Below are 288358 nucleotides of genomic sequence, written 5' to 3' on the forward strand. Positions count from 1 at the left end.
TCATGGCCCTGAAATAGCTTGAAAATAAATCTCGGATTGAATATCTTAATGCAAAGCATTAGAGAGACCACCTTTAATGACTGTAACTAGCTTTTAATACCTGGTGTGGAAATGGCAATCTGGTTTTGACTAAGAATAAATTATAGCCCAGTACTCGGGAAGCTCTCGCTTCGCCGTTTTCCTCACAAAAACAAAACGAAACAAAACAAAACCCAGTATTTGTTTTAGGCGAGAGGCTTCTCCCCTCAATATGTTTTCAACAAGAGAACCTCGTGTAGGGAGAAATATTTCTTTTAAAAGGAGTCTCAGTTCCGATTAATGGCTCAAAATTGCACACTTGAATAATTTTACTAAATTTAAAATCTCTACATGGCTCTCGTCCGTTAATTTTTTGTGCTTCTATACTAATCTTTAACGTGTTGCTCTAGTACGGTGCTTGTATTTCAAACGAAGCTAAAATGGAAATTGACAGATTTTCAGCTATGCAAAAATAGCAATGAAGTGCCAGGAAAATACATTGTGAACCAAATAATCTTTAGAAAAGCTATGAAATGAGAATAATCTTATAGCATGATATGAATCCAATAACCAAAGCATCTTTGGGGCAATTCTATCAATTTTTAAATTTTAAAAACTGTTTAAAAACTTAAGGCACTAAATGCTAAGCTATAATGTGTTTCCAGCCTTAGTCTACTTCCATTAGAATTAAGTAGTAATCAATATACAGTATTTATTGCTATCCACCACAGCACCAGAAGCAGCAAAGGATGGCGTGCTAGCGGGTAAAAATTCTCTACTATAATTATTTAGGATGAGGAGGAAAAGTTTCCAGAATGAGCTGATTTATTTTAATCACAGTTACCACAGTTTATTGTACTCCCAACACTTTTCTTGACCAAAATAGTCATAAAAAATATGTTATGAAAGTAATACTTTCCCAGTCAAGCTTATGATGATAAGTGTTTATTCTAGAAAGCTGATAATAACAAGTATACAACGTGACTCTTTTTAAAGTTATTAGAATTGAATAATGGTTCAGAGTAATCAGGGAATCACATTACAGAGCACTATTTTAAAGAGAGGTGCTAAAAATTAATTCTATATTATAATGGCATTATCGAATATGTTGCTGGGATTCTATACTGCTTAACATTATACATTATCACCGCTAGGCTAAGAAATGGAATCTTCTGTGACGCTGTATGATAACAAATATATTTAATAATCTTAAATAAACTCAAACTTACTTCGATATCTACACTTCTAAGTAATTCAAGATAAGAGAAATGAATTTTTAAAAAATCAGATCATGAAAGCCATTATTATTTGAAGGAATATGCTCAATTTTTTAGATAATTTAAATTATTTAAGAGTTCTTTGCATTTTTTATTAGCTTTGCCTAAAGTTATAACATTAAAGCATTAAGGTTACATGTAATGAGGTTCTGGTTTGCCCCGATCTCCAGTCCCATATTTTCACAAACTACACACCGAGACTGGTGCTGTATTACAAGCCTAATCTGATCAAACAGGCTGGTCTTATTCCTAGATGTGCACCTGAAGAAAATGTTTAACTACGAAGTGCATTTTCACATGCGAACAATCACAGCTACCCAATCTGGAAGACACAGTTCGTAAAGAGAGTAGATATTGGTCAAAAGGAACCTGTACCAAAATGTTCCTCAGAGTATCTGTTACAAAACAGTATCCAAAGGCTAAGTCCAACCGTGAACCATATACACTTAAAACCCATTAGTCAGATCGACGGTTTGTAATATCAAAAGAAAAGTTGGGTTTGAATTTTTCCAGAAAGAAGTAGCATCTCTGTTATTGAAACCCCGAGTAACAGAAAGTAATCGTAGCTTGGAAAACAGTGACTTGATTCAAAAATGTACTTAGAATTACAGGAGAATATAATCCCAAGCTCCTTGAGGATGGTTCACAATAATTCTCTCCATGAAATAATAAAAGCGACTGCCAATAACATTATCCCAGGGCCGAGTGCTAAAACTGTTTTCCCTCGCTTGCTTTTGGTGTGAAGGAGACATTTTTATTTTGACCCATTGCTTCAGTTCAGTTCTCATACCTTCAACACAGGAAAGCCCTGGTTAACGCTATCATTGGTCTGTCAAGTCACCTCCAAATATAACCTCACTTGAGCCCAGCTACATCCTGGGAGGAAGAAAAGAACAGTGCTGCTGGTATTTGCAGACAAGGAAACTTATTCTAGGGTACAGTGCATTCGAGAACTGAAACTAGAATTTTGACCCCAATTCTAATGGTCTTCCTACTACCCATGCTCTGCTGGTACAACTCTGTCCACAACTGAAAGAAAAGGGTCTTTTTTCTTTTTTCTTTAATTTTTTAAATGCTTATTTGTTTTTAAGAGAGAGAGAGAGAGAGATCAGGGGAGGGGCAGAGAGAGAGAGGAAGACACAGAATCCGAAGCAGGCACCAGGCTCCAAGGTGTCAGCCCAGAGCCTGACGTGGGGCTCAAGCTCACAGACCTGAGATCATGACCTGAGTGGAAGTTGGACACTTAACCAACCAAGCACGCAGGCGCCCCAAAGAGTTTCTTTTCCTAAAGGGGTCGGGGGTCGCTCGGCTTGCTGAATGATGTTTTACCATAACTGGCAGCAACTCTAAAAGATAGTCACATCATTCACACACCGAATTCTTTGGGTTCGGTCCCCCTCACACTTCATTCCATAGGTACAAACATTCCAGAAATTCTCTAGATATCAATCTTTCCCTCTGAACCAATGCTGAAGCCCTCACACCTACCTTCCCAACTGTACACTTTAAATAATTAGATAGATGATAGATAGATAGATAGATAGATAGATGATAGGTAGATATAGATTCATTCCCTGTGTGTGTGTGTGTGTGTGTGTGTGTGTGTGTGTGTGGTGTGTGTGTGTGTGTTATTCTCAGTTTATTTTCAAGATAGTCTCCTAGGTTCAGATTTAACAAAATCAGAGGGCCTTTTATTTTTTTATTTTTATTTTTTTTAGTGACTCAGGCCACTGCTAATGATTTAAACTGCTAAGAACTGCACAAAGGTAAGGCTACCTGGTGCTGTTCTCCTTCCCTGAGTTTATGTCTATCTGTTTTATTTGGACTCTGAGTCTTCTTGGACAAGGCTGCGACAACGCCACGTTTAAAATGCCCCTAGCACACTGTTGGCACGTAAACGTAATTATTCAAAATGGAATCATTTCATGAGATAGGAAGGGAAATAGCAGGTCTTGAGATGATAGTAAAGAATAAAGGAAATATGCTGACCTACCGAAGCAAAGCAACAGATAGATCGCAACATACACTCACAAGGCAGCTAGGTTTCCATCTCTCAACGCCGGATGTACATTAACAGGACAGTCACCAGTTACACACGTTGCTTTTGCAGGGTTCACAGAAAGCAGAGAACACAACTGATCTTAATAAGTCCATAGATTGGTAAGAATTCTACACATAGTGCCTCAAACGACTTAGCTCCTTGGGAAAGTCTGAGGAAGAGGAGGGAAGTGGAGAAAGACGGACCCAGGGCAGACCACCAGTGTTTGAGCTGGGAATTAAGACTCACTTATCCACCTGGATGGGACAGGTTCTATTATACCAACTGAATCTACTTGGAGGGCAGCTGGTGAGCAAGGCAATGCAAAGTCATTTGCTCCCTGTTGTTTAGAAGCACGACGTTCTGAGTACCAGGCACAGAAACATTTCAGAGTAGCCTATACAACGAAATACCCCTTGGAAAATGGACTTCGGTTCACCTTCTTCTTTTGGGCTGTGGGACAGCCAATGAATGGTGCAGGGTGTACTTGACTATGAAAGGGCTCGATCTTCCCCTCGTCTGGCGAAACTGCAGAGCCCTATAAACGAGTGTCAGTCTTTACTCATCTCCTATTCCCCCACGCCTGCTAACTTCCAATCCCTGACATACAAAAAGTTTTTTTTTAAGCATGTGTTCAAAAAACAGAAGACTTTATGGAGCCCTGTATGAGGCCCAAGAAATAAGATCTCCTACTTAAAGAGCCAGAAAGACCCATAAAAGCTACAAAATTATACAAGTTTTATAATGAAGCTTGCTTATGGATTGTAAAAGGTCTAAACAGTTTGTTAATAATAATCCTTTAAACTGGAAAACTTAAAGATCAATTTACCACTCTTCCCCTTGCCCCCCCAACACAACTAGTTGAAACTATTTAACTATTTGAGACAGAAGCAGCCACTCTGAAGACTTTTCTAAGGCTTTCCTGGCTGGTCAATTGCCTTGGGCGTTTCTTTGGGGGAGGCGGACAGGATGAGGAAAGGTCGTTAGGGGAGTATCCCTTTGGACTGGTGTCCTCTCTCAGCTCTCTGGTGCCTTCACTATTTTCAGCCAGACTGGAAGTTCACCGATAGAAATATTCCTGTGTTAAATTTCTCCTTCACTGTGGATTAGCCACTTCAGATTTGATACAGTTACCATGGGCTACTTTAACTACTGAATGAGGCAAATTCAGCCATCCAATGATGAACTCTGGAACTTTTCATATGCTCCGGATTATTTCATAAGAATGGTGCCATCATCAGTAGTCAAGATGCTTTTATTGAGTGCCTACTATATGCAAACAATAGAATTATGCATTTGGTTTGAATTTGTCACAGTACCGGGAAGTAGAATGTTGCTGCATTTAAGGGAGGGAGGCCGGGTAACTCCCTACTCTGGACTTTGGGACAAATTACTTACCTTCAGTTTCCTAATCAGGAAAATGGGAATAAACAACAGACCTTACCTCACAGGGTTGTTAGAAGGGATCAATGAAAAGTATGGAGCAAGACGAATAGTAAACAGTTAATGTTGGCTATTGTTCTTGCTCGTCAAATTGTTATCACTTCAACACAATAGTTAAAGAGCTCGAGGTTTGCTAAATGGATTCCAGAGGGCTGGGAAGTGGGGGCAGTGTGTGGGAATCTGCTCATTTGTTGGAACATTCTCATCCTCTAAAGCAGTCATTAAAAAAATTTTTTTAATGTTTATTTTTGAGAGAGAGAGACAGAGCATGAGCAGGGGCAGGGCAAAGAGAGAGGGAGACACAGAATCTGTAGCAGGCTCCAGGCTCCGAGCTGTCAGCACAGAGCCTGATGATGCGGAGCTCAAACCCGAGGAACTGTGAGATCATGACCTGAGCTGAAGTCGGATGCTTAACCAACTGAGACCCCCAGGCGCCCCTAAAGCAGTCATTTTTAATTGGCATCTGTTTGTGTCATGAATTTTCTCCGTGGAGAGTACCAATGTGACACTTTGTGCAAACAGAGGCAAACTGCTGCTCAAGCTACCAAATGGCACCTGCTTTTCCTCTAACAGGAGTGATATTTTTATATTATGAAGTTGAGGCCAATAACAGAAGGTAGACAAGCGCTGTTCTACGTTACCTCTCTGAGTAATGGACAATAAAGAACAGTGAAAATGGAGAAGAGAGTAACCTAGGAAGACACCTTCTAATATTACAATGTCGAGAAAAGCGCTTAAGACATGGGAGTTTAAGAGGCGCCTGAGTGGTTCAGTTGGTTTGGGCTCAGGTCATGCTCTCACAGGTTCAAGCCCCACATCGGGCTCTGTGCTGACTGTGTGGACCCTGCTTGGGATTCTCTCTCTCTCTCTCTCTCTCTCTCGCTCGCTCTTAAAATAAATATATTTTTAAAAAAGACGTGGGCATTTGAGGCCATTTCTGTTTTCTCACCTTTGCAAATATTCACAAGCTGACTTGCTGAGCTTATCACCTCCTTCCCGCCATCACAGACCTAACCTGGCCACTGGGATGACTAAGGCTACTTTCCACATTTAGGGTTCCTTTCATCTCAGGGAGTCAAAGCATTCCAGTTGACATAATAATACAACTTTCAAGAAATAGAGAATTAAGGTTAAAAAAAAAAAAGACCGAGAAAATGAATTACGGTTGGATTTGGCAACCACTGTGAAACTTCCCACTTTCAGAAATTCCTTTTTGATCCATTCAAGGCTGCAGCTTCCAAGATCCGATGGCCTTTCTGACGTTAGCCAGGTGTGTGATTCGGAATGTAATAGAAAGTGAAACTAGATCCCTTGCCCCAAGCTGCCTGGGTCGCTTGTGTCTTCTTCAAAAGAGTGACAGCACTAAACAGCAAAGGAAGGCAGGAAACCTCGGAAGGTGAGCTGCCGCACTCAACTTCGTTTTGCACCATCTCCTTCAATTCCGTTGCCACCGATCAAATCCAGTCCACTTGTTGATAGTGTTATGGGGACAATGAAACTACTTTTAAAGACTCAAAAGTCACTGGGTGTTATATGGAAACCAATTTGACAATAAACTATTTGTAAAAAAAAAATAAAAATAAAGACTCAAAAGGGACTGATCTTTTGACTAAGAGAATATTGGCAGCCAGAAAGCGGACGTATTAATGGATAGAGGCATTTTTCTCTACTAGGTATAGAAGTTAGACTCTTCTTAAATCTCAAGTCTTAAGAGAATGGTAGGGTGCCAAATCGGTTAATTAACAAATATTTGCTGGACACACACCATATACTCTGAAGTACCATGCTGGCGATAAATCTTGTGTTTGTGTCCAAGTAACAACAGAGCAGATTCTACTAGGGAAAAAAAGAAAAAGCCCTTCAAATCCAGCGTTAATGAAATGTCATTCCATGTTACTGTGATAATATAATTTCGTGAGTATTTATCTCATCACAGCAAAATGTTATACAGGCAGGGGTTCTAACAGATATTCTAGAACTCAACTAGAAGGTGGTAACCAGTATATGTTGGCTCAAACTGAGGACATCTAGACATTCCCGGTTGCCACACCAGGGAATAAAGTGTTTAAATTATGCATTTGAGTGTAGGTTAAGTTCCTAGAAAGATACTTTAATAATATATCACTTATTTGTTTCTCTGTATTTTGGAATGCTCAGGATTTGACTCACAAACTAAGCCATTTTAACAAATGCTGTGTTATGAATATTAATTATATTCCTTCAGCCTGAGTCAAGTTGTGTTTTCTACGGCTTCATCATGTTTTAATCTCCAACACCTCCTTTACCATGTAGACTGCTTTTCAATACTCATGACTCTCTTGAACTCGAGAGGTAAAAGTGATTTCTATACAGACTGTGTCTATAATTCTATTCAACTGAAATACAGACAACGGATCTATTCATAATTTAGCGGTACTTTTCTTGATTTAGAAATTCTCGCCATACTTCACTCGGTCTCACTGGTGAAGTTCAAACTTTTAAACTGCACGTATGCTCAGGTCCATTTTCTTATAGTGGCTGAACGGCAAATTTGGATCTCTGATAAAGAACTCAGTTCTGGGTTCTGCGTTTAATCATGACCCTGGAAGGTACCAGCCTCTATGACGTGAACGGCAATAGTTTTGATGGGAGAAATTACAGGAAAAGTAGAAATCATAAGACTGATGAGGGAATCTTAACTGGAAAACATTTGAGAAACAACTGAATGAAATCTCTACTCTTCACCCTGTTTGTACCACTAATAGCAACCCACCCCCCACATGTATAGATTTCACTTACAGATGGTTGAAAAGCCATTTTCTATGATCGTGTGATACTTTATGTAATTATCTGTAATTAAATGAACACAAGGTAAAAATAGTCAACTGAAAATAATATAAAGTATTCGGAACAATTACGAGGCTAAGCAATGTTGTTTTTCATAAGGGAAGGTGTCACATGCTACAAAGTGGCACAACCAGAATGGAGTGAGCTGTGGTTAAGTGTAAATCCTATAGCAATGAAAGTCATTTGTATTATCCTTACTTCTTTGAATAAATTCAGATGACAGCTCTATTTCATTTCTTCATTCAGTTTGGAGGCCAGATGGCATTAGAATCATTTACTTCACCTTGTTGTGCTTAATTACTACAATCAACACACTATTTTCCAAATTAATCATAACAAAGTAATTTCATTAGTAACACAGCAGGCTGTTGAATTATTAGCATCATAACAGTTTGCAAACAATTAAACTTTATTTGAACCTTAAAAATTTGCAGAGTGGAACATTATTGTAAGATCTAATGGCAATAGAGTACAAATTCAGTACAGAGCAAATAATCAAGCAAAATGCTATATAAAATATGACTTACAATCACCTTTGAAAAAAATTAGCTCTCTAACTGTTCATAGAAAAACAAATAAAAGCTAAGCAAACATAATGAGAACATAGCAATTAGCATATTTTCTAACAAGCCATGTTGTTTAAATTCACATTAATGATATTATTATGATCTTGAAGAGAGTGTGATATACTGTCAAGGGTGCAAAGAAAAGTTTCTCCCTGATAGTTTACAAATGATTTCGCCACATGAATACAAAGGAGTCACGCACTGAAAGTAATGATTATTTTTCTTGTCACTCTAATTTTAAATCTTTGGTTTCCTTTCCTATCTCCCACCTATATTCAAGTTAAACAAGACAAAGGCCACAGGAGCTCTGGACAGAAGTAACACTTTATTTCAATCTGGATTGTCCCCCTTCACAGAGAGACTATCTGGCTTGGAATTGTCGGTCATCAGTTGGCAAAGGACTCCCTCTCCTGGTTTAACTGTAAAAGGAGGCAAAACTCTTACACGCTTTACATTCAGCTCCAGTCGGTGCCTGAGTGGGGGAGGGGCTTCCTAGTGCTTTCGGATGCGATGAAAAGCTGCTGCCACCTACTGGCCGAGCACGAAAATCTTCCCTTCACCCAGAGGCATGAAACCTGTATCCAGAACCAAGACTGCATTTTTCAGGGGAAACCCACAACTGCTTTTGCTTCCCACCTCGCAGGCTTTGAAAACCAAACCACTAAATTTGGCTCCGGTTGTCTCATTTTTGCCAAGATGATTTCAACCTGCTCCAACAGACCTCTGTTAGGAACAGGTCAGCGAGTGCACACATTCATTTCTGAAAGCTTTAACTTGACAATGTCTAATTTGTGTAAGTTAGAGTCGACCCACAATCTGAAATATGTATTTCATCACATTTGAAATCTGATGATCACAGTATTGAAGAGAAAACGTTAAACTTAAGTTCTGAAATGTTGTTTATAAACAGTTTTCTATAAATAAAGTGGGGGGTTACATAGTATTAGTTCATTCCTGGTTAGAATCTTTATAAAACAAACGTCTGAAAAGTTCAACAAAGGTAGTACCCCCTAATCGATGATTCGAAATTAGATGAGTCTATTTACATCAAATAATTAACCAATCAGCAGTACATTTTGATATATATCAAGGCCACGCTGCAAGTACCTTATCGGCATTTAAAATACCCTTGATTTCAAATATATACGGAAAGGTAATGTAATCATTCCACAGATCTTGCTCCGGCAGCACAACATATACCTCCAGCGTCGGCTAACACTCCCTCTCCATTCACCTGTTGATACATGTTCCCGCCATGATTGCTATGCTGTCCTCTCTGAGCCCTTCCTTTTCTTCTGACTCCTCTGAGAAGCGTAGAGGAGACTCGGACCTGGGGCTCTCCTGCCCTGTGCTGGGATTTCAGCAGCACAGCAATGATCAGGCAGGATAAGGCAGTGCTCTGTTAGGTCTTCTTAACGTTGAAAATACACAGAGACTCTTTACGCCCTTGTGTTACACAGAAAGGGCTTTCTTATGAATTTTTTAAAATTTTATTAAGTTTAAACAGAACCGTGGTGGAAAACGTTGGCAAGTCCATCCTCTACTCAGGACGTTTGCTCTTGATAAAGGGCTTTGCACGGGCCACGGTTCTGGGCTGCTCAAGTGTTGTAGGCATCCGCACACGAACATCAGCAGCTCTATCCTTTTTTCTTTCTTGTGGCTGTATTTAACATGAAGGAAACTTTCCAATCAGTCAAATTCTCTCATGAAAATATGTTACTTCTGTGTGAAAGATAAGCACTAAGATAGATCACCTCCAAAGTGTTAACAAAGCTACATTCTTGAGAAAGCGTCTACCTACCCAAAGTTCGCATGATATATTCAATTAAGATTTCTATGAAATTGCATATTACATTCTAAAATATAATTGACATCCAACGTGAAGAGAAATTACTACAACTCATAATGAAAGTAGCAGTGACTGTGGGGTACACATCAAGTTGTGCTGAGTTCTTCACACAAATCAAATGAGTAAATAACTACATTTATTTCTTAGCAAAGCAGCAACAGGCACAAGTTTCCTACCTGCATCTAGTTTACATTAATATTCTTTATTTAATTTCACATCAGAGGAATATTATAAGGAATGCATAAAAATAACACTACAAGACAAACGTTCAATAAAACACAAAAAGGTTATGAGCTGCCACACAGGCTTTCGAGATGATTCTAAATCCAAAGCATTTAACTGGCTAGCAGAAGAATCTTCCTTTGCTGCAGGCAGAAAGGGAGAGTTGCATCTTAAGTTCTGTCTTCAGTTGAAATGTTGATTTTTCCTACTTAGAAACAAAAATTACATTTTTAGCCCAGGAAAGATGAGTGTTTACTCAACATCTTGTCAATTCAGCTCCTCAGAAAGACCATAAAAAGTGATGTTTTACTCAAGAGGAGAAGGTGTGGGAAAACATCCAGTCACTAGCAAAGGGACTTTCTCGAAATAAATCTATTTCCAAAGTAAATTCTATGAGATTATTTAAAAATTAAACCAGGTTTTCTAAAAAGAAAAAAAAAAGGAGAAGAAGATGCTGGGAGAGCACGGTCTTCATGCTCTCAGAAAACTACAAAGACTTTTTAAAAGGCAGGGACTCATAATGCAGAGACCAAGAGAACATATGAGCTATTACAGAATATTGGATTAAAATGTACTTACCCAGGACTCTCAAATATCATACATCTCCATTATGTAGGCTTTCGGCACCAAGCCAATGGCTCCCTTCATTTCTCCTACCCACCAGCCATATCTATTGTATTCCTAATTGAAAACAATATGCAATATTAACCTTTAGACTGGTATAAGTACAATGTCGTTTATATGCAACTTCTTCAAAATGTTATTTCTTTTTATAAAGTTACAAGAGCTTGAGCGGCAAACTGAAACATTTTAATCTTTTTTTGTTTGCTTCTGGACACTTAAAAATGCTGTTAGGCAAAGATTTAAATTAACATATAAGACAAAGCCTGTTCATTACTCTGTAGAGAACACAGAAACAGTCACTTGGGATAAGAACTCAGCAAATGAAACGACACGAGGAAGTCAGCTCCCTGGGCCTATTTCCCTTCTCCTTCTCCCCCCGCCGCCCCCCCCACCCCGGCCTGGCAAGCACCTGCTTGGCCTGGGAGATACCTTTTCCATGCAAACACCAGTGCTAGATGCTAGGGGTACAGCCAAGATGCTTAGGATACTATCTATGCCTTCAAGAAGCTTATCATCTAGCAAGGAAAGAATTACTTTTTCACAGTAAACGAATTCCTAGCTGAACTCATATGACTGAAAATTATTTAGATTGGCGGGCTAGGCCCCTTCTTAAGAAAAATCTAGTATGTGAGTATATTTAAACAGATAAATGAAAGAATAAGAAAACACTACTAATATCCACAAATGTTTGCTTTATAAAATAATTTTTAAAGGCTCCCTTTAAAATAGCTTCCCTACGGCATTTAGTTGAAAAGCTTTTATTGTTGCTTTCAACTAATCACAAACTATATTAGATAAAGGATGGGTGGTAGGAATGTAAAGGTGGTGTTAGATTCACCCTTATGGGAGAAGATCAATAAGGAATAAAGTATCTCAAGTTATAATGGCAAAATATTAATCTAGCTGTAAAAAAGAGTGATCGATGAGCTGCTTTTGCATTTACTTTGCAACGTGAGATAAACCTATACCTGTGTTTCTCCCCTTTGCCTCCACTGACAGATCCAACACCGCTTTAGGCATCATGAACACTCTGTAACCGGCCTCATATGTCTGCCAGATTGACTAATGTATTTTTATCTCAAATTTATTTATGTTTAGTGAGATACAAACAAAGTAAAATGAATTACAAGTTTCAAGAATAATATCTTCCAAAAGCAATACTCGGCAAAAGCATTTGTAGGACCCAAATTTAATTTTTCATAGAAGATAAATTTTTAAAATCAATCCCAAAAGTAATTCAATAGGCTATGATTTTCCAACATCTGAGTCCTAGATAAATGTGCATCTGCATATTGAGTTACAGGTGGGGAGGGAATATTCAGACTAGCACAGACCTAATAACATTTGTATTGATTAGTATGCTATTGACCATCAGAAAGGAAAATCATATAATTCTTCAATACAAATGTAGCAAAAACATTAGCATGTGTGCATTGATAATGTAGTCTATCAATAGAGAGAATGCAGGATTAAAATCTATATGTGCTTTTTAAACAGTGGGTTGTACCAGAATTCAGTTTATTGGGAGGAAAAGGTGAGGGGGGGGGCGGTTAAGGCTAACCCTGTACTTATTATGAGGGCACAGCTCTGGCTTATTAAGACAGGGGACTCAAGGTTTTAAGTTTAAAAGTTCAATGATGGTGTGAATTTAATGGATGAAACTGTCTAAAAGCAATGAAAATAGTCTGATATCCGAACCTAGTGATAACGACTAGAATCTGCGTAGGATATATTTATCAGAAGAAAACACCAACTTACTGAAAGCTATGATTAGCAACCATTATATCTTAATAGGTACCTAATAAAACTGCCCTTTTCAATTTTTAAGGCAATGAATACAATTAGAGCCTAATGCTTAATAAAACAAATGTATTTAACCTTCGAGATGCAAAAGGCCTACATTGTAAGATTTCAAAGTGGATGGTTAACAGGTGCTGTCTGAGTATGAAAGCTCTACCCAATGTCAATGTAAGATTTCTTAAAAATTGATTATTTGTAAAGAGTAAGGGAACTAGCGCCCCCAACAGGCAGAGAACATACTCAGTGAGAAGGCATATTAAGACCCAAATCTGCTTTCAGAGACAAGCACTCAATCTGGGCTACCAGGTTTAAATTCAAATACAAACAAGAATACTCATATCATTTTATAATATTCCACTTTGGTTATAATCTGTACTCTCAACTGAGGACATACTATTGTTCTCAAAAAGCTCACTCAGTCCAAAGCTGAGAAAATTGATTTTCAACAAATCATTTCACCAAAGGACCAATGACACACTTCACACTTGAGAGAATTCTGCATGATGGTCACTGGTGAGACTCATTAAATAGAAAGTACACTGGGAAATTGGGGCGGCGGGGGGGGGAGGGGCTTCTTCGGCTACAAACAAATCCCTTAAAAGTAACATTCTAGGAAAAAATAAAGTTTCAGACTCAAATTCTCTTAAATGCTTCACTTCATTTAAAATAGTTCCAAAGCACATGAAATTTGCTCATACAAGTACTCGAAAATATCACAGGTTTGCATCAGAAAAGGGTATAAAATAAAAACTAGGGTGTTCTGTACTTTACATTTGTAAAGGATTCCATAGAATACTCCTGTGTGGAATTAAGAGGCAAGATAAAATACAGTGAGGTGAAAATCTAGTAGGCAAATTTATAGATTTACACTGTGGCCATTAGAGTATGTTGACAAGATTGCAAACACAGAAGCTTTTACTTTTATCATTACCGCCCTCCATACGAGCCTCGTGAGCAACATGAATCCCAATTAAACCACTTGCAGCCTATAAATTGGAAAGAGGATGCTTCCTGGAGTACGGTGTTCTAAACTTGAGCCTCAAGATTCAGTATAGCTTTCTTTCGGAAGAAGCAGATGTGCCTCTCTGTCTCTCCTGTTTGCCACGCCCAAACAAACGTGACTACAAATGGCATATTACTTACAGTGGAAAGAATGGAATCCATACAATGTTGTCTTACTGTCTTATTAATTATAGTAGTGTCTTAAAAGTCACAGGTGGGTCATTAGAAAAAAAGATAACCCTCAAACCTTATCTTGTTATCCAACAACAAAAAAAAAAAAAAAAAAGAAAAGAAGAATAAAAAAAAGAAAGAGACAAAACCATACCAGGCTGCCATCTAAATCTCTGAAAGGTTAGGAAGCATACTGTCATCTTTATGGCATTCGAGATCTCAGGTACAAGAAGGTCTGCCATCTGGTATCCCTCACCCTACTTGGCTCTTAACATCAACTGAAATGCTAACATAGGCAAGTGGCTGTGCTTCAGGAGGACTGATAAAATAATGAAGAGTCCTTTAATCTACAGGAAACCATTCCAGTCAATTTATAAGAAATATTGCATCCCTTTGCAGGACGTGTAATTATTTTCTATTAATCATGTGCTATAAAGCTACATTATGCGGTTATTCTGTTATCACTAGAAAGAGGCCTGCAGTCAGCTTCTGACAATGTTAGGTAATTACTAACACAGAGCTTCTTTCTCCGCCCGTAGTAATGCGATCAAGATGCAGAGGTGTAGTGATGCTTACTGTATAAAAACAGTGCTCAGAAGGAATTCAGCATCTGCAAAATGGAAGGCCTCCAGGCAAAGTGCAATGTGGCAGGCAAGGAAGCAAAATGAAGCCAACCTTGCCCGGTAATCCAAAAATAATCGGAAAGCAGCCCTGCACAGTTGGGCTCTCATCCTCTGTTTTCAATGTTCATGCTGTTGAAATAGTTTTTTATTTGTTTTGTTGTGTCGTAAAATGTTAGGCCTCCATTAATAGTTATTAAGCAACAAACGAAAGCGATTATGTAAGAAGCAAGGGGAGGGGACTGGTTTTGATCATGTGAAACTGATGGTACATGACATGACAGCCAACATATGCCCATGTTTCCTCATTCGCTAAATCTTCATTCTCTGTCCATGGATTATTTCACATTTAAATACTTAAATCAGGTCCCAGCATTCACTTAAATCCTTCTCAGCACCATGATTCTCCTTTCTCAAGTATGTTAAGCCACCTTCTGCAAAGAATGTCATCTTAACAGGAAGTTGAGTCACTAATAAGATTCCATGATGCACCCCCCTTTCCAGAAAATAGTTACCAACCTGTTGGGATGCAACAGGTGTCGAATGGGTGAAAGACTATGTGTGCGTTCTATCTCTGAACACACATCTGTGCTTCAGAACATACCAGCCTTTTGCAGAAATGGGATTAATTTGATTCACAAAATGTAAACTGCACTGAGTTTCAGAACCAGAGGACTTCACCACTGATTTCCAACTATTCACTGTGATAGTCTCAGTTTTTCACAAACATTGTAGTAGTGTGAAAACCAGATACCTATGGAAAACACAGAATCACTTTCTTCAAGGGTACCTCTTCAATCTTTTCCTTTTTACTATCTCCAGTTAAAAACTTTATAAGAATCCCTTCATTTCTCCTACATCCATCATTTCATCCTTTAAAATGCACAACAGGAATCTGACAATCCCAGTGTTCTACTACTATGATCTATACATGAACTCCTTGAATTTTCATCTCCTAAGCTGATAAATGAGGAAACTGACACTAACACTCTCTAAGATCCTCCGTGGTGTCTGAACACCACCCTCTCTGAACCTGCTTTAAGACACCGAGTCTTGGGGCGCCTGGGTGGCTTAGTCGGTTAAGCGTCCGACTTTCGCTTAGGTCATGATCTCGCGGTTCGTGGGTTCGAGCCCCGCGTCGGGCTCTGTGCTGACTGCCAGCTCAGAGCCTGGAGCTTGTTTCAGAGTCTGTGACTCCCTCTCTCTCTGACCCTCCCCTGCTCACGCTGTCTCTCTCTCTCTCTCTCTCCTAGAAATATATAAAACATTAAAAAAAAAAATTTAGGGGCACCTGGGTGGCTTAGTCGGTTAAGCATCTGACTTTCGCTTAGGTCATGATCTCGCGGATCGTGGGTTCGAGCCCCGCGTCGGGCTCTGTGCTGACTGCCAGCTCAGAGCCTGGAGCCTGTTTCAGTCTGTGACTCCCTCTCTCTCTGACCCTCCCCTGCTCACGCTGTCTCTCTCTCTCTCCTAGAAATAAATAAAACGTTAAAAAAATTAAAAAAAAAATTAAAAAAAAAAATAAGACACCGAGTCTCTCAGCGGCTTATGGAAATCAACCTCATTACTTTATAATTCACTATGCAGGTGTGACGTTGAATTACGCTAATTTGAAGAAGTGCTATTTTTTTCCTCCGTGCACTGTGCACTCCATTTTTTAAAGCAGGAGAGACAGAGACAAGCAAAAGGAGCTGATAGTAGGAATTCAATTCTTACAACAGATTTTAGTTTATATTCCAGAGTCAAGACTCATTTAATTCACGTTTCTACACAGGCCACGTTTACAATACCACACAGTAAAACTGCTATTCAGACTGATGATTCAAAGATACTGGTAGGCAAAGAAAAGATCAAATCGTATTCGGTAGAAAGTAGCCTTGGTACCCGGTGTATTTCACCGACATGTACACAACTCCGTTAATTGTTCTCTGCCTTACCCACCTGTCTCTATTCCAACTATCGCCGCTCTGGTTCGGCCCTTCATTGCCTCCCCCTGGGTTACTGCATCAACTCTGCCTCTCTGTTCTTCCCACAAACTGCTTTTGTCAGTTTCAAGAACTGCTCAGGAACTCACACCAGCTCCCCGGTGCGGTAACTGCAAACTCCTCAGCTCGGCTCCCCCCTACCCTGCTGCCAACATTCTTTCACTGCTCTGGGTCCACACAGTCCAGCCTTTCACCCTGTTCCCACCTCTGCACGTGGTGCTCTCCTCCCCAGGGACTGTCTCCCCTCCCTCACCCAAATCCTAACCAGCAACTAAGACCCGACTTGAGTTACCTAGCTGTCGTGACTTCTTCTCCAAGTTATTTAATCCACACTTACATCTCTCATTCCAAGCTGAGTATTTATTCCTCATTTTATGTACTTTAGTTCTGTTCCTTCAACTAAAATAAAGTACAAGCTCACTGAGATCATGGCAATATCTTACTTCATCTGTCTGCCCCACACAGCACATGTGTAAAAGATGTTCAATAAATACAGACTGGATGTTGCAATATACTCTCTTCATTTTGGATGATGCACCAGGTGACAACCCTAAACATCTTCCTAAGAAGTGTAATTTCCGGGGCGCCTGGGTGGCTTAGTCAGTTAAGCGTCCGACTTTCGCTTAGGTCATGATCTCGCGGTTTGTGGGTTCGAGCCCCGTGTCGGGCTCTGTGCTGACTGCCAGCTCAGAGCCTGGAGCCTGTTTCAGTCTGTGACTCCCTCTCTCTCTGACCCTCCCCTGCTCACGCTGTCTCTCTCTCTCCTAGAAATAAATAAAAAACATTAAAAAAAAAAAAAGAAGTGTAATTTCCAACAGGTCTCTCTTCCTTTGTGTGTATTAGGTCTACTTGAAGAATTTTAGTAATGACTGAACAAACTTTCATTCTGAAGCGCGTTTAGCTCCTCAGTCTGAAGTACATTGTTCTTACTTGTGGCGAGATGTTGCCCGCCATGTTTTCCAATGTGCTGTGCAGGATACCTTATCTAAAGAGTTTAGATTCCACCTGTAGAAAGAAAGAGATCTGTCCCCTGCAGAATTGGGACAAGATAAGTTCAGTTCTTTGAGTTGAATTTATTATATGTACACAAGAGTTTAAGACAGAACCCTGTAAAGGCAGAAACACTGTGGCAGGTGTAAAGGAAAATCTACTGGGTTTCAGTTTCTTATTATCCTTGAGACAATTTCCCCAGAATTTCCAGAGTGTCATCCTTTTACGAATATGCAATCTTGGACAATCCCCAAGGTTTTTAGGGATGATTTTTCGGGCTTATATTTATACCACTCTTTGAGGCTCAGCAATAACCCAGCTACATACTTAACACAAATCAATAAGTCTAATTATGACACATTTGGACTCACAGAATTACCTTTATGAAATGTGTTGTTCTACTTACTATAAAATTTTTTGTTGAGGGTATTATCTGTCACTGTTGCACTTTGTTATATAAAGTTGTTAAGGTCAGATAATCAGTGAAGACCCTAGAAATTCTAGTGGAGATTTCTTTTTTTTTTAAGTAGCCAGATCTGGGAAAAGCCAAGATCCTACCTTTTTTATTAAAAGGGGTTATTAGCTCCTTGTCTCTCCATTTTGCAGTCCGGTTGCTGAGAAGCTCCGGGCTAAGCTGTAAGTTCAAGTGCCTAAACTCCAGTCTTTGAAGGTCTCCACAGGGTTAGTCCTTTCTTCCTTGGGTCTTTTATTTATTTTCCCCAATTACAATGAGCCTTAAGATTTCCGTACCTATAAAACAAAGGACCAGCACTAAGGTCCCCTTAACTCTAGGATTCTATCATTCTCAATTATTTCAAGAGGGTTGGGATTATTTCCTATTTTTACCTATATTTTCACAAACACAAATAAACATGTATCTGCCACACTATTGGAGATCAGGGATATAAAAATACTTAAGACACGGTGTCTACCTCAAAGAGTTCAGGGTTGAGAGGGAGAGAAATGGAAACTTCCTAGTCCCCACTTAGATGCAGCAAAGTAAAAGGAGTGAAAACTCTAGGGTCAGATCTGCACTGATTACAGGAGAAGGTACTTCCCAGTTGGTATCCTTGGATGATTCACATAATACCTTGCTGAGCACCAGGTTCTGGCTCTGGAAAATGATCACCCCATAACACCACAGGGTTCTCTTATGATCAGATGAGCGAAAGCATATGGAGTGCCTAGAACAGGCCCCTGCAGGTACGTAATGAGTCCTTTTTGTTGTTCCCTCCCTCTCCCTTGCCGCTAATGGGTATGGCAAAATACCCGAGTAACGAGAAGAGTATGTTGGAGTGCACTCCGAGGCGATCAGATGATAAGGAGAGGAGTCCTTGGAGTGGCACCGGGCTATCTCCCGAGGGAGGGGTGGCTGCTGAGCGGAGCAGGTCTGCCTGGCCTCACTGTGTGCCCACAACACTCTGGCGTCGACAGCATGGAAACTAAATGCCATCAGACCAAAACAGATAAAGTCACAATACAGTCACTCCTCCTCCTTCCCCAAAGGCTGTCGGACCTAACCATCTTGTGCGAGCTAGCTGAGCACCAACAGCCTCTGTCCTACATTGAGATGCCCTAGTTAGGCTTCAGCAGTTGGTTATGCTATTTGTGGCACACGGGGGCAGATGGTCACGAAGGGAAAACGGAGACACCTGAAAAGTAGCTCTGCCAGCAGAGCTCAGTAGGACTTCCTTTTTATTTCCTTTTCCTGATAGGTTTGAAAGCCAGAAAGATCCTAGTCATGGAATCTTTACATTTTTACAATGAGAAGCAAATGGTCAGTGACAGTCACAATTCACCAATCGCTGAAAAAAGAATTCACAAACAGATATAAAGGGAGGCAATGCTTGAACCTCCAGTCAACACACACACACACACACACACACACACACGCACGCGCGCATCCCTTTACTGCATATTAGTGAACACTGTCAACCTACACTTCCTGGTTTTGACTCAATAAAAAATGTCTCAAAACGCTGCAGTGCTCAAGTCACATGTGTCCTAGACTAGATAAAACATTCCAGGACTCTTAATCCCCTTGTTTTTCTGTTAATACCAGACAAGGTAGTGTGTTTCTTTCCCGCCGGAGCATAACTCCCTGGTCGTTAGGTCTCTAAAAATAATTTATTGCTTTAAAAGAATCGGAATGCGGTTAGCAATTTATGGATGAGCACAGATTGAAAGATAAACTAATAGAGGATGTAAATCCAGAACAGAAAGTAGAATCACATAACCAAAGAAGTATGCAGGCCAAGGGAATATGCCTATAGCTATAGAAGCTGGATCCTGCTAGTAAAATCCTAAAATCTCACAAACATACATCTAGGAAAATACTATTAACTAGGATATTATGTCCTTGTTTAAGGTGGTAATAAACATGAAATGCAGTCTCGTAATGGAATTTGGCATGATTTTAAACAACCCGATTCCTTTTTAAAAAACTAAAAACATTTTTTTTTTACTTCAAATATGATTTTTTCCCCATCACATGAATCAGAAACCAAGCCGTGTGTTTCAGAATTAATTCGTTAGTGACATAGCTGTCATTAAAGTTACAAATCCCATTTTCATGGGTCCCCTGTACATGTGCCCCACTGCTTTTCGGGGAGAATAAAAAGATTTCTAAATCTCTGCTGAACTACTGAAGTACATAACAGTGTTTTCTTCTAATACATAAAAGACAGCAGTGATCCTCTGTGAAAAGAACTGTAAGCAAAGAGTCACTGGCTGGCCTTTTTAGGTAAGCGGGACTTAAATTTAATATTAGTGAGCTTCAAAGGTTTAAACTTAGAAAATGCCAGACACTTTGAAAGAGAGGCTAACTCAGCCAGGGGTCACATGACAGCTGCCAAGTGAAAAATGTTCAAAAGGGAAGGGGGCAGGGCAGGTGAGCTGCTTACCCTTCTTTATTGCAACGCTTGATTTTCACTAAAGAAAAAAAAATTTTTTTTTTTAAGATTTCAGATTCGTATAACCCTGAAACGAGAGGCCCAAAATAAATAAATCGCCCTCAGGCTGACTGAGCACAGCTGACACCCTATCATGGCTTCCTTGCAAAAACAGAGAAAGAAAGCTGAATTTTAAAACCAAAATATCCCTACAGTGAATTTTAATGAAGACAGCCCCAACATCAGTTCAAATGAGTCCAGTCTTTTTCCGTCATTACGTTTACAAAACTAAAACACTTCATTATAATGCACACCGTTTTCTAGTCCTTGATTTATCTAAATTGCACTTATATTTAAAGGATACATCTTTTCTTAAACTGTTTTGAGTTGCCTTTTTTTTTTTAAAGCATTTTCAGAACTGACAACCTTCTGGAAAGTAAGTCAGATCAGTGATAATTAAATATTGCAAAATATAGATCAAGTTGATTTTGAAAAGGCATATTTCTTTAAAATCTTGCAAATGGCATTATTTAGTAGAAAAGTTGTGGCATTAATGTCTTCATGAAGTACACATTTTTTTAAGGCCTCTACAAATGTTGCATTAAGACTTTTTTAAAATGTATCCTTCCTTATGAATACAATGTTTACATTTAATTCAGAATGATGAAAAAAATTTATGATTAATGCTAACACTTTATTGACATGACATAGGAAAGTAATAATCCATAGCTAGATTTCAAGCTGAATTTATGACATCATTTTGATTGTGCACATTAGCGGCAATTACCTGCACCACTCATTCTGAGCCACTAGATGGTGTAAAAAATATATATATAAAACAGTATATAGATCTATCATTCTACCTTAATCTGGAAGCAAGTCCTTTTGAGCAATTTTTCACTCTCTTCTAAGGGTCTTGAGTTCTGAATTTACAGTAGTCTTAAACATTTCAAATTGCTGTCATTCACATTAAAATAAACTTATGATACTACTCTATGGTCTATTTTGGCCAAAGTTTTCATAAAAACTGGAAGACCAAGCCAATGAAACATTATTACAGTCTCCAAAAATTCCTCTCTGAAACTGTTCCCCCAAATCGGGAAGTCAGGGTCTTCACAAACTATACCGACTCCCAAAGCCATTTGAAAACCAATAGCCAAGATGTCCACTCATGGCTCCAAATCTGTCCAAATTCCATCAAGGGAGAGCTAAGTGTCCTTTATTTCCACCCTCACCAAGATTTACCTAGTTGATTCTACCAGCTCCGTGGTAGGATAAATAGGGGTATTAAATCATTTGGCCAATCATGAATAATGTGCCAGCTAACAATGCCTAGCCTCTTCTTTCCAAAACCAAAATGAGCTCCGGGAGGCCCCTCCAGAAATTATGCTGATCATGGAACTTCACGCCTTGTGAAGGGCTGATAGACAAATTATATTTGGTAAGCACACGCCCAAATAACAGCATTTAGAAATTTTAGATGGCAGTATACTCTTCCTTTGAGGCAGACCACTAACCTTAGCTCTATGATCAGGCTTCACACATAAAAGTACAATCTCCACAAAACAGGTTTGGGAGAACAGAAATTGCCTTCTCTGGGATCCCAGAGGTGTGACATACACCTATGATGGTACCTCTACTTTCATAATAACATAAAATAATTTTCTGAGGCGATGGCAACAGCCTGCCCTGGAGGTCGGAGGTCGGTACTCTGAGGTTTTCAGCAACAAAGACAGCATGATTCATAAAGAAGGCTTTAAGAACACACCCACGTGGGTTTTAGAAGTTTCACATTTTACCAGAATAATATAACTACATGCTGCTTATCCCTATAATTTGGAATTCCAAGTAGAAGCCAATGAACCTTTTATTTGATACACAATTGCAGCCCAACTGGCAAAAGAAACTGCAAGCTAAGTACATTGGGGGAATAATTCCAAGAGACTTTCTTGAACTGAAATGAATCACTTCGGTTTCTATATTAAGTAATTAACTCAAACAAAGTGTTATCTTAATTCAGGACAGTGAAATGCTCAATAACCCAATAATGCTTCATCCAAGAGTTGGCTCTCTACAGCTTCCAAAAACTAAACCTGTCTTTCTTTAAAGACAGACAAACAAACAAACAAACAAACATACTAAGGAGCAGAGGACAGAGAAAAATGAGAAGTCTTAGCTCTGGGTACCTCAACTAGCAATGATCATGGCTGGCTATATTTACTTGTTAACTATTTTCTCCCAACAATCTACAAGTGCTCTATAGTATTCCTTTTGAATTCCTGACGCTTGGCACAGGCCCTCGCACATTGTAGATACTTTATGACAGTTTCAAATTACACACGAGGGAGGAAAAAAGGGAGGAAGATACAAGCACAAGAGAAAAGTAGACAGCCTTGAGCTGGGAGTCAAGGTGCCTGGTTACGTATTGGCTCTGGCCCGTTCTCAACCGAAGTTTATCTGCAAAACCACGAAGAGATGGCTGAACATCATGCAGATTCCTCATTCAACTGTTCTGTGATTTCCTAGGTTATGATTTCATCCACCAGTCATCTTTTGTTACATTCAATAAATGACCTTATTTCCAAATTCTCTTCTGCATCTAGCAAGTCAGACTATCTTTCTGAAAAGTACAAGATATTTCTCTAATCAAGGAACCACAATAAACTCCTAGACTTATAATATATAGAACATCTCCCTACTTAAATTTAACTAGTTTTCATACATCATTTGTTTCTAAAATAGCTTCATAAAGTAGACTGAGGGAGTTTTTTTAATCCTTATATTACAGTAGGGAAAGTTACATATGAAAACTAAGGCAGCTCACACACGTCATCGAAATAAGAAACGTGACTGTTAGATCTAAGGACAGAAAGATTTTGAATCATCCGGTATCTTAAGACACTGGTTATGTATATATATGGTTATGTGTGTGTGTATATATATATATATATATATATATATATATATATATATGAGAGAGAGGTGAGTTCATAGCAACAGACTCTGCCATTATGTTTACAAATACAACTATGTTAAATTGTAAAAAAAAAAAAACCTACCTAAACCTTTCTGATCAGAGAAAACACTGCTTTTAAATTGTCGGAACACCAATGTATTTACATAAAGATGAAAACCTTCTACCATAAACAGTGTTTCCAGTAGTGAATGGCAGACGAAGTCAGAATAAGCACACAGAAGAATAAAAAGGAAGGGGAAAGAAAAACATAATAAATAACCCGATACCTCACAATGTTAACTTTCACATAAGTATATTGTTTCTGGAGAAGGCAGGGTGTGGATGCGAGCCAGAGGCTGAAGTGATAGGTAAACATACTGTTAAGTTGAATCCTGTTATCTGATTGTGTTTAAAATTTGATTATATTTCACTTGACAAAATAATTAATTATTGTGAACTCCCAATTGTTAACCAGGACCTAGAGGAATTCCAATTGGCATTTCTCCCCGGTGTTGTAAACCCAGATGCAGAAAAGACCTAGCTTTGTATTCACCCTTTATGGTTGTCATCTGGGGTGTCTCCTTACCTTGCTAAGAATGTAAATCACATCACCACGTTTAAATGACAATTCATCAGAAAGAGCTCCTGTGCAGTCCCACAAACCCTGGTAAAAATTAGCATAATCGGTGTTTTTATCTCCTAGGAAGATGAGAGAGAAAACATGAGTTAGAGCTTTCGTGTAATGGGTCCTTACTTAAACAGGAGCTGATAGAAATTAAAGGGCCGCCTCTAACCACCAAAACAATCTAAAAAACTTCCATCCTGATTCAAAGAACCTTTGATTATCTTTACACACAAATCCGACGTCTTCTAATTATATAATTAAGGACCTTTTTGAAAAAAAGGTCTCATTTTGAACACTTCTTTTCTTCCTCCCCCTTTCTTATTTCATCCAAAGCCTATAAATGCAATGTGTTCTCATCAGACCAGCACCTAAAAGTTCTTTGCCACTTTTTTTTATGATGGACCTAAACCCACTTGCAACATGTTGTGAAGGTGAATCAGCCACAACGCATGATGACCGAGTATCTGTGACAGGTGACACACTGTGAAATAACCACCTTACAGAATTTCTAAAAATTACACACACAGAGAGGGAGATAGAGAGAGAGAGAGAGAGATGGAGGGAGGGAGGGAAAGAAAATTTGGGACCCTTCATAAACAATAATAAAGACTAATAAAGGAGCCGATAGTCCACAGAAATAACCCAAGCTAGGTGACTTTTTTTTTTTTTTTAATTCTAAAACCTAAAGCTGGTTAGAGGAAGAGGAAAAAGCGGAAATAACAGAGAGGGTAATTCCAGCTCTTATCTTTGGGGACTTTTGTACCGAAAGCCTCTCGAAGCTATTTCTAAAATATTTTAGCGACTTTGAAATCGCCAGAGCTGAAGCTGCATTTTTCAAGATTTCTGTCAGCCCTCGTTTAGGACATTACGCTCTGAATAAACATGCAACATACACTGAAGTTATCAGCTCATCCTTCTAGCGGCATAAGCACAATGGATGTGATGTGCTCAAACTGCCATACAGACCATTAACTGATTGATTATTTAGCGCTCTCCGCTCTGTAATACCACAATAAACCGGGTAATAAATGCTTTGTCACTTATACAACGTGGGTCTCTTGAAACACAGCACAGAGTTAAATACACTGGGTGCTTTTGTTACACAGAGAACGGTTTCCTGTTTTTAATTTCATGATAATTGAGTTTTGATGAGTTAACGCAAAAAGAATGCAAGTGATATCAATAAGATGTCCGTGTATTCACTAACCAGGCAGAACGTATACGTGTTGACAGCTTCCATCATTGGAATGTCAGCTCTGAATTCTGAGGGGATAACTGGGGGACGCGTGCTGCGTCAGGCTGTCATCCTAGTTTTGTTACATGGCTCTCAAACAGCAGGCTCCTTGGCAATTCCGACACAACTCCTCACGTGAGCACGTCTTCTGGGTACTCGGCTCCTGGCCCGTAGTTTGTGGTTTACACAAAGTGCTGAGTTTGTTAGAAGTCTTTACAATTCTAATATCCGGAACATTTTTTAGAGCCAAGAAGAAAATCTGAGTAGCGTGGAGTGTGATGATTTAGAAAGATGATACTTTTCAACTCTGCTTTACGAAAATAAACAGTGGCTAGAATACGCAACCTCACAAAATCCTATTCCACTTTTTTCTCCTGTTGTCTAAAAATTCCAAGGTGGGGGAGGGAGGGAGAGAAAATGGGAGGAGGCGTGAAAGGAAGGAGGGAGGGAGGGAGGGGAACCGAGAGAGACAGACACCTTACTGACCTCTCCACGCCAGCATCTGAGCACTCATCACTGATACCAGCAGGGTATACAAGCCCAGGGACCCAACCAAGAACTAACACCGCTTGTGGCCACCCTTCATGACACTCCCCCCAACTCCAAAGCATGTATTAAGTGAATTCCATAAATGGACACTAGAGGGCACTCCGGCTGGACAGATCACTCCGAACATTGTCAATTTTTTCTTTTAGAAAGAATTACTTAATAATAAAGTGACTGATTTCCTTTAAAAACCACTTATTTAGACAAATAGAGATTTAGAAGTTGAGACATTCTCGTCCGATTAAATCAACTGCTAAATGGGTCAAATGTTGCGCCCCAAGCAGTCCGTCAGTGTCAGTGGAAAAGTCAAGGAATTAGAGCAAAGAGAGGATGACATCATTTCACATGCAAGGCCCTCCCCCACAGTCACTGGCCGGGAGGTAAAAGGATGTAAATAGCTGGTTTCCCCGGAGCCGCTGAGGCTCCTGTGTGTTCCCCATGCTGCTCACCCTGAGGGTTGATCCAAAAAGGTTAAAGAAACAAAACTTGGGCTAAAACTAGAGAAGTTCTGGCCAAGCTAGGGCGTCCCAGTGCGTCCCCAGCTGCCCAGCCTACTGCCCGCTCCTCCTTTCACAGATTCTCACACTACGGTCTTTCATGCAATAGATTTTCAAGAGGTGGGAGGGAGAAAGAAGGAAAAGAAAAGTATATGGTGATTTCTAACACATAATCCGTATCACTTTGGGGTCTCTCTTCCCCTCGATGCGCTTGGAGAAACCCCCATTAACACTAATGGGAGTTACAGGAGCGCACGAGGGGAAGGGAGACCCCCACCGTGTGCAAGATGCATCTCTCCCTAGATGTGCATCAGGAGCATTTCATTAAATCTCACTGCTGTAAAGAGGCAACGGAGCTAGCGACCTGGCAACACTGGGGGAAAGATGCATTTTCTACCATTGCTTTCCGATCATCCTGATGATGATGTTACCCAAAGACCAACCTCATTTCTGTGTCCCATATGTGAGCTCTGTTAAAGAATAATAAGTTGTTTATGCCACACGGCTATCCGCACATACAATTTACTATTCTATCTAGTTCCGAATGCAATGCTAGGTATAAAGCAGAAGAACCACTCCAGCTAAGGAGGAGACCTGGCAATATTTATTTATTAGCCTTAGTCGCCTCGGGAAAGTAATGTTAAAATTCTTGGTATGAAAATTTTAGATATAAAAATTAGCAACTGTCTTATTCCTTCGAGAACAGCAAGCTTCTCTGGTTTACTTTTCACGGTTTTAAGTTTTGAAATTTTAAGTGTGGCTAACCATCCTTAAAAAATTAGGCACAGGTATAGCCTCTGAGGCACAGTGAGCTCACAACAGTTAGCACTGCTCACCTATACACTGAAAAATAATCCGTGCAAAATACGTTTTTAAAAAACAAAACTGTAGGGCGCCTGGGTGGCTCAGTCGGTTGAAGGGTCCGACTTCAGCTCAGGTCATAATCTCACGGCTTGTGGGTTCCAGCCCCACATCTGGCTCTGTGCTGACAGCTCGGAGCCTGGAGCCTGCTTTGGATTCTGTGTCTCCCTCTCTCTCTCTCTGCACCTTCCTGCTCATGCTCTGCCTCTCAAAAAATGAATAAATGTTAAAAATTTTAAAAATTAAAAAACGTAATACCACAGATTAAGTCCACATTCTGAATACAAATAAGTCTCTCTAGTTGTTATCACTACATGGATTAATCCACCCACATCATGATCTATGTTTCCAAAATTACAAAAAACCTCACATCATCATTATGTTTCTTGTCCTGAGAGGCATGAATGGTTAAAACAGAAGGTAAAGAAAGAAAAAACATTCTAAATTAGCCAGTCTGTGAAGGATTTAAACAATATACTCTTTCCTGCTTTTTCAAAAGCAGATCACTGGGCAATAACTGACTTGTCAGAAAAAATAGGCTAACCGTTGGAGATACTTTTAGAAAAACAAAAAAGACTTTAAAACTATGATGACAATGGCTGAAACATACAATAATTAAGATAATGAAGAATCTCTTCTTGAGTAGTCTCACTGGTTTAAAAACTGTTTCAGAAAGGTAAGCACATTTTACAGTGTTCAAAAAAATCAGGGGCACCTGGGTGACTCAGTCCGTTAAGCCTCCGACTTCGGCTCAGGTCCTGATCTCGCCGTTGGTGAGGTCAAGCCCCACACTGGGTTCTGTGCTGACAGCTCCGAGTCAGAAGCCTGCTTCAGATTCTGTGCCTCCCTCTCTCTCTGCCCCTCCTCTGCTCATGCTCTGTCTCCCTCTCTCTCTCTCTCAGAAATAAACATTAAGCATTTTTGAAAAATGTCAAATGCAATCTTTATTTTGTCTATATACATGAAATAAACACGCAAAATGTGCAAGTTCGAACATAAAAGAAATGATAACACCTACAGGATTACGTTTTTGTTTACGTATTTTGCATTACTTTGAAATTTTTTTTTTTAAGTAAAATCGGTCAATGTGAAAAATATATAACATTCTTGAGTAAGGTTAGAAGTTCACGTCATGTGATGCTTGGCAAGATAGTAATACCCTTGTCAACTCACTGCCCTGCACAGCAAACAAACTTCTAGTGTTATAGCTTTGACAGCCCAGAGAGAGCAAAGGTCACCGCTATGCAAAAGCATTAAAACTGTTGCTTGAAAAGAATTTCATGTCACTAAAGATAAGAATTATTTCACCGCGCTTTGCAGTGATTGCATGGAGAGCTAGATCGACTTATTGCATTCCTTTGAAGAAGAACTTGACTTTTTTCTTCCTTCCCTCAAAGGCAAACATTTGGGAGAGAGAGTTACTTTAAAAGCATTTTTGAAAAATGCAACTGCTTTCAATCCAGAATACTTCATTTTGTGGAAGGAACACCTACATGGGTCTACTTCTACACCTGCGCTGAAATTAAAAAACAAAACAAAACAGAAGCTTTGTGCTTTTAGCCGGAGCTTTGTGATACACACTAAAATGCATATACTTAAATGACTACTGAGGGTCCTCCTCAAGGTTTCACTCAGTCTTAGGATCTCACGGGACCAGGGTGCTAATGTCTAATGACGTTGTCCTCACTTCCTTTCTGAAAAAAAAAAAAAGCAAACCAGGACCTTCTGCAGCAGCTGCTCCTGCTTTCCTGTCCAGGTCCGGAAGTCAGGCCTCTGTTTCCTTTCCGCATGTCGCGGTAGGAAGGACTCGGGAAAGCTACTTCCTGAACACACGCTTCCTGTCCACCCTGCCTCTGACAGCTGGGAAGAGTGATGTCTGAACATATCGGAGAAGGGAAGGTGACCCTCAACCATGGCCCCGTGCAGGGCACGGGATGATGCGGCAGGCCTCGGCCAGCTGACATGGCGGCTACGAAGAGGTGTAAAAGTCCTGATAAGAAGGCATTCCCTCTCTTCTTTCCGTGTACAATAATTGCTGGTTTATCAAAGCTGACCTCATGCTTGCACTTCAGATATGGTTTATCGCCTGCTGTTTGGAAATAACAACCACAAAAAAAAAAAAAAAAAGGTCGCCCATATCATGTGATCTTGTACATGGCATGTGTGGCTATTTTTCCTGGCTCAGTCATAATTAGTACTTGGGGCCATGTGCCAAGTGGAAATGGATAAGGGGAATATCCTTCCTAGCCTTCTAGGCCATCAGTGTCCTTTTCCAATTTTTAAACCGCTGTCACCGGACTCTGGCATTTCTTACCCAATTCATTTGCTTTCTGTGTTAATCATATGCAATGAAGATATGCATGGCCAACATTTAAACAGGCTGCAGATCAATTAGCGGTCTTAAGTTTATCTGATTTTTATCAAAGAAGACAGAGCTGTGGGTCGATTGTCAGAGCCTGTGTCAAGTTGACCTTTTCAGAGATGTCTACATTGACAGTCCCCTGGGCAACTTGTTGTCCCCTGTTAGTCTCTGAATGGCAGAAGTCTGTTCTGCTCAAGCACAAAGTATACACAGATGTCTATATTACATTCTTATAGGTTTGACAGCGACTGCATGTTGTATCTATAAACTGTCCTTTAGCAGTGACACTTCCTCAATGATGATAAGCTAATTTATGCAACTAAATCTCCTTTGTGCAGAAATGAAAGCTAATTGAGTCATTACAAAGTAATTCAGGAAGGAATACCTTGTATAAATTGGCTTACTTTATAAATCCTTCTCAAGTGGTTTTCATGCATCCTAAATGGGACTAAGCAGCTTATCCGCCATAAGATATCCAGATCGAAGCCACCAACTTCGGGGGGGGGGGGGGGGGGGGGGGTGTGTGTGTAAACATCTTTAGAGCAGCAAGAAAGTGACTTAAGGGAAAGGGAACAAAAGCAAAAGGAGTTTCCCAGGAAGCTTCGTGATTCAGTACCTGTGGTGGGGAGAGCACTGTCCTGACTCATCTTCCTTTGGTCCTCCCCATGTGCGGGAGCACTGTCCTCTTCTTCCTCTGTAAACAAACAACAGAAATGGTACGCTGAAGGGTTTCCTCAGAAACAACAGGACACTACTCCACCCGTTTTACGAGCAAAACTGAAAGTTTACGACACATAAATATTCCGCTCAACACTCACATTCCTTTGTCAATCATTTAAAGCTGAACAAACAAACCTCTAGCTATTTCCACATAGCGACCTTACCAGTTGGCTTGATAACACTTAGGATACGTACTGATGCCTCACATATTTCGTTGTGCACACTTACAGAAAATCATCTGGAACACTCTTAGATCCAGGCCAGCCCTGAAATCCAATAAAGTAACATCCAGCACTGTATGGACAGACCATATTATACCGAGGCAGGATAAAACCATGGTCCATAAAACATCAGTAGAGGAGAGGGAAAATGTGTGATAAAAGACACAGTTAACCTAAGAGTCATTTATTGAGCATCAGATACTTCATGCTTTCTCCCTTGATCTTCACGGGAGAATACCAGAAAGATCTTCACCCTTCAGGACAAATCCCCCCAATTATACTGTGGATCTACTATGTGTCATATACCATAGCAGACATTAAGATTTCACAGGTCAATAGTTTTAAAATCTCATTTTACAGAGGAGTAAACTGAGGCTTGAAAAGGTAAAGAACCTTCCACTTTTTTACTATTCTAACTCAGGCCTGTGATCATAATGTCCATGTGCTTTATCCTGCATATATTCAGGGCCTGACCTCTGTTATTCCCACACTTTCCTATCACATTCATTCCTCCCGGGACAGGGAGAAATAGAAGAAGACTAAATGAGAAGAGTTGTAAACAGAGTCCAATGACTTTAATTATTTTACATTAAAGAAACATTTATTATATGACTACTTTCCTCACCTTAGGATTTATATACACTTCAGAAATATTTAAGGCAGGACAGAGGAACAAAATGGCATGCCCAAGAAAAACCGTGTTCAAAAAGAATCATAATTTCAGGAAAAACAAAACCTTTAAAGGAAAATATGCAAAATACGTAAACATAGCCATGAAGGCTCTTAAATAATCCAACCAATAAATCTTCATTGGGTATTAACTACCTGTAAGAGACAGCTTCTACCAGGGAGGCAAAGAGAAGAAGGAGGAAGCTTCTGCCCTCAGGAAGCCAGAGCCTACGAGGCACAGAAGACAGTAGTCTCTAAAGGAAAATGGGATGAGGGACATAAAACCTGACATGCAAGACACGAGGTGCTGATGAACGCAGACTAGAAACCACCCAAGTGGGGAACACCGCGAAGGCTCTGAGGGCTGGAGAAAATCTGAACAGAGAGAGATGGGGAGGAAGAAATTTCTAGGCAGAGGGAGAATCATAAGCAAAACAACAAAGCACAGTAGTATCCATTTGGCTAAAGAATGCAGTACTCAAAGGGGAAGAACAGGATGAGAGATAATGCTAGTAGTTTGGGCCAGCTGTTGAAGGGTTATGAACATTGGCTATGGAGTTTAGGCCTTGATTTGGTAGGCAGTAAGAGCCCCCCGAGGATTTCTGAGCAGAGAAAGGGCAGGACTAACTCTATGCTTGTGGAATGGTCATCGGATCCCATTGTCCCAGAGAGCCTGAGGGAGGGCATGGGGAGACAGACCACTCGGAGTCTGGCTAAAGGGGAAGGAAGTCCTAACCGAAGGACAGAGGAAACGCAAGGAGCCGGTTATGAGAGGAAAAGGAACTCGAGTCGATAAGCTTTGTGCCTGCCTGGATGTGGAGGGCTAAGGGAAGAAGAGCAACCAAGGATGACTGGAGTTTTGAGCTTAGTTGACAGAGAAATGGGAACAGAATACCTAAGATGAGCTATTTTGCCGAAGGAACACGGGAGCCGTGTGAGAGATTTAGCGTGGCAGTGGGGCAACCCAGAGGAAATGTCCAGAGACAACTGGAAAGCTTGAAAAGTCTGCATCTACAGGAGCATAGTTGCAAAGTTTAGAAGGCTCATGCAAACTTGAAAGTGGTGACTCATAAAATGCACCATTTAACTCACGCTTGAGGGTTACTGTACTTCTAAAACAAACATACAACTGTTTTGAATTTGTGTAACTCAATTCAAACAAAATAAGGAAAGCCCCCAAAAAAGGAACAGCTGGAACTATTTGGCACTTTATACGCATTAAGTTGACCCCAATGTTGGCAATTTAATAATATGGCTCAGTCAAGTAGGAATTAATACACGGAAGACCTAATAAAAAATCGAATGCCAAATCCTGTCTCTTTTCTCTTCAACAACAGTTACCTTACTTATGCCAAACCTCAAGGCCTAGTGATTGTAAATGGTTTATTAGGGTGTTTTCATACAAGTTTTAAAGGTTAGAGACATTTACAGTCATTTGGTCTAACCAACTTATTTTACAGATGGTTAATTATTTTCAAAGGAGAAGGAGAAAACTTTCCTTAGTTGTCATACTTTCTCTTTCCCCAGCACTCCTTCTCCTCCAAGCTGGTCACAAATCCAACTGCTGAGTAAATTCAAAATTCGTGAATGGCACCTGCCCTCAAGTCGGAAGCCTTGAGCACAATAAAAGAGGAAGCACGATTTCTGGCTCTTAAGAAGACATCGTGGGAGGGGTGCCTGGGTGGCTCAGTCGGTTGAGCATCCAACTTCGACTCAAGTCATGATCTCGCTCGAGCCCCACGTTGGGCTCTATGCTGACGGCTCAGAGCCTGGAACCTGCCTCAGGTTCTGTGTCTCCTTCTCTCTGCCCCTCCCCTGCTCACGCTCTGTCTCTTTCTCTCAAAATAAATATATATTAAAAAAATTTTTAAGAAGACATTATGGGATACAGACTCATCACCCAAAGTTAGTGTCAAGATATCACAAAAACTAATTACAGTAATTAAGTGGAAAACTCTGCTCTTGGAAAAGTATACAATGAACTTAGAATAATTTATTACTGTAAATGTATTCTTATTTTATTAAAATTTACATGCCTATAATGTACACAATGTATTCTTAAATTATCAGAATTACATTAAAATATTTACTTAAGTATCAATATTTACTGGGAAGTATCCAAATTCCATGTGAGATGATGAACAAGTAGTATTTTAGAGGAGGAAACACTTATCAAAAAAAAAACTTCCTTTCTCCATTTTAAATGTAGTAATGATATTTTTAGGTCAAAGCTTCTGCATTTCATACATCAGTTTTTCTTAATGATATTCAGACAGCTCATTTTATCTTGGGCTAACAATACAAACAGCTTCCATACAAAAGAAAATGAAATCAAATTTGGTGTGTGTGTGTGTTTTAATCTTAGGGAGCAAAACTCAGACTGAATCCTGAACAGAATCTGGTACAAAGGAGATGTTCAATAAACATGGAGTGGAGAGATTCAAAATCATGAAAATAAATCCTACTATGTTCATTTATTAACAGAGAAAAATTCTCCACACCACTCAAAAACTATACAAGGACAAATGAAAATTCTAGGCAATAATCACCTCAATAGATTAGAAATATACACACATGTTGTTTTATTTAGGTTTATTATTAAACATATTTTATTTTGGTGTTGAGTCACAGTGTCATTATACAATACTAATTAATACCTCAAAGAGTCAATGTTTGGGGTTAATATATTCCATTCAACATTTTAATAACAGTAAACAAAAACAGCTCAGCTATGCGGTAAAATCCATCAAACCACACAGATGGTTATAAGGTTTTCATTATGTGGTTTCCATAGCAATCATATTGCAAATCTGGAAGCTTCTTGCAAATAAGCAGCTTGTATTTACATGCCTCTCAGCTGCAGCACAAAACTCTGCAACATGTGACGCTATTATTCCAATCACACATTGTTAGCAGGACCATCAGAAGATTTTGTTGATCAGAAAAGATGAAAATAACAGTAAACTCACTGCAGAAGATAATTCAAACACAGTCATACACTCACTAAACTAATCGGTGAGTATTAGATGTGTTCTGGTAGTCATTGGAAGGTTTTAACATTATACCCAGTCAAAAATATGGAAGTTCTAGGGCACCTGGGTGAATTAGTTGGTTAGGTGTCCAACTTAGGCTCAGGTCACGATCTCACTGTTCCCAAGTTCAAGCCCCGCATCAAGCTCCATGCTGATAGCTCGGAGCCTGGAGCCTGTTTCAGATTCTGTAGCTCCCTCTCTGTATCTGCCCCACCCCTGTTCATGTTCTGTCTCTCTTGTGAAAATGAATAAACATTTATATATATATATGGAAGTTCCAGTAGCAATCAGAACCCAAAAGCCTGAACTCCATTCTCTCCATATCTCCTTTTCGGCAGATACTGAGTCTTCCTTCTGAGTTGAGCAGAGAAAGGAAGAAGAGCAGAGAACAGTCTTCCCAAATCTTTTTAGGATGACTACAATTTGCTTATGTGGGACAAGTCAAGACCTTTTTTTGTCCCCGGCTAGATTAATCCATTTAATTTACAAATTGATCCAGTTCCATAACAGATGGATTATTACCCCCACTAAGAATCACAAATCTGTCTAGCTATGCAGTTTTTACAAATTGGCTATTTCTTCCTTACTAATGTTCTTTGTTTTAAGGACAAAATAACCAAAAGAAAAATGCGATGAGCAAATGATATGTACAGCTGACATCGCTTGAAAAAGGTTGAGAACGATTTGTTAGCACCGAAACAGCGTATGTGCTGTTCACATCAGGGCTGAAAACAGATCTTATCACATCTTCCAGGGAGAAGAGGACAACATAAGAAAACCTTCTACTCACACACAATGATTACCTTTCTCACTAAGTACTTTCAGAAAATGGCTCTGCTAAACTACAATGTATGTTAAAGACCTTAAAACACAGAATCAAAAGTGATGCTCTGAAATAAAGATTGGGTGTAGATCTCTACTGTCCTGGCTTCATTTGATTACAAGACTATATATTCGTCTCGAGAAGTTAATATTTATTGCTTGGATGTTCATTCTGTATGCATTTAAATCCTTTATGTGACTAAAGCCTCATACAGTTTTATAAGGTAATAATCGGTATTTTTACCATCATTCTGTGGACGCAGAAATGAAATTTACAAAGCTCGAATAACTTGTCTGGATTCACACACGCAATCAGTTAAAACTGCAGCTCACACCACTTCTTTTCACCTTCTATTCAGCTGTTTGTGGACTTGGAAAACATTTCCACATAAGTGCACAGATTCTGTTCTACCATAGCATTCTACGCGAAGGACATTTCTTTTTTTTACATTTCTTTTTGAGAGATAAAGAGAGCGAGGCAGAGAGAGAGGGAGACAGAGGATCCTAAGCAGGCTCTGCACTGTCAGCGCAGAGCCCAACGCGGGGCTGGAACTCAAACCATGAGATCATGACCTGCGCCAAAGTCTCAGGTGCCCCACGAAGGACATCTTAAGCTAGCCAATCCTTGCAGTGATGATTTTAGAAGGAGGATTTCAGGCTGGGATACCCCCAACACACATCTCCTTTCTATCCTCACAGCCCACCTTCCTCACTGCACGCCCTCAAGTGCCCTGAAGCCGTCACACACCACTTCAGACTTTGTAAAGGTCTCTAATGTGACTCATTATTGAAAAAATATTTCAATTATTTTCTTATGAAATAATATTTCATAATTCTTTCGAGGCCAGCCAGCTTTTCTTTCTCACTGGATTTCCATAAGGGGAACATGTTCAAATGTAGACAGGCTATGGTAAGTCTTTTTACAAACAAAAAGGTTTGCCTACATTCCAGAGCAACACGCTATCTTGCACATTTTCTCCAAGGGTTTCGGCTCCAGGGCGTTGCAAGCAATATGTCTCCAGCTGGGAGAAGATGGGACAGATGTAATGAGGGGAATGAAGACACCTGGCGGGTCCCCGCACTACAGTGTAAAAGCAGGAGAAATGCAGGAAGCATTCACACAAATGGCACCTCAGCCCCCCTTCGCTTTCAGGACCCTGGGCCAAGCTCAGAAGCCAGCAGAAGGTCAAAGTGGAAAAGCAGGGTCAAAGGGCTACGGGCAAGGGAATTCAGACCAAGACAATGAGGAAAAGTGAATGCCCTAGGGGCCTATACTGTAAGTTAGAATATGACACTTCTGTCGGATTTTTCTAATAGACTGACACACATCTTATATACTTTTATAAAGATGGAAGCGTGTGCCTTTCAGTATTATACGAACTTCAAGATGAACAGAAAGATAAAGATGGCTGACGTGGTATAATGAGAGTCATGTTTACTCTCCTGGAAATTAGGCAAACAGGGGCTTATTGTTACAGTTCTAGTTATTCATGTGTACCTGGGTGGCTTTGACTCTTGATTTTAGCTCAGGTCATGGTCTCATGGTTGTGGGACAGAGCCCTGCATCAGGCTCTGCACTGAGCATGAGGCCTGCTTAAGAGTCTCTCCCTCTATCTCTCCCCTGCTCATTCTCTTTCTCTCTCTCAAAATATATATATAATAAAATGTTTTTTTTTTTTTTAAAAAAAAAGGTTCTAGTTACTCATGTGACCTTGGGACTGTAATTCTCATCTCCGTAAAGTACAAAGAACAATGTCTACCCCTCAGCACTCTGAACAGGATTTGGGAAGGATAATGACGCAATCAGATTTCTCAGGGGGGAAAAATACACAATTAGCATGCAGTACCAGAGCCATTATCTTAGAAGCTAGGCGTTTTGCAACCACTCATGAATTTGGCAACCAAGAAGGTTAAGATGATATAAAAGGCAACAAAATAAGCAATAGTTATCAATCATACAATCTAATTTTCAACCTTGACATTTTATTCTTACAGGGTTTGATAGCTGTACATCAAGAGCAAAAATAAACGCCATAAGATCATAGTACATTTCTGTACTATATTAAAGTTAGTAATTTATACACAAATCTGAAAATGCAAAAATAATAAATCTTCACAGACATTAAACTTGCTAACATCAAGGTTAGGATGTTGGGGAAAACCTCAAATTCAAGCAAGAATTTCATTTGACAGAATCTGGAGGAAATCTTAGGGAAAGAAACCTTAGCTATAACCTAGTTAGACTTCCTTCTTTCAAAATGGGGTACTGAAGGACTGGGCCAAGGTCATGAAACTTGCACCTGCTCTTCTCTTCCTGCACTGCCTTCTACACAACGTGCACTGTGGACATTTCTGGAAAAGTCTCTGCTGCTCCAAAGGTCCTTCTCTATTCAGGAGCAGTCTCACACAGACTTGATCATCCACAGGCAACTATGGTAAGCAAAGGAAGTACGTCGGTTAACAATAAGGTTTTAACAGGCCAAATCTGTCAGTCAGAAGGCACTGTGAGTCAGGAGAAGACCCTACTCCCAAAGAGTAGGGTACCAGACATAAGGGACCGCGAAAGGTGGCTCTTCTGTGTCCCGGTGCATATTCTTCTCATACATGCCATGACGGAAAAGTCTCCTAACCATTCCGTAAAGTTCAAACTCTTAGATTTGTAATGAACATCTACAATAAATTCTGCAATATTAGAATTCTTTTAACCCAAGAAGGTCAAATTGTTTCTCAGGTGCAGTAACCTCAATCTAGCTGTGAATTTCTGGGACAGTTAGTTTGCCACTAATAATAGTTATGGTTTTTAATTTAAATTAACCTTTTTTATTATTTCTTTCTACAAAAGCAGTATCTGTCCATTGCTTGAAGTCAGACAATAGAAATAAGCAAATATATATATATATTTATATATGTTTTTATATACGTTATATATATTATATATATATGTTTTTGTTTTTGTTTTTTTTAAATCACCCAAAACCAATCCATAACTACTATTAACATCTTCTCCTAGGCCACCTCTACTCAGTTTCTGAATAATAAGAACATCCTGATATATACATATTTCATTATTAGGGAATATATACATTATTTCATCTGAAATACATACATATATATGAGACTTATCCATTCTTATCCAAATGTATTTGTATTTTATGATAAACTATTCTGAGTTCCTTTTTAGAAAGTGAAATACTTCATCTCAACTTAGATTGTGGTTTAAAGTTTATTCTGTAAAAAATAGTATCCAATGATAAACAGGATGGTGTTGAGATCATTTCATTATAACTTGACTGTTTTATTAGAATCTACAACTACAACCTTAGAAAAAAGCAGATAGACAGAACCAGAGCTCAGCTGTTACAGGCTTTGGCTCTGTTTCCTCTGTTTGCTTATGCAAACACACCCATCCTCTCCTTGGGCGGTGCAGCTTCACCTCATTTTCAAGAACCTAGGAAAGAAAAAGCATGGGAGCAGAAGAGGAACCATCACCCATTACACTGATTGGTCCCACACCCTTTGTAACAGCAGTGGTTTCGAGACCCTTCTGGGAGGTGGAGAGTCTATGAGGTCAAAACTATTTTCATAATAAAATGAAGACATTTGCCTTTTTCACTGTGTTAACATTTGCACTGAGGCTGCAGAGCCATGATGGGTAAACTGCTGACACTTCAGCATACATCAAGGCGCTGGCACCAAGCTGTCACTGTATCTTCGTTGCTTTGCACTAGCATTAAAAACAAACAAGCCGGGTTCACCTAAGAATGTCCACGGGGAAGCAGTCCAAATTATTATTTTCATGTAATATCAACCCTGAGAACACGTCTATTTCATATTCCGTCTGACAAAATCAGAAGAACGCACAAAGCGTTCTGCCACATCTCTAGATGTGCAAAAGACTGAGTGGCAAGCTGAATGAGCTGCTTTTTTTCACGGAACACCATTTTTACTTGAACGAGTGAGTGACAGATGAACTACGGTTACTCAGACTTGGGAATCTGGCAGATGTTTTCTCAAACATGAACAAAGTAAGCTTGTTATTTCAAAGAAAACAACTGACATCTACTGAGCTTTCAAACAAAAATTAGCATTATAGAAACTTAGATCTGCCATTGTGAGCTTGACCGCTCCCTAGAATTGAAAGACTTTTCTAATGAGATTGGTGGTGAAATTAATGAACTGTACATTTTTAATTGTATCATAATTTCACCAATATTTGGAAGTTCTCCATAATGCAGCGAACCAATACTTTCCAAATGACCAACGCATGATGTTATAAAACATGAATGGGAAGAGATCCAGTTAAAGTACAAGACAGACTCATGAATGTTGATGTAACAAAGTACAGAAAGTTCATTGATACTGTTTTGGATTCCACCCTGCAACTAACCTCTAACTTGTCCAGTTTGGGTATAGTATCAAAGAAGAATATCTACCATTAGCTCCAAGGATTATTAAAACACTTCCCTTTTCCTACTATATACCTGTGTGAGGCTGGGTTTCTGAATATGCTAACCAGACTTAAATCAAAACGACATATAACAACAGAGTGAATGCGGAAGCAGATCTGAGAGTCTACATGTATTGTTTTAAAAAGACATTCAAGAGATCTGCCAAGATGTAAACCATGTCGCTCTTTTCACTGATATTTTGGGAAAACATAGGTATTTTTCCTAAAAACATTTTCTGTTCACTGGTAATGGGTTTATCATTAAGATTTTTTAACTCCTTGATAAACATTTTTAATATTTCTCAGTTTTAGTTTCTTTTTTTTTTTTTTTTTATTTCTAGGAGAGAGAGAGAGAGAGAGACAACGTGAGCAGGGGAGGGTCAGAGAGAGTGGGAGTCACAGACTGAAACAGGCTCCAGGCTCTGAGCTGGCAGTCAGCACAGAGCCCGACGCGGGGCTCGAACCCACGAACCGCGAGATCATGACCTAAGCGAAAGTCGGACGCTTAACCGACTAAGCCATCCAGGCGCCCCCTCTCAGTTTTAGTTTCTAACAGTAAATATTGAGAGCTGTAACCCACATAAATAAAGCTTTTGGGGGTCTTCAATAATTTTTAAAATTGTAAAGGGTTCCTGAGACCAAAAAGTTTGGGAATCAGTGTCCTATGTCTCCTCTCCTCTCCTCTCTTCTTTTCTTCCTCCCCTCCCCTCCTCTCTACTCCTTTCCTTTCCTTTTCAGTTTTTGCTCAAATTCCAGTTAACATACCATGTGATATTAGTTTCAAGTGTACAATATAGTGATTCAATACTTCCATCAATACTTCCTTACTATACCTGGTGCTTGTCACAAGTGCACTCCTCAATCCCCATCACCTTATTTCACCCATTCCCCACCTCCTCCCCTACCCCGCCAACTTATGGTAACCATCAGTTTGTTCTCTATAACTAACTAAGAATCTATTTCTTGGTTTGCCTCTCTCTCTGTTTTTCCTTTACTCATTTGTTTTGTTTCTTAAATTCCACCTATGAGTGAAATCATATGGTAGTTGTCTTTCTCTGATTGACTTATTTCACTTAGCATGACACTCTCTAGTTTCATCCATGTCATTTTAGTTAAATATCTAAACATTGTTATCTACAACATGAAAAAAACTGATAGTCTGGTAACCCAGAACACTATTTGATAATTATTTTATATTCCCAAAGCACACAATCTCAGGGTTGAATCTCATTACACTGTTGACTCATACGAGCTGATGACCAAAATCCCCATGCGTTTTTCACACTTGCAGTGAAGCCAAGTCTTTCCTTTCTCATACTTGTGCAACAAGATTTTTGGAGCAAGTGTGATCTCCTATTATATTTCATCTTGTTAGATTTGATCCATGATTTCAGTCTATTGAGAATATAGCCTGTATATCATCATCTAGGCATCAATGAATACAACGGTATGACAATATTGAGAATTAAGCTCTAAGACATTCACAAAATAAATTAATCAGCACCATTTGGGCACAGCTGACTATAGTCAGTTATCCAATGGTCTTTATACCCATAAAAATGTCATGAGAATCTTGGCCAAATGCCTTACTTGAGTCTAGTTATACGTCCATCATTTCCCTGAACATATGCTAGGTTCTAGTAATTATTATTTCACCTCCTAGATAGCACAGAAGACTCTCTTTGATGCCTTATTTGGAGTCCACTTCAAAGTTCCTAAACTGTTTGGGGTTTGCAGAATCCACCCAGAGTGGATAACGTGGCGCTCCTCCCAGAAGCCCTCTCCAGGGCCATCCTCCCACTGCTGGGACTCACATTGCTGCTGGCTCACTAGCAGTCCCCCACTAGGCACTGTCCTCAGCTACAGGGAATTGCTTCACTCAAGATTACACCCCTCTCAGAGGACAGCCTGGAGCCAGTGATTAGCTGATGTGGGAACGTAAAGACATGCCCCCTTTGCCTCAACAACAACCTTGAAGAAACATCCCAGACCCAGAGTTCCCCAAGAGTTCGGCTGAGGCCTCAGTCACGGCTGTGCTGTAGACAGTTTCTCCCTCCCGGTTCTGCCTTCCTTGCTTTCCTACGAGGGTATCTCCCAAGCTAACCTGCCAATAAATCTCGTATGTACAACTGTCTCATTGTCTGTTTCTGGGAAGCCAACTTCAGATACGGCAACTTCCCACTCGTTTTGAAGAGTTCACCATTTAATTGCTAGCCTCCATACTTCTGCCATCTCTCTCTTCCTGCATATTTCCTTTAAAATCAGTGACAGTAATTCAGTGATTTCACTTACAAGTTGTCTTCTGATGTAGAGTTAAGTAAACGAGAGGCAAACTTAACTCCTATTCACGTTGGAGACATGACCCATATGTCCCCCAAATAGGATGCTTTCTCCAAACCACTGCAGGCAGCAGGGCACTCCCCCCTTGGTGATCTCCCAGACTTAGTACAGGCCTCCATTATCACTGCTCTCATAAAGCACTACAAACATTTGTCGACTCGTCTCCTTTTCCACCAACTGTGAACTCTCCAACCAGGCCTAACAGAGGGGCTGGAGCAAAAAATGATTTCCATGAATGTTTGATGAACGAAAATCAAATGGATTTCGGTTAGCTGGGTGTCCTATCAGATACCCTTCGCCCATCCTCGGCTTCTGTTACCTCCTACCAATCTTATTAGCTGGAGGATAGTTACAGACACCGATTGTTTTGTTAGAATTACTACCCACCCCCCAAATTTTAAAAACAAACAAAACCACATAGCAATTATACACCTTTTGTCTCACTTAGCATAATTTACAAATGTCAGTTCTTTTCATATTTTCTTTGGTTATCTGGCCATTTCAATGCTTAATATATGACCCTGTAAAAGCTGTATTAATTGGCTAGATTATAGCACAAAGATACTGATACATTTTAGTTCCTCTCCCCATTTTCCTCTTTGGGATCATTTGGAATTAAATGATATTTTAAAATACTCATTCATCTTTAATACCATACATTTGTGCCTGTTCCTTCTCTGAATTTTCTGAAATCTACCTTCTTAAAGTCTGCAAATATGTCTGGCTGATGGCCAATTTTTCCCTTGTTGGATGCTAAGGTGACAATTGCTTTTGTCTCATTTTTTTCACAATTAAATCTGAACATGGCAGCAGCTTCCCTATTTATTTCCTATATTCTTTGGCCCCCGTCATTGTTTCATATGCTACTCCACGTTCAAACTATACCTGAAGAAGGAACAAGACGCAATGGCAATGATTTCTTATTGCTTTTCCTCCGTCTCCATATTCTTAGTGTCAGTTCCTCATACTTGAAGATTCTTCATTGCTAAATACTAAAAATCCTAACTGGGGCGCTTGAGGGCTCAGTTGGTTAAGGGTCCGACTCTGACTTCAGCTCAGTTCATGATCTCACGGTTCCTGAGTTCGAGCCTTGTGTCGAGCTCTGTGCTGACAGCGTGTAATCTGCTTGGGATTCTCTCTCTCCCCATCTCTCTGCCTTTCCCCTATTCATGCCCCTCCTCCCCAAAACACTTAACCATCCCAATCCCTAGTTCTGTGTGTCCCAGCCATAAGAGGCTGCGGGTGGGGAGAAAGTCACTTTCAGTCTCTTAGTCTGAGTCTCTTTGTGTTCAATGGGCTGTGCTTGGAAAGCAATAGTTACCACCTGTGTAGAAGCCCTAAATCCAAGGAATGGAAGAGACTGAACACACAGTATTGAATATTTAATATTTATAGGGCAATTATCAAATAACAGCCCCACTTGTATTTTTCTATTACCACTACATGTTCCCTCTGTGATATGTAACTTCTAGTTTGGGACTAGATATTATGAACTACATCAATATCTCTGGCATATCACCATGACGTATGGTTCACCTACTACTGTAGTGATTTCCAAACTTCAGAGGGCTTATTAAAACACAGGTTGCTGGGCCCCACCCCTAGAGTTTCTGATTCAGTAGATTTTGCAGGTACAATTCTAAAAAGTTTCCAGTCCATGTTGCTGGTCCCAGGAACATATTTTTGAGAACCACTGACATAGAGGCATACCTTCTGAGGCTTTCTTTTACATAAGAGTTCAACGGTTTGTGTTCTATCATAATTTGAATATAAGTTCATTAGAGCATTGTATCTTCAAGGGTCACTTGCCTTTTAAACTTCAAAATAAAGGTAAACCTTACTAAATAATATTAACATAAAATTAATTATAATTGAGCCAGTAAAGCAGAAATCCCATATTAATCGCCAAAGATATAATGAGACCACAGAAATGCAAATAAAATCTGTATTCCAGAAGTTCATATTACCCTCTTTTACTAGCTGTGTGCACTTAGCGAGCTAACTAAACTCTGAATCTCAGTGTTCAACCTGGAAAACAGAAACACAAAATCTACTTTGGAGAATTTCTGTGAGAATGAAATGAGGTAATGTGGCCAATATCATGCCCAAGACAGTGAAGATTTACAATCAAGTGATCAAAGTAATAATCCGAGGATTGCCTATATACCAAACACCATGCTAGCCACCATATGCATACATCTCATTCAGTCCTCAAAACCCTGTGAGGAAGACATGGCTGTTAGTCCCATTTTACGGATGAAGAAATGAAGGCAAAGAAAATCTTAAGTAGCTTGTTCAGCATAACACAGCAGTAAGAATTAGTGCCAGAATCGAATCCAGGCAGTCTACCTCCAAGTTCTGATGCTTTTTCTTCCCTTTCGATGTAGGACCTTGCCTAGATCACTTGTTCTTGTGTTTGTCAATTAATTAAACAACACTTTAACCTACTGCCATAACATGTAACTTATGAGAAATATTATTTTCATGATGTCATAGTGACATATATTCTTTTTTTAAAAACACTCTTCAATGACAAAATAACTTGGCTATATCTGACAGTATGAAAAAAAATACCTCCCTTGAAAAATAGGGTACCCTGCTGAAAAACAGGAGAAGAGTCATGTTTGTAATGGCCACAAAAAGTGAAAAGTTTGGCATTTGCCCCTTCCATTTTTCTTTCAGTTGGAAGGCAGCTTGCAAATGGAAAAATCATCTCCCATCACCTCCCTCTCCGAGGCTGAATCTGATGAAAACACAGAGGAAGGCCAAGCCCTGAAGCAAGCAGAGTGTCCGTCCTAGCCAGGAGCCCGAGAAGATTGATTAATCCTGAATGAGACAGCGATCATTTCTCACCAGATTTGACTGTAGCAAGACATGAAAAATACAGCAAATTAAAGCACTTTACATAATATGAAAGAACGGCACTCTGGAAATAAAAATTTCCATGCACCTGTGAGGGGGTGTGTGTGGACTTTCAGAATTACGTATTTAAGGCATTTTCAAGTCTAAGGTAAGAGGTATTTGTTGACACACAAATTTACGAGAAAGTATGTTAGCGTGTCTAGGAAATGAAAGATCTTCTAGAACTAGTTTATTTCTGTAGAGAGGAGTTGTCAGAAGAAGCAAGGTAGGACCTGCAGGGGGCAGAAGGGGAGATTAGGCACACAGCACTCATCTGATGGAGGTCTAGGTGCTCATTCCTGTGAAATAGTATTTGATGTTCTTCAAAGTACATAAAAATAAAGGTTTGGGCTTAAAAAGCAGCACAGTTATAGAGGCGCCTGGGTGGCTCAGTTAGGTGCCTGACTTTGGCTCAGGTCATCATGTCACAGCTTGTGAGTTCAAGTCCTGCATCGCGCTCTGTGCTGACAGCTCAGAGCCTGGAGCCTGGTTCAGATTCTGTGTCTTCCTCTCTCTGCCCCTCCCCTGCTTGCACTCTGTCTCTCTCAAAAGTAAATAAACATTAAAAAAAAGTTTAAACCTACAGAACTACTATATGACCCAGTTACTCTACTTCTGGGTATTTATCCAAAGAATACAAAAACACTAATTCAAAATATGCACCCCATGTTCACTGCAGCATTTTTTACAATAACCAAGATATGGAAATAACCTGTGTTCACTGATACATGAATGAATAACGAAAAGGTGATATATTTTTACAGTGGAATACTACTCAGCCACAAATAAGACTAAAATCTTGCAATTTGCCACCACATGGATGGACCTTGAGGGTATAATGGAAGTGAAATAAGTCAGATAGGGAAAGACAAACACCACACAATTTCACTGATATGCAGAATCTAAAAAAAAAAAAAAAAGCCAACCAAAAAACCCCACAAAGGAACAAAGAAAATAAAACAGAAACAAACTCATGGATACAGAGAACAGACTAGTAGTTACTGAAGAGAAGTGGGTCAACTATATTGTGGATGGTAACTAGACTTATAGTGGTGATCATTTTGTACTGTGAATCATAAAGCTTATACCTGAAACTCATATAATTAAAAAAGGGGAGGTGAGGAACCACACCTGCTCCGTTTTGACACTCTACAGGGATAAGCTGTACTCTTATCTGCAAAGTGTCTTGTACTTAGGTTCCAGCGATAAGGCCATCATAACAAAATGTCTGCCCTCATGTAAAAGGGCTGGGGCAGGGGGAGGGAGGTTTACCGTCCATGGCAGGCAAACCAGGTCTTTACTTTTTTAAGGTCTCACCCAACAGTGGCCCAGGATAACACATGGAGTAAACATATCCACTCTAGAAACACGAGTCCCTGCCACCTTAGGGACCTACAGTCTAAGCAGTATCAGTGCTCAAAAGCTAACCCCCGGCCTCTCTTCCGGTATGACAAAGCATTCTTGTTTTCCCATCCCAGACTCACAACTGTTCAGATTTTTTTAAGCTAAATATGACATTTTACAAACTTTTCCTGGAGTTTGAGTTAAAATAAAGGTTATGCTGCATCTGTGTATATTAACATGCAATTTAGGGTTTATATCTGATTAAATAATGCAATCAAACATTGTACATTTAATGACATGCCCAACTATAGTACTTATTTAAAGGGTCATTCAATGTTCACTGTCCATACTTAGAGTAAATCATTGGAAGACAATATATGAAATGACATATCAACTTTTCTGAACCGTCTAATTGGGAGACTAGTGCTTGCTACCCTAAGTAGTTTAGTTGCATGACTTATTCACACCTACCGTGGCTACCTAAGGGTAGTTATCAACCCGTTATTCCAGACTTCAGGTAGTTATAAACAATTTTATTATGTGATCCTCACTTAGCTTCAGAAAATAATTCCTGACTTAAAAAACTCAAAAAGAAAAATGATTCTCAATATAGTTCGCTTTAGTGAGGAAATTCAATCCACTACTTGGCATGTGTCCACAGGAAAAGTCTGGCTCCCAGATGCTTCTTGCCAGCCCACAGTGGATTTCACAATGTTTAAACAACTGACAACGTGCACTCGTAGCACTGATGACATAGCAACCAGAAATTCAGCAGGAGGCTGCCCCATGGGTATTTTCGTATATTGAAAAGTAGTATCAAAACAGTACAAACCACAGACATGCTCCACAAACCCAAGAGTTTCAACACAATTCAGTTAGCCTTTTCTAAAGCAGATGTCACCGAAATCACGTAAAAATTTACTGATAAGACTTGTTCTACCACTACCAGAAATAAATTGACTGTCTCAATGTTTTTTATTGTATTAGTCTCCTTGAAAAGGAAAGAAACTAAATTCAAATTTGCTTCCCAGAGCAACAATCCAACAACAGATGGACTGTTTCCATAGCTCATTCATTATAATCATACAGTGTATATTAATATCCATGATTTCCTAAAAGCTGTACCTGTTTATATAAGTATAAGCCAAATGAAATTTACAATATTTTACCACTTCTAATCTCCAAAAACAATAACCTCCTGACACTGAAGTAAAGCTTCAAAATTCTGACCTCAAAGTGGTAGCTTAGTTGTCTTAGATATAGAAAATGTTCTTCATAACTGGTCTGCAATGTGTCATTAAATTGGAATGATATACTTTCTAGCCAGGAAGGTTCTGAGTAAAATCTACTTCCTACTATAGTGTATTCAAGCATAAATAAAATACTGTTCATATTTAATATGAAATCAGCTGTCACAAATGTAGCCAACAGTGAAAAAGCCATGATACAAATAAAATGACTTTGTGTGATTTTTCCTATTTCCAGATGACAGGTTTCTTAGAGATGATATTCTCTCTCTTAATAACAAACAACTTCTGTCACATTCTGTTTATGCCATGTAAGTTTTGCAAATCAATAGTGCAAAAACTGGTTTGACTTGCTGGGAGAGAAAATGATTGATCAGCACGGGGAATAAAATATGTTATTTAAATTAGAAGAACTTCATTTGATTGGAATGCCAACCCCATTGTTACCATATAGTCTCATGTAACCACATTAACCTCATCTGACATGACCTCCAATACAAGTACATATTATTCTTCAGTTATAAAACCAGAGCGTACACTTGGGTCCGGATGGATCTCTATGTTGATGTAACTTCTGAGCAATTCTTTGTATATGCTAATGTCACTTTTCCTGTAAATCATAATCAGTAGCCATTTAGGATCTTTTCCATCACAAATTCAACAAAAATTTTTTTTTCATATCAAGGAGTAATTAATATTAAGAGTACAAAGCCCATCGGTGCTCAGGAGAAAAATATTAGACACCTCACATCTGCCTCGTATATGCTCAAATTTTTGTTTATTTGACTTGAATTAAAGTATATAAATCAAGGACTTATAACTAAATGGAGTCTCTATCGTTGTGTATCTGCAGTTGCTGACTCTAGCAATATGGTGAACCAAGCCGAAAAGACCTGTCTCTCTCCTCAGTTGCTCAAAGGGGAATGCCAGCCATTTGCAGGCTGTGGGTGAGGCTGGAGCTTTAATATCTTCACAGATACAGGAGACGTGGCCTTGGGCCCATGAGAAGCAGAGGGCTGGAAGCAAGACCCCCTCCAACCCAGGGAAACCACAAGGAAGCTTTTTGTCTTTCTAGGGCTCTGGATGGTGGTGGACAGAGGGGGAGGGAAGGGGTTTCCTGTGAGAAATCAAAACCCCAGGCCTGTACAATGTGAGTTCCAAATTTATACTGTCCTCAAATGTGCTTTTCCCAAACCAAGAAATTTAACTTAAAAACTGAAACTCCTGCGGTGGTGGCAGAAGCAAATGCGAAACCGCTGAGTAGGACCAGGGCACACAGCCCTCCTGCAAGGGTCAGGGAGAAAACCTGATAAGCTCACAATACATGGAGCAGAGCGAGCACAAGAGATGCCCAAATAAACAGGCAAATCCTGTGTGGCCGGCTCTCAGAGAAGTCCACACAGAATGCTTTGAGACCACAAAGGGGAGCTAAGAAACTAAGGAAAGGTCCGAGGAAATGTAAATAACTATTTTCAGAGCATTGCTGAGCTAGAGATTCAAAACAGAAATTACACTGGTTCCTCTCTCTGCTTTTTCACCCAGTGAAGGATTGATCCCGCGTGAATATTTTCTGGGGCCTTGGACCATCTGGTTTTTAATGTCTCAAGCAATGGGGTTTCTTCCACCACTTCCTTTGGAAAGTCTTTTTTTGTTGTTGTTGGGGCAAAAAAAAAAAAAAAAGGTTTAGATGTCAAAGGAGCTTGACAGTGTTTTTCAAAGTCTTTTTTCTTGTTAACTGTTTGTTAAATCCTTCTATGAAATGAATATGCTATAATCTGGACTCTTCCAAATATACCAAGAGTTACCCAACCTGAACATTTTTTTAATAAACTCCCTTACCTTGATCACTTCATCTTCAGAATGCTCCTAAGTGGTTCGGAACCACATTTTGTTCACCGGGTACCATATTTCAGATAGATCATCTATTGGCATAGACGACTTTGATCGTTGTTTCTTATCAGTCTCTCCTCAGTTTCTGATAACTTTTTCAAAACTTTGTCTTACTGAATATTTTATACTACAACTTAACAAACTGAGTTTTATTGGTCAATACTGTATCCCCGGTGCCTCAAACAGTGTCTGAAATATAATAACTGCCTAATAAATACTTATTGCATGAATAATTGATAATAATTTGTTGCAGGCAATGTGGATGGAGCTAGCGAGTATTCTGCTAAGCAAATAAGTCAGAGAAAGACAAATACCATATGATTTCACTCATATGTGGAAGTTAAGAAAGAAAGCAAACAGTCATAGGGAAGAAAAAGAGAGACAGACAAACCAAGAAACTGACTCTTAACCAGGGAACAAAGTGATGGCTGTCAGAGGGGAGGTGGGGGGGCGGGGACGGCTTAAACAGGTGATGGGATGAAGGGGTGCACCTGTGATGATGAGCACCAGATGTTGTATGGAAGTGTTGAATCGCTATATTGTATACCTGAAACTCATAGTACACTGTATGTTAACTGGAATTTAAGTAAAAACTTAAAAAAAAAAAAGTCTGTTGCATGAATAATCAATAGTTGAATTGCTCACATAAAAATTAGGCATTTTTCTTTTCTTTGTCTCATTTCATTTCATGTTTCATGTTCTTCACTGTTCCTTTTCAGTTCATTTATTAGAATTTATGGGATGGCTCAGTCAGTTAAGTGTATGACTTCAGTTCGGGTTATGATCTCGCGGTCCGTTAGTTCAAGCCACACATCGGGCTCTGTGCTGACAGCTCAGAGCCTGGAGCCTGCTTCAGATTCTGTGTCTCCCTCTCTCCCTGCCCCTTCCCTGCTCGCACTCTGTCTCTCTCTCTCTAAAATAAACAATTTTTAATAAAAAAAAAGGATTTTAAATGATTACTTCTGAATACCTTTAAATTAATGCTGGACTCTCAGGAAATATTAAATAAACAACTAAAAGACTCAAAACTCACATATTTAAACATGTCTAGACAGATATATAAGTGTAAGAGATTGCCATCTCTTACACAATATGTAGAGATTATATTTTATTATGAATATGAATGACCTTCATCTTGACCTACCTAATCAAGCTAGGTTTCCAGGAAGAACTAAGATGTAAGGTAAGTTTTGAAAGAAAACACAGGCTGACCAGGGAAGTGAAATGAGGTTATCTGGTATATGAGAGCATATAACAGGCAATGTAAAATCAGGAGCAAGACATGTAAACAGTGGGCTGAGAAAAGGAGCTCGCTTAATTGAAGGAAAGGGTGTGGAGCAGAGAAGGGAAACAAAAGACTTAATGTAAACCATGGCTGGTACTAGGCATGAGCAAACTGGATCTTGACCACAGCCTTCCTCTTCTCTAGACCCTCCAAGACTCTTCCACACCCACCAAATCAAAGTCATGGCTTGAAAGATAATCTCTAAACACTTTCCCTCACACAACTATCTAATCACGGATTCTTTGTTTCACACTCCTTTATGGTGCTTATGCAACCTCCCATAGCTGAGTTTAGTTTTAAACATGAAGCTCCTCGTTTTCTTACTGGTTACACGAAACCCTGATTTTTGTCCTTGCAGATGTCAGCTTTTAAAAGTCATAGTTACGATCCCGTGTTCTTTAGACCTACTTTACCTGTGGTCTTTAATGAATGAGTGGGAGCAAGGGAGAATGTCATTTCCTGGGAAATGTCTTGTTTGAGATGACTAACCTACCAGAGGGAAATGGGAAGTCAAGCCCTGTTGGGTCCTGTTGCTCACAGTGGATGATCTATCTTTAATGGGGCAAAAGATTGATGATATTAGAGATTTTCATCACTCCATGTATTACATTTCACAAATTTATTTATTTGAGACTATGCTCCCTGGAACAGTAATGTTAGACTTTAATGAGGTTTTGGGAGATCGGCCATACTTCAATAAACCACTGATCATATACTGGTTAGTACAACCACTCTTTTAAGATTCCGTAGTGATTGGTGTTATTAGGAAAATAATTATCACGGAGAGAAAAGGAGTTTCTCTTAACTAACAGACCCTTCTAACTGAAGACTTTATTATTATATTTCAGACTTCTTATGAGGAGAGCACTTATCTAAGTATTGTTTGAGGGAATGCCCAGAAATATAAGGTTCGATCCCTGCCCTCAGGAAGCTTGTGTGTATAATAATATATCAATAATATAATATATTAATGTAATCAATAAAGACAGGTTGTAAAGATCCACCCATTTGTTTGCTGAATAAATAATGACATGAAAAGTAATAGAAGATTTACGGAATGGTGGATAACATAAAAAAACGCCACTAAGCTGTGTGTGATTCATATTCGAACACAGGGGGCTGCAGAAGTGAAGAAAAGCAGCGGCAACTTAAGGCTGGAAGGGGCATAAGAGGCTTTCTGGGGAGATGGGACTTGATCTGGGCCTGAGAAATCAGGAAAATCTGGTTAGGAACTGAACTAGAAGGAGAGCATCCCATACAGATGGATATGTATGAAAAAAAAATGTCCAGAAAAGTAAAGGGTGTCTAAGGGAGAATGAAGAATCAGCCAGTCTGTTGGAGAGCTGGTGCAGTGTAATAGACACTGGGCAGGAATGTAAAGTTTCTGACAGCCCGTGGAAGGCCTCTGAATGTCCTTTGGGAAGTGGAGAGCTATCCAACATTCTGTAGCAATAGAAGATATGACTTACGAAACTTCGGGATTTTATTTTTCTTGAAAATACTCTCCCTAGTAAATGAAAAATTCAAAACTTATAAAGGAGGCTTTAAGTTCTTTTATATATGCTGTCTCCTAGCATCAGCTAAGACATTCTTGATAAAGGTGTCAATGCCCAGAAGGGTAGAGAACATGGTAATAATATATTTAGTACTACGTCGTAATACTATGCTGTTTAGTGTTATACCATTCTAGACTTTAAAATACTGTGCTGTGCCCCATGAATATAGAGAATTTTCAAGGGCTGTTTACTTGTTTCTAATGGGCATCCACTCTACATCTTGTGGCTAATGAGGTTTATATTAGAAAATATGACAGATTTGATTATGGACTGGGTGGATGGAAAAATGAAAAAAAAAAAAATCAACCAAAAGTGTTATCTTCTGCTAGTTGAGTGAATTTTTGTCCTTTAAGTACTTCACCAATTCAACATATTGATTTAAGACAAGGCACCTGGTGCTATGTAGGTGATGAAGGCACTGGGACGAAGCACAGGGCTGGAGTAAGGAGTGGGTAGGAGTTCAGTCCGTCTGGATAAAGGGTCTGAGAAGTGGGAATGGGAGTGGAAGGGTAGATGTTAAGTCACATCATGGAAGGGCCAGTGAGCTTGGCCTTGATCCCCTAAGCAGTGAAGACCCACAAAGGTTACTGAGCAAGGGTAACTTTGACCATGTCATGTTTCAGGAAGATCAATCTGTTGGCAGTGCGTAGAACAGATCATCAAGTCGATCGGTGAGGCAGACATACACGTAGGAAGTGGGGAGAGCACTTAGGAGCTCTGATAATGACTCAGGTTGAGGAACTGTTGTGAGTGGAGGACTGGAGATGATGACTGATGCTTTGGAGGCAGACTCAGTAGCAACTGGCAACTGACTGGATTAGGGGAGTGGGGATCAAGGAAGGAATCAAGGATGGTTCTGAGTTTTGTTTTATTTTTTTAAAACCTGCATGACTCTTTATGTTGTTAATAGAAATAGAAAAGAAAGGGAAAAGAGCAGTATTAATAAGGCAGACGACGAATTTGATCTTAGATAGAAGTTTGACATAATGGCCAAAAGTCACTTGAAATACGAGGCCAAAGCTCAGAGGAGAGGTCAGACGTGAAGATGAGATGTGGTTGGTGCATCATCCTTTCTGGTGTCTCTGGTACATGTGTGCTAGTAAGTGCTTACTTGATAGCTAAGGACAAAGTGACTCACATGTTTCTGCTGAGAGGCAGTATAGTTACTGGCTAAGAGTCACAATGCCTAGGTTCAAGTCCTAATTCCACCACTTGGTTTCCTTACCTATAAAATAGAGGCAGTAATAAGACCTAGGCCATAAAGTATTTATAGTTAGCAAATGAGATAATACTCAGGAAAGTATCTGGAACATACTAAGAGTTAACTGTTACTGTTAAAATTATCATACCACCTTTTAATTCTTTTGATGTACTAGCTACTCAGTGAAAACATTTTATTTTGCTCTAAATGTTTAGATGTCAGTCTAGATGATTTACTTTGCCTACCTCTTCAATCCCATTCTAACCTCTGAGTGGCTACCCGTGGTTCTCCTCGAACACCTCAGCATTCTCCAGCCTCAGGGCCTTTGCACTTGATGTTCCCTGTGCCTAGAAGGTGCTCCGTTTGACTTTCCGCATTTAACAAGAAGTTCCAGTTTAAACATCACCTCTTCCTTTTTTTAACGTTTATTTATTTTTGAGGGCATGCATGAGTGCGGTAGGGACACAGAGAGGGAAAGAATCCCAAGCAGGCTCCACTGACAGCACAGAGTCTGAAGTGGGTTTCGAACTCATGAACTGTGAGAACATGACCTGAGCTGAAACCAAGAGTTGGATGTTCAACCGACTGAGCCATCCAGGCACCTCGAAATGCCATCTCTTCCTTGACCACAGTCTATAAAACAGTTACTCCTTCCATATCATCCTCTGATCTTCATAGCATTTACTACAATCCACCGTTATCTTAATAGAGACAGTCTGCCTTTTTTATGCCTAAACCACCCCCCTCCCACAGCTAGAATAGAACCTGATATGGAATGGGCTTTCAATAAATATTTGTTGAATCTATTAATCGGATGCATAATAATATGGATATGTAATGAGAAGACAAAGTACAAGTGAAAAGCTCCACTATTAAAGAAATAATGGAGAAATAGAAAAGCAATCAGCAAACACAGTGCTGAGATGCTTATGTATAAATATTACATATAGCAAGAAAACAGGATGGCAAAAGCCAAAGGAGGAGAGAGTTTCAAGGAGAAAGGGGTGGTCAGCAAAATACAATTTCTGGAGGTGAATTTGAGGACAGAAACTAATGACTAATGACTAAACTAATGGGAGAGTGCTGGTGACTTTAAGGGAGCTGTTTTGGTTAAGAGATAATACAAAATCATGGGGCGCCTGGGTGGTTCAGTCAGTTCAGGTGGTTCAGCATCCAACTCTTGGTTTCGGCTCAGGTCATAATCCCAGGGTCGTGGGATCAAGTCCCTGGTCGGGCTCTGCACTGGGTGTGGAGCCTGCTTAAGATTCTCTCTCTCTCTCTCTCTCTCTCTCTCTCTCTCTCCATCTCCCTCTCCCTCTCTGTCTCTGTCTCCCTCCCTCTCTCTCTCTCTCTCAAATTAAAAAAAAAAAAAGAATACAAAATCAAACTGCCAGGGATTAAAGGGTGAGCAGGTAAGGAAACAATGGCTCTCCCATGAATTTTTATGCTAAAGAGAAACAGAGTTAGATTGTATCTCCTTGCACCAGGATCTGGAATATGGAAAATGGCCAAGATAAGGAGCCAGGAGGTTTGGGATCAGGTTCCAAAGAGACCTCCCCAAAGCCCCTCTGCATCCAAATTTCCTTATTTGTCTATGAGAAGAACTGTCTGCCCCATCTCAACTCCTGCGTTAAGAAACAAAGAGGCTAACAGAGACATAGGTATAAGAAGAAGACATAGGTATAAGACACACGTATAACCATAAGACATAGGTATATGTTACTTCTTTGTAAAAATTCTAAATAAGTTCTAATGAAGAGGGGCAAATCTATAGAAGAATGTAATCAAAATAAAATTTCACTTGAGCTTAAGTTAGACTGGATTCTTTTCCCATGTTGTTTGAAGGCTTGCATTTACTCAACTGCAGCACGTGCTGAGGCCAGATAGAAAGAGAGCTTATATTTATCACTGACATTTTGTTGAACTTGTCCATTCGTATTCATCATTGCTTTAAAGTAAGCAGCTGAGTACTCTTAGGAAGTTGATATTCCCAACTGACCTATCTGCAAAAAGAGCGAAGCCTGATGCTCTCTTGCTTGTGCCTGTAGCTACAGATGTGTGTGTTCATGCAGGTATATGGATGTGTGTGTATTTTTTTTTCCCCCGGGACCTAAAAAAGCAAATAAATTTTTGTGAAGCTACTAAAAACTTTATCATATGCTATCTTCTGAAAGCATGGAAGAATTAAAAACAAAAGCTGATCTGTTTATATTCTACTTGGGAAGTGAATCATATCTGCAGAAGGAAGGCTCCAGTTAAAAACGGTGAAACAAAGGGAATTAGAAGCTGTATCTTGAAGCTAACCCTTGAGATTTCTTGGGGCTAAAAGATAAAGTACTCAGTTCTGTATAGATATAAAACCTACAATGTGAATATTTCCCCTTCTGGCACAGTTTTAGGGTTCTTCATCTAAGATTCACAGAAAAATCTTAATGGCCCAGGCTCATGAGTGTAATTTTTCTTCTTGCTTTATAAATGTCAGCATTTTAGTCTGATTAGAGTGGCTGACATTTGCTTACCTTCTAGTTCAAAACTTTAAACAGTCTGATTCTCCTAATGATTATATTATTAGAATAGTGCATTCTGATAATTATTCTAATGGTTCCCTAGGCAATGGAAACATAAATATGTGAGCTTAAATTTTAGGATCTGGTGACTAAATAATCCAAACCACCAATAACGTACAATGAGTCTATTTGGTTCTTTGAGAGAGAAATCTGGTCTTTTTTTCATAGGGTCCTTTTCACTTAGAGTTTTTATTCCTTCTTCTGTCTCTTTAATCATTTCATTTATTTTACAGCCCTTTTTCATCTTTTTCTTTAACAGGTCTCTCAGCTCTAGCTCATTAGGGATTAATTCTCTCATGTGTTTTATTCACCACCATATTCCTCTAAATAGAGTTTAAGGCCCATGCCACAAGTTTTTATTTGTACTATTTCCATTGTCTCTCACAACTACATATTTTGCGATTTCCACTGTGATTTCCTCTTCTAACTCATGGGCTATTCAGAAGTTTATCTTTCAGCCTCCAAACACAGGGGCCTGGGTATTTTCAACTACCTTCTTAGTGTTGGTTTCTAGTTAAATTTCATGGCAGTTAAAGAACGCAGTCTGTATAATACAGATTCATAGAAACTTGCTGAGATTTTTATTGTGAACTCATATATAGTCAATTTCCATAACTATTCTATGTGTACTAAATATCTTTTTAGATAGATTAGACTGTTTATCAATCTTTCTTGGTTTACATCTTTCCTACAATTACTAATATTTTGCCTCCTTGATCTACCAGTTACTAAAAGTGGTATGTAAAAATCTCACACTATAATTGAAGATTTATCAAATTTGTCTTCTAAGTTTTTGATTATGCAGTTAAGTGCATTTAAGCTGTATCCTACTTTTTACCATTATTATGCAGGGTCATTCTCTAGTCCTATTATTGCTTTATATCCTAAATTTTACACTGTCTAGTGTTTAACGTGAATAGTAGCTTTGTTTGAATATGATTGCCTGGTTTATTTATTTCCATTCTCTTATTTGGAAAATTTCTATGTGGTTTCATTTCAGAAATAGCTCCTCTAAGTTGCTAGATTAAAAGAAAAAAAATCCAGCATGATAATTTGTCGTTATATTAAGTTAACCAAGTTCTACTTATTGTAATTACTTTTATATTTGGACTTATTTATTTTTACCATATTTTCCCTTTGCTCTCTTTTTCCTGCCTTCTTTTGGATTTAATTTTTTTTCCCTATGATCATATTTTATTTCCCCTCTGCTGCTGTGGGAATCCCAAGATTGCATTCCCATTTCTTTAGTACTTACTTGGAAATTTTAACACACATTTCCTAACAAAGACTACGGTTACTCAGTGTTTCTCTCCTCTGTCCTCCTGCACAACACTTAGCATGCTTTCACCACCTCACATCTCCCTCTTGCCCCAGCTAAATTTTTTTAAATGATTATTTATTCATATTGAGAGGGGGGGGGCAGAGATGGGGAGCAGAGAGAGGGAGAGACAGAGTATCTCAAGCAAGCTCCGCACAGTCAACACAGAGCCCTGTGCAGGCCTCCAACTCATGAACCCTGAGATCATGACTGAACCAAAATCAAAAGTCGAAGAAGCTTAACTGACTGAGCTACCCAGGCACCCCAGAAAGGGTCTTACTTTAAAAATGTATATGCATTTGTATGTTTGTAAGTGGGGGAAAAAAAAGACAAAAGATTCATATCAAAATTAATGTTGACATAGGGTAGAGGGTGAATGACTTCCACTTTGTTTTGTGCACATTGGCAATATTTAAGGTTTTCCCAGTAAGCATGTACTGTTGGAAAATTAAGATTTACAAGCTACGACTCGGCAATACCAAAAAGGAAATGAAGAGAGAATAAGGAAGAAGCGCCTGGTGTGGCTTGCCGTGAAGCACACTCGGGTGAGCCCGTCCTCACGATCCCTGGGGGCTGACACACTGCCTCCCTGTCCACCTCCAGGGACACAGACTGTCTTCCCGCCAACTCAAGCCCATGAACCTCTGCAAAGTCCAGCTCCAAGAAGGGAGAAGAGAGAGAAGTCCCATAGGAGTCACATTTCAGGCGGCCCTGGAATTGCGTGGCCCTGCATTCTCCCAGGATGCCTGACTCCCTTTCAGAAGACCCAAACCTCACACACTGGTCTCATTTCAGCTGCAAAAGAGCCACTGTATCGGAATATTATAAGCCAAGTGTTTATATAAGAAAGACACATATATACAGTATCAAAAAAGACTCTCCCTTCACAGATTATGCTCATGAAAATAGAGAAAAGGCTTCCCTCCTTTCTTATCTTTCCTGGTTTTCTCGTTATTCTACAGCCGACAGAAAATTCAATCCCTTGAAGAAAGAGTAACAGACAGTCCGTCTTGTCCTTTGTAATTGAGAACGGCTGTACGAAATCCTAGTTTTCTATATGTAAGAAAACTTATGTTGTGGCCATAAAAACAAGCTCTTATATGGAGCATGGGTATGGGTTTCTGTCACTCAAGAGATACAGGTAAGAAGGCGATAAACCAAAAGCTGTTTATTACACGTGTGTGCTGGTGCTGGGGGGTTTTCAACCTTAACACTATTGCTATTTCGGGCCAGGTAACTGCCTGTTGGGGCGGCTGTCCTGTGCACCGCACATTAGCAGCAACCCTGGCCTCTCCCCACTAGATGCTTGTAACACACACACACACACACACACACACACACACACACCAGTTGTGATGGCCAAAAATGCCTCCAAGCACGACATCATTACACGTACCCCGAGGGCCAAAATTTCTGGTGGCTGAGGACCGCTGATGTAGCTCCAAGTTGCAAAAATGGGTGAGTTTTTCTTTCTACCAATAGACACACTTGTTTTGCATGCATACAGGTATTCAGGTTTTAATATGTGTTAAAGCATCTCGTGTAATGAATCCGTTTGTGATGCCGACAGCAAGGTGGAGAAAAAGCTACGTGACAGTCCCAACTGTATTCCACCAGCATCATATCGTATTACGGAACAGGCAACACAAATAACACTAAAGTCACATTTATATTCAGCAAGGATCAAAATATAAACCTTTAAAAGTGTGCAGTGACTCTAGTTTACGGATGTTTTCCCTACCTTCTGTAGCTGCAGGTAACCGTCTTAGTAGAGTCCAGAGCTGAAACCACCCAAAAAATGGACACTTATCTGGTCGCTACTTGGGAAGAAGTATTTATCGTACCAGGTATTAGGATACTGTATCACTGCACTTAATAACTTTACAATTCGGTCCCATGGCTTGAGAAAAAAGAACACCAACAATAGTAAAATCCTGAATATATTGTGGTTCTGTGAAAAGGCAACTGGCATCCTGCCACTGCATTCCAAAGGAGGAATGAGAAAAATTCTTGGGTGAAACCAAGACCTACCATCATGGTGATGTTAATACCAGAGACTCCAGCCTCCCCTATAATCTCGATATTAACTTCGTAATATGAGTGGTAACGATTCAGCAGGAAAGCAAAGCTACAATGTATTTTGGGCGGGGGTTGGGACCACTTACTGATTAACTTGGCATTCGTCTCTCCTTGACAGAGACTGCTTCAAATTCAAGTAACCAAACACTGTTCTTTTTTTATGTATCCATAATAGTTTGAAAAAAAAAATGTATAGCTGCATTTTACTTTATATTCCATTTTAGATTCAGACATTGGAATGGCTACAGTTTAAATGTATTTGAATGACCAAAGGATAAAAAACATCCTTTGTTTCTGGCTCAGAAGAGTTCAATCTGTCATTACAAAAAAAATGAATTAACACTTAAAAAATAGGTTAATGGAATTAGAAATTTATCTTCCTGTTTTATGTTGCCCTCCCTCTTCCAGTCCACTTCCCAGAAGAATTTCAAATGCAATTCCCCTGTAGCTGTAGAGCTATAGATTTCAGAGTCTAATGGGCAGTTACTGTTCTTGTTAACTGGGCTGATTCTATTCAGTCTATATCATTAGAAAGTATTAATTGTTGTCACTACACAATTTCCTGACATTAAGGGGGGGTGGATATCAAGTGACGCAGTAACTAGTAAAGAAGAGCAGGCTGTGCCCATCTCTGCAGTAATCTCACAAGCATTGTTTTCCTCTTTCAAGATTCAAAACTCAAATAAAAACGATTCTTCTATATTTCTAATGAAAACAACGAGCACTGGGGCGCCTGGTGGCTTAGTCGGTTAAGCGTCCAACTTCAGCTCAGGTCATGATCTCACGGTTCGTGGGTTCGAGCCCTGCATCGGGCTCTGTGCTGACAGCTCAGATCCTGAAGCCTACCTTGGATTCTGTGTCTCCCTCTCTCTGCCCCTCCCCTGCTCACTCTCTGTCTCTCTCTCAAAATAAAATACATTTAAAAAAGTTAAAAAAAAAAAGAAAGAAAGAAAGAAAGAAAACAACGAGCACTGACTTCTGAAATCCGTGCTAAGCCAAATGAACTCCTTACTGTGGGTTATGAAACAGTTTAACACGCTTTGATCAATATATTAGCTGTGCAAACACTAATTTGCTACAGTAATACCACAATTTAGCAAACCTGACCAGCCTAGGCTAAGGTGTATGAAGCCATAAAAGATGTCAAAGCCATTAGTGTATTTGAAGGAAAGCCAGATGGATTGACTACTCCCCAGAAATGGCACTCTTTCAACTCTTCTGTACATATGCATAAATACCCTAAACACAAAGAAATCTTACAAATGTATTCTTATTCTTTTGTGAAGTTACTTAAAAATTAATGAACAAGAAATGAAAGAGGAGCTCCTGTAATAAAGTTAGAAGATTCTCACTGAAAAACAATTACAAGGAAGCCATTTATACTCCCAGAGAATCAAAAGTTTTTCAAGGGATATTTCGCAATATGTTTTTTTTTTTAAACACTGTTTTCTTCTTATCATTAAGGCTTAAACACTGCAGGTTTACTTACATTTAAAAAATATATGTTTTTTAGAGTGAGAGCTCTAGGTTCTTAGGAAAAGAAGCTCGCGACTTAAAGTAACATGTTGAAGACTTAGATTTTTCTTCACATTTGTACGCTTCATCTTTCAACAAAGGGGATTAGTTTTCAACTATATGTAATGGACAGAAAGTTGTGTTGAAACGGTAGTAGGAATTAATTCTTGGAATTTAACCAGCCAGGCTTCAGAGATACATAGTTGTTTGTACAGAACTGGAAAAATACCAACATGTTGTGAATGTGTTCACTGCTCCTCTACCGTTCTCACCGTCCTCTCCAAATTATATTCATATATCACATGGAGGGGGAAGCAACTACTTCCATGTTTATCCTGAATGAGAGACGCTTTTGTTTATTTTATTTATTTATTTTTTAAATGTTTTATTTATTTCTGCAAGAGAGAGAGAGACAGCGTGAGCAGGGCAGGGTCAGAGAGAGGAAGACACAGAATCTGAAACAGCCTCCAGGCTCTGAGCTGTCAGCACAGAGCCCGACACGGGGCTCAAACCCACAAACCATGAGATCATGACCTGAGCCCAAGTTGGATGCTTAACTGACTGAGCCACCCAGGTGCCACGAGACCCTTTTTTTTAAAGAAAGAAAAGTGACTTTCTAGTTTTAGATAGTTAAAAAAAAAAAAAAAAAAAGCTCTCACACTCGGAGAGACAACTTGAAGACTTTCACTAGGAAAAATCCCCTCTGGAGCAGCTGGCTCCGACTCGACAGGCCTGCACCGCGCGGATGCTGAAGCAGCTCTCGGGTACACTAGGGAAGCAAGAAGTAGACAATCCACAGCCGCCTCCGCCCCCGTCCTTCCCAGGGGCACTGTTGCGGGCTCGGCCGAGCTCAATCACTTTGTACAGCAACTGGGATCCCAGGCAGGGGAAGGAATCCCAGAGCAGCTTAGATTTCTTCCAGCACCTCAGCAAGAAGTCAGACTCCTTAAAGAGTAACGGGCATTTCCAACAACTATGTGGCCCTAGGCCAAAAAAAGAACAGACAAAGTAGAATATCTGCAGTGAGAGAAAGTACAAGATGTTTCATATTTTTAAGATTTCAAGCCATTTAAAGGAGATCTTCCTTGGACCTTGGTTATGAAGAGGGCTATGGATAATCGCGATCTTAAGTCCTGACCAGCGTTTCTTAGGGGGTGGGGAGAAGGGAGAGTGGAGAGAGGATAGTCAAGTTGAAGAAACACAGAACTTAACTAACAGACAACTCAACCACTATAATGTAACCCATTCATTGCAGGGTTTTAAAGGAATATAGTGTGTATGACAGTAATACAATGTTCAAGGGCACTACGTGCTTCCACTTTACATAAGTATACATTCTCACAAGCTCTTTCCAACTTTTTAAAACTCAAATAACTGTATTAAGGATATGGTGTGACTCAAAACAAGCAGCCAGAAAACATTCTTCCCTACTTGAGGATAACTAATGCTATGGCCGATGCCTCTTCCCTGGGATAAATCAGAAAGGAAAAGGCTATAAACATATAGTTCCATTAAAATAATAAAAATGTCCAGATTACTATTCCCCACAAAATTATGCTTTTAGACTAATCATCTTCCACGGGTAGTAAAAAACAATATGTAGATGCATATTTGAGTCGTTTTTGTAGTACTTGAATTTATAATACCATTACAATCATTAGTTCTTACTTGATCAGAAAACTCTTCTTATATCCTCTTATAAGCACTTGTAAGCATTTACTGGATACAATAATGAAAACAGTAACGACAATGTTACAATTTATTGTGTGCTTGTCATGCTTCAAGCACAGTGCTGAGAGTTTCAGACACATCACCTCACTCCAATCGCTGTGATATTAGCCCCACTTTATTGACGAAGAAAAAAGGGATTTTATAGATGAAGATGAAGAATTATAGATGAAGGAGAAGACAATGGTTAAGGTCACTAAGCTAGTAAATGGAACAGCCGGATTTAAACTTTGACTCTGAGGTGCATGTGCTAGTTATTACTATGTTCCATTGACATCACTGAAAATGATATTTGCACATTAACTTGGAACACTTTATGCATTTTTTAAATCAATTTTAAGGGTTTATACTATGTCGTCAACTCATTCTATTCAGAGGAAAACAACTTCTCTGCATGAGATGTTGGTTAAATCTCGCTTACATTGTCCATAATCCCTTTTTCTTCTCTATTAATTTTTTAATAGGCAGGAAAAAAACTCATTTCAACCTACAGTATTAGTAACACAGTGATTCCCTGAATGTGTTCCTACTCCAGGTACCCTAAGTTCCAGATGCCTATCTTTCTGTTTTCTGCTTAGCCCTTAAAACTACAAGTCAAACAGCCAAGAGATAATGAATTTTATTTTATGGAAGAGAGACTGAGACATATAAACACGAAACAATGCCCGAGAATGCAGAATAAGAAAACCTACTCATATCGATGATGAAATAGCAAGCAAGAAAATTTCAAGTCTCAAAGGCCTTTGTTGATAGTTCAACAATATTTCTCCAAGACAATGCAACCCGCCATAGCAAAGAGGAATAGATGAGGCAGAAGCTATTGACATATGGGGTGTGCATAGAACTTCTGGTTAATGGAAGTTCCAAGATACATAAATAAAAAAATGATGTGTGAGTTGGTGGAAAAAACTGTAAGGCAAGTCGATTTTTTAATTAAAAAATTATGTAGCATAAACAATGCTAATGAGCCAAAAGCCCCACAGGATTAGGACCGTTGTTGCTTTGTTTTAACATTCCACTCGCGTGCCGTGAGTGTACATCCACGCACTTGAAATACCTCAAGCAGAACCTTTTACATAAAATTGAGCTTTGAGGATATTCTTTGCCCTTGTTTTTAATAGCTCACCATGTTCTACTCCAGTTGTCCGCTTGATGACATATGACATTAGGGAAAAGGAAAAAAAGAAAAAGAAGAAGAAAAAGCCCTAAAATCCTTACACGAATCACCAGATAATAAATACCTGGAAGTTCTTCATAAATTTCATCATCGAGTGGTTGGCTGCCTGCTGGCGGACTGCTGGTTGGCAGAGGATGGTCCACGTCATCATATAATTCCCCTCTTTCATCATCATCTTCAAGAATAACATCAGATCCCATGTCTGAAAAATACGGTTCATCGGGCAAATTTTTTACGAACGCAAAAGCGGTTTTCCAAACCTTTGTTTCTAAACTGACGCAGCCCTGCAGAGTGACAATATTATCACATGCTATATCCTTAACTTAGAACATTGTTAAAAAAATTGATTATTACCCAAATGTGTGAATTGCGAAGTGCCAGCTGGTGCTCAGAGAAAAAACACTTCTACAGCTCTGACGTTCCCTTGGTCATCCTCAAAGATGTCAATGACCTTTTATAGCTGACAATCCAAATTCCCTAGTTACTCAGTATTTAAAGACTGCAAGGACTCTATCAATGATCGCTCTTACCTCGTAGGACAAATTTCAGCTGCTGTACCCATTCCTCCGCATCTTTGGGAGACGCTGCTGTGAACTAATAACAAATACACAAATGTAAGAAAAATCGCCACCATGGAAATGCGAAAGGGATGTCACATTCTTATCACTTTCTTAAGACCATTAGGAATTCTTTTCATGTCCTGTACTACTTTTCTTGCAAGGATGCTTCTTATAATGTACAGTTAATTTTGACAAATTTACGTAATTGAAGCAGAGGATGATGGATTTGAAACTCGGATCAGCAGCTGGCAGCTGTGCAGGAAAAAACCCTGCTTCTCTTCATCAATGTCAAAGGCAGAACTGATGAACAAAATTTGCCCTTGACAATTAGAAGACACCCATGAATTTCTTTAGACTGCCGGGTACAGTTTTCTTAAAAATGTTCTTGTCAGATTCCAACACACTACCTGACAACTTAATTAACTGGCTTTCAACTGCAATCTCAGATATTTAAAACTTATTAAACATACATTCCATATTGATGTTAGCTGATAGCTCTTGAATCACAGGGCTGATATGTGCCTTTAACTTCATTTTCTCCCACAACCCTAAGCATAGAATATGTGTTAACGCTCCGATATTTTTCTTTTGATAATTTTACTCTTTCTGCTATGTAATTCTTTTAAGTAATCACACAGTTCTACTAAAATAGATATAAAATGCAATCTTTGAAGTAGCTGATAAATTACATATTCGCTTGCTCACTTTCAAGAAGGTATCACTTGAACTAATCTGAATTTTCTTAAAAAAAAATGTATTTCCTCTTATAGGAACATTCACTGTATAAAGATCAGTATTTTTTATTATTATTAACATGTCAGGGAGGGTTGTTTTAACAAAATGTTAATGTCTTTATAAATGAAATCAGAACCTTTTATCAACTTAATTTCAAAACAATACAAAAACTCCAACCTGATAGATCCGTTTATCAGGAGCAGAGATTTCAAAACAGCAATCCTTCTTTGCATCTTTCCTGAGAGTGTTATTCATTCTGACATTGTAGCCGTCTATTGCAAATTCACCTTTCTGCTGCTTGTCTGTTGAAGATAAAGCGAAAGTTAGGCTTTCCTTTACTGCAGTGAATATAAATGCCCAGTTGATTATCTTTTATTTAGATTTTCTTTGTCAATTCTTGGAAAGGGCTATTTTTTGTTCATGCTGTTTTCATAGTATTTAATGTTTAAATAATGTTCCTGGATACCACTTTTAATTCTAAAATTACAGAAGTATTGGGGATGGTTGGGTTTTAAAAGGCTATCTTAAGGAATGAGAGGAAGACGTCTGCCGATAGTCTTATTCAGAAGTATGGAAAAAGGATACTTATGTGTAGGGGAAATCCAAGAACTGGGACTCAGAACTTGCTGGGAAAACCCATTACAAATCCATGGCTCTCTCAAATTTATGAGCCAGTGGGAAAACCTGGAGTCGAAAACTCACTGGGCTTTTTTGCCACCATCCCTTCTCATTACCACCTTCCCCATCTCTGAAAAGCTCTAAATCACTGCTTTTCTTTTAAAAAATATCTCCTAAATTGGTACAAACTGAAAGTGTACAAACTGTCAATTTAAAAAGGAAAGCAAGGGGCACCTGGGTTGCTTGGTCAGTTAAGCATCCAACCCTTTATTTCAGCTCAGGTCACGATCATGGGATCAAGCCATGATTCACCACACTTAGCGTGGAGCCTACTGGGAATTCTCTGTCTCTTTCTGTCTGTCCCTCTCTCTCCTTCCCTCCCCTCTCCCTTTCCCCTGCTCACACTCTGTCTCTAAAATAAAAAAAGTAAACATAAAAAGAATTGATTTAAAAACATAAAATAAAAGGCAATGCAAAACAATACTAATAGTAAAAAGCTAAAGCATTTGGATGGAGAGGGAGGTAAAGCAACATGGAAGTATTAATTGCTGAAACAAAACCAAAACCAAAGAAAAGTAGGCTTCTTAGCCAGTCAGTGAAAGGGTAAACTAGTAAAGCGCGTCTGAATCCCACATGATGAAGATGCAAAAGAAAAGACAACTTGAGCTTTAGTCAGATATTACTTTAAAGACAAATAAATTAGGAATACAAGAAAAGATGTGATACTATGAAACTGAAATAAATTTAGTCTGCTCTCCTACTCACCCAGTTATACCATACCATTTTGGTAGAAAAGCTGTACAACTATATGTTTACTTCCTAGATTAACACACAATATTAAAATCATGAGTAAGGGCAACTGTCTCTCTTACTGAGCTCGGGGGAAATATAGAAATGCTTCCATATCATGGGGTGGAGGGCTCTCTCAGTTCTGTGCACCAATAAAATATTTATCTCCTTTTCTTAAATATACTAATTTAATGCCTGAAGTAACATACATTTTAAAGAAGTTATGAAGATCATATCTTGTTCAAAACATCAAATGAGGAAAAAAATCTGTGTTAGAAATTCTTGACTTAAATCTGGACATTCGAATCATATTAAGTCATAATTTACATCTCTTGCCATGATCTAAAAATTAGAAGTTTGCCTCATGGAAAAAGTCTACAATACACTCTGTGATGTTCAGGGGGAAAAAAATTAGGGCAGCATTTCTCATTTTAATAGGTTTCTATGACAAAATAAGTTCAGGAAATGCTGAACTAAAAAACATTGACCAGATTTTGTTAATCTGGGCTTTCTTGAGGCCCTTAATATATTTACATATTGACTGCATTTCCATGAGAGAGATCTAGTACACGGCCTTTCCCAAAATTATTTGTCCATGGAACCCTTTTTTCATAGAACATTTCATGGAACTGGTACTCCCAGGACATATTTTGCAAAATATATAACTAGAAAAATAATATTGGGGAAAAATTATTAAAATAGTAAATGGTTAAGCATTGTTGCTTAACCTTCAATCCTTAAAGAAGACTAAGTCACTCATTCACTCATTGAACAAATTTATACTGAGCTCTTAAAACAAGTGAGGGAGCATTACAGGTATGGTGAGACAAAATCTAGTAACACCTTACTAGACCTTTCTCACCTTCCCAGTGCAATACATACCCCCCCACACACACACACACCATACAAATTTAAGTGCTCTGGGAATATTTATTACTCAGTGACCCACTATACTAGCAAAAGATTTCATTTTTGTTACAAAAAAATGGAAGTAGTCAGAGGCCAAATATTAAAGCCCCACAGGGCAATTGTGACTGAGGTCTTTAAGCTTTGCAAGACAAAAAGGAACTTCAAAGACCTGATAAAAGAACGTGGCTTCCTTGCTGCACGAGGGCTCAAATGCTCTCATCACTTGGTCCATCCCATCTAAAGCCCATGCTTTCTATCTGTAATCTGGGTCTGAAAATCTTGGCAATGTAATATCAGTGGGGATGGAAATGTGTAAGGAGTGGTTTACATCTGGAAATGTAAAATCAGCACTACAAAGACTGAATTAGGAAGAGCTGCAAGGAGCAGGAAACTTCCTTGTGCTAGATTATCTAGAAATAAGACAACTAGGCAGCCAAATTAGGTGTTCTCTCCTTAGGCTAGCAGATCCATTTTAGACAAAACCCCCAGAAATATGGTATGGGGCTACATATCAGGTCTTCTGTTAGAATCTAAGAGGAGGACATAACCAACCTCTCTCTGATGAGATAAGCCAGAGAAAGGCCACGGATCCATCACAGAGGTAAGCACCTCAGATTACAGAGACAAGGATATATAACACCCAGAGAGAAGTAAAAGAGGAAAAGCAAACAAATTAACGCACATGCCAAAAAATATTATGTAATACAAAAACATAACATAGCATTCAAGATGTAAAAAGCAAGAGCACACAAGGAGAAACAGATATAAACTTTAAACTTTAAATTGTTCTGCATCTTTTACAAAGTAAAAAAAAAAAATCTAAGATGAAAGATGAAACAATGGACTATAAAGTAAAAAGAGAGATGGCGACACAGAAATTGGAATAGAGCTGGTAAAATAAGGGAAAAATATTGTATAAGGAAATGAAAAATGCAGCAGCAAAACAAATGATTTATTGAAGTGATAAAAAGTTGAAAATTTTGAACACTGTTGAAAAATCAGATCAGATATACCTAAAATTTTCTACCCCAGTAGGTAGGGAAAAAAAGAATAAGGAGGAAGAGAAACAAAAGAGGAAGATGATAGACATGGAAGACTAACAAAAATAAAATGTAAGAAAAAATGGAAGTTCCAGAAGAAGAGTAACAAATAACACAGAGCCAATAATCAAAGATATAACAGAAGAAAACCTCACTCAGCCGAAGAAAGACCTAAGTCTACAAAAAAAAAAAGTTGATGTTTTCTAACCAAGTAAAACTAATAAAAATAAACTAATACCTAGACCTATTCAGCTGACAGTTGAGTATTTGGGAATAAATAAGCATACAAGCACCCAAGTGAGGGTAAAGGTATGGGACCAGAAAGGCTGAAGAGAATAGAGGGAAATTCACAACTCTTTCTCAATAGCTTTTGCACATGCATGACCATAAAGTAGTCATATTTATAATTAGCCAATGTGGGAAAGAAAATTCAAGACATGAAATGGGTGTAGTCATGGCTTTGAGAAGACTCTGCTCTTCTCTCTTCACATTAGCAACTCTTCCAGAAAGAGAAGAAGACCATAGCATTATATGGCAGTCCATAATTATATATATATATACACACATACATATATACACATATATATATACACACACATATATATACACATATATATATACACGCACATATATATACACACACACACATATATAGGCTAATTCCACAATGACTTCTTCTTTTTTTTTTAATGTTTTATTTATTTCTAGGAGAGAGAGAGAGAGAGACAGCGTGAGCAGGGGAGGGTCAGAGAGAGAGGGAGTCACAGACCGAAACAGGCTCTAGGCTCTGAGCTGGCAGTCAGCACCAAAATTCCACATGACTTCTAGTTTCAAGAACACTTCTTGACTTGAGACAGACTGTTACAAGTAGTAACATGCCAATTAAGTCACATAAGTTGATTTGCCCAAAACTGCAAAAGACTAATAAATATTGCATTTAAGGGAACTTCCCAAATAGCAGAAGCTTATTCCTTTAAGTGCCAAACATCTGTAAAATGTTAGTCATTATAATGGAAATCTTTCTGAAAGATACACTTCTCTGACTTCTCAATTCTTTTAGATGTAATTTAACATTTTCTTGATGATTTAGTATTATTATTTGAATATTTAGCTTTTATAACATTAATGCCCTCAGGATTTTTGAGGTATTTGTCCCTCTATAAAATTTCCTTCAGCTTCTATTTCACACTTTAACCTTCCCCATATCATGCTGTTCGAATTTAATGTCTACAGAACTGAAGTCTGCCAGGAGAAACTAGATAATAAAATCTATTAAATCAGTAACTTAATTTCACACAATTCTAATTCAGTAGGTTCAAGGTAAAAAGCAGGTGGCTCTGATCTCTTACAAAACAAAATGCATGAGGTTAATGACAGCTATTTCCTTCTACTTTTTCACTGACTTTTAGGTTTACAGCTGTGTTCTGGGTTTGTTGTGTCCAAAAGACAACTCACATTTCCTGAGCTCCTTCTGGAGGCCAGGAATCTAATAACATATCTCATCTATACTACAGAATAAATCTGAGAGGAAGAAGTTATTTATTATATCCCCAGCACAGATGGAAAAACAAATCTTAAAGCAGCTAATTTGCTCATGGCCACATAACCAGTAGATTGTAAAAGCCAGGATGCTAATTTAAGTCTGATTCCAAAACCCGCTTTTTCAACCATTTCATACTGTCTCCTAGAAAGATGTTTCTCAAAGTATATTCCAAGAATCACCAAGATTCTTGGTTGCCTATTCTTGGTTAGATCTTGGATGCCTATTAAAAATGTAGAAATGGCTACTACTCTGTATTTGCTGTGTGGAAACTTCTGGGTGTGGGTCTGAGAAACCAAAGTTTTAGCAAGCAACCCTGTGATTTTGATACACACTGATGTTCGAAAAACCACTGTCATAGAACATGTAATTTATGAAATCTTGGTAGAGAAGATGAATGCTATCTTGTATTTCCTTCTGCAACTTGGGTCCATCTTTCTCAGCTTGCTTTATGGGCTCCTCTACCTTTGTCTATCTCTTAAACAGCCGCAATGTACTATGTTCTAAATCTTGCTCTTTTCCCACTTTACAGTGTTCTTTGGGCAATCTCACCCAATCCTCAGGATTCAGCTTCTATCCACATCTTGTGATTCATAATTCCCTATTTTTAGTCCAGCCTCAGGATTTTATATCCAAAACTTCATCTGCCCAGTGTATGTTTCACTTCTTGAACGTCTTTTGGGCACAATGAATAGAACATGCCCACAATGGAGATCATCTTCTCTCTACTCCTGCAGCACTTGTGATCTTTCTTGTTGCGTCCTCCTTCTCAATCAACAGCACCTCCATTAACTGAAGACTCCAAACTAGAAAGCTGAGCATCATTCTTGATTTCTTCCTTTTTCTTCATCAGCTGCCCCTACATTCTTTCCCTCCACTTCATCACTACATACCAAAATCGAACCAGTCCTATTTTTCTTGCAAATATGCTCACTTTTTCTTTTTTGCTGGCTCTCAGAAACTATGCTTAAAACACCAACCACTCTCCTACCAATTCCAAGATAACAAATAAATCATTCCAACTAAATACAGCAACTAAATAATTCCAGATCATTTAGCATCTCTAGAGGTTGTGGGCATTTGTCATTTGAGGATGCCCAACATCTAAGTATCTTTCCTATGTTAGTCCTGAGATTGTTGGGGGCCAGAGCCAGCTTCCCACCACAGAAGCTGGAAGGAGGTTTTCCCTGGTCTAGGTCAGTCAATTAGATGCTCTGAACTGGAACCTAAATCCAACCTGAGTAACAAAAGAATCAGGGGAGAGCTCTGACGCCATCCATGTGTCAGTGGCAGTGCACAATGACAGGGCCAATTAGACTCCCATTGGGGGCAGAGCCTGGGCTGAAGTTCTAGGCACCTTACCTCCCTCGGTCCTTGCCTGCATTCTGAGCCTGGTTGTTTAGCCTCCCCATCAATTCTGCCTGAGAGTCAATATTCTCCCAATAATTGCCTTTTCTGCAGAGTCGAAGTTGGTTTCTATTGTTTAGACCAAGAGAGCTAACTTGGTACAAATGGCTAGCAAGCAGAAAGACGGGCAATGCATTCTGAAATTTTTGTTAACATCGGCTTCTTATATTTAAGAAAGCTTTTCTCCTGGGTGAATAACTCTTATTTCCATAAGTTTTAATGATTATTAGTAGGAAAGAGGAAAATAATGCCCCTTAACACTAAACCTTTGCATTAAGCTTCATCAAACTGATTAACAAGTTGTTCTAGGCCCTCAGGTAAAGATGCATGAACATTTTCCCTTGTTTGTAAAGCTCACAGAAATACAGCTGCCAATGCTAATTCAGCCACTTGAAATATACTTCTGGTGTTTTGAATTATACTGTGAGGAAATACCAAATTATTACTATTTTAAATGAAAAATACTATATGCTACATATATATACTGGTTACTTAAAGGCCCCAAGTGGCTCTGACTAATAAACACAAGCAATATATATGAGTCCAAAGGGAGTCACTTTAGTTAGAATTAAAAGTGTGGCTCATATGGTCTGGTGGCAGGAAATTTTAGGTGTTTCCAAAACCTTTTGTTTTTCTTTAAAATAAAATTACACCACAAAGCATAAAAATCAAGTGGTTTTTGGACACATTTTCAACCATAGGTTATCTACTCGATTATAAAACAAGGTCATACGAGGTAGCAGGGAATGGAGAATAAACAAATTATAGGCATTTTTGTAAAATGGGAATCTAAAGCCTGCTTCTACTTTTTGGGCTATCCTGACTATTTTCCTCTATAACTAAAAATCAGACAATTATGATACAGTTTATTTATTAGACAAACATAACATATAGCTGTTGTTAAGATAAACATTACACAAAGATTCTCTTACTATCCTATACATATTATCTTATTATCTTCTTGGAGCCTCCTATGATAATTAGAGAATGGGGGGGGGGGTGCCTGGGTGGCTCAGTCGGTAGCATCTAACTTCAGCTCAGGTCCTGATCTTGTGGTTCGTGAGTTCAAGCCCCACATCGGGCTCTATGCTGACAGCTCAGAACCTGGAGCCTGCTTCAGATTCTGTGTCTCCCTCTCTCTCTCTCTCTCTGCCCCTCCCCTGCTCTGTCTTAAATTAGACTATGTGTCTTGTTTTTTGTTTTGTTTTGTTTTTGCAAGTCAACCTGATTCATCATCATCACACCCTTAAAAAGATTTTATTTGCGGGTCACCTGGGTGGCTCAGTCAGTTAAGCACAACCTTTGGTTAAGGTTGTGATCTTATGTCATGGGTTGGAGCCCCGCATTGGGCTCTGTGCTGACAGTGTGGAGTCAGCTTGGGATTCTCTCTCTCTCTCAAGATAAATAAATAAACTAAAAAAAAAAAAAAGATTTGATTTGTATCTGATATTTCTGCATGTTGATGAAATCCTACTAAATATCAGATATACGTATTAACTTCTCTATACCTTACAGGGCCTTTTAATTATAAGGCAGAAAATAAAGGCCTTTTAACATTTATTGTGATAAAGTTTAAAAGTTAATACTTGCATATCAAAGGCCCCAAAGTCTATAAAATTCTAATCATTTCTGATAAATAGAATTATTGCTATTTCTTAAGGAATAACAAAGATATTATCTTTTTTCACACAAACAAAATTATAATTTTTTTAAATAGCCACTAGCAACAACCAATCTGTTCTTGTATTTATAAGCTTGGTTTCTTTTTTATTTCCTTAAGATTCCACATATAAGAGAGATTATATGATATTTGTCCTTCTCTGTTTAACTTATTTCACTTGGCATAGCGTCCTTGAGATCTACCCATGTTGTTGCAAGATTTTATTGTTTTTTTTTTATGGCTGAATAATACTCCATTATATTTATTTCACATACATATATCAGTTTCTTTATCCATTCGTCTATGGATGGACACTAGGTTATTTCCATATCTTGGCTATTATAAATAGTGCTTCAGTGAACATGGGGTGCATATATTTTTTCAAGTTAGTGATTTTGTTTTCTTCAGATAAATACCTAAACGTGGAACTGCTGGATCATATGGTAGTTCTATTTTTAATTCTGGGGGGAACCTCGATGCTGTTTTCCATAATGGCTGCACCAACCTACCTTCCTACAAACAATGCACAAGTGTTCCCATTTCTCCACATCCTCATCAACAATTGTTATTTCTTGCTTTTTGGTAACCATTCTAACAGGTGTGAGGTGATATTCACCGTGGTTTTGACTTGCATTTCCCTGATGAGTGACACTGAGCATCTTTTCATGTACCTGTTGGCCACCTGGATGTCTTCTTTAGAAAATGTCTATTCAGAACTGCCCATTGTTTAATGAGATTGTTTGGGGTTTTTCTTTTTGCTATTGAGTTATAGGAGTTACATATTTTATCAAATTATGTATTTTATTAAATACATGATTTGCAAATATTCTCATTCAGTAGGCTGGCTTTTCCTTTTCTTTTGCTGTATAGAAACTTTGTAGTACAACACAGCCACACTTATTTATTTTTGCCTTCATTGCTTTTCTTTTGATGTCAGGTTCAAAAAATCATCGCCAAGACCAATGTCGAGGAGCTGACAGCCTATGTTTTCTTCTAGGAGTTTTATGGTTTCAGGTCTTACTTTTAAGTCCTTAATCCATTTTGAGTTACTTTTTGTATATAGTATAAGACAGTGGTCAAGTTTCATTCTGTTGCATGTGGCTGTCTAGCTTTCCCAACACCATTTATTAAAGAGGCCGTCTTTTTTTCCTCATTGTATATTCTTGGCTTTTCTGCCATATATTAACTGACCATCCATGTGGTCTTTATCCTGTTCCATTGATCTATGTGTCTGTTTTTATGCCAATATCATACTATTCTAACTACTATAACTTTGTAATATAGTTTGAAATCAGGGAATGTGATGCCTCTAGCTTTATTCTCCTTTCTCAAGACTGCTTTGGCTACTTGGTTTTTTGTTGCTGTTTTTGTTTTATTTTTTGTTTTTGGTTTTTTTTTTTGGTAATTTCATAAAAATTTTAGGATTGCTTGTTCTATTTCTTTAAAAAATGCCATAGGAATTTTGATAGGGGTTACACTAAATCTGTAGATTTCTTTGCAGTATGGACAGTTTAATAATATTGACTCTTTCAGTCCATGAGCAGGTGATATCTTTCTATTTATTTGTATCTTCACTTTCTTTCATTAATGTCTTACAGTTTTCAATATATAGGTCTTTCACCTCCTTGGTTAAGTTTGTTCCTAGATATTTTATTCTTTTGAACATAACTGTAAATAGGATTGTTTTCTTTATTTCTCTTTCTGGTAGTTGATTATCAGTTTATAGAAATGCAACAAATTAGGTCTAATAATCTAGTGACTTTTATTATAGTTCGAAAAGATACTACAAAGAAAAATCACAAACACATGGTGTAATAAGTAGCTTTTTAAGTACATTTTAAAAGATTTGATAAGACCAAAGCTACTTGCAGCTGTCACATACTGGATGGCAACTAGAATTTTCTTTAACTGGGGAGTGGACATAGGGGCAACAAAACCTCCTGAGTGGGGAATAAAAGAGATACCACAAACTAACCACTCCTCAAAGGCGAGGTGAGATAAGGTTCATAATGCTGATTCAAGATCATGCAGAGGTTAAAAAGAAAAAATAAAAAACAAAAACCATGAGTTTGGAACAGGTACCTATATGGGCTATCATTTACACACACATTGGAGGGACTGATTGACAACCAAGTTGTAGAAAGAGCATGGCTTTGGAGCCAGAAAATCTGTACTGAATCTTTAATAGGACTCTTGGTGAAGACCTTTCCTACCTAGACTAGTTCCGTGTCCTCCTAAATGATTCTGTTGATCCAATCTCTATCGATTCCAATTCATCCTCCACAATCTTATCACAATTACTTCATAAAAACCAAATCCGGTCGTAGAACCCTATGCTTAAATAAGGTCATGTTTGAGATAAAATACTCAGCAAGACCCTTTTTCTCATAAGGATCTTGTCAATTGGACTCTAATTCCATTCTTTAGCCCTATGTACCCCCTTCCCTTGCTCACTATGTGCTCTGCCTGGCATCATCTAAGGCTATTCTCTACCATTCCTCTGCCCAGAGTACCCGTTTTACCTGACAACCCCCTACTCATTCTTTTTTTTTTTTTTTGATGTTTTATTTATTTCTAGGAGAGAGAGAGAGACAGCGTGAGCAGGGGAGGGTCAGAGAGAGAGGGAGTCACAGACTGAAACAGGCTCCAGGCTTTGAGCTGGCAGTCAGCACAGAGCCCGACACGGGGCTTGAACCCACAAACCGCGAGATCATGACCTAAGCGAAAGTCAGACGCTTAACTGACTAAGCCACCCAGGGGCCCCTCCCTACTCATTCTTTAAGGCCCAATGAAGGATCCTCTTTATGAGGAAATAGTTCCTAACTCCCCTAGGCAGTTAACAATCCTTCTTTGTTATCCAAAGATAACATATTTAAATCACTCACTGTACAGCATTGAAATTACCTATTTACCTGCTCAGGCCCCTCCTCCAATCCCAGGACGACTTCTTCCTCTCACTGATAACCATAAAAGTCAAACTGTGAGTGTCTCAAAGATAGGATTATTTTGGAACTGCAGCGCCTAGTATCTACCAACTAGCCAATAAATATTTATTCAACAAAAAAAATGAATAATGAGTGAGTGAATGAATGACTACCTTGATGGTACTCTGAATAGCTAAAACCTAAGAAGTTTGATGAATAGGATTTGTGACAATCAAAGGAAGAGGAAGGAGATAAAATGATGGATGTGATTTCAGAAAGTGATAAAATACGTACTGTATATATACTTAAGGGCAGCAAATGAACATGAATAATAAATATAAATAATATTTATGAGTACAAAGGTAAGTGCATTATTTTCCCTAGAGGCTAGAACTGCTTTTCCTAACCCATTACTACCCTGATGGGTCAAAAATGTTTTTTGGCACACACAGTAAGTTATAAAATGTGAACTATGTATCTGTCAAACAGTAACAAAGTACAGTTTAACCTAGTAAGTGGTATCAACTCCTTCGGTGCCTCTATAATCCATTTATCTAAATCCTACTAAGCTGGAGGATTACAGTTCTCATATATCTGAATAGTTCTTTCCAAGGTTTAGGCAAGTGGTTCATACATACAGTAAACCAGGCTGTACAAATCAGCTATCTAATTGCACAAAAGAAAGTAAAAGTTTCATGTGACAACTACATTTTCCTAGAAAGAAAAAGATACAAAGGAAGGAAATTATCATCATGCCAAACTAGCAAGTAAAAAGTGCTCAAAGACAGATTTTTTTTCTGAATCCCCAAACAAGAACTAGCCAAAAATTGTAAAAGCAGCAGCCAAAAGAGCTACTAAAAACACACCTGAACTCTCAATGGAGACTTCACAGTAATAGGGAAGTTTTATGGAAATAGACACTGGATCTTCAAATATCCATTTAAGAAAGGAACATTAGAAAAGTAATTTTTAAAAAGCAGAGATGGTATAGGTGGTTCAATGTACCACAAAGTAGTTAAAGTACAAATTACAAAGATATTATTACCATAAGGTCTCATCAGATGAGAAACAGAAATAGGAATTTAACTAATACCACCCACAAATAACTAGAACTTATTTATTGAAGTAAATATACTTATTTGAAATAAATATAAACCTTCCTTAGGATTTGGGGAAATTCTTGCTAATCTTTGACCTAACATTTGGTATATACTAGTTAGGACAAGGAGTGGAGGAAACAAACGTTGGTATTCACTGGGTCTTAAAGAAATTAGAAATGAGGGGGTGCTCTGACTCTTGATACCAGCTCAGGTCATGATCTCTCAGTCATGGATGGAACCCCGCATTGGGCTTCATGCTGAGCATGGAGCCTGCTTGGGATTCTCTCTCTCTCTGTCCCTCCCCCATTCATGTGCACACGTGTACTCTCGCTCTCTCAAACTAAATAAACTTAAAAAAAACAGAAATGAGGGAAGCCTGGGTGGCTCAGTCAGTTAAGCGTCCGACTTCAGCTCAGGTCATGATCTCACCCTTCGTGGGTTCAAGCCCCACGTCGGGCTGTGCACTAACAGCCAGCTCAGAGCCTGGAGCCTGTTTCAGATTCTGTACCTCCCTGTCTCTCTGACCCTCCCCTGCTCATACTGTCTCTCTCTCTCTCAGAAATAAATAAAACATTTAAAAAATTAAAAAAAAAAAAAAGAAATGAGAAGTGAGAAACCTAACTGAGCCACAGTGACAAGGATGTGTAACCTCGCTCTCCTAGTCTTATGAAATAGAAGAAATTTCGGGGCGCCCAGGTGGCTTAGTTGGTTAAGCGACCGACTTTCGCTTAGGTCATGATCTCGCGGTTCGTGGGTTCGAGCCCCGCGTCGGGCTCTGTGCTGACTGCCAGCTCGGAGCCTGGAGCCTGTTTCAGTCTGTGACTCCCTCTGTCTCTGACCCTCCCCTGCTCACGCTGTCTCTCCCTCTCTCTCTCTCTCTCCCTCTCTCTCTCTCTCTCTCCTAGAAATAAATAAAACATTAAAAAAAAAAAAGAAATAGAAGAAATTTCTTTGTGGAAAAGTAAGATCTTGATCTCAATTCACAATGGTGTGCAGAATCATATTTGTCATAATAATTTATACTTATGATTTATGGTAATCATAACTGAACCTGGGCTTAATGTTTCTGATACAATCACCTACTTGCCCTTAGCAAGAGAAAGAAGTCCGCCTGATGACAAGTGTTTATAGATTATACTTCATTGATGCCACTGTTACATTCGAATGTGTTGTAAATTAGTGACATAATGCAAACTAACCACGAAATTAATTCTTATTTTGTTAATCCCATTCCCCAAAAGGTGAGACCAACTAGCATCACCTGTGTATTTCAAATTTATCTGAAATACGTACAATAATTACGTGCAAATTTTTACAATAAGGAAAAAACCTAAAAACCGCAAGTGAAGTCAAATGAAACAAAATTTCCAAAAAATGCTGATAAATGATTCCATGGGAATCATTGATAGTGGATTTCTATGCCCATGCCTTTTTTCTCCTTAAGTTTCCTTTCTAGCGATGGATGTCAGCTATTTCTACATTGCCTTTACTTTATAATATTCAACTTCTGACTTGCTTTTCCTAGAAAAAAAGCAAAACTAAGGAAGCTTTAGTCTTTAAATTTCAATATTTTATGCTTTATTTGTTCAAACACTGAACTTAAAATCATGCGAGCTGTGATCAAGAGATGTATTAATTCGCAAGCAAAGTTATAAAATATCTTAATGTTTCTAAACTGCAACTTAGACTCTACCATTAAGCATAGGCTCAAATCCCACTTCTGCTACTTACCAGCTCTGTGACCCTGACCAAGTTACTCAACCTCTCTGTCCTCAGTTTTCCAAAGAGTAAAATTAACAGAGTCAACAGTAGTACCTACTTCACAGAGTTGCTGTTAGACCAGTTAATATAGCTAGAGCTTAGAACAGCACTCTCTATATAGGTGCTTGCTGTCGTTATTTAAACAGAGCCTGCAGCCTGTTTCGGATTCTGGCTCTGGCTCTCTCTGCCCCTCCCCCACTTGTGCTCTGTCTCTGTCTCTAAAATAAATAAACATTAAAAAAATTTTGTTTTTAATCTGTAAAAGAAGATGAGAAAGGTGTTGTACATATTTCATTTTATCTAAATTTTTCTTCTAAAATATTTGAAGGGAAAAAAAGTATCTTTTCCTCCTTTCAAAACTCTCACAACCCTAATGGCCTTCGCTTCTCCAGAAATTTTGCAACAGCTCCTTGGATGATAAATATTTCCTAAAATGAAAAGCCACGTAAATTTTTCATCTCTTTCCTAATGTTATCAAACACAATTGTGTTAACTTTGAGGGCATTCTGGAATTTGGAGCATTTGACAAATAATAAAATAGAATTATAAATTAGTCTAGACTATAAATATTAAAATGCTCAGTCTTTCTCCCGTCGTCTTCAGTTTGTGTACTAAAAAGGGGGTATAAAATGGCCCCTAAAACCCTTCCACAATAGAGGTCAGTATGATTGAACCCCAATACTACCTTTATCACTTCCATAATAATAGAATACTGTTTTACTGAGAGCACACCACCGTTTCTGCCATTCGAATCCCAGAAAGCTGTGATCTACAAAAAAGGGGGAAAAGGAACAGTTTAGGCAATATAGATTACATATACAGTGTAAGTGTAACACCATTAAAAGAGAAAGTCTGTTAATATGATTTCGAAGGTTTTTATCAGCTCTGAAATTCTAGAACTAATTAACTTGTATCTTCCTCTTTAAGAGACAAACGAAAACAAAACCCTAAAACAAAAATAAAGCTAAAAGGAACACAGTGAAGCAGAGACGGGACTGCTGCACTCGTGGCTAACACACCTTCCTGACAGGGACAGTCAAAAGACATTTGACACACTGCTTTGAGACAACGGATTCATCTGGGTCTCCATTTCTCATCTGTTATAAAAGGGCGGGGGGAGGAGTTGACCAAGATTACTTCTGCTATCTCTCTCAGCTTTAAAATCCAGCTAAGAAAACCAAGGAAAGCAAATGGAGTATAAATAGGAAGGCCCAAAGAAGAAAAGCAAAATGGTAATGAAGAGACTTTCTGTTTCCCATATAATAACACCACCTCCATAGTTCGTTCCCATTATATGTTGGTGCTGAAAGAGTGACACCATATGGTCAATTCCCAATTATCATGGCCAATGGAGAGGAACACTGAATGTATAACAGAGAAAATGGCAGACAATATGCCAGGCTTGATCCAAACCACAGCAGACATGGTGTGAGCCAGGTCAGGTGTGGAGTATGCTGCTGCTCAGCCAGGTGGGGGAATGGTGCGAAACCCCATGCTTGAGAATATAGTCATGGCCGCAGCCCTCCTCTAAGAGGCAGGAAATAGACCTTGAATCATTTACAAATAATCGAGACTGGCAAGCAGAAACCTGACTAAATGTTCTGTTGTTAAAAATTCTATGGAGCAGGGTGCCTGGGTGACTCAATGGTTAAGCATCCAACTTGTTGGTTTCAGTTCAGCTCATCATCTCATGGAACATGGGTTCAAGCCCCACGTTGGGACTCCACACTGACCGTGCAGAGCCTGCTTGGGATTTTCTCGCTCTCCCTCTCTCTCTGCTCCTCCCCCACTCATTCTCTCGCTTTTGCTCTCGGAATAAAGAAACTTTTTAAAAATTATATAGAACTAAAAACTGTATTTTGTGGCTTGGATAATGTCATTCATATTTTCTTACAATCTTAAAACTCCTTAATCACCTAAAGAGAATATTGGCTCCACATGTATACTGCAAGCATGTTTTATGTAACGATAAAGCTATTTTTAGATTTTTCATTAGAATCTTAGTTTTACCTTTTCTACGTTTCTCAAGGTAGCCAGCCTTTAAAACAAAAGGAAGGTCCTGTGCTGCAATTGGAGGAAATTGGTTTCCTGTAGGAAGCAGAAGAGGGAAAAAAGTAGTGACTAATCCATGTTCGAAAAACCAAGCACCAGATCGCATTAGATTCAGCATCCTTTTAGTTACCCAAATTACTGCATTCAAGTCTATTAGCTTTGTTTCTGATCCATTCATAAACTAGTCCCTCTCCTATAAATCTCAACAGCAAAAAAGTGTTCTGAACTCCTATACCTTAATATATTATGCTCTTTCAAACACAGTAATCTTATGTAGCTAGATGATCTCTGCGGACATGATCTACATTCTATAAAGAAAGAATCAGGGAACTACTATCAATAAATGCCATAAACCCCTGAAAGAGAAGTTAGGAATTTCAAACAAATCATATAAGCTTCTTTACATTTATATTAAATCAACTCTTCAAGAATTTTAATGCTTGTTGATTGATTCTTACCTGCATATCTCCCTTCCTACCAACCAAATCATAAAATGATTTTTCCCCAAAAAAACCAAATGTCAAAATTGGTTTCTCTGAGTACATAGCAAATACTCCCTCCTCCTGGTTGTACTCAAAGAGAAATCTTGTAGACATTCAGCTGAATGCTCCAGGTTTTTCTAGGACATTTGAGAGTCCAAAACTAGATTAAAAGATCTATCAGAACTATCATAAACAAATATTAGGTACTACAAAAAATTGAAAGATTAAGCCAAAAGTTCAGTCAATTAGAAGTCATATATTCATGGTCATGAATAATAGGTTCCTCAATAATCTCACAAGTGTTCAATGTTTTTATAAACTTCATTAGCAATATAATAGTTACCTCAGCATTTTACTAGAATTCTAACAAGTGAAAATAACCAATCTAATGAAAGTTTTTATGGAAATAGCATCAATATAGCTTATGATTTTTTTAAACTGTTTTGATAGAAAGTTTATTATACACAAATTCATCATAGAATTACCAGGTAAGTTTGTTTGTTTGTTTGTTTTTAATAATAGTAGAGGGATCAGGGTAATTATAAAATCATAGATATTTTTCTTCAAGAAATAATGTTTAATATAAAGATATTTTTCTTTAAGAAATAAAGTTTAAAATTAAACCTAAGGGGCACCAGGGTGGCTCAGTCAATTGAGTGTCCAACTCGATTTTGGCTCAGGTCATGATCCCAGGGTCATGGGATCCACCCCTGCATCAGGCTACACACTGAGCATGAAGCCTCCTTAAGATTCGTTCTCTCTGTCTCTGTCTCTGTCTCTTGTTCACTCTCACTCATTCTTACACTCTCTCCCTCTGCTCCTCTCCCTCCCTCTTTCCCCTCCCTAAAATAAATTAATTAATTAAATAAATTAAAGTACCAATTTCAGTTCCCTGGTAGATCAATTTAACTCAACGTACAAAACAATTATCATTAAAATCTATTTTAAGTAGTGCACTGATTTTGAAATGTATATAAAATTTTAGGGAAAGCCAATGCAAACATCTGAATAGTTTTTCAGTAAATGTATCCATGTTTCCTTTTGCCAGAATAAACTTGATCCATATAAAGGTAAAAGTTATTTAGTATAATATTTTTGTAGGGGCACCTAAGTGGCTCAGTCGGTTAAGCATCCAACTTTGGCTCAGGTCTTGATCTCACAGTTTCTGGGTAATTATGGTTTGATTTAGGTTTTTAACCTAGGCTATGCTGACAAAAAGTAAATAGAAATGTTGTATCAAACAGAAATATGAAATTCTAGCTGCTACAAAATTATTTAGGAAATTTTTCTTTCTAAATAAGAGTCCTGAAAATAAAGGACTTAACTCCTCCAACTAGCAGGATCATAGTTTAATTTCTGTGGATCCCTGCTTGTGCTCAGGCTTTTACATAACTGGGATGTAGAATTCTTAAGTCAACTACACAAGATCTCATTGCAAGAAGCATCATATGGGTGGCATTTCAGAATGAGAAAGCAAACATATTCATTAAATATTTTAACGTGATGATTGTATGTCATGAAAAAATTTACAAATGGTTTGTCCACAGTAGTAAACCCAAGAATATCCACTGCAAACATCCTATAAATATTTCTGTAACTTTAAGATGCTGGATACAAACTCTAAAGCAGTGTTTGTTTTAGATAAAATTAAGCTATAGGAGAAGAGGCAACCTTCCCATCTGAAGGTCTGATGGTGCTGCTTTAACTGGACATGCGAGGCATCTCCACTTGGCTAGGTCAGGCTCACTGCAAAGTCGTCCCGTGACTCTCTCACTTCCACTGGGGCATAATAAATGTTCTTCACATAACAAATAAACACTCTAGGGGCGCCTGGGTGGCTCAGTCAGTTCAGCATCCGACTTTGGCTCAGGTCATGATCTCACGGTTCGTGGGTTCGAGCCCCGTGTCGGCCTCTGTGCCGACAGCTCAGAGCCTGGAGCCTGCTTCGGATTCTGTGTCTCCCTCTCTTTCTGTGCCTCCCATGCTCCCACTCTGTCCCTGTCTCTCAACAATATATGTTAAAAAAATTTTTTTTAAGTGCCAAACTGCTTTAAAAAATTAAAAAAATAAACACTCTAAATCCTAAGAAAAAACTTTATTCTGAAGGGAAACAGGTGCCTTTAGCATAAGTTTCCATTTTAGAAATTTATCAGTCCAAAAAAAAAAAAAAAAAAAAAAGGAGGAGGAGAAAGGAGAGAGGAGCAAGAACACGAGAAGGGAATAGGAAGTTAGTGAGTCTATACATAACCTGGTGCTGTTGCCTTAAAATTTTCCACCTCATAAATCCAATAAAACTTGATGCCACAAGCAATACTTATTATGAATTCCAATATCATGTTTCTAATATAAAATCTTTTATTTCATTCCTAAAGGGGGAAAAAAAACCCAAGTTTTTCTGACTGAAATTTCATTTTTCTAAATTTGCTATTTGTCCAATATCTAGGATTTGTTCAATGCACATGTGAATTTTTAAAGTTTATTTATTTTTTATATGTGGTTATATGTGCATTAATATGCACATGTGAAGTTTTTTAAAAAAGGTTTATTAATAGTAATTCTTTTAGGTATTTTAGATTTTAAGTTCTTAGAAGAATCATTTGATTTACTTGCATAACACCATAAATATATAAACACTTAATACTTTTTTATTTTTACTTTTTTTTAATGTTTATTTTTTGAGAGACAGAGACAGTACATGAGGGAGGGGCAGAGAGAGAGGAAGTCACAGAATCTGAAGCAGGCTCCAGGTTCTGAGCTGTTAGCATAGAGCCTGACATGGGGCTTGAACTCACAAACTGCAAGATCATGACCTGAGCTCAAGTCATACACTTAACTAACTGAGCCACCCAGGCGCCCCTCAAATTTTCTGATGTAGATCATTCTCTTTTTTTAGGAAGTCATTAGTAATTCTTTTGGAATTTTCTTATAGTTAGGGTGGTATTTTATTGACAAGACCACTTTTAAAAAAAGATAACTCAAGAGTTCAAAAATATGTCTGGAAAATTTTGCCTTAAAAATAAACTGTGTATATAGTAGACGTAGTATACCAGCAAGCTAACGGAGTAGATTCTAGAATCTGAAAAATGGAGAATTCCAAAGTATGAAACTCAAAAACAAATTACCTAAAAACTGGGGTATTACCCAATCTTAGCAATTTTATTATATTAAACTATTGTTTTAACATTTTCCCTTGAATCTAAGAAGAAAAATACTTGAAGGCTTAAATACCTGCAATGTATTTAAGAAGTTAAAATTTTAACTATTTATTTAACTATCATTTTTCAAAGTGAAAAATAATTACTTCAAAGTCAGAGAAAAATATGAACTTTCTTTGCTAGGAAGTATCACGTAGGTATATTTCACATTAGGTTAGCTGGGTATAAAACCTATTTTAGCATTATATGGTAGGAAGGTGCATTCCTGCAGAGAGGCTAGGGAAAGGTGGGAAAATAGGTATAGACCACAAAATGTTTTACTTGAAATAGGCCACAAAATGCTTAACTCGGAAGAAAAGACCTTGACCGTCATGGAAATCTTTTCAGTAGAAGAGGGAGCAAGAGCAAGGAAAAGAAAGTGAGTTAAAAGTTGGGAGGTGGGGAAGAGTTGAGGGAAGAGAGAAGGCTGACCATCCTTTCTTTTCTGTATGTCTTTTCTCAAAATAAATAAGCAAAGGCTTGTTTAATTCGCAATGTTGTCTGGCACTGAGTGTCTCGATGCACAATTCCTGGGCCTTTGAAAGCACCGTGTTTCCTAATCCACTTCTTCCCTCACACACACACACTTATATCAACCTGTCTGACACCTCTTTAAATGCATTTATTTTTTTCTAAGACTTACAGTGAGGCACCATTTCTGAAGCACAATTTAAAGATTTCTTTTTTTTTTAATTGTAGGAGTTCTAACTCCTAAGTCCCGGGTTTAACTTTTTATTTAGTTTCCTTTCTGTCTACTTGGCTCTTCATGTGGAACTATGAAGAGGTGTCAAGAGATGGGAGTAATTCAGAGACATTTTGAAAATAGACAACTGCTTTTCATTACCTTTTTTATTTTCTGGTCTGCAACTTTGGGGCCCAGCGCAAATGCTAGACTTCTAAGGAATCTAAAGCCTCATTTTTACTATTTTATTATTAATAAATTATTATAGTTTACGAGTTTTGCTGTGTTAATATGTTCAAAGTTTTATGATTCTTCAATCTAGACTTTGCTAGGTTTCTGAATCTCACCTTTTACTGGTTTTGATTTTCCCTTTACTACTTAGTATTTGTATAGTTTTCAACATGAACATTAAACTTTCAATTAATATAATTTTCCCTCCACATTTACACAACTGATTCCTCTTCCCTCATACTGGGGGTTGGGGGAGATATGTAAAAAAAGATTGGTTTTCCTCATAAGAATTATCACCCTGAGTCTGGATCTTGATCTACTGTAGCCATGCAATGTGTTTTCCTTGAACTGCAAAAAGTTAAGGACAAGTTTATCTAAATCTTTTAAAATTCCTCATTTCTGCCTGAGAGTTGGGATACTGAGTTCCATAAAGTGGCTACCTCTTTGAGGGGATAATGCTTCCTTTTATCTCTTCTCAACTTCTATGCGACAAACTTTTTTAAATGCTTGATCATTCCAGCAGTGCTAATTTGATAAATAGACACCCTACATAGTTTTTATATTAGCCATCCACTTAGTGATTTCTTTATATTTAAAACACATATTAGACTTCAATGTTCCAAAAATACTAGTCATCATTTCATGCTGGCAACACCCTCTCCTACCTTGATCAACTCAGTGGTTATTTTATTGTCTAGATTAACTTCTTTAGTTCAAGTTCATTTTTCTTTTCTTTTTTTAAGTTTATTCATTTTGAGAGGGAGAGAATACAAGCAAAGGACACAGAGAGAGGGGAGTGGAGAGAGAGAATCCCAAGCAGGCACCACACTGTCAGCGCAGAGCCCAACACAGGGCTCTCAGCTCCACGAACCATGAGATCATGACCCAAGCCAAAATCAAAGAGTCAGACACTTAACTGACTAAGCCACCCAGGTGCCCCTCAAGTCCGTTTTTCTTAAGAAGCAGTCATCATAACTAAAGTCTCTTTTCAGATGTCAATATTTCATGCATTACAATTTTATATAAAGGTTAAAAAAATGCTGTTTTGTTTCCTGTATTTTTCCAAATGATGTCCAGTATCTTGTAGATACTTCTGGCTGCCAGAAGGGTACACTGAATACAGGAAACAGTCTATAAATGAGCTTCATTCAGTTTCCAGCGCTATTACTGGCTCAGAACTCATTATTCCACAAGTATAATTTAATTACATTTTACTTAATCTTTGCACAAACATTTTCGCTGTATCTAGAGAATATATAATAGATACAAAGACACACATACACACAAAAATAGATACAAGGACACAGGGTTGCTGACCCTTTTTTCTTATTCTAAAAAAATTTCAGTACAAAATTTCACTAGTATACCTGCAAAATAAAGCAAAGCAAAAGAGAAAGTCTATGTCCTAGTAAAAGAGAGAAACCTAAACTTAACTGGGATATCAACATTAAATAAAATGGTTTTGTGCTATAGTGGTTACCTATAATAGTTCAACACGGATACTGATTTTAAGACACAGGGGATAAGTTAGAGAGGTCTGTAATGACATCCCAGCATTGCAAATTTGTAACCTCCCTTGGGTCACTAAGCCTTTCTGGGTATCAGTTTCCTCATCTAAAACATGAAGGAAAAAAAAAAACCAAAAAACCAAAAAACCAAAAAACAACCAGATCAGATCATCTCTAAGGCCCTTCCAATCCTCAGATTCCATGAAACTTATCCACATTCATGTTTTTCTTGTACTTTCAGTAACAAATGGCCAAGGACAAAGATGAGTTCAACTTTCAAGGATATCAAATGTGGAAACTGTACACCATATAGTTTTTAAAGAGGAACTGATAACTTCCTTTAGATCTAGCAAGGAATTGTTTTCGGTCATTTCACAGGTTTGATTTCTAGCTAGGATCTCAGCTTGGAATAGCTGTGAAAGAAAGATATAAATTAAATATTTTTAATAACCTAATACTTCTCCCCTCCACATAGAAAATTTGGAATTTCAAATCATTTTAATCAGTATTTTAGGGCAAAAGGAAAATTATTATGTATTCAATGGGCATATCAAACAACAATAACCTTTAAAATAAATAATCACTACAGTAACTAAAAAAAATGCTAATTATGTTAGCTTTGCATGCTCCTTACACAGAGCTTGTTTTCTCCTTTCCCATTATTACTTTTTTCAGAAAGGACTAACCAGTGAATATGTTAGTACTGGTGATCTCTAAGACTAATGTTATTTCTTTAAAAAAAAAAAAAAAAAAAAGGCTCGGGGTGCCTGGGGGATTCAGTCGGTTAAGCATCCGACTTTGGCTCCAGTCATGATCTCAGCGTCCATGAGTTCGAGCCACACATCATCAGGCTTTGTGCTGACAGCTCAGAGCCTGGAGCCTGCTTCAGATTCTGTGTCTCCCTCTCTCTCTGCCCCTCCGCCACTCGTGCTCTGTCTCTCAAAAAATAAACATTACAAAATTTAAAAAAAAGAAAGAAAAAAATAGTCATATCATGCTTAGACACAAAACTGGTCAGCTTCCTATTCATAAGACCACAGAATTTTTCAAGGAGATTAAGCCCTGGGGACAAGGCTTTAAAGACTGATACAATGGCACATGGGATGACACTGGGTGCAAAACAGAGGCTGCAACTCACAGGTTTGCCATCTGTCACCTCTACCCCTTTGTAAAGTGCCAAGTCACTCTGAAAGCCACCAAGCAAAACAGAGTAACCATTAGGGTAATTTGAGTTTGCCTCCACTTCTTGAAATGGAAATTCCATTAGCCTCATGAGGGTTCTACCATGTCTTCAATAGGTCTCTCCAAAACCACAGAAGACAACAGCTATATGCATGCAGGAAATGCTTTATGAGTATGACCCAAAAGATAAATAAGGCTCTACTGAGTCCCATCAAAAGCTTCTATGTTGTATCCAAAAAAATACATATATATAACTGTGGCTGCTATTAATTTTCTCAGAAACCCATCAAAATATGTAAAATTCAAATGGCAATCACAGAATAAATAAGGGAATAAATTCAGAGTTAGAATTAAGAAAAATCTGAAATCAAGTGTGTTCATCGATATCCACTAAAATAATAGTCAAAAAGCCATAGATCAAAAGTATATGGATTTTATTATCCATAGAATTATACTATCCTTCCCACTCACTTAAAAGTGCTTCTTTTACTTTGGAGTACATTTAAGTGTGTGATCAGAATTTGAACTACCTTAGTACATATCTAAAGACTGCTTTGTTAGATAAATTTTTAATATAGAAGTGCTGTCCCTAGCTCATAAAATTAGATGTAAAAGAAAACCTCTTTAAGATTTCTGATTCTTTGAATGAATTTTTTAGACCACAAGGTACCACATTTTTATAATATATTAAATTATTTCTAAAAGAATTAAAAAATTTTTTATCAAAAATTTCAGTTACTTATGTGGAAACCCCTCTAAGACTCCCTCAACTATTTATAAAGATGAAGACATATCAATATATTAAATAAGTCATTTAAAAATAAGCTTCAATATGAGAAATTTCACTCTACAAACAAGACCACTAGTTCATATGGTATTTATAGAGAACCTTTATTCTTTTATATTTTGGTAAAGACTATTTTTTTAATAATATGTTATTAAAGGGGCCCAAGCCTGGGTGGCTCAGTCAGTTAACCGTCTGACTTTGGCTCAGGTCATGGTCTCACAGTTTGTGGGTTCAAGCCCTACATCAGGCTCTCTGTTGACAGCTCAGAGCGTGGAGCCTGCTTCAGATTCTGCCTCCCTCTCTCTCTGCCCCTCCCCCACTCATGCTCTCTCTCTCAAAAATAAACATCAAAAAAATTTTTTTAATAATGTCATTAAATTTCACAGATTTTACTTATTTCTTTTAAATGGAGATGATAACTATTTCATAGGATTGTGAGATTTTTTTATTTTTTAAGTTATCTCTGCGCCCAACATGGGGCTCAAACTCATGACCTCCAGATTAAGAAAGAATTGCATGCTCTAGGGACTGAACCATCCAGGTGCCTCAAATTTCACAGAAAGATTTTAAACCAAATTTTATCTCCTACATAACTTCTCAGCTACTCTGTGTCTGCCTATCTTGTTTTTGTTTGATTGGCTAGTTTGTTATTTTTAGTGGCTTAAAACAACACAAATTTATTACTTCAGAGTTCTGGAAGGTGGAAGTCCAAAAAGCATCTCCCTGAACTAAAATCAAGATATCAGTAGGGCTGTGTTTCTGCTGGTGGCTCTAGGGAGGAATCAATATACTTGCCTCGCCGGCTCCCAAAGCCTGACCGATTTCATTGGCTATTGGCCCCCTTCCATCTTCAAAGCCAGCAATGCCACGTCTATCTCACAATGGCTTCTCTGGTTCTATTCTTTTGCCTCCTTCTTAAACACTGTTGTATTTACATTGGGCCCACCTGGATAGTTTTATTTTAAGGTCAGCTGACTGGCAATCTTATTCTACCTGCAACCTTAATTCCCCCTTGCCGAGTAACATAATCATACATTCCAAGGATAAAAATGTGGACTTGTTTGGGGGCCTAGTATTATAACTACTGTATCCCTCATTTTACATGCCAATTGACTACTGGTTGTGTGTGTGTGTGTGTGTGTGTGTGTGTGTGTGTGTGTATGTAATATCTGCCTATATCTTAATCCTCTTCTCTGTCACAAAAATTAAATTCAGGAAAACAAAGCCACCTTTTAAAAAAGGCTGCAGAGAAAATGAGATACAAGCTTACAATGGAATATACTTTTTTCCTTTCGTTAAAAATAAAGTTCTAAATATCACAATCGTCACAGATATACTAAATAATATAAAACATATACAATTATAAACTGAATTTTAAGTTAATGTTCATCTTTAACGCAAAAAGGTGCCCTCAATCTGATCTTGTATCTTAGAATTGTGGTTAAAGCCCTGGGTCTTGGATTCAAATTGCAGCTTGACCACCAGCCCTGGGACTTAGACACGTTACTTAATTTCATTAACTTTGCTTTTCCAATCTTTGAATATAAGTAATAATGGAGAATTACTGTGTAGCTTCAGTAGGGTAGCACTTAAGAAAACTTGAAGACATGTTAGTTATTATTACTATTACTTTAAATGGCAGTTCAAATTTGCCAAGTCCAGTGGCAAGAAAACATTTCAGACACAAGAAAACAAGGAAACTGAAATGGTAAAACAACTACAATAAACTATGAAAGGCAAATACCTTTTAACAATACAAATCCTTTCCAGCTGTAGATATTTGGCAAAAAAAAAAAAAATCTGATGCATGAAAAAAAATTTGATGGCACTGTATATAGTAAAGATTAGGATAAATGAAAAGGAACACTCTTAATTCATTTATTAAATAAAGTATTTGACAGTATGTATATTTTTTTATTTTTATTTTTTACATTTATTTATTTATTTATTTTTATTTCTAGGAGAGAGAGACAGCGTGAGCAGGGGAGGGTCAGAGAGAGAGGGAGTCACAGACTGAAACAGGCTCCAGGCTCTGAGCTGGCAGTCAGCACAGAGCCCGACGCGGGGCTCGAACTCACGAACCGCGAGATCATGACCTAAGCGAAAGTCGGACGCTTAACCGACTAAGCCACCCAGGCGCCCCATACATTTATTTATTTTTGAGAGACAGAGCATGAGCAGGGGAGGGGCAGAGAGAGACAGTCAGAATCTGAAGCAGGCTCCAGGCTCTGAACTGTCAGCACAGAGCACGACACGGGGCTTGAACTCACGGACCACGAGATCATGACCAGAGCAGAAGTCGGATGCTTAACCAACTGAGCCACCCAGGCACCCCTACCAGTGTATATTATATGCCAGGCCCTTTTCTAAATATTACCTAAAGTAGGCAGCCAGGAAAAATAAACTGAACCTCACTGAAAGTTTTTTGAAAGCATTTTAAAAAAAAAAAGTCAAATAACTTAATGTAAAAAAATTTAATAAATAACTCATAAATGGTCTTCCTCCTTCCTTCCCTATCTTACCTCTACATGAAACACAATTTTTGCCATATCCCTAGACTGTAATTTCTAAGCATTCTTTTTTTAACATATCATAATTTAAATAACAAATAACATGTAAACAAATATCAGCATGGTTCAGTAAGGTAATAATAATTGCAATGACTAACATTTATTAAGCCTTAACCATCAGTTTAACATGATAGAGTCATCACCTCATTTCCTTCTCACATAGCCCCAAGGAGGAGGCATTATCAACTGCATGTTACCAATGGGAAATCAAGGTCACACACAGTGAGCAGTAGAGCCAGGACCTCCACGTCTGTCCAACAAAGCCCTGTACCCTGAAATGCTAAGTTCTATCAGTGATCAAATAAGTGAATGCCAATTACGGGAAACTATATAAGACAACAGCATTGAATTACTACTCTACAGCCTTAAAGTAATCATAGTTATTTAAAGTTAATTCCTTAACAGCAGAATGATATATTTACAATATTTAATTTAAAATTCTAGGCTATCTGTTTCATTCGCTACAAGACTTTAGAGAGAAGTCAATTTTCCTTCCTAAAAATGTCTTTTAAAAGACTCCCATTGCAGTTTAAACACACACAAACATGGAGCAAATCAGAAAAGGGGAAACAGACATGTATGGAGGGAAAAGGAGGTTCTTTTGTGTCAGTATAAAAGGTATCTAACAAAATTACATAAAAATAAGAAATGAATATAATTTAGGGGCACCTGGGTGACTCAGTCGGTTGAGCATCTGACTTCAGTTCAGGTCATGATCTCTCTCAGCTTGTGAGTTCGAGTCCCGCATCAGGCTCTGTGCTGACAGCTCAGAGCCTGGAGCCTGCCTCAGATTCTGTGTCTCCGTCTCTCTCTGCCCCTCTTCTATTTGTGCTCTGCCTCTCTCTTTTTCAAAATAAACGTTAAAAAAATTTTTTTAAGAAATAAATATAATTGAGACTGAATACTTTAGCTCCTTCCCATTCAAGTATGTTTTATTTTCCCATAGGCTATAGGACAATTTTTTTTTGCAACTGTTTAGTGTTGTAAGTTTTAAACTATAAATTTTGGGGGTGCCTGGGTGGCCTAGTCAGTTAAGTGTCTGCCTTCAGCTCAGGTCGTGATCTCACAGCTTGGGAGTTCGAGTTCTACATCGGGCTCTGTGCTGACAGCTCACAGCCTGGAGCCTGTTTCCAATCTGTGCCTTCCTCTCTCACTCATGCTCTCTCTCTCTCAGAAATAAACATTAAAAATTTTTTAGTTTTTAAAAACTATAACTTTTTACAATTATTTTCAGAATATGAGTAACATTTTTCTAATTTGTAACATTCTCTAAGTTAATTTTTATTCATTTATTTTTCCTATTTGTGTACAAAAACTTTAGAGTCATTAATAATATAAGAATATATCTTAAGTGTCTGATACAGGAATATGCAGAGCTAGAATGTCTTCCATGTTATATAATAAAGCATATGGTTTTGTTTTTACTTTGAAGAGAACATGTATATAAACAATTGTCATTCTATTTCCATCTCCCAAAAGAATCTTATTACTGAGAGGTGGTTAAAATAAGTAAAAAAAAAAAAAAATCTAGTATGAAAACTATCAAATATGAAATTATTCTGAAATAAGACTCTGCTTATGGCTTTACTCTGATGACTTGATTACTAAAATGGGCTTGATTACTAAAGTGAATACATCTCCAAACATGCCTCATGCTTTAGTATTTACTACCTGTTTTTATTTAAGACGAGAACTCCTTAGTTTTTACTTACATCAAAAAGCCTTTGGCATTTCGTCTGTTCTGCCATTCAAAGTGTTAAAGTATTCTCTTAAAACACATGGGTGTTCTCTTTCTTTCCTTCCTTCCTTCCTACCTTCATTCCTACCTTCCTCCCTTCCTCTCTCTCCCTCTCTCTCTCTCACACACACACATACACACACAATTTATCTTCCTTCCATCTGAAACAGGTCTTTCCATAAGTCTCTTTTTAAATATAGGTATGAAATTAACACATTCGTATCTATTATTGTTTATTTAATAACACACCGCTTCATTCCCCTCCACAAAAGCATCTGGCAGGCATGTGTACAGATACATTTGGTATGGATACTAAAGGAAATAGGAGAAAATTGTGTATATACACAGAGGAAGCAATTAACTGAATTTAAAAAAATGTAAATGTTAAGTTTCTGCTGAAAAATCTCCTGCTAGCCTTATGGATTTTCCTTCTAAGGTAATGACTGAAGAAAATCTGAATGAAGGGTATAATTGGAATTATTTGTACTATTCTTGAAACTTCTCTATAAATGACATCATTTCAAATTAAAAAAAATAAAAGTAATAAATCAAGACAAAGCTAGGAGTCAGGGTAGAACACAAGACAAGTTGGAACTACAAAGTCATTTACACTTAGCAGGAGGGGGGCCAAAAATTCAGTTATGAGCTTTATAACAAGCAACTGAAGCAGGAAATAATAAACTATGTGATTCACTGCCCATTAGATAAATACAGATCATTGCTCAGGGAGGAATATACAACCACTATTCCTGGTTCCTGATACTGGAATGACAAAGAAATGTTTCCCATGAGTTCTCAATGCCCTCAATAACATTATTACAGTAGGTAAAATAAAAGTTTCACAGGGCTGCTTTGTATAACATCACTCATGTGGAGCCAACAGCTAAACGCCAAAGCAAAATTTACTAAAAGTAATTCTCCCGAGCACGAACCTGGTAACTTAGGTATGTACAGCTCTCCAACAGCTTTGTTACACTCAAGGATAAGACGATAGAATACCTACAGGAATAGACACCTTGCACATTCTTCAGACAATCTTTCCAAAATACTATTTGTCTTGGTCAAACTTTTGGTAAATATTAAACCCCAGGCAGAAAACACGATCCCTGCAAGAAACCAATGCAGCTTTTATGCTACGGCTTCCGAGCCTCATCCCTTAACAATTAGCCAAGCTGGTAGTAACGTTGAGATACTTACATAGACACATATGAAGTGTAACAGCTTTACAGGGACATATACCCAGATGAAGACCACCTTAACAAAAGAACAAACCAGCAACTGCTCCTAAAAGTTCTAACTCAGTGCCAGAATAATTCTAGCTTGCACAAAGTTTAAGCCTATGCCTACAAACAAAACATCCACAGAACAGCGTGTTCCTGAGAACCATCAAATGCCCAGGTCTCCTCTTGAGGGTGAGCCAGGGATAAGACGTACACCCGGGTAACTGCAAGAACTAGAAAGCACTGTTATCTATGGAACGGAGTAAATCACTGAAGACTCCACATGAAAACTTCAATTTTAGAAGAGCTGAGGTATAGCATTTTCTCCTAGTGCCTGCGAATAAAAGCACACCGCACGCTTAATACTCTTTCTGATCATTAGCCTCAGAGGAGAGGAGCTGTTAACAGCCATATGTGAGACTGATCAGGGAGAGAGACCTTTCGGGGGCACTGCCTACAATGTTAGGCTGTATTCATAAGTTTGTCTTTTTCACTAGCCTTCGAGTAAGGGATCATAAGACGGTGCTTCTCAAACGGGTGTGCAGCAACATTACCAACGGTACTTACTTAAATGCAAAAGTACAATTTTGAAGTATCACACATTGCTCTTAGTGGTACGTTTTTAAAACTTCATTTAATATTTGTCTTACAGGATTTGAAGCATATGCTCTAAGATAATGTTTAATGCAAAATCAAAGGAATGTCAGTAAGTAGATAAAATACAGCTTTGTATAGCCAGCACAGTGCTGAAAACAGAAGGGAAGTGCCAGATGTGTAAATGCCCATGAGGAGAAGGATTTTTATTTATAGAGTATCTAACTTTTGAGTCATTAAAATAATTTTATAATGTAATTATAAAATTTTAAATTTTATTTTAAAATTTTAATTTAAAAAAAGTAATTCTTTCACCAAAGACCTGATGAGGAAATCAAGAGTGAGAGGCAGGGAGAGCAGGAAACGGCTACCCCAACTGGGAGCAGAGAGGTCACCCTCCTTTTTGCTCGTTCGCCACCTCCAGCTCCGTCCTAAATAACCTATTAACACTCCAGCTCCGTCCTGAATTTTGTAACAACCAACATAAAGTAAAAGATACTACAGACGATTATAGAAACACACTTGAAGAAAAGGCTTCAGGACAAACCTTCTTCTGGGAAAAATACTGACAGAGTCTCAGACGTCCACATGTACTAGGCATGTTCTTGGTTGGAAAAGAAGCATTTATGATGAATTTAAAGCTTTTTCTAAATGAAATCATCTAAATGTTTGGATGATACCAAAATAACACAACAATGTGTTTTTTGTTCTACTCAACTCAAATGCCTTCAAATGGATTCATGTAAAACTATGCGCAAAAATCACTGTGCTAGACTATAACTGGTATTCCAAATTTCACCTGGAAAATGAATTTTATGGCTCTACTATAAACTTCGAGAATCCTGAAGTTTTAATAGATACACTAACACAACCTTAACCATAACAGTTCTAGCAACTGCTGCTATAATAAATCTGTCTATTTCTGTAATGCCTATGACAAATCCATTAATATGAATGATGCACATTTCACAGAGCACACCACGCAGCAAGTGCACAAAGTTAGGTCATTTCCATTCTGAGTAGCAAATCAGTAATCAATATTTGTAAAAGCAGCAGCTAATCCTTTGTAAAATCACTGGTTCAGTGATTGAAGAGTTTGCTCAATCTACACAGTTAATCCCTCTTCATCTGCTGAGCCCTCTATTTATCCCGCCTTCACAGAGCGCTATAGCGGTGGCAGATTAATACATCTCCACACGTTAAACATGACCTGACAACTGACATGGGATATTGCTGACGGGATAAGCTCTACAAACACAGGCCTTTTCAAAAGGAAGCTTAAAATTAACGTTCAGAATCCCAAAGTTTACAAATAGGCTCACCACCATCCATTCCCAGCTCCAGTGACCTGATTTATTGAGCTCACACTCCTCAAGAAACAGATCCCTATTTTTGGTTTGAAAAGTCTTCTGGTGGATTCCAGAATGCCTATTCATAAAACATGTTGTGTTATTAATTTTTTAGGTCAAAGCAAATGGTCATTTTCTGGCCAGGAAAAGAAGTTCATCCGTACAGACTCATTTGGAGAATTTTTTTTTTTAACGTTTATTTATTTTTTGAGAGAGCACAAGCAGGGGATGGGCAGAGAGAGACACACACACAGATTCTGAAGCAGGCTTCAGGCTGAGCTTTCAGCACAGAGCCCAGCGTGGGGCTTGAACCCAAGAATTCTGAGATCATGACCTGGGCCGAAGTTGGACTCTCAACTGAATGAGCCACCCAGGTGCCCCAGGAGAATTCTTACATATGAAGTAGAAGTTCTCAGCTAACAGTACTTCAAAGTTCTACACTTGAAGAAAACCTCCCAACAAAAAAGGCATTTTCATACTCATAGCTTTGGATGAAAAGAAAGATACATTTTTATAGATATAACTGATTGACAATGTTATAAATAGTGTTCTGTGCTAACAGAAGGATATTATAAAATTACGAAATGAAAAAGTTTAATCACCCTCAACAATTTTAGATGAATATAACACATTCCTCTTTAGGAATATATTAAATTTTATTTAACGACCAAACATAAATTTCCTTAACAAAGTTATTGCAGTTCTGATAGTCTCTGCATCCTTAACAGAGACCACTGAAGGAAAAGAAAATGCAAATTCACATCAAATTAAGGGTAAAAAGTACAGAGAGAAAAATTATTTCCTAACCCACTATACTGAATGAAATTATTTGTTTTCAGAGACATACAGGAACAAGTCCTTTACGTGTATAACTACTGGTTAGTTGTGTCCACTAAGGATTACCAAGCGTGCTTGTAAGTCTTATACTTCTCATTCTTCCTGTGAGGAAGCAGAGGCCACAGAAAACAGGAGAGAATGCTCTGACCAGGAGCCAAAAGAGAACAGAATTTTAGGGGAGGAATGAGTGAATGGTCCGTAATATCAGTTGTTTCAGAAAGGCCAAGCAAGAGAAGTACTAGAAATTGTTCGCTGAAAAAGGAAATTAGGAGGGTAGAGTCATCTTGCTGAGATATGAGGGAAGAGGTGGTGTGGGCAGAAGCAGTCGTAATTAAGGAATAAAACAGAGAGAGTGGAATCAAGAAAAGATAATTGGTCTTAAAAAAAAAAAAAAACTCAGTAGTGAGGGGAAGAAGGGAGAGAACAAGAACCAGAAGAAAAGAGCTGCCAATCTATTTTCTAATTCAATATTTGCAGCAATATTCCCTTTCTGTACCAAATTCCACTTTAATGCAACACCTAGTCTTCCAAATACTGAAAGCCAAAACTGCAATTTTAAAAATAGGGCCATTTTAAACCTTATTTGGTAGTAATGCATTCATATGTAGTGTTAAAAAGTGAATTTAATAGGTTAAAAATGATGACTAGCATTTGAAAATTTAGGGTGACATCTGTAATGTAATGCAAAAATGCCTTCTATGGTATATTGCATATTTTTAAAATGCAATCTTAAAATCTAATAGCTTTTCAGATATTAAGCAAAATAATTTGCTAGTAAGTTGAATTTGCTATAAGAAGAATTACACACATCACCAAATCTTACAAGACAACCGGTTCTAATTAGCCTTACTAAAAGAAACTCGCTCTGTGTAGTGTGAATAAAAAGACAGCAACACTAGTTCAATATTATAGGTGATCTGTCCATGTCAAGAATATGGCATCTTAGATAAGTAAAGAAGTTTTCTAATGGTTAAGAAAAATAAATTTCAAAATTCTTTTGAGCCATAAAAATTACTTACAGGCCATAGTCACCAGTGCTATTCAACACCATCTCAAAATAGTGATATTTCTCTAGCACATCTAAATTATGATATTACATAAAGTTCAACTTACACATAATCTTTTTAAAAAACACACCTATTGTATTAACTATATATTTAGTCCCTGGGATGGTTTAGGCTTACTGTTAGCTGTCTTTGAACCTCTTAATGAAATTCCTTAAGCCTCTATACATAGGATTATTTTAGTGTTCTCTCTCATTAAACACATACATAAATTGTATGTACGTGTGTGTGTAAAATGCATACACACACAATGCTGCCCAACAAATCCTAACGAAGATACTATTTGACCTTTTTTTTTTTTTTTTTTAATCATAGTGGTGCCTGGGTGGCTCAGCCAGTTAAAATCCAACTCTTGGTTTCAGCTCAGGTCCTGATCTTACGGTTCGTGGGTTTAAGCTCCACATCGGGCTCCATGCTGGCAGCACAGAGCCTGCTTGAGATTCATTCTCTTTCCCTCTCTCTCTCTCTCTCCCTTCTCTTTTCCTCTCCTCTCCTGCTCAAGCTCTAACACACACAAAATAAATAAATATAAATAAATAAATCATAGTGATGTTCATAAACAGCTTATATTTTAAATACAACTAAAATAAGTTTCTAAGAAACAGTAAAAACAAAACCACTACATAAAATGAAGGTAACTCAATGTTTCAGGCACTTTATAACTGCTTTCAAAAACTTTTATACTCTTGAGAGACTCTTGAATGCTGAGAACAAACTGAGGGCTGAAAGCGGGGGTAGGGAAGAGGGGAAGGGGGTGATGGGCATGGAGGAGGGCACTTGTTGGGATGAGCACTGAATGTTATATGTAAACCAACTTGACAATAAACTATAAAAAAAAACTTTTATACTCTTAAGACAACCAAGTAACCAAAATCACAAATTTTCAAGCCAATTTGCCAGTGTTACCCATACAGCCAGAGAACAAAATAACACCCATATAAGATCAAATGTGTTAACACTGGCCTCCTTAACAATAAACTGTGACTAAGCTAACTTGCTAAGTCAAGCATTAGTTTCTCCTATAGGATATAAGGAGGAAGGAGCATTGTGTGTCATTGACCAACTGAAGTTACATGCTCTGAAGAAAATGTTATCTTCAACATGAGTAGACATTTTTCCAAAGACATACAAATAGCTAACAGACACATGAAAAGATGCTCAACATCACTCATCATCAGGGAAATACAAATCAAAACTACAATGAGATACTGCCTCAGACCTGTCAGAATGGCTAACACGAGCAACATAGGAAACAACAGAAGGGGAGGATGCGAAGGGGAACCTTCTTACGCTGTTGGTGGGAATGCAAACTGGTGAAGCCGTTCTGTGAAGAACAGTATGGAGGTTCCTCAAAAAGTTAAAAATGAACTACCTTATGATCCAGCAATTGCACTACTAGGTATTTACCCAAAGGATACAAAAATACTGATTCAAAGGAATAAATGCACCCCAATATTTATCGGAGCACTGTGTACCACATCTTCTTTATCCATTCATCAATTGATGGATGCATGTGTGCGCACACGCACGCGCGCGCGCACACACACACACACAGAAATATTACTCAGCCATCAAAAAGAATGAAATCTTGCCATTTGCAACCACATGGATGGAGCTAGAAAGTACTTGGCTAAGCAAATAAAGTCGGTCAGAAAAAGATAAGTACCATATGATTTCACTCATATGTGGAATTTCAGAAATACAACAGATGGGTAAGGGGGATGGGAACTTGTGATGAGCACTGGGTGTTGTATGTTAACTGATGAAACCTGAAACCAGTATTATACTATATGTTAACAAACTAGAATTTAATAAAAACTTGAAAAAGAAAAAAAATTTATCTTCAAGTCTGGGACCAGATTTCTATAAATATTTCCATTTATATTTTAGAAAATACCAAATATTTACTTGCTGAAGTATCAATAAAGTCAGCTTTCTTGTGCTTTTAGTCACGTTAATAGAACCAAAACTATTAAGATTTTCCATATTAGAAAATCTCAAAAAAAGGAAAACTCATGGTTACACTGAAAGTGATCTAGTAATGCCATACATTTCTTTGTAGATTCAGATATAAAGAAATAAAGTCTGAGTTTCTTATTCTGAAGAAATCTTTTATTTTTTCATTAATATTTTATTTATTTCTGAGAGAGAGAGAGAGAGACAGTGTGAGCAGGGGAGGGTCAGAGAGAGGGGGAGATACAGAATCTGAAACAGGCTCCAGGCTCTGAATTAGCTGTCAGCATAGAGCCTGAAGCGGGGCTCGAACCTACGAACCATGAGATCATGACCTGAGCCAAAGTCGGACGCTTAACCGACTGAGCCACCCAGGTGCCCCTTATTCTGAAGAATTCTAAAACTACAAAGGCAAAAATTTTTTTCTTTCAAGTTTCATTGATTATGGTTCAACACACCATATCAGGAGGCATATGATGTCAATTTTTCCCAACATGATGATGTCAGCTTTCATCACCTGCTTAAGGTGGAATCTGCCCATTTCTCCCTGTCACATTGCTATTTTCACTTTATAGTTATATAATCTCATGAGGAGATTCTTCAAGATAATGTAAATATCCTGTTCTTCCTCAAACTTTCACCCACTAAGTTTTAGCATCTATTAATGATTCTTGTCTGAATTATTTCTGTCATGATTGCCGATGGCAGTTTTCAACTTTCTTTTTTTAATAAATGAAGATGTTAAATATCCTTCCTATGAAAAAATCAGAAGCTCGAAAAACAACCAGGATTAGGGAACAGAAAGAATATTTAGGAAAGAGAAATAGGTGATTCTTGCTCTGGTAAATTTTGCAAATATGACACGTGTGTGTGTGTGTGTGTGTGCGCACGCGCACGCATGTGCACACACACACTCACAAAGAGCACAACCAGATATATCTCATAATGCAGATATCAAGAAAAATTATGCAATATAAAACAGTTAACAGCATAGTCATCTTTGAGGGAAGAAAAATAAAAAATATAGTAGAAGTCAGAAGACTACCAATGTCAACCCCTAAATTTAAGTGTAGGTACTTAGATGATTCAACCTTTCTAGACTTCACCTGTAAAATAATAGACATAGGCTAGAACATTTGTAAGCTTCTTTACAAGTAGTATTACATTGTGACCTGTAGACATATGTTGATTTACACAAGAATGTTTTTAAAAACATTACCTTTATCACATACCTTTTATGCCCATCAGAAAAAAATTACACTACAGCTAGAGGAAGGCATAATAACTGTTTAGGTGAGGCTTACCTAATAATATTCCAAAAGAAATAAAATCGTAATTCTTCTCAGGAAATTTCTCGTTATGATTTGTAACACAGTAGTCATTATTCTATTGTTCATATTAGATAGTGTAAATTTCCCCCAACAAAGAGAAAGAAGGCATTGTCTGCAAAATAAGTGTTATAACCCATTAACATGCCAACCTACCCATAGGTACAGCGAGTGATAGGAAGGTTTTTAAATGATAATGAGCCTGGGACCTGAGGATCAAACCAAAAGTTACACCAGCCTATTTAATCAAAGAGCCTGGTTTCTAAAGCTCTTCTCCCAGGCTCAACAAAGAAAACAAATCTGGACGCTTGTCCTAACCTGCCTTGATGGTTTAAAGGAAAGGAAGTCAGCAAGTACAGGTGAAGAATAAAACAGAACTAACAAACATCAAATGGTAAGGAGATGATGCAGTTGATATTGACAAAGCTCAAGAAACTTGCAATATCAAGGCATAGGTACAATATCTAGACTGGACTCAGCTGTACATATGTACATTTTACATAGAACATAAAGGAATATGCACACCTATGGATAAATATGTTGAGAATAAATACACATTTATTAAAATGGAATACTTATGTGACTGCTTTCTCTATATTTGTGACTTAGTAATTACTTTCTTCCCCTATAAAATGGGAATTAACAAGCTGGTTGTCAATAAATGTACACAGTTGACAAAGTTCCACAGATTTAGCAGATTCTGAAGATAATAAATAAGTACTGCGTGTGAAGCAAAAACTGACTTTTTTATAAAAATAATTGAAACGACCGAAATAAAAGCTGAAGCATTTTTTACACAGGTCATGTGACTCTTACAAGAGGTGGCAAAAAGATGACACCAGAAAGGCAGGCAAAGACAAAGTTCTGTTTCATACTGTACACGTTTGGGCAGATGCAGGCTCGGACATACATACTTAAGGACTAGACCACTCGAGTTTTATTCATCTTCCTATTCCCGTTGGCCAGTGCTTGGAACGTAATCATTTAATAAGTGCGTGTTGAATGAATAAGAGCTATTTACCGAAAGATGAGCTTTCCCTTTTATGTTAAACTGCTGTCACAATGGTGGGCCATTGTGACTTTCACTGAAGTCAAAAGGCACTATGTATCTATCAGAAAAACCAAGGCCTATTGATTTTTTTTTAGTATGCAGCACTTTACAAAAGCACTTGGCAAATGGTCAGCCAGCCAGAGGAAATTCCAAGTGAAACTCAATCCGTGTGTGTGTGTGTGTGTGTGTGTGTGTGTGTGTGTGTTTTGTGGGAGCCAATTATTTTTATGGCATGTAGCTTTAATTGGTGGCAGATATAAAATACTTTATAGCTGCACTACATGTTCACTCAGTTATGCAGAGAGCCTAGAATACGTAACCAATAAACTTAACACTAGTGGGAAATTCTGCGTGCTTTTCATAATGCTGGGTCTAGTGACAACAGCCAGCTTGCTCTTACAGGCCTTCAAAGCAGTTTTATTAGATAAATCCACGATGACCTTGATGATTCACTCTGTCATCTATAAAACACACACCCGTGTAGGGTGAGGATAATATTGTCCAGAAATAATGCTTTGTATGGTTCGGAGTTTGGACTCACTTTAAACTCCCCCTAAACAAAGGGGCCAATTCAGGTATGAGTCATGCAGGCCCACAACCGGCAGCCATAAACGTCGGCTCCTGTCCCCGTACTATGGCTGTGCCTTACAGATGGGCTGAGGGCATCGCAGAGTGGAATGAGATGCCATTTTACATTTTCCTCATCCTGTCTCCCCACCGAGGGATATAAAGGTGAAAACCCTCCTTTTTTCCATTTCAGGCTATACGAACTGAGATGTATTGCCCTCCTGAGGATGAAGGCAAGATAATTTGTATTAAGTTAGCATTCTCCTTAGGCAGTTCTTGGCATGATACAGGCTTTTCTCCATGAGATTTACTCTGCATCCTCTAGCTAATACATTTCCAAACAAGCACAAGCAAACACCAATTTAATACAGTGATTCTGCAACTGGATAGCAGGAAGAAGTGCTGGGTACCTTCCAACAATTTCTCCCTTTTTCTTCTCCATCTGAACCTCGGAACTTCAATTACGAACTTTATTTCAGAGCAAAAAATAATATTTTTCACACAGTCTCTACTCCATGTCAACAAGGCATGATAGTCACGATTCAATGAGCAATAAACATTTACTATGAACCTGGCCTAGGTCAAAAACAATGTCAGATCTTGGAGAGACAAAGACGAAGTCCACACAGGTTCTGCCTTTGACAAGCTTGTATCTTGCAAGTGAAAAACAAAACAGGGGATGAAACAGTAACTGAGTGTGTTACATCAGCTTAATACAAAACCCAAATCAAATACAATCGAAACAGTAATAACTGAGGTGAGGCTAGTGTAAGGTATGACACGGGAAGCCCGGTGTCGGCTGGAAAGAAAGGGTCGAAGAATTATCACTCAGAATATTTCTCTTTCTCCCGCGCATCCATCTTTTTTACACGTAAAGTCAGACTAAAAGCACATTGAGGACAACTTTGAAGAGACAGAGGTTTCAGAAAGAGCAACAGGCATCTTGAAAAGAAGAAAGGAGGGGAGAAATAATTTCAGCTTCTTTGCCTTGTTGACGTGTGTTGGCAAAGGAAAGGGTAAGATCAAGCTGTATGTATGTAAATTGAAGCCATATATGCTACCAGTCAAAATGATCTCTCCCACAGTAACCAATCCCCAAGCAGCCCAATGCCCCCTAAGTTCAGTGGGACCATCCTGATTCACTCTTTCCCCAAGTGAATGGGGACCATGTCGCTGCTCCTTTTGCCAAAGCCTAATAAGCAAGCAATACCATTCTAAAACTTTGGGTTTCAAGATATGCTATAAATAATAAAACATATATTGTGAGCTGATTCAAATTGTAGCTCAGAAAAGACAGGGATAGCACCAAGAATCTGTATAGATTTTTTTTTAACCCCACTGAAAATATTTTGAGTTAGACTCGATGGCAATTGCAATAGAACAGAGTGTTACCAGCTAACAATTTGTTATTGCCTCTGGTGGATAAATGGCATCATATCACACATGTTGATTTGGAATAAGGAATAAGATTTGGAAATCTTACTTTAAAGGGACCTTTTTAAAGACAGGATACCCAAGTCTGTCACATCTATGGATTAAAAAAATTAACTTGCAGTGATGAGGGTCATTTTTTTATGAATCAGAGAGAGACAATCAAGGGGGGATTCTCTGAGGTTTCCCCATATACATATATACACATGCCACAACACTTTTATATTCACACTCATCTTTATACTTTTCCTCCTGACTGAAAGAAAATTCTCTCTCGCTTGTATCATGAATCTCTCCCTCTCTTCATTGCTGCCTGCTCTATAACACATAAACATGACCAAGTCCCTCCCTTAACTTTGCATCTCTCTCCGGTTATTGTGCCCTCTTCCCTCACCTTCACTGCTTAAATTATTTTTGTTTTTTATTAAGATAATTATAGGGGCGCCTGGGTGGCTCAGTAGGTTAAATGTCTGACTTCAGCTCAGGTCATGATCTCACGGGTTCGTGGGTTTGAGCCCCGCATTGGGCTCTGTGCTGACAGCTAGCTCAGAGCCTGGAGCCTGTTTCAGATTCTGTATGTCTCTCTCTCTCTCACTCCCCCCCCCCTCTCTCTCTGACCCTCCCCTGCTCATGCTGTTTTTCTCTCTCAGAAATAAAACATTAAAAATTTTTTAAAAAAAGATAATTATAGATTCACATGCAGCTGTAAGAAATAATACAGAGTCCCTTGTACACCTTGCCCAGTTTCCCCCAATGGTAACACTGCACAAATCTGTACTATAATATCCCAACCAAGATACTGACAATGATATAACCCACCATTATAATTCAGATTGTCCCAGTTTTTCTTGTGCTCATTTGAGTGAGTGTGTGTGTGTTAAGTTTTACACAATTTTATCATCTGTCTAGGTTAATCACTACTTCACTATGTATTATAGTGAAGATACTCAACAGTCACACCACCACAAGGGTCCCGCACGTCGCCCATTTATATTGTCACCCATCGCCTTCCCTAAGTTTTGGTAGCCACTACCCTGTCTCTCCATTTCTTTAATTCTGTCCTCTCAAAAATCTTACAGTATGCAACATTCCAGGATTGGCTTTTTTCAGTCAGCATAATTGCCTGCAGATTCACCTAAGTTGTTATGTGTATCAACAAGTTCATTCCTTTATATTGCAGAGTAAGATTCCAAGGTGTGTGTGTACCATAGTCTGCTACTATCCCATTTTTTTAAAAAATGAGTTTGCTCTTCTCTTACTTACTTCTCATTCCTCAATCCACTGCAATTTGACTTCTGCCCATATTGTTCCACAGATATCTCATAAAATCACTACAATCTCCTAATTTCCATAACCAATGGGCAAATTTTGAAATTTATATTTCTGGTCTTCCAGAAATTCCCTCAAAGCCTCTTCTCCTTTCTTTGCTAGTCAGATCATTCTCTCTTATCCTTTTACACTGTTCGTTTACAGTCTGCTTCCCTAGACTCTCCTCCTCCTCTTCAAAGTCCTTAATGTTCATACTCTCCCCACATTCCATCTTCAGAGCTTCACCTTCCACAATCTCCACACCCTCCCAGGGTCATCTCACCCACAGATGTAACTTCTGCTTCTCCCTAGAGGCTGAAGACTCCAGCCAGGGTCTTCCTCCAAAACTCCAAATCTGTTTCCAAATGACTAGATGGTTCACCTTCTAAATCTAGTATGCCCAAACTTAAACTAACCCACTACCCCTCTTCTCCTATGACTGACCTAATTCCAACCCTTTCCTCTTCTTCCTACAACCCTGACTCAGTGAACTGTAGCCCATCTGTTTAGTAATCCCGAAATTTCAGGTGCAACTTCTTCTCCTTCACTTTCACATCGCTAAGTCTCATCAACTCTATCCCTGAAATACTTCCAGAGGCTATTCCCTCCCCTTCCTCCCCATGACCATTTCTTTACCTTAAGCTCTTGTCATTTCTCACCTGCATCATCTCAACAGCTTCTCCTTCCTTCTGGTCTTTTCTAGGCCATTCTCCAAGCTTTGGCTAAGTGCTCTTCCTTGGATGCAAATCTGATAAGGTCATTTCCGTATTAAGGTCTTACAATGGCTCCCTGTTGCATATATGATAAAGCCTACCCCTTGCCTATATCTCCCTGTTCTTTCACTTTTCATATATTCCTATCTTAAGTTCTTCCTTTCCAAACGACTTGCAATTCTCAAATGTCTTACAAACCAGGGATTCAGGTCTCCAAATGTGGAATCTGGAATGCTCTCTGAAGGAACCAAAATGGCACCTGGGACTTCTAGGAAGTCAAGGATTGAAATCCATAATTGATATTTAGAGGAAAAGAAATTTGAAACATTTAAGAACAATCTAAATTTAAAGAAAACAAATTTTTCAAATTTTTCAATTTGAATTTTTCAAATTCAAATCCTAACATAAAATATAGCTTGTCTGGAGATGGCGACCATTTGGTTCCCTCCACTCCAAAGGATGACATTCAAATACCTCCTAAAACAGGCCAGAAAAAGAAGTGAGGGAGCTGATATCTTCTAGACACTTGAACATAACACAAAATAAAGCCTAACTTAAGGATTTTTCAGAGATACTGTAAGATATTTTACTCTCCAGAGAAACTAAATGATAACAGAAAAAAAGGAAATAAAATTTGCTTCTGACGAAATTTGCTAAATATTAAAATAATACATGGTAAGACTTTTCTGAATAATTGACATTTTCTCAGAGGTGCAGGACTCTTAAAGATTTAATCTTCTTTCATTATTCTTGCCATGCCTTTAAGCACTGATAACAGACTGCTAAGTCCACACCCCCAGGCAGTGTATTCTTCTACTTATCCACAGGGTAGCAGTGTGTTTCAAAATAATACCATCGCTGTGGGAATATGAATGAGTACCCAAAATGTCTGTGGGAAGAAACTGGTCCTTTTTTGTACACAAATACAATAGTACTAAATAATGAGGATAGCACACTGTCACCAAATCTCAAGTGTGTCGAGACTAACAAACAACAAAATACTTGTAGGAAGGAGTAATAAGGAAACATGTCAAAGAGAAGCATGGAAGGGATTGTCAGGTAAAAACAGGAAAATACACTAAGTTCCTGGTAAAATTCTACATGCGCAATTGCCTTACAATTCAGGAGCTCTAAATGAACTGATTTGTATGTATTTCCACTAATAAAATCCTAGAAATATATAGCTTTATGAGCTGTAAATTTGACACGGCAGTCCCATTAATTACCTTTTACATAAGTTCTACTAGAACAAAAAGTAGCACAGAATCCTTTCGATGACCCTGAATTGATCTCTGACCACTGAGACAGAAGTCAGAACACTACCATGCCGTAAGAATTATAGTGACAAGTCTAAAAGTTGTTTGTTACAGGAAAATCTACCGGTGAATAAGACAGCAGTTACTTTTAAGGACTGGGGGAAAAAAAACATTTCAGGGAGGCGGAATTCATAGTACTTAAAAGTACAGAGCTGGGTTTAGTGAAGACCCCCTTGGGAACATGTTATTTAACCTCTATTTAGCCTCAGTTTCCTCAGCTGCATAAGTAAAGAAGAGCACAAATCTTATAAGATCATTTTGAAGATTAAATGAAGTAAATTATGTAAGGCAAAGAATAATATTTGACAGTTTTCCAGGCCCATTTTTCCCATATTCTATAATTCTGCTAATAATCAGTGCTATCCACATTCAGACTTTTTTGAAGTTTATTTATTTATTTTGAGAGAGAGAGAAAGAGAGAGAGTGCAAGCACATGGGGGTAGAGGCAGAGAGAAAGGGAAAGGGATTTCCAAACAAGCTCTGTGCTGACACAGTACAGAAACTGATATGGGGCTCGAGCTCATGAACCATGAGATCATGACCTGAGCTGAAATCAAGAGTCAGATACTTAACCGACTGAGCCACTCGGGCACTTAAAAATACTTAAAGACTTTTAAGTGCTGAGATCATCTGTATGTCTGTGAAGAGTACAGCACATTGGTCAAAGTCATGAGCTCCAGAGTTAGACAGCACTAATTTCCCAGTTCAAGTTCTTCCACTCAATCGCTGGCTGACCTCAAGCAAGTTACTTATCTGAGAAGGTAGGTAACACCGTATATCAGATACATAAATTTCTTAATGGGTCCAAAAGTAATATATTTTATAATTAAGCAACGTAAACATGGGGGCACCTGAGTAGCTCAGTCAGTTAAGCATCCGACTTCAGCTCAGGTCATGATCTCCTGGTTCAAGAGTTCAAGCCCTGCATCAGGCTCTCTGTGGTCAATGCAGAGCCCTCTTCAGATCTTCTGTCTCCCTCTCTCTGCCCCTCCCTACTCTCTCACAAATAAACATTTAAGAAAAAAAGTACTGTAAATATAATTCAAACATTACATATATACTACAGTATATATAAAACAAATGTAAAGTAAAAATAATTTCCTCTCCTTTAAATACTTGATACAATTTAAAAAACAAATAAATGAAGTACAATGATCTTTCTTGTTAACATTAAAAGCAGCTAAAAGATAATTTTTTCAGTCTATGTAATACCTGCCTTAATAGCCAAGAAATTCTAAACCTAAATCTGGAATTTCAAAGGACTCAGATAGTTAAATCCACTAATTAAAATGAACTAGCAGGCAATAAATTTGAATGGGTGACAGAACTGAATTTAAAAAAAAAAAAAGTTTCATAAACCACAATGATGTTAAGTGTTTTTAATTTGATTGTGACTAGAAATTTGAATCTATCAATAATTCCAAATAAAGACGTAGTTGGGGGGTAAGATGTTTTTGGAAACTTACTAAAGATTACTTGATATTGTTGTCATTAAACACCTGTTTACAAAATACAAGAATGATCCTAATAAGATATTTTCTCTACGACCTTTTCTTGCACCATGACTAAACCCACCTTTTCTCACAGAGAGAACACAACCTCTAACCCTTACTACCACAAATTCTGAATTAATGAAATGGGGTTCCATTAATTTTATAAGCAGTTTTCCATATGCCATAGAACAGAAAAAGTCTGAAGCCTAACTACACTCAGTGAAATTTAATAAATATAAAATGCGACTTTGTTCACTGACATCAAACATCCCGATTAATAGCCCACACAAATAGTATCATATTAATCTTTCTCTGATCTCCAAATTGTTAGCCAGACAACATGGCATCTCTATTCATCTCATTTATAAAATATACTCTGAAGTTAGGATTAGCTTCTTATTGAATAGTGAGGCAAAACTTTCATAATGGACTTTCAGTATCATTGAAACTTACATTGGGGAATCTATTCAAATACACATCAAGATCTAAGTTCTCAGTGTGGGTCAAGCAATTGTTACAATGGGAATTTAGGAGCGAAAGGCCGGATTTATAGGACAAGGCGTGGAAGCTGCCGGCTTCTTCAGTGTGTTGGAAGATAGGAAGCATACAGGACAAATCCTGATGGTGTACGAAAGAGGCCAGCCTAATGAAAGCAGAGGGGTGTACGAGAGCGAAGTAGAAGACGATGACCATGGAGAGAGCCTTAAAACACAAGCAAAGGAATCTGGACTTGCTTGATTCAGTAGGCAATCTGCAACTGCTATGGGATCTTGAGAAAGGGAATGATTCTATCAATGTAGTCTTTTATAATATCAATCTGGCAAGATGGAATTGGGAGCATAAAATGAATTTAAGAGATCTTTTAGTTTAAGAGGCAGCCACAGTAATTCTTTGTGATGAGGTCCCCGGACCAAATCGTAGCATGGAAAGTAGCTCCCTCTCACTCATTCCCTCCATGGCAAGAGCGTGCTATCTGTTGCGTTCTGGGCTAAGCATGGAGATTATGATGGTAAATAAGACCCCTGGTTCCTTCTTTTGTGGAGCTTACAATACAGCGGGAGGTGGACAGAAGAACAAATAACACACACAAATACTACAAATTGTGTTAAGTGCTCTTACAAAACAAACAAGAATGAAGACTAATGCAGGGGGCAGAAAAGGAGTCTCATTTTAGAAAGGATGATCAAGAAGGCCTCTCTGAGTAGATGCGTTTTAAGTCGAGATCTAAACAATGTGAAGGAATAAAAGGCAAGACTAAGAAGCTTTCCTGGCAGGAAGAACGGCATGTATATGTAAAAGCAGGGAAAAGTGTGGTTTGTTCAAGAAATTTAAATCAGGCCAGTGCAGCTACACCACAGTGAGGGAGGGAAGGCCCGAATAGGACGGGATTGCAGAGCAGACAGAGAATCACTGCGCAAGATAACACGTATCAGCCTTGCTAAGAAACTGGAACTTCATTTTTTAAGTTTATTTTGAGAGGAAGAGAGAGAGCACACGGGGAGGGGAGGGGCCGAGAGGGAGAGGATCCTAAGCAAGCTCCAAGCTATCAGCACAGAGCCCGATGCAGGGCTCGAACTCACAAACTGAGATCATGATATGAGCTGAAACCAAGAGTCAGACTCTTAACTGACTCAGCCACCCAGGCACCTCAAGAAATTGGAATTCCCTTTGAAGTAGAAGGGGAAACCACTGGAAGATTCTGATCTGGGAAATGTAAAAAATTAAAATAATATAGAAAAAATAAAAAATTAGATCTAAACAATGGGAAAAAACCCATTTGAAGTCCATATATTATTCTTTTAATTTTTTAAATTTTTTTTTAAATTTTTGAGCCAAAGTCGGACACTCAACCAACTGAGCCACCCAGGAGCCCCTATTTTTTTTTAATGTTTATTTATTATTTATTTTGACAGAGAGAGAGAGAAAGTGAGTATGTGCATGCACTAGTGGAGGAGGGGCAGAGAGAGAGAGAGAGAGAGAGAACCCCAAGCAGGCTCCGCAGTGCCAGCACAGAGCCTGACATAGAGCCGTATCCCATGACCTGTGAGGTCATGACTTGAGCCTAAGTCAAAAGTCAGATGCTTAGGGACACTTCAGGGGCTCAGCTGGTTAACCGTTAGGCTTAGGCTAAGGTCATGATCTTGCAGTTTGTGAGTTCGAGCCCCACATCGGCCCCTGTGCTGACAGCTCAGAGCCTGGAGCCTGCTTCGGATTCTGTGTCTTCCTCTCTCTCTGCTCCTCCCCTGGTCGTACTTTGTCTCTCTCTCTCTCTCTCTCTCTCTCTAAAATAAACATTTAAAAAAATTGTTTTTAAGTCAGATGTTTAACCAACGGAGCCACCCAGGTGCCCCAAAGTCCATTTAAAACAAAAACAAGTAATTTGTGTTTTAAGATTGGAGAATCTGTTGTACAATAATCCAATCTACTAAAGTCATCACTAAAACTGGGTTGAAATAATTTCAGTTTGAAGGTAGAGAAGCTGTATTGGTTAACCTCTTACTAGTACAAACATATTATTACCCAGGAGTGCTGTAAGTGAGAACAAGCAATTAGCATCAACCACAGGAATGCACCCTTACCTCTTATTCAAGAAATGTAACCCCCTACCTGCATGGCTCAGTCAGTTGGCTAACTCTTGATTTCAGCTCAGGACATGATTTCATGGTTCATGATTTCAAGCCCTTCCTCAGGCTCTACGCTGCTTGGATTCTATCTCTCGCTCTCTCTGCCCCTCCCTCTCTCATGTTCGCTCTCTCTCAAAATAAATAGTTTTTAAAAAAATGTGGGGCGCCTGGGTGGCTCAGCCAGTGAAGCATCCAACTTTGGCTCAGGTCATGATCTCGTGGTTCGTGGGTTTGAGCCCCGTTTCGGACTCTGTGTTGACAGCTCAGAGCCTGAAGCCTGCTTCAGATTCTGTGTCTCCCTCTCTCTGCCCCTCCGTTGCTCGTGCTCTGTCTCTCTCTATCTCTCAGAAATAAATAAACGTTAAAAAAATTTTTTAAACAAAAGAAATCTAACACCAATTGAAAGTATTTATAATATACATACTTGTGAGAAAACCACCAAGATAAATTTGAAAGCTCAACCAGCCGGTTTTTAGTACTGGCTGGCTTTGGACAAGTTGCTTAACCGCTCTGAGCTGTTTCCTATAAAATGAGACCAACTTGTAGCTCAGAGCTGTTGTGTGGATGAAATGAGTTAAGGTGTATAAAGTACTTAAAAGCAAATGCTCAGTAAATGTTAGCTGCTGCTGTTATTTGGGAAAGATGTTTTATTTGGCTTAGTTCAATCCATACTTCTGTCATCCCTCTTTCGAAACCATGCAATGGGTTCTGAATGACCTAAATAATTTCCACTCTGGCATCTAGACCATAGGAGGAGAGTAAATATTTTTTACTTTTGGGCCAGAAAGACTCTATCACGACTACTCAGTCGACCACAGCCTAAAAGTAGCCACAGGTACTACAGAAATCAATGAGCATGGTTGTGTCCCACAAACTAGGCACTGAATTTTTAATTTCATATTATTTTCAGGTGACACAAAATATTATTCTTTTGATTTTTTTAATCATTTAAAAACACAAACCAACTCTGAACTTCCTATATGAAACAGACTATATAAAACAGATGGCAGGCCACGGTTTGCCTTATAATAGACACTTATAATATAAATATACAACCCGTTCAGTCATAATTTCTTCATATATAAAGCCAAAGTGAATATAATCAGCTTTCCTAACTTCTAAATGTTCAAACAGCAAAATTTATTTTCACATAAGGAATAATATCTAGCTCATGGGCTCAATTTTTTCTCCAATTTGCTACAGTGCAACATCCTAATAAAAAAATCATAGCTGAAATAGTGCAAAAGGCTATTATACTAAGTTTCCTTTGGGTCTGAAGCTATACTACTGTATTAAGGGTACGGCTACATACTGAAAGCTTACAGAGGTCATAACTATAACATAAAAATTTCTCTTGTTATATTAACATTGTTTACCAATGCTTATTTAACAAGATAACCAGAGCTGTTGCCAGTTTTCATTAACACAACGGAAGAAGATATTTATCCAATCTCACCAAATCCCTGCCAACAGACACACTTTTAATAAAAGGGGAAGATGGAAGCTTATCCCTCAGCAATATACAATCAATACAAATGTGATACAAGACAGTGTGTCTTACATAACATTAGCTCTGAACAGAACAGGCTGCATTTAAAACCCAGTGGGAAAAAAAGAATGTTTTGTGGGACTTTTCTCCTAGTAAAAAAAAGATGAAGTCTTTCTGAAAAATATAAAGGCATATTTGCTCACTTTGCATATAATTACAATTCATAACAGTAAAAATTCCATATATCTGTCAAAAGAAGATGGAACTTCATGTGCCGACTTGGATGCACATTCCTGGCAGAGATATTTGCATATTCACCTGCTACTAAAGAGTCAATGAATCAATTTTGCAACAAATCCTTAGTTCAAAAAGAGACATTTCCTTTGAAAAGGAAGTTAGGTATTATCTCTAGGCTTTGTGTGGCTGCCATTTTTATTTCATTTAAATACTGAATCGATAACAACTCCTAAATAAAAACACAGGGGCTTTAAATCCAAAGCTAAGACTCAACTTTTCACACTTCCCTTTCTGCTCATCCATCACCAAGTCTCGTGATTTGACTCCTTAAGGATCTCCATCACTTCTGTCTTGGCCATCACCTCCATCACTTCTCTGGATCAAGCTACTGGCATCTCTTCCCCAGACTTGGGAATTGGTCCCTTAGCAGCACTCACTCTTCTTTGGCCCCTCTTCAAACCTCAGCCCAACTGTTTCCTTCTCTGGGAAGCCTTCCTGATCTCTTCGACTAGGTCAGATTCCCCTGTTAGCATCATGCAGCTCTCCTTTATGTCATGTGAATTTGTAAATAATACTCTTGTTATATCCTTCTATGCCTGTGTGATTAATGTTTACTTTCTCCACTTGACATTAAGCTTTATGGGGACAGGGTTGATGTATTCCCAATACCTGGCCCAATCCCAGCACCTAACAGGAGTTTGATGGTTTTACTGACTACTATACCTGCTATAAGACACGGTATCATTTGTATACATGTTGAGGAATTTTTGTTGTTGGCATTGAGGAATCACCTTAACCTGGTAGTTAGGTAACTGATAATTAACATAAGGTAGTGATAAGTCTTAATCAGCCAAAAAGTCTGATTTCCCAGAACAAAGTTAGATGTAAATCCCCATATGGTAAATCAAATTATAATCAATAAATATTATCTTAGGCATCTTCGAGAGAGATTAGTTAAAGCTTGTCTTTGTTTTTACAAAAAAGAAAAGATTACCTTATAATACATTATATTAAATAATGCATTTTAGAAACGTGCACAAAAAGAACTCCATAAATGTACTAAATTTTGTCTTCCCTGAAATATATATATTATTATTCTAGATTGCTCTCCTGAGATTCAGACCCACATTGAATGGCTGACATTGCCACCTGTATGTCCACAAAGCAGTTCCAAATTAATATTTTTTAGATCTCCCAAATCACGTATCTCCTCCTTGAATTGCCATGGTGAAACATACCCATTCCCCAATCATTTGCAAAAGGCCAACAGCTAGGAGTTATCATTGACTCTGTCCTCTCCAAGTCAGTCACCAAGTCTTACTAATCATGTTCCTAAATATCTATTGGTTTTCCTCTCTTCTCCATCCTTCCTGCCTTTATTCTGATCTTCTAATACATATGATTACTGGGTAGATGCTTTGGGGGGAAGATGCCATTGCCCTAACTTGGCATCTTCCAAATATGACCTCTAAACTCCATGGCAATATATACACGATCCTGTAGGATCCGAACAAACATGCGACTAACCCAGCATTACCTAGCCCATTCTCCCACTCTTCATCATTTAACTCTCACTCATCCTTCAACAGTCAGCTTAAGTACCATCTCTTCCAGATGTCTCCCTCTTGATGGAAGATCCTGCCTACGGTCTCCCCTCTGTCACAAAGCTTCTGGTGGTATGCTGGAGGAACTGCATCACAAGCCAGCTGTTACCATCTCTTCATAACTCTGCAGTGACATCATACTGGCTGCTTGAAACTGGCTAAACGGACCAAAACCCCACCAGCATATGCACAAAGAAATCTTATCTAAACTCCCCTCGCCTGACTAAAAAAGAGCTTTACGACCGTCAGCTGCCACAACACAACACCCTCATCCCATCTATTCCAGAAGTCCTCTGCCAGGGAGGCGACTAACCTAGGGCACCAGGACATTTCAAAAATCTTGGGTAACCAAGCCTCACTAGAATCCTCCATCCTTAGGAGCCTGAATCTCCACCTTTTGTTAAGCTGGTGTATAAACTTCTACCTCTGGTTATTCAGAGAGTTACTTAGTACTAAATGCTTCCACACAAACGGGAATGAACTGTCTTTTCTCCTCTTACTCTCAGTTAAGACACAACCTTCTACCACCGCCACCACCATTCAGACATAAGTTGATAGAAGAGAGGTTTTTTTCCTCCCAACAGGGTCATGTGGGAGTGTTCATACAGTGAAATTCAGAAGATGTTACAAATGTTACAAATCTGAGTGTTTTCTCCCACAAGAGCCAGTGATTAAACATTTACCAGAAAATCACTATTTATCACTCTGCATTGTAATTCTCCACGTTGGTGTCTGCAGTGCCCCCCTAGAATTTGTTTCTGAAGGGCAAGAATCCGTCACAATCACCTCTGCACTCTCAATGTCAGATTTACCTGAACAAAATCAGATGTAAATCACCATGCACCATGTGACCAGCTACAATAAACAATTCCCAACAGAGGCATCTTCTAACAAAGATTGACACAAACTCATTGTTGATGACTGACCATAACAAAGTTTATCAAATTAAAGGAAAATTTATTCTAAAAACATTAAGGGTCTAGAGTGAGCTTCTTGACTTAGTTTCCTATTAAGAAATGAATTCCCATGCTTAAGTATTCAGGTGGGAGTGTATTTGTGTCTGCAATTTACTTTGAAATGCATTGAAAAATAAGATGTGTTGAACAACTGTAAGGATGGAAGTTGATATGTGATAAAGCAAAAACAGGAAAATGTGAATGATAAAATCTAAAGAGTGAATATATAGGTGTTCACTGTAAAATTCTTTTAATTCCCTGCAGTTTGTTCAAAATTTTTCATATTAAAATGTTGGAGCAAAACCAAATTATCATTTTTTGCTCATAGGGTGTACAAATATTTTTCATGCACATTCACAACCTGCTACACACTTTCAATAGTCTCAAGTTCTGCATTAAGGACAATGCCGTCAGGATCCCGAGGCAGCTAAGGGCTAGATACAACACTCGAACCTTCCCCAGATAACCGTGCGCCTGCAACAGATGGAGGCCTATGTAACAATGTCTAATATTAAATATTAAGAAGTTCTATGTCGAGCTAACAAAATCGTTAACTAAAACACAGTTTATCCTTCAAATTTGACAAATACACAACATCATGACAAGGTGGAAGACCAGGGTCACATTTGGAATCTTGTTTCCTAAGAGTTCCACGTCTCTCTTCTTCCTTCCCCTGGCTCTATCCCACACCCTCCGGGAGCCTTGGACATATGCCCACTTTTCCATGATACGTCCCCATTCCCCTGCACGAAGCCATGGCTATTCCCTATACCTTTGGGCATATACACCAGTAATACAGTCCACCTACCAGAGGATGGCCCCAGGGAAGAGGCCCACACAGACCCTGGGAGCAAGCTTGGGGCCATGTGGGCAGGCATTTCAGGGACCCTGGGTACCCAGAGCACAGTTCAGAAGGTAAGGTGAGGTGAAGTGTATACATGAGTTGGGCACCTCCCCTCAATTCCAATGACTATAGCTGTGCAAATGGGTACAACCAGAGAAGGACCCAATTAAAGTCCCTTCTTGTCTGGGTCTAGAAGCTATACGGGCAGTACCATACAAATGACTAATAAACGTGACATGAGAAGGGGCGCCTGTGTGGCTCAGTCAGTGAAGTGTCCAACCTCGGTTCAGGTCATGAGCTCACGGTTTGTGAGTTCAAGCTCCACGTCGGGCTCTGTGCTTGACAGCTCAGAGCCTGGGGTCTGCTTCAGATTCTGTGTGTGTGTGTGTGTGTGTGTGTGTGTGTGTCTTCTCCTCCCCCACTCTTGCTTGCTCTCTCTTTCTCTCTCTCTCTCTCAATTATAAAATAAATAAACATTTTTTTAAAAAGGTATAAAAAATATGACAGGAGAAAATACCCAAGAAAAAAATTGTCTTTTTAATTAAGATTGCAATTCTACCTCTCCAAGAGAGAAACATAGCACAAAACCTACTAACTTACTTCTATGCCATTCCTATGTACAAGTATAGACGTAAAAATATATATATTAAAAAGTTAAATTCATCTATTTAACCAATTTTTATTAAAGAGTCACCATTCTAGAACAGGGGATATTATGTTGAATAAGACAGACAAGGGTCCACCCTCACAGAAATTACATTCTAGTGAGAAGAAACAAATAGGTAAAGAAACACATAAATAAGATAGTTTCAGATAACGGACAGTGCCACAGAGAATGTGAAACAGACAAGTGGAATAGAGAATGACGGCAAAGGTTGGGGGACTACTTTAGAAACGATGGTCTGGGAAGAGTTTGCTGAAGAAGAGACTGCTGAACGGAAGGATAAAAAGGAGCTGGTCATGTCCAGATGGAGGGATGTGGAAGGGAGTGGGGGAGAGTACCAGGCAAAGTACTCGGCAGAGCATGGGACCCAAGGCAGAAGTGAGGATGGCACCTTCAAAGGGTGTGTGTGTATGTGTGTGTGTGTACACGTGCCAGGTAAAGGGGAAGTCCTTAAAATAATAAACAAGTGCCGGGGCGCCTGGGTGGCTTAGTCGGTTAAGCGTCCAACTTTCGCTTAGGTCATGATCTCGCAGTTCCTGGGTTCGAGCCCCACGTCGAGCTCTGTGCTGACTGCCAGCTCAGAGCCTAGAGCCTGTTTCGGTCTGTGACTCCCTCTCTCTCTGACCCTCCCCTGCTCATGCTGTCTCTCTCTCTCTCTTCTAGAAATAAATAAAAAACATTTAAAAAAAATAATAATAAACAAGTGCCTTCGCCAGAGGGGGGTTATGGCCAGTACATCATTATGTGTCTCTATCTAAACAAATACATTCTCCCCAGAGTGAGACTACTAGAATACGTTGTTTCTCTCAGCATATAATTCTTTGACTTTATCCTAAACTATGGAGTTCTCCAGGTTTCTTTTAAGGTTAAGAAAATCTTCTCTCTCTTCCTTCCATAGATCATTCTTTTTAGAGAGCTACTATCTAATATGTAAGTAACTTAACACTTTGCATCTGTTTTACCCATACGTAATTAATTAATTTTGAGAGAGAGAAAGAATGTGGGCTGGAAATAGGGGAGGGGCAGAGACAGAAAGAGAGGAGGGAGACCCCCAAGCAGCCTGGGCACTGTCAGGAAAGGGCCCCACGCAGGGCTTGAGCCCGAGAATTGGGAGAACGTGACTTGAACTGAAACCAAGAGCTGGACACTCAACCAACTGAGCCACCCAGGCACCCCTGCCCATAAATAATTTTTAATCATGTGAACACTTATTATATGTCCATATGGGACAGGAAATGAAGTAAAATTAGAAATCTAAGGCTTTCAAGTAATCAGTTAAACTCATTTTTAGTTTTTATGTATTCAACATCCAACTCTCTCTGATTAGCACATAAGTAAGAATAAAGCAAAGTTCCTTAGTTTGGGGTCAGAACTTTGCTCTAACTCATAGCCATAAATGACTTTTAATCACCTCTTTTCAAACTCCCACCAACTCAGAAATGTATACTAATCAAGGGAGAATAAATACCATGTGTGGATAGATAAGAATTGAATCACCATAGCTTGAAGAAACAAAAAAAGAAAAAAAGAAGGAAAAAGAAAATGGATCTGATATTTATAAAATACTATTAAAAATATTTTATTAGATTGCATGAAATCTGACTTCATATTGTCACAAAGTCATAGTAACAAAAGAGTAGGTAGATAATTAGAAGCAAGTCCTGTTTTCTTATAATAGCTGCGTCACTGGTTGTGTTCCTGAGTAAACACTGAACTTTTGTATCCATCAGTCTTCCCAGTGATTAAGAGAAAAAAGGAAAAGAAAAGATGTTATAGGAGAAATTAGAAAGCACTTATAATTCTTCAAAAAAAAAAAGCTACTATATAAATAGTAGGTAAAATTAGCATATCGTTCTTACACTACTAATTAAGAAATGTAGACATGTCATAAATTAAATGATGAATCCCAAACTGCCAGAATTCAAATTGGCTCTACATGTTTCTAACTGTAAATAAAGGGACATATAAATACCAAATAGCATATTAGTCTTAGATGCCTTTTTAATGATTTAGAAGAAAAATCAAGGAAGAAGATTGACTTTTTGTTTCCACGAGTACAAAATGCAACTCCAGCTCTAACCAAGTGTGGAAGCTGGAAAGCTGAAATTCTATTCATATAAAGTCCTTAGAGTTTCTTCCAACTCCTAACTTTCACCCCTCAAAGCAAATGCTTATTATCATATATAAATACACACACACACACGCAAATATCTTGGAAATAATTTTAGAAGTATATGGTACACACAACAGACCTTGACAACATTCTGTAGGTAGCCGGCACTGCTGTCAGAAATAGTAAAACATACTGTAAACTATAAATGCCAGCCCTTCAAATGCAATGTGAACCACGATTGGCTAAGTATTTATCATCAAAATCCAAGACCACAATATATAGGTTCTACTCTCTTACAGAGATTTTAATTTATGAAAAAGCAGGGAAGTTGGTAGATAATCTTTTTCCCATTATGCTGACATAATTAGCACAAGGGAGCCTAATTTACATAGAAGATTTCAAGGTAAAGGTTTTAGATTAAAAAATTTCTGTAACTCAAACGTTTTTGCTGTGTAGTAAAGTTTTTAATGATATTTGTGTCCAACAAAACTTCTCTTCCAGCAGGGTTTCCAAGTGGCACTGAAAGTAAGCTAAAGCCCAACATATGTCATAAAATAAGACCGCATCGTATCAAAGTAGCCCTCATGTAACCAACTTTGTTTTAAACAGGATGTGCTTTCAGGGGAGGTGCACGGCATCAATAACAGGCATCGTTCACACAAAGATGTTCAACTGTTTGTGTAACAGACACTTATAGAGTTGTCACACTGAATACGCCCAGTGTATTTCAATGTGAACTTTGCATCACAATTTTTTTTTTTTAGGTAGCCACTTTTTTTTTAGGTAGCCTGCTCTTTTTTTTTTTTTAAGGTAGCCACTGTTCGATTTCAAGCCTTTTCATGTTCTCAGCAAAATAATAACTCTTGGTCATCATAGGCAGCCAAATATCAGGCCTTAACCATCTGTCAACTGGCTTGAATTCAGCAAGCGTGCTCCTGTAGTTTTAGTTCTAATTGTGTTTAATGCCGCACTAATTATTTCAATGGGGAATAATTTTGTACAGTCAAAGTTGACTCATTTTATACACTGGAAGCTCCTCAGCTATAAATTGGCAGGTCTCATCCTTCATTCCTCCTAAGCGTTGTGCCAAAGGGGAATAAGTATATGGTTGCTCTGTGACCAAATGTCATGTGCTGGGCAGAAACATTGATCCTGGCTATTAATCACTCCGCAAGCCCTCCCAGTAATCAAAGGGCACAGCTGCAATGATATATGACCAGTGTCAGAGCAGAAAGCCCTTTACAAGGCTGCGTGCTTACCAGCTGATGGCTAGTATGTACTATGCACGCACACTGGCCAGCCCAAAGTGCCCAGGCTAATTAATCATCACCTCTAACTGTTCATTCTATCATTAAACACCTTTATTGGCTGAATTATCGGAGGATTCTTAGCCCCCTAATTACTTAGGTCTGGAAGCAAAGAACCTTCTCACCTGGATACAAAAAGCTGCCTATTACCTGCTTCAGACCAGTTTGCCCTTTCATTCTCTTCTCCATAAAAGTTTGCTGACCTAGCATTGAACTAGAGACTAGCAGAAAATTGAATGTTGTTGCTACTGATTTGGGTGAGGTTCACATCAAATGACTGTAGAAGAGCTGTGTAACATGAAATCATCTGAATTTAATAAGGTGAACTTTTAGAAATCTTACACACGAGTTTCATGACATGAGTTACGAAACATTTTGATACAGGAAAATATGAGGCACAGTTAAGAGCAAGCCAGCTTTCAGAGGACATACCGAGAGAAGGTTTTGCCAGTTATAATTCAATCACTGATGTGATTTAATCTACTGTTCTAGTTGATGCAATCTTGTACCTCGATATAAGCTTTCACCTATTAGTTATTTTAATAAAACATTTTATGTTTTGACACTAATATCCTGCTGTGGTAGGTTTTTTAAAGTATCCAAAACAAAACAATTAATGCTTTGTAGATTGTAAAGAAAACTTAAGACACCCATAATTTGTATGTAATTATCCTCTTTTCAAAACAATGCTAATCTGGGGCGCCTGGGTGGCTTAGTCGGTTGAGCGTCCGACTTTCGCTTAGGTCATGATCTCGCGGTTCGTGGGTTCGGGCCCCGCGTCGGGCTCTGTGCTGACTGCCAGCTCGGAGCCTGGAGCCTGNTCTCTCTCTCTCCTAGAAATAAATAAAAACATTAAAAAAAAAATAAAAAAAAAAAAAAAAAAAAAAAAACAATGCTAATCCAAGTGGAAAGCAGGAACCACATATCAGCAGGACCTTAAACTTATTACTAAACAGGGGCGCCCAGGTGGCTCAGTCCAACTTCTGCTCAGGCCATGATCTCACAGTTCATGAGTTAGAGCCTCACGTAGGGCTCTGTGCTGACAGCTCAGAGCTTGGAGCCTGCTTCAGATTCTGTGTCTCCCTCGCTGCCTGCCTCTCTCCCACTTGTGCTCGCTTTCTCTCAAAAATAAACCTTAAAAAAATACATTTAAACAGTAGAATGGTAGAACTCTTGAACAACACGTTGAGACTTTAAAACTGATTGTCTTAAATTTTTTTTTAATTTCAGCATATATAGAGTCGCCAAGGAAATTCAATAAAATCTTTCTTAACAGGACAAACTCCAAAAGATGAAGAGTCATGTGTTGCTCAAAATAAATTATTGTGTCAAATATTAAACAATATGTCCGGTATACTGGATGATAAGGGCTTTAGCCCTCTAAACAAAAGTGATTAGAATGCATGGAGTTCAAGAGAATTTTTTTTTAACTGGGATGATCATAATCAGTTTTAGAATCATGAACCAAACCAATCCAGTATCTTTAAAAGAGACTGCACTCTTTTAAACGAGATTCATCAGATAGATGCCCTTTTAAATTCTTATGATTCAAGGAATAAAGATAAGCAACTAGTAGAATCAAAAGGCAGCACAATCATTAACACACTTATTTGAAGGACTAAAATGAAAAGACAATCCCAAGCACTGGTGAGGGTGCAAAGCCACTCCTCTCATTGCTGGTGGGAATGCAAAATGGTATGGCAACTTTGTAAAACAATTTGGGAGTTTCTTATAAAGTTAAACCCACATTTTTCATATGACCCAACAATCTCACTCCTAAGAGAAATAAAACATATGCCCTCATAAAGACTTGTCTCAAACATAGTCATATTAGTCCGGGTATCCATCATGAGTAAACGGATAAACAAGTTGTGGTACATCCATACAATGGAATAGTACTCAACAATAAAAAGAAATGAAGTAAATACACAGAACAACACGGATAAGTCATAAGAGCATCAGGCTAAGTATCAGAAACCAAACTCCCCTGTCTGTATCTTGTATCATGCCACTCATATCACCTTCTGGAAAAGGCAAAACTATAGGGTCCGAAATTAGATCAGTGGTTGCCAGGAGCTAGAAACGGGAACAAGGAGTTGACTGCAAAGCAGCATGAAGGAATACTTAATAGTGATGGAAACGTTCTATATCTCATCTGGACTGTGACTGTGATTAGTGGTTACCCAGCTGCATACATCTGTCAAAGTTCATCAAGCTATACACACAAAAGGATGAATTTTATTGTATGTTAAGTGATACCTCAACGTATCTGACTTTAGAACAAAACAAAAAAGAGCCAAGGTGAGGAAAGATCTCAAGAGCAAAATTACTTGACTCATTGTTGTAGAAGTCACAAACATTTATTTTGAGACCACTGACCTGTATAACTCAAATGCATAAATAATTTAGTCTAATGAACTAAAACACTTTTTATCTGAAAATAATACTTTAGCTTGCATTTTAAGAACCATCAATTCTAAGTCTGATATAAATGGAAAACTATGAAAAACCAAAATACCTTAAAAGAGAGATTACTTTTCTCAACATTTTATCATTCATAGAGTTGAAAAAATTATCTGATATAAATTATCAAATCTGAAGATAGGAGTGAGGGAACTGCTCCCAGATGTACAGAAATAAGGCACTTTAGTTCAATTAAATGATTTCCCTGCAGGCAATGTCTTTTCAATCTGAGCTAATGACATCATTTAAGGAGGATGGTCCATTTAACTAAAAGGATCTTTTACAAGGCAGACAGACAGAAGGCAATCTAAGAATATTTGCAAGGACTTTCCATATTTCAAAATATAATGGTGAAATGCCCACATAAAATTCTTAAAGTTAGATATTAATCAATACGTTGCAGAAATAATTTCATGAAGAAGAATGTAATAAAGCTCTTAAGAAGTTTTCCCCATTATTTTTCCTTTTTAAGAAACCAATTCTTTCCTAATGGCAATTAGGCTACTCTAGACTAGCAGTGACATGGCGTTTGCTAGAAATGAGGACCTTATTTCTGAAATGCTTAACTTCTTTACTTACCTGCTGTTTCTAGGATAACCCTTCCCAGGTCCTATCAGCTTACTTTCCCCCAACTATACCCTCTGCATATGAAACAGGCACAATTGACAACTATCCTTAATGAAGCTAGTTTGACCAGAAATTAAACTCTTAATTCTCCAAGATGAGAACAAGTTTCAGGAATCCTCCAGCGTGCCCCTTCCTTAACCCTGTGCCCTAGAATCAGAAATTGAGTCTTAAGTGAACTATCCTTACATAAAAATTCCTCACAGTTCAGTATCTAGAAAAGAGAAGTTGCATCACCACCACAGCCTGGGGAGAAGACGAACAACTCTCAAATCATACAATACGTGAAATCACGCCAAATTCTCTAGGAAAGGTTTCTTTTTCCTAATTCGGAGTTTTAAAATTATTTTTCATTTCCCAGTATAAACAATAACAACTATTGCACATATGACCTGGCAAGGAAGTTAGGCCGATAAGGAAGAGCAAGAGACAGAAAGTTAACCCTAAATGAGAGAGACACATCATTAAGTTACAGAAGCATTTCTGCTACTAACAGGTTGTGTGACCTTGGATGAGTTATTAACACATCAGTTCTTCAGTTTCCTCATCTGTAAAATAATCTCTGAGACCACTTTTAACTCTCACAGTTGATGATTCTCACACATATCAAAATAAACATTCTTCATCTTTAAGAGCATAGGAATGAATTATAGAGCTACTATGAAATGAGTTGAGTTTTACACTTGCTAATACTGACAGACTTTTTAAAGCAGCAAGATCCAGGCTTTAAAAACAATTAATTTGCCTGGCTGTCAAGAAATATGCCCGACCTAGGAAATTAGAGCTCAAAAGAAACCAAGACCAGAGTAAGAAGAGATTGGATAAGTATCTATGAAGAATTTGATATATTAGCTGAGGCTGCTTAATCCAATCCTTCTATTTGAAAATGGTCATCATAAATTAAAAGCAAAGAAGAAAATTCCCTAAAGTCATCTGGTTCTATAATCAATTGAGCTGCTCTCTCCAGCAGGAGCCCAAGTTTTTAAAGTTCACTCCCCTTTTTTTGGAAATGGTATAATTCATGGTCTTTTATAATTTTTAGTATAGGGATTAGTAAAACTTATTATTTCTAGAAAGTACCAAGCCAATATATATCATCTATAATAATCTGCCCCATGTAATGAATGGGGTAGGGAGAAATGAGTAAAGGAGTAGACAAAACAAGGTTGATCCTAAGTAGATAAATGTTTGCATCCAAATTAAAGACATTTTCTCATATAAGCAGAAGAAGTCCTAATGGTGTATAAGAGCCACAGAAAGTCAGTATTACTCTTGCTACACACTAGTTTCTGCAGTTTATACAATCAAATTCCTCCATCTTTGAAACTTGAGCCAACTTCCTTATTACTTGTGATAGATACACTTCAGTAATTATACACAGCCAAAGAAGAAGAATGTAAAAGATTCACATGTTGGAACTTTCCAGTAAATAATTTATTCCTTTTGATGAATAGTCTAATATTAAGTCCTACCACTTTTCCCCACCAGAAATCACTAAGCTTTTTAATAAGATTGAATTATCTAAGTACTAAATATTTTAACCTTATCTTAGATCAAAGGATGGATAAACTCATAAGTAGATTTTTGAATTTTTCTTCTTCCTAATAAGTACCTCATTCTGATAACTTTAGAAAGAGGGTGAATTTAGTCCAATCAAGATTTATTAGCAAGATACAATCCTCAGCACTGTAAGTAAATTAATAAAAGTTTAGTCACCTCAACTCCACTTTGGGAAGAAATAAACAATGGTGCATCCATCACTTAAGCCAACATGTTGTTTAGATTTATTAAGCAAGAAATACATAATTGAAATATGGTCTTATGAAAAGATATAGGAAGCATCCAGAGTACCATTGAAGAAACCTAGCAAGTTGCTTAATTTAAAAAAAAAAAAAAAAAAAGGATATGGGGGTGAGGTGAGGGAGGGTCCCTGGGTGGCTTAGTCAGTTGAGCATCTGACTCTGGCTCTTAATTTCAGCTCATGTCAGAATCCCAGGGCCATGGGATGGAGCCCTGCATCGAGCTCCACCCTGAGCACAGTGCCTGCTTAAGACTTTCTCTCCTCTTCTGCCCCTCTCCCGGCTCACGTGCTCTCTCTCGCTCTCTCTCTCTCTCTCTAAAACTTTAAAAAAAAAAAGGTGCTTAATTTTTTTTAAGTAATCTCTACGCCAATCATGGATCCCGAACTCACAACCCTGAGATCAAGAGTCACATGCTCTGCCAACTGGCCCAGCTAGGCGCTCTACAAGTTGTTGCAAAATCTCTCCCACAACCTGATGGGTCTTACCTAATACATCATCTGCGGTTAATTGTTTGCGGTTATCAAGGAATGCTTCTTTGCTAAATGCAAATAGCACCTAATCCATCCTATTATTTAATGAGCAGAGCACAGTATACATGGACAAATGAGTATAATAGGTTAAGATTTGGTGGAAGAAGGTAGAAAGAGATCTGGAGAAAGAGAAAATAAGGCATCTTGATCTATAAGTCAGAAGTGCTGGACCACATACCTTTTGTTATCTTAACTCCAAAATTCTACACTTCATTTTTCTTAATAATACAAATGATAAGCAAGGAAAAAATATTTATAATGTACATGATAATGTTTTAGAATCCTTAACATATAATGGATATTTGATAAAGAAAAATAATAAGCCAAATTTTTAAGTGGGCAAATCTAGGAAAAGACAATTCACGAAAAATACAGATAATAATAGTATGAAAAAAGTCACCACCACTAGTAATTAAGAAATTCAACAATGCTGTATGTCAATTACATCTCAAAACTCAAACAAAAAGAAATGCAGATTCAAGCAACAATGAAATGCCATTTTTGGCAAATATTTGAAAAATACAACCAGTGTATAGAAAATACAGCCAGCATATAGAAAAAAACAATACCACAGAAAGATGCTTCCAGTATACCATAAGGAAAAATCAGAATATAAAACAGTAGGGGCGCCTGGGTGGCTTAGTCGGTTAAGCGTCCGACTTTCGCTTAGGTCATGATCTTGCGGTTCGTGGGTTCAAGCCCCGCGTCAGGCTCTGTGCTGACTGCCAGCTCAGAGCCTGGAGCCTATTTCAGAGTCTGTGTCTCCCTCTCTCTCTGATCCTCCCCTGCTCACGCTGTCTCTCTCTCTCTCCTAGAAATAAATTTAAAAAATATATATATATATAAAAGAATATAAAACAGTATATGGAATATGAGGTCAGATGTGCATAAAAAATGTCTGTAAACTGATACATACCACAATTTTAGAAAGGAATACTTCGTTACCAATGATTTTTTTTTCTCCTTAATGCTTACTAGTCGTGGTGATGTTAAAATATGTTCACAAATTCCTCAACACTCCTCCCTTCAAATGGTAAAGATGAATCCCCTTCCCCTTGAATGTTAAGTCAGCCTCAATAATTTGCTTCCAACGAATAGCATGTAGCTCAGCTGATGCTCTAGGACTTCTGAGGATAGGTCATAAAAACGAAATAGCCTCCACTTGGCTGTTTCTTGGATCACTGGTTCTGGCAGAAGTGGGCCACCATGTCAGGAGGACACCCAAGCAGCTACAGAAAAGCCCATGTGAGGAACAACAGTCAGCACCAACTTGTGGCCATGTGAGTGAGTCACTCTGACAGTGGATTTTCTACCTCCAGTCAAACTCCCAAATGAATGTGGCCCCAGCTAACCTTTTGACTACAGTTTCATCAGAGACCCCAAGTCAGAACCATACTGCCAAATTGCAAATTCTTGACCCACAGAAAATGTGAGAATAATAAAATGTTTATGATTTACTAACAGATAATAATGAAATTATATATGGTTTAGCCAAAACATGGAAAGAGCCTAAATGTCCATCAGCTGATGGATGGATCAAGAAGATGTGGTTTATCTATACAATGGAATACTACATGGCAATGAGAAAGAACAAAATCTGGCCATGTGTAGAAACATGGATGGAACTTGAGGGTGTTATGCTGAGTGAAATAAGTCAGGCAGAGAAGGGCAGATACCATATGTTTGCACGTATAGGTGGATCAGGAGGAGCTTAATGGAGGACCGTGGGGGAGAAGAAGGGGAAAAATAGTTGGGAAGAGGGAGGGAGGCAAACCAAGAGAGACTCTTGAATGCTGAGAACAAACTGAGTGCTGGATGAGGGTTGGGGAGAGGGGAAGGGGGGGTTATGGGCATGGAGGAGGGCACTTGTGGGGATGAGCACTGGGTGTTATATGGAAACCAACTTGACAATAAACTATTAAAAAAATTATATATTGGTTTTAGGTAAATTCCTAGGCCACAATAAATAACTATACATCTGTAGAAGATTGTGGTTAAAAGCGCAGGCTATTCATTATTCATAAATGGCCAAAAGGTGGAAACAACCCAAGTGTCCACCAACAAATGAATGGATAAAGAAACTGTGGCATATACATACAGTGGAATATTATTCAGCCTTCAAAAGGAATGTGATTCTGATACCTGCTACAACATGGATAAACCTCAAAGACGTCATGTCTAAGTGAAATCAACGAGTCACAAAAAGACAAATACTATGGGATTCCATTGATATGAAGTACCCTAGAAGAGGCAAATTCATAGAGGCAGAAAGTAGAATAGAGGTCACCAGGGGATATGGAAGGGAAGATGGGGCATTCACATTAAATGGGTACAGAGTTTCTATCTGGAATAATGAAAAAGTTCTGGACATAGTTGTGGTTACTCAGCATTGTGAATGTACTCAATATCACTGAACTATACACTTAAAAGTGGTAAAAAAAAAAAAAAAGGTAAATTTTTATATCACAATACGAAAAACAAACAAACAAAGGCAGTCCCGTAGTAAAATTGCTCAGGTCGAACTGCTCACGTTCCAACATTTATGAGCCATGTGACTTAGCCTCTTCAGATTTTTTTTTAATGTTTTATTTATTTTTGAGAGAGAGAGACAGCATGAGCAGGGGAGGGTCAGAGAGAGAGGGAGATACAGAATCTGATACAGGCTGCAGGCTCTGAGCTAGCTGTCAGCACAGAGACCAACACGGGGCTCGAACCCATGAACCGTGAGATCATGACCTGAGCCGAAGTCGGACGCTTAACCTACTGAGCCACCCAGGTGCCTCAAGATCTTAACTTCTTCATTTGCAAAATGGGCAGATCACCAATTCCTACTGCATAAGGTTGTTACAAAGAATGAAACAAGATAATCCATACTGAGCGGTTAGTCCTATGCCAAACACACAGCAAGTGTTCAAAAAATATTAATCATCATCATAGTAAAATAAGTGTGTTCTGAAATAACTGAAAATGTTATTTTTTATTACAACTAATGACAGACAAGCATCATGTCATACATAGCAAATACAGCAACCATTAAAGAAATGTAAAGTGACTGCGGTATTTGGAGCCAGGAGATTTGGGCCTACAAAAAAGGTATGAAAGAGCTAAGTCCTAAACAGAACTTTCAGAGAGAAAAGGAACTCAATTTTGAAAAAAATCGTAGGCAAAAAAATATGTATGGCTTAAAGGTAAAACTGGGAAAAGCATTGGTAAGCATATTTAGAGAAAAGTAAACATGAATTAAAAGCCTGTGAAATAATAATGATAATTAAGTATTAGTGTGACAATTTAGAAGTCTGAAACACCTCATATTTGAAACAGGAAGGTTAGTGTGGATTTCTGAATACGATTCAAATGGCACACTTGTAGAATATAACTGCTGCTGTAAAATATGCTACAAAGTAGAAGAAGCAGAAAAAGAGGCAGACAGGTTGGTTACAGACTGTAAAACTAGTCTAAGGACAAGATAACTAAAGACTAGGCCAAGACTACAGGAAAAAGATAGAAAAAGTATATCCGAGATTTTATTCTAGAAAAAGAAATGACATTGTTGACAACAAACCAGATATCCCCAACATCATTCAGACTTTTTTGTGCTTGATTAAAGCCAGTCCAAAGCACATTCGTAATGCTGACTGAACTAAAGAGGCAATATAACAGAGAAGACCGCCATAATGGAAGTCCCTAGAATTAGGTTCTCTTCCAGTTCTGAAACAGATGAGACAAGTGGCTCCCAAACTTGGCTGCATATTAGAATTTCCCAGGATGCTTTTAAAAGTTCCAATGCCAGGACATCTGGGTGGCTCAGTGGGTCAAGCGTCCAATTTAGGCTCGGGTCATGATCTCACGAGTTCGAGCCCCATATCAGGCTCTGTGCTGACAGCTCAGAGCCTGGAACCTGCTTCAGATTCTGTGTCTCCCTCTCTCTCTCTGCCCCTCCCCTGCCTGTGCACTGTCTCTCTCTCAAAAATAAACATTTAAAAAAGTGCCAATGCCAAGGTCACAGCCATCCCACCTAAATTAAAATACCTGGGGGTAGGCGATACTAATGTGGAGAAAAGTTTAGGAGCCAACGAATTAAGTTGAAAAGAGAGATTTTTAGAAGTTCATTGCAGTGTTAAAAAAAATTATGGTATCTTAGAATAGGGCAGAACCAAGGACGAGGTAAAAAGTATTGAGAATATTCTGAAAAAGGTAAAATTAACCTGTGGTAAAAAAAAAAAAAAAAATCAGAAAAGCTGAAAGCTCACCTTAGAGTGGACTAGGGCAAGGGCTGGGCACTCACTGGAAAAAAGCATGAAGAAATTTTCTGGGGCGATAAAAATCTTCTGTATTTTGATAGCAATGTAGGTTACATAAAGTATATGCATTTTCAGAAGTCACTGAAATGCACACTTAAAATTTATGCATTTTGTTGTATGCAGTATTTATTTAAAATACTGTACACAAATGCTTAACTCTAATTATAAATTTGCTTTTCACAGTGGTACAATTCAGTAGCAATTCTGAAGCTACTTTCTTTGAATTAATGAACAAATGAGTAAATACACTGAGAATGAAGGGAGTTTAGTTTCTATTGAAGCAGGAAGTTACAACTCTGGAAAGGAAAAAGACTGGACTGTAGCCTGTGATGTGAGACTGGAATTGGGGTTTCCAGAGTGAATTGACAGTTATTCAAAGGTAGGTAGGTAGGTAGACAGGAAGGTGGATAAGTAGATGGGTAGATAAACAGATGTTTTAGATATTTAAGGCGCAAAACAAACTATCCTAAAACTTAGTAGTGGCTTAAAATAACAACCATTTCGTTATCTCTCATAATTAATTGTGTGAACCATGCCTTTTTATTTTATGTACTGTCTGATGTTCTGATACCCAGGACCTTTCTGATCCTGAAGAATGCCCCTCCAGGGATAGCCAATTCCACTTTCCAGGTGTGCCTTTTGTAAGCAAACCAACCAACTCAGCCACCTCTTTATCTACCTCCTCTACTCCAGGTCACTAGACCTAATCATTCCAGAGCTACTAGACAAATAGGGACTTGCTCCAGTGCCCAAGAGCTTGTTGGAATCACTCAAACTAGCCAATGCTAAGCCTGCTTATCCTTTCTCACAGAAACTACAATAAAGTCTCTTGCCTACATCTTCCCCTCACTCCCTCTGCCTCCTGAAAATTCCTCATGTATCCCCACATGGCTCTGAATAGCATAGTGTACCTCCTCCTCTTATAGCCTCGTGGGTCGACTGGTTAGGCTGATCACTGTCCTGACTTATGATACAGGCTGAGGTGTAGTCATCCAGAGACCCAACTGCGCTAGAACACCCGCGATGGCTTAATCATATGCCAAACAGTCGATGTGGACTATAGGCCAGGAACTCACCAGGAGTTATCAACCAGAGCACATGCACATGGCCGTTTCATATGGCCTGGCCTTCTCACAGCCTAACAGCTGGGTTCCCAGAGAAAGCATCCCAAGAGTGAGCATAAGAGGCCTCAAACAAAGCTGCAAGGCTTCTCATGACCTTGCCTTAGAAGTCACACAGCATCGTTTTCATCACACACCACTGGTCAGAAGCAGGTCACAGGGCCAGCCCAGATTCAAGAGGAAACGTGACCACTAAGAGCTATGGCTCATGGACAGCCTCTTGAAAACTAGTTACCACAATAGGTACAGAAATAGATACAGATGTGTGAAAATATGTACAAGTATCCATATGTATTATACATACACATATTTCCTAGCCCTCTCCACTATAAGACTTAGAAGCAATGATTTACCAGTAACATGAGCACATCGAGCACCTAGATCTTGGTATCTAAATACCATTCTCCACTAAAATGAACCAGGACTTCTTAAAGAAAAGGCTAATTCCAGGACTTGGGTCCAAATGAACCAGGAACATATTGTTATATGAAGTCCTCAAAATAATAATAATTATTATTTTTATTATTATAGGAACATATTACATGGACACAAGAATCAACTTGAAAGGGTGCCCACTGGTCAGATCTGGGACAATTCAGCACCAAAATAATGACAGTTAAGGAAACGTAACAGACTATAAACATATTGAATAACGTAAAAATCTGTAAGTCTATACTGATATAAATAAATATACTGAGAAGGGAAGCTATTTTCTTAATGGAATGCCAACTAATAAACACACAATTAGAAAAGTATTAGTGGCCACTGAGACTAGCATGTGAAAATTTAATGAAGAACAGCTACTTAGATAGTTTTAAAATATACTCTTAATTATTATTAATTACAATGGAAAAAACAGGAAGTTTAGAATGAAGAAGCCTGAGAGACATCAGCTTAGCCAAGTGACCACTGTTTAATATCACCAATACTGGAACAAGCAGGTATCATCTGCCTCCTGATATAAAGTACTGAAAAGAACAGAACATCACATCTGTGGAAATCCTACCAAAAATGCACAACTCAAATCTTATCATAAGGATACATCAGGCAAACCCAGACTGAAGGGCATTCAATAAAATAATTGGCCTGTACTCTGTCAAGGTCAAGAAAAGACAAAGAAATGCTGAGAACTGTCTCAGACTAAAAGATACCAAAGAGGCATGACAACTAAATGCAATCTGTGATCCTGGATGGGATCATGAACTCAGAATTGAAAACAGCTATAGAAGATATTATTAGAATAAATAAAATTTGATTAAGGACTATGGATGCATAATATAGTAATAATCAATGTGAAATTTCCTGATGGTAATCATGCACCGGTTATGTAAGAGAATGTTCTTTTCTTAGCAAATACGTACTTAAACTATTTAGGAGTAAAAGGGTACAGTGTCATCAACTTGCTTTCAGATAATTCAGAACAAAAGGGAAAAAATATGTAGATATGGAGAGAGAGATAAATACTTGGTGAATCTAAGTAGGAGGTATGGGGCGCCTAGGTGGCTCAATCGGTTGAGCGTCCGACTTCGGCTCAGGTCGTGATCTCACGGTTCGTGGGTTCGAGCCCCGTGTCGGGCTCTGTGCTGACAGCTAGCTCAGAGCCTGAAGCCTGCTTTCGATTCTGTATCTCCCTCTCTCTCTGACCCTCCCCTGCTCATGCTGTCTCTCTCTCTCTCTCTCTTTCTCTCAGAAATAAATAAAACATTTTTTAAAAATCTTAAGTAGAAGGTATAAAGAAATTCCTTATACTATTATTGTAACTTTTCTGTTAGTGTAAACTATATCAAAATTTAACAAGTTAAAAATAAAATAGGGGAGGAGAAAAGACTAACTTTACCGTGCAGAAAACTGACACATACTACCTCGAAGATTAACACCAACAGTGACAAGTCCTAGCATATTCTTTGATATGAATGACAAAAACAGCACTTTACTTCTGTGATCTTCCTCCCAAAATTCCAGAACCCTACTTTAATCATCGGGAAAATATCAGACAAATCCCAATTGAGGGATATTCTACAAAAAAGAGTACTCATACTCCTCAAAACTGCCAAGACCATGAAAACCAAGGAAAGTCTGAGAAATTGTTCCAGCTAAGAGGAGTCCAGGCAGACATATATGTTGACTCACTGTAATGTGGTATCCTAGATCAGATCCTGGATCAGAGAAAGGACATTAGGTAAAAACTAGGGAAATCTGAATTCAGTATGGACTTTAGTGAGTAATAACGTACCAAAAATAATTCAAATGGCTTTAAGATCAACAATAACCTTCTTCTTGTCGAATGTAATCTTTTTTTTTCCCCAGTTCTCACATCCAGTGACCTCTGTTGCTTCTGTTATTGTCCAAATTTAAGCTGTCTCTTTCTTCTTCATGACCTTCCGTCATACTAATTCCCCCTCAAGCTAGGAATTATCGAGCAGAGTAGGTGCTCCCCTAAATATTTGTTGAATGAATAAATGCCAAAATCAATTTCCTTGTCATTAGACTTACATATGGAGCTCTCTCTGATCCCTCCTTTTTCTGTGTCGGTTCCCTTCAGCTTTCTCTGTCTTGTTTCTAAAATTTGACACTCCACTCTCCAAAATCATATGCAAAAAAACAGGTCTTTTTCATCTTTAATCTTCTTTCAAGAGCCAGTGGTCACCAGATCACTTCTACGATTTTCCCACAACAGTCTTTTTTTTCAATTTTCTTGAGATGTAATGGATAAACAGCACTGTGTCAGTCTAAAGTGTACAACCTAAAGACTTGACACACATACAATGTGACATGACCACCACAATAAATCCAGTTAAAATCCATCACCTCATATAGTTACAGCAACAATAAAAAATTCTTTTCTCCTTGTGCATGAGAACTTTTAGGATCTACTTTCTTGGGAACTTCCAAATATACCATACAGCAATGTTAATTATAGCCATCATGATGTGTATTACATCATGTGTGTTACATCCCCAGTACTCATTTACCTTTTAACTGGAAGTTTGTACCTTTTTACCATCTTCATCCAATTTCCCCACCATCTGCCCCCCACCTTGCCACAAATCTTATCTCTCTTCCAGTGAGTTTGGTGGTGGTGGTGGTGGTGATGTTAAGACTCCATATATAAGTGAGATCATACAGTATCTGTCTTTCTTTGTCTAGCTTATTTTACTTAGCATAATGCCCCTGAGGTCCATCGATGTTGTTGCAAATGTCAGGCTTTCTTTCCTTTTTATGGCTGAATGGTATTCCAGTGTGCCTGTGTGTGCACGTGCACGTGTAAACCACATTTTCTTTTTGCACTCATCTGTCAGTGGGCACTTAGGTTGTTTCCATGTCTTGACTATTACAAACAATGTTCTGACGAATGTGGAGATGCAGGTATCTTTTCAACACAGTGGTTTCATTTCCTGGATAAATGCCCAGAAGTAGAATTACTGGATCATACGGAAGTTCTATTTTTACCTTTTTGAGGGATGTCCATATTGTTTTCCATAGTGCTGCATCAATTTATATCCCCACTAACAATGTACAAGGGTTCCCTTTGCTCCATATCCTTGCCAGCATTTGTTATCACTTGTCTTTTTAGATGATAGCCATTCTAACGGGCATAAGGTGATATCTCATTGTGGTTTTGATTTGCATTTCCCTAATGATCAGTGATCTTGAGTACTTTTTAATGTACCTGTTAACCATTTGAGTATCTTGAAGAAAATGTCTATTGAGTCCTTTGCCCACTTTTAAATTGGACTGTTTGTTTTTGGCTGAGTTGTAAGAGTTCTTTCTATATTTTGGACATTAATTCCTTGTCAGGTACATGATTTGCAAATATTTTCTCCCATTCCACAGGGTGTCTTTTCATTTGGTTGATGGTTTCCTTTGCTGCGTAGAAGCTTTTTAGTTTGATGCAGTCCCACTTTTTTATATTTTATTTTGTTGCTTGTAAATAGTCCACTTTTCATAAAAATACTAGACTATCTTCCCACACCACAATTTTTATTCCTCTCCTCTGCATGTAATCTAAACAGGTTCTGGAATTTGAAGCCATCCATCGATGACTGGCTAATCCACATTGGTAGCACCTTATATCTCAAGATCCACTGAAATCCTTTATTGCAGCCCGATCATACTCATGAATAATTAATTCCAAGCTTTTGCTCATGCTGTTGTATCTTCATACAAAATCTGCCAGAACCAGCACACTGATTTTTTATATTTCTAGATCTTACGGTGCCTCCAAGTCCTGATTGTGAATACAAACATTAAATTATGCTTTCAAGATAAAAGGTCTTAGATCTTGAGCTAAGTATATACAAATTCCAGATGAGACCCAACAAAGAGCTTTTTTAAAAATATACTTACGTAAGTTTATCTTTTCACCTAAAAGCAGTATTAAAAAGAGAAACTGGTTAATTGACTTGTAGCTAAACAACGTCTCACCAAGTATGCTATGCTTTATATTACATCACCATTAGCTTTTGTTCCAGTTTTTAATGTACAGGACTGTAAGCAGGGACTCTGTCTTCTTAGTGTTTCCCTAACAGGATAATTATAAATTCTTACTAGTGTCCTTATTTATTTTGGGAGCACTGTCCTCAAAATATTCCCTTATTGTAGGTTTCTTTGTATTTTTCTTAACTTATCTCAAAATTTTGTTACTGAAAAATTAAATTATAGGGGCACCTGGGTGGCTCAGTTAAGTGTCTGACTTCGGCTCAGCTCATGATCTCACAGTTCATGAGTTTGAGCCCCATGTCGGGCTCTGTGCTGACAGCTCGGAGCCTGGAGCCTGCTTAGGATTCTGTGTCTCCCTCTCTCTCTCTGCTCCTCCCCTGCTCACACTCTGTCTCTTTCTCTCTCTCAAAAATAAATAAACCTTAAAAAATATTTTTTTTAAATAAAAGGAGTCCATCAAAAAAAAAAAAAAAAAAAACCAACATGGAAATCCTACCATCTTGGAATTCTCTCACATAACTAGAAAAAAAAAAAGATTTATTTTTTAAACAGCTGAATAAAAGGCCACTTAAATGATTCAAAATTTTACACTGGCTGATACTAACAGATTCTTTAAGGAAAACATAGAAAATCATGTTTCACCAACTGGAGTCGGAGGCTGAAGCCTGGGTCCTGCTGTTTGGGAGGCAATTTGCACTGTACTGGGAACACAGACACTGAACTCTGAGAGATTCTGCTTCTAATCCTGGCTTTTCGACTTCCTAGCAGTGTGACCATCCTAAATTTCACTTTATCAGCAAAATGGGTAAAATACTTCCTATATAAGGATATTATGAGGATTCAAAATAATACATGAGAAATACCCAGCACAGTGCCTGGTACATCAAAGTCTAACAAATGGTGCTAGTAGTGGTGGTGATGCCATTACCAATTTGACAGGTGACCTTGAGAAGCCAACTAACCATTATAAGTGAAGTTATATTGTATATATTGTATACATTGTATAGTGTATACACATTGTAAAGTTTCAGATTCACAAAGAAAATCTGCATATATGATCTCATTTGATCCTCAACCCCATGCAAACAGATATTATTATCCTTATGCCAATCTAACTAGAAAGTGAACTTTAAGAAGCCAAGTCGTTTGGCCAGGTCACAAAGCTAGTATCAGAGATTTCGTCTCCACTTGTCAGCATCCAAAGCACATGTTCCTAAATGCTACAAGCCAGAGGACAGGTATTCGTGCCCTACAAAAGAAAAATCCTAGGGTTTGGAAGAAAAAAAGAAATCTAAATTTCTACCTCAGCTCCACCATAACTTGCTGTGTGGCTTTAGACAAGCCACCTAATCTTTCTGGGTCATACCTTCTTCAATAATAAAACAATAATCCACTATGTATGCCATTAAATTTTATTCTGATGTATGTTCCTAGATATTTTACCTTAAATATCTAAGGAAGACACCTGTGTACTGAAATTTCTTCTTTTTTTTTAAAGTGTTTTATCCAAGTAGAGTTGACACACAATGTTACATTCATTTCAGGTATACAACAGTATACAACTTCCCCAAACATTATGGCATGCTCACCAAAGGTATAGCTATGACCTGTCACCATACACTGCTCTTATTATATCATTGACTCTATTCCCTATGCTGTGCCTTTCATTCCCACAACTTATTCATTCCTTACCTGAGAGCCTTTATCTTCCACTTCCCTTTACCCATCTTGCCCAGCCTCCCAACCTCTGACAATCCTCAGCTTGTTCTCTGTATTTACAGGATAATTCTGCTTTTTGCTTGTTTATTTACTCATTTGTTTTGTTAGATTCCACATATGAGTCAAATCATAAGGTATCTGTCTTTCTCAGTCTGACTTATTTCACTTAGCATAATACCCTCTACATCTACTCACATTATGCAAATGGCAGGATCTCATCCTTTTTTATGGCTGCATAATATTCCTGTGTGTGTGTGTGTGTGTGTGTGTGTGACTCATGCACATGCACACACACTCACTCACATACCACATCTTTCTTATCCATTCTTCTGACAATAGGCACTTAGGCTCCTTATAGATCTTGGGGGAAAGACAGTCTCTACAATAAATGGTGCTGGGAAAACTGGACAGCTATATGCCAAAGAATGAAACTGGACCACTTTCTAACACCATACACAGCAATAAACTCAAAATGGATTATAGACCTAAATGTGAAACCTGAAACCATAAAAATCCTAGAAGGGAACACAGGCGGTAATTTCTCTGTCATCAGCCATAGCAACATTTTTCTAGGTATGTCTCCTAAGGCAAGGAAAACAAAAGTAAAAATAAACTGTTGGGACTACATCAAAATAAAAAGCTTTTGCACAGTGAAGGAAGCTATCAACAAAACAAAAAGGCAACCTACTGAATGGGAGAAGATATCTGCAAATGATATATTCAATAAAAGGTTCATATCCAAACTATATAAAGAGCTTATACAACCCAACACCAAAAAAATAACTAAATAAATAAACAATCCAATTAAAAAATGGACAGAGGACCTGAATAGACATTCTTCCAAAGAAGACATACAGATGGCCAACAAACACATGAAAAAATGCTCAACATCACTATACACTGAAATCTCTGAGGAACATTTAATAAAATGCAATCACCTCCCTCAACTCAACCAAACCTGCTCCTTTCCTATTCCTATATTCTCCTTACCTAGAAGAAAACTAGAAATCTGTATTCATCCCTGTTTCTCTTTTCCCCCAGCAAATGGACCTCTGTGTAAAACCTGAAGTCCAAAAGGACATCATTTTGTACATTACTTTGTACTTATAGTCACAATGGAAGGTGGAAGGAAGAAAATAGTGAATAACAAAAAAGATCCCCCATCTGCAGATGACATTTGTTTAAAAGTTCCACTAAGAAAACTGCCTTCTACCATGTACCCCCAAATAAGAAATCGTTAATAGGGGGAAAGGACATTTGGCAATAAGTGCCACCTAATGATATAGACTAATAAATACAAGTGATTTTAATGCAGTAGATTAGAGTTTTTAAAATGCCATTTCTACAACTATTTGCTAGAGAGCTTGGTAATTTAAAGAACATTTTCCTTAATATATCAAATTCCCATAATTTACCTTATAAATAAAATGTTCGTAAAAGCTATAATCTTAATTTCTACCACATCGAACTCACATCCCAACTTTGACAATTTACTTGCAGGCATGCTAATTTTTAAACAATTCAGAACCATTCTTAAAAGTATTTTCCATTTCCTCCTGGAGGTCCAATTTATTTTTAAAGGGACTGTTTCAAAGATGTGAACTGAAATTGCAAAGGGACAGCTGTTTGATAGGATGGGGCATATTACTGCCTTGCAATAGCAAATCACTCAGCCTCACTCCTTTTCCCTTTTTTGGGCTCTAGGTTGCCACTAAAGTGGCTATTTATTAGAAAGTAAATACAGTGATGGTCATATTATGCATACTGATATGCCCTAAGGTCCTTTTATTGGGAATTGAGAGTATTTGCCCATATACACTTTATGTCTGTGTTAATGTCTCCACTTGCCTTAACTTTCCCTAAATCCCAAAACACGTTTCAAGATTTGTTAACTGGAAAATTCACACCAATGCACTTTTTGCTGTTCATTCTAAATTATGGAAACTCTCCTCTCTGTTGTGAAGCTTATGAGACAAAAACAGAAAAAGCATCCCTTAAGTTGGAAAAGTCATATATTCTACATATAACATCAGAGAGGAATACAAAAAATCTAAATTTCTATTAATCTTATATGTGCGATTTCATTTTACCAGGAATTATGCCAACAATTTATACAAAATAATGAATTTAAATTATGCTTATCAAAATACATAGGCTCAAATGGTTTTTACATTATTCCTTCCTCTAAGGTATAGTAGGTATTTTTTTAATTAACAAAAAATAAGAGTAAAATTAACATCATCTATACTCGTATCACTTTTTATACTATCTTCCTTATGATCTTGAAACTCAAGTCCTAACCATACAGTTTGAATAGGAAAGGCCATAAAACCATTAAAAAAAAACCAATCTGTTTTGGGTTTTTTTTTTTTCTGGTCCTGGCTTCCCAGGATCATAAAACTCAGACTGTCCTTCCCAGATTTATCCTTTCTCACTAGTTTCTTAACTGCCGGGTTATAAATACCTTTGTCTTCTATTAAAGACACATGTTCTTCTGCAGATTCATTTCCATGGAAGTATGTTCCAAATTCTATACCCACACTATACGAGGCTTTAAAATGTAACTTCCAATCTTATATAAAGACTGCTTCCTAAATTTGACAAAGCCATATAACAACTCCACTAACATTAATTTTCTTTTTAATATTATTAGTTACATTTTCTCTAGCATTAATTCTAGTGAGAAGATACAAACACCCAGGGTAGGACTATATGTACAAACATACACTGGGGTCAGAATGGATTTCCTATCATTGAACCTGCTGGGCAAAAAGTAACAGTATGCAATTGTATTCATGCTGTGCGAGCCTTCTTGCTAATATGCATATTAAAATTCTAACCGTTGGGGTTTTCCATGCCTATTTACTCTATGCATATATTTATTCTGTACTTTTTCAAAAAAACGTTATGTGCAGGTGAAAATTCTTAACGCCAACAACAACAAAAATGGTTATACGCTTGCCTTGTATTAGAACCTCTTTTGTCTATCAATCAACAATAAAGTATTATTCTACCATCACAAAAGGAAAACCTTTGGAGGCAGTAGAGGACTATGGGTTGTGCAAATGTGCAGTTGCTAAGAAGCAAATATGCCTCTCTTCTAATCAAATAGCCCAGCTCAGCAATGCCGCTGGCTTGGGGCAAGAAGCAAATTCCACCAGCCACAAACTTAGAAACAGTCTTGAATTATTTGTTGCTGACCGCTGGCTGAACCCTTCCTGATGAGCACCATCACCATTAGCCACTACTCAGTGTATTCCATCAACCAATGGCAATAGCAGCATGCTACAGCTCAGGCTACAAGAAATTGATCAAACAGGGTAATGAGACTATTTCTTCACGGAGGTTATTTTAAATGAATATAAATATTTTCTTTCTACATAATTTGCCACAGAAAGGTCACTGAACTCTCTGTGATTCCAAAGAAAAATGCTCTACTGTCCCCTTTACATATTTGAGTTAAGATAAAGACAACAAACAATTCACAGCATTTTCTGATATTAGGGCAAATTCTAATGAGCTGGCATTTCAGACAACAGATTAGCTGCAATATTTTAGCTTCCCATTAAGTTATCGCTAAGAACTGATCCAACGATGCCATTCTATAAAGATAAAACCAATCATGATTTACCAATTAAAAACATTTATAAGAGTACACTTTTGTTTAAAGAAAGCACAATTAATCTCCAATGTAGGTGATTGTGAAAACATGAATCATATGTGTGCCTTCTTAGCTGCAGTTATTAAAATTTGATATAATTGTTGTAAATTATTTAGTGAAGAATTCATTTTTCTATAGCCCACCTCCTCCTGCTAGACAGTAGAATAAAATGCATGTTAACTATTCCAGTTAGCACATGAATCATTTCACTGACATCTGATTTAGCTCTTCTTACAAAGTGACATTTAGTGCTTCTTTTCTCTATATACTTAAACCAAAACAATTAAACAACCGGCTTTAACATCACAACATGACTGAATTGCAGCAATTTAGCTGTATATTTTATCTAACACAAAGTGAAAATGTTCTAGAGAGTCCAGTTTTCAGTAGGATTTTAGTATGGTTTTAGTTTTTCAGTTTTTAGTAGGTTTCTAGTATAGTGGTGGTAAAATAATCCAAGCCAACTCACGGTTTAAGAACTTCTAGCATCTATATACCAACAACAATAAGTGCATGAAATAAATGTTTCTAACATGTGAATATCCTGTCATTATTATCACCAATGTAGATTAATAACATCTAATTTAAACTTAGGGGAAACACTTTTATATGAATGAGCGCCTCTAAACACTTTCTAGAAGATACATCTTGTTTCAAAAATGAATGTAATCTAATATGATAAATACTAGTCAAAATGAACTGCTTTGTACACAGCTACTTTTAAGAGTTTCAGCAATAATTTTTGCTCATAACCTTTACTTTAGAAACAAATAGGTCAAGGGGCGCCCGGGTGGCGTAGTCGGTTAAGCGTCCGACTTTCGCTCGGGTCATGATCTCGCGGTTCGTGGGTTCGAGCCCCGCGTCGGGCTCTGTGCTGACTGCCAGCTCAGAGCCTGGAGCCTGTTTCAGTCTGTGACTCCCTCTCTCTCTGACCCTCCCCTGCTCACGCTGTCTCTCTCTCTCTCCTAGAAATAAATAAAACATTTTAAAAAAAAAAATTAAAAAAAAAAAAAAAGAAACAAATAGGTCAAATCAAGTAATTCTTTGCCTTCAACAAAAATGTATATAGTCTACTATGTAATATGAAACGAACCACTTAAGTGTATAGAAATGTGTGCTTGGGCAATTTTTTTTTTAATTACTGAAACTCAGATGTGCTTTTCCACAACTAGTCCTTCCAATTGTTTATGGATGTTATTAGGCATGACAATAAAACTACCCCACTGACAAAATAAAACACAAGGTACATACAAATGGCCATTTTTTTATGGGGTAAAGTATTGCTGGATGTTAGAAGCTTATCTTTGCCACTGGTAGGAATTTCTAAATGTTCATTATTGGGAAGTGACAGCAGCCATAACAGAATTTTAAACACACACTGAAATAATTTTTAGACAGAGAGACAAGGCTCTGAAACGGAAAACCCCCACAATTAACTTTAAATTAATCTCTCTTGAAAGGGAGGGCTGCTAAAGAACTCCCCACAACACAACAGGGAGGAGAATCTCAAGGTTGACACGTAGTATTTGTGTGGGTGCATTCTAGTCTTTTCACCATAAAATTCTGCCACGCTCTCATAAATGCCTAAAGAAGATTCTCGAAACAAAAATCAATAATTAGTGAAAAGAGAATTAGGATGACCTAGCAAGAAGCATCCTATCAGCTGTCTAACAATATGACAAATTCAGCAGCAACCACAAAGAACCAGTATAACTTCTGGTGCCAACGAGCCAGATGGTACTGCTGGAAAAAATTAAGTCTACAGATTGGCAGCTCGACCCTGTGATTATTGCCCAAGGGAGGACAAAGTGGAAGAGGAGGGGGAGGTTCAGTATGATGGGGATAAATCAATTACCACCAACTCACTACATCCTTCCTTTCCTATCCTAATAGTGGATTTTAAATACCATACCGGTGAATTGTTCAAGGCTTAAATAGGCCCAGTATTAGTGGGGGATGATAAACTAATAGGCAGTGAAAGTGAAAGATAATCTCAGCCTTCCACCATGGGCCCTCACAAAGGACATGAGGCCCTGACACAAGTGCGTAAGAGCCACATGCAATAAGTGCTATATGGTCTTTTAGCTATGGCTTTGTTGTAAGAAATAAAGCTCTCTCTTTTTTTCCTGTTTTTTTCTTTTGCTTTTTATTCATTGATGGCATGTGTTAAAATTCTTTATCATTTTCCAAAAAGGGATTTATGGGTAGATAATGGTTACTACAATGGTTTCACGGCTAAACAACGGACATAAATGTTTGATAAAATAAAATTTCATTTACTCTTCATTTATTTACCTTTTTCCTAGCATGATTTGACTCTGAACGTATCTTGAAAAATTACTGCTTCTTTAGCATCTCAAGGTATGCTCAAAGTCAAATCACGCTAGGAAAAAGGTACACTTAATTTATACGATTATGAGAAATTTAATGAGTTTCAGTTCTACTTTTGAAATGTAAGATAGTTGTACACTCAGCAGTAACTGGAGAAGCTTATGCTAAGGGACATTTTTTGGGTTTTTTAACTACCACCTTTCCTTTCCTTGGTCTACCATCACCTATAAATGTATGTAGCAGTTTTGTATTACTCTAGCTTGAGTAGGCTGAAAAATAAGATAAAAAAATTAAGAATATTAAGGTATTAAAAATTCAGAGTATTAATTTTTTAAATCCTAGGAATATGTACTTTTGTAATAGAAATATGTTTTGATTGACTTAATACATTAGCAATCACATTGACAGATGGCCTTTGGATTTGGTCTCAAAAACCAATCAGAAACAGATTAATTAAACTGCATTAATAAATAAATTTGAACCTGAAAAAAAATAAAAATAAATAAATAAATTTGATAAGGCAAAAAAAGTTTTTTGGTTCATTAGTTTGTGAGTATAAAAGCAAGGACTGAATTTACAAGGCTTCTAGAAAAGGATTAGTCAAATCAGTGGTACACACTAATTTGATCAATGTGCACTCAAACCTTTTCCAATACATTTTCTAGCATATTGCAGAAGGACAAGAAATGAATTGCTAACATGAGTTGCTCAATGCACTATCTGAATCCCTGTTGTGGGCACTGACAGCCACAGTGATGGAAAAATTAATCTCAGAGGATACGCTTTATCTAAACTACACCTAACTCACTTTTCCTTATCTAACTAAAATTGTGTATCTATACTTCAAATAGCTTGTTTGAAATGCTATTATAAAACTTAAAATAGACGCCAGCGTTTCAACTTCTTAGGACACATCCCCTCACCATAATTTTGGCATAAATAGCTGTTCAACCTTCATATTTCTGGACTAAATAACAGACTAGCAATGTTTTTATAGTCTCAGAGGAATAGAGCTAGTTTATAGACATGTCTGTATTCACAAACTGTATTAAAATATATTTTAATGTTAGATGAAAATCATATAGAACAGAGACTACTGTAGAGGGTTTAAAATAATGCCAAAAGAGAAGAAGTAGTTCATGAGAGCACACTCTTTATAAAAGCTCAATGGGTAGTAAAACAGAGCAAGAAAAAATATATTAAGGAATAATTTTAACTAAAGGAGCTACTATTACATAAAATTCAAATATCGTGCGTAGAAAGAACAACATTAAGTTATAGTTCATATATTTCTACTATGCAAAGTACAACTTTGCAGATATCAGTATCAGAATTCTAGCTGACTAAACTTAAGACAACAATAGTAAGATTTTTTATTTAATCATAAAACATATAATCACATGATACAGGTTTCTTTCTTTAGAAAAGAACTGAATATTTAAAATGAACCTGATTTTAGAAACAGGGAATGATTATCACAAACAATAATTCTTCCTTTTACAAAATAGGACCCGCTAACAACTTCTCTTAAAAGTTACCTCCTAGTACATTTTAAATGAACTTGATTTATAAAATGTTGTCTCAATATAACCCTACAGTCACTATATATCTTGGTTTTTTGGACATCAAGTATGCAAATATCCCACCAAAGAATGGAGCCATTTAGAGTTTCAAAATTATACACATTTTGATTGAATTGCTATCCGTCACTATAATCCAGTTAATGGTTCTCAGGGTTAAGGTTCATTTTGATCAAATTTGTATGCTGTTGTTTCATTACTTCCCTATTATCTGACAGAGACAGGAAGCTAAATATAATTCACCCAAATAAAAAAGAAACAGATCGCTGAAATTTAACACAGGGTGTGACATGTGTGAACCACCACATTAAAGAGCCTACCATATTTACAGGAAAAAGCTGAATATTAAATCATAGAACAATCCTAGAGCTATCAGCTCATCTTTTAGTTATTCAACAGGTATGACAAGATAAATGGAATACTGTCAAACACAACATACACTACCTAGGCTCAACCATAGGCTAATTCCAGATAATTTTGCCGTGTATACAAATACTGAATCATGACATTTTATACTTGAACCTAATATAATGTTTTATGTCAATCATACTCAAATTTTTAAAATTCCAAAGGAAAAAATATATTAAAACCAAATTAATCATCCAATAACCTTGGTTATCTTATAACATTACAATGGCCAAGTTCTATGTGTCAGGTACGCATTTATCCTTACGACAATCCTAAGAGATACTACAAGTGTCCCTATTTTTATCAATTAAGAAACTAAGGCTTAGAAAGAAAATAACGTTTCCAAGTCATAATGCCAAACCAGGACTGAACCCAGGTATATGTGATACCATAATCTGAGCACTTAACAACAACAACACAATTTGACCCTTGCTATAATAAAGTACAAAATTTATGCTCTTTAAAGCCCTTCAAAATTCAGTTTTCAGTTACTTGAAGTACATCAGGTCTGCCCTGAATGTTGCCTAATATGGTTTAAGTGGCTGAGGCAAACTATAGTTAATAAACACGGTGCCGGAATTACAAGAAAGAATATAATCAGACAATAAAAACAGACAGAAAAGTCTTAGAACATACCAGGGATCAAATGAATGCCAAAGAAAATTATCAAGATAAAAACGTATCCCCATGTCTATGTAATCATACCAAGGAATGAAAGTAGTTAATGGCTTCTAAAATTCTATACATCAGGATCGCATATTTAGAAACAGAAGCAGCGAGTCTCCCGGTTTACCTGTGAGGAAAGCTGGAGCAGATGTCTCTATTCGGAACCCCCTAATCTATCTTCTTCTACGATCTCTGGCAAGTCTTATCTTTCTCAGGACATTCAACATGTTTAGGCAAATAAATCAATGATTCTCCCTATCTCTAGCCCGTATCTCAGACTCCTTCCGAAATATCTCTGACTGAATTTTTCAATACTCCTTCAGGTTCAACTGATCTTTCTAATCTACTTTCCCATTTTCTTTATAGATAGTATCATTTCCTCAAGAAAGGAATCTAAGTGTCAACAGTTCACCTTAGGTCTACTCATGAAGTCTACCTTTGGTTCTTTACTATGTTCCTTCTTGGTACTTTATTCCCCTGGCCCCTGTCTTCACCCTCAAAGTGACCACAAGCCTGCAGCCAGGTCCTTCCCAGGCCTCTACTCCTCAGAAGTGCACCAATCCCTATCTCTCTCCCCTGCTTCCAGTTTCCCTCCCACAAAATCTAAATTTTTACTTGTCTTAAGACAACCCTTATCTCTACTTGTTTAATCCACTACCTATCTCTTTACCCACTATTTGGGTTAATAGTTAAATACGTTTGTTAAATATGACAACTAACGAGCTAAAGCAGTAAATATAAGAGATAAGCCATTCATCTTTGTATTGGGATACAACTAGAATTATCAACTACCCAGTCAATTCTGTACTGGGATAAAACTAGAATTATCTTCTAAGGAAAATTTTGGCTAGCTCTGGTCCAAATTCTTTAGCCCACTTTCACATACGGGGGTGTTGGTCTCCTGTGTAGGCACATCTCATCGAGAGGCCCCTCATCTTCTTAAGAGAACATCAATCCTACCTCTAATTCTGCTGGCTAAAAAGATATGACTGTAAGTAACACAGAATAACTACATTCCAGGTAGTAGTCAAAGAATGTATCTTGGGGCACTTGGCCGGCTCAGTGGGTGGAACATATGGCTCTTGATCTCAGGGTTGTGAGTTCTAGCTCCACCTTGAGTGTGGAGATTACTTAAAAATAAAATCTTTAAAAAAAAAAATGAAGAATGGGGTGGTGAGGGAGAGGGGAAGTGGGTGATGGGCACTGAGGAGGGTGCTTGTTGGGATGAGCACTGGGTGTTGTATGGAAGCTAATTTGACAATAAATTGTATTTTAAAAAAAGAATATACCCTAAGCCCCTCTGTGGTCCAGTAGCATTCTAAAAGCATGAGACTCTTGATTCCAGGATTGTAAGTTCCAACCCCACACTAGGTGTGGCGATTACTTAAATAAACAAAATTTTTAAAAAATGTATTATACTGAACACATCTAAAGCCTGGCTATCCTTCTAATTCAGGGACCAAAAATTAAATCTCTCCAGTCACCAAAAACATACGTGAAAAAGACTAGAACTGGGACGTAACAGAGTGATATGGAATGCAAACTGGAAAGATACCATGCATCTGAAAGGGAGAACACACACAACTCAAGTCCAGTGTTGCAGCTTATACAGTTTTTTCAGAGAAGGCAAAAATCTGAATTTTTCTAGGTTAGTGTAAATTTTCAAAAAAACTAAATACCAATTAGTCCAAACAAAATACATCTAGAAGCCCAACTGACACTTAAGACCTCTGTTCTCGATACTTTACATGCTTTCTTAATTTTAAGCTAATCTATCAGGGAGTCGTGTATCCAAACCAGAGATGACAAAAGGATCAGACAGGAAATATTCTAGGCTTTGAGGGGCATTTAGTCTTTGTCACAACTGCTTATTGCTGCTGTTGTAGCATAAAAAGAGCCAGAGAAAATAAACAGATGGGTGTGGCTGTATTTCAATAAAATATTATTTATAAAAGAACAGCAGGCCAGACTTGTCCCTTGAACTATAGACTGCCAACCCCTGACCTACACAGTTATTTTGGCTCCACACAAAATTACTTGTCCTAAACCATGTTTTGGCATTATGCTATCTATATACTTGTGTTGATGGATCTTTTAAGGAAGAATTCCAGAGTGTTACTGAAGGCATTTATTGAAGGTTTTATCACATCATATGGCATACTGGTTTTTTTAGCCTCTTTGAAATTTCATAGGTTCTACTACTAATTAGACCTGTACTACTCTTAGGTATTTATTTACTTTTATATCAAAGATGGTATAAACCATGTACCTAATCAGTCTTCCCTCTTTGCACTGGTTAACAGAAAGCTAAAGGCCAAGTAAATGGGTGGTCTCCAGCAGAAGTCTAGAATACAGACACTATCCATTTGAGATACAAACACTAATCCTAATTTTCCTTTAGTTTTCCTACCCACCCTTCTCCCCATCACCGAGTTCCTAACTTGTTTTTTTTAACCTTTGTGTAGTATATTTATCTTTGTTAACTGCCTCAATATTTTTGGTAAAACAATACAATTAGATAAAAATAATAAAAGGCAGCCTTATTAGGAACAAATTAAATTCAAATAAGCTAAAAACTACATTTTTGTTTAGCTGTTTATACAATTATACCTTTTTATATGCATGCTAAAAAGCAGGTGATTGTTTCATCTACTTACTTTTCTTTATTTTGTAGTATTTTATATTTTTCATATTTGTAAGACTTTAGATTTTAATTTTTTTCATTTATTTAATCATTTCTATATATACACTTTTTTTTTTTAAATGTTAATGTGTATTTATTTTTGAGAGAGAGAAAGACAGAGAGAGAACAAGCAGGGGAAGGGCAGAGAGGGAGGGAGACACAGAATCTGAAGCAGGCTTCAGGCTCTGAGCTGTCAGCACAGAGCCCGACATGGGGCTCAAACTCACAAACCATGAGATCATGATCTGACCCAAAGTTGGACACTTAACTGACTGAGCCACCCAGGTGCCCCATACATACACTGTTAAAAAAAGATAAAGTATAGAACAGCCAGGGGCTCCTGGGTGGCTCAGTCAGTTAAGTGTCTGACTTTGACTCAGGTCATGATCTCAGGTCACAGAACCCCTGCATCGGGTTCTCTACTGTCAGCTCAAAGCCTGCTTCAGATCCTCTGTCACCCTCTCTCTGCCCCTCCCCGCTGGTTCTCCCTCTCTGGAAGGAGGAAAGGGCAGGGCAGGGAAGGGAAAAATCAAGACAAGAACAGGACAGCTAAACAGCAAACAGGTAAAAAGCAAAAAACAAGGGGAGGGGGGAAGATGGGTTAAATGGGTGATAGGCATTAAGGAGGGCACCTGTGATGAGCACCGAGTATGGTAAGTAAGTGATGAATCACTGAATTCTATTCCTGAAACCAATATTACACTATATCCTAACTAACTGGAATTTAAATAAAAACTTGGAAGACTTTAATTTAAAAAAATAGAAAGAAAAAAAACTTCACTGAACAGGAAAATCAGCCCTAAGAAACAAAGTTTGGAGCTTAAAAAAAAAGTTAACCAGTCTAGACAGTGAGCCTTCTTAACATTTCTTTTTTGCCTCCAGCTCTTGTCTCTATAATTCAAAACTTAGCAAGCTAAATAATAATTTTAACCTACCACTTTAATGACATCACTCTCCTCTAAGCAGCCACTTACTGTTGACTATGTATCTAAGAATACTGCTCCCCCCGCAAGCCCTTCATTTTCCTACCTCCCCACACATGCATTTACAATGCTGAGGGTCAGTAATACTTTCATAATATTTTACCTTATAATACGTATCTGGCTTTGCCTGCCCTGAATTGCTTCTCTCTTTCAGTGTTAAGTTCCTCAATTTTCCTTTGGAGAATGACACCTCTCCCAATCTCTATGTAGTCCGGGTGGGACTGACCTCACTCCTACCCTCCAGCTCCTTTTTTGGGGTTATGACCCAGCTCTGGCCAACTGTAGCACCACAATCCCCATTTCATCCACTTCTCACCCTCCCCCGCCCCCACCCCACCCTCACACACACCGTAGTGACTGATTTAGAATAAGCATGACTCAAGCCAAGGACTTCTGCTACAACTATTCAGAGATCTCTCTTTGCATTCGTGTTGCTAAGCTGACAGAAAATAACTAAGAAGCTGCCGGTGGCTGGTGGCCATCTAAGCAGAAGCAGGATGTGAGTGAGAATGCTTATTACAGTTTGAACACTCACCTGGATGCAGGTGGGCACAAAGCAAGGCCCCACTCTGTCCTTCTCTCACAGGTAAACCAATACATTCCCTTTCCTACTTTTTGCTTTAACCAGTTTGAGCTCGGTTTCTGTTCTAGGCGTGGAGAGTCTGCACCAACACACCCCTTTACCACACTGTTTCCTGAACCTGAAATGTTACTCCCTCCATGTTCCACAGCTCAGAAGCCTTCCTACTCTTCCAGACCTGGCCCAAAATGCCACCTCCACTCTCACGAATGTTTTCATTCCAATCATAATTGTCACCTTCTTTCTCCCTCTGTATGTCTTGCAGCAGTGAGTACACCAATCTGCCTTGAATTAGACTTGATATTGACATCTCTCTTTCCTCTACTAATCTATACGATCCTTAAGGCCAATGACATGTCTTATTAATCATTTTATTCCCCCCCAAGTCTAACAGAACAAACAGTAAAATCTGTTGAATTAAACTTCTCTTCCATCTAGCGCTCTGCCTAGAACAGACAACTTTGTTACACTTTCTTCCTACTTATATTTTTTTTTAAAAAATCAATTCTTTACCTCCTATAAGACACATTTTCTTTCAGCAAAGAAATCCTATTCTAAGCATATTAGAGGCTTATAGCATAGAATAGATCCCAGGACACCAATATCAAAATAAGTCCTATTCAATGAAAGAAATACATATATATATTTCTTTGTCGCCATGGTAAGAATTTTACTATTTTTTATTTTAGAGTATTATTTTTATTAACCTCAATTGGTGTTAAAGAAAGTGATGGGTGTGTTCAAAATAGTGAAGCTTATAGCTGGTATTAAAAAGTGAGAAGCTTTTAAAAACATTTTAACAAAATGACACAAAAGCACATCTTTGAGATGAGATTACTTTTCTGACAGAGTCTTTAAGATAACACTCTCTGTTTCTGCTTTCTAGGCATGGAAAAGCACTAGATGATATTCAAATTAGAGTAACCTCTTCTCCAGTTATTCCGAATGAAAAGCTTTGAGGCTGCACCATTGGCTCATAACACCCAAACTCAACGCTGCTCTCAGGACTTTCACATGAAAAAATAAAATTAAATACCTGATGATGACATTAGAACTTGAAAGTCTATTTGACAAGAAATAGGGAATTGGAATTCCTAAAATTTTTCCATCATGAAAATGAATCTAATATTTAAATTAAACAAGACTGCCTATACAAGCGAAGATACAGAGAAAGATACAGGGCTCCTGATAAAACAACCAAAAATCAGAAGTTAAGAGAGCTGAGACCACTGTAATTCATTCTCTCCCTGACTAGATCAATGCTTCTAGCCGAGCTGAAGAGTTTTTCTCCCCAAAATGTGATAAATTATATATACATATATATAGGTATATACATATAAAATATGAGTCGCTTGGAAATAATAATGTGTGCATATGTGTGTATGTGCATACATATATATTATGTAATATGAATTACCAGGAAAAAATAATGGCCATGTATGTGGATAATGCAGAATGTCAAAATACTATAAACATTTCTAAGTGCTTACTCTCAGTTTCTGTACTTAGATTGTTGCAGACCAGTAACAAATAGATCACAGACCCAGACCAGTCTGCAGACCACACACTGAGTAGCATTACTTAGATAATTCACATAGCTTCCTTGTGTCTCAGTTCCCTTATCTGGCAAGACCGCTCAGTTTGGTGATGGACACTTGGGGAAGTGGGGGGAGACGGGGAGGAATCCTTACCAAGGAGAAGAGATGAATGCAAAGAAACAAGACAACTTTCTTTTTGAAAGACAAAAATAGCAATCATTTTCCTAGCAATGATGCCAGCACTGCTTAGATCTCATCAATATAAGTGTACATTGAAAAGCCTAGAAAATCAACAAAAAGCCATAAAATGAACAAAATAATCTACTTTGACTACATGTTCCCTAAAATAAGTTAAAGTGAAACTGACATGAAAGATCCATGTGATTATGCATTTATTACAGAATAAAATAAGTGTGTATGGCTAGAAATGAGATGAGAGATAGCATATGCAACAAAACAATGCAAGAATTCTTTTTTTAAAGGATGCTAAAGGCTACAGAATTCAAGAGTTCACTGAGCTGAAAAGTCACAGCAAGAAAATTACTTTTTGCTGTTTGCACAATTTTTAAAATATGCACTAAACAACGATAACATTATAGGTGAGCTAGAATATGTCCCTGTTTTAACTAGCACATTAATCTCATAACTATTAGAGTAAAAGAACTCAGTATTTTAAGAAATAACTTAGCCGTGAGTTAAGAACACCTTAAGAATCTTTAGTTAAGTAAAGACTTCTTAAATACGAGACCAAAAGTACAGGCAACAAAAGAAAAAATAGACAAATTAGACTTCATCAAAATTTAAAACTTCTGTGCTTCAAAGGACACCATCTACAAGGTGACAACCCACAGAACTGAAGAAAGTATTCACAAGTTATATATCTAAATAAGAGACTGGCAGCTAGAATATATAAAGAACTCTTAGAACTTAATAAAAAGGAAGCCTCGTTGAGAAACGAGCAAAGGCATTCTCTGAGGAAGATATACAAATGGCCAATATGTACATGAAAAGATGATCGATATCATTAATCATTATAGAAATGCAAATTAGGGGCACCTGGGTGGCTCAGTCGGTTAAGCGTCCGACTTTGGCTCAGGTCAAGATCTCATGGTTCATGGCTTCAAGGCCCCCATCGGGCTCTGTGCTGACAGCTCGGAGCCTGGAGCCCGCTTCAGATTCTGTGTCTCCCTCTCTCTCTGCCCATCCCCTGCTCACACTCTGTCTTTCTCTGTCTCAAAAATAAATAAATATTTTTTTAAAAATTGAAAAAAAAGGAATGCAAATTAAAGCCATCATGAGACATCAACTAATACCTACTAGGCTGACTAAAGGAAAGACAGACAAGAACAAGTGTTGAAGAGGATGTGGAGAGATGGAAACCTTCTCACACTGCTGGCAGGAACACAAAATGGCATGGCACTTCGGTATACAGTTTGACAACATCACAAAAAGTGAGACTTAGAGAGTTAACATATGACACAGCAATTCCACTCCAAGAGAAATGAAAACACATTCATTCACACAAAAACTTATACACATATGTTCATAGCAGCATTGTTAATAAAAGCCAAAAAGAAGAGACAACTCTAAAGCCTATCAACTGAGGAATGGACAAACTAAATACGGTATATCCATACAAATGAAGCATCAGCAGGCTATCAAAGAGAATGAAGTATTGATATATGCTACCATATGGATGAACTTCAAAGACATTCTTTTGCATAAGTAAAAGAAGCCAGACACAAAAGGACACATATTTTGTGGTTCCACTTGAATAAAACATCCAGATTAGGCAAAGCTATAAAGATAGAAAGCAGATTTGCGATTGCTTAGGCCCATGGGTGTAGGAGAAGGGGGGAAATGGGGAGTATCTGCTTAGAGAAATAGGGTTTCTTTTTTGTGAAAATAAAAATGTTCTAACATTGATTGACAAAGTGATGCTTCTTACACGGCTCTTTGAATTTATTTAAAACTACTGAATTGTAGGGGCACCTAGATGGCTCAATCGGTTGGGCATCCAACTCTAGCTAGGGTGAATTCGAGCCCTGCATCAGGCTCTGTGCTGACAGCTCAGAGCCTGGGGCTTGCTTCCGATTCTGTGTCTCCCTCTCTCTCTGCCCCTTCCCCACTCACACTCTGTCTCTCAAAAATAAACAAACATTTTTAAAAAAAATTTTAACTACTGAATTGTATACTTTAATGGTAAATTCTATGGTTATGTTAATTATACCCCAATAAGATTCTTTTTTAATATTATTTAAATTCCAGTTAGTTAACATACAGTGTAGTCTTGACTTCAGGAGTAGAACCCAGTGATTCATCTCCTACCTATGAGAGTCAATGCTCATCTGGAAAAGAGCCCTCCTTAATGCCTATCACCCATTCAACCCCCACCCCAACCCCTCCAGCAACCCTCAATTTGTTCTCTGTATTAGTTCTTTAAAAAAAGAACACTTTAAGAACACTAGACCACCCCCAAATTGTTGATGGACTATAAAATCCGCGTCATCCCTTTTAACCCTGTAACTGTATACATTCTCAAAAGCCATAATTTTAGGAGGATTTATAAAAGAATTGCTTCAATCTTACTCCCAATTCTAAACTGCAAGACACTCCTCATATGTAGGAAAAAAGCTGCTCAAAAAAATAATTTACTCAAGTTGATTCTTACACCTTCTGTGCAGAGACTTTTTCTTTAATAGTATCTATATTATTTTTAAATCTGTAGCATGTGTATTTGATTTTCCCTGAAGTACTGGAGCAAGGACTCTGGTAACTACTCTCAGTTTTGAAAAAATACTTCGATAAGCAGATACCATAGACTGCATCCCATGCTTAATCTTTGTAAAAATTTAAGAAATAGGGGCGCCTGCGTGGCTCAGACGGTTAAGCGTCCTGCTTCGGCTCAGATCATGATCTCACAGTTCGTGGGTTAGAGCCCCGCATCCAGCTCTGTGCTGACAGCCAGCTCAGAGCCTAGAGCCTGCTTCAGATTCTGTGTCTCCTTCTCTCTCTGACCCTCCCCTGCTCACGCTGTCTCTGTCTCTCTCTCTCAGAAATAAAAAAATGTTTAAAAATTTTTAAAAAAGAAACAATTTTTGCCTTAATCTAATCTATTTACTAACAGAGCATTTACTTGCTCTAAATGACATCCTAGCCCTGCATCTGAGTTGTGAGACACTGAGTGGTAGCCTTGTTTTCTAAAAACTTTAGGCCACTTTTTCCCTCCACTTTTTTTTCCACGTATCATTTTATGAATCTTCTAATATAGTTCAAATTCATTCAAAGAGTTTCAAACGTTGGCAAGCTTTTTAGTCACTGACTATTGAGTTCACATATAAAAGGAGTGAGTCCTTCCGTGGGCTCATGATGCATGGCCACAAAATTTTCCCAGGTACAAAATTTCTTTATTCTCACATTCTCATTATTTGCTCAACAGAGAACAGTTAAGGCACAGGGAGGTAGAACGGTTCTGAACCAAGGCATGGCCAGCGTATTAAAGAAAACTAGTAACAGTTTCCAACACAGAGTACCCAATTTAAAACAGGACCATCTCTTATGAATCTCTAAAACTCCCGACGGCAAATCCTACAAAATCCATCTTAGCTCGTGAAACATCTGAGTTAAACAGTACAAAAGATGGACAACACCTCAGGCACACTGCTGTGTCAAACCCAGAAAGAAACACTTATCTAAGGCAATCCTTAGATAAATAGGCTGGACAGCGATAATACCTTGCATTTACCACGTCTTTACTATGGGCCAGGAAGTATTCTAAGCTCAGTATATGCTTATCCTATTTAATCCTCACAATGGCCATAGGATACAGGAGGTGTTACTATCCCCAGTTTCTTTTTTTTAAAATAGATCCATATAGGTTTTTAAATAGTTTTTTAATGTTTATTTATTCTTGAGAGTGACAGAGCTCCAGCAGGGGAGGGGCAGAGAGAGAGGGAGACAGAGAATATGAAGCAGGCTCCAGGCTCCGAGCTGTCAGCACAGAGCCCGATGTGCGGTTCGAACCCACAAAACTGCAAGATCATAACCTGAGCTGAAGTCAGACGCCATTTACAGTCCTTGATAATTAAGTTCTCCTTTGCCTAAAATAATGGAAATCTTTGTAAAGAAGTAGAAACAAATTCACAAAGGTAGTGCCTTAGCCAGAGTAACTTGGTTAGTGGACAAATTAGAACCTGAAGAGAGAAGACAGCCAATGCTTGTAACACGCTACCCTGGTCAATCCCCGTCTCCCAGTCTTCAAGCTTTCTAAGTCATGCTGGTCTTTCCACGGTGCCTCAAACTACACTGACTTGCAGCCCCATTTCCTATTGTTTCTACTTCCTCAGCTTCTCTGATAAACATTCTCCCTTCCATTGACCAATTAAACCTCTACCTGTCCTTGTTAAGCTCTGGTTCAAACTGCAATTTTGTTCCATAAAACATGATTCATCCAGACCAGTTTGCAATAGCTTCTTCCGTGTCTTACCTCCTAGCATGAGGGTCAATGCCACACATTTCTGTGTTGGAACAAAGTTAATAAAGTTGTTTCCAAATATTAGATTTGTACATATTGTACCCACAATAAGATTACAATTCTATTAGGGAAAGGGACAGTTCTTCTCCACTGCTTAGAGCATCTAGGTGCTTCTAGAAAGCTAGCGCTCACCCTAAGTAACTAAGTAACTGTATCTAAGGTCTGACTGACACTTTCTGGACTACCTTGGACCTGTAGCCAGGGAGCACACTTCTTCCCCAGGGAATGATTCCAGCAGATCAATTGCAAAAATGTTTCAGGACAAAGCAGCCTCTTGGTGTTATTAGAAAAGGAACACAGACAGCACCTACCTTTCCTCCTAAACGTCCCCCATGATGATTTTTGTTTGCTTTTAAGAATAAAACCTTGGGGCACCTGGGTGGCTCAGTCAGGTAAGCGGCCGGCTCCTGAATGCAGCTCAGGTCACAATCTCACAGTTCGTGGGTTTGAGCCCCGCATCAGGCTCTGTGCTGACAGGGCAGAGCCTGCTTGGGGTTCTCTCTCTCTGCCCCTCCCTTGCTCATCTGTGTGTGTACCCACTCTCTCTCTCTCTCTCAAAATAAATTTTTAAAAATAATAAGAATTTTAAAACTTTTTAAAAAGGATAAAATCTTAATCACATTGGTGGTCAAGAAAGAGTGTCTTCAGTGGATCAAAAATTTTGAGCAATTTCCAGCAAATGAAAGGCAGAGGAGACTAGAGTAAGGGAGTCACAGGAGAGGAAGCAGAGCCCAGGCAGATGTGATGGAGAGTGAGTGCTGGTTCCGCAGAGGAGCCCCAGATATGTGACAAGCCGAGTTACAGGACAGTAAAGAGGGGCACTCATTAAAGAACTGTAATCAAAGCAGGTAGAACCATGGGTCTGTCCTCAAAGCAGCCAGCAATTAAGGCATTTGCGTCCAGACTCTGAACTCTACTCTCTAAATAAAGCACACTCGCTCCCGGGGAGGGTGCTAAAGCTGAGTGAGCAGAGCTTCAGAGTGCCCACACCCCAGTGCTAAAAGAGAACAGAAGGGTTAAAAGCCTGTCACTAGGAATTAAGTAAAAGCATTCCACTTCCCCCTAAGGATGTCCCCCTTATTTTGACAACTGTGGGAATCCTGGTCTGCCTGTGTGCTCCTAAGAGCCTTGTAGCAAGCTGCCCACAGTCAAGTCTTGCCAGCTTTACTTACAACCCCCCATTCAAAAGAGGGGCACCTGGGTGGCTGAGTCAGTTAAGCATCTGACTTTGGCTCAGGTTATGATCTTGCAGTTTTGTGAGTTCAAAACCCACGTCAGGCTCTGTGCTGACAGCTCAGAGCCTGGAGCCCGCTTCAGATTCTGTGTCTCTCTCTTCTCCTCCCCTGCTTGCATTCTGCCTTTCAAAAGAAAAGAAAAGCCTTGCAGGATAATAGAAGCAAAAGAAGCCCCACACAAGCTACCTACACTATCTGACTGGGTCCTTTATTCACAAACATGAATCAACAACCAAGGCTTGCAGACATTCGAGAAAAAGCATTAGCAGAAAGGAAAAAGACAAACGTTTAAAACCTAACTTGCAGACCAAGCACAGTCAACTTAGAGAATCAAATATAAATGTTATAGATTTTAACAATGCAAAAATAATTTCATTATGAAAATAAGAATTGAAGAGTGAGAAGGGAGATGGAAAAAAGAAAGGCTAGGCGCACATATTTCCTCATATTTTATAACAAAGAGTCAATGGGCACTGTCAGAGGTTGGCACATTACAAAATAAGAACATGATTTAAGTCAAAAGCAAACACAACAAGAACTAAAAATTAAATTAAAAAAGCAGGAGGCAGAAGTAGAAGAGGAGGTTTGAAAAAATTATCATAAAAGGAGTAAACAGATACTATTTAAGGTTGATCAAGCGAGGATACTTCTATATTTTACTACAGAAATAGAGTATCCAGAGTTATTAAGGTAACCACAGAAGAAACTATAACAAGTGCTTACCTCTGGTGAATAGACAGGTCAGGGTGGGGTGAGTAAGAAGGCTTTTACTTTTATTGAATCTCCTTCTGTTCTTTTTCAACCATATGCATGTCTCTTGTAATTAGAAAACAAGTCTCATTCTTTTTTTATATATTTATTTACATTTTGAGAGAGAGAGAGAGAACGCAGGCACAAGCAGGGAAGGGGCAGAGAGAGAGAGAGGGAGACACAAAGCAGGCTCCAGGCTCTGAGCTGTAGGCACAGAGCCCAAATCGGGGCTTGAACTCACAAGCTGTGAGATCATGACCTGAGCTGAAGTCGGACGCTTAACTGACTGAGCCACCCAGGCACCCCAAACTAGTCTAATTCTTTAAGCAGCATAGCCCAGGAGGACCGAAGAAGTTGAAGTTTGCTACTCAGGAGTTGGATGTTCTGGTCAAGAGACCTAAAACTTATTGAGTCTCAGTTTCCACAATAAAAGAGGGAAAATGTCTCCCTCATAGGGTCATTCTGAGCCAATTAAAGGAAGTAATGTAGATGAAAGAATCTAGTTCAGAGCCAGACTAACTTCTTAATAAATATTAATTAATTCCTTCCTTGAAGATGCTACCCCAGCTATCAGCACAGCCCCCTCTAAGGTACTGTTTCAGAGGAAGGGGGCTCCCTTTGGAATCCTGAGTAGGCTAGCATGTCTTCCCCTAAAATCAAATTGATCAGTCCACTGTCTATTTTTGTCGTTTGAGATTTTGTTTTTAACTAATGTCTACACCCATGGTGGGGCTCAAACTTACAACCCTGAGACCAAGAGTCATATGCTCTACCGCCTCAGTCAGTCAGGCGCCCCCTCCCCTTCAGTCCACTGCCTTAAGGAACTTTTGCTTTTCAATTTCTAAACCCTAAATACACCGTTTAGTTCCAATTACAAACAGGAGACACGACTGAAAACAGGAAGTCCCATATTGCAACTCCTCCAAACTCAACGACTGCAGGCCAAACCCACATATGCACAGCAAGAAAGAAAAGCCTGTTATGCCACTAAGTCTTATGAGATACAGTGCTCTCCAACAGCCAAAATCGTCTTTACCACTAGCACCGAAAGATCTGTCAGTGGGGCTCACACTTCTTGGGTTAAGGCACTGCCCCTGTAAATATGCAGTTACTGGTGAAAACCTGGTTTCCGGACTTCTGCTCCAAATGTTCTTTCCAGCACCTTTTCCCACTTTCTCTCCAGCAAACTTCAGGAACCATGCAAAACTCACTTAATAAAAGGCCCTCCCCTCCACAATTTCCTCCACAACCTCTCAGAATATAGGCCTAAAGCGTATGCTTTGGTTTATTCAGTATGATGTCAAAACATATGACTGGCTTCGTCAACAAATTTGAGAGGAGAAACAATGAAGCCAGTTTTTTGCTTAGGTACAGACCAAATCAATTGAACAGGGTAACTCTCTTTTTTTCTCTCTCTGTCTCTCTCTCTCTCTGCCCTTCCCCTGCTCACCAGCTGTCTCTCTCAAAATAAATAAATACACTTTAATTTAAAAAAAAATCCCATGATACTATGGTAGAAAAACACCCTTAATGGTGAGTTATTGAAAGAACCATGGGGGAGGGGCGGCTAGTTGACTCAGTTGGTAGAGCATATATGACTTTGTATCTTGAGGTTGTGAGTTTGAGCCCCATGTTGGGTGTAGAGATTAGTCAAAAATAAAATGTTTTTTTAAAAGGTAGGGAAAGAACCTTTTTTCCCCTAGGTTTTAAACATTGTTTCATATTCTACTGGAACCCTGAGAAAAGTAAAGCATCAATTGCTTGCTTTTACAAGAACAGATGAGTGCTAAACCTAATTTTACACAAAAAGATATCTTCCTCACAAGTTTGGCATGCAATGTGTAGAAATTCACACATTATATTTACTGTGTGTGCACATAGATGGATTTATATCTAAGCTTGTTTTAGATGCATTGTGAGAGCTCATTATTTCCAGGCATCCCAGACATAATCTTTTTTAAAGCAATCCTTTGGAATAAGTGATTTATATGTTTTATAAGTCCAAATTTTCATACATTAGGTTTTCTTAAAGTATACCAAAAAAGAAAAAAAAATCATTATTTACTCTCATGAATTATGATCAAGACAGGCTTAGCCTTTTTTCTTAATCCCCAAGCTTTAAAAAATAGGTCCATTCCTAAACCAAGTATTTTTATATAAACCTATGTCCCTGCAATGCCCACAGTTTTCAGTAACCTATGTTACTTGGAATTTTTAGTTAGGAAGATACCAGGACAATAAATGACTGCTTTATACCTTTAGCTTCATTTTAGCCTTCCTATATTCACACCCTAGAGGTTCCAGAATCTTATCCACAAAGTGATTATGGTCTAGGACTGAATCAGATTTGTAACAAATGTCCACGGGGATTCTTCGACCTATCATCGATGGGTACAGCCGATATATGTCTTCTAGCTCATCGAATCCTATCACCTTACCTCAGGGACTTTCCACAATGCTACAGGGTTAGAAGCCTTCTTTCACAGATGACAAAAATGGTTGAAAAATGATTTCAGAATAGAAAAATGGAAACCCAAGTCATTACATAGTGTCTAAAGGCTACCCTGCCTCTCCCACCTTAGTGCTCAAGAAAGCATCCTGGCGTGTACAATGAGGGATTTTTTTTCTTTAAGGTTTTGAGTTTCATTTTCTCTAATTTTATCTGATTACTGACATGCTCCATTTATATTAACACTTCCACACATCCAGCCACACAATAGCATAAACTTCTAACAGCAATCTAGCTTAGAAACGATGATTGTTTTAATTTTTCAGAAAAAAAAATAAGGCACAAAGTTAAGAAAATGAGATTTCTAGTATGTTTTTTTTAATAAATCTTACCATATCAAAATGAAACTAACAGAAGTCATGCAATCATGTATAAATAAAATACAGACCCTTACTGTTTCTCTTAAAAGGTAATTTAGCATGTCGCTTTTTCCTTTTTTGCTCTTGTCTTAAAATATATTTCCTCTCAAAAAATAAAAATAAAAGTGCTTCCAAAGAGAGAGAAGAAAAAATTACCACTTACAATATTTTGATGCTACAAGCTATACAAAAAATCTGTCACCATCTATGTTACAATTCTAGTCATCAATAAGGTACTTTTTTTCGATGCACCACTCAAAAATCAATTATATCAACTCTTTTGTATAGAGAAGCGGCACACCTTTCAGGCAACTAGTATTAATGAGTAGACATGACTATAGAATCTCCATCTGTTTCTCTGACAAAGCTGTGGCTACTCTAGTCTCTCATTGAAATTCCATTAATCTGGTGTACCAAGGTCCAATGCGAAAATCAAAACTTCATCTAACCCTTTATCAGCTCACAATAACCTACAAGTGAACTCTGCCTGTTAGCATGCAGCAAGTTATGATTTTGCCATCAATCAGGCAGTTGGCCAATAAAAAAAAAAAAAAAAAGGCAGGCTGGAAACAGTGTGTCTGGCAGGGTTCGAAGACTTTGTTTTTGTTTTCTGTTTTCATCCCCTTTCAATTTCTATAGGGTGTCTGGACCTTGTGAGATTATGCATTATTCTCCTTGGCTGTGATTTAATTGCTACCAGCAATCAAGTCGAAGCATCACTGAAGTGTGCTTGAATTTCATTAGAAGATATAACTTATGCTACTTTCCTACAGTACCTAATAAACCATAAAGAAACCAAAACACATATGGCTTGAGGGAATAACTGGAAAATTAGGTAGCCATTTGGGAACTGAGTGAACTTTTGAACCAGAGTAACAGAGAAAAAGAAATATTAAAGGAAAAGACAGACTTAGAACGCACACAAAGATGTGCAGGTTTGACCTTTTCAGTACCTTGAAAATTACATTAGCATTATGAAAAATACATATCATGTTTAGACTTTATCATCCATCAAAGTTCAGATACTTTGTTAGTGCCTACCATAAGGTAAAAGTCAAAAGGACAAAACAACAATCTGATTTGACAAAAGGCCTTTTGGTGACCTGTGCTAATTTCGTTATACTTATTGTTAAATGCATTATCTTTTTATAATTAATATATCATTAGACCGAGGTCCCATAAGGAAGGAATATTTATTCGGCAAGGAAGAGAGAGCACATACCAAATCTATGTTGAAGGCAGAGAAACTAACATGACTAAATGAGATTTCAGAGTAGAAATTAAAAGTGCAAGTGGTAGTTTTGAAATTAATTCATAACATTCTTAGAAGAAAATATAAAACTACCATATATGGTAGTTTTTATATACCAAAAATGAATAATACTATAAGTTAAATATTCAATCTGCTTAAGAACTGCTTATACCAACACTAATGAAAATGCGCCAATATTTAACAAAAAATTTAATGTTATACATAGTATGTTATTACATAATATTCAAATATTGATAATGTAATCCTTTAGCAATAAATCTTTTTCATGCTATTACTGTATTTCCCATATACTGGGATATGAAAACAAACATACGATAAATTATTTACTCATAATAAAGAAAATACAATAATTATGTAAACACATTACAGTTTAATAACAATTCACTTTTCTAACAAAACACTGGCTCTCCTAGGTATGTAGTTGTTGGATTTCTTAGGTGATGGTGTTTTTAAGAATGCACATAATGCTTTCTTGTACTTCAAAATATTCATGCTATTTTTTAAAGCTCTGGGCATATAAATTCTACAAACATTTTGTGTGTGTGTTTATGTATATTCTCTTGAGTAGAAATACTCTGTCTCTGAATACATATACATATACACACATACTCATTTCTATCTACCAACACTTAACAGAAGCAAAACAAATCATTGTAACACGTCTGAAAAAGAGTTCAACTCAAATAATAATTCATTGTTTTGCCTGAAAATATTGTTTCATCAGTTATAAAACATTTTCTAACAGAAATGCTTTTGAAGATCAGGTTAGGAAGGGTAATGCTCTGCTTCAGATAATAAGTGTGACTCCAGAGAAAGATGCATCTTGTTCAAAAATAGGGAAGATAAGGGGGAAAATCTCTTCCTTTAAAAATAGAAATTAAATTTTTGCCAAAATGTAAAATTCAACAGAAAATGGATGTGATTATTATTGCTACACATTGTACAAAGTTCTGAATATAAAAAAAAAAAGATTGTGTTGTTCTGAATCAGTGGTTAGAATGTTTATCACTTATGCATGTACTTGACTTATCCCTGTTCTGCAATAGACATAATTTTATACCTCATAAAAGCAATTTATGTTTCCAAAGGGAATAATCTGGATAACATAAAATGTGGAGTGCTCTGTTGCAAGAAGCATATTTTCATTCAGCAATTGTATTTAGAGATGGAACTGCACAGTTTGATCATCATCCAGTGGCAGAAGGCATTATTCATTTCTGTGTCTACGTGAAACTTTGAGCGCCACGAATTAATATGCATGGCTAATTTATCGATACACATTCTTAATTTATAACTATACATCGCCCTTCTAAGGTCTCTATAAGGTGTCTACCCTCACCTTGCTATAGCAGAGAAAGCACATGCTATACTGAAAGGAAGTTTCATAACTTGGGCAAGTTTTAAAAAAATAACTAGGAGATAAGCAATCAATTTCATTACTAATTCAATTAATACAAAGCATCATAATATGGCTGCATAACATTCAGAGAAATGAAAATGCGTATTAAAAGAAGCATTTGATGAAAACCTGTCTTAATGTGAGAAGGCAATGGAGGAATAATTAATTTAATATTTTATGAACTCGTTTTCTATGAAGTTTTCAAAAAAAAAGAGACCAAAAACCTTTTTCATTATTTATAAAATAAATAATACAAGAAGCCGTTAAGCAGCACAATAAAATTAAGCAAGAATCTGATAATATTAAATTAACCAACAAACTTACTAATAATATTCATACAGTGATGTAAACAGTCTCTTAAAAATTCTAGTGAAGAAAATTTCTTAGGAAAAGAAGGAACTACATACTTAGGAAAACCACTAGAGAGAGCTCTTCTGTTCCTTAAAAGGTTCTGGTAAAGGTAAGTTAACGAAGCCTCTCCATTTCTGTGCTTTCTGACAAGAACCACCACCTCTACACATCACATTGTCTTGGGTTGGAGGGTCAAGAGGTACGTTCAATGGGAAAATATCACATACCTTCAGAATGGGCTTCATCATCTTTATCATATCTTTCTGAGGCTAATGAAATCGTGTCTGGGGGTCCAGCAAAAGGATCATCATATTCTTCCCCATCTTCTGCATCCCCTATAGAAGAATCAGAGAAAAGTCTTATATGAATTAGCCATCTTAAAAAATGTTACTTTGTCAAAAGACGTACATTTTTCTATTAAACGTAGTCACTGACTCCAAAATTATGACGGTCTCTACAAAAGTGATCACAAAAAAGCAGAAGCAGGGTAAACAAGAGTGTGTATTCAAAACAAACAAAAGAAGAAACGGAACCAAAATAATGACAACAAACAACAATAACCCCCAAAAAATGGCAAGCACAACAGAGAGAATAATTCAAATTAATTCTATTTACCTACCCAATAATTTGAAAAGTTATGATGAGATATTGATCATTCAGGGCCAGATGAACACTTTATGTTTTCATGAAAAATCACAGGGTTACATTAGAGTAGATTATAAATGCTCAGTTGCATTTTCAAGAGCAGGAATCCTTTATGGGAAAAACTACTTTAAAACTCATATAACGTTAGCTTGTTAAGTTCACGCAAAGTGATTTACAACTTGACACCTTCAATTCTCATTCAGTGATACATTACCATTTTTTTTAATGTTCTAGCCATTTTCTATATGATTTCCAAATCCTAGGTGAGTTGGTTGGCTTGAAGTCATTTAATCCCCACAATAAAATCTTGTGGTTTGGGTTTTTTCCACACACTCACTTAGGATTTTTTTTTAAAGCTGTATCAGGTATTTGCTAGCCTGTTTACGCAGTTACAGATAACCACTCATTCTTCACCCATATTCAACCACATCCAAAGAAAAGTCAATGAAATTAAAAAATATATATATGCTTAATCCTCTATCAATTATCTGTGAACAACTCAAGAGAAAACCAGCCACCTCAGGATTACCCAGAAAGCATAATGAAAATCCCCATGGGAATCCAAGAGAACCTACAGTAGCACTCTTAGACCATAGTCGCTAAGCAGATCCAGATTAAAGCTACTAGTCTCTCCCCTAAAAATACCTGTATCCGCTGATACCCATTTATTGGGTAGCACCCTATGTTTCACCATATCCTTGGTAGAGGAAATAGCCCTTTTCAAAATAAAACACTGTCAAAGTTATTTTTTAAAAATCAGTGCTCATCTCTATTTCTTCATAATTTTGGCATTTCACCGGCATTCATCTTCCTTATCCTGAAAAAGACAGAGACCTCCCATCGGGCGCTAAATACAGAATGGAGAGGACTATTCTACAGGTTTTAGTGATTCCACCACCAGATGCATCATATGGTGATGCTCCTTCCCCAAATGAACATGTGTAAATACCATTCTTTCTTTAGATCTTAAGTTCTTTTTCCTTCAAAATGTTTGTGATCCCTTATTTCTCTTATGGAAAGAAGAATGCTCTGATTTCAAATATGAGGTAAGACAGAACCCCATAAAGTGCTGGTAAAAAATATGTTTGGACATGGAATGACAGCTCATGGAACATAAAGGAGTAAAGACCACAAAATTCTCAATTGCTGTTAGTTGCTGGAGTATCCTTACATTCTTAATAAAGTAAAAATTGTTATGGTATGAGTTTTCTAATGATATTTCCTATCGTGAATTATAAAATCAATCTTGCCATGGAAAAAAAAGTATCAGGATACCTCAAAGACATTACCCTAACTTGTACTTAGCTTAGTACACTATTATGAATACAAAAATACAAGATTAAAACCAATGAACACATGGAAATGATTTTGAAAAAGATTCAGATGCTCAGGCTTAAACCTATTAAACTGTGTCGAAATACACAGAAAAATTAAAAGTTAAAAACCTTTGAAAATCAGGGTATTTTTATAATATCCACTCTATGCTTTTATGTGTGTATCCATGAATATACACACACCCACATGCACACACACATACACACCCAGCAACATAGATCTGTGTGTATATATACACAAACAGCAAAAAGATCATTAAAGCTATTAATTAAATAATACTTAATATGAGTTCAGAACGTTTATACAAGTTGGTTCTTAACATGCTAAAGACTTCTAAGACATGTTTTAAAACAAAAACTTTTTATATTCTATATGAACATGAAATGGTCTTCAGCTTACCCATTCCAAGAACTGCAGCTCATCTCAAATGGTTTTTGTAATCAATGTGATCATTTATATTTATCTAAAACAAAATAAATTAAATACTGCTACTGGCTTCATTCTCACCCCCCTCCTTTTTTCCCCTTTTTTAAGCTCCCTTGAATTAACCCAGAAAGTTAAAAGAAGAAGAAGAAGAAGAATCTCTCTTATTCCCTTTTCAAACTGCATGAAGTTGAAAAGACACATCATTTTTCAAAATGGTCTTCTTCATTTTACTGTTGTTCCAGTGATGATCCATCCCTTCTCCTCCTTCCTAATTGTCTTTTTTTTTTAACCCAATAAAGAGCTGTATTACAAGCACCTTTAAGTGAACACAGGGGTCGCTGTTGAGTAGTGCAAAGCTTTTTTTGTTTTCTCCCCAGGGGCTGAGTATTTGCAGCTATACCTGCAAAGTCTTCTATAAATTAAAAGGTAAATGTTCAACTTGTGTTTATGTAATAGAAAACTGAACTCCAAAGCAACAATGAGCATCAGGTAAACGTATCCAATACAATTTACAGACATAATTGAAAGCATTATAGCCTAATCAGACATCTAAAAGAAAAGCAGGCTCAAATGAAATGTCTACAGAATCATTAGTTGGCAGCCATTCCATTACAATCACACATAATGTCGGTGGTGCCTTGAGCCTGGGCCAATGACAACAGCATAAATTTTGCATCTCATTTCTGTGGTCATAAAATTAATGATCAGTTTAAAAATACTTCTTTGTAAAAGTTATTGCACAAAGAAAAGACATGAATGTGTCCCTGCTATGTACTCACAAGGATAATTATGGGGTTGTTGCTCATTAATACTGTTTCTTGTTTCCCTAGAAAACCATTTGATTTATCCCACAACTTTTAAAAGTTTAATTAACGATACAAAGTTAACAGTCTAAAAGAAAATGATCCAAGACTTCCCTTCCTATAATTTCAGCGGCAACTTAAATATCACAGCAAAATCAAAGCTGAATCGTACCACAGCAGCATATTTCTCTGATAAACATTTTTAAATCTATAATAGTTGGGTTCAAATCACTATTATCCCTTTTTTTTTTCTACAGCTCATCATCAATTAACATTTTCCTAAACACCTGGAGATGAAGCCCAAATAGCAACTGAACAGTCATGATCTCTACTACGATTGAAGGTGATTTAACCAATTTACTGCTTGTTTTGTCAGAGTCCTATTTTAAACACAATCAGGTAAACATTAAGCTAAATAATTAATAAACCTAAAACATAGATGATAGCCATTCCTCCTCTAGAGCATGAAAGACAAACTTGAGGAGAAAAATTACTTGACGAAAACAAATTAATTTCTAATTCTCTACTCAGTTTACTTGTCCAGATTAATTTCTCAAGTAATAATACACAACTACATTGACAGAATTAAGCATTTAACTTGTCATTTCTTAAGGGGATCTGTAGTTGAAGTCTTAAGACTTTGAAAGATTTAGGTCACCACAAGTAAGAAGTTTCCATTTGGAACTCTTCTATAATAAGAGGGCTTAATAGTATGTAAATATGAGGCAGAGCTTTAAAACAAGAACTGCCTCTGAAATATACTTCTACACTATAGGCCCCATAATTTCAGACATACTTAACACATTTATACAAGGCCAGAGATGGGCGGGGGGAAGGGTGCAGGGGAGAACTCAAGTTATTTGTTCAGATTTCATCACTGGGATAACTTTCAACCAAACATAAACTATGTTAGAAAGGAGAAAGGAAAGGAAATTAAACATCATCCAAACTTCTGACTTTTCTGCTGTTCTTAAGGATTCCCTAACAACAAACTAAAATGAATTCCTTCTTACCTGACAGCCCTACTATTTAACAAAGCACTTGAGTCCATTAATAAACTTAATACAAATGAGGTCAAAGGAAATAGCTAGGTAACTAGGAATATTTAATAATATCAACGAAACCTCAAGGACAAAATCTATTACACAATTTTTTTAATTAGAAGAAAAATATTTTAAAGAAGAAAATCAGAGCTTTTTAGCTATGGTATTTAAAAGGAACTGAAAGCAATATATTCACATTTTGAAGCTACAGACACTAATATTTTAAGATTTTTAAAATATTCTCTTGAAATATTTGTCTCATATTAATATGCTTACCCTTTGTTTAATAATTTATAATTTCCTCAAAAATTATTTGAAAACTGAATTCTAAAACAAGATGTACTTAATTAAATCTTCTTGATAAATTAAGTTGAATCTGAGAATACACATTAATATAATATTTACTGAATGTCTATTATGTGGCACACATAGGTCTCTTCATACTATCTTAATCATTCTATAAAGAAATTAATCATACCTACATCATCACTGGAATAAAAAACCTAATATAAGGGAGATACAAGTGAAACATTTTTTAATTATATACATAATGTATATTAGAAAATTTTGACTTAGGAAAGTCAGAGTGGCTCATTTGGTTAAGCATCTGACTCTTGGTTTCCACTCAGGTCATGATCTCACGGTTGCTAAGATAGAGCCCCATGTTGGGCTCCACGCTGGCAGTGCAGAGCCTGCTTGGGATTCTCTCTGTCTCTCGCCTTCTTTCTCTGCCCCTCCTCCCCCTCGCGTGCGTGCACTGTCACTGTCTCTCTCTCTCTGTCTCTCTCTCTCTCTCTCAATATATAAACTTTAAAAAAAAAATCCTTATTCTCCAGTCAATAACAGCCTTTACTCAATTAGTAATATATTTTCATTACAAAAATAATTACTTCAGATCACATTTAAGAGATTTATGACCATGTTTTATGACAGGAATAAATTCTAACATAATTGTAATTCTGTTCTAAAGTAATTCTAAAAGTAGCATAATTTTAGTGCATGAAGTCTAAATTCAGGCATACACTCTATACTATTAGGCTATATTGCAACTAGGAATAGGAAACTAGGGATATTTGAAGGCTAAAGAAGAAGCTCTCTATTCTAGATAGAGTAGGCAAAATTTCAAATAAGTAATAGGCACCAGACTAAGCAAGATGGGTTCTGGTTGCTTAGGTTCAACTCTTTCTTATATATAAGTAAAATAAATGAATTTAGAATATCAACTGATAATTTACTCTAAAATCACACTTTATCAGACTTCCTCAAAAAAGAATCTAAGAACGCCTGGGTGGCTTAGTTGGTTAAGCCTCTGATTCTCGATTTCAGCTCAAGTCATTATCTCACGGTTTCTTGAGTTCAAGCCTTGCATCAGGCTCAGTGCTACACAGACCCTGCTTGAGATTCTTTCTCTCTCCCTCACTCTCTGCCCCTCCCCCACTTGCACTCTGTCTCTTTCAAAATAAACTTTAAAAAAAAAAAAGAGAGAATCTAGACTTGAGTACTTAAGGATATAAGGAGATAAAATAAGGAATCCTTAATAAATTAAAGAAATGAAAAGGGAAGTCTTCAGACAACAGCTTGCTTTGAAAATGAATATAAATGGCAAATAGAAAATTAACTTAATGAACAAGCTTCAATATCTAGGAGCCACTATAATAAAATAAATTTCTACATGTACAAACTATTCCCCTCCCCACAAAAGAAAATGGAAATACTTTTTTAAAATCCTCTAAGATCTATGCAGCTCAATGTTTGAACAGTTGTATCAATTCAACTAGTTCTAAGAACTGAAAAACACTGAACTGTAAATTCTGCACTGTGAAATCTCAGGATGGGGGAGTAGCACCTACACTGTAAGGGGAGTGAGGAGAGAGGGAGGGGGGAAGGAAGGGTGACTAACATCTGTGTACATTAGACAAACTAATAATTCCTTAATTCACTTAACAGAAATGAACAACTCTAAATTAATTCATTTTGTTTAAGAACTGTTCACCTGGTCCTTTTTTCTTCCATTAATGATATTAAAATGGTACTTAACTGCCATTTTGAAGAGATAAAATAGCTGAAGTAAATAGGAATATAAAAGTGAAAAGGAGGAAAACAGCCTCTGTTTACTTCATTATGACCCCATATTGACCTGAGAGAAAGAGAGAGAGAGAGAGATATCAGGAAAACAGCTGAAAGGAATTCTTCCCAGGTCTCCTTGGATGAAGATAACCCAAAACCCCAAAGGGAAATGTAAAAGAAAAAAGAAAAGCAGCAATATCAAAATATACTTAGATGAATTTATGTAGAGATCTGATAATTACTAACTTCCTATTTTTAAATAAAAGATGTATCTTGAATCATTACTTTGCAACTATTAAGTACTAACTTTGCTAACTACAAAGCAAAGTAGTACTAACCACAGTAATAGTTTTGTTTTGTTTTTTTTAAAGAACAAAGCTGAATATACTTTAAAGGTAAAGGTATAATGGCATAAAATTACTCAGCTTCTCATATTTCTCCAAGGTATACACCTAATTTATGCACAGGCTTACTTTTAAGCAGGCACTCTTGATGATTAGTTAACTCAATGTAGAAGTATTAAACTACAAATGACTTCGAGAAAAATGGTTATGCAGAATCTCTGAATTCTGTGTTATTTGAACTCTTATTCTAGGCTCATTTTTCACTCTCTATCAAATACTATATCAATTTCCATTCTCTTTAGAAACAAAGACTATACCTCAGTAATATCTATACATCAGAATGAGTCCTATACCAGAATAACAAAGCTCCTACCCTATTATTGAATCATATAGTTATATAATGACTTCATTATCATGCTTTCTTAGCTTAAAATTTGTTAATGTACAAATAATTAAGCCACAATGAATTTAATAAATAATCATCGGAACAAAACATGTCCTTTAAGACAGAATCTGAAATCTAGTATTCCTCTATGAACAGGATACTATATAATAAGAATGCATAAATTCATTACTTCTATATTCAACTAAGCAAAATGCAGTATGATTAAACCCACAGTTGAGGATTGGTTGTAGAGTACAAAGAAGTATTTGTGGGGAAGAGGAATTTCTGCTCTTCTCTTTATTTAATAATGTTAAAGATTTCTGGGACGCCTGGACGGTTCAGTGGCTCAGTCTGTTAAGCGTCCAACTTTGGCTCACGTCATGATCTCACGGTTTGTGGGTTAGAGCCCTGAGTCGGGCTCTGTGCTGACAGCTCAGAGCCTGAAACCTCCTTCTGATTCTGTCTCCCTCTCTCTCTACCCCTCCCCCGCTTTCATCCATGCGCGCTCTCTCTCTCTCAAAAATAAACATAAAAAAATTTTTTAAATAGTGTTAAAGATCTCCATATGAAAAAAAAAATCTCTTCTCAATCCCTCCAATCACAATGACCTTAATGATTTAATGTGAAAAGAAATGATGGTTTCCTTTTAACTATTTGGGTTTAGAGTTGTCTGGTTAATTCTTGGTTTCCTGAAACTGTCACTACTCTCAGTTGGCAGAGGTATGAATTACTCTCTGGTATTTGCTAACCCTGGTTAGAAGATGCCATACTGTTTGTCCCCCAGACCCAGATCCTAACACCACACAGGTTAGCTGACCTCATGATGTAACCCTCATACCAGCATCCCCAGGCTTCAGGTCATGACCTATGAATTAGCATCCCGGAAGTAGGGGCCATACACAGTTTCCCTCATAGAACTGAAAGACATGAAACAGTAGTAACTTCCTATGACTTTCTTATTTTGGTTTTCAATACGCTAAACAACCATCCCTCAAATCTAAAGGAAGATAATCAGGTTCCCAGCACTGTCATGTACTTCAAAACAATTAAACTGAATTCCCTTCTTTAAAGATGTCTATAGCATACATGTATTCACGTCAAAAGAATCACAGTGATAATAAAAAATCATTGGAAAAAGATTTTACTCATGTTTCCAGACATAAATTTTGACACTATTTTAAGGCAATTATCCATTAAAAACATTACCTAGAAGCAGCCACAGGCCCTCCTGATTCCACCACCACCAATCTCTCCTGTGGCAAATGGTGTTAGCTTGGTATTTCACCTGTGCTTTACCAAATTATTCCATGTGCAACTGTAAGTATATACTTTCTTAACAAATTTCTGCCACAACGTGCCATAAGAAACATTAACACCTAAGAATAGTAAATATATAAGATGTCTGCGTCATATTGTGCAGAGTAGATCCCAGATATGCTTTTTAATTTTTTTCTCAGCAGGGGGAGCTCGCACTCTCATCTTGAAAGTCTAAGTATACAATATGGAAATTTAAATTTTGATCCCAACCATCAAATTTCAGTATGTGTTAGATTACCCTACTGAACATCTCCACAAGCAAAAAAAAAAAAAAAAAAAAAAAAGGTCAAGTCTGACAAACTTGAAAATTTACCTTTGTCTTGAAATTCCTGAAGATAGCTGGAAAAGAAAGCAAGAACATTATATTTTAAAATGAGGGTTGACAAATCAAAACAAGGTCTAGTCATTGGCAATAATTCAAATCTATTTAAAATTCTGTATTACAGACACACATCTACAGAAAAGAGTACTTCCCATCATGAAATGACAATTCCAAAAGCCTTATGGATTTATAATAAAAGTATTTTTAAAGACTGAAGTTAGAGTAGTAAAACCAGAATCTTTAAAACCCACTACATACATTTTACTCATTTCCGTATCTAGAGGCATTTATGTTAAAATTCTCAACCTAACCTTTATCCTAGCACACAAACCCAATACGTCCTCAAAAAATCAAAACGAACAGTTGGATTTTGCTAGAATGCGTAGAAAAAATATATAATCAAGAAGCTCTACCAAAAAAAAAAAAAAAGGATAATATGAGAAGCATCTCAGTTTTTAAAAACTATTATAGAGGACATATATTTTGTCTTTACAGTATTTAACACTAATTAAAATTGGACATAAAAAAGTTAATTCTGTGATAATCAATTCTTTATTAAAATGGTAACTACGAAGTTGCTTCTAAGTAAGAAATAAGTAATAAATGGCAAGTAAGTGACTTACATAGACTTTACATCTTTTATCTTCTTAATAAGGGATTCTCTCTTCTCCTTTGCTTTCTTGGATAAATTTTCCCCTCTCAGCGTGTCTGCTACAAATGTTTCAACATCTAAAGCATGAAATATAAGAAACAGGATACAAATTATTTGAAAGAATCATTTTTTGTGAAGATAAATAGGACAATGATTGTTTCTACCCATAAGTGTTAATATCTGTACAATTTGTTACAGCTATTTATCAATCAGAAGCATAAGAGTTGAAATATGTTTCAAATACTAAGTTGGACAAATCTGTTCACCACTTAGCTAATAAAATGTGTATGCTCTACTTATGCTTAGCACAGCAAATGCTATGTGGATGTCTGGCATCATTAAACCAGGGAGGAGCACACAAGTTTTAATAAACTATGGTGCCTCATAAAACAAATTCTCTCATATAAAAGCAAGCACAGAGCTTTTATGCATCTGTTATTATCATTTTATAATATTTTGGAAGTTCCTGTATGAACAGGTCATTCACGATATTATATCAATATAAGCTAATGTCTCTGGCAAGGGCCTGTTTTTCCTAGTGTAATCCATTCTGAGGTATGTGCAATATTGAATGTTCTAAGGGAAAAAATAAATCCCTTTTTCTAGCCATGATGCCCAGATCAAACCCTCCTCATTCCTACCTGCCCCACCCATTCTGACCAGCCACCTTCAAAAATTAAAACATAAACAAAAACAAGAAACAAAAATTCTGTTGTGTGGTTTTGTGTGTTCTTGCTTCCTACCTTGGTATTACCACCTGGAAAAAAATTTTTTAAATAAAGAAAAGAAGTAGGAAAAATACATTTGCCCACTATTTAAAAATGGAGTAACCTAGGAATAAGATTCCTATGGATACATATAACATTCCCACAAAGCCTCTTTTTTTTTTAATTAAGTAATCTTGTAAATTATTCTGCTTTCTAGTTCTCTCTAGTACAAAATTCCAACTAATCCTACAGCCCCATTCTTATTGTTCATAAAACATTGTGCAACTTTAAATTAATTTTATATGCCGAAGTTCAAATCTTTGAGATATGTAATATAAAGGATACCGTGAAAATTTTTCAAAGTAGGTATGACTGTAAACCATCCATATTTCATATTGAAAAGGCGTGTGTATATTTTACTTTCTTTTTATTTATTTAACTACTTTGTCTCCTAACTCACACTGACAAAAAGATAGTATCAATGCATGTGATAACAGTATATATAAGTAATTCAAAGCAGTGTAATAGTCTTTCAACTGTACTTTTTTTAATTAACAATTTAAAACCTAGTATTTGAGACAGAATGTTGTGATCGATTTTAAATTCTTGATTACAAAAATATCTTGATCTAATAAGCAAGGTAATTAAACTGTTATTCCATATATTCGTAATAAATGTATAGAGGTAATTTTTCACTAAATCAATATGACAAGTGAAAGAATTAAAATTTAATCTTGGAATAATTTTTTTAAATGGCTTTCTGGTTTGAAGTCCATTAATGACTAATGTTACAAGTAAGTATCAAGATGAAATGAAAGCAAAATGTCACAGCTTCTCTTTACTTGAGGCGTCCATATTTTGAAGAGGACATAGAGACTTAATCCATAACCAGTGCAAATTAGACTCAGGTTTCTAAAGTGAGTTCAAAATAATGAAACTTTTTTTTTTAAAGCACTCTCTCCTAAACTCTTTAATTTTTGTACACAGAGAAACAAGCAACCTTTGAACATTCAGACATTAGCTGAAATGGAAAAGATCATTGGCTTCTCTGGGATGGTTACAATAAATCTAGTAACAAAGTAGCACAAGGGAAGGAGAAGCATGTCTATTGCGGATTCTTTCTTGCAACTGGACTCAGTACTTGGGAGAGGCTCTGGCACAATGATCGGTGAATTGTCTGCTTAATGTTACTCTCACTCAATGTTTGTCTTTAATTCCCTCATCCACAAGTATTTAATTGCCTATTTTACATTTTCATTACACAATCCAAATTTAAACAAACAGGGGGATCTATTTTCAATCTCTGGAAGCAATAACAGAAGGAATTACAACCCAAGAGTTATTTCTTTAAGAGGTCGTTTTCAGTTGTATAAAAACTCGGAAAACATAAAAAGCTGCAACGCTCTATATAGGATTTCCTAACACTCCCCCCCGCCCCCGCCACCAAATATTTTCAAAATACTGACCCATGCTATTTCATGAGGAAATGCTTGCTGAAAGAGTATGTGACTGCAGGAAGAATCCGTGTTGTTTGTTGGGGAGGAGATCGGGCAAGGGAAAAGATCTGTATGGGAGTAGTCTTGATGTAGTTACTCTTACTCTAATCCCAGAAAGCGGTTTAAGGCGACTAAAAAGATTTAATAAACACCGATTTTTTAATAAATGATTTTCCAAGAAGACGTGAAAAGTGTAAGAACTGTTTTTGCTGTTTTCTGGTGGGGGGGGTTCCTCCCCTCTTTTTTTAATAAACAACTTAAGAACTTTAAAGAGGAATTGATTCCTGAAATCTTAGTTTGTTGGTGCCCACAGATTCCGTCGGTTTTGAAGTTTTTGAAATCTGGGCTATTTCTTAAAACCCACGCTGTGCCCATTTATTTCCAAACTGAACAAAACCAGCCTCTGCCGGGCACCGGACCCCCTCTGGATGTGCGGGGGACCTTCCACCGGGTCCCCGCGTGAAGCAGGCGCCCTGCTCGCCCGGCGCAGAGATAGGGGGAGTGCTGCAAAGTTACTTGGGCTTTCCTGGCAGACATTTCGGCTCCCCACGTCCTCAAAGACTCGCCACTCCGAGTGTTAAACCCCAGAGTTTGGGTCTTGGGCGCTGTGAGCAAGGAGCACTGGGTTTGGGGCAGCGGCCTCGCCAGACAAACGCGACTGGATCTGCGGCTTTGTAGCTCAGAGCCAGGGTAATATTTCAAAAGCGGGCAATAAAAGTCCTGGACAAATCAAGCGCTCCTCCGGCTGGTCAGAAAAGAGATTTGAAGCTTTTTATTGTGCTCTGCGTAGCCCTGCAAACGATAAGCTGGCAAGCGTGTTCGCCCTCTTCTACCTTGCTTTAGGGGTCGTGTCTCTCGGTTAGTATGTAGATTTCACTGACTCCAGACTGCCTGTAATTCGGGGAACAGCCGTAATTCGATTGCAATAAAAGGTCAGCCTGGCTCCTCGCTAGCCTCTTGGCCTGGTGAGTTAGAATTCCTCTTCCTCAGAGGGAGGGGTCTCCATCCAGGCACTCACCAAAGCGTGGGGACCCGCCCGGCGCGTGGAGAATACGCAGCTCCGGGGAGCCTAACCCCCACCCTCGCCCCTCCCGCAGCCCGCAGACCGCAGGTCAGCGCCGCTGGCACTTAACCCCAGAATTAGCCCCATCTCCATCAGCCTCTGCCCCCGAGTCATCACCAAGGAAAGAGTCATCTCAGAGAGTATAAATGTGGTAGTGATTTTTTGCTCCTGTTACACCTTAACACAGTCAAGAATAAACCTTATCTCCCGGTACAACTGTAAAAATCTGGGGGAGAGGGCCCTGAGAAGATCAGACTTCAAACTGCTCTGTAGATAACTGTTAAGGTCGGAAAACAAAATTAAAAGATGACATCATGTCTTGGCTCTGCAATCCTCAAGCAGCGGGAAGTTAAAATCTCTCAAAAGCCATCGGAACCCCTAAGAGGCAAGCACCTAACATACACCAAATCATTGAATGGTACTCCGATTTCCCTTTCTTTTCTTTTTCTGTACATATGGACCCCCAGAAAAACTGCCCACTCTTCACGTCTTCCCTTAGAGCCCAAGTGGCTATGACAGGTATCTAACACATCACACACACACACACACACACACAGAGAGAGAGAGAGAGAGAGAGAGAGAGAGAGGCTAACCGTTCTCTACCAACTTCCATCTGGATCACACAGTAAAAAACTTGGAACCACACAAGGTTAGAGCAGCCTGGAATATGACTTCCTGGAAGGCTGTAAATAAGCCACAAAGGTAACACTTGATGTCTTCTGCCTCCTCTCCTAACCATGGAAAACCACCCGGAGCGTGCATACGTGCGCGCGCGCGTGCACGCGCACACACACACACACACACACACACACACACAAAGAGCCTCTGTGCTGGCCTGAATTGTATTGGAGAGGGGGGCAAGAATCGGACTGAGTCCACTACCATTTGCTCAGCTCCAGATCAATAACATAAGTGTAAAACCAATTACACCTCACCCCCAAATGGCTTTACTACTGAATTCCACATCCTTCTCTACTTTACAAATTGGGCCAGGTTTCACTATAAATTCATAAAGGTACTATTACTAAACTTAACATGGTAAGAATCCCAGCCAACCTTTAAGCTGACATCAGAACAAAAAAATGGGCTTTTCTTCTCAGCTAAAGTGAGGTATGGTCTGACCAAACACCTACTGGTAAAAACATAAAAATCAAATAAGCGGGGCGCATGTAGATCAATGGAGCCAATGCCCAAAGTTGGAAAATGGCTAATTTTAAAGTTATTGATTCCCTAATCAATGTCTTTCTCCTGATTATCTAGCATTTTTACAGGTTATGGTTGTATTGTGAATTTTCCAAACATAGAAGAAGAGACATGAACAAGCACAAGGAGTTCTCATAGTACAATAGGTAAAACAATCCTAAGTCTTACAATCCAATCATCTGATAAAATTTTCAAAATTGGCTTTGGAGGCTAAATGATTTATTCTGATAGAAAACTGGGTTGCTGAAGAATATAGATGAACATCTTTCACCTCAAAAAGATGACTCTTGATAAATAACACCTTATACTAATCCAAATCTTTTTACCACGCATTTTCAAAAGAAGCCACAGTGAATAACACATTAGTCTGAGATTTACACTAGATTCACTGTTAGGTAGCATCTATTTTAATGTGTTCAGTATGTGATTGAAAAAGAAATGTAAACTCAGTGGGATGAAAAAGATAGACTTGGCTTTAATTGAAAAAGACAAACTTAAGTGAATAATGAGTATATAAAAACTAGCCCATGCCACTTTCATCACCCATATATGACACTTAATCTTAAATTTATGAGAGACAACTGAACTGTGTTTCAAATCACCAGAGGGTTTTCCAATGCTGACGTTTCTGTCTTCCTTCTAGTAATATTTTAATGCTGATAATGTAGGGATAAATTCATTTGGAAATTTTTAATACACTTCTCATTTTTCAATGTATTTAGATTCCTTTTTTTTTTTTTTAAAGAAAGCCAGTGATAACTTGGGTTGAGTAACTATAAAAACAGTACATACTATCAAGAGCCTTATTTAGTAATCGGAAATAAAAACACTGTCAATGGAAAGTGATGGTGGAAAGCAATCCAGCCAAAGATTTCCTCCTAAGAAAAGGTAAGATATTATATGCCTAATAGAGGCAAATATTTTTTTTTACTATCACGTCTTAATTCATCTACATTATTTGACCCATACAGGAAATTGTAAAATTGTGATCCCTTGACTTACAAATACATATTCCTGTTTCTGGAAGAGAAAACCTAAGAGGTGTCATAGGCTGATTTCATTTTGAGATCAAATGTCTTCATATCAGCTTTATGCTCATTAGTTATTACTGCCAAAACAGAGCAGGCTTGGTCTTGCTCTTATGAAAATCCAGGTGTTAAAGAAGTAGGTGACTATTGGTGACTCAGTAGGTGGCACTCTTCCCTTTACATACTCAGCCAATGCCCCAGAAGGAAATTATGGGACACTAGATGTACCATAAATAATTCTCATAGGAAAAATAAACCCAAAATGTTGACCAAATTATAAACAGAACTTAGGAAAGGTAGAAATCAAACCATACTATTCTCAGTATTGAAAAAAGTCTCCCCCTATTTCAACGGAATGGCATTCTTTATAGATTTTAATGTGTGAAGTTAAAAAAAAAAAAATGTTCTGGAAATCCCCAGTAGGGGAAAATGCAATATTTCTAACCAACACTGCTGTGTGAAAAAATGTCAAGGTCACTTTGCAGAAACGATATAGCCACTTTGTTTATTGTTTGTTTGGTTTGGTTTTGATTTTTCAGAGTACCGACAACCACTATTTTCTTCTTTTCATGTTGGTTTCATTTTCTAATTTAATTAAAAGGAACTTACATCCTCTTACAGCTTCCCTTTTTAAACATGTTGTCCTAAAACAAATGTATGAAAATGAATGGGAATATCTGATTGCAAACCACTAAAGCTCCCGTATTCAAAGGGTGATTAAACAAATGAAGGGGGTTGGGAACCAGTGGTTTCTCTCACTTTCCTGCCTGCCTGGAAGAAAAACTCACATAAATCAAGATTATTCTTGCTGTTAGTCCTAGTCAAAATATTTGGATGTAGGAAAAGATTAAATGGACAAGATTTGGAATTATCCATTGCTTCCAATTATCCAGGCTAAACCTCTTCTTTCATTGTTGCAAAAAAAAAAAAAAAAAAAAAATTAAAGGTTGCCTGTAGTATATATGACAGTTCAAAATTTACTTTTAACAAAAATCTGTAAACCTTTTTTCTATTCATGTAACAGAAGAATAATACAACGCTATTATAAGAAGCAGAGGCTTTCAAGGTTTAATATACTGATTCCACAGAAATATAAATCACTAACAGTCAAAACTATACAGCCACTTTTTCAAGAGTATCATTAAATGTGAGTTAAGAATGATAGCATCTATGGGTTTTTGCATTTCTATAGAACATTTTAGAGGGGAAGGAGAGGAGAGAGGAACAAATATTGAAGCCTAAAACTGCTATAATCAGAAAGAGAAATAAAGACAGAGAAAATATTAAGATTGGTAAGAATACCTTTGAGTACCTAGCGCTACCAAGCAGTTGAAGGTCAAACATTTAACACAGAGGACATATCATGATTTGGGTAAAAGGTGCATGGAACACAAAGGGAACTGTCCAAAGCGATGTTATTTTGATAGGCATTATCTTAAGACTGGATATCCTTTTTTTCTGTAGGCAAGGGATTTTAAGTGCCTGAAAAGTCTAGTTTCTTATCTTCTCTACCTTGGAATTCTAGCACAGCATCATGCATTGTTAAGAGTGTTCAACTGTTAATTACAACCACCACAACCCAAATCTTAGCTTCAAAGAAAGTACTAGGAAATCCAGCAAGTACTTTAGGCCAATTTAAAATTTAAGCCAATGGTCTCCCTCTATAGTTTTAGTAATTTTAAATCTAACCAAGTACTATTACCCAACACACTTGAATTATGCAAATAATCACGTACAATCCCAACAGAATTTTTTTGGGTGGAAAATGTGAAAAGGCTGTGGAGAACATTTATTCCTAAAACCTCTCCTACCTCGAAAAAGATTTTAATTACAGTCAACCATAAAACATAAAGCAACTTTCTCTGAATGAGGAGTTAAAAAAGAAAACTGAAAAACACTGGCTTACTTGCTTCACTTCTTTAAAAAATATAGATAACAGATATTCGCTCATATCCATACCTCTTAAAAATGTCCTCTGAAAATAAAGTCTAAGGCAAATGTACAGTCTCCAAAATGTCAATATTTTAATATTTGTTTTTAATACTTCATGTGTTTTAATATGTGACTTGCTTTCATATGAAAATATGAAAACATCACTAAGATGACTTTTAAAGCACTTATTTCAGACATTATGCAGGCATATTAACTGACTAAAGAGAAAGAAAAAGCTAGAGTATATGGGAACTTAGCACTGGTAGATAATTTAAATTTATGTAATTCTAAGCTTTCAACTAAATTACAAAAATAAGGGCCACATGAAATATTGGTAATCTAAGGGGATCAGAGAATGATGAGTCTCATAGCCTATATATCATACTATCTGATAATGTATGTTTATGGACCAAAACAACGAACTGCCTACTGATGGGAGCTCTGAAGCTTTAAAGGGGTGCACCCAGAGGTCGGCACTTTAGTTCTTAAATTCGAAAATTCAGACCTAAAATATCCTGAAAGTGGTGCCCTCTACTTTTGGAATAACGATAAACAACTTCTCTGGCCTGGTTATTAAAACAGTATTCTAAACACGCAATTCCAGCAGTGTAACAATGAGAATGTTTACTGTCATAAAACAAAATCAGTACTCGCATGAAACTCTCCCATAATGGAATAAAAGCTGCCTTAAATCAGTCTTTACAGTTCTTTATATCTCCCTTAGTGGTACCCATTAATGACAATAAGCATTTCTTAGAGTAAAATAGTATACCACCACAAAAGCATTTATCACACTGTAATCATGTTCAGTCTCCATTCACACACTATTGGTTTTAGTCTCTTGATCATATTCATGATGCTAACCAGCAAAACAGCATATTTATTAGAAGATTTGGTCTCGCACTCCTATAATAGCAACTTGCTATTTAAAATGCCACATTTTAGATATTAAGGGTTAAAATAAGCAACTTGTAATATACATCTAAAAGAAACTCTTTTAATCCAGTTATCCATGACCAATATTGAAAGATAAATACTTCGGAGACAACTAAAGCAAAACAATCCAAATTCAGTTTCTAGAATTCTGATGCACGCAGGACAAAGTGAATGATGGTAAGAATTCCAAGAACATCAGGATAGGTAAGAATGGTGCTACCCTAAAAAGATGTATTTATGTATTTTCTACCTTGTGCAGAAATATACATCTCCATATCTAGTACAGTAATAGACTAGTAGTGGGTTCGTCACAGCCTTGAAGAACCGCATCCTGAACTCCTAACGTTAAGTTCCTGTAAATGGTCTTTTAAAACTTAAAAGGGGAAGATGAGGATGCAAAGATGTACTTTCATCGTGAGGCACAGGAAGTTGGACCTTAACACATACTTCCTTTTTTGTTTTAATGTGTTACTCGGGCTGAAAACAAGTGGCTATTTGAGAATCGAGCCCTCTCTGAAAGTCTTAAATATGAGCACAATGAATGTTTAAGAAAAATGGCAGTTTGGGAAATGACAAAACCCTGCGTCCCACAACCCCGAACACCTGTAGCTCAAACACCTTTTTGCGTTTTCACACCCTTCTTCTCCATTGGTCAGACCACCAAAGAACTACTTCTTTGACTTCTGATCCCTTCCCAGTTCTCACACACGTACTCATTATCATTCCGTCTCCCTCCCTCGGCTCGCTCTCACACACACGCACACGACGTCCTCACGAAGCATACAGAAACGTCCTGATCCAATTAGTGTAGCCCATCAACAAGGGCTTCCCCAACATCCTCGGACCAAATTTCAACACACGCCCACTCCCTCCCTCCCAGCCCTTTTCCCCCCTTCCCAGTCCCGCTCCCCCTGGCCAGGCACACGGGAAGCGTGGGGAGGGAGGGTATAGACTCTGAATGCTTCTGTCCCCACCGGCTCGCCGTCCCCTCGCCCCCGCCCTCCGCCCCGGCAGCGTTGCCCGCCCCCTTCCCGCTCTTTACCTGCCAACAGGTTCCTAATTTCCTCAGGGAGGGAGTAGGGAGAGGAGGTGCTGCTGGGGATGGGCATGTTAGGGAGCGCGAGGCGTGCGGGTGGGAAAACCTGTGCTGAAAAGGGAAGCGATGGGCTGGAGTTGCGGCTGCGACCTAGACTCGGGCTAGCGGTCCCGGTGAGGGCGGCGGGGCTACGAGTCCGGACACTGCCGGGCCGGGGCTCACAACAAGGAAGTCACTAAAGCCCCAGCCGGCAGCTGCCGGACTCTGGGCCCAGCCCCTCCCGGCAGATCGGGGCGGGGCGATGGGCTGGGAGGAGAACCAAAGGGCCTGAGGGGCCGAACTGCGCATGTGTATCCTTCGGTTTTCCTAGCCTCGGAAAAGAGCCTCAGTGCAGGCCACACCCCCCTCTACGTAAGGGAGCGGGAGGAGCAGCTGGTGGGAAGGGAGCGGACTCGGGCTGCATCAGCTGATCCGGAGCCTGAAGCGCCCTGCAGCCATTTTGGTTACTGGTACCTCCACAACTGCTGACCGTTTCTCCAGGATCCCGAAGAATAAGGTATCCATAGTGCCTCTAAGTTTTCCGATTAAGGGACCTCTGGCCAACGGTAAACCCGGCCGAGGATTAACACCTCGCGTAGTAACCCACAGGGGATTTTCGACTTCCCCAAACTATTATGGCCTCCTTTGTCCGATTGAATGAGGTAACCAAGACCCATCTTCCGCCAGTCTTCCCTGAGAGGCCAGTCTGGAGCTGCCCCAGAGAGCAATCCGATTGGCTCTTAAAATTACTTTTCTACCCAGTTCTTATTTGGAGGGCGGCTTCTCCCGGTATGAAGAAGTAAGGAGTTCTAGTCACTGTCCTTTTGAGTTAAAAAAAAAAAAAAAAAAAAAAAGCTAAGTAGACATCGATACTACTGTAAACATCAAAAAAGAAAATTGCTAGTGATTAGTAGAATGGAATTATAAAATGTGTTCACGCCAACCTGATCGTTTAGTCAACAGAATACTTATTGCATGTCTTCTATCTGTAAATTTTACAGATTTTCTCTAAAACCCAAAAGGCACGTTCTTTTGTCTTTAAAGGTGTGGGTGTGTATTCTATATACTGTGTATATTCTATCTATATGTGTATATTCTGAATACGTGTGTGTGTTTATATATGCTTAATCTCGGCCCCCTTCATATGGGAACTGCCCTGGCAAAGCTCTTTCCTTCATGTTACAGTTGTATTTTGAACATTGTATTGTGGTTCCAGTCACAGTGTAAATTGTTTATTCCTCTATCCTCCAACCCTCACCAAATCAATAGTCCTTAAATTTCAGTTTGCATTAGAATGACAGAACAATTAACAACACAGAGTCTCAAGTTCCACTCCCAGAGATTCTAATTCTGTCTGCTTAGGGTGGGACCTGATTATCTGCATTTTAAATAAGCTCCAGGTAGTTTTGATTCTAGACATACTGATGTTTGTTGGGGTGTTTTGTTTTGTTTTTAAGTTTTAGCATACAGTACAGTATTGGTTTTAGGAGCAGAATTCAGTGATTCATTGCTTACAACACCCAGTGCCCATCACAATAAGTGTACTCCTTAATACCCAGCACCTATCTAGCCCATCTCTTACCCACCTCCCTCCATCAACCCTTAGTTTGTTCTCTTTTAAGAGTTTCTTGTGGTTTTGTTTCCCTCTCTTCTTTTCCGCCCTTCCCATATGTTCATCTGTTTCGTTTCTTAAATTCCACATCTGAGTGAAATCATATAGAATTTGTCTTTCTCTGATTGACTTACTTCATTTAACATAATACATGCTAGGTCCATCCATATCATTGCAAACAGCAAAATTTCATTCTTTTTGATAGCTGAATAATATTCCATTGTGCGTCTTTTTTTTTTTAATTTTTTTAATGTTTATTTATTTTTGAGAGAGACAGAGTGTGAGCAGGGGAGGGGCAGAGAGAAAGGAAGACACAGAATCTGAAGCAGACTCCAGGCTCTAGGCTGTCAGCACAGAGCCTGATGCAGGGCTGGAACTCACAGACAAGGAGATCAAGACCTGAGGCAAGTTGGATGCCCAATAACTGAGCCACCCAGGCTCCCCTGGACCATATCTTTATCCATTCATCAGTCGATAGACATTTAGGTTTTTTCCATAGTTTGGCTACTGTTGACAATGCTGTAATAAACATTGGGGTGTATTTATCCTTTTCAATCTGTATTTTTGTATCCTTTGGATAAATAGCTACTAGTGTAATTGCTAGATCATAGGGTAGTTCTATTTTTCATTTTTTGAGGAACCTCCATACTGTTCTCTAGAGTGTCTGTACCAGTCTGCAATCTCACCAACAGTGCAAGAGGGTTCCCCTCTCCCCGCATCCTTGTCAACAACCGTTGTTCCCTGAGTTGTTAATTTTAGCCATTCTGATAGGTGTGAGGTGGTATCTCATCAGAATTTTGATTTGCATTTCCCTGATGATGAGTGATGTTGAGCATCTTTTCGTATGTCTGTTAGCCGTCTAGACACCTTCTTTGGAAAAGTGTTATTCATGTCTTCTGCCCATTTTGTAACTGGGTTATTTGTGTTTTGGGTGTTGAGTTTGATAAGTTCTTTATAGATTATGGATGGTAATCCTTTATCAGATATGTCACTTGTAAGTATCTTCTCCCATTCCATAGGCAGCCTTTCAGTTTTGTTGATTGTTTCCTTCCCTATGTAGAAGCTTTTTATCTTGATGAATTCCCAGTAGTTCATGTTTGCTTTGTTTCCCTTGCCTCTGGTGATGTATCTAGTAAGAAATTGCTCTGGCCGAGGTCAAAGGGGTTGTTGCCTATGTTCTTCTCTAGTATTTTGATGGTTTCCTTTCTCACATTTAGGTCTTTCATCCATTTTGAATTTATTTTTGTGTATGGTATAAGAAAGTGGTCCAGGGGTACCTGGGTGGCTCAGTTGGTTGAGCGTCTGACTTCAGCTCAGGTCATGATCTCATGGTTCGTGGGTTTGAGAGTCCATTTGGGCTCTGTGCTAATGGTGTGGAGGCTGCTTGGGATTCTCTCTCTCTCTCTCTCTCTCTCTCTTCCTCCCTCCCTCTCTGTCTGCCCCTCCCCAACTTGCATTTTTCTCTCTCTCTCAAAATAAATAAATAAACTTGAAAAAAAAAGGTCCAGTTTCATTCTGCATTTTGCCATCCAGTTTTCACAATACTGTTTGTTGAAGAGACTGTTTTACCCATTGTATGTAGACATACATACAATTCCTACATACTTTCCTTTATGTAGACATCCTGAGATTTGATGTTGAGAATCATTTACCACTTTCCTGCTCCTGTATGGCACAAAATTTGCCATAACATATTTTTCATCCCCACTTGGAACCTTAAATCCAATAGAGTAATGGCTCTATTAATATTCCACACAAAAAAGTCTCAGACAGTAACAGTAAAAAATTAAGTAGTCAAATGCAATGATATTTTTGTATAATTCTGTAAGAGGTACAACACACACTAATTAGAAAAGGAAAAATTAGAACATGTTGGAGCCTGGCTGGCTCAAGTCAAAAGAGCATGTGACTTTTAATCTCAGGATCATGAGTTTAAGCCCCACATTGGGTGTGGAGATTATCTAACTAAATAAGTAAGTAAACTTTAAAAAAACAGGATAAAAAGTTTATAATGGAAGTAAAACACACAAATAACAATAATAAAAAGACACACCTAAAACAAACCCACTCCCTAAAATGGAATCTGAAATTCCTACTCAGATTTAGAAATGTGATGAATTATATAGAAAGAGTACTGAAGGGGTGCCTGGGTGGCTCAGTCAGTTGAGTATCCAACTCTTGATTTTGGGTGGAGCCTGCTTGGAATTCTCTCTCTCCCCCTTGCTCTGCCCGTCCCCCACTTGCACTCTCTCAAACTAAATAAACAAATAAATAAATAAATAAAATGTACCTTATTTTTTAAAAATACTGAAAATTAGGATTGTTGTTTTTCACTTGGTCAGTAAATGTTTTTTTTTCTTTCATAGTTTATTGTCAAATTGGTTTCCATATAACACCCAGTGTTCATCCCAATAGGTGCCCCCCTCCATGCCCATCACCCCTCTTCCCCAGCCCCTTCAGCCCTCAGTTTGTTCTCAGTATTCAAGAATCTCTCATGGTTTGCCTCCCTCCTTCTCCCCAACTATTTTTTCCCTTCTCCTCCCCCATGGTCCTCTGTTAAGTTTCTCCTGATCCACATATAAGTGCAAATATATGGTATCTGTCCTTCTCTGCCTGACTTATTTGACTTAGCATAACACACTTGAGTTCCATCCATGTTGCTACAGATCGCCAGATTTCATTCTTTCTCATTGCCATGTAGTATTCCATTGTATAGATGAACCACATCTTCTTGATCCATTCGTCAGCTGATGGACACTTGGGCTGTTTCCATGATTTGGCTATTGTTGAGAGTGCTGCTATGAACATTGGGGTCCATGTGCCCCTATGCATCAGCACTCCTGTGTCCCTTGGGTAAATTCCTAGCAGTGCTATTGCTGGGTCATAGGGGAGTTCTAGTGTTAATTTTTTGAGGAACCTCCACACTGTTTTCCAGAAGGGCTGCACCAGTTTACATTCCCACCAGCCGTGTAGGAGGGTGCCCGTTTCTCCATATCCTTGCCAGCATCTAGAGTCAAATTAGGATTCTTTTTGGTGGAGGTAAAAGTAAATAGTCTTTTTACAACACAGGCCCTCCAACTTCAAAGAATTGAGAATTATTATTCTTAAAAACTACAAAATTCTCTTCCTTCCAAAAGAAGAAAGAAACTATTTCATGGACATTTTATATTAGCGAGGGTACTTTCCTCCCTTTACAGTTATCACATATAATTCTTTGTCTTGTCACATTTTTTATTAAACCAGGCCTCCAAATGTCCCTATCCTTTGTTTCCTTCTTGAGAGAACTGACCACATTTTTTCTTTATTCTTGTGTCTCATTTATTTATTTATACGCCGCTCATTCCACAAAGGAATTGAAGTGATTTACTCTTGTATCAAATAGACAGTTTTCTGGAGTGGATCAAATGGACAGTGTCTACACTGCTCATTATGACAAGCCATTCTTGTTAGTGAGAGACAGGAAACTATTAAGATTGCCTTAAAATATATAGCATCTAGTAGTCCAAATAAAAAAAGGCAATAACAGAAAATGGACTTTTTGTATGAACCACATTTTCCCTACTTAGGAAACCATTCTCAGACACAGGTTTGTGATGGATTCACTTGGGCGATGCTTTGTATACTTTATCATTTTTACTGTTTATTGTTAAAGTTACTGAAATTGATTATAAGACAGAAAGAGAAATAAAGAGAGGCCAGAAGGAATATTATTTCTCTTGTTTCCGAATGTTTCCTTAACAAAAGCTAGGAAGGAAATCAAATCATACTTTACATTCTTTAAACTAGTCCTATTAGGTAAAAAAAAAAATAATAATATATGAAATTTTAAATCTCAACTAGTTAAAGCAGTAACAGCTTCCCTACCAGTCCACAAAGAAGAGACTAGAAAATCTTACAATTTGTCTTCTCAAACTGGAATCCTCCAATTCAAAGAAGATGCATATATGGATATATAAAGAGAGAACTCTATATATCCCCATAACTAAAGCTAACCCTCTTCCTGATGTTTGCCAAATTTAGTTGAATAAGTATTTGCCAACAGGCCTAGGATTAAAAGAATCTAAAGGCGCACTGAAAACAAACAATGAGCTAAAACACAATTTACTTTTTTTCTCTACCCCTCTTATCTTCCTTTAGTTTGGCATTCATAGGCATGTGGAAAACAGTATTATATTTTACACTTAGGCATTTTGTAGTCATTTGTTGCTGCATAACAAAACTTAGCTTTAAACACATAGTATCTCACGTAGTGCCTGATGGTCAGGAATCCATGAACATTTTAGCTGGATGGCCCTGGTTGCAATCATCTGAAGGCTTAACCATACCTAGAGGAGCAGCTTTGAAGAAAGTTCACCCACAGGACTGTTGGCTGGACTCCTCCATTTCTCTTTGGCTGTTGGCAAAAGGCCTCAGTTCCTCACTACATAGACTTCTCCCCAGGGCTGCTTACATGTCCTCTTGACATGGCAACTGGCTTCCCCCAGAGCAAGTGATAAAGGAGATAACACAGCTAAGACAGAAGCTGCGGTGTCTTTATCACTTAATCTCAGAAGTGGCATCGCTTTGCCACTGCCATATTGTATTGGTGACACAGACCAAGCCTGCTATATTGAAGGAGGAAGGGACTGCAGAGGCTGTGAGTCCCAGAAAGGGAGAATCACTGGGCCTGTATTGAGAGCTAGCTACCGTAGTCAGCCCTCTGGCCCCCAGTCATTCACATGTCTCTCCATGCAGAATATACCCATTCCCTCCCAAAGCCACCTATAAAGTCTCATCCTATTACAACAGCAGCTCAAAGACCAGCATCTCATTATCTAAATCAAGTCAAGATATGGATGCTGCTGCTTCAATACAGCTCCTCGAGTACAGTTCTCTCAATTTAAACACCTATGAAGTAAAAAGATAATTACCTGCTCTCCATGTAACATGCAGTGGTGAGACAGACAGAAGATACCCATTGTAGGCATTCCTATTCAGAAGGGGTAGGGAATAGGGCGCCTGGGTGGCTCAGTCGGTTAAGCGTCCGGCTTCAGCCCAGGTCATAATGTCAGTTCGTGGGTTCGAGCTCCGCATCAGGATCTGTGCTGACAGCTAGCTCAGAGCCAGGAGCCTGTTTCAGATTCTATGTCTCCCTCTCTCTCTGCCCCTCCCCTGCTCATGCTGTCTCTCTCGCTCTCTCTCTCTCTCTCTCTCAAAAATAAATAAAACATTTAAAATTAGAAAAAAACAGAAGGGGTAGGGACAGTAAGAAGTATACAGTGATTACTGGTTCATAGCAATTCTAAAATCCAACCAGAAAATGTAGACAGTCCTTGATTAAAAGCAATTCTACTCCCACCTGGAACAACTTCTCTGTGGATCTTGGTTCTATCTTCTGAGTCATCCTTCCTTGTCCATGAAAGGTAGCCCATGTTTTCAGCTGCACAGTTTGCTCAACCAGCTTTCTGTCAGTTGTCGTTTGGGAGTCAAAAGACCTGTTTTCATTTTATACTCTCACTGTTTCAGTCTCTATCAGGGTTCAAGCTAAGAAGCAAAACTACCAGAATGGAGACAGAGCTATATAATATGAAGACATTTGACCCTACACAATTTTGGAGTTAAACTATATAAGGCTGCTACCTTTGGATCTGTGGCTGGAGCTTGAAGTCCCCAAGGCTGAGAGTCAGGAAGGGAAGATAGAGGAGATTCACGACAACCTGGAATGTGGAAGCACAAGCCATGTTCATGGGGACCACCTGAAACAAAAGCTAGCTTCTGCTGCCTCTGAACCTGATGTCCTGCAGAAGCTGGAGTCCTTCATTACAGAACTGAACACACATTTGTCTCAGGAGTCAGCACTGAAAGGAGGATCCAGCGGAAGACTGAGCAATTTGCCTTATCTGGCTATCTGGCTTGGCTGCTGCTGCATGCCAGTGAGGTAAACCAGCAGGGAAGCAACAATATACATGAGCTACAAAGTGACTACTTTGTGTCACTTCTGTAAATCTAAAACAAGGTTTACAGTGAAACAAGTCACTACAAAGTATCACTACTGTAAATCTGAAACAAGAATCTCTTTTGTGACCCACCCCAGCCAGAAACACATAAAAGAGAACTCCAGGAAAAGTAGGTTGACAGATTGCAAAGCCACCAAGCACACACTTGCACTGTTATAAGAATAGAAAGGCACATTGCTGGCTCAGTCAGTGGAGCATGCTACTCTTGATCCCAGGGTCATGAGTTCGAGCCCTATATGTTGGGTATAGAGATTACCTTAAAAAAACAAAACAAAACAAAACGTGGAGTAGACAAAAGAAGCAATTGAAATCTTGCATTTTTTAAGTTCATTTATTTTGAGAGACAGAGAGCAGTGGAGAGGGAGAGGCAAAAAGGAAGAGAGAAAATCTCAAGCAGGCTCCATGCTGTCAGGGTGGAAATTAAAAATCAGAACCTTAACCGACTGAGCCACCAAGGCGTCCCGAAATCTTGAATTTATTTTGCGGCCTAATACTTTTTTAAAACCTTTTAAGCCTGTGTCTTTCAAGTCATCTAGTATTGACTTTTTAAAGAATCTTCAGAAGTGGAGGCAGGGCACCCGCTCAGTGGGTTGGGCATCTAACTCCTGATTTTGGATCAGGTGGTAATCTCAGGGTTGTGGGATGGAGCCCCACATCAGGATCCACACAGAGCATGGAGCCTGCTTAAGATTCTCTCTCTCTCTCTCTCTCTCTCTCTCTCTCTCTCTGTCTCTCTCTCTCTCCCCCCCCCCCACTCTGCCCAGCTCCCTTGCTCACTCTCTCTAAAATAAAAAAATTAAAGAATTTTCAGAAGTGAAGGTTTGTTTTTATTTTCTAAATTCTTATCCCTCTCTTCATTTGAATCATCTAGGTGGTAGGGATGAATTTATCATTGTGTAGTGCCAGCAAGAAAAAAATTATATTCTCACTAGAATTTATATGATGTCATTTACCCTTTAAAAATATGACACAGAACCCACCAGAGCCAATAGGTTCTCATAGATGCAGCTCAGTAACTTGTCTTTTCAGATTTTAGGTCATAATTATTGTTAATCCTATTAATATAATTTATTAATAAGGTAAGGAAACACATTCTCTTTTGTTCTCCATCTCATTTGCATATACACAAACGTGTGCCTTGGCACTTTGCTGCCCTAGCCATTTATTTTAATAGAATAATAAGCAACTTAATATAGACTGGATTTGAGCCCTTAACAAGGTGCTGCTAATATGTCTTTAGGATTCCACCAATTAGGAATAAAGTGAGAGATGGGGCGCCTGGGTGGCTCAGTTAGTTAAGCGTCTGACTTCGGCTCAGGTCATGATCTCATGGTTCATGGGTTCGGGCCCTGCATCGGGCTCTGTGCTGACAGCTCAGAGACTGGAGCCTGCCTCAGATTCTGTGTGTCCCTCTCCCCCTCGCCCCCCTCCCCCCACACACACACCTGTACTAGCTCTCTCTCTCAAAAATAAAAATAAACATTAAAAAAAAAAAGGAATAAAGTGAGAGAATGTCCATCTGATTCCAGAGTTGTCTGTCAGGGGCTACCTGGTTCTCTCCCCAGGTAACAGCCCTCTTCTCCCTTTAACTGACATTAATTTCCCCTATCCAGACTCTCAGTGCTTTGGAGACATCACCATTGAAGGTCAGCCCTGGCTCTGACCTTCTATCCTGGTTCTAGTAACTAAGTTTCTCTGGCCTGGGTTCAGAAACCAAGTCTCTTACCTTGCCTACTTTCAGTAAAAGGGACATGCTTGTTTTGATTGCTTTTTGCCCTCGTGGACTATGACTGTCTTACAGTCTTGATCATATCTGGTAGATTCTAGGTGGATCTCCAGAGAAGGGATGGACCTGTGTCCCTGTGTTGCCTTTTACTAATCAGGCTTGGTTAGTATGTGCATTAACAACATGCTACAAAAATGCTCATTCTCTGTATTATATAAAATTGAATGCAAACTCCTTCCTCTGCATGTAAACTGTTTTACTCCTCCATGATTTGGTGAAGTCACCTTGAACTCTGAACAGGTGCATAAAAAGATGAGAACTTTTGATTCTCTCCCTTAATTATTTTCCTCAAAATCTTTGTTTCCTACCTCAGAGTCCCAATTGAGGTACCTTGAAGATTCCATTTTATTCTTGGTTGAGAAAATACTTACAGAAAATTATCCTTGAGCTTAACCTAAGAGATAATGTGCAAGGACACTGGTATAGTTTAAGCCTTTCCAGGAGCGCCTGGCTCAGTTGGTAAAGTAACTCTTGATCTCAGGGTTGTCAGAGCCCCATGTTGGGGGCTTACATTACTTAAAAAAATATTCAATAGGATTTAAGCCTGTTCAGTCCATCCCATTCCCAAGGACGACCCTGACCTGCACTCCCTGAAGTTCTACCAATGAGAGACAAGAGAGTGGATGGTTAACTGTCTTGTCTCCCTGTACACCTCAGTCTAGACTGGTTTGAACAGTCAGGTCATCTTATACCTGGATTAAGCACTCTGTGGCTTTGGATGAAAGATAACTGAAAACAGTGTTTTAGAATTTAAAATATCCTCAGAGGAGCGCCTCAGAGGAGCCACTGAGTGGCTCAATCAGTTAAGCATCCAAGTCTTGATTTTGGCTCAGATCATGATGTCACAGTTTGTGAGCCCCACATTGGGTTCTGCGCTGACAGTTCAGAGACTGCTTGGGATTCTCTCCCTCTCTCTGCCCCTCCCCTACTTGTACGTGCACTCTCTCTCTCTCTCAAAACCATATTTTAAAAAAATATCCTGAGAGAAGTCAGGTTGTGTGGACCTTCCAAGAAATGGTTTCAACCAAGCAAGGTGTTCATGAGTATATTTTATGCTGTGTGCCCTGCTCTTTAAGATAGCTCTGGTCCCCACAATATCTTTACCAACATGTAATGAGAAGACAGTCTTCTAGAAGAAAGAAACTGAAGAGCATGACTTCTGTATTAAACTTTGGAAAACTCACATTTGGGCTCTGAGTTGTTGGGTTTTTTTTTTTTAATGTTTATTTTTAAAAGAGAGAGACATGGGGCGCCTGGGTGGCTTAGTCAGTTAAGCGTCCGACTTTCGCTTAGGTCATGATCTCGCGTTTCGTGGGTTCGAGTCCCGCGTCGGGCTCCGTGCTGACTGCCAGCTCAGAGCCTGGAGCCTATTTCGGAGTCTGTGTCTCCCTCTCTCTCTGTCCCTTCCCTGCTCACGCTGTCTCTCTCTCTCCTAGAAATAAATAAAAATATTTTAAAAAAAAGAGAGAGAGAAAGAGAGTGAGTGGGGGAGGGGCAGAGAGAAGGGGAGACACAATCTGAATCAGGCTCCAGGCTCCAAACTGTCAACAGAGAGCCCAAGGAAGGGCTCAAACTTACAAACCGTGAGATCATGACCTGAACAGAAGTCATAGGCTTAACAACTGAGCCACTCAGGCACCCCTGGGCTCTTGAGTATAATTGGCTCAATATGAACTATTTATTACATTTTAATTATTTTTGTTAACTATTTTTGTTACAGGAATTTTTTGTTTCGTTAATGTAGCTGTTTTTTTTTAAAAAAACAAATTTAGATGAAACAATTTTCTGATACACTTTTACAGTGATTTTATAGCTAAGTTAGCAGAGATTTCAGAGTATTAAATAATTAGAAACAGGCCTAGGTTTCTTTCTCTATGCAAAGACAACATAGTAAATTGCAATCAGAGTCCCTCCTCTGATTATAGTACATCTATTCTCACCAGGCAATTTTAAAATACCAAGCTGTCTTTAGCAACAGTAATTCAGTGGGTTTGTGCCTAATATATTCATGAAGGGCTTTGATGGATTTGATAACCATAAGCAGCTGTTAACATTAAATTGCCATTTAATTTTTTTCAGTGACTTTCAAAGTTGTCAATATTAAACAGTAGTGTTTTACAAATGACTAAGACCAATAAGAATAAAATTAAATAAAATTTAAGACGCTAAACCAAATTCTCCCTTTTTTCTATTATATCCCACTACTAAGCAAACAGAAAGGAAAAAAAATTTGCAGGACTATAAGCCCTGCTTTGCCTATAATTTCCATTGTATATTATTCTACTCAGTAACTCTCCCATCCCTTCTCCACCCCACCCCACCCCCATTTAATTTTTGTCCTTTTTTCATGTAGCTCAGCTTTGGCTTAAAAAAAAAAAAATTGGGAAAACTACTGGGCAGGTCCACTTAACTACAGTGACAAAAAAATTAAGCACGTTTGTCCTCATCCTCCCACAAGTAGGTGAGGAATGTGCTTATTTTTTTTAATGTTTATTTATTTTTGAGAGACAGAGCATGAGTGGGGGAGCAACAGAGAGAGAGAGAGAGGGAGACAGAATCTGAAGCAGGCTCCAGGCTCTGAGCTGTCAGCACAGAGCCCGACACGGGGCCCAAACCCACAAACCGTGAGTTCATGACCTGACCTGAAGTTGGACACTTAACTGACTGAGCCACCCAGGCACCCCAAAGTATGTGCTTTTTATTGTTATTATTTTTTATTTTTCCAGCTTTATTGAGATACAATTGACATATAAGATTGTGTAGGTCTAAGGTATACAATGTTATGATTTGATATATGTATATAATACACGATGCTTACCATAATCAGATGATTAACACATTGAGGCATGTGCTTTTTAATGATCTAGGTGCCCCCCAAAAAGCAATGTACCACAATATTATCTTAGATTCTATGCTGATGCCTTACTCTTCAAGAATTAAATAAGAATTCTAGCTCTTATATTAAAATTATTTAATTTTATTTCCTCACCTGAAATAAACTTGATCTATTATATATTATGCTTTAGAAAATATGACTCCAACACTGAAGCTGTGGCATTTGCTTTGTGAAAAAGGAAGTAAACAGATTTAAAAACCTATCTAACAATAAGATACTTTTCAATATTGTGAACGTGGGGTCTGACAATAATTGCGCACAGAGTAGATCCAGTTCATCCAGGACCAAAGGAAGATCCTGGACATGGAACAACTCAATGCATGATTAAGAAAAGGCAGATAATTTGGGATGAGCACTAGGTGTTATATGGAAACCAACTTGACAATAAACTATATTTAAAAAAGGAAAAGAAAAAGAAAAGGCAAATATTAACTCAAAAGATTATATGGGTCAAAAGTAAAAAACAACAAAACTCCTACAAACCAATAATAGCAACACAACTCAAAACATCAAGAAAAGAAGATTAAATAGGAAAGAGATTGAGAAGATATGAAGATAATATAGAAACAATATTATCCATATTTACATATATAAAAATACATGGTATTATATATGTATAAATATATATATCCACCAAATCCATGTTCAATCCCATTTCATAATACAAAGTTTTAAGGGTAATGTTTTACTGTCCTCCCCCCAACAGTATAATTTTATGACATTTTACTTTATCTGGGTCTCCATTTTTGCCCTTCCCCTGTCTCCTTGTGGGATGAGTAAAAGCATTTTATGGACTAAATTTTGGCAAGGGAAGTCAGCACTGCTGGTATCTACCTCGACTTCCTGTGTGTGGGCCACTGCAGACGTGTCTATGGCACAGGGAGGGCATCGAGAATTATGAAGTGTTCCATACTGTCTGTCCCTCAGTCCATTTGTTCAGCATGCTCAAGATACGCTGCTGGGCGTAAGGAACTTGCTTCCCCCTTGTTCTCATTCTTTGCTTTGACCTTGAGACCATACTGTGGCTTCATACGTTGTACGTCCGCCCAAGAACCATCAATAAGAGGCAAAAAGACTGACAGAGCTGATTCTTCTCCAGCCAGTTTGCTCTATATTGCCATGAACATTTAATTTTTGCAATAGCCATTTTAATTTTTTTCAGAGGTAAAAAAATATTCTTAGATTCTTATGCAATACTGTCCAAAGGCATATTTTTTTAAAATCTAGAAAAAAATTAACTTACCAGAGCACCAAAAAAAGGGATTTCCTGAAGCACCCTCAAATTATACACTTTCTTTTATTACGTCTCCTCATTTTTATATTTTCAAATAAAATATAGCCATGTATTTGTTTGGCAGCAATGTTCACATGGACCATTTTCAGGAGGAGATTTGGTTTTTTCTATATAGAAAAATAAATTCCACATCCATGATAACTGTACTGTCATGCCATTAGGAACTATTTAGGCCATACTTCAGCATGGCAAGGTGAAATATTCTCTAAGTCATTCAAATGACATGAAAAGCGTATTACTTGCCTAAAACAAAGCTCTATACTTTTAAAGCTAACACTAGATTTTAATATATTTGTAAAAAAAAAATGTGCAGCATATTGGTCGCAAAAGATAAGCACTTACATAAAATGAATGTTAATTAGACAAACTTGATGAAACAGATTCAGCATATAATCTGCAAACAGGCCAATGTTAGATAATATCTGAAATGATTTCCTCTGGCAGATAACGGAAACAAGTATCTTCTGCTCCTCTAGATATTCTTGTGGTTCACTATGTTGTGGTCGTGTTCTTATTTTGTTTGGGGTTTTTCCCCTGTCAATTGACAACATCTGAAAACCATTATTCAGAATTTAAAGTTTCACTTACTTTGAAATTTTCAGTCTTTTCAGACATTGTAGTTTCTGTCAAAAGACATGACATGTAAATACAGGAAGACAGACCTGAATGAAGTACTAGAAAGCATATCTCAGTTTCCTTTTCACATATCATTTCTTAATTTTAAAACTAATATAGAAAAACAATACATTTGACACATGAATGATTAGTAAAAAAAAAAAAACAACCCTCACATGTGTTCATTCAAATGTATTCATGTTCTTGGTCTGTCATAATGAAAGACAGCATCAGTGTTATTCAGAGTACAGTGCACTGACAGATGCCGGGCCACAAATTGTTTGTTACCGGTGTGTGAAATGATAAGCATAAAATGTAAGTGTATTTAGAAACTTTTATGGCAATTTGACACTGCCTGAATACCTCTTATTGTATTTTATTAATGTGTCAGTCAACATGAATTAGAAGTTTAATAACAAAAAATAAATGTTAACTCACCATAGATAGCTTGAGAAGCACTGGTATAAATAACCAAAATCAGTAGACATTATCCAAACTTAAACTAATAGTCTTAAACTTTTTTCCTATTAAATTATGTTTTTTTTTAAATCAGAGTTACAATACATTATGAATACACACTCAAATTGAATAGAGCACAAAGGTTTCATTAACCTGGTATCATTTTTTAGAACACCATGATCAGCAGTATAATTTCTAAACACTATTTAAAGAAAGTTTGTATCTTCTTGTATGTATCCCTAGCATCTACCATACTCACAAAGTAGCTACTAAATAAAAATTTGTTTAATTAAGGAGGCACATCAATGTAGATTGACCACAATGAATCAAGTCAATCAAATCTTTGCTATCTAACTCAATCACAGAATAACCTCATGTTTCATCTCTGACTTATGCCCTTTCTCTCCATTAGGAATGTCTATGAGCTCCACATGAATGAAGCATAGAGTTCTGTCTGTCCAGAACTTTGCATATGTGACTTTCCATCCCTAATCACATCAGCACTTTTCAAGCCTTTGAGTGCATCACAGCTGCTAAAATTTCATTGGTCAAAGCAATCAAATGATCTATCTCAGAGCCAAGCAGTGGGGAAATGTTCCTTAACCACAGTGGGCTCTGCAAAATTACTGCAAAGAATATGGATATATACTGCTGTTTGTGGGGAGAGAATGAAAAATTGGAATAATAATCCAGTCTACCACACTGCAACAGGCAGAGTAATGACCCTCACCCATGGGTGTCCACATCCTAATCCCAGAACCTGTGACTATGCAATCTTACATGGCGAAAAGGACTTTGTAGAAGTGATTAGATTAAAGTAGGGAGATTATCCTGGATTGCTCATGTGGGCACCACGTAATCTCAAGAATCCTTATAAGAGGGTCAGAGTAAGAGACATGTGACAACAGAAGCATAAAGAGGTTTTAAGGTGCTGGGCTGCTAACTTTGAAGTTCAGCCAAGGAGTGCAGGTGGCCTCTAGAAATTAGAGAAGGCAAGGGAAGGGATTCTCCCCCTGGGTCCTCCAGAAGGCATGAAGCCCTGCTGACATCTTGCTTGACACTGAATGACACTGAAAGCCATTTCCAACTTCTGACATCCAAATAATATAGCTGTATTGTTTTAAGGACTAAATTTGTAGCAATTTGTTACAGAAGCAATTGGAAACTAATATACACACTTATAAACTGAGTAAGAGACTTCTAAATAATAGAACCAGCATATATAATCATACTATCAACTAAATATGATTTTAGTTAATAGAACTATTGGTGGGAAACATAGTAATGCTTATGACATTAATTTCCCTAGTGTATATAACTATTAAAACAGTTTTCTTCATACCTCAAACACATTTCCTGACAAAAAGTACTGGGACCATCATCTCTAAATTCCAGACTTGAGTAATGAATGTAGTTTGACAACATCATATTTACAAAGGTAATAACTACGTTAGTCCTGAGTTTCTTTCCATCTCCAAATTTGTGCCAGTCTGCCTTCCAATCTGCTTTTCACACGTCACCACCCACTCACTGATAAACTTATGCCAGTCTGGTTCTCATATTCATGCCTTTCATGAAACTCTGAGGTCAGAGGCACCATTTCATTAATTGATCATCTAGAAATCTCTACTGTTCTTCCTGATTGCCAAAATGGTTTCATTTTTTTCTTATTTATGCTTAGAGTAAAATTTCCGTAGGTGGAACTAAGAAACATTCCAAGTATAACTGTATAATTTTAAAAACTGAATTGCGCAGTGCTTGTTTGAGAAGCTTTTTAAAGTTTATTTTTGAGAGAGAGACAGAGAAAATACCTTTTTTTCCTCATTGCTTTACATCTTTTTCCATGTGCGTCAAACATTCTATTTCTTTTTACTGATGCATATAATCCTTTAAAACTTCAATAAATATAAGGCATTTATTGTTTATAAATATTCACTCTTGTTTTATTAAAATGTATTGCTAACTTTTTTTAAGATTTTACTTTTAAGTAACCTCTGCACCCAACGTGAGGCTCAAACCTACAACTCCAAGAACCAGAGTCACATGCTCTACCGACTGAGCTGGCCAGGCACCTGGTATTGTTAACTTCTGTGGCAATGGGTTCCATGCAAGTAGCTAAATTCTAATTTGTAAAATAGGAAATCTTGATAAACTTTTTAAAAAACTTTATAATGTTTATTTTATTTATTTTTGAAAAAGAGAAAGTGTGTGAGCAGGGGAGGGACAGAGAGAGGGGGACAGACACAAAGCAGGCTCTGTGCTGACAGCAGAGAGCCCCAGCGCGAGGCTGCAACTCTCAAACCATGAGATTATTACCCAAACCGAAGTCAGACGCTAAACTGACTGAGCACCCAGGTGCCCCCTTGATAAGCTTTTGATGTAAATTCCAATTATTTCAATAAAGTCTGTTAGAAGTAACTTCATTTTTCCCCCATTGGAACTATTCAATTAACATTACACTTCTTAGTTTTATATGTGAAATTTGAAGATCATAGATCAAATTGTGTAGTGAAAGTATGTATACTGGTTTGGAGGAATTGTTTACAAAAATAATGTGAAAACTTGCGGGGCACCTGGGTGGCTTAGTCGGTTAAGCGGCCGACTTTCGCTTAGGTCATGATCTCGCAGTTCGTGGGTTCGAGCCCCACGTCGGGCTCTGTGCTGACTGCCAGCTCGGGGCTTGGAGCCTATTTCAGAGTCTGTGTCTCCCTCTCTCTCTGACCCTCCCCTGCTCACGCTGTCTCTCTCTCTCCTAGAAATAAAATAAAAAATATTTAAAAAATAATAATGTGAAAACTTGCACTGTATATTTGGTAGCCATGATGAGGTACTCTCTAGGAATAAGGAAACTGGGAAAATAGATTGCCCTCTGAGAATTAATCCAAGAAATCAACACATAAAAAAAGGGCAGGAGTAGATATATAAAACCACTTAAAAGAAACAGAATACCTGTTCTCCTCAGTCCAGAAGACTTAGCTGTAACCTGATTAAACATGGAGACCTTGTGATCAGCTATAAAAGTACAGAAAAGAGAGACTCACAGAGGCAAGCGATGGCATTATTCACCTAAACCCTAGGGAAGAGAGAGCCTTTGCCAGGAAACTTTCATTCGATGGGTGAAACAAGCTTGTTTATAAGCAGATAGGAATAATTCAGTTGAGAAGACATTTAAAATATTTAAGATCCATGAGAGAGAAGTGATAATCTATAGCATATGTTTCCTGGGAAAACAGGAGGTGTTGGGACTCAAAGCACAGGTAGAGAAACTGACCTTGGATGAGAAGAGAGGTATTTCTTCTACTGTAACAAGAGGGAAGGAGGCAAGGTTGATAGACATAGGTGAGCTTGGAAATCTGGAATCAGAAAGTTGAGGGACGTTCCATCCGAAGCTTTTTTCCTAAGAACAAGATGAGATCGTCTAATACTCAGTAGACATGTGTGCGCATGTGTGTGTAGCGGGGCAGGGGATGGTGCAGCAGGGTTAGGAAAGAGGAAGAAATTCAGGTGTAATTTGTGTGTGTGTTTAATAAAGATTAGGAGCAATCCCTTCATTAGCTAACGTTCAATTTGACTTTAAAAATCTGGAATGGGAATATTTTTAGATCTATATAAATAAAAGTAAGTGTGCTCTTATGACACCATGCAACAAAATGATCATTCACACACTCTTGAACACAAACCGTGCTAATTTGTATCTATTCTGATTTACATCTCTATTTTATTTCCTTATACAATAGTGGAAATTAGTGATACCACTGGGATAAGAAATCTGGCCTCACTTCCCATTTCAACTGACTTGTAGAAAATGTTTTCCACTGTGATGCCTACTTTTGTTTGTTTTGCTTTTTTGTCTATGTTATCCACAACAAACAAAGACAGTTCAGTGTCTTTTTAATTGGATTTTAAATAGGTAGCGGTTTGCTCTGAACGTGGACTCAGTGAACCTGAAAGCCGGTGTATTCATTAGAGTTAGATTTGACTGGGAAGTACAGAAAGCCCTAAGTACAGTGGCTTAATCATAATAAATGTTTATTTCTCTGTTTTAAAGAGAAAGTTTTAAAGTCCAGCCAGACAGTCCAGGGTGGTATGGTGCTCAAGCTGACACAGGACAGTCCCACTCTTACTGGCCAGAACTTAGTTACATGGCAACACAAACTCAAAGGGATCTGGGGAGTATTTATATGGGAGCATCCCAGGCTTAGGTAAAAATTCTGCTAGTCTGAAAGGAGGGGAAAACAGATATTAGGGAACAACTAGCAGTCTGCCACAGATGTTGAATAACATTTCTTCTTGCTGAATAACAGCAAAACATAATCCATGCCAGCGCCAAGCTCTGAAATCCTACAGAATTTGTTTAAAAAAAAAAAAAACTCTTAGGAAACTGCTCTACTTTCTGTTTGTCACATGCACTATAGCACCTTACTCATCTCTCCTGCTGAATGTTCTTGTATGTCCCAAAGTCTAAACTCCCTTGTTTCTCTGTTTTGGTTTGGTAAAACTTTTTTCTTAATTCTGGCATTTTCTGACATTGAAAGATTACCAATCTGTTTCTACCTCCAGGCAAAGTTCATCTACACTGGTGTTATTTCAGCTATGCGAGAAATGGGTTTACAGGATTTAAAAAATGAAATAGTAATTATTATTAATACATTGTCTTGGGCTTAGCTATAGAATCCACTGCCTGTTAGCTAGAGCAGAGCATTATCTGATCAACTAACTTACCAAAGAAAATGTATTAATCATAAACTTAACTGAAACTGAATTGAACTTTCACACATTGTTAAGACAATTGGACTCATAGTACATTTTGAATGTACTATGCAAAATAAGTGGATTAGAGTATTTATAAAAATACCTTATTTTAAAATAGAAAGAAGTTATAAAGCTTTTTTAAAAGTTTATTTGGGGCGGGGGGAGGAGAGCACAAGAGAGAGGGAGAGAGAGAATCCTAAGCTGCCAGTGCAGAGCCTAATGTGGGGCTCCATCTCACAAATGGATCATGACCTGAGCCAAAATCAAGGGTCAGGCCCCTAACCAAATGAGCCACCTAGATGCCCCTATAAAGCTTTTTATTTGAAAAATTAATACAGTGCCCACTAATCCAGTATAACTTAAGTCTTTAGTAAAGACAAAGTTAAAGCAGCATGAAGTATTTTCAGAGAACAAAATTGAAGCAGAGATTTAAGACATTTTATTATTGCCCTGTTGCTAAAGCCGGTCATTTCTTGGGGGTTTTTTTTTTCAATTTTTTCTTTTTTTTTTTTCTTTTCCCTGAAGATTTTCCAGCACTTCCTATAACAGTAATCACTTTAGGAAGGTTTGTAACCACCGTATTGATGAAAATTTGGAAGCAGTTTTTGTTCTGCTTGTTCTTGTTGCTCTCCCTGACACTAGCAGTTAGAGTACAATTTGAAGAAATCTGAGATGGAAAGAGGTTTCTCCTAAGTGCTTTCAGGCTGGCCAGAAGCATTTTTGCTTCAACTACGATGTCCTCTGCTCAGAATACAGCATGTGATAGCTATGATGAAGCTGTTGTCATGGCACACTAAGCTATTAATATGTCACCATTCTAAAATAAAAAATTCAACCTATGTAACTGATTGGTCTTCATCCCCTCTAAGGAATAAAGACAAACATTAATGATTCCCTTTCCTTTAGAGCATTCCTACTTTCAAAATGCACAATAGTCTTTATTTTAAAATATTCAATTACACAATAGTCCCTACACAATAGTGTAGGGACGCCTGGGTGGCTCAGTTGGTTAAGCATCCGACTGCAGCTCAGGTCATGATCTCACAGTACATGAGTTCGAGCCCCACATCAGGGTCTGTACTGACAGCTCAGAGCCTGGAGCCTGCTTCGGATTCTGTGTCTCCCCCTCTCTGCCCCTCCCCCACTCACACTCTGTCTCTCTCTTTCTCTCAAAAATAAACATTAAAAAAATTTTTTTAAGCTTCTGCACAGCCAAGGAAACAATCCAGAAAATTAATAGGCAACCAACGGAATGGGAAAAGATAGTTGCAAATGACATATCAGATAAAGGGTTAATATCCAGAATCTATAAGGAACTCACCAAACTACACGCCTGAAAAACAAACAACCCAGTGAAGAAATGGGCAGAAGATATGAACAGACACTTCTCCAAAGAGGACATCCAGATGGCCAACAGACACATGAAACGATGCTCAGCATCCCTCCTCATCAGGGAAATACAAATCAAAACCACACTGAGATACCACCTCACGCCAGTCAGAGTGGCTAAAATGAGCAAATCAGAGAACTCTAGATGCTGGCGAGGATGTGGAGAAACGGGCACCCTCCTACACTGTTGGTGGGAATGTAAACTGGTACAGCCCCTCTGGAAAACAGTGTGGAGGTTCCTCAGGAAACTAACAATAGAACTCCCCTATGACCCAGCAATAGCACTGCTAGGAATTTACCCAAGGGATACAGAAATGCTGAGGCATAGGAGCACATGTACCCCAATGTTCATAGCAGCACTCTCCACAATAGCTAAAACATGGAAAGAGCCTAAGTGTCCATCAACAGATGAATGGATCAAGAAGATGTGGTTTATCTATACCATGGAATACTACATGGCAATGAGAAACAATGAAATCTGGCCATGTGTAGCAACATGGATGGACCTTGAGGGTGTTATGCTGAGCGAAATAAGTCAGGCAGAGAAGGACAAATATCATATGTTTGCACGTATAGGAGGATTAGGAGGAACTTGACGGAGGAACAAGGGGGAGAAGAAGGGCGGAAATGGTGGGGGAAAGGGAGAGAGGCAAACCATGAGAGACTCTTGAATGCTGACAAAAACTGAGGACTGATGGATGTGGGGGGGAGGGGGGGATGGGCATGGAGGAGGACACTTGTGGGGATGAGCACTGAGTGTTATGTGGAAACTAATTTGACAATAAACTGTTTGTAAAAAAAAAAAATTTTTTTTTAATTGACAGTGTAACACATTCTCTTGGGAAAAAAACAAATCAAACTGGTATAAAAAGTAAAAGTACCTTTTCCCTTCCCCAATATTCTTACCTTAAATTTTAATAGGCATTTTCAAAATGCCTTCTAAAAGGTTTGTACTTACTTGCAACTATCCTTAAGACATGCTTATAAATAAATGCATGTAATACTTGTTACTCATTTGCTCAGAGTCTTTCCATATAGATTTGTTCTTAAGCTAACTTAGTTTCACGGCTTTCCTATGAGGTAAAGATGTTAATCTCCCAATTTTTTAAAACAAAAATAAAGAGACTTTAAGTTGCTCAACAGTAACTCTGTGGTGTGCTAGGAATTAAACTTTAACTTTCTGCCTCGTGGTAACATTATCTAGTCACTGACCTATACACTCAGGCTAATTGGGAAAGACAACAGAAAAGCTTACAGAACATTCTTATAGAAGATGTAAATATTGAGAACCTAGTAAGCATAAAATATCAGCCTCTTATTCTGGTCACCTAATTTTTTTCTCTGACTTAGAATAAAAGTCACACTTATGACCAATTTGATATTGTTTCTACATATGGGTCAGTTGGGACTCATTAGCCAACAGTTATAGAGACTAATACAGGTGTCCACTAATAAAAGGCATAGAACACTGCAAACAATGCAGTTCCTGTATTTTAGAAATCCTGGAAAATGCTTTATCTTTAGTTTCACGTCTCATCACAAAATCTCTGCGGTACCTGGGTAGCCACTGTGTCTAGTTGTGTATTATTACTTGAGAGACAAAAAAGCACCCCTAGTGTATGCTGTTCTGACTCTAGGAAGATTAATATTGACCTCAGTTGTGACAGTCACTCTATAGAGTATCCAGCAAGCAGATGAAGTTTATGTGAGGATTAAAGTTACAACTCTCCTCTACAAAAAAATCTGATGGGCAAAACTGTCTCTCCTAATGTCCCTTAGGCTGTCAAACCAAATTGTGCCCATAGTTCTCACTCAGATGTTTTAAAAGAGGCTCTTTTCCTGCTGCTGTTACCTCTTAGGTTCACACTTGACCTTCACATGAGTGACTTAGGATAGGAATTTGTAGCCCAGGGACACCTCTGAGTAAGAAAAATGGATGCCCTCCTCTCTGTTGACATAAAAAATAACCCTATTCCAGTAACAGCTGTAGAACTAGGTTGTCAAATTCCCATTAAATTAAATTCTCTAGGTCTGAACCTATAGGACTAGAATTGTATTTATTCAACTCCGTTCATAATTTTATGGAAGGTTGTCTCTGGATGAGAAGTGAAAATGGCAAGTAAACATCTTGAAGACTAAAAACAAATTTTGGGAATATCCAGGTAACAAATTCAAATTCAAACTCATTTTGAAACTGGAAGTTCAAGGTCATGTGGGCACAACCTTTATGTTCTACAAGTATGTAAGAAGCAAGAGAGAGACTGAATATATAGGCTGAGTTTTCAGGCCAGTTGAGTTTACCCCATGAAATTTCATCTCTTATCAATAGCTCTATATTTTCTCATTTTGATGCCTCTCAATCCCTATTATTGACTCCTAATGATTTCTGATGGTTTCTGCAGGACTGGATTGGGCTAGATTCAAGATATCTAGTGCAGAATTGGCTTTTCTTTAATTGTGCATTTGGATGAGAAAGAAGTAGCTTTCCTAGTAGAATTGGGAATACAGTCAGATTAGATTTGGTGTATAAATGAGCAGATGGGAACTTGACCTTGTGGATGCACTGAAAAAAATATAAATCCAGTAGCCTGATACCTAGGCGCCATCTCTGTTTTCTGCTCTAACCCTGGACTGTACAGCTTCAGGGAGAAACAGAGCAAGTCTAGAGTTTCAGCTCTATCAATTTATGCCAGAACTTGGGCAAGTTACTCTGAGTACCAGTTTACTAATCTGAAAGATGAGAATCAGATGGTTGTTACAGAAACTATAGATTATATTCATATGCCTGGCACACACATAATAGACATTCACTAAATAGTAACTACAAAAGGGTGCCTGGCTGGCTCAGTCAGAAGAACATGGAACTCTTGAACTCAGGGTTGGGAGTTCAAGCCCCACACTGGGTATAGAGATTACATAAATAAATAAATAAATAAATACTTTTAAAAAATAGTAACTATAGAACTAGTCAGAAAATAGTAAACAGGGGTGCCTGGGTGGTTCAGTTGGTTAAGAAACCAAGTCTTTTTTTTTTTTTTAATGTTTATTTATTTTTGAGAGAAAGAGAGAGACAGAGCATGAGCGGGAGTGGGGCCAAGAGAGAGGGAGACCCAGAATCTGAAGGAGGTTCCAGGCTCTGAGCTGTCAGCACAGATCCCAATGCAGGGCTCAAACTCATGAGCCGTGAGATAATGACCTGAGCTGAAGTTGGACGCTTAATTGACTGAGCTACCCAGGTGCCCCAACCATCCAACTCTCAATTTCAGCTCAGGTCATGATCTCACATTCGTGAGTTCAAGCCCCATGTCAGGCTCCATGCTGACAGTGCAGAAGCCTGCTTGGGATCCTCTCTCCTCTCTCTCTGCTCTGACCCCACTCATGCGCTCACTCTCACTCTCAAAAATAAATAAATAAACTTAGAAAAGAAAATAATAAACACGACCAAGCTGCCAACCAAGATATGAGACATTTTTATCACCACTCTCTCCCATTAAACTCTTTCAAATGGTCTGGAACCGTAGAAACATGCAAAACTTAAGTTCATAAGGAGAAGAAACCGGAAAGTTCATTCATCCATTCAACAAAAAGGATACAAAGATATCAGCCTGTAAGTCATGTACACACATCACCATTGTACAGCAGAACAAAACACGTGCCACAAAATAAAGTGAATTAAACTATTATGGACCTTTGAGAAAGAAAATATTTCTTCCAATTCAATTACTAGACAATATTATGTGGAAAGGGTAAGTTTAAACAGGATGTTGTAGGCAGAGTGGGTAAATACAGTGTGTTTAAGATATAATGACTAATTAAATTTGACTAAAGCAGGGAGTAAATGAAAGGGCAAAGTGTGAGACAAGACAAAAAAGGTGGGTTTGGAACATACCATAAAGGCCAGGCTAAGGAATTTGAGATTTTTTTCAGCAGAGGAATAATATGATTGATAGATAATAGCTTTATTGATAGTTGATCTGGAAGCTTTGTGAAAGAAAGAGTAGAAGGGAGAAATACCAAATCCAGTAAGGAGGTTGCACAGTGATACAGGGGAAAGATTGTGATGTGCTGATTTAAGGTAAGAGCGAGTGGAAGTAGAGGGGAAGGAGGAGGCAGTGGATTCAAGAGTTGAGGGAACTAGCGGATACACTGTTAATTAGTAAAGAATGGAGAGTAATGTGGTATTTCCAACTTCTTATTTTTGTTATCAACATAAAAATATATGTTCTGTTTGACCCTGCCTTTATTTTCATTCGAAAAATGGACTATTTTGGCTTTATGTCAATAAAGTGCTTAATAAATGTGGGATGCTTGAGAACCAGTTTTATCATCTGCCAATATTATTTTATTAGCATTAAAATAAAAGTTAACACTATGAAAAATAAATAAAAATAAAATAAAACTTAACACTGTGTTTGACTTCTCTGTTTTATTCTTCCTAAGAACACTAGTCTCTCGTTCTTAGAAGAAGGTTCTCATTCCTGGCTGCTTATTAGAATCCCCTAGAGAACATTTTTTTTAAATGTTTATTTATTTTTGAGAGAGAGAGAGAGAAACAGAACACAAGCAGGGAAGGGGCAGAGAGAGAGAGGAAGACACAGAATTTGAAGCAGGCTCCAGGCTCCAAGCTGTCAACACAGAGCCAACGCAAAGCTCAAACTCATGAACCACAAGATCATGATGTGGGCCAAAGATGGATGCTTAACCAACTGAGCCACTTAGGCACCCTGTCCCCTGGAGAACATTTTTAAAATTCTAATATCTGGGTTTCAGCCCTGGACAAATGAATCAAAATCTCTGGGAACTGGACTTAGGCATCAGTTATTCAATTTTAGTCTCCCCAGTGATTCCAGTGTAGAACCTCAGCTGAGAGCAGCTGACCTTGAATAAGGTCCACCACAGTCTCTAAAGAAGCACACATGCTCACACACTCTTTATCCGTTCATTGTAGAAGTCACTGAGCACTCATGGTGGTTCACTATCTCAACTGATGGGTGGTTCTCCAGAATTCCCTTTCGTTCTGCTTTACTTGCTGGTCCCTCTCCACCCTACACCACTCCATCTTGGCACAATAATCCCAATTTCTACTGTAAGTACAGATGTGAGAAAAAAAAAATAGCCTATCTACTGATAGCAGGGAGCAAAGACAGAGACAACACACATCCTTGTTAATTGAAGTACTATATCAATCAGTCCCAAAACCTAATCTACCACTGGACTTCAGGTTTATGTGAACCAAGAACTTTATTTATCATTGAAGCCACTTTGGGTTCAGGTTTCTGTTACAGCCAAAAGAATACCACATTATCAGCCCTTTATGCTCTTAAAATAAATGATTTTTAGATCTTGTTGATATCAGACTTCAGAAATGACAACATGCAAACCTGAAATGTGCACCTTTTACAGGATACTAGTCACAGGACTGTTGTCCTAGTGACATAAACACTTGGGCTGCAAGTGCCACACAGCTGTGAAAGCCTGGACCTTGAAATCTGATGCGTTTTCCAGCTGTATCCTGACCATTTAACTGTGTTCTTTTGTTTTGCTTTTAGCAGCATAAACTACATTACGTGAAATTTCCTTATAGTAGTATTTCAGTGAATCTTCAAGGAAAAAAATAATTCTAAGTTCTAGGCTCTGCATATGCCCTTGAAATTTAATCACACCTATAATATTACCAGAAATGACTATCTATTAAATTTTATGTGTTGAAAATAAAGTGAAAATCCATATAGCATATAGAGTCAGCGGCATAACCAGATCCAACATATTGGCAAATTAAATAAGATGGCAGTTTATTTCTCTTTCTTATTACTGTCCCAATATAAGCCATGCAGTGCTGATTCAGTGATTCTAAACTATGTGTCTGCCTACAAACACTATTACTAAGAATGAAAGGAGGGATTTGGAAATCAACCAGCAGTTTTTTGGCCTCACTACTGTCTTTTCCTAAGGGTATGAAAATCAGTTTGCAGTTGTTTAGGCTTCTAAACCCATATTAACTGCACGCTCTCTACTCAGCCTTATTTGGTAACGAGTTCCTTAAGCCAATGATGCTGTGCCTCTTAATCAAGCACATAGTACCAGTCTTGACACCAGAGTAAGTTTTATGTTTCCCCAGATCCCCATATGGTTGGCTCCTCCTCCTCATTCAGGTCTCTGCTCAGATGGTGCCTCCTCAGACGTGGCATTCCTGAACCCCCCTATTTAAAGCAGCCTCCTGTGTAGTCATCACATCTTACCTTTTTTTTTTTTTCCCGGTCTATCATTATTTGAAATTATTTGTCTTTATGATTTGCCTTCCCCCAATAGAATTGAAGCTGCTTGAGAGCAGAGACCTTGTTTTCCTCTGTATCATCAGCATCTGGTATACAGCACCAAGCACAGTGCCTGACACACAAGAAGAAAACAAGACATTTTGAATGAGTGAATGAATGATCAACCCTATAGTAACTGTAGTGCTGAAGGGGCCCAGCAGGGAAATAATAAAAGACACTTGACAATGGGGTGCCTAGCTGGCTCAGTTGGGTAGAGCATGCAACTCTTGATCTTGGAGTCGTGAATTCAAGCCCCATGTTGGGTGCAGAGATTACGTAAATAAATAAAACTTAAAAAAATAAACACTTGACAAAAACTGGATAAAGTCTTCTGATGTTTTCTCATTGACCTTAAAAATATCAGGGGGAGGAAAAGGTGTCTTACAAGCTAGTAGGAAAATACCTGATTGTTATCTAAACTCAATTAATTTTGTAAGACTGATTCAAGATACAGACATATACTTCTCAATAAGAATGGTGTACCACTCAGTTCTACTAAACTTGATCATCCAAACTCCTGACCAACTCATCTTCCTGTAAGCTTCAGAGTTCAATGTAACAGCTGATGGTGTTAACAGAAATCATCCTAACTGGGACTGTAATAATGAATATCAAAAAGAATTATAAGTGAATTGTTATTTCCCTTCCTTCCAGTCTGAGGCAAGTACAACACCCACTAAATTCACAGGTACGTTCTAGTGTGGATCTGTGGGTGAGGAGAATAAAAGCACTGCCCTCCAAAAGGCAGATCTTGTTCTAAATTCAATTTGCTGACTTTTTGACCAAATTTAGCATTATAAGAATTTTAATAATAGCTCTTGAAGCATGCCTTATAGATAAGCCAATAACAAACTCTTTAAATATGCATAGGAGGTAACTATAACAAATGCAAACTGTAACACACACAAATGTGAAGAGAAACTTCTCCTGCTAAATTGTCAATAATCATACCTTGGATACTAAGACCTTTCCTTAAATACTAAGACCCCACCAAAGCGTGAGGAGATGTTGAGGGATTATAGAGAGTGTCTAGCATAATATTGCTAAGGGATTCTTGCACTGAAAGCATATAATACAATACATTACATATTATGTGACTTCCAAACATGACACATAGGAGGCCACTTGAAAATCAAATTATTCATATTATTGCCTCTGAAGCTACACAAAACTTGAGCTCTCATAGAATCACTGGCTTAAGAAATCGTTTCTTGAGAATATAATTTTTAATAAGCCTGAAAACTAAAAAACACTCATTAGTTTCAAAAGAGAAGGCATCATTTTCCTTGTAAGCCAGACCTTCCTCTTGGGTTCCACATTTGTGAATGGTGACACAATCTTTCCAGGCACCTGGAGGCATCTACTGTTTTCCTCACATTTCCAGTATCTGCAGAGGAGCTCACAGTGCCCTCCTCGTCTCCTCTCACCCAGGTAACAACTAATGTCTTCTTCACTCTTCCCTCGACCAACAGCATAAAATTTGAATTCCCTTTGTACGACATTTCAGGTGCATCCCAATTCGGATTCATTTCACCTTCCAGCACTGCCTCTCGCTACAAATCCCCCAAGCATACCTGATCCCTAAATAAAGTTAAAATCATCTCTCTGTGTCATTGTCCACACCATTTGTTGAGTCTGAAATGCCGAAATACTATACCCTTCCTTCTGTTCCTTCTTCCTGTTCATCTTCTAGTGCTCAGCTCTAGTTAACTCTATCCCAATACCATCAGGAAGGACTCCTTCCACTTTGCTCCCATGATGTTTTGCTTGTTTATAATAAAATTTAAAATAACATTATTATCCTACGCACTTAGGAATTGAAATTAAGATACTCTGACCCTAGAGACAACGTTCATTTAGAGCATCCTGCCTGACACTGTGATTAGTATTCATAACTCTGTCTCTCCATTGATATTGGAAGTTCCTTGACATGTGGTGTTGGGTCTTTTCATATCCCAGCAGTGTCTACCAACGCGTTTGGGCATGATGGTTCTGTGCTCAGATTCTCTAATAAACAGAGAAGAGGATGTGGAAGTTTGCCAACTCCAAGAAAGGATAGTTTTCTTACACCACCCCTTTCTTTCCTGTCATCCACCTTCCTGCTCATTAGTACAGATCACCAAAAGTGCACATAATCCATAAAGCAGAAGCTGTAGCCATCACAGAGCTCTGGAGAACCCCATATTAGCGGAACTGCTCTGAGAAGTGAAGCTGTGGAAGTATCACGTGATGAGCAGCCTCACACAGCGTCAACATCTGAGAGTCAGCTAGAAATATAGCAGCAGTTCGAGCTAATTCCCACACAGGCGGCAACAGTTATGCCTAAGCTGCAAGCACATCAGCCCTCCAAGCATCATTACCATAATATTCATTGAGCAATAACAGTCGCTAGATGCACTTCAGAATGCCGAATCGGATGTCATTCTTTACCTAGGAGACCTGTAATTTAAATTCTAGACCTACAGAAACATAAGAATGGCCATTGCCTTCTCTCCTCCTCCTTCCACCCAAATATATGTATTCACTAAGCAATGTGACAATATTCCTCCGGTGAGTCAAAGTACCCATGGATACTGAATTGGCCATTCAGCAAAGATGCATTAACTTAATCAAGCTGAGACGAAGGCATTTAGTGAGCTGCCAAACTGACTTGCCATATAGACCTTTGTGTCCTACACAAGTTAGTACAGTTTTTAAATGTGATTAATGTCCTCACATAGTTTATGATGTGAGATCAAAGATGTAGCCCAGGTCGGCCCTAGAAAAAAAATGAAAGAAAGGCAGAAATATAATTCTCACCTCTCCTAACAGCATCACCTTCTGCTCTGTGATATGTGCCCCCTTTACTCTGCTAGGCTCCAGCCCATTTCTAATTTCAACTAATCTCTGCTAACAACATTTCACTGGCGATGGGCCAATTAATACATTACACTGTTAATTTTAATTCTGATCAAAGTAATATATGCACATCATTTAAAAACTAAAACTTGACACAAAGCAGTCCTCTCCCACCCTTTCTCAGCCCCACCTCCTGTTTCTTTGGAGTAACCACTTTCAATTCTTTTTAGTTGTGTCTTTCAGTGCTTACATCCACTTTGCAAATAATGTGCATATGCTGTCATTTCTTAATGTATTTTAAACATTATTTGCTTCCCTCTATGGAAGATGAGGAATTACCTTAATACATCCCCCACACACACCCAAAAACATACACATATTTCCCCTTCGCCATCTTCCCAAAGTAATGACAGTATGCTTTTCAATTATGGGTCAAGCCCATAATTGAAGATTACATAATTATAAATCTATTAATATTGTTTACAGGTCATTCATGCAACATATTATATCTCTTGTATAACTTTTTATTTCCCAAAAGTTTATACTGTCCTCTATTTTTGTGGTTGCTTGATTTTCTATATACCTATCATCAACTCATTCTCAAACTCTCCATTTGAACTGAAAACTCACTCTCCATAGAGTGAAATCCCTCATATAATCTGTCAGCTTCATTTGTTTCCTGGAGACTTCCCTAAGGACTTCTCTGTTCTTCCCTTACAGTGTGGACGAACTGTTTTCTAGGTTTCTGAATACCTACCACTCTGGGCCTTCCTTTGCGATCATCCTGGGAATCTCTTTTGCCTCCTTTCTGTGTTAGATCCCTTATCTTTTTTATTTCATGCCTTCCTCTTTCTTATTTTACTTATTCATATTCATGGAGCATATCCTTCCATGTTTTTTCGAAAAAGAGTGTAAGGTCAGTAACTCTGTTGAGACCTCACATATCTGAAAACACATTTACTCTCAGGTTTAGACAGGTATAGAATCTTTGTTGGGGACAAAGCCTGAGTACCTCAGTCCGTTGAGCGTCCAACTCTTGATTTTGGCTCAGGCCATGATCCTCGGTATGTGGGATCGAGCCCTGTACTGGGCTCTGTGCTGTGCATGGAGCCTGTTTGAGATTCTCTCTCTCTCTGTCCCTCTCCCCCACTTGCATGTTCTCTCTCTAAAATTAAAAAAAAAAAAAAAAAAGAGGGGCGCCTGGGTGGCTCAGTCGGTTAAGCATCTGACTTTGGCACAGGTCATGATCCTACGGTGCGTGGGTTCGAGCCCCACATTGGGCTCTGTGCTGAACGTTTGCTCAGAGCCTGGAGCCTGCTTTGGATTCTGTGTCTCCCTCTCTCTCTGTCCTTCCTCCACTCATGCCCTGTCTCTCTCTCTCAAAAATAAATAAATGTAAAACAAAATTTTTTTTAAAGATTGACTAGAACTTTATCTTTTTTAAAAAAAGAATTTTTGTTTGGTAAGCATTTTCTCTCAGAAATTTTATAGCATTTCTCCATTATTTTCTGGTTTCTGATGTTTAACAGAGAATCATTCAGGCCAGTGTAGTCAGTGGCAAAACCAGGCCTCAAGATCACATCTCTTTAATTCAAGTGTCAAGAGGGGTGCCTAGGTGGCTCAATCGCTCAGGTCATGCTTTCATGGTCAGGAACTGGAGTCCTGCATCGGGCTCTGTACTGACAGCTCAGAGCCTGGAGCCTACTTCAGATTCTGTGTCTCCCTCTCTCTCTGACCCTCCCCTGCTCTCAGTCTGTCTCTCTGTCTTTCTCAAAAATAAACATTAATTTTTTTTTTATTTAATTCAAATGTCAGGAATATTCTTCATGATACCCAGCCTCTATTTACTAAAGCGTGGAGGGATAAAATGGAACTACTTCCAGGAGTATTTATAATTAGATAAAGGGCTCATTTGTAGACCTAAAGCTTGAGTCAAGAGGTTGAATTTATAATGGTAAAATAATCAATGATATATAGTTGATTTAAGGCATAGGACCGCTCAAATCACAAAGCATAACTTTTACTGCTACTCAGTGTGTCAGTAGATAGCATGCCCTCAAGTTTCTTGGGACTCCAGAAATTGAGTGTTGAGAGAAAACTCTGCATGAGTTTCTCACATTTGTGCACATCTTACAAGCAGAAGCACTGACCTGACTCTGTTCCGAACTGTCTTTCCAGGTTGTGTGTGTAGCCAACGGTTATGGGAGAATCAGATAATGTCTTACACTGGAGCAAAGGGCAGGTTTGTTTCAGCCCTGAAAGACAGTGATAGTGTTTCCCACCGGGAGAAAAGGCAGGCATGCTTACTGCCATTGTAAACAACCTGGGTTCCTTTACTCAGGGTTCTTCACCTGTAATACTCCTCATTGCATGTGTGGGTATCACCTGATCCTCTTCACATTGCCCAGCAGGAGTTGAGGCCCAGGGACCTGGCACAAATGCTGATACTCTGGCTACTGTTGGTGCCGAGTAATAAACTGTCCTTGGCTTCTGATCCAGGAGTCTCATGTCTTCTGCCGGCACCCGTGAAACTATGGCAGGCTTACTTGTTGGCTTGCAAGGATAAAGTTTCAGATCTTTTTCAGTTCTTGCAAAAGGTATATCCAAAAACAGAAGAAATAGTTTGGGGCGGGGGAATATATGGATTAAAAAAGAATTTCCTATCAAAATAATTTTTTTGGCTCGGAAGTACAGAATTCAAACCCAACCACAGTCTAGAAGTCTAAAAATTAAATATCCTTGAAATTTGGCTTTGACAAATTAAATATTTCTGCAACGCATCTGAAGTACCTATGTTTCTTATCAGTATTCAATATTTCTAGGATTAAGTATCCTCTATTTATGCAGAGCTCTTCACACAACATTTATCCTCTCATATCTTCCTGCTTGGGAGGTAGCAGGAAGAAGGATCTCTCAAAATTAACGAAAGCCTTCAAGGGCTATTTCAACTATTCCTATGCAGCTAAAATACAATGAAATCTTTCAAATGTCTCAGAAACCCTTCACTTAACCTAAGCCATTCTACCAGGAGCGATCTTGGAATACATGACCCGTGACTCATTCCTGCTTTTGGCATCATTTTCGACAACCATCGAATGTATTAAAGCCTGTGAACCCTGACCTTGTAGAGCGCTTTCTGTTCTGTACTGCTCCAAGTAATCTTCATCATCGCATCACACTTTAAAGACCCAAAATAAAACATAGTGTCAAAAAGAAAACATCTGTTCGCCATCGTGCACCATGTCGTTCTGACCCCCAATGGGAAAGAGCAGTTCAGAGCCTGGCATATACGAAAGTAAGTCTCTGGAACACTGTAATTCTAAAAAGTTCATTTATCGTGCGGTCACCTTCCAAAGTCACCCTGGTGTAGAGGTTACTTAAGGAAACTAGAGGAAGGCTTCTGGGATAGCCCAAACAGCATGCTGATGAACTTTTCTGCTAGAGCTGTGGTAAAGCTGAGGTAAAGAACACAGGTTCTGGATTCCAGAGAAGGCTATACAAACTTCAGCTCCTCTCCATCCCCTCATGAAGCTTTGGGCAATTGTCTTTTACTTTTTCTGAGCTCTACTTCCTTGTCTGGAACCTGGCTGTGGTAATACTCAACAAGACGATCTTGAAGATCACAAGATAATGTGATGTACAAGTTTCTGGCACATGAAGGACTCCTAATAAATATTTGTTGAATCCAAGTTGCAGAGTTGCCTGGAGCGGTGCTTGGCTTTTCCAGATTAAAATGACACCAAATCCTCACGCCCATAAAAACCTGAAGTCTCTATTTAAAACAAGAGACACATTTTTCCCTTATGTAAAGTGCTTCTTCTTAAAGTTAAGAAACTTTAAGGTCTTCCCTGAGATTACTGTATTAAGACAAAGGTGGAGTGGGGTGCCTGGGTGGCTTAGTCGGTTAAGCGTCCGACTTTCGCTTGGGTCATGATCTCACGGTTCGTGGGTTCGAGCCCCGCGTCGGGCTCTGTGCTGACTGCCAGTTCAGAGCCTGGAGCCTGTTTCAGTCTGTGACTCCCTCTCTCTCTGACCCTCCCCTGCTCACGCTGTCTCTCTCTCTCTCTCTCTCTCTCCTAAAAATAAATAAAAAAAAAAACATTTAAAAAAAAAAAAAAGACAAAGGTGGAGAATAGAGGTGATGCCAGCTAACAGCACTGAATGCCAAGTAGGGAATTTGGGCTTTAAGCCATGAGGAAATGGTTAATGTTTCTAAACTAGGGAATGACACCTTAGGGGAAATTACTCTGAAAGCACTGAATAAAATGATTTGGTGGTAGTTAAAGAGTATAGTAAGAAAGATTGGTTAGGAGACAATTTATTCCAGAGCAGAGGCATCAGACATTCAAATGATGATGGTAGTATTAACAGACCTGACATGAGCTCAAAAAGATCTCTTACTGGCTACAAAATGCTCACGGAAACGGAGTCGAGTTTACCCTTCAATGATAGTGTGTTTATCATACATCAGTAACCACTTCACGAAGTAATTCCTTAAGCTGGTTGATATTCTCACATATCATTCATAATAACATGAATGGAGAAGTGCATCTTGGCCTAAAACAGACATGTTCAAGTACAGTTTATTTACTTATTCCAACACAAACTCTTCAGTTTTGAGGAAGGAGGATAGAAAAATTGAAAAGACAAGACATGAATCTAAGAGCTCAGTGAAACGAAGTCAACATTTTGGCTTCAGCTTTTAGTTTATAAACATGTTAATAAGCTTTTTATACAAGGAGACTGGGAAACAGACTAACAGGAGGACACGGGGTGTTCCACTGCAAGTGTGTGTGAGCGTAGAAGCCTCACCAGTCACAGGGAATTGTGGCTAACATTTCAGGTTGTGCAGGGCCGAAGAAATCATCTCATTATTTGTGTTCCTTTTGTGTCTGGAAACTCATCCTCTCAAATATTGCCATGGTTTTCAGCAAGCAAGATCATTTAGGTTTGCCATCTCAGGGGCTATTAAGAAATACTGGGTGGGCATTACTAGGTTCATGTACTTGTTTACTTCTTTCATTTTTCTCCTTGCTGACCAAAGGAAATTACAAACCATTATGTGCAACAGTGCCATCATTACAGATTTATGAGAGAAATAAATGACTCCTTTGATGGATTTAAGAAAGCAGAAGGCTTGGGGCGCCTGGGTGGCTTAGTCGGTTAAGCATCCGACTTTCGCTTAGGTCATGATCTCACGGTTCGTGGGTTCGAGCCCCGCGTCAGGCTCTGTGCTGACTACCAGCACAGAACCTGGAGCCTGTTTCGGAGTCTGTGACTCCTTCTCTCTCTGACCCTCTCCTGCTCACGCTGTCTCTCTCTCTCTCTCCTAGAAATAAATAAAAAACATTAAAAAATTTAAAAAAAAAAAAAAAGAATGCAGAAGGCTTAAATAGATGCTTTCCTCAAAACATAATTCTATTTCCCATGGCCAAACGTGACCTCTCTCAAACTCTCTCCTTCTTTATAACTACTAATCCTGATGCAGCGAAAACAGAAATTGAAGAAAAATAAGTTTTATATGACCCACCACTACAATACGCAATTCTCCAAACAAATTCATAATTGTACTCAGTACCTGTCTACTTAAGGACGAGGTAAATTTCAGGTAAGATGTTTGTTCCCTAATAAAGAATGACGTCGAAAAGCTCCTAGGTGGTAAGCCATGCCCCTCAAAGCAGGACAGTTTTAATCAACTACATCTCAAAAAGTGAGGAGTCACTGAACATTTTTGAGTATGGAATTCTCACATAGAAACTGGGAAGAGTTAAAATTCCCAAGAAGATGAAAAGAAACATAGTTCAATTAAGTACTAAATAATTATTATGCAAAATGCATGGTTCTAGGAAATCTTCACTTGGTCTTGATCAGATAGCAAGCAGTAAGAAAGCCAATGATCAGTAGGGCAACCAATCAAAGTGCTAAGAAAGCCAAGTCCTCTCAAGGCTAAGTAAAGAAGATGAGAGAAATTTAAGTGAAAGGAGAAGGAATGTGACAGAGTGCAAAACGGGCCCACAAATGCCTCCCATTCCTGTATGTGCATCCCCGTATGCTGACTTTGTAGCATGTGGAGGAGCTAGGCAAGCCTAGTGATGATGACAGACGTGTGGCTATCATTCAAGCAGACACGGAGCAGCCACCAGACATATGTAGAGCCTTCCGACCCCAACTGAGATAGTTTCAATGAGAAAATAAACCCAGCAACCCACAAAACTGTAAGAAACATAGTTATCGTTGTTTCAATGCAAAGCTTTGGACAGTGTGCTGTGCGGCAAAAGCTAATACAGAAAGTGGTATGAGGGGGCGCCTACGTGCTCGGTTGGTTAAGCGTCCAACTTCAGTTCAGGTCATGATCTCACAGTTCGTGGGTTCGAGCCCCGCATTAGGCTCTGTGCTGACAGCTCAGAGCCAGAAGCCTGTTTTGGATTCTGTCTCTGTCTGTCTGTCTCTTTCTATCCCTTTCCCACTCATGCTGTCTCTCTCTGTCTCCCAAAATTAAATTCACGTTAAAAAAATTTTTAAAAAGGAAAGGAAGAAAGTGGTATGAGAACTGGAGAGCTGCTAATACAGCAACCTCTAACACGTAGCACTCCCTTGGGACCAGGTGGGAGACAGACTGGAAAGGTGGCAAAAATAAATGGTAGCCAAAATTGGATAAATTGTGACTAAATTGTGAGCAGAGGCTAGAAAATCCATGGCAGAACGGCTATGGCACTCTGGCACAGTGTCACCTGTGTCATATGGTAGTGAAGCAATGGCAACACTGTTGTCTGTGGTGATTTGGAAGACAGAAAATTTACCTAATGATCTTGTAGATTTGGCTACAGAGCGTCGCAGGCAAAGGAGAAGTTTTATTTTCATTTTTTTAATTGCATATGATACGGTACAAAAAAGAGAGATGGGCTAAAGAGAGAGCTAAGTTTTGCTGCAGAATTCTCTAGGCATTACAAAGGAGCCAGGAGTTGAGAGCTTAGGAAATAAAACTAGTTCATATCTCTGATCTCTCAAAGTAAAAGATCAAAAGATTCTCAAAATAAGAAGAGATATCAGGGTAAAGATCCCAAATCAAGGGTATGGCTGAAAGACCCTGTGTTAAACCGCTGAATGGTATGGTGGTATGTAAAATAGTGAGGATGTTGTATCATAACAGCCTGACATGCAGTCGAAGTTGGAAGGGGCCTTCTCAAAAGGATTTGGTGATATGGCCTGTAGGGCATAGAGTAGGCCCAATTAGATTCCTAGAAAGACCACAAGTGTGTGTGTGTGTGTGTGTGTGCGTGTGTGTGCATACATATATATATATACATATATATAGGTTTATTAATTTATTTTGAGAGAGAGAGGACTTGTGCACAAGCAGGGGAGGGGGAGAGGCAGAGAGAGAGGGAGAGAGAGAATCCCAAGCAGGCTCCACAATGCCAGTGCAGAGCCCAGCACAGGGCTCGAACTCACAAACTGTGAGATCATGACCTAAGCTGAAATCAAGAGTTGGATTAGCTTAAGCAACTGAGCCACCCAGGCGCCCCAAGTCCACAAGTTTTTAAGAGAGTTGCATTAGCTAAATTCTGGCCAACTGAGACTCAAACAGAAACAATTCAAAATAAAAAGATTCCTCTGGGCCCCCAATTTTCTACGTGCAAGAAGCAAGCTGAGAAAGCAACCCAAATACAAACATGAGCTGTTGTTTATTGAAGTGGAAGAGTGTCTCAGAAGGAGAGGAAAGAGCCCTGAAGGCCATAAACCCCCTTTTTCTGAGAAGAGCCTGAAAGGACAAGAAGCAAGGGAGTCAATTTTAGGAAAAACTGTTAGCATTTATCAAAAAATGCTCCTCGCTTCTTGAGTAGAGGGATCATGGCAACATGTGCCTGGATAAATTTCAGAACTGCTGTGGGCACCTTTTTTTTTTTTTTTTAATTTTTTTTTTTTTAATGTTTTATTTATTTCTGAGAGAGAGAGAGACAGCGTGAACAGGGGAGGGTCAGAGAGAGAGGGAGACACAGAATCTGAAGCAGGCTCCAGGATCTGAGCTGGCAGTCAGCACAGAGCCTGACGCGGGGCCCGAACCCACGAACCGCGAGATCATGACCTAAGCGAAAGTCGGACACTTAACCAACTAAGCCACCCAGGCGCCCCTGTGGGCACCTTTTTTTTGAGTGTTAGCAAAAGTTTATTATTCTGATTGTTACTTTTTTTTTCTTTGAAAGTAATCTTGGTGTGCCTGGGTGGCTTAGTCAGTTGGGCATCTGACTTTGGCTCAGGTCATGATCTCACAGTTTGTGAGTTCGAGCCCAGCGTCAGGCTCTGTGCTGATGGCTTGGAGCCTGGAGCCTGTTTCAGATTCTGTGTCTCCCTCTCTCTCTGCCCCTATCCTGCTTGCACTCTGTCTCTGTCTCTATCTCTCAAAAGTAAATAAACATCATATATATATTATATATAATATATATAATAGATGTTGCATATATATATATATATATATATATATTAAAGTAATCTCTACATCCAACTTGAGACTTGAACTCACAACTCCAAAATCGAGAGTTGCACACTCTACCAACTGAGACAGCCAGGTGCTCCTCTGATTATTACTTTTGTTTTTTTTAATTTTTTAATGTTTATTTATATTCGAGAGAGAGAGTCCAAGTGGTGGAGGGGCAGGGAGAGAGGAAGACAGAATCTGAAGCAGGCTCCAAGCTGTCAGTACAGAGCCTGATGCAGGGCTCGAACTCCTGAGCTGTGAGATTATGACCTGAGTGGAAGTTGGATGATTAACTGACCGAGCCACCCAGGAGCCCCTGATCATTACTTCTTAAGAGCTTTAGTATATAAAGTGTTCCAGGAGTGAGGGCTTTGTTCCCTAGGGATTGAAGCTAGGACCACAACCAAATAGCCCACCCGAAATAACAGTCCTATTCTTGCTTGGATCTTAAGAAGGTGGTCAATTTCACATTAGAAAACTATGTGAGGTCACCCATTTTAATTAGTAACCTTTGAATTCTGGATTATCAGAACAATAAGCTTTGATGAAGATGGTGCCAGTTTCACTAATTTGAATTGCATATTTTTCTTCCCTAATCTAAGTTATACATGCTAGTTGTTTGCACCCCAAAATCCTCATGTGAGTTTCCTAGTTCATCTTTTATGTTGAACAGAAAGGGATTTTGTGTTGGTAGTTCCTGGAGGAAAATAAGAGGCTCTCTGAAATCAGTATTTATTAACTATAAACAGAAATATCACAGTTCTTCCCAGAATTCTACCTCCCTAATTGCTTGAAGTCACATCCATTGTACACTTCAAAGGTCCACTGAGAGAGTAGCAGCAAATCGTGTTAATCTAGCCAAGTACAAAAGCACAAGTTCAGGCCCAGTGTCCCTGGCAATATGATCAAGGATCCAAAGAGTGAGGAAGGTAGGACTTTAACTGCGAGTGTTTACTGGGTTACCCTGTCCCTGTCTCGCTGTTTGATGTATGCTGTGAGGCCAGGTAACCACAAGAGACACTGCATCTGAGAAGCCGCAGCCAGAGAGCCTCATCAATACCCGGACTAGCTGCATCTCATAAGGTCCTGGACTTTGAGCCTGATATCTTAGGATACAATTATGGGGTGGGGAGAAGGGAGGGGAGGGGAAGAGTCCTGTGATATGAATAAGCAGATTGTACAAGTAGGAGAAATATGAATAATATGCAGCCAGAAGATAGACTGGTAAACTATAAAAAAATAAATAAATTTTTAAAAAGCCACATATTCCTCCCATCCCTGAATACGAGCCCTTTTCCTACATGACTTTATAACGTGGCCCATCAAGAGATGGAATCCATTCTTCTGATAAATCTGAACTTGACCGTGTGATTTGCTTTAGCGGATAGCACACTGGCAACCATGATGTAAGCAGAGGCTTAGAAAGTGCCGGTACATTGGGGCACTGTTGCTACTTGGAATCTTCCTGCCACCATGTAAAGGAGCCTGCGCTAGCTTGAGGGACGCTGAGAGGTACACAGCTGTCATGCTAGCTGACACAGAACACCTCCCAACCTGTGAGGGAAGAATTCCCAGACCACATCTAGCTTGGCCAAGCCAGCCCAGACCAGAAGAGCTCCCAACCCCCAGAGAACCATGAGAAATATGAGATGTTGCTTAATCCACTAAATTTACATATGGTTTTTAGCAAGAAAAATTCCATGGATGAAAGGGGATCTTCCTAAAGAAGCTGTTCTTTGAGATTATAACAAGAGCAGAAAACATAAAGGAGTCTGTAACACAGAGCAAGATTTTACAGAAAAGCTTCTGAAAGAAAATAGAAAGAGTAAAGCAAAGGGCAAATTACGGAGAGGAAAATAAAAGGCAATATAACTGACACATCCAGAATTTAAAATAAAATAAAAGCCAGCGGGGGCACCTGGGTGGCTCAGTCAGTTAAGCATCCAACTTCGGCTCAGGTCATGATCTCACAGTTCGTGGGTTCAAGCCCTGCACTGGGCTCTGTGCTAACAGCTCAGAACCTAGAGCCTACTTCGGATTCTATGTCTCCCCCTCTCTCTGCCCCTCCCCTGCTCACACTCTGTCTCTGTCTCTCAACAATAAATACATGTTAAAAAATTAATTAATTAAAATAAATTAAAATAAAATAAAAGCCAGGGGTGCCTGGGTGACTCAGTCGGTTAAGCGTCCAACTTCAGCTCAGGTCATGACCCCATGGTTCATGAGTTCAAGTCCTGCGTTGGGCTCTATGCTGACAGCTTAGAGCCTGGAACCTGCTTCAGATTTTGTGTCTCCCTCTCTCTCTGCCCCTCCCCGACTCATGCTCACACTCTCTCTCTCTCAAAAATAAAAAAACATCTAATTAATTAATTAATTAATTAAAATAAAAGCCACAGTTCATCTGGGAACCTATACATATTCAGCTCATGCATCAATAGTCTTACATGCTACAGTAATGGACAATTGGACAACCCCGTTTAGGTGAATAGATCATTAAATTGTGTACATCATTCTATAATACTAAGGTAGGAAAATTATTTGCTATCTCTGGAAAAATTCTCACCAAGAGGGAAGAAATTAAAAGGATCATAGCAGTTTACACAACAAAAATTAATCAAATTATCTTATTTCCCTGAGTCTTCTAATCAAGAATTTATTTGTTTGTTTGTTTGTTTGTTTTAGAGAGATAGGGATTGAAAGCCCACACACAAATGCAAGCAGGAGGAGGTGGGAGAGAGAGAGAGAGAGAATCCCAAGCAGGCTCCAAATGCTGTCACCGCAAAGCCTGATGTGAGGCTTGAACCCACACATCATGAGATCATGATGTGAGCTGAAATCAAGAGTTGGACTCAGAACTGACTGATCCACCCAGGCGCCCCCAAGAATATATGTTAATTAACAGATTACTTTCAACAAGTCTCAGGACCTTTCTACTTACTCTTCTGTCTGTCACACTCTTCCCCTGTGCATTTCCATGTTTCAGATGTCACCTTCTAGCGATGCCTTTCCTGATCACCTTTTTGAATTGTAAACTGTTTCCTATTTCCTTTCCCTGCTTTGTTTTTCTTCATATTTAAAAACCTATCAAGTACTATATAACTTACTTGCTTGGCTTAGACCTCTCCCCAACTAGAATGTAAATTTCATAAACACAGGGACTTTTTCCTGTTTTTCTCATTGTTGTGTTCCAAACACCAAAAAAACCTGACAGCCTCTTGGTGGGCCCTTGATAAATATCCACTGAATGAAAGAATTGATTCTTTCATCATTGCATTGCTCTTTGGTGTTGTTTTAGCAGATACTTGTGGTTTTCACTGCCCAAACAAAACAAAACACAGTGTGACCTAGATGTGGTATCCTGTTCATAGCAGTAGTCAATACATTGAAAAAGAGGTAAAATTTTAATAGGAATTGAGCCACTTGCTCAGAGAATCATAAAGAAGAGAACTACAAAGCTCCTATGATGATCTGTTTGTGCCCTGAAGCATGAGGTTCTATTAACTTTATCTTAATATTCATAACTGCAGTACAAGTGACTAGTCATAAAATTATCTAGCCCTTTCTAATTCAACTGTTGACTAAATGTATGACCTCCCAGGGTAATAAATTCCACAGGTTGGCCATATACTGGATGAAGAAATATTTTCCTTATGCTTTTTTTACTGTAAATTTGTAACAGCCATTAATTTTGCAAAATGAGTGACCCTTGTCTTAATAGTTACAAGACACAAAATTATGTAAATTGAGCCTGCAATAAGGATGTCATCTTAGTCATTTTGTATGGTCATGTTCCACGTATCATGTGAACATGTGACGGTGTTCAAAGGGTAGGCATAGCTAATTGTTTTCCCATTAGGTTTTTACCTTCATAAGCATATAGAAAGGACATGTCAGAATAGAGATAAAGGGAAAAGGAGAAAAGGAAAACAAATAAACAAGGGACAAGTAACACTGTCCAGATTGCAGATCACTGTCGCTCTACTTGGGTTCTTTAAAATTTCTATAGTTTAAGATGATAAGGAATTGATTCCATCAGTTTGAAAGCTGAGTTTTTCCTGGGTAGCCATAACAAGCATTTGACTACTTCTATCCTGTAGGTTAGAAGAAAACGAAAGAAGAAGTATTTGCTCTTGACAGGATCTTATTCTTAAGCCTAAGGTTGCCTTTAAAACCTATTAACAAAGTATTTTCTAATATAATGACTGCATGGGATTTGGGGGGGTGGGTCATTTTTCACAGGCCATAGTCCATTTCATTGAAATGTGTAAGGTCAGCTAATAAGGGGCAGTCTGCTGCCTGCTGCATGATTAATCAGGTTGGGGGTCTCAGTGGGATTAAGCCTTGGAATAAACAGGGACTGTCTGTTTGTTTATGTATTTATTTATCTTTTAACTTTGGCAATTCAGAAGAACGTTACTCACTATACGCATTACAAATTTTTGTAAGAACACAAGATTCTCCATTATTTAAGGTTAGACTTCCTAAGTCTTGTAGGGATTACATACAGTTTTAATACAGGGCAAGAGACGGTAGACACATGGGTGAGAAACGGTGAAGCATTTTGGCACCTGGGGTTTTTAGGATATGAAAAGAGTGCACACTGAAAACCACTTAATATTGCAAATTATAATACACTGTGTACCAATATCTACGCGGGTTGGCACACATGCATTAGAAAAAAATCATCATAGCTGAAAAGGATTTCACAGTCATCTGGTACAACGTGAACATTTTACAAAAGAAGAAAGGAGAGCTTGAGAAGAGATGTATTCATGGTAACAGAGCTACTTAGTGGAAAGCACAAAGGTCAGGCAATTGTGCTGACTTTCACCAATGGCCAACAATTGGGCCTCCATCATAACTCCAAGAGAAAGGCCTTTTGACATGTGACCAAAGGGTGGTCACTTTAAGATTTCATTCCAGGCCAGAGAAATCTGCTCCTCTTTCTCCAGATTTAGAGCACCAGAAGGCCGACTTCACTTTGGGCATAATCAGTTGGAAAAGCAACTTCCAAATGTACAAGGCAAGGGTTGCACTCATACCCCTTCCTCTGTGACCCCCTACCCCAACTGTGGCTAAAAAATGAGCAGAGTAACTACAGTCATTTCAGTAGTACACCTTCCGTGGATATGACAGTGCTGATCAGGATGTTGATCAAATACATACTAAATTATTACTTCCAAACCCACTTGATTCCAGTTTTCTTTATACTTTGGCACATAATCATAACTTTAGATCATATATTATGGGTCTGGCCAGAGGCCTGGAATCAAGCCACTGTTGCTTCTACTATTACTAATTCTCTATTCTTTAGAGATATTTTTATGCTTTGTGTGTCATTCTGTCACATGGAGTATGTTGTAATGAGTATATTTATGAGTCCAGGTATTGGGAGTGGGAACTGATGTATTATGTAGCCTTGCACCTCGTGTGCAGCTGAATTATAACGGAGACCTTAACAGCCAAGAAGTCTGTGTTCAGAGAAAGAAAAAAAAAAGAGATTTCCAAACATAAACCATGTTCTTGGCACTAGCCTCGAATACTGGACATTCATGACCCACAAATGCCCAGACTATAAATTTGCAAGTTGCATTAATATGGCAGTAAAAGTCACTCTTCTGAAAGCTGCACTTGTAAAATATTTATAAATTCACATGGTTGTTCCTGGCAAATAACTACATCTGTCAGCTCTGTCTTTTTGCTCCCAAAGCAGCAGAGTGGTGTCCTGTGTAATTCACAATATGTTCATAAAAAATTATTTTGGAAAAATCAAGATGGAAGATATTTTGTTCTAGGGGGAAATATATCTGCTCCTTCAATGGTTTAGTGTTACTGTTTGCTCTCCTGAGATGTTTTTCTCATCAAGACTTTTTCTCTGAACAAGTTTTCATTTTATTGGACTTATCTAGTTTCCAAATTAGCGAGCTAACTCCTATGGGGTTGTGTTAAAAATCCCTTATTAATATGTACAACACAGTGGACTTTTTCAGTCCCGAGGTCATTACATTTCAATGCCATATGGTGAAGAAATTTTCTATATATATTATTATCTCCCTACAGGACTCAGGAGACATTTACATAGGGAGCTGCCTATACAGACCTGTCCAAATAGTTGTCTGCTTATGTACCTTTAAGATAGGAGAAAAATAAAAAGAGAAGACACACCAGATTACATTTTCATACAGATGTATGCCGTCTAGGGTTATTCTTTTCACCCCCCTATTTCTGAAAAACACAGACAAACAAAAAAATGCCCTCTGAAAAATGCCCTAACAGGTGAGTATATTTGACAATAAAATGGACTGTTGTATTTACGTTTATATAATTTCATGGACATCTAGCTTTTCTTTCCGTCTCCTCCAACAAAAAAAGGATTTAGATTGTTTGTAATTGAAACATATTTGTTATACAGACAGAAGAGTTAAAGGTGAGATCAAAATATAAAACATCACATAATACTATGGTCCTTGACTTTTTATGGATAATGCATCCCCTTAAGAAGCTGGTGAAAACTTTGGGCTCTTTCTACAGAAAAATACATACACACACAACACACACCGTTGCATACAAATTCAGATGTTCAGAGGCCACCAATACTATTTCACAGACTACCACAGAGGAAGGAGAAAGAAACTGTATCAGAAAATTGGAATAAAATGATCAGTACCACTAAGCATAGAACTTCACTCTAATCTCTGTTACACAGCAAAAAGGAAAATTCAATGGGTTGTGTAGATCTCAATGTTTAATAGAGGAACACACACCAGGTCTTCAGGAGACATATTTTAAGAGGAATTTGTCAGGTAGATGGATCTTTGATTAATAATTAAACAGCCAATGAACAATGTCTTTAACAGCAGTTTTACAAAGGTGTAAGCCTATTTTTCAAGTGGCCATTTTTACATTGTTCCCTTAATAAATCCTGAGGATATCCTTATTAAATAGTAATTTTTATGAGCAGTTACATCAACTGATCTGAGGTAGTATGGCTTCTATGTCTGACCTGACAGAGCAGCAGACGATCTCCCTCCAGAGAAAGCTCCAGTATTCATAAGGCACAATGTGTCCGCAGCGGCCTTCCCTAAACTACTAGAAGCTGCAGCCTCAGTGGGGCCTCTGGGAAACTGTCCAGATTCACCAACCCACATATCTGATGGGCCTCAGTGGAAAGAAGGTGACTCTAAGCAAGGCACCAAAAGGTACATGGGTTTGAGAGGTAGAACTAAAAACTACAAATAGGTCACAGTGGGACTGAAGTCTTGTCTGCCATGATTTCTGCACACTGTGGAGAAGTGTACGGTTTATGTGTTGATCTTTTTTTCAGCCAGAATGCTGTTCCAGTCAGGCATATCACCTGGGAACGGGAGAGAACTGATTTTGGACCAACTCATCCATCAATGAAGAAAAGAGATACTGGTCAGGGAAATGCAAAGCTAAGGAAGAAAGAGTATTATTAGATCACTGGATAGAAATGGACTGCCCGATTATATTGATCCATCAAACGCTATTCTGGTGATTAGCAGCCGAAATCATATACACGTACGTATAATGTTTTTCAAAGAGACTGTCCCATAAGCTTCTTTAAAGCACTGTGGCACAATGTCTTACCAAGTCAGAAGAGCACAAGTTCTTGAGCAGATCCTTAAGACGGAAAGACATGGTATCACCTGTGTAAATAAGGTCAGAACATCCATTGTTTCTCTCCACAAACAGAGGGTGGGGTTGGAGATTTACTTTGTGGCATTCAGTCAATTTTGTACATTGCACAGTATGTGAAAAGAGGTTGTAACATTTGGGCCTGGAGGGCCTGGGCTGCATGTTCATACCAGTGCTTGGGGCATATTCAGGGGCTAGAAAATTCTAAGAACAACAGCCTTCGCCAGAACTTTCTTTGGAGTGACATCTGGGGCAAATTAAGTTTCTGTTCAGTCTTGGCTTTGGCTACAGATGTGGAGGTGTAAATGTGCTTTCCAGGAACAGTAGATTATATGGTCATGATGTAGACCACTTTTATTAGGAGCTCAAGTACCACATTTCCAGAAATATGAAGAATGACAGCAAGGAAAAAAGCCTTTAGAGCTTAAATTACAACCACATCTAATGAACTCAGAGGTGTTTTTCACTTACCAGGGTATTGCTTTTCAACTCCTGTAGCTTAAATGAATCTACTGATCATCACAGTAAATATGGGTTCCAAAGGTATCCCAAGACGTATCATTAGCCACATATTACATCCTTTTCTAATTTGTACACTTTCCATGTTCCAGGGTTTCACAGGACTACTGAAACCTCCAGAATTTCATGTTTCCCTCAGCAGTCTACAATAACCCTTAGTCTGAATGACATGTATTATTTCCTCAGCAAACATGAGATGTGGGAAGCTTAGTAAAAGATTTATTATAAGAAACGGCTCGATGTTTTATTTCCTCCCTTAATTGACTACATTATTGCTCTGTGTTTAGAAATGCTGTGTTGATGTATTACACCTTGGAGCAACTATGCGCATGCCATCTGCGGCAGGAAGGTTTATTAGACTACAAATCAGGATACAGATGTTGGCGGGAAAGCTATGTGTGCTAAGTCATGACACATTAGAGCACATTTTAAATCTGTAAACCGTGGTGGACCAGTGGGTTTTTACTTTTAAAAAAATTAGATATTGGTACTTATGAAAATGAAGGAACTAGAAGTCCTCTCTTTCATCACCCAGATGATAGGTAAAGTGATAAGTTGCTGGGGTGGTTGCTATGTGCCTGGTGATGGGAAAAAAGGACTAAGTAACTTCAAAAGAAAAATCTCACCTTCTTATCCCTGAATACTAACTTTAAGATCCATATTTAAAGTCAGCACTCAGAAGCAAATGAGCAGATACATCTTCCGGGAGTGTAAACGATCACATATTTATTGATCCATTTCGCAAATTTAAATTTTCGTCCATTTATTCAAAGAGCATTTATTGAGTAACTGTTACTTGCTAGGTGATACTGTGCTCTGGGGTTTTATTAAAATGAGCCTCACTTGTATTATTTTGATGCAAGAGGAGCTGCTGCTCCAACTATTTCAAGTTCAGCCCTAATAATGGACAAACTGCCTCCAAAAAGTTTACAAGAATATAACAACCACTTCACTGGTCAAAAGGATTAACAGGCTAGAGCTTGGCCAGTGCAGCCAAGAGAATTGCTTTCCTGAGAGATGGTGTGATTCTCTTCCATTAGATTCTCAAAAATATAACTCAATTGTATCCATCTTAAATAAATAAAATCCAGGATGCTCACACTTTCAAGAGGGATTAGTGTTTTGTAGATCAATTGATCTTCTGCACTCTTCTTAAAGTATCTGGAGGAATCATTAACACTTTGTTCTGATCTACTTGCCTGTCATCCAAGGCTCTTCCAGCTCTCTACAAATACATTTGCATTTTATTCATCATGTTTATTCTATAATGAAGACCTAACATTACTGGCATTTACAACTGGGAGGCCAAAGACTTTTAAAAATTATATTGTAGGGGCTCCTGGGTGGCTCAGTCAGTTAAGCAATTGACTTTGGCTCAGGTCATGATCTTGTGGTTCGTGGGTTCGAGCCCCGTGTCGGGCTTTGTGCTGACAGCCAGCTGAGAGCCTGGAGCCTGTTTCAGATTCTGTGTCTCCCTCTCTCTCTGACCCTCCCCTGCTCACGCTCACTCGTTCTCTCTCTCTCTCTCTCTCTCTCTCTCTCTCACAAATAAAAACATTAAAAAAGTTTTTTAAATAAATAAATACCTAAAACAATGTCAGCCCATAGTAAGACCTCCATAAATGTCATGGTTAAAGAGGCAGCATGAGTAATAGGAGCATGGGCTCTGTTAAACTTTTCGTCTTGAATCCTAGCTCTAACACTTCTTAGTTGTGTGGCCCTGAGAGAGTAATAGAATCAATCTAGACCTCAGTTTCCCCAGGACTAAGATGGGAATACCAATGGTACCATCTTCTAGGGTTGTTATTGTGAAGATAAGTTTGACATACCTGCTCGAAAAATGTTATCCACAGTAAAGACCAAAGCTGGGAGGAGGTCTGAAAGCTTTCAATCACACCAAACTCCTAGTTGACTTCTCACACAAAATAAGGATATTATGAACGTAAAGAGCAACATGCCCTTAAGTTTTACTATGGCAGAGGAAAGCCCCTTCAAAGAGTTCAAGGTGGGAGAGAGCAGCAAAGGATATTGGGTATCTTGGGGATATAGGGAAAAAACTGGCCCAAAAGAGAGAAAGGAGCATGGCATTAGTGGGGGTTGGGTAATGGGCTTGGGAGGGAGGTAGAGTGGACACAACAGAGAGAAATGGTTTTCAGAAGAAAGAAGGGATATGTCATTCACACATCTTGTATTCTTCTAGCACGAGGTGAGAGATAATCTTTCCAGTATGTCTGATCCATATTTTGTAAGTGAGGGCATTATTTTTTTATTAAATAACTCCTAAAATGTTATGAATGGAACTTAACTAAGTAAGAGTATCCAAAACACACCAAGAATGACCTTTGAAGATGTCTGATAGAAATATGTGCTCCTTGGGGTGCCTGGGTGCTCAGCTAGTTAAGGGTCTGACTCTTCATTTGGGCTCAGGTCACGATCTCACCTTCATGAGATTGAGCCTCATGCTGGACTCTGCACTGACAGCACAGAGCCTGCTTGGGACTTTGTCTCCTGGTCTCTCTGCTCCTCTCCCCACCTTTCCCCAAAATAAAGAAATAAACTTAAAAAATAGAAATATAGTGGTGCCTGGGTGGCTCAGTCAGTTAAGCCTCTGACTTTGATTTAGGCTCAGGTCCTGATTTCACGGCTTGGGAGTTTGAGTCCATATCAGGTTCTCTGCTGTCAGAGCAGAGCCCACTTCAGATCATCTGTCCCCTTCTCTCTCTGCCCCTCCTCCGCTCGCTCTCTCTCTCTCTCTCAAAAATAAATAAACATTAAATATAAATGTATATATACATTTATATATGTATACACACATTTATATAATTATATTATTATATATAGTGTGTATAAATACTATAATTATTTATATAATAATTTGTATAATTAGATAATTATAATCTATAATATTGTATAATTATTTACACATTATAATTATATATATTATATATAATTTTCTTTCATTTGGATTCCCACAAGAAAATTGTTAGACATGAAATAGAAGCAAATGTTACTCCATAATATGTGTCATGATTTAAATTTCTTTCTGTACATAATGGAAAAAGAGTGGCTACAAATAAAGTCCTGAAAGTGAACATGACCTAAAAACAGTAACAGTAAGAGCAACAGTAATATAATGAAATGAATCCCATTGTCTCCTATGACAAACCCCTCCAAAGAATCTTACTATGTTATTTTTCAAATACTGTCTTCTCTCGGTCACTGGGCAACAAAGAATCATGGCATTTGGAGGCTGAAAGGCAAATTCAAATAATTTAATCCAATCCCCTATTTTAGAGTTGACAAAACTTAAGGCCTTTACACAATTACTGACCTGACAGTATTTAACAGCCTGATATAGTAAGGGAATTTCTGTCTTAACTCACAAACAAGAGAACAATGATAACTGCAAATTTGTATTGAACATCTATAATGGGTCAACCGCTGGTTGTTCTACATGTATTATTTCTGTCTTCCCCTTGAAATAATCCTGTTAAAAATAAGGTCCTATTATAAGAAAAGTCCCCATTTTGGGGCGCCTGGGTGGCTCAGTCGGTTGAGCATCTGACTTCAGCTCAGGTCATGATCTCACCGCTCGTGGGTTCAAGCCCCGCATCAGGCTCTGTGCTGACAGCTAGCTCAGAGCCTGGAGCCTGCTTCGGATTCTGTGTCTCCCCCCTCTCTGCCCCTCCCCTGCTCATGTTCTGTCTCTCTCTGTTTCTCAATAATAAATAAATGTTTAAAAAATTTTTTAAAGTCCCCATTTTGCCAAGGAGATACGAGCCTTAGTAGAGAGGTTATTTAACCAACCCTAGGCCATCCAGCTAAAAGTGCCAGAAATTAATAAAAACTCTAGGTCTGCATGAAAGCAAAGTCCAAGTCCTTAATTATTAATATTGTCTATGGTGACTCTGTGGAAAGGATGCTTTGGCTCCAGTGCTGACTTTATTAATAACCTGAAACAAGGCCTTAGAAAGTCAACCGCCTCTCTCTAGTTTTCAATTTCCTGACACTAGAAAGAGGAATCATTTTCCTCCTGTTTGTCCAACAGGATAATCGTGTGGGTAAGGTGAGATAACACATATTACAGTTATATTTTTTTATTTGTCCCCTAACATGGGACTTGAACTCATGACCCTTAGGTCAAGATTTGCCTCTCTACCATTTGAGCCAGCCAGGTAGCCCCATAATACAATTACTTTTAAAATATTTTATAAATGCAAGGAGCTATCTAAAGCTGGAGAATAGGGGCGCCTGGGTGGCTTAGTCGGTTGAGCGTACGACTTTCACTTAGGTCATGATCTCGCGGTTCGTGGGTTTGAGCCCCGCGTCGGGCTATGTGCTGACTGCCAGCTCAGAGCCTGGAGCCTGTTTCAGTCTGTGACTCCTTCTCTCTCTGGCCCTCCCCTGCTCACGCTGTCTCTCTCTCCTAGAAATAAATGAAAAATATTTTTAAAAATAAAATAAAATAAAGCTGGAGAATAAAACAGCGGGGTACAAGGAACCACTTCTTTCTCTACAAGCAAGAAGGTATATGGCTGGGTTAGGAGAAGAGAATCAATCAATTTGCTTGTTAACATTTTTACTCACCAGTTGGCATGGAAAGGTCAGCTGTGCCCTCAGTATAAAAGCTGTTGTCAAGTGTGGACAGGGAGCTTGGTTTTCTGGATAACGAAGCTACTTCACAACAGAGTTCAGAACTGGGCCTCAGTTTCTCCACAAGGCAAATGGCACACATTCACACACATCACCCAGTTTCCCTATGGTAGTGTTTCTCAACCTCAGCTCTACTGATATTTGGGGCAAGTTACTTCTCTGTGGTGGGGGGCTGTCCAGTGCATGGAAGGATGTTTAGCAGCAACCCTGAAATATCCCCCACTCAATGCAACAGCACCCCCACAAACAGACTGTGACAATCAAAAATATCTTCAGATATTGCCAAGTGCCCCCCCCCCACTGCACTAGAATACTGGTTATGAACCACTGCACTAGAATATGATTTTAAAGTAACTAATGAATGTGAACTAAGGAAATGAAGGAACTAGCACATTGTTTTAAATACTGAGAAATAATAAAGGGAAAAATATGCCCCAAATAGCCATTATCACTTCCAAATAACACATTATCAATTTCCAAGGTGGAACCAGTCAGTTCTAAATTACACAGCAGTAAAATTCATAAACAGAGATCAGAGGAGAAAAAGGGAACAGGGACCCCAACAAAAAAACTGTGACTTCTACTGGATGAAAATCAATGTGGGTTTTTAAACAAATTTATTGAGATGTGATTGACACACCATACAACTTACCCATTTGAAATATGCAGCTCAGGGGCACCTGGGTGGTCCAGTTGGTTAAGCATCAACTCTTAACATCGGCTCAGGTCATGATCTCAGTCGTGAGATCCAGCCCCGCATCAGGCTCTGTGCTGTGCGTGAGATTTTCTCTCTCCCTCTCTGTCTCTCTGCCCCTCCACTACTCACATGCACATGCGCATACACACTCTCTCAAAAATTATATATATACATATACAATTCAATGGGGCGTGCCTGGTTGGCTCAGTTGGAAGAGCATGTGACTCTTGATCTCAGCATCATGGGTTCGAATCCCACACTGTGCATAGAGATTACTTAAATGAATAGATAAAAGCTATAAAATATACAATTCAATAGTTTTTAGTATATTCATAGAGCTATAAAACCATCACCACAACCCAATTTTAGAATAGTTTTAGAGAATGAAGGAATCTTAACATGATTAAAATGCTGCCAGCTGAATGGGTCTCTGTTCTTGTACTAGATATTACTGGAAGCCTCTTCTCCAGAAGTAAACATCCTAACCAGCAATCACCAAATGGCTGAGTAAAACATGACTATATTTTACTCTTTGAGTGGGCAACTTCTCATCAAAGAATATGTACACTGTGTCTCCTCTTTCAGGAGCTTTCTAATAATATTGGTTATGTTGTAGGCCCATTTATTACATTTGCTAACATTTGAAGCAAAAAGTGCCTTAAATTAAAACTCTTGATATATAATTATGAATCTCTGCTGTACATCACTATCACTAAGATGACTCATAACTATGTAGCATGTATAGGCCAGTTCAGATCCTTGTCAGTAATAGTATGATTCTTTTAATGGCCAAGCTCCAATAGGTAACCCTTTGACAAAGGCATTTATTGTTTGTTCTGTTAGCTACTGGACCAGTCTTTGCATACATGGAAGCATAAGCACACAAAATGGAAATTTTTATTCTAAGTTATGTGCTATACTTTGCATATAGAACAAAAGCTGTTTAAAATATATGTGGGAGGGGCGCCTGGGTGGCTCAGTCGGTTAAGTGTCCAACTTCAGCTCAGGTCATGATCTAACGGTTTGTGGGTTCCAGCCCCATGTTGAGCTCTATGCTGACAGCCCAGAACCTGGAGCCTGCCACGGATTCTGTGTCTCCCCCTCTCTCTGCTCCTCCCCCACTCAAGCTCTGTCTCTCCCTCTCTCAAAGATAAATAAACATTAAATGTAAATATATATATGTGTGTATATATATGTATATATGTGTGTGTATATATATGTATATATGTATATGTATATATGTATACACACACATACACAGTAAACTCCAATGTGCTTTTCTCCATAAAGAAAATTAATCTGTGAACAAAGGTCTAATTTAAAATTGTATAGAAAAGCAAACATATACCCTTTGATATGCTGCTCACTCCTGTTCCCCAACCCACCCTATCCCAATCCCAGAAAAGCTGTCACAGTTCTTTAACACGATGGAATAAGAATGGTATTTCAACAAAAGATGAAATGCTAAGAAGTTTTCTCAAAAAAAAACCCAGGTTACTCGTTCATTCCCTAATCAATAAGCCAGCAAAAACAGGACCCTATTTGATCTGGCAAAACCTCCTATGCTTTTAGAGTCTGTGAAAATGGAAAAGGAAAAAAGAATTTCTCCCATATTCCTTATGCATAACAAGTGCACTTATTAAATGTTATTTATATAGGACGATGACAGAATGTTTAGATTCGTTCATTGCTTGGCATTGGAAGGGCAGTGCCCTGGAGTCTTCCCCCAGTTCAATCTTAAATAAACAACAGTCCTTTCAGTTCTCAGTGTACCGACTTGGCTCGAACCACGCCATGAATTACTTGTGTATGAAGGCTGCCACAAAAAAATTGCTACAGAAGGCTCCACTGGCAGCTGGGGCCAGTACAAGCTAATGCAAGCAAGTTATGCAAGTTAAAATAAACAGCAGAGAATTGGGTGTGAAAAAAATATTAATCAGGTATGTCCATCTGACCGCTCTAACTTTTAAACCATCTGTGGCACGAAGCCAGTTTTTGTCAAGGTCGCTTACTGTTCCAAAAAAGCTTTTCAGCTTCAACAAAAATATCCAAGAAACAAAATGAGGGCAAAAAATAACATTCAAATACCGTAGGTGTGTTTTGTTTTATGCCACTCTAAGAGGTGGTATTTTCAATCTAACATGAGATTCCCCGATCTTTATTCCTCTCCAGGGGCACTATGGGGATAAGTTCAAGGGCTTCAGACAAAGAAGACATTTAGAAAATGAATGATCACCCGTATCATCAACATGTCTGAGAGCTGAGGGGACTGCTGTTGGAGGAAGTCACAACAACCTGTTTGTCCCCCCAGACAGTTGCCCCACCAGAATTCCTCAGAATGGAAAGATTCTCCTATTAGCATCAAATTGGGGCATTCTGTCTTCAGAAAGCCCTTGTTTAGTATACATATGCTGTCTATAAGGATTAACACTGCCTGCTAGATTTAGATCAGCACTTTCGATCTCCATTTTCCTTACCTTCTATTTGGAGAGATTAGATAAACTAAATGCATTTACTCAGAGCACAGATGCTGGAGTCAAAACATGGCCCCATCGCTTGCCAGTTATGTGACTCTGGTCAGTGTACACCTATATAGAAGCCTTTCCTAGGATGCTGTGAAAAATACTATAAAAGTGACAGACACAGAAACTGAGCCTATGGGAAGTGGGAAAACGAGATGGTGGGCCGGTAAATCCTAACCAGGAAACTAGAGCAGTCCACAGTTTCTGGGTAGTTGTGGCCCCAGGCTAGGAAGGTCAACTCATAGCTTCTCAACTACAAAAGAAGACTGATACTAATAGTACCTACTACAAAGGAAGGCTTTTAGGGGGATTAGATGAGATAAAGAATATAAAGTGCTCCACACATGCCTGGCACTCAAAAAAAGCCTGACAGATGTTAGCTATTTTTTTCCCTTAGGTCCTTAAGAGGCTCTGGCAGCAGAGAGAAAGAATGAAAAAAAGAGGTAGGAGACCACCCAAGGCACAAGTGGAGTGTGTACTGGCTGAAGAATCCTTTATCTTTAATTTACAGTGAGACTTGGAAGAGCCAAGTAGGACTCTGCAATTGAAGCACCAGGGCACACGATTAGCCAGGGACACCCTTCTAGCATAACGTGGCAATGTTCTGCAGATCTTGTTGCACTAAGTGTCGAGGATCCCCCCACCCCCAAGCTGGGTGTGCAGCCACTTTTGGTTTTGGGTTTCTTTTTTTAAGGTGGGGGAGCAGGGAGAGAGGGAGAGAGAGATGGCGGTGCTGTCAGCACAGAGCCAGACACGGGGCTCAATCTCACGAGCTTTTTATGAACTGAACCATGAGATCGTGACCTGAACTGAAACCAAGAGTTGGATGTTCAACTGACCTAGCCACTCAGGCACCCCCCAACCGCTTTTGGATCCGTTGGCACATGGACCAGACACTGAGCCTGTGTCTAAGCTGCAACTGTTTTCTCTCTTCTCTGGTCACAAAACTCTTGTGTTGAGATTACTGGCAGAGATCCCTTGATTTCAGGAAGGTTAGGCCCCTATCTCAGCCACAAGGAATGGGCTGAAATTGTCGAAATCAGTCATAGTAATTTCCCTCTCTTCTTTAGGGATTGGCTATAGAGTGGGCACATCGAGATTGGCCACCGAGACATAGGGGAAGTCCACTAGGGAAGGCTCTTTTCCTAAAGAAAAAGATGAGACTTCACAGGAGAGTCTCCACCTGTCCTCTTTCTTTCAGTCCTGAATGTGGATGTGGTGGCTAGACACACAACAGCCATATTCTGGCCAGGAAAATGACAAAGAATTTGGCCCTATAATCATTAGATCAACACAGGCAAATGCCTACCTCCAGACTTCCTGTTATAGAAAAAATCGAAAATCCCATCTACACGTGAGTTTTCTATTTCTTATAGCCAAGTGCATTCCCATACAGTGCTTATTTCTTATCCCAGCCCTGAACCATCTAAAATATGGTTTTTCCTACCTGGCTTTATTTGAACAAAGATTTTAATAATCAACCAGGAGAAACCAGTGTGTTGACCCACTGCTCTATATAAAAGGAAACAATCATGTCTTGTAATAAGAATTTTGCGGGGCGCCTGGGTGGCTTAGTCGGTTAAGCGTCCGACTTTCGCTTAGGTCATGATCTCGTGGTTCATGGGTTCGGGCCCCGCGTCGGGCTCTGTGCTGACTGCCAGCTCAGAGCCTGGAGCCTGTTTCAGTCTGTGACTCCCTCTCTCTCTGACTCTCCCCTACTCACGCTGTCTCTCTCTCTCTCCTAGAAATAAATAAAAATATTTAAAAAAAGAATTTTGCATCCAACTTGCTTATAATTTGAAAACATAGGTTAAGCAGAAAGACAAAAAAACCAAATAGTTTCTTACCTACTTGCTTCTCATCTTTCTCCCTGTCTAGCATTTAGCTTCAAAGAGACCCAAAGGGATGTTATTTCATTGTTTTTGACAGAACCAAATACGTAATGCAAAAAGCATGCTAAAATCTGACATCCATTTGGGTTCCTTGAGCAGGCATGGGATGAGCCACTTGTGTAATGGTCTCTTCTCTGTGCCACCTGTCACCACCCTAATCTGATGCTTTCTCTGACACCAACTGCCAGAAGCAATGATTGCAATTATTATTCTAATGACTTACAAATGGATGCCCTTTGACAATATTTCTGAGTGCTTTTGCACAGATTCTGCCCCTGAAGGCTCACAACCCTGCTCTTAACCAGCTATCATCCTCATAAAAGGTACTATAAAAACTGAGGAAGGAGACCCTCATTTTAGAGGAGAGATGTCATTTTCTTACTCCCCTAAGTCTATCTTTGATACAGGCACTAATGATCTACTATCTACTCAGCACCACTGTACTCCTGAACCAATCATGCAAAATAGAATGTGAAAATTACATGTTCACATATGGCCCTCTGGTATTTCATCCTTGTGTGGGGTTTTTTTGTTGTTTTTTGTTTTTTACCTATGATCACATATGGTGTCTGAATCTTATGCTGGAACAAGAGTTCTATTCAAACCTTGGGCCTCTTCCACTACCTGGCCTTCGCCAATCTCCTATGCCCATAAATCTGAATTTCTGTTGTAAACTGGATTGATCCTCTATTACAACATGAATGATATAAAGTCAGGGACATTATTGCTATTTTATTGAGCTATCCTTAGCACATAAGACAGATGCTGGTTGATTCACAACAACTGTTTTATAAATGTTTGTTGAATAAATGAATGACTCTGAGAATTGTCTCTAACTAGAGATTTCTGCTACTATGCCCTAATCACCACATCAGACCTTTGTGGCGTACTAGCATCCACCTAGGCCCATTTTTAGTTTCCTTATCTCTTTAAATGACACAGTATGGACTGTTGGACACCCCGTCACCACTGGCCTCCTATTTCTACCTTCTTGCCTTTTCTGTTCAGGTAAGGTCTCAGAACACAAGCTCTCAGTGGAGCCTGCCTAAAATACACCTAGGTAAAAGAGACCTTAGAGAAATTATCACCCCATAGAAGGGCAGAAGGCCTCAAAAAAGAATGGAACTGGGGCGCCTGGGTGGCTTAGTCGGTTAAGCGTCCGACTTTCACTCAGGTCATGATCTCGCGGTTCGTGGGTTCGAGCCCCGCGTCGGGCTCTGTGCTGACTGCCAGCTCAGAGCCTGGAGCCTGTTTCAGTCTGTGACTCCCTCTCTCTCTGACCCTCCCCTGTTCACGCTGTCTCTCTCTCTCTCCTAGAAATAAATAAAACATTAAAAAAAAAAAAAAAAAAAAAGAATGGAACACTGAAAGTAAATCTTGTCCCTTTCTCCAAGCAGTCAAAAAGTAGTCCCATGAAAAGATGATCAACATCATTAGCTATCAAGAAAATGCAAATCAAAAACACAATGAGATACCACTTTCCACCCATTAGGATGGCAACAATCAAAAATGCCAAAAATGTCAAGTTTAGATGAGGAAGTAGAGAAATTGGAACCTTAAACAATGCTGATAGGAATGGTAGCCCTTTAAAAAATGGTTTACCAGTTCTTGAAATGTTAAACATAGACTTACCATATGACCCAACAACTCCATTCCTAAGTATACACTCAAGAGAAATGAAGACATATGTCCACATAAACTACACAAATGTGTGTAGCACAATTATTCATAATTGCCAAAAAATGAAACCAACACAAATGCCCATCAACTGATGAATGGATACACAAAATGTGATTAACCCACAAATAGAATGTTATTCAGCAATAAAAAAAAAAAAAGAATGAAGGAGGATTCTGGGAATGTGACAGAGTAGGAAACACTAGAAATCTGTCTTCCCATCTACACAGCAGTCACACTGGCAGAATCTGTCTGTTGTAATGATTTTGGAATGCTGGAGTCTATTGAAGGCTTGCAACTTCCCCAGTTGGGGAACACTGGAATTGGTTGGATGGTAAATTGCAGTTAATTTTAGTCAATTTCAGCTCTTATCACAATAGTACCTACTCATCACCCAGTGGCAGGTGGCTGTGCATATGTTACTGGAGGAACTTGTCCACAGCTTGTAGTATTCATGGATCTGTGCTCTAATTACAGAGGTGCAGGCAAAAAGGTGGTGACCACTGTTGCACCTCTCCCAGCTGTTGCAAGCCCCTCCCCCTTTGGCAGAAGTCACTTCCCAGGGGATTTAAAGAGCCAGTGCCTTTACCCCCTTCATTTTTCTCTTTTCCCATTTTGGAAACCAAACATTAAGGAGTAGGACATTCAACAGCAACTTTATATATGAGGGAAATCAGGAAATCAGAAATCACTATGCATGCCCAAGGGCAGCCACAGACTCAGAAACAACCTAAACAGAACTTAAGTGTACACTTCAGGCTGCTCCTTGGCACAGAGACAGCCTACAACAAGTAAAACACAACAAAACAATAACAACAACAATTTTTTAAAAACCAGCAAACCTTGAAAAAGGGGGAGAATCTGATTTCCAGAATTATAACATTATTAGATTTAAATGTCCAGTCTTCAATGAAAAAAATCACAAGGACTATAAAGAAACAAGAAAGTTTCCTTTCCATTCAAAAGGGGAAAAAAACTAAAATAATAGAAACTATCCTTGAAAAAAAAAGACTTGATAGTGGATCTACTAGACAAAGACTTTAAAATAACTATTTTAAAGATGCCCAAAGAACTAAAGGAAGAAATGGAGAAAATCAAGAAAATAATGTATGAACAAAATGGAAACATCAATAAAAATGCAGAAACCCTAAAAGAAACCAAAAAGAAATTTTGGTGCTGAAGAGTACAATAACTAAAATGAAAATTTCTCTAGAAGGATTCAACATCAGATTTGAGTAGACAGAAGACTCAGTAAACTTGAAGACAGAACAATGGGAATTATAAAATCTGAACAACAGTAAGAAAAAAGATTGAAGAAAAGTGAAAAGAGTCTAAGAGGCCTGTGAGGCACGGATGTGTTGTGGGAGTTCCATAAGAAGAGAAAAAATAACAGGATATTTGAAGAAACAATGGCTAAAAACACCCCAGATTTGATGAAAGACATAAATTAAACTTCTGAGAAAAAACTTGCCAAAAACTCCAAGCATGATGAACTCAATAAGATCCACACTAAGACACATTATAATCAAACTGTCCAAAGTCAAAGAATTATAGAAGCAGCAAGAGAGAAACAATTCATACAAGGAATTCTCAGTAAGAATATAAGATTTTTCATCAGAAACTCTGGAGGCCAGAAGGTAGTGAGCTAATATATTCAAGGTGCTAAAAGAATAAAACCGTCAACCAAGAATCCTATATCTGGCAAAACTGTCCTTCAAAAGTGAGGGAGAAATTAAGACATTTCCTGATAAACTTCTTGAAGAAGTTTGTTACCACCACACCTGCCCTGCAGGAAATGCTAAAGAGAGTTCTGCAGGTGGACATGAAAAGATACTAGACAATAACTCAGAGCTGGATGAAGAAATAAAGATCTCAGTAAAGGGGTGCCTGGGTGGCTCAGTCAGTTAAGCATCCAACTTTGGCTCAGGTCGTGATCTTGTGGTTCGTGGGTTTGAGCCCTGCATCCGGCTCTGTGCTGACAGCTCAGGGCCTGGAGCCTGTTTCAGATTCTGTGTCTCCCTCTCTCTCTGACCCTCCCCTGCTCGTGCTGTCTCTCTCTCTCTCAGAAATAAATAAAAACATTTTAAAAAAAGAGCTCAGTAAAAATAAATACATGGGCAATTTTACAAAAGCTAGTTTATTGTAACAATGGTATGTAACTCCACTTTTTGCTTTCTACACAATGTAAGAAACTTGTACATTAAAAAAATAGTCTAAAAGCTACTATTACTTTAACTTTAATTGGTAATTCCACATTTCCTTTTCTATATTATTTAGGAGAGTAGTGCATTTAAAAATTATGAGTTTATGGGTTAGATCACAAAATGTACAAAGATATTATTTTGTGATATCAACAACTAAAAAGAGTGGGGACAGACCTGTTAAGGGAGCAGAGATTTTGTAAATTATTTGTATTTTTTTCAATTTTTAAGTTTATTTATTTTGAGAGAGACAGAGGGAATGAAAGCAGGCAAGGGGCAGAGAGAGAGGAGAGGGAGAATCCCAAGCAGGCTCTGCACATGCACAGAGCCTGATGCAGGGCTTGGACTCATGAAACTAAGAGATTATGACCTAAGCCAAAGCCAAGAGTTGGACAGTTAACCAACTGAGCCTCCAAGCACCCTGAGATTTTGTAAATTATTGATGTGAAGCTGGTATTAGTTCAAATGAGAGTGTTATAAATTTCAGACATTAAACGTAATCCCTATGGTTACCACAAAGAAAATAGCAAAAGAATATACACAAAAGGAAATGAAAAAGAGATTGAAACATTTTGCGATGAAAAATCAACTAAATATCAAAGAAGACAGTAATATAGGAAATGAGAGACGAAAAGGCTATCAGCCATGTAGAATCCAAAGCAGGCTCCAGGCTCTGAGCTGTCAACACAGAGCCTGATGCGGGGCTCAAACCCACGAACCATGAAATCATGACCTGAGCAGAAGTCAGACGTTTAACCAAGTGAGCCACCCAGGTGCCCCAGTAATTACTTTAAATATAAATAAATTCTCGAATCAAAAGACAGAAATTGGCAGAATAGATGTTAAAAAAAGACACGGTCCACCTGTAGGCTGTCTACAAGACACAGTGCAGTTATGGTTTAATGAGTATAGTGTTCCAGTTCTGCAAGATGAAAAGATGGATGGTGGTGATAGTTGCTCAACAATATGAATGTACTTAATACCACTGAAATGTACACTTAAAAATTATTAAGGTATTAAATTTTATATTATGTGTATTTTACCACAATAAAATAATCGGGGGGGAAAAAGGAATGAACAAATGACATATAAAAATGCAACATGAATAAACCCTAAAAACACTATACTAAGTGAAAAAAAGTCAGATATAGAAGACCACAGCTTCTGTGATTCTATTCATATGAAATGTCTAGAATAGGCAAATATATAGAGACAGAAAATAACTTAGTGGCTGCCAGGGGCCAGAAGGAGGAGGAATAGAGAATGATTAATGGACACAAGCTCTCTTTTGGGGATAACAAAAATGTTCTAAAAGTAAATAGTGGTGATAGTTGCACAATTCTGTGAATATACCAAACAGCAGTAATTGAACAGTGAAATGAATCTTCTGTTATGGGAATTATATCTCAACAAAGCTGTTACAATAAAACAAATAAACAAAAAAACCAACGACCACAAACCTTCTCCCTTTACAAGGCTTTTAGGGCTAGAAGACTAATTTAAGATGGGGCTGGGATGAAAACCTCCCCCTATGGTCTCCCACTGCTCGATCCCTCTGTCACTGCTGCCCTGGGCACTCACCTGCTCCATCAGCACGCAGAAACAGTAACAGGTGGAAGCAGGAGAAAAACACTGTACCAAGTCCCCACTACTGGAGCCCAAAAAAGTGAGAAACAAACTCGGTCCCCCAGAATTGCCGCCTCTGCCTTAGCTTGCCTAGGACAGCATTCTGCTCATAAATTACGATAATACGAATAGGCAATGTAAAATTCTTTATCTTCTCTAAGAACTAAACAAAAAAAATTTCATGTGACCTTTAATATATTCTTACAGACAGTGGAAATCTGAATCATGAATATTTAACTTTCTCCCCATTTAAACCATACTGCTTCCATTTTGTTCCTCTTCCTGCTACACAGTGAAAATTCCTTTCTTACAAAATATAAATAAGTATCATTGCAATGTTCCCTGGAAATTCTTTCGGAGCCACTATGTACTCCATCTTTGCTTTTCAACAACTAATCCGCAGTCTAAAAGGGGAAAACAAGATAATCCCTTATTTAAATGATCAATGGAAGGGAATTAGTACCACAAAGCAGACAACTCTCACAACTCCATCACTCAGAACCTACAGAATTTTTTTTCTTTTCTTTTTTTCTTTTTCTTATGTTATTTATTTTTGAGCAAGAGAGACAGAGCTTGAGTGGGGGTGGAGCAGAGAGAGAGAGGGAGACACAGAATCCGAAGCAGGCCCCAGGCTCCAAGATGGCAGCAAAGATCTGGACACAGGGCTTGAACCCATGAACCATGAGATCATGACCTGAGCCAAAGTCAAGATGCTCAACCAACTGAGCCACCCCGGTGCCCCAGAACTTACAGAATTTTTAAAACAGTACTTTAGAAATAGAAATATGTTAATACTTTAATAGCAAGTTTTCCAGCCTCTCCTAGACTTCTGGCACCTACATACCCATTGTTAGGCCTTACTGCGTGCTGGGCACTTTGCAGACACATCACAATTATCTTCATTAGTTCTCATTACAATTCTCAAGACTGTCAACTTAGGAGACTTCCGGTTTGGGACAAGGACCAAGAGTGGAAAAAGAGGGTGATCAGCTGGGGAACTAAGTCAAGGGTGCCTGCTCCCAAATTCCTTCCTTTTGGTTTGTTACACTCCTTGAAGTTCCGTAAGTTTTGAAGGCTATTCTGTCTGGTCTCAGAAAGTGGAGCCGCCGTAAGCCATAATCCAGTATGACCTCAGTGTCAGAGGTTCTGGGAGCTCAGACTTAAAATAAGTGGACCAAGGACAAGAAGGAGAGACCAGAGAACACAATGCAGAATCTAGCAGTTTGGCCCAGGAGGCTGTCCCTGCATGAGGGTCATTGGTCACAACTCCTATTTCTTAGGAGACCCTAGTAGGTCTGCATTCTACAATGATGCAGGGTGGTTTTCAGAATCCCTGTCTTCTTAGTTCATCTACCTCTATTTTACTGCTTCTGAAAAAGACTAGTTTTTTAAAATATTTATTTATTTTGGGGAGAATGCAACCGAGGGAGGGGTGGGGAGAGCAGAGCAGAGAATCTGAAATGGGCTCTGTGCTGACAGGCTGACAGCAGCGAGATGGATGTGAAGATCAAATTCACGAACCACGAGACCTTGACCTGAGCTGAAGTCAGGACACTCAACTGACTGAGCCACCGAGGTGTCCTCAAAAAGATTGTTTTTTAAGATTCTGTCCACCTCCTACTAAGGCTCAGAATGTTTAAGTAATTTTCCCAGTGCCACTGAGTAAGTGGTTAGAACCAGGATTTGAACCCTCACAAAGTTGGTGTTCTTAATTACTACCAACTATTTTTTCCCACTATATTAATAAAACTCCAAGCAGAGTTAGGATTTGTTTGGGGTATTCCCCAACTACTTACTTTACTTTCCAAATACTATTTCCCTAATATCTTCTCAAGCCCGACTCAGATTTTTTATTTATACAAGGGTAAAATCTGGCTTAATTGCTGGCTTTCCCAGAATAGCTTCAGTTTAACAGAAACCAATAATTGCAACTAAAACAATGAAGAGTTAACCTTAGATTTACAGGTATTATTGAGGATGGCAGCTAGTGCCATGACTGATTAAGTGGATTTAGAAGAAATATCTTAAGCTTGGAAAATATGAAAGGCCCCTTAGCACACTGAAACATATTTTCAGCATTACATTACCATAAACAGGACTGCGGCTCAAATAGGATGTTTTCCAAGATCCTAATTTAAATCAGCAAATGAACGGTATCAAGCCCCCATAACGCCAGACCACCTGATGGAATATTTTCTCCACAAATATGAAAAACAACATTGCTCTGGTGCTCCAAAGGGGGAGATAAAAAGAATGGCTGCCGGCTGAAGTCCTTTACTCTTGATTTAAAGAAAGGAGAGAGGGAGAAAGCTCTGCTTTTTAAATTCTTCTCAGTCTAGTGTCCCTGACAAACCTGTTTGATGGGCATCAGGGACCTGAAGCAGAGCTGCCAGGGAAAAAGTAGCCATCATTCATGCTTCATTGGATTTCCATGACAGAATGATCACATCCTGTAGAACCGGGCATAAGCACATCATTATTAAGCCTTGCTTTAGCATTTCTTAACCGATCACGGATGCTGTGGTCCTTGGTGGCTCCTCTCTGCTAGGACTGTTTGTAGTTATTTGACCTTTTCTCAGTGGATAATCCACACAAAAAGCCCTAATTACTTCCCCAGCTTTGACCAGCCAGCAGTGTGAATAATCAATGACACTCATTTAGGTATTGCACAATCAGATGCTTATGGTGTTTAAAGAACATTTTTCCATTGACCTGCCACAGCTGTAGGACAATTACACGCAGTAAAGCTGCTGTTGTAATCACAAGATGACCAAGTGACCTTGTGGGTTTAAAGTTGATGACTGGGGCCTTGACTGGGGCATAGTCACGATACAGAACATATTTTGGGAGAGAAAGGAGGCTTCATCGTATGCTAATGTGACATGCTGAGCCCCAAGAGCAATGCTCTGAAGTATTGACAAATCAGGAGACTCATATTGGCAGGTAAAATTCAGTATTTGTATCCATGGTTGCAGCTACTTTTTCCTATTGTATATAAAATAGTAAATAAATGAGACTGGGAATAAATCTGAACTCTAGCCACACTTCTTTCTACACCTTTTCTTAAGGTAAACATGAAAATAAAATTGGAGCAACATTTCCTTTCTAAATAGATATTCAAAGATTCCTAGGATGTTAAAATATTGTAACATATTTAAATCACAATAAATCCTTATCCATTCTCAGGCCAAACTTTCCCCCACAAAGTTCACTGTTAAGAGATATGAAGTCTGTGATTCTTTGAAATTCTTAGTTACCAAATTCCATGTAAAGCTGAATTATAAAATAAGTTGTAAGAAAATGGAATATGGCAACCTTCCTAGAGACACTACTCCGCTGAAAATCCTTTGGAAACAAGGATTCAACAACATCTAATAAGTTTGGGAAATGCAGCACAAATATCCTCCTCTTAGAGATTTACAATGTTCATTAGCATATCAAAGGTTCTGGAATGTGTTTCTCAAAACAACTTAGGGTAAAACTGTATAGGTCTTTTTTATCTTATTACCATCTTATATGAAAACTGAACCTGTAAATATTGGTTCTTGACTCGGAACGTCAATGAATTAGACTCTCACCTTTACTTTTGAACTCCCTTAAAATTTTTATAAGGTTTTATACTTGCTTCTTAAAAGAAACACAAAGTAAAATCAATAGAAACAAGTAAGAAAACTGGCAAGAAACACACTGGCCAGCCAAAAAACAGTTATGTTCCTGGTAGAAAAGATGGAAGTACCCTAAATTGAGAACATAACGGAAGAGTTTGGGAGCCAAAAGAGTCCCAAGATAAAAGGAAGGAAAGGTCAGAAGTAAAGGCACAAACCATCCTCTCCTTTTCCAAACTCGAAGGCTGCCCTGATTTAATCTGGCAAAAGAAGGCAAACCAGCTCATCAGCATGCACTCGATGACTTACGCAGCCTGTCAGACACAGCACTGTCTAAAGACACAGTAGAGAATGAGGAAAAACAGACAAAATCCAGTGGGTAAGCCAAGAAGGCAAATCACTGAAAAAAACATATACAGCAAAAAAAGAAGAAAAAAAAAAAGACTGCGCATTTGATGGGGTGATCTTGATTAATCCCAAAACAGCTGAAGCCTTCATGTTGGGGGCTCCCAGGATGTGGAACCCAAGTTTTTCCTGATACTGGCAAAATCCAATGCATAATATGTGTGGGGAATGAGCTGTTCTTTAAGGGTTATTTTTGTTTCGGGAGGTATCACTGTATTTTTGTTTAGTGTAAGGCATGCTCAGGTGATATTTGTAACTCCTTCCTTATACGTGTTTATTGCTTTGATAGAAACTAAGACCCATCTTCTTTCTTTTTTTTTTTTAATTTATTTACTTTTGAGAGACAGATGAGACAGAGCCTGAGCATGGGAGGGGCAGAGAGAGGAGATACAGAATCTGAAGCAGGCTCCAGGCTCTGAGCAAACGTTCAGCACAGAGCCCGATGCAGGGCGCAAACCCACGAACCGTGAGTTCATGATCTGAGCCAAAGTCAGACGCTTAACCGACTGAGCCACCCAGGTGCCTCAAGACCCATCTTCTTGGGGGTTCAGAAGTCCCTAGGAATTATGTAGATCTTGCTCCTTACAGCCCCTTGCACCACTCTCTTTCAGTGTCCCAGCGACTCTGTACAACTGGTTCCAGCTTGTAATATGCCTGGAAATTTTTCAGGCTTCTGGAATCCAATGATCCTCTCCCAAAATCTTAATTCTTACATGTTGCCAAACTGTCAAGGATATGAGGTTATTACCAACGTCCGTAGTGACAGGGGCTAGAAACGTAAGGCGGAGGGGGTTTGGAAGCCGGGGTAGCAGCATCAGGAACTTTTACCCATGCAAACTGCTGAGTAAGGAATTTCTTTGACAATTCTGAAAAAATCAGTCTTGTAATTAAAAATAGTGAATGTAGCAAGACAGAGTGTATTCAGAAGGGCTGCTCCCTCTGGTCACACATGTCACCTTCTTCCACCCCATCAGGCCTGTCTATGGCCTTTATACAAGTGGGAGCACTTTATATCCCATCCTAAATCTAAGCAAGAAATATCTGGAAGAATAAACTAAGAAGAAAACAGGATTGAGAAAACACATACCCAGGAAATTCCAGGAAATAAAATATATGAATATCTGGCTTCATATTGAATCCTTGAGTACTAGGAATGTGAAATTTTGAGACCTGGTAGATAAGATATGTACTATGTGCAGCCAATTTTTAATGTTTTGTGGATAAGGAAACTGAGGCACAGAGAAGTTAAATTCTTGACAAAGATCATGGCTAGTGTGTAGCAGAGTAGACCATAATGGGCTGCCCTTCTTTTAGTGCTTTTTATTTTCACTATAACATATTTTTCCTAAAAAAAAAAAAAAGTCTATTCAATATAGGGTATATAAACATGTTACATGTATAACAAGATATTTGCAGATATGTCAATTAAACTTTCCTGAATCATTCTCTTTGTGTAAGAAAATACCAGATGGGGCGCCTAGATGGCTCAGTCAGTTAACCATTCGACTTCAGCTGAGGTCATGACCTCACAGTTTGTGAGTTTGAGCCCCCTGTCGGGCTCTGTGCTGACAGCTCAGAACCTGGAGCCTGCTTTGGGTTCTGTGTCTCCCCCTCTCTCTGCGCCTGCCCTGTTCCTGCTCACTCTCTCTCTCTCTCAAAAATAAAATAAAACATTTAAAAAAGCTTTTAATTAAAAAAAAGAAAATACCAGGCTTACTACAAGTATCAGCAAGACACACACATCTCAGGAAAACACTAAAATAGTGAGAAGTGAGAAATATCATCTGACCCTATTTGTGTATAACAGATATTACTTTGAGCCACACTGATCCAGTTAAGAAAAGACGCTTCTTTTACAAGATGCAAAATTCCAACCCAGAATCAAAAACAGAAGGATGGTGGTGTTGAAAGCATTTGCCCTGCATTTGTGTCTCCTTAGCTTTGCACCATCCAGATCTGCCAGGAATTATTTGGCTAATCTGGACAAGGACACCTAATTTTCTTACTCTTGTTTGATTAAAGTGCTGTGTACAAGACAGCAGCTTCTCCAGTCAGGATGAGTCCCTGCACGATTGAGAAACCAATTCAAAGGAATGTTTCTTAAACTTGCAGCAACTTAGCAACTCATTATTACTAAGATTGTCATTAAACCATTCAAAGCTTTCTTTACATAAACAAAATTTCCTTTTCCTAATCAGTCAGCATATCAGAACATTAAAGCTTGTTTGATTTTCCCAGAGTTTTGATTGGTTGTCTCCTCTGGGGTATTTGGCCACTTTTATAAAGTTAATAGGGTTGAGAAAGGTGCCTTAAGAGAGCTTCCAATGATGCAATGGGTTTGTTAACTAAGTATTTCCAAGAAAAAATTTTGGTCAGTCGCTTGGGTGTTTTATCTACAGAATGCCAACACTCTGAATGTCACAAATATATTCTTGCACATTGGCTAAATGCTAAAAATTGGACCAGTTAAACAGTACCAAAGTACTCAGAACACTGTTCCATATAAAAATGTATTCCAAATTTCAGTTTAGCTTGCCAGGAACAAATCTCAGCTCAGTCCCTTGGCTGTCAATTTATCTCACGACCCAGTAAGCCAGCTCCCTCAGCAAGAAGTAGATAGCCTTTTGTTTTTTAAGTAATCTCTACACCCAACGTGGGGCTCAAACTCATGACCCTGAGGTCGAGTCTTGCACTCTTCCAACTGAGCCAGCCAGGCGCCCCAAGAGGTAGATATTCTTACTAGCCAGTAACCTAATTCTAAATTTAAAAATGGGAAGGAAAATGTGTAGGGCACATACTCCCCTAAACTAATACAAATCGTGATCCAAGAGTTGTCTGGAGACAGACTTCCCACACACTCCGATGTAAGAGTAGCGAGAACCAGGCTGTCCTTACTCTTAAGAGTACGTGGCAGCCTTGCCTACTTCTCTGAGTCACACCCTCTAACTTTCCCATCTCTACAACATTCAGGACCTAGGACATCAACCTAGTAACCATATGTTAGGGGTGGTTCTAACATATGGACTGGAACATGTCATAGAATCAGGCAATTTATGAACATCCTAAAGATTATCTGGTGCCAGAGGTGTCCAAACTTTCCTGGTTCATAGCACTATGAGTGTGTTAGTAACTTTTTTTCATAGTATCCTTAGGCCAAAAGCAATAAATAATATTAAGTAGTTAGGCACAGACGCTTAATAAGTTTATATTCTTTCCCTTTCCTTCCACGTGTTGGCTAAACTAAGAACATGATGCCTAGAGTTCAAGCTGCCACCTTAGACCATTAGGAGGAAGCCACATATGGAGGATGATGGAGCAACAATACAGAAGGATCTAGGTTCTTGTTGATCTTGGGGCTCCTTACAGACCCTGGTCTGTTTACCTCTGGATTGAGTATATATAAGAAATAAAAGCATTAAAAATTATTCAAGCCACAGTTACTTCAGCGGTTTTGTCAATAACAGCTAAACCTAGTTCTAATAGACCAATAGACTAATCTTCATAATATAATAACATATAATGTACTTTAGAACAACTATAGATTTCCATGATTACACATTTAAATATATAAAAACTTAGAACATATAACTCCAGGTACCTGTCAGAAGTCATGTGACCACTCACTATCACCCTCTTGAGAGTTAATCTATTTCTTCATGCCCTACGTTTCATTTGGAGATATAGTTAATAAACCAAATGATATCTGACTAAAATATATAAAGAAGTTAATGTATTTTCATAAGGGGAGAAATTGTCACATAAAATTGGTCTAGTTTAAAATGACAAATTGGGGGCGCCTGGGTGGCTCAGTCGATTGAGCGTCTGACTTCAGCTCAGGTCATGATCTCACGGTTCGTGGGTTCGAGCCCCACGTCGGGCTCTGTGCTAACAGCTAGCTCAGAGCCTGAAGCCTGTTTCAGATTCTGTGTCTCCCTCTCTCTCTGACCCTCCCCTGTTCAAGCTGTCTCTCTCTCTCAGAAATAAATAAAAACATTAAAGAAAATAAAATGACAAATTGAACACTTCATTGATCTCCACTCCCTCGCCCAAACCCGTGAATAATGGTAGAGAGTTTTTAAGACAAACCCACAAAAAGAACAACAATGAAAAAAGGGATGAAGCCACAAACCTGCAGAAGCTAGAAGGCAGTTGAGCAAGCAAATAAGAATCCAAAGAGCTGAATCCTAAACTGGCAGTGGGGATAGCTAAGAAGCAACCTAATTTCCTTCTAAGACCTCCCAAAAGGCCAGGGATTGACATCACAAATTGGGAGGGAAGTGAAGAGTTTCCAATTCCATGTGGCTGGACAATTGCCCCTTCCCAATCTCCGTAGACAACAGGAAGTTTATTCTCTGAAAAGGGTAAAGTAGAGGGATTCTGGACTGGAGGAACCCTGGCACAAGTGAGAGAGAAGTATCATACTAAAAATAGGGAGATGAAATGAAAGTTTATAAACAAAACTTCAAAACCTCCAGCCCTCTGCTCTATTCTACTCTTAGGATTTGCCAGCCACATTTATACCCTCTAAGAAGAAAATGCATGATTCTTTTTTGGGGAATAGGACCAGCCCAAGACAACAGACCTAAAGATCCTGATACTGGTGTGTTCCCTCCCCACAGCGATCAACCCACAGTAAAGTGCAAAGCCAACAAGCTCTCTCACATGCTCACAGCTTTCAAGTGGCTTTTGAATCTCATTACACTTAATCACCAACAGACAGACAAGCCATACCATAAAAGGTTCTAATGTTAAAGTCAACTGCCAAAACAAAGAGAAAAAAGCAAGTTGGAGGAAACATACAGAGACTATGTATAGAAAAGAAAATTTCCAAAACACACAAAAAGCTATCTACTCTTATTACACCTCAGAAAGATATGAGAACTTATCACATTCATGAAAGAAGAATAGAATGCTTTTTTTAAATGAGGAATAAGAATGAAATCTTGGGAAGTAAAAATAAAACATCCACGGAGGAGTTAAGATCATCTCCTAGAAAGGAGAGGAAAAAAAAAAGAGATTTTCTTTAAGTGAGATAAGATGAAAAGTTTCCAAATAGGAGTTCCAAAAAGAGACTGGAGAAAATTGTTGAAGAAATAATTCAAGAAACTTCTCAGCACTGAAATATAAAAGCTTCCATAATGAAAAGATCCATGTAGTATCTAACACAGAAGATAAAAATGGCCCCATACCTTTACATACATACATATATATAAATCATTATCAAAGTTCAGAACTCCAGCACAAAGATTTTAAAAGATTTCAGATTAGTGGCTCAATTGGTTAAGTATCCAACTCTTGATTTTGGCTCAGGTCATGAATTACAGCTGTGGGATCAAGCCCCATGTTGGGCTCCATACTGGGCATGGAGCCTGCTTGAGATTCTCTCTCTCCCTCTTCCTCTGCCCCTACCCTGCTTCCCTCCCTTTTTCACTCTCTCTCTCAAAAAAGAAAAAAAGAAAGAAAATCAGGGGGCACCCTGGGTGGCTCAGTCAGTTAAGCGTCCGACTTCAGCTCAGGTCATGATCTCACAGTTTGCGGGTTCAAGTTCCACGTCAGGCTCTGTGCTGACAGCTAGCTCAGAGCCTGGAGCCTGTCTTCGGATTCTGTGTCTCCCTCTCTCTCTGATGCTCCCCTACTCATGGTGTCTCTCTCTGAATCTCAAAAATAAATAAAAAACATTTTAAAAAATCAGATTTAAAAGGAAACCACAAACATACAAGATTAGAAATCTAAATGGTGGGGCCCCTGGGTAGCTCAGTCAGTAAAGTGTCCAACTCTTGACTTCGTTCAGGTCATGATCTCACAGTTGCTGAGTTTGGGCCCCACATCAGGCTTTGTGCTGACAGCACAGAGCCTGCTTGGAATTCTCTCTCTCCCTCTCTCTCTATCCTACTTGTGCTTGTGCTCTCTCTCTTTCTCAAAATAAATAAATAAACTTAAAACAAAAGCATCAAAATGGTATCAGACTTCTCAGTATCAATAATGAAAGCTAGCAGACAATGGAGAAATGTCTTCAAAAATTTTAATTTTAGACACTTAATTGTGAAGGTAGAATAATGGATTTCAGTAATTTAAGATCTCAAAAACTTCTCAGGAAGCTGTTGGAAGAGATGCTCTATCAAAATAAGAATGTGAAATAGGAAAAAGGAAGACATAAAATCCAAGAAACCAAGGGACCCAACACAAAAGCAAAGCAAAGAGAGTTTCTTGAATCAAAGGTCAGCAAACTATAGCCCAAAGGCTATATCCATCCTGAGATCCATCTATCTAAATGGATCTAAATAAATGGATCCATTCATCCATCTAAAACTTGTTTTTATATGCCCCATGAGCTAAGAATGGTTTTTACTTTTTAAAGTAAACCACTTTTGGGGCGACTGGGTGGCTCAGTCGGTTAAGCGTCCGACTTTGGCCATAATCACATGGTATGTGGGTTTGAGCCCCGTGTCAGCTCTGTGCTGGCGGCTACCTCAGAGCCTGGATCCTCCTTCAGATTCTGTGTCTCCCTCTCTCTCTGACCCTCCCCTGCTCATGCTGTCTCTCTCTCTCAGAAATAAATAAAACATTTTTTAAAAATAAAGTAAACCACTTTTTAAAGTGGTTTTAAAAGTAAAAAAAGAATATTTCATGACACATGAATATTATATGAAATGCAAATTTTAGTGTCTATAAAGTTTTATTGGAAAAAGACACATTCATCCATATATTGTCTATGGCCATGTTAGTGTTACAACAGCAAAGGTGAGTAAATGGGCCCAAGACCATATGGCCTAAGAAGCCCAAAATAATTTTTATATGTATCTGGTCCTCTACAGAAAGTTTGCCGTGTCATGGAGGATGGTGAAGGAGGATCCTGGAATACAGCTGTACAGCAAGTATTGACAGCAAATAGTCCAAATTAGAACAAATCAGGAGAGGAGGTCTCCAAAAAAATTAAACTAATAGAACTGCTGAAAGGTTTGAATGTACTGAAAGTAGATTTGTGCAACTGGTTTAAGATTGGGGGATATATTGGTTATACGTGCACAAAAAATCAAATGAAAAACAAGAGCATTATTAAAATAAATTATTTTTAAAATAAAGGTACAGGAAAAATAATTATTATAGTATACTATATGGTTCAGCTGTGAAAAGCATTTATGTGGTCATAAGAATATAAGCACTGAATATTAAACTAAATTACAATATAATTATATCAGGAAAATGAGGAAACTAGAAATATACCAGGCCAGAATAAGAATCCTGGTGGCAACAAGAGGGGAAAAAAGATAAATTCTTATTTTCCATAGGGGGATGTCAATAGATAGTGCTTAAAAATAAAAAATCAACAACTATCAGTATAAGAGCTTTTAGTGACAGGGAGGTAAATACCACAAGAAACAGCCCAAAGAGTTAAAAGTGGTTTCCTATAGTAACTGGGAGATGGTGTTATGATGATGGAGAGGGAGACTTGCATTTTATCAAAGTAAGGATTGTAGAACTATTTAATATTCTTAATGTTTATTTAGAGAGAGGGAGCATGAGCTGGAGTGGGTCAGAAAGAGAGTGAGAGACAGAGAATCCCAAGTAGGCTCCATACTGTCAGCACAGGGCTTGATCCCACAAAGCACGAGATCATGACCTGAGCCAAAATCAAGAGTCAGATGCTCAATCAACTGAGTCACCCAAGCACCTCAGACCTCTTTATTTTTTAAACTCTGTGCATGCATTACTTTGATTTAAATAAAAAATTTGATATATAAGCCAAAAAAGAAAAATTACATAGATTTCTGATTGTATGGTATGCTCCACTAGGTAAGTTTTTCAAATAATGTTTATAAAAACCCTTGATTTGAGAATTTTATTTTATTTTTTTTAATGTTCGTTTATTTTTGAAACAGAGACAGAGCATGAGCAGGGGAGGGGCAGAGAGAGAGGAAGACACAGAATCTGATGTAGGCTCCAGGTTCTGAGCTGTCAGCACAGAGCTCAACATGGGGCTTGAACTCACAGACTGTGAGATCATGACCTGAGCCAAAGTCGGACACTTAACTGACAGAGCCACCCAGATGCCCCAAGAATTTTAAACTGTTTAAGAAATAGAGATCTTACTTTACTTACCAATATAGAGTTTATTTATTTTACTTACCAAAATGAAGGCATTTTTTAAAAACTGACTTTTTTATTTTATTTTATTTTATTTTTGAAAAAGAGAGAAAACACCAGCAAGGGAGGAGCAGAGAGAGAGGGAGAGAGGGAATCTTTTTTTTTTAATTTTTTTTCCTTTTTTAATAGTTTATTGTCAAGTTGGTTTCCATATAACACCCAGTGCTCATCTCCACAAGTGCCCTCCTCCATGCCCATCACCCTCCTTCCCCTCCCCCCCATACCCATCAGTCCTCAGTTTGTTCTCAACAGTCAAGAGAGGGAGAGAGGGAATCTTAAGCAGGCTCCATGCCTAGCACAAAGCGCAATGCAGGGGTTGATCTCACAACTCTTAGATCATGACCTGAGCCAAAACCAAGAGTCAGACCCTCAGTCAACTGAGCCACACAGGCACCCAAAAACTATTTTGAAAGTACTGAAAAAATCCCTTTATGCATTACTACTCTGTTTAGGTCATTACTATGGAGAAGAACTTTAATCTAAATACTAACCCTTTCACTTGATCACATAAAACTACTTAAAAGATCTAATGGAAGGATATTTATATTATGAAAGATAACATGGTAAGAGATTTAATGTAAAAATAAACTATCTTACGAAATAGATCTTCCAAGGAAGACTTCTGGTTTCTAGCTAAAATATATAAACAAATAGGGGCGCCAGCATGGCTCAGTTGGTTAAGTGTCCGATTCTTGATTTCAGCTCAGGTCATGATCTCATGTTTGTGGGTGCCAGTTCCCCACTGGACTGCAAGGTAACAGTGAGCCTGCTTGGAATTCTCTCTCTCCCTCTTTATCTGCCCCTCCCCTGCTCATTCACTCTCTCTCTCTCTCCAAATAAATAAACTTTTAAAAATATATACAAACATATAAAATGAACATACTAATGCCATAATTATAAATAAATAAAACAATGAAAATACTGCTAGTAATTAGATATTCAGTACATCCCCAAATTGTGTTTCAGTGTTAGCTTTCTTTTTTTTTTTTAATTTTTTAAATGTTTTATTTATTTCTGAGAGAGAAAGAGAGAGAGACAGCATGAACAGGGGAGGGTCAGAGAGAAAGGAAGATACAGAACCCGAAGCAGGCTCCAGGCTCTGAGCTAGCTGTCAGCACAGAGCCTGACACAGGGTTCAAACCCATGACCGTGAGATCATGTCCTGAGCTGAAGACAGACACTTAACCAACTGAGCCACCCAGGCGCCTCTCAGTGTTGGCTTTCAAAGTCACTTAAACCTGGCACTATTTTTTAAATGTCCTAGATTTTAATGATTTGTACACAGGGTTTTTATTTGAGGATTTATACTGATATTTGACAACCAATTTACAGCTGGCCTAATTTGCAATTTTATTCCCTAACACACCTGCCTTGATATTCTCTGTTTTTCTAATTTTACCATTCTTCATCGAAATGATGATCAGTTTGTAGCAACTAGCTTCTAGTCAGGGAAATGGCTGACAAACTATTCCTTTCTACATCCATTTTCTAAAGAGGAAAAAAAAATGCTATTTAGTTTAATACTAACGGTATTTTAAAATTGTGCTTTGAAATTCATTTAGAAAATAAGTGTGAAAAATCAGAATGGCTAGGAGTATTTACCTGCATCCCTAATTAGACTAGAATGGCTTTTTCTAACAAGACTGTAGGCACTCTCCCTGTTCTAAATGAAATGTAGCCACTGCTTCTCAAATCACCATCATGAGAGCATTACGCAATTTTATCTGTCTATGTTCTATTTCTGCTTTATGTTGTTATATGGGAGCTGTACAGGAGTGTGTTTTCTATCACTGCAAAGGCCAGATAAAGTAGTTTAACTACTACATCAAATCGGGAATTATACATATAAATTGTCTGCTGCTGTCTATAGATTATGTCTGTAAAAGATAAAAGCATTTTTCTCCTTTTAGAGAGAACACTCCCATGCCTTCTTTGCCTCACATATAAATTATCTTTTAAGGGACCAGGTGCAATAGGCAAAGAATTGGCTGACTTCCCAACCCAGCTTTGAGTTTTGATTTCTAAATGTACTTGTCGAGTTAGGAATCACAGAAATGCAGAATGTAGAGTTTGAAGACACCAACAAGAACTGTTTCCCTGCACCTTTTGCCTTAAGGGAGAGAAAAAGGTGGGGGGGGGCACATTGGGAGAAGTCATCAGAATTGAAATGAACTTAATTGCTTTTCCTATGGCTCTCCCTTTGCCTGGACAGGTGGCTGTGAGAGTCCTATGTGTCCTCACTGATCCATGTCAATGTAAACATAAGAGGGACCTAGAATTTGGAAAGCAGGTTAGACATCCAGACAGCTCTCGTCCAGATGCAGAATGAACATGATTCCGCGGGAAGCATTTCTGTGGCAGGATTAGGTTATTGGTATTCAACAGAACACCAGTACAATAGTGGCTCATTCCTCGCAAACCAATTCAAAGCCAACCCCTGGGCGTAGATCTACACTGGGCATGGGACCTTTGAGTATTGTTGGCACTCTCCAAGTATTGCTTCATTCGTACAATTTTGAAATCCGGGAGGACTGTTCCAGAGTACTGTTGGGAGGACAAGAATTTTCTAACTAACTAAGAAATAGCTGGCAAGAAGGCTGGTTAGAGGGGTGTGCAGAAAGAAAGTAAAACTACCCTTGACTCTGGCTTGTGCATTTACCACCATTATCCCTTCTACAATCCTATGTCCATCATGATATAACCAATCAGAAGATGCTTTTTAGAGTCTGCTCTACTTAAGGAAGCAGTGCTATCCCATACATTCCTGATGGATTAAACTGAGGTCTAACTCCCATACAGCACAATCTCTCAGAGGACTATTATTATCTGTTAGACACTGATCAAGCCGGAAGTTGAAGAAAGACAGAGCTTTGGCATTGGATGTTCTCTGACCCAGAATGCTTTTCATGGGGTCACCTTCTTATTCTGCAAGTCTTTGTTTGAATGTCACCTTCTTAAAGATATCTATCGTTAACATTCTTTATAAAGTAGATTATTTCAACTTCCATCTCTATTTATTATGGATCACAGCGCTTTCTCTCCTTCATGAAATTATTACAGCCATGATTATTTAATTGTGTCCTTTTTTTCATCTCTTATCTATCTCTCCCACTTTAAGCTTCCACATTTGAAGCTTCATGAAGTGTTGCATTTCCAGGACGTAGCAAATATCTGGAACACTGAAGGTATTCAGTAACATTTATGAATGAATGAGTACTGAAGATTACAAAGAGATTACTTACTCTACTTATTTTGTTTTTGATTTTGATAAGTATATCAGTCAGCTCTTAACTATATTTTTCAGCAATAACAAACAACTGTCAAAAAATCGCAGAACTTAAAAAATTGTTTCTTGGGGCGCCTGAGTGGCTCAGTTGGTTAAGTGCCAACTTCGGCTCAGGTCATGATCTCGTGGTTCGTGGGTTCAAGCCCCACATCAGTCTCTGTGCTAACAGCTCAGAGCCTGTAGCCTGCTTCAGATTCTGTATCTCCCTCTCTCTCTGGCCCTCCCCTGCTCATGCTCTATCTCTCTGTCTCTGTTTAAAAAAAAAAAAATTGAAAAAAGTTGTTTCTTGCTCACTTTTTACATGCACTGCAGATTAGTTGCGGCTTTGCGCCAATGATCTTCATTCCAAGGCCAGGCTGAGGCAGTGTCGCTCTCTAATACATGTCCTGGGTCATCCCATTCTCAGAGGGAAAAGAGTAAGAATTGTTGGAAACATATAGTGTGTTTTAAACTGGCATCTGGCACATAACATTTCTGCTTACAGGAAGATGTTCTCTTATAAGTGGCAGTTACTGGGAAAAATAATACAATCGACCACAATTCTGCTCAGAAACAGTTACTAATAATTTATAAACTTTGTTTATATTGCTGTCTGTCCATGTACTCTTATTCACTGGGTGTCTTGAATTATAGTTTTATCAGAAATCCTTTCTATGGTAAAAATTAAGATTGTGAGTGGTACTTTAATTCTGTTCCTTTGCCCGATTATATCTTTACAATTCCAGTGGCCTAGTATTTCCTGGGTGTGTACATGTCATCATCCTTGAGCCAAGGGCCTCCAATTCCTGTATGACTACAGTTCTACCAGTATCAGAAGAAGCTGGCATGAGAAGTTCTTGTCCCAGAGAAAAGTTCTTACCCAAAGTAAATGACTAAAATAAACGAAGAGAGGCCATATCTGGCCTAAATCCTTAGAGTGACATTTAAATAGTAAGTCTCACCTTACATACAATGTATTAACATGAGGCTCCTTATTTAGTCATATACTATTATGTGTTCAATTTTAACTGCTAACTTAGGCACACATCTACCTTTGTTCTCTAATTTCAATATTTATAACAGACTCCTCTAAAAGTTTTCAGCACCACACCAGTGAACTGTCGGGAATTCTTATGTAAGATAGAAGTTTTGAACTATGGTCTTAGCCAAGGTTAAAAAGAACATTAAGACAAAAACAAGTCTCAATTGAGAGCTTCTATATTGAATTTTTTTGATTTGTGACCTTTCTCCAATCTAGTATCATGTGGAATTACACCCTGTGGTATACCGCAGATGGTACTCTTTGTAATTTATAAGAAATCTTCTTTTAGAAACTACTTCCAATGTAAATCAACATTGCAAGGCTTTACATGTACATTTTTGAAAATTCAAGATACATGTGTGGATTTGCAAATAAAGAAGCTTTTTAAATGTGAATTCTACTTTTCCCTGTACTATCAGCCACATCATCCAGAAGAGTGGGTACAGAACTTGCGACCATAGTCTCCCCAGCTCTACAGACATCCCCACAGGCCCAAGCCAAAGAGTGTGAATATCATCTCACTAAGAATTTCCCTGTTTATGTTTCTGGCCTCTTCCTAGATATTATTCTCAGTTGCCTTATTATTTCCTTATAAATCTCAATTTTCCACATTTTGAGACTTGTTTTTCTTTTTTCTTTTCTTTTTTACCCACCACTGAGCCTCAGCCAGTCTTCGATTCCGTTTAGGTATCAAGGCTTAGAAGACAATAAAAGTATGCATCCAGCATAAGAATAAAATATGCTCCTTTTTACAAGGTTTTTTATATTGAAATTAAAGAAATTCCTCACGTTTCACATATGCAGATTTCATGGGGAAATTCCATGGGGAACTCCAAAGAGAAGCTACCACTTCACTAAGTTTCACTTTCCTCTGTATTTAAAACATCCCAGGGAAGGAAGCAACAATATGCACTTGCGTAAAAGAAATCGGACCACGTTCATTTTCTGTTCCTCTTCTTTAGACACAATTGCAACCATTTCTGAATCTTTTAGCACCTGCTACAATTCAATCAACCTCCCTAATAGTTGTGGAATGTGAAATGTCTACATGAGATTGTGGGAGACCTTTTTTTCTTCCTAGAGTTGCTACCAGATGCAAACAGGGTGATGTGCCCCTGCATGCTACTGTTGCTAAACTGAGAGCCAAGTAAAGGAAAAAGAATGATTTAGATAATACATCTAAGATGCTTGTTGAGTGAAATGTCAAGTAGATTCATGTCTTGCCTTGTCCATCATCAGCCAATCAATGACACTTGAACCTGGGATGACCAGGTCAACTTGCTACCACTGCTACCAAGTGGGAGAGGGAATGCATACATCACCTCTTCGAATTACAATTACTGTGTGGAGCTATGGTAATTCCACAAGCCCCAGTCATTGTCCTGCCTGGCAAGAGGCTTCCTATGCTCCCACAGAGAAATACCGGCTCACTCAGATCTTGACACAAGGGAAACAAAAAGGCCTTTGGGATATCAACTCCCTGGTGACCCAGATCTGCTCAGAATTGAATTTCACTCTGCTCAGAACAAGTTTGGGGAAAGAAGAAAGAAAGAAAAAGGATTAAAGGAAAGGAAACCTTTGAGCGAGCTGTGTTCTTTCTTTTGCATATAAATGAATATGAATACGGTCAATAGACAGACTTTTGCCATCTTCCTCCCACTCCCACCCATCCCAGTGACATTTATTTTTTTTTAGTGACTCAGACTAGAATGTCGTCATAAGAAATAAATCCATCATATTCCTGTTTGGGATCAATACTACATATTTACTGTTAATTTGTCATGCTTTCATATGTGTACTTGTTGTAGCCTGTAATCCTTAAATTTGCTCTGGAGATTTGGAGATTTCATCAAATCCTGAAGATCAAAAACCTTAAAATTTTTGTTTGCATTTACATGCAAACCTTACAAAGTTCTCCAGGGGAAATGGTGGTAAGAGCATTCTTCAAACCCTTGTTAATTGTTAACTGTCAAAGCCTGAGGGTGGAATCTCAGAGGTTTGTTTTAACAGGGGGAAAAAACATGACATTAATTTTAAGTTTTCTTCAAACTCAATGGAGAACATGAACAATATTTTTTCTCATCAGCTCTCTTAAAATATAAATGTAATTTGTTAGTCAAAGCTAAAAGAGCACATAAAAACATCAACTTGTTTTTTCTCTCAGAAAGACGGATGTAGAGCCTGCCTGGAGGATCATAACCGAGGCAAACTAAGTGCGAAAGCTGGTATTTTAGGTACATTATTTTAAATCACTCAAGTCCCCAAAGAAACTTTCAGTAACAGCTGTTACTTTGATCATCACAATACTGTTGAAAAATAATATGTAAAATTAGACTACTGTATATTTATCCCTAAAATTAGCAATGAGCTGAAAAACAGAGATATAAATTGCACTTTAAATCTGTCTTACTACAGAATGACTCAATTACCAGTGATACTATCTGAAAAGACAATGCTAAATCAACTCTGTAGAGACCTACTATTTCAGCATTTGAGATGACAAGATCAAGTATATCATATATACTGCGTATGTTTATTAGAATGTTCTATATATTTATTGTATTTCTATAAAATAAAACCAGTCATTTACAAAGATAATCACAATTCACTGGCTGGCTTTCTAAATAATTATTTTTTTAGGGGCACCTAGGTGGCTCAGTCGGTTAAGGGTTGGACTTTGGCTCAGGTCATGATCTCATGGCTTGTGGGTTCTATCCCTGCTGACAGCTCAGAGCCTGGAGCCTGCTTCAGATTCTGTGTCTCCCTCTCTCACTGTCCCTCCCTGCTCACACTCTGTCTCTCTCTCTCTCAAAAATAAATAAACATTAAAATAAATATTTTTAAACTTCATTCAAATGATAAAAGAGAGAATTATAGAGGACTGGTACATGAACACCTCTCAAAAATACTCAGACTTTTTAATGAGTCTAATGTTAGAGGTCATATGCAGTCTGTACCTCCCAAAATGAACTTATATATGGTTAACGTTCTCTATACACATCCATTTCAGAACTGGCAGGATTTTCACAGCAACTGACCACCATTCGGGTGAGCTTGAAATATTCAGTGATAGGGGCGCCTGGGTGGCTCAGTCGGTTGAGCATCTGACTTTGACTCAGGTCATGATCTCACGGTTTGTGAGTTCAAGCCCCGCATCGGGCTCTGTGCTAACAGCTAGCTCAGAGCCTAGAGCCTGCTTCAGATTCTGTATCTCCCTCTCTCTCTCTGACTCTCCCCTGCTCATGCTGTCTCTCTCTCTCAGAAATTGAAAAAAAAAAACATTAAAAAATTTTTTTTCATAAAAGAAATATTCAGTGATAATGACAGCTATCCTATTTTTTATCTTCAGATCAAGCTACTTTAAAAATTAATACTATCAAAGAAGAAAAGCATAAAGATGATTTTTTTAATGCAAGTTTTGTTTTGTTTTGGCTAATTAGTATACCCAGAAATATTTACTTCTGTTCAGGAGATGATAAAAAGTGACAGAGAATTTTTGCCTAGATAGTTTACTTTCTAATATTTCCGCTATATAATATGTACTACTTATTCTCATGTCTCTCATTTTATATTTCCTGAAGAGATTGAATCTGCGCAATTTCATGCCTGCACATTTGTAGTTCCAACACTCAATGACTAAACGATCAGTGGCTGCACAGTACTAAATTATGCTTTTAGGAGGAATAACTGTCCAAAAGAAACTCATTTAGCAGTTCACTCTCTTCCCGAGCATTTGTCATTCACTTTCCTTATGTTTTCTTTAACTGTTTATTGCAATTACTAGACATACTTTTACCATTTCCGTTTGTTTTTCTCTGATTGGCCAGAGCTCTAACATTATTCCTGGAAATGCCAGTCAGGGGAATGAGAGCACTTCCAGGAATATAACCACAATGAAGTGATTTGGCCTAAATACAGGCATTTTAATTGAGTATGTGAAGGCACAGAACATTTCTTAAAGCAGTGTGAATATTAGTCTTCTCAAACTGCAATTTCAAATTAAGATGCTATTGAAAATTTACAAGCCTATTTCCTTAGCTCAACTACACCATTCCAGCCTTCTGTGGGGAATGGAGTGGGGGGAGAAGTCATACGCAAACTCTGAAAAGGCTAATAATTTTACTCCAACTGCTCTTTTCTTCTGGAATTTGCTATAACCCACATACACCTTTCTCTCAGGAAAGGCAACTACATTGATTTAAATTTATAACAATAAGTAGAAGGAAATACTTTTCACCGTTTTGGATTCTTCTGGGCCAGTAAGGCACTAAATTTGCTAATAGCGGAGGTGAGGGACTCAAATGTAAAGAAAGTCCCTATTCTATGTATCTCCATGGTTCAGTGATATTTTAGGTGCATAACATAATCCTGTATAAAATCCAAATCACTGGAGTTTGAATCAATTACATAGAATTGAGCTTTAGCATTAACTGAATTGTAGTCTATTATAAGCTTTGAAAATCACTTGTTTATGTAGAGCTACTCTCAATCATGGTAATATTTTAACAACCAGCACAGTCTATTTCCAAACTGCCTGGTTACAGTTGATATTAGCAACAAAATGCTTCTTAAAAGTTTAGGGGTGCCTGAATGGCTCAGGCGGTTAAGCATCTGGCTTTAGCTCAGGTCATGCTCTCACGATTCGTGGGTTCGAGCCCTGTGTCAGGCTCTGTGCTGACAGCTAGCTTGGAGCCTGTTTCGGATTCTGTGTCTCCCTCTCTCTCTGACCCTCCCCCGCTCACGCTGTCTCTCTCTCTCTCTCTGAAATAAATAAAAAATATCAAAAAAAATTTTTTTAATTAAAAATTTAAAAAATAAGTTTGGTAGTTGACATTCCACTAAAATGCCTCTTTGTCCTCTATCATTTTAAGGTATTTCTTGAGATGCTAATTCCAATGGAGGGGCACCTGGCTGGCTCAGTCAGTAGAGCATGCAATTCTTGATTTCAGACTCATGGGTTCAAGCCCATGTTGGGGGTAGAGGTTACTTTAAAAAATAAATATAAAGTAAAAAAATTAAGAATAAAATCTAACTGTACCACATTGCCTGGGATTTTTCTTTGATTAACCATGGAATTTCACCACAGCCTTTTACACAGCTCCTGATTACAAAGATTGCAAATAGTACTAAATATCAAGCACTCCAAAGTGTCACTCATAAAAATGCACCGAGGGGTAATCAAGTTAACTACTTTTACTATCCGAAGCTCACAAAGGACAAAACAAATAGATCTTTCTTTCTGCTTACCCTTGGCACTTCAGCTCCCTGCTTTGAATGAATCCCTCAAAACACCACAAGTGAAGACAGCTGGGTATAAGAGCCACTGAGATTCAAAGATATTTTTTCTCCCCGAGAAAAAACAAATGTAAACTAATTCTTGTTCTGAGAATGAAAGCTAACTAACACCCAGAGAAAAACTGTATGCTTCCTGTGTGCGTGCATCAGCAAGGACTGAGAAGTGCCAGCAGCGGTAAGGGGGATAAGACAAGAGGTCCCATAGTGGGGTGCTCCCCAGCCACATCTAATCTCCAGAACCCAGAACTGTGATGTCCTCCACTCTGCACTGTGTGCACATCAATTTCTACAGCTGCTCCATATAATTGTTGTCTCACAGCCCTAAATTTTATGCTAACTACATGCATTAGTTACCTACCACCGCCCTAACAAATTGTTGCAAATTAAGTCACTTAAAACAATACAAATTTAGGGGCACCTGGGTGGCTCAGTTGGCTAAGTGTTGGACTCTTGATTTTGGCTCAGGTCACGATCTCATGGTTCGTGAGATTGAGCCACATTGGGCTCTGCGTTGACATCATGGATCTTAAGATTCTCCCTCTCTCTCTATCCATCCCTCTCGCATGCTCTCTTTCTCTCTCAAAAATAAAAACACATTAAAAAACAATACAAGTTTATTCTCGTACAGGTCTGGATATCATACATCTTAAATCAATTTCACTGGGCTAAAGTCAAGGTGCTGGTCAGTTCTGCTCCTTCTGGAGGCTCTGAGGAAGAATCCATTTCCTTGATTTTTCAGCTTTTAGACGTCACTTATATTCCTTAGGTTGTGTCCTTTCCTCCATTTTAAGAGCACATCACTCCAGCCCCTGCTTCTGTCATCACCACATGGCCTTCTCCCTGCCCCCTACCTTCTTACTCTTTTTCCCCGCATCCCTCTGAAGGACCACTGTGATCACAGTGGGCCCACACTGATAATTCAGAATAATTTCCTCATCTGAAAACCCTTAATTTAATCATGTCTACAAAGCCCCTTTGCCCTATAAGGTAAGAGCCACAGGTTCCCTGAGTTAGGGCACGGACATACATGGAGACTATTATTCAGCCTTCAACACTAAAATTAGGGGTGTCCGGACTAATGACAGGGCTATGGAAGTGAGCTGGACTCTCCCATATGTGCAGCTCTGAAGCCCTATCAACCACACACATGCAGTTCCAAGTGTGCAAGAGGCAGAGATTGGAACAGGCATTTTCCATCTTCATAATTCATGATAACAAACAATAGGGTAAGAGGAGCTGTGGAGAAAACCAAGGCATCTTGAAGCTTAAATGAAACTCAGGTCAGAGATAGACTATTTTATAATGCAGTATAATTATTATAAAGTATATAGATCACCAAAATGTAACTTTAAACAAGTGGTGTTTTAATCACAATGTCTACTAAAGGAAAAAGCTAATCTTGGGAGAAAAATGAGGTGTAGTCCTGATTATTTTAAGAATTAAATGAGACACCAAGCATAGTTTACAACAGTTAATGCTCAAACATGCTAATTATTATGCTTTCTTCCAATACTCGGAGATAAACGTTTTCTTTCTCTTAGCTCTCAGTGATGAATCTACACGTAGTTCATTCCTTGTCAGATAAGCACTTGCATTACTCCCCACAAAGAGGGTGCTGACAGTGAACTGAAGGCGATCTCAGAAGACAGCCATCCCAGCAGTCCACGAACTTCCGCAGCAGACCACCAGCACGATCTTTGACATGCTCCTCTTTCCTACGTTGACCTCCTTTCCCCGGGTTAAAGTTGAGTAGCCGGGCATCGGCTGCTACTTGGAAAAGTGCTGAGTGGCTGATGTGTGCTGTCAGCATTGTCCATGGCCAGCCGGAGAATGTCCGCGTGCCTCCTTCCCTTCCGCCTGCATCTGGCAAGGACGTACACTGTGGTGCTTAGGAACGTGGGAAGTGATGAACATGCATAGTTCTTTCCAGCCATATCATACACCCACTTAAAGTGCCATCTTCCCAACAGTTTGCTGAGCTGGTAGGAACAATAATGAAAATGACAACAAGAAACCATCAACTGCAGGGAAGTCTAGTCATTGCAGACAAATTTAAGAATCAGTCTGTTAGCTCCCTAGTCCCAATAATTGACCTGTAAAAGGCTAAATAGCATTTATTCCCCATCCACTAAAAAAAAAGGAGGGTATTCATAATTATTAAATTAAAACTGCATTAAGGTGCACCTGTCTCAACAAGCGGGGTAAATAATGGGTAATCTGCCTTCAGGAATCCTCCCTTTGTCCTCCTGACCGACACAGTTTAAATTCATCCCTGGGCTTGATGTACTTGACTTTCTCCTTCCCCCCTCACCACTCTGAACCCCAAAAAGTCTTCTGGACTAACTATTCACTTTTCATTTTTTTAAACTTCATGACATTTTCCAGCAAAGGGAAGAAGAGGCAACCATCCTTCAAGTTGGAATCATCCATCAGTCTTGTTTGTTTTTTTTTAATTTTTTAATTTACCTCCAAGTTAGTTAGCATCTAGTGCTATAATGATTTCAGGAATAGATTCCAGTGATTCTTTCCCTACATATAATACCCAGTGCTCATCCCAACAAGTGTCTTCCTTAATGCTCCTTGCCCATTTAGCCTATCTTCCTACCCACAACCCCTCCAGAAAACTTCAGATTGTTCTCTGTATTTAAGAGTCTCTTATGTTTTGTCCCCCTTCCTGTATTCATAATACTTTTGCTTCTCTTCCCTTATGTTCACCTGTTTTGTATCTTAAATTCCACATATGAGTGAAGTCATATGATGTTTGTCTTTCTCTAATTTTGCTTAGCATAATACACTCTAGTTCCATCCACATCGTTGCAAATGGCAAGATTTCATTTTTTTTTATAGTTTATTATCAAGTTGGTTTCCATGATTTCATTCTTTTTGATCGCCAAGTAATGCTCCATTGTATAAACATACCACATCTTCTTTATCCATTCATCTGTCAATGGACATTTGAGCTCTTTCCATACTTTGGTTATTGTCAATAGTGCTACTATAAACATTGGGGTGCACGTGCCCCTTCGAATCAGCATACCTGTAACCCTTGGATACCCAGCAATTGTTGGATCATAAGGTAGTTCTATTTTTAACTTTTTGAGGAACCTCCATGCTGTTTTCCAGAGTAGCTGCACCAGTTTGCATTCCCACCAACAGTGCAAAAACCCCTTTCTCCGCATCCTTGCCAACATCTGTCGTTGCCTGAGTTGTTAATGTTAGCCATTCTGACTGGTGTGAGGTGGTATCTCATTGTGGTTTTAATTTGTATTTTCCTGATGGTGAGCATCACTCTTGTTCTTCCAAAATCTTTTTTCTTCTCTCGAAGTCACTTCTGTTTCTCTATAAATCTGGCAGCCAAGTCCTTTGGTGCTCTGGTCTGCCTCCATGACATTACTTCTCTCCCTTGGTTTTAGTCTGATTTGTTTTTATGTGAGATACGAACCAGGTGGAATGAGGTGTTTTTAGTTTAGAGCACTGTGACATGCTCCTAAAATATATGATAAATGAGACTAGCTTTGTCCAAATGTTTTTGTCCTCTAAATGGTACTAAGGGAAACACCGTCTCAATAGGCAAGAATTATAGAGTGAATCAAAAACCTAAGACTTGGTCCTCCTAGTGAAAATAATTACCCCCTGGTATTTGAACAACTATCACTTGAAGAAGGTCATTATAAATATTCAGATTAAGGGTTAGACAAAAGTAGTTAATTACAGAGCTAAGAAAAGAAAGGGAAGATGAGGTCATAAAATAATAAAGAATTTAAAAGTGAGGATTAGTGTTTCCTCTTCAAGGTTATCAATTCAGTGGAGGTTTGGGGCAAGGTAAACTGCCTCTACATAAATTATTATCTTTTCAGAGAGTGATTACCCTATTAAATAGGTTAACTACCTAACCCATACTCAAATACGGAAGGATAAATCATAAGGGGAATAAGGGTGTGTGTGTGTGTGTGTGTGTGTGTGTATGTGAAAATATCAAAGTTCAGAGTACAAGGAGATGGGGGAATAAATAAATAACACAAACTCAGAAGGAAAAGGTAAATGGGACAATATTTATTATGTCAGTTTAAAGACTAAGACCTATTAATATTTCCTGCCCAAGGCTCAAAATTGTTCTCACTCTCCTATAATCTTCTAGCCTCAGACAATGAGATTATATGTACACATACAATCATCCAGTGAGACAATTGGGTTACATATACCATTTTCCTACTTCCTCTAGGGCTTCCTAGCATTGCTTGCCATCTAAAAGAAACAGAATGTTATGAAAGAAAATGAGTCTGTACAGTCCATTCAGACTTACTTTCATACAACATATTTAAATGCTCCCATAATTTACTTGAATATCTATGTCCACTAGGTAATAAAGAGAATGATTAATACATCATGACTAAGGAACAGAAAAAGAATTGGCACACCCAGCCATGAGTCCTAGTAATTTCCATAGCAAATCATTAGTACCTCCCTGCCCCTGTGGGGCCAACCTCACACTGAACAAGTTTTATCTTATGTATAGTACAAGTCATTGTAAATATAAACCATTTGAAAAAAATGACCACCTCAACTTATAGAATGTAGCCTGATATTCAAGGGCAGACCCCCTGTACATAGTCCCAATCTTCTTTCCCAATAACATCTCTCAGCACTTGCTTATAAACTCTCTCCCCTCCAGACAGACTCGCATATTTCCTGTTTCCATGCACATTCCCATCTCCCTTGTCTTGGGTCACCTGGAAAATCCACAGAATGTCCTCCTAAGTCAAACCATTAGAATAAGATATCTTAGAACCTGGGCACTAAATGTGATTGATTTTGCAGATCGTTTGATCTAACCTCCTAATTTATGAAGTATCCAAAAGTGACCCAACCTAGACCTGAACACCTATTTTTTCTGCTTTTTCATCCTGAGCTCTATTGCTGTGCAAATTATCTTCAGGAGTAAAGAAAGCAAAGGAAACTCAGAGCCTTGTATTGAAGAATTATGGGTTTACTATGCGAACGGTGGAAGTAAGAGGAGTGAAGACACCCGGGTTGCGAGGAACACATTTAAAGGCCAGGTCTTGGTCTCTAATACGATTCTCCAGTAAAAGGAACCAGTGCCCCTTGGAGAAATGGCTAATTTTACAAGATGAGCGTGGTGCATCTTGTAGGGCCAGACAGTGAGAAGCGTTCCAAATACCCCAAAATGATCAGGCATGTGGAAGAGCCATGGGAGCCAACTGAGAGACACCCCAAGGGCCAAAGCTGGAACAATTTGAGCAACAAAGTTAATAAAGTAGTATTGGATCATAACTCCCAAAATAAAATAAATATCCATGAGTCCATACTAATATAAATCAATGATTAAATAAATACAGGAGAATAGACAAATCTTTCGATTAGAAGAATTCCCAATAGTTTATATGAATACTCCACTCTCAAAGAAGGATCATTCCCCACTCTTTACGTGTGGACTGCACACAGTGACTCACTTCCAGGAAATGCACTAGAGAGAGGGGACAAAGAGAGTAGCTTTACAGTAGAGAACCCTGACACTACCTCCGCCAGGACACAAAGGCGACCATTGACAGTGATAAGCCATGCTGACAGTATATTCCTTTGATATAATTTGATGAAAATAGTACTTTATCTCTATGGTCTTCTCCCGAAAAACACATAACCCCAGTCTAACATGAGAAAAATATCAGACTAGTCCCCACTGAGGGACAGTCCACAAAACACCTCACCAATATTCCTCAAAACTGTCAAGATCATCAAAAGCAAAGAAAAACTAGGGAAGTGTGAGAAATTGTTACAGCCAAGAAAAGTCTAAGGAGGAGACATGACAAAACATCATATGGTATCCTGGATGAAATCCTGGAACAGCAAAAGGATATTATGGAAAAACTAAGGAAATCGGAATCAAGTATGGACTTTAGTTAATACTAATCTGTCAATATCATTAACTGTGACAAATGTACCATATTAATGCCAGACGTTAATAATAGGGGAATCTGGATGTGGGATATATGGAACTCTGTTTTACCTTTGCAATTTTTCTGTAAATCTGAACTATTCTCAAATTAAAGCTTTATTAAAAAAAAAAATATAGCAGGCTGGGGCGCCTTGGTGGCTCAGTCGGCTAAGCACCCAGCTTCAGCTCAGGTCATGATCTCACGGTTCGTGGGTTCGAGCCCCGCATCCGGCTCTGTGCTGACAGCTCAGAGCCTGGATCCTGCTTCTGATTCTGTCTCTCTCTCTCTGCCTCTCCCCCGCTAGTACTCTGTCTCTCTCTGTCTTTCAAACATAAATAAATCTTAAAAAATTAAAAAAATATATAGTGGGGGTAATGAAAAGTTTGGAGGGGTGAGTGGGCAGAGGGATAGAAAAGAAATAAGAGAGGGGAGCCTGGGTTGCTCAGGCAGTGAGCATCTGACTTCGGCTCAGGTCATGATCTCATGGTTCATGGGTTCAGGCCACGCATTGGGCTCTGGGCTGACAGCTCAGAGCCTGGAGTCTGCTTCAGATTCTGTGTCTCCCTCTCTCTCTGCCTGCCCCCCAACATACTCTCTTTTTCTATCAAAATACATACATACATACATACATATACACATACATACATACACTTTAAAAAAGAAAAGAAGAGGATGAAAATATGAGGCCAGCAGGGAGGAGCCTGAATCTAACTGGAAGTCAGAGGGTTCCCAGTTCCAGAGTAACCTGTGTTCACCTGGGATCCTTCTATTTGTGCTTCTTGAACTTCTCCCCATTCTGCCCCCAGCCTCAGCCTACTTATACCTCAGTCTTAGTCTCAGTCCTGAAACGATACACTCACAAATGGACCTCCCTCTGGTTATAAGTGGAGACAGAGCAAGGTAAGGGCAAGGGGAAATGGTTAAGAAGGACTCTCCCTCCTTCATTCTTTCCCTCCCTCCCTCTCTCTTTCCTTCCTTTCCACATCTTGTCTCATTCCTTATCTCCTCTTGGAGAAGGAGAAGATAAAATTCTTATTCTTAATATTATAGGTATATGAATTATTCAGAGTTCAGTCAGGTTAACAAGCCACTAAGCGTATCTGAAACAAAGGAAATGGGTAACACAAGTGATAGAAGAGATAAAACACAAACTGGAGATGGTGAGGCAGGCACTGGAGGCGGGATGGGGGGGATGGGGTCACCTAATAGCAGCTATAACCACAGCTGAAGAGAACTGCTGCCCAAGGAAGATGGGGAGAGAGCAATGTGCTGGCTTCTTCCTTCCTCTTGCCCTTTAGACGCACCCCCCCCCTTCCATCCAGAAGCCAGGGCGATGCAGCCTCCAGAGGTGGGTCTGCCCCCCTGTAACAGGCCGAGTAGGGAAAGAGTGGAAATGAATCTGGGGCAATCAGGTAGCAGTAGGCTGTCTCTTAAGAACTATTCTAGCTTCGGGGCGCCTGGGTGGCTTAGTCGGCTAGGCGTCCGACTTTCGCTTAGGTCATGATCTCGCGGTTCGTGGGTTCGAGCCCCGCGTCGGGCTCTGTGCTGACTGCCAGCTCGGAGCCTGGAGCCTGTTTCAGTCTGTGACTCCCTCTCTCTGACCCTCCCCTGCTCACGCTGTCTCTCTCTCTCTCTCTCCTAGAAATAAAAATAAAAAAAAAAATTTTTTTTTTAAAAATAAAAAAAATAAAAAAAAAGAACTATTCTAGCTTGATGCACAATTACATCTGGGCGAAAACCAGCAAGTTGTTGACGTGTTTATATCTGGAGTTCTTAAAACCCTTTTTTATTTTAAAACCTTCTGCAATAAACACAAATAATCATTCCCATGTTCTAACTGGAAGGCTGAAATAGAGAGAGCTGTCTATAGGAGATCTCAAAAGTCAGTCACAGGGCTGGGGAAGGACTGAGGATCTCTTCCATCTGCTGCGCTGTTTTCTGTTGTCTCACCTTCTCCCCATTTTAATTATGCACAGGGGTCCTGACAGAGTTGCAGCTAAAAGCAGGAGCCTAGTGCCTTGTCCAAGAAAACTGTCCTTCTGCCAAACTTAGCTTCAAAAAAGAGTGGTTTGATTGTTTCCTTTAAAGCCAGGATTTGCTCTGAGCAAAGCTATAGATCCACACATTTTAAGAAAACAAACAAAAATTACAAGCAGAGGAGCCAATATTTTGTAGCTTCTGCTAGTGTTCAGTCACTTTGGAGGGAGGCGGCCAAGACTCGAGTGGGAAGATGCCACAAATATGCAGGTAGAAAAAGAGAAACATGCAGCAGCTTTTGAGACTATGCCTTGTCTTTCTAAGAGTCCTGTAGCACCCTGAAGGGATTTTTACTGCAAACGGCCTCTGGAAGTTCAGTGGACCCCAGGTTATGCCACAGCCTCTCATTCTATGTTTTTCTTGTGTTACTGAGTCTGCTGGATTCTCTTTGTCTTAGCAACACTCTGACAATCAGGAAAAGTTTGGAAGTTCCTTCAGACTGGGTGGAAATAACTGCTCTTGTGTGCAGCCACCCTGAAGGTTTCATATGGGACACCTCTCTGCTCCCGTGGGGATCTTGGGGAGCTGGATAAAAGGGGATTTGATTGTTCCAAGGACACTGAGGTGTGTAAATTCATCATACAGGTTTGAAAGGCTCTTGGATTCCTGTGGTGCAAGACCAGGGGGTGAGGAGTAATGGTGGCGGTGGTGGTAAGAACAGAACCTCTGGGAAGGCAGGGAGCACAGTTTTACAGTTCCTAAGGTCCTCTCCCTGGGCTGATGAACACCGATGTCTGACAAAATTTAAAATGAAATTAACTGTAATGTGGCAACCCCAAACCAGGAGCTGATCAAGTATTACTAACGTTTTACTACCCCACATTAGGCTTCTCAATACACTGTACTCAGAACATAAAGATAGTGGGGCGGGGGGGGGGGGGTAGAATGATGATGAAAATTTGATAAGGTGGCAGGAATGAGCTTTCTGCCTCTCTCTTTTTTAAAATTTTTAATGTTTTATTTATTTCTGAGAGGGAAACAGCATGAACAGGGAGGGTCAGAGAGAGGGAGACACAGAATCTGAAGCAGTCCAGGCTCTGAGCTGTCAGCACAGAGCCTGATGCAGGGCTCGAGCCCACGAACTGTGAGATCATGACCTGGGCCGAAGTCGGACGCTTAACTGACTGAGCCACCTAGGCACCCCAGCTTTCTGCCTCTCAGGATACCTTTCAGTTTAACTTCAGAATCACTAAACACCTAGGCAAGTTGCATAGGACTTGAGTTCCATGGATGCAAATAGTAGTTGTGCTGAGTACAAGCATTCATTCGAATTAAACTGGAGTGGAGCATACAAATTTTCCATCGTACTACATACAGTGGTGGATTAATTTTATTTCATCTAGGCAAAGGTAATTTATCACACTTATCAGTGTTATTATGATTTTTATAAAATTCATACAACAGCACATCAATCACTTTAACAAGCAGTTTCTTTGGTAAAGTAAACTTGAACCAAAAGTAAAGGTGCCTTTGAACTCAAAATAAAAGCCACATTAAATAAAACTCCTTTGAAGTGATATAAAAATCACCACTGCTTCATTATCTTTTTTTCCTGGGAACCAAAATGAGTAACAGCCTCATTTGCATTTGCAGACAGGAAACTCTGCAAGCTATACCCAAAGCAAAGCTTAGTTATCAGGTCAGCTGCTTACAAATATTTTAGAGCAAGCATTACTTCAGCATTTCAATATTGGCTAAACCAGCTTTAATATGCAAGACGGGATGTAAGGTACTTAGCTGATCCAAATGCCAGTCTATGGATTTGAAAGACTAAAGATCACATCACTAGAAGGTTGACAGAAGTGACACTTTGCAAAGTGCCAATGATTTATGCCAATGTCGTGCTTGATGATACTGTTATAGACAGCACTGTCATTAAAAAGTCCCTGCTGACTGCCTTCTACATTTATGGTGCACAAATTATAGGTGAGCCCAAAGATCGAAACCTCCCTGCCTTTTAGATTTCAATGACCATGTATTCCTCCGTTAGGTTAGTTATTGCCTGTACCTTCCTTTCTACCTGCGTCTTTATTTCATCTGTATACACTATGAGAAGGTAAGAGATGAAATTTATCCTGCTAGGAAATGCAAGTTATAGAATGCATTTCCTTCAAGCTCCCACAACCACTAACTGGAAAGGGATATTTTATTACAGAAAAAGACACCTAACACAAGGCTGTGGAGTAAACTGTCAGGATGGCTATGGCTTGACCTTTAACGGTGTTTATGATATTCATCACTGTATGATGACTTGGGCATTTCTAAAGCAATTCCTAACACAGCAAGGAGCTGTTGAGATTATTCTCTTAAATACTTAATTTAAAAAATCTTCTGCAAAAAAAAAATTCTGCTAAACTTCTGCCTCAAATATACACATATTTATTGTGTAAACATAATTCAGTTTTTAGAAATGCTCTGAAGGCAATTTTTATTTTTAGTTTTCCTTTTTTAAAAGTTTTGAGTTAAATTCCAGTTAGTGAACACATAGTATGACTGTGGTTTCAGGTGTACAATGTAGTGATTGACCACCTCTGTACACCACTCGGGGCTCATCACAATCTGAAGTCACTTTTTAAATGGCAATGTTCTAAAATCCCATTTATAGACACCAACCATTTTGTCTTGTACTTGGAAAAACTAGTCCAAATTTTATTAGCTAATCTCAATTTACTAAAGTGAAGTTGAGATGAAAGGAATGGCTGTCATTGCTTTTTAACAAAGATTACAAGACACAGGTTTGTTTTTTTGTTTTATTTTGTTTTTGAAAATCACAAACATGGAGACATTAATATGGGCTTGATTTGTTTGAATGAATACTTTTGGTTTCCTTAGACCTTTACCTCACAAGAAAATAGGTGACTTCGAAAACACAGTACGAGAAGAAACCACCTCAGAATATCTAGTTGCAATTCTAATATTTAGAATTTACAGTGGTGGTAGTGTTCTTTCCCTAGTAATCCTACTAAACAAACTTATACTAAATAGAGCTCATAGAATAGTTTATATATGTATATATATTTTTTAAGATTTTATTTTTAAATAATCTCTACACCCAACGGAATCAAACCCACAACCCCAAAATCAACAGTTGGATGATCCACCAACCGAACCAGCCAGGCACCCCCACTGAATACGTTAAAGGCCAAATTTTTCAAAATGAAAACCATCCAAGATAGAATTTATGTTGAAACCTAAAAAATTCATAAAACAAGAACTGCCTTTTAGGGTTTTTTTTTTTTTAAAAAAAGGGGATAAAATAAAAAGCTCAACCTAACATAAACATATGACTAGGGTATGTGGGTGCCTCAGTCGGTTAAGCCTCTGACTCTTGATTTCCTATCAAGCCTTGATCTCACAGCCATGGTCTCTCGGCCATGATCCTATGGTCATGATCTCAAACCATCATCAGATCGGGCCCCATGCTGGCAGTGGAGCCTACTTAAGACTCTCTCTGCCTCTCTCTCTCTCAAAAACATGATTAAAGAAATAACCAGATGACAGTATTAAATCAAGAGTTGCTTCTCAGAATACCAGCCACACTGAGAATTAAAATACATAGTACCGTCTGTTTGCTGGAGGCAGCAGAGGATGACAGCAAGGAAGCATGAGAACCAAAGCTTCAGCCAAAGGGACTACATTTAGGGACAATGGATACCAGTGCCCAGTGGAAAGCTGAGACACCTGTCCAAGCTGGCTGATTGGCTATACATATCAGATGTAGGGCAGGTTGACCAGCATGCATAGGGACAATGGGTGTGGGGGCAAATATTAAATGGTTGCCCCAAGGTGAGTGTTATTAAAACTTTAAAATTTGGTTCTCATGCTTCCTTGCTGTCAGCCTCTGCTGCCTCCAACAAACAGAACCATCTGAACAAGATGGTTCGGATTGACATAAGTTTTTTATGCACTGACACGGGAGGCTCTCTAAGACATACTGCTGAGTCAAAAAACAAATTACAGAATGACACATACCTTTCGATATCACTTATGTAAAATATGTCACTTTTGTAAATAGTATTAACATCCATCTTTGGGAACCTTCTTGTGGATCCTAGCACCTACGTCTGCCTCCATCGTTGGCACATAATCATGGATCACCTTGTGACTTGTTATCTAGTGTTTTACAGTCTGGTGTTAAAACTTGTGTTCCAGTGTTTTACTTGTTTGAGTATAGTTTGAGGAACCCTCCATAGCACCAAGTATGCTCAGAATAAGCACTCAAAAATACTATTTAGACAAATACTTTTATGCCTAACAAGACTGGTGATAAAAGGTGACAGCTATAATTCTTGTGAGTTTATTTGAATAGGCTTAAGGATAATGTGAGGTTTAGTGTAAATGTTTATTTTCTTTTAGTAAGAAAAAAGCAATGACATTTCGTTTTACAATTTTCAGAGTTTTCACTAATAGCAAAAGGCTACGGGTCCATTTCCCACTTACAATTCTTAGTAAAAACTACTTTAGTGCCTTTTACTCATTTTACTCTCTATGTTGGATATTCACTATGCAGCTTGGGAGAAAACAGAGCCAGTTTAAGAATTCTCAGACTGGTAATCTATACCTACTTATAAGTATTTGTCTTATTTAAAAATAAAAAAAACTTTACTTTGTCTTCACTAAAGTGCAATTTCACTTTTGATTGGTTAAGTGGCATCCATTCCATTCTAACAGAGAACTTGAATTAAGTCAGTAGGTGAGGTTTCCACCTTAAAAAAAAATCTTACTGCTTTTTCAAAACACCTCAGCTTGCTCCTTCTTACTGTAAAAATCATACTTATAATTACTCTGCTCACCTAAAGGAAGCCATGAGAATATTGTGTCATATCTTGGGTCTGAGAAGGCTATAGTCAATATATTTCATATTATAATAACTGCAGATAATCTGAAAGCATGCAATGAAATTATTTGTTTTAATCCAAAAGCATCATGCAAACGTTACATTGTTTAAGTGACCAAATTTTAGGGGTGCCTGGGTGGCTCAGTCAGTTAAATGCCCAGCTTTGGCTGAGATCGTGATCTCACAGCTCATGGGTTTGAGCCCTGCATCAGGCTCTGTGCTGACAGCTCACAGCCTGGAGCCTGCTTCGGATTCTGTGTCTCCCTCTCTTTCTGCCCCTCCCCTTCTTGCACTCTGTCTCCCTCTCTCTTTCAAAAATAAATAAACATTTAAAAAATATTTTAGGGGCGCCTGGGTGACTGGGTCAGTTAAGCGTCTGACTGTGGCTCAGGTCATGATCTCATGGTTCATGAGTTCGAGCCTGGAGCCTACTTTCGATTCTGTGTCTCCCTCTCTCTCTGCCCTCCCCTGCCTGCACTCTGTCTCCCAAAACTGAATAAATGTAAAAGAAATATTTTAAAAAGTGACCAAATTTTAGTTCTGTGGATGAGAACTTAATGATCATCTGCAAACAAATCTTTAAAAATAATCCTCAGGGCGCCTGGGTGGCTCAGTCGGTTAAGTGACTGGCTCTTGGTTTCGGCTCGGGTCATGATCTCCTGGTTTGTGAGTTTGAGCTCACAGCACAGGGCTTTGCTGCTGTAAGCATGCGGCACACTTGGGATCCTCTACCCCTCCTCTCTCTGCCCCTTCCCCCGTTCTCCCTCTCTTCCTCTCTTTCAAAAATAAACATTAAAAATAATAATAACAATCTTCAAGTTTATATTTTCTCTGCCTTTCACACTGTATTATTTCACACAGAATGAAATCAAACCTTCTTAGTTCTAGTCAGCAGCAATCTAACTTCCCAGCTGTATCTGCAGCTATTCCCCCGAATCATGCTCCTGTCACACCACACTTCTCACTTTCTGGGGCACGTCTCCAAAAAAGGGGTCTTAACACATGTTCTTCCTCCTACTTTGAATGCCTTACCTACTGTGTTTTTTTCTTGTTGTTTTTTTAATTTTTTTTTTTTAATGTTTTACTTATTTCTAGGAGAGAGAGAGAGAGACAGCATGAGCAGGGGAGGGTCAGAGAGAGAGGGAATCACAGACTCCGAAATAGGCTCCAGGCTCTGAGCTGGCAGTCAGCACAGAGCCCGACACGGGGCTCGAACCCACGAACCGCGAGATCATGACCTAAGCGAAAGTCGGACGCTTAACCGACTAAGCCACCCAGGCACCCCCTTACCTACTGTTTTTGCAAACTCCCATGGATCCTTTCAGACCCAGTTCCAATGACACCACCTCAGTTTCCCCACTGCCATTCGGCAAGGAAAGTTATTACAAGCTTTGCACTTTTCTCTTCAATAGGGTTTATCTTATAATACTGTGTTTACCTGTTTATTAGATGCTAAGTTTCCTAATGGCAAAGACCGTCTTCTTCATATTTGCATTTCCAGGAACTAATTATAGCACCTACCTCAAATAAATGTTCACTCAAAGTTTATGGAATTAAAGAATTTCTTTCCATTTCTTTTCAATGTAACTGTCCCAGATAACTTCGCATAAGTCATTTGATGGCTACAGACAGAAGGGTAGGGAACAGCCCTGCAAGCCAAAGGGGACTAGACGGATACTAGTGGGAAGCCTGTCCTGGTCAGTGAGCAGGAATTTCACAAAAATAATTTCTTTCTTTCAAAATGCAACATTTCTTCACAACACAAAGGGTCTCAGTGAGTTGACAGACTTAAAGACAGAAGTTCTTTATTCCATATTACATAAATGGCATTGAAAGAAAAATGACCTTAGAATCTTAACCTAAAAAGTGTAAGTTTTCCTTTGTTTAAAAACAAAATAATAAAGAAAAACTGGGGAAGGGAGCCAAGAAAAAGAATCTTAAGTTATCTGGGAATTAAACAAGTGATTTCAACTTTTCAAAACCATCTAAGAACAAACAAAATGCAACAGAAACAACACCCCACCCCTTTTCTCATATGTAGCATATTCTTCATAAGCATATAAATAACAGACCACCTGGGTGGCTCAGTCGGTTAAGCCTCTAACTTCAGCTCAGATCATGATGTCATGGTTCGTGAGTTCAAGCCTCATATCGGGCTCTCTCTGCTGTCAGCACAGAGCCCGCTTGGGATCCCCTGTCTCCCTCTGTCTCTGCCCCTCCCCCACTTGCTGGCTCACTCTCTCTCTCTCTCTCAAAATTAATAAATATTTTTAAAAAGAATATAAATAAGTAGTCCTCTACACTAGTTCAAATTGAACCTTTTAGTAGCTTGAGTGCAAACAGAGAGCCAAGAGTTACAGCCTGCTTTATTCTTGCATATCACCTACAGGCTCAGATGCTTTTGTTTACAAGTGTGTTCTAAGATCTTCAGAAACACTTGGGAGATTGGTTCTAACCTATTAGCAGGTGTTTAAAGAGCACTTCTGGAAAAAGCATTTCATGAATTTATAGAAAGGGAATTAGCATCAGGGTCATGAGCAAGTTAATTTACCATAACATTAACGAAGCTTAAGTTTCTGGCAATATGTTTACACGGTCATATGTTTTTGTAAAAGTTGCAAAATTTATCCTCAGTATGGTGAGACCACTGTCTCTTTGCCTCTGACTTTCCTTCCATCACACTTTCTCTCTCATGCAGGTGTCTTAAAGTGGCCACAAACATTTTGAGATCCAAGGGTACCCAAGATAAGGTGGTATACATTTAGATCGGGCTTAGTGAGACAGTTACGTGGTTTGTGGTTACTTCCATGTGTAAGTAAGTTATGGCCCGCTGTTCCCAACACAAGGATGACTTTCAGGAACACATGTACCACCCGTCGTACAAACTAACTGATTTGAAGGTGCAGGGACAGACCTTGTTTTGCCGCTTGTTTGGAGAGTGTGATGGAGGGTACTACTCGCTGCTGTCCTGTTACGCTTGCACCATGTCCTTTGTGCCTTTGCTCTTCTTCTTTCCGCCTAGCCCTGCCTTCCCACTTCCTCCAGTGAAAACCCGACACAAGATCTGATCAAATGCCATTTCTTCAGTGAAGCTTTCCCAAGTATAGAATAAATCTCTCCATCTGGTTTCCATTCTGTTGCCTTTGTTTGTGTCTCGATTTAAAAATAAACACTAAGTTGTATGTTAGTTATTTGTGAACATGGCCGTGTTTTCCGCTACACTGCAAACTCTTTAAGGACCAGAAAATGTCTTATTTAACTTTGTACTTCACACAGAGTAGACCATGGTGTCAAACAATGGTGCCTAGAAAATATTGATGTGAACTTAATTTTCTAAATTGGCCTGCTCTTTTGTTCACATGAAACTGAACACGTTTATTTGCCTCATGCACTGTTTCTGCTGTTAGAACAGGGCTCCCACACAAAGATATAAAGGCTAAGACACAGATATACATACGTATCATTGATATGTAAACAATTAAAAAGCTAGTAATCTAAGTCCTCGTGGCTTCATAAAATGAAGTTCTAGGTAGTAAATTAATCTTTGCAAGACTCAGGGCTTAAAAGAAGACAGAAAAGACCATTGAAGGTCACAATTTGCATATTGATCTAACTGTATGCTTATTCTCTTACAAACACATAATTAACTTTGCTTTTATTGAATTTTGGTTCTAAACCAATTTTATGGTCATAGTTTCACTAGTAATTTCAGTGAAGTGTGAGAGACAGGTGTTAGCTAAGAAGACCACATTATACTAATGTATCTGGATATTAGATTTAATACATACGAAATGTATTGCTTTGGAGGTATTGGATTTGATCAATAGTTGTGCTCCATTCTTATAATATTTCTTAAGGCCTGAAATATTTCACAGTAAAGACTACATTGGGTCTTAAGATTATAATACGAAGGAGATATACAAGTAAGCCATAATTAGAAGCACCAATTACCGGTGTTCAAGGAGGAGAATTAATTGCAGTAATATGATCTCTCCCTAAGTACTGTAGTTTTTTTAAAATGTCTTTCCTGTGATCAGAGAGAGTAGTAGAAAGTGTGCCGATTTGGGAATCAGAAGATTGAAGCTGAGTCCTGGTTGGGCCATTTATTAGTTGTATGACTCTGAACAAGATGGTTTAACTCAATGGCTCTCAGTTTTCTCATGTGTGACATAGGAATAATTATATTTAATATTAATATGTGTTCTGCCCACCTTATAGGAGGAGTTTTGAGGAGTCAATGAAACACATTTGTTGATTCATTAGCAAGAATTCAGTACCTATGCCAGATACTGGATGTTTAAAAGATTTGTAAATTTCAAAGCCCTATAGAAGTAAAAGGGGTCATTGAACACAGAAAATATTTGATTTGGGTACTGAATGTTAGAGTAAGAAACATAAATGTGGAACTTTTGAGATATCTTACTGAACACAGAAGTGACGTTTTAATTGGCACAAAGCCTTGTGTCTGTAGCTTAGGCAAAAGGTAAACATTTCAGCATTTTCTCCATAACCTAACACCAATGCTGAACTCATCCTGTATATGCAGAAAATTCTAAGTATATGTGTGTGTATATATATATATACGCATATACACTTAAACATACTCCGTATTATATATACACATATAATAAGTGCATAATATATATGTATATTCATGTATATGTATATACATGGCATATAAAATGCATACAGACACACACAAATATCTGAATGTCATACTCCAACACCTCAAGATTCGCACATGGTTGAATTCTAAGACAGCTGATGCCATAGATTAAATCTGGACCAGGATGGCTCCAGTGGGAGAGCAAAGGTCAGAGTCACATCCAGAAAGCCCTGGGAAGTCCAGGATATTGGCTAATCAAAAATACTTATATGGCCCACTCCTTTGTACAGTCAGTCCTAACTGCTCTAGAGAGAAAACAAACAGGAGAAAAAACAGTCCCTAACCTCAAACTGCTCACATTTCAGCTGAAAATCAGAAAAGACATAAATGTCTTCAGAAACACTCACAAAACAGCCCATGTGAAAATGAATACCATATTGTGCCATTTCTCTTTTCCTTCAGTATCTCACTTGGCCCCTAATAAGAATAGTCCAGAAAAGCCACCTGCCTGAAAGAAAGAGGAAACAAAGGTGAGGAAGGGGAGGTTTATGAATGCTGGTTGCTCAACTGGATGCTTTACTTGAAGAAACAAACTCTTACCTTTTAAGTAACTATTCCAAACAGTGTCATAAATCTAGTAAATAACATAACCAGGTTGCCAACCAAAGTCTGACTCCAATGCTCTTAACCACTACACCATATGAAAACTTGTAGGACAACACTGAAAAGTGTAATGATGTTACTGAGCTTCTTTTTTTTTTTTTAGAACTCTTCATAATTGTTAAGAAAATTCTATCTAGACTACTTCCATGCCCTATGTCATAATACATGAAAACCACTGTGGTAGATTGAGTCCAAAGGGACCAGACAGTGAAGATGGATTTGAACACATTCCAACTGACACTGGGTTGAAGTAATGTCAAGATGCTTGTTAGCTGAGAGTTAACCCAAGGCCCCCATCTGCTCTTTTAGAGAACCAAGCAGGAAGTGTAGGAAAGAGTACTGGGCAGGCTGTCATGATGAGGAAGGGAGTCTTAGTGATAGCTATACACTAGTCCATCTAGAACAGATCCAAACTTTAGAAGCACCCCCAAACCAACTGATGCTCTTAGGGGCAAAGGATTCCCTCTTTTCTGAATAAAATATGTCTTGGCACATGCTGTGTCCTCTCCCTGGAATATTCTCCCCCCACCCACCCCTGCTCATATCTCTGGCAAAATACTTCTTTTAAGACTCAGCTCAAATGTCAAGTCCATGGCACTGCCTTCCCTGACTCTCCCAGGCACCCAGGATTACCAGTAGTTAACCCCTGTATTATAGAGCTTGCCTGCTCTTGCTCTTGTGTTTTCTCTCTCTCTCTCTCTCTCATTCTGTGTGTGTGTGTGTGTGTGTGTGTGTGTGTGTGGTGTGGTTTGTGTGTGTGCCCTACCATTCTGACTAGATAAATTCACTTACACATTGCTCGGTCCATGCAAAAGTCATGTTGCACAAAAGTACAGATTGTGCAAACCATTCTTAAAGTAAAGCCAGTCAGACTGCCTCCCTAAAATGTCTGAAACTGTACACACATTATAAAGTAAAGACATCAGTACTTCAAGTGAACAATATCATTACTTGAAATGATGGAATGTTCTGTCCCTTACGTTAGGCCAGGTGGAGTGTTCATTCTACTCATTTTAAAGTGTTGGTCTAGAAAAACCCATACAAATTTGAAGCCCCAGAGGATAATCTCATTTACTAAGGTAAATGAGTTTCTCATTTACCGAAACTATATGGAGAGGCTACATGGTGAAGTAGAAAATCAAAACACCTGGAGTACAGTCCTAACTCTGTAGGCTTGCAAGTCATTGAAACTTGGGCCTCCATATTCTGTCTCTAAAGCAAGGGAGTCGGTGAGACCAGATGTTTTCTCGGGTCCTTTTCTGCCTGAAACTATATTATAGGATTCTATTATAAAATGAGGGACTAGAGGGGTGCTTGGCTGGCTCAGTTGGTGGAGCATTGACTCTTGATCTCAGGGTTGTGAGTTCAAGCCCCACACTGGGTGTAGAGATTACTTAAAAATAAAATCTTTTTTAAAATGAGGGACTAAAATATCATATGTTTGCACGTATAGGAGGACTAGGAGGAACTTGACAGAGGAACAAGGGGGAGAAGAAGGGCGGAAATGGTGGGGGAAAGGGAGAGAGGCAAACCATGAGAGACTCTCGAATGCTGACAAAAACTGAGGACTGATGGATGTGGGGGGGAGGGGAGGATGGCCATAGAGGAGGACACTTATGGGGATGAGCACTGAGTGTTATGTGGAAACTAATTTGACAATAAACTATTTGTAAAAAAATAAAAAATAAAAAAAATAAAATGAGGGACTAGAATTCAAGGAGAAATGCAACCTCAGAAGCTTTGCATGCAAGTGTGACAGTGCAGTGAACCCATCCATGAGCCTCACCAAGTGAGTTGTACACCCCACCAAATGAGCCATCCAGGTGCCCCAGGTTTGAATCTTTTAAAATTACTAATCTGTCTCCAGTCAAAATGTTCTAGAAATCCAAACTGCATAGTCTTCATAAAACTTCAGTCTAATTCATAAGTAAAGAAGTATTTATATATGAATGCCATGATATCTGGGACTTGATTTAAAATGCTTCATCACCACCCCTCCCAAATATTGAAAAGAATAGGTGAATGGAGATTGACAAAATATTATGATTTAGTGAAGCTGAAAGAGGGATACACAAGAATCCATTATACTATTCTCTCTTTTATGTGTGTTTAAATTTTTCCATATAAAAATTTTTTTAAGTTTATTTATATCTGAGAGAGAGAACGAGAGCACAAACAGGGAAGGGGCAGAGAGAGGGAGAGAGAAAATCCGAAACAGGCTCCAAATTTCCAGTGCAGAACCCGATGCAGGGCTTGAACTCATAAACCAATGAGATCATGACAGGATCTCACTGAGCCAAAATCAAGAGTCAGATGCTTAACCAACAGAGCCACTCAGGCACTCCTTAAAGTGTTCTTGTTTTTGTTTTTGTTTTTAATATAATGCCTCTACACAGAGCTTGGCACATCAAAAATTCTTAACAAATATACAATGAATAGAGTGTATTAATACATGAAAATTTTTTCGTTTTTGTTTTATTATTTTGAAAGAGAAAGAGAGAGAGCACAGCATGAGCAGGAAAGGGGCAGAGAGAGACAGAGACACAGAATCCAAAGTGGACTCCAGGTTCTGAGCTGTCAGCACAGAGCCCAACACAGGCTCAAACCCACACACCCAGAGATCATGATCTGAGCAAAACTCAGACACTTAACCAACTGAGCCACCCAGGCACCCCAATAAATGCAAATGTTTTTGAATTTCAGTGTGAATTGTAACCACTAAAAATTATATTATCTTCTTGGGCCCCTTTATTGTTTGTTTCCCTTGTAAATTATATCATTCTTCAACCCTATTGCCTTCTTTTGAGATCTAGAAATCAAATCAAAAGGTGAAAAGAGGCTTGTATATCATCAACAGTTAACATTTACAGAATGTTCCTTATATAAGCACGGACTCTTTTAACTATATAACACAATAGTATTGAATATTATCTACTGAGAAACATCTTTATGAAACCACAGAAAGACCACAGATGAAAAACAAAGGTCATTCCCAGATACAGAAAATGCATTTCATCACATT

General features: G+C 38.5%; 1 protein-coding gene and 1 long non-coding RNA gene across 3 annotated transcripts; one reads left to right on the forward strand and one right to left on the reverse strand.

The window, feature by feature from the left end:
• Positions 1-8478: 8478 nt before the first annotated feature.
• SKAP2 (src kinase associated phosphoprotein 2) lies at positions 8479-183836 on the reverse strand. Of its 2 annotated transcripts, none has more exons than XM_039229874.1 (13): positions 183580-183836; positions 174144-174249; positions 173512-173537; positions 165061-165168; positions 80516-80593; positions 79191-79274; positions 64935-65059; positions 63993-64056; positions 63527-63664; positions 30020-30097; positions 23865-23977; positions 10819-10920; positions 8479-10444 (listed from the first exon to the last, which is right to left on the reverse strand). In XM_039229874.1, exons 1-12 carry the CDS (start codon positions 183644-183646, stop codon positions 10828-10830), a joined length of 1080 nt encoding a protein of 359 aa, XP_039085805.1. In that variant the 5' UTR covers positions 183647-183836; the 3' UTR covers positions 8479-10444; positions 10819-10827. The 2 variants fall into 2 exon arrangements, with proteins under 2 accessions (XP_039085805.1, XP_039085804.1); XM_039229873.1 differs by having other exon boundaries at positions 8479-10447.
• On the forward strand, positions 182698-191455 carry LOC120230307. The gene is made up of 3 exons (XR_005527972.1): positions 182698-182741; positions 183944-184129; positions 190730-191455. It is a non-coding gene; the product is annotated as an uncharacterized LOC120230307 (long non-coding RNA).
• Positions 191456-288358: the final 96903 nt, after the last annotated feature.

The sequence above is a fragment of the Hyaena hyaena genome, unplaced genomic scaffold (genome assembly GCF_003009895.1).
Source record: "Hyaena hyaena isolate Hyena2069 unplaced genomic scaffold, ASM300989v1 scaffold_40, whole genome shotgun sequence".
NCBI classification, from domain to species: domain Eukaryota; kingdom Metazoa; phylum Chordata; class Mammalia; order Carnivora; family Hyaenidae; genus Hyaena; species Hyaena hyaena.

What these genes read in the sequence shown, in the direction of transcription:
- SKAP2 (XM_039229874.1), bottom strand. Translation starts at nt 183,646, where the DNA reads ATGCCCATCCCCAGCAGCACCTCCTCTCCCTACTCCCTCCCTGAGGAA. An exon ending in AATTAGGAACCTGTTGGCAG is followed by an intron (nt 174,250 to 183,579) that starts GTAAAGAGCGGG and finishes TTCATGCTTTAG; the next exon opens with ATGTTGAAACATTTGTAGCA. An exon ending in TTATTATGGAAGTGATAAAG is followed by an intron (nt 65,060 to 79,190) that starts GTAGTATTGGGG and finishes TATCTTCAACAG; the next exon opens with ACAAGCAGCAGAAAGGTGAA.